Source organism: Phyllopteryx taeniolatus, chromosome 15 (genome assembly GCF_024500385.1).
Source record: "Phyllopteryx taeniolatus isolate TA_2022b chromosome 15, UOR_Ptae_1.2, whole genome shotgun sequence".
NCBI lineage: Eukaryota > Metazoa > Chordata > Actinopteri > Syngnathiformes > Syngnathidae > Phyllopteryx > Phyllopteryx taeniolatus.
This window is the reverse complement of record NC_084516.1, coordinates 14,646,983-14,935,011: the sequence shown is the minus strand read 5'-3', so window position 1 is coordinate 14,935,011 and position 288,029 is coordinate 14,646,983. Positions and strand designations below refer to the sequence as shown.

Genomic DNA, 288,029 nt, shown 5'->3' with positions numbered 1-288,029 from the left:
ACACAAGAGTGCATCGGAACTCCATACAATACTCGCGTCTGCCTAACAAACCCCAGTGCAACAAGTGGAGGCGATTGCTGCTGCTATAGAAAATATTAGTTTTGTTAACTCCGCCCCTATCGACAAAAGGATTTCCGACAGAAGAAGTTTGATTTTTGTTTACATTTTTTGTGTTTTCATTTGTGATACATTTTATACAGTACTACTGTCATTGTCATGTGTATACAAATGGTCAAGAAATAAGAGGTAGTTTTCCATTCAATAGTTTTGTTCACCGTTAACTAATAAGTTAATATTATTCAGTACACTTCAAAATGCTGTTTTTGCTTGACAGGCAAAAAAAAACAAAAAAAAAAGACCTTTTGTGAGAGAATTCTTTTTTGTGCACAAAATACATACCGAAAATGCACCAATCCGTGGCCCAAAGACCGAAGCATGGACCATATACATATTGCAAATTTCCCCAATGTGGGATACGTACATAAATACATACAGTACATACATACATACATGCGTTTGAGAGTTTTAAGTGTCTTTTTCTTTGTATGGCAAGGCTTCCGTCTTGCCACCCGACCCAGTAGCCCACACATATGAAGAGGACAAGGAACTTGTTGTCACATTGTTGTCAAATCGTTGCATCTCCTTCAACGTTGCTGTTTGCCTGTTGGCAGTTTTCCTTTGATTTTTATTATTTTCCCTCCTAACGTATAGTAGAGTATGTTGACTCAATTTATGAAATCCAATGAATAGTTTTAATTAACCAAATGAAAGTTTGTTAAACAAATTGACAAGAAAATATCAATTTTAACAAACGTGTGTGTTTTTCCTGGTAAACTTGACACATTTTGGATATGTGGAGAAATACTAATTATGAGTTAGTGGGGTCTGGCAACTGTATGAATGGAAATGTTAACTGAAAATAGAAGCGCAATGTTTTGTAATGGCGCTCGTACAGACATGTTACACCTTGTGCGCTATGTTGTTTTGGCGTGTTGGATTGGACTCATGCACTCAAGCGTGAGACAAGTGGCCACTTACAACAGCATGATGTATTTTTACACTGTGTTGTTGCACAGCCTGCCGTCTGCCCTCGCACCCAGGCTCGAGGGGCCTACGGGCGGGGGGTTCGGGCCAGTGATGCTGAACGTCCAACGTGTTCGTCACTCCCGTGTTTTGTTGTTATGACGCTCCGTGGGAGAGTCAGCAGAATGGAATATGAAAGTACAGTCATTTTTATTATTAATTTTCAAAGTCTTGATATTATAAGAATAGAGGAACAAATTTTAAGACAAAAAAATGATAATTTTCTGAGAACATAGTTGTAAACATATGAAAAGAGGAATAGTAACCCAAACTCATATTAAGAGAATACATTTATAATTTGAGAAAAAAAGGATACGTTTTTTTAGGACAAAAATATAAATTTGTTCTTTTTATTTAGACATTCAGTCACAAAAATCATAATAAGAGAACAAATGAGTAATTTTAGTAAAAAAAAAAATCACGAGAATAAATGAGTAATTTTAAAGTTGAACCAAACTCACAGTCGTGCATTGTTTCTAAATACATTAAATATTTTTGAAGTGCTGACAACGTGCAAAGACTGAGAACAATTTAGTAAAGATTTTTTAGCTATATTTTGAGATCTAGCTTAAAATTCTTTATCCTCATCAGTTGACTGTTTTTTTTTTTTTTTGACGGAGCTATAAACTAACTGTGGTGTGATATCACAGGGCTGGGGTCTATACTTTCTAGCATGAGGCCCTCGCCCATTATTTAAACACCAAGCACCCTTAGTCCATGCAGTGGCCATTTGGTGGAATTATTTAACCTGAACCCATTACTAGCAGCATAACGTGCAATAGGCCTTCAAACTATGCCCACAACTAAAAATAACACATCTTCCATGAAGCGTAATGTGTTTTGTGTTATTCTGGTTACAGTGTCTCTGCCGTCTAGCCCCACACGCAATATGTCGCGAGGCAGCGACAAACCGGACGGGTTCCGCCGCCCTGTGGCCCCTTACGAGCCCGATAGAGACGCCAAAATAGCATTATGGCCGTCAGCCTCACAGTTGCCGGCTGCACGTCGCGGGGCGAGGTGGAGGAGGGAAAAAAAAAAAAATCATCCATGTGTACCGGTGCGCGTCATGCTGTGTGGCCATCAGTGGTCCACGATTCAGCGTTGCTGTTATAAGAAATAAGTCATAATAGTCTGAGAAAAAAGTAATTATATCACAAGAACAAAATCATAATCCATCCATCCATCCATTTTCTGAGCCGCTTCTCCTCACTAGGGTCGCGGGCGTGCTGGAGCCTATCCCAGCTGTCATCGGGCAGGAGGCGGGGTACACCCTGAACTGGTTGCCAGCCAATCGCAGGGCACATACAAGCAAACAACCATTCGCACTCACAGTCACACCTACGGGCAATTTAGAGTCTTCAATTAATGCATGTTTTTGGGATGTGGGAGGAAACCGGAGTGCCCGGAGAAAACCCACGCAGGCACGGGGAGAACATGCAAACTCCACACAGGCGGGGACAGGGATTGAACCCGGGTCCTCAGAACTGTGAGGCTGACGCTCTAACCAGTCGGCCACCGTGCCGCACAAAATCATAATGTTACAAGAAAAATATTGTCAGATTATGATAATAAAGAAAAAAAAAACATATCATGAGATAAAGTCATGATAAGAGTGGTAATGTTAAATTATTTTAAAAAACATTTTAAAAGTCGAAAACTTCATGTTATGAGAATTGTGTCATAAAGTAATGGGGGAAAACCTGAATTATCAAAAGAAGAAAGTCAAGATATTCTGAGATTATATTGCAGGACCAAAACCATAATTTTACAAGAAAAAAAGTATTATATTATGACTATTAGGTCATAATCTTGATGACAAAAAAACAAAACCATAATTTATGAGATAAGGCCGTAATGTAATCATTTAATTTGAGTAAAATTAGGCTGGTATTTTTACAACAAACCACACATAATTTAATAACGTAATAAAGTTGTCCTATTATGAAAATAAAAAGTCATAGTAATGCAAAAGAAAACACTCATAGAAAAAAAATCCTACTATGAAAAAAGTCATAAGCGAGAACAAAGATGTAAATCATAATATGTACAAAAAAAAGTTGGTAATGTTACCAGGTAAATCCTAAGGTAATCTATTAATTATAGTTGAATAATTTTTAATGACAAAAAGTCTTACTACTAACATTCTGCAACATTCTGAGAAACAAAGCCATTATTTTTACAACAAAAATGTAATTTCCGAGAATAAATTTCTAATCTTACAGTAAAATTCTCTTGAATATCATCAAGACGAGTGGACACCTTTTACCTACCAGCGGCCATTTCGGTTTTTATTATGAAAACATGAATTCATACTTTTCATCACAGTTACCTGTAGTTCTTTTCTGGAACATATTGTGGATCAGCTCAAATGCCCACGATCCATTGCTTTGCCTTCCCTGAATCAGAATCACTTAATGAATCAATGAATCAGAGCGAAGGGTTTGACCAAAATGTGAAAGAAAGAGAACCATGTTTGGTGGTGAGGAACTGCCATGAGTTAAAATAGGACTTAAGTAAGCAATGAGAGAGGATGTCATGTGCCACTTGTGACTCACTGTTATGGAAGATGCAGCGAACACATCACAGAGGCCATTATGCCAAACGGGATTACAGCAGTGAATCCCATAAACGTCACTATCATGTTAACTAAAAGGACACAGACTACAGCCAAGGTCCAGCTATTCTAAACTATCTGATTCCAAAATGCGGACGTGTGGGCATGACACCACTCCTGCTGCTGTTGGTGGCGATGCACCAAACTGAGCAGACTGAATTGACAGTGGACCCCCCCCCCCCCCCCCCCACTGTATCCCGGCTCGCACCCCAGCTACAGTAATTCATGGATTTTTTTAAGCAATTGTTTCGTATGGGTTTTTACAGTATGCAGGCAAGTCCGTCAGGTGGAGGTGCAGTGTGGATGGTTGGGGGAGCGATTTTTCTTTTTTCTTTGAGGGGGTTAAATCTTTTATCTTTGAGAAAAAGTACAGTATTTAGAATTTGAAAATAGAGTCATAGATTTTAAAATATGTAGTGTTAAGTCATAATATTGTAAGAAAAAGTCATTATTCATCAGAAATTATTATATACTACAGTACTGCATGAGAAATATATGAGAACAAGTTTTTGACTTACAACAAAATTGTAATATTTCAGACAAAAGATGTGATTTTAAGAAGTCGTACTAAAAGCCATCATGCGTTAAGAATAAAATCGTAATTCCATAATCTCCTAATTTTATGAGATAAAACTATGGCATTGTAGTTCTTTTTAAAAAATGTTTTGTGAGAATAAAATTATCATGTTTTGGGTGGAAAATGGTGGACGACTGCTTAGCACATTTGCCTCTCAGTTCTGAGAACTGGGGTTCAAATCCAGTTTGCCTGTGTGGAGTTTGCATGTTCTCCCCGTGCCTGCGTGGGTTTTCTCCGGTTTCCTCCCACATTCCAAAAACTTGCATGATAGGTTAATTGAAGACTCTAAATTGCCCGTAGGCATGAATGTGAGTCCCAAAGGTTGTTTGTTTTTATGTGCCCTGCGATTGGCTGGCGACCAGTTCAAGTTATACCCGGACTCTTGCCCAAAGATAGCTGGTATAGGCTCCAGCATGCCCGCGACCCTTGTGAGGATAAGCGGCACAGAAAATGGATGGATGGAGCGATGGGTGGGAAATCTTTACATAAATAAGGTCCCAAGTTTATGAGGTAAAAGTCGTCATATCACGAGAATGAAGTAATATTTCGTATGGAAGAAAGTCAATATTCAACAAATTTTATGAGAATAAAGTAATAATATTCTGAGAAAAAGGTCATCATGAGAAAAAAGGGTTAATTTTTACTACCAAAATACATAAATTTGCGAGAATTACGTCGTAATATTCAGAGAAAAAAGGCATATTACAAAAATAAAATTGTAATTTCATAATCTCTTAATTTTATGAGATAAAACCCAAACACGTGGGATTAAAACAAAATAAAAGCATAATGTTATAGGGGACATACAAGAATACATAATGTGATAATGCCCCAATGCAAGCAGAGTGTAACAACTGAATGAATGTGTGTAGTAACAATGAATTGAATATTTTTGCGTAATCCTGGTAACAAACCAACCAAAACAACCTTGCACAAAAAAAAAAAAAAAAAAAAAAAAGTGGCTTGTTTATTGGTGGAATGACAGAAATGTTTAAAGCTTACGACACAAAATAACAAGATTGGTAGTTGATTGATGGCTTTAATCATTGTTGAGGTGGGTCGTCTTTACGGTTCCATTTGAGGAGGACGTAGGGCTTCTCGACCAGAACTGTTAAGACCACGCTCGTCCCAAGTGTGAGCACCAGGTGTCCCAGGAACAGGTACATCTAAAGAAGACCAACAACATCCAGACATACAGTACACTGCAACCGTTCAAGTCACTAATACAGCAGACGGTACAAAGTAGCACAGAGCTCACAAAGTTGATGTCCGTGTAGTGGATGGGTGTCTCTTGTAGTCCGGTGTAGACCAGGATGTAGACAGGATGGATCAAGTAGCAGGCGAAACTGATTCTGGCCAGTGGGACCCACAGAGAGAATGACAAGAGGCTATTGATAAAGCCTGCAGAAGGAGAGAAATGTTGATAAAGCAGGCTCGTGGGATATAATGACCATCCATTCTACGTACATTATGTCACTCATTATTGTTTTCCAAGGTAACTGATGTATAACTGGTAACATTAATAGAAACTAAACTTATTAAAGGTACATATCTTTGTTGGTAACACTCAATTAATAATCTATTCTATTGTAGCCCTAAAGTTCAATTGTTTATTTTTCAATACAATTATTGTTTTTTTTGTATTTTCTTTTGTTGTTTTTTCTCCAGTGTGTGTAATCTTTTGGAAGGGGGTCACGAGCCCCTTTTACAATGCACTCCTGGTTCAAGAGAATGACGTAACCATGACATGAGAAATAGGTTATACAATTCTGATTTTGAAAAAGGGAATAGGTTAGGTTGTAACTTTGTTAGAAAGAATATTAAAAGAATATTGCGCAGAAAAATCATCATACCACCAGACTCAATTCATAATTCGTAAAAAAAAAAACACTTTATGCAAACAAAGTGGCCTAATGACAAGAACAAAGTCATTATGTTTATGGCCCAAAAAATACATAATTCACAAGAAGGAAGTCATAATTGTTACGAAAAAGATGTACTTTCAAGCCATCATTTTATGGGAGGAAAAAGTCATCATATTATGACTTTCACAATGATATTAGTGGCCCCTTTCTAACTGCATTCATAGTTAGTACGAGATCTGAAGTCCTCATTTTACGAGAATAAGAAGTGGAAAAGTTGCAGGTGGAAATACCCAGAAAGTCATCATGTGACATCTTAATTTTACGAGAACAAATTCGTAATTTTTCACAAGAAAAACTAACAAAACATTGTAATGTTATGGGGGAAAATCTTAATTTTCCATTGTAATTTTATGATTACAATGGAAAATCATTGCAAAAATAATGCCACAATTTTAAGGACAAAAAAGAAGTGGTCTACAAGAACAAAGTCATCATATTACAAAAATGAAGTTGTAATGTTTACTGTTTTTGTATTATTTAATATTTTTAAAAAACCAACGCCAGAATAGTCATTATAACGTCATTATATATGACAAGAATACAGTAGCCTGTCATAATTTTACAAGAAAAAACTAGCGCAATGACTTTTCACACTGCATTCTCAGTAGATTGGCACTTCAGAAGCATAAGAGCAGAGCCGCGATTTATCCTACTGACCCTTTCAGACACAACTGGCTGAAGCGGGACAATGCCAGGTCCGAAGTGCATGTTGATGCAACCGTTGCGGCTTGCGTCATTATGATAATTTTAGCAAACCGATTCAAGCATCTGCTCGTCTTGTACCTCCGTAGCCCTCCTCGCAGGCCAGGATGATCCAGGTGATGGCCAGACCCCAGATCGGTCTGTGCAGTCCCTGGTAGAGAGCATGCGGCAGGGAAGGGTGCGCAGGGATCCCCCGCAGGGCGTAGGCCAATCCTATCAACGCCGCCAAGACTGACAGACAACACAACCAACCAAGCACCGCCTGCCACTGGAGCAGCAACACAACACAAGCATGTGAGTGCGATGGCAGAGACGGTAGATTTGGCATTTAATAGTGCAGGAGACGATTTCAACCTTATGCTTTAAGAGTTGGCCTTTTTTAGTCGACAGGTATATTCCGGTTAAGATTCCTATTAAAAACGGTCCATATCTGGTGTGGGGCTTCACATAATAATACAGGACATAGTTCTCTGATGTCCTAGAACATAGATAAATGACGACAGTTAATACAGTTTATTCATAGGTAAAACATTGCAAGCAACGTTACGAGAATAATGTTGCAATATTACGAAAAAAAGAAATTCATAGATTAAAGTAGTCATTTGAGCGGGTAAATGTCAGCGTGTCTATTGTAGTAATTTTTATCAAATATATACTTTTTTTTAATCTATATATTATTATATTCTTGAAAGTCATAATTCTAAAGAATTAGAACTTCAATCTCACAGAGCAGCATGGTGACTGTCTGGTTAGCACGTCTGTCTCACAGTTCTGAGGACCCGGGTTCAAATCCGGGCTCGCCTGTGTGGAGTTTGCATGTTCTCCATGTGTCTGTGTGGGTTTTCGCCGGGTACTCCGGTTTCCAACCACATCCCAAAAGCATGCATGGTATGTTCATTGAAGACTTTAAATTGCCCGTAGGGGTAAATGTGCGCGCGAATGGTTGTTTACATGTGCCCTGCATTTGGCTGGCGACCAGTTCAGGGTTGTACCCCGCCTCTCGCCTGGAGTTAGCTGGGATAGGCTCCAGCATGCATGTGACCCTAGTGAGGAGAAGCGGCTCCGAAAATGGATGGATGGATGGATATTAAACATTTAATCTAAAAAAAGCAATGTTATTCTCAAAGAATACAAATTTTAAAAATCCAAGATTTCTTCCTAATATTACAACTTTATTCAGCCTTAAATTATATCTTTGTTCTTGTAATATTACAAAATTATTCTTGAAAAATGCGGACTTCATTCTCGGAAAATGACAACTTAATTGTCTGAAAATTCTGAATGTACATTTGTAATTTTACGATTAATTTCTCTCCCAATTATCCTTTTTTTCTTATCAATGCGGCTCCAATACTTCTTTGTAAAACCTGGTTGAGTTGAGTTGAGTTGAGAGCTGAATTTCATCAGAAGCTAAACCTGTATCACTTTCATGTGTTTGCCTCGAAAAGCATCAGAACCGGATTATGGTCACGCGGTCTTACAGCGTAGATGGCTGGAAGACGGGCAGCTGCATGAGTCCCGTGACTAAAGAACCAGCCAACGTAGTCATCAACAGGAGGCCTCCTGCCATGGCTGCAAAGACACCTCTATTCCTGGCGGAGGACGCAGTAGATAAGCTGAGTGCCGTTTTGATCTTTGAATTATGCATTAAATAGTTTGGACATACAATCTGTAGAAATAGACCAGTAGGGGAGTGGTGGCATAACACTGGAAGTCCAAAGAGAGGTACCACGTCCAGGGAACACACTGCAGAGAGGTTGGGTTCCTATGAACAACTATTTCAAGATAAAAATGAGAATCTTTAGGAGCTACTGGTTGACCTTACTATCTCATGGACAGGGAGGAGATTGCTAATCAATAACAAGTTCCCCCACCAGTACGTTTTGCAATCCATCAAGTTGTCTATGAATGGAAACCAGTAAGGACCCCAGTGGACCAGAGAGATAAGGCCAACGGTGAGACACATTACAAAGATATGCAGCGGCTGGATCCTGTCTCGGAAAAACGGAAAAAGACAGTTCACGTGTTGCGTTTCAATGATGACTTTCGATCACAGCACCAAGAGATAACCTTTTGAACCTCCTGAAGAGGTAGGCTACCACCAGACCAGGACTCAGCTTGTCTTCAGCACTTTGGATGGAGCCCAGTAGAGACCTGGCGCTAAGTAGACCCCTGAAAGACAAAAAATGCTCAAGGATTCGAAACAATATTTTTCTTCAGTCTTTTTGTTTTTATGTTGTTTGTGTTGCATTCAAGGCTCCTGGGATGTCGGGAATATCTCGCTCAGATCTTTGCAAAGTGACAACCAACCAACGCAAGATTTCTGAATCTCCGTTTTCCTAGTCTGAGGTCACAATTTCCGACTTCTCAGTTTTCTGGAATGCAGCTGTAGTCTCACCCCAGCAGTAGGAAGGTATCTACAGCCAGAAAAACAGGCCCACTGAGAGAAAACACATAAAGAGGGCTTCTTTCTACTGTTTTCTTCCAGTCTTTGTAGTTATCTGCGAATGATATTATCATTTAAACGACCCAATTGAGAATGAACCTACAAGTCTCGTAAGGCAAGGTTTAGCTCATTTGTACCCAGGTTATTTATCACAGGGAATTGTGCAGAATGTCCGCACATGATCCATAACAGGCTGAGGATGCGGATGCCATTCAAGGAGCAGTAGCCGTCTTCGGGGAAACCTGAGGAGGTGCTGAAGATACCCCGGCTCGTCATCTGAAGGGAGAAGGCCTGGAGGCACTGGTATACGCAGCTTTTGGGAAAACACGAAGATCCATGCCTGCTGCTGTCTGTGGGAGACATGACCCAATGAGGCAACAGAATATGTGCATTATACAGTGCACTATAAAAAAATCTTAGGCAACCAGCTTTCATTCATTATCCTCCGCTCAGCAGCAGTATGAGCAGGGAGGCTCCCTCCCCACTTCTGTCCACCTACACCAGCTCCACAAGGAGGACAGCAGGGCATTCCAGATCTCGTCCCTCCAGCATGTCCTAGCTCTGTCCTGAGAGCTCCTCCCGGCTGTACATGCCCAAAAAAACGTCTGCATGGAGACAACTGAGGTTGATACCCAATCAACGTCAACTAAATCAGCCATCTTAATGCGATGATGGGTTTTGAGTGATCTGAGGAAAAAGTGTATGTTTTGTGGGGCTATGTGCCCCTGCGAGTTTTTTCCAAGGCAAATTCATCCTAGACCAAGAGTGAGACAGAAGACTCCTATGAAGTCAAACCAACTACAGTAGGGAGTCGAATTTCATGCAGCGTGCATGGTCTAAGGAAGAACCTATTCAATTTTCTGTTCACAAAACGAGGTATTTCTAGACTAGCTTTGAGACATAGCACTTCCAGCGTGTCTTAGATGTGCCCTAAGGTCTCCTCCCATTTATACGTGCCCAAACCAACTCAACTCTGCATATCACCACCTTAATGTGGTGGAGTGGTTTGAATGCTCCTCAAAGCTATATTGTCCAGGGCTATATGCCCCTGCCAGGGTTTCCCGAGGTAAATTAGTCATGGATTGTTAGGATTGGCCCTTTTACAGGGCAAATTCCTCCTGGGTTCCTTCAGTGTGACAGCTGGGAAATGAATCCAGGAGTCTTCAAGGACAGTCCACAATTGAATACGAACAGTGGCCATGCCAGCGCTGGGAGAATGTGGACCACACACATGCAGAATCCAGGGCATTCTCTCTTTTCTCATGTCTTTCCCTTCCTTCTATAGTATTTTTCCTCCACCCCGAATGTTGATGAGAAGTAGTCAGAACTGGCTTAGACATTGCAAATCATAGCAAAATGCTATGTGTGTATGGAGATGAAAAGAACAGGCTGTAAGATTTTGATTTGTCCTTGGGAGGAGACAGTATTCCAGATATGAGTGTACTGTCCTCTCTCAAGTGGAAAATATTCCATCCTAACAGGACCAAGAGTGATTCAGAAAACTCCTGAGGACAAACCAACTAGGGAACCCTATCTCCGCCAGAATGCAGTCTAAGGAGGAACCCATTCAAGTTTTTATTTGGACGGCGAGATGCTTCCAGGCCACCTTTGAGACATAGTCCTTCCAGTGTGTCCTAGATCTGACTAAAGGTCTCCTTGTGTTTCTAAATGGCTAGAATACCTCACCAGGGAGCCACTGATATAGATGCTCCATCTGTGAATTACCAGTTTAATTCAGTGGAGAGGTTAAACTGATCCTAGGAACTATTTTGTGATGGGCTATATGCCCCCGCTCGGGTCTCCCAGGGCAAAATTGTCCAAGACAAATAGTGATTCGGAAGAATATGAAGGCAACCAAACTTGGGTATCATACCTTGACAGGGCAGGGGACACGGGTCCAGACCCGTTCCCTCTGGGGGGCAAATGTGGGCTGGCCACTGGACAAGGGTGGGAGTCTTGGCCTTTGGTTGCCAAATTTGGTTCTTGGAACAGGAGTCATTTTGGCATAATAAGAATAAAACCATTAAGCCGTATCACAAGATTTAAAAAAATAAAATAAAAAAGCATCGTAGAGTGGTCATGTATGCAGAGATCTCGTTTCATGTGTGTCCCACGTCTGAGACGCACAAAAACGAGGAGGGACACATAAAACATGGTCAATCTGCATCCATTGACGCTCAGACGCACATCATTGCTTACGTACGTACGTTTGTGTGTGTGTGTGTTTTGCTGAAGTGCTTTTCATATCATTATCACATAACACTCACGACGCAGCGAGCCGCTGGCGAAACGGCTTTGGATCCGTAGAGTCACAAAACTGGGACACTTTAGGGAAAGTTAACTCTTCATTACGTTTGCTAGCCTGGGCGCTAACTAGCTAGCGAGCGAAGGAGCTAAACAGCTCACTCTGGCTTGGTCGATTGTGGCGACATTGTTTAAAAAAGGTCACTAAACGGTGGACCGCAGTTCGCGTCCAGACCCAGAAACAGTCCCATATGGACCCACACGATAGCCAAAAAAGAAGTTTAGTAAAAGACAAAGAAATATCAGAAAATGACAGATGAAGCAAGAGAACATTTGGAACAAACCGTGCTTAAATGGAATGATCCGTGTCATTCTTGTTTGTACTTATCAGTGGGAAGTTCCCATTGGGAGCACTTATTAAAAGTGATATATGTGAAATGCCATTATGAATCAAAACAAAGGTTTTGAACAAACATAACCTCTAAAACGGTTCAGTTGTTAAGATTTGTTAAATTGAAATAAATATGTTTGACTTCGTTGTTGTGTCAAAATACCAAACAAAAAAGAGGCGATTCAAACTTTTTTTCTTAAGTTTTTCTTGTTTCTTAAGTTAAGTTCTCTTTTTATTTACTCGTTTTTATTGTGAAACGCAGCCCTACTTTTATTTAGTAAATGAGAGAGCATTGCACATCACGCTGCTCATCATCATAGCTTTTAGTGGTAGTTGTTCAACTAGTAGTAGCGCAACTACTTGTAACGCTGCTACTGCCCAGCTTTGCTTTCTAGTCATAACCAAATGCTGGCTCTAGCCTTTTGGCCAGTACAGTACTTTGTACTTACTATTTGCCTCTGTTGTACTACCACTCACTTCGCCGCCCATAGAACCATTGGTCTTCAGGGTGCCGTACTGGTTGAGGCCAGTGCTTAAACAGACGGCCTCTGTAGTTGGCATCACCGCTCGGTTCCGTTGCCACGTGACTATAGCCAACAACAGTGTGGCCGCAAGGGGAATCGCCAGCATTGTGCAAACTACCAACCTGCAATAAAAAAGAGGCTCAGTGAAGCTGAAAGGTTACATTCAATATATGATAAAGTCCTCTTACAGGCATGCGACATCTGATGCATCAGGGGCAATGCTGTTAGACAAGCAGTGAGTCATAAACATCTCCTGAGTGGACTCATTGACCAGAATAGAAGGTAATTGCTGTATGAGGGATCTGTGCCCCATCTTAAATGTATCTGTTAAGCGAGAATAAATGGATTATTATTATTATTATGTATATAGTTCACCATCGCTTTAAATAAACTGACCGTACAGCACCAACGTTTGCACCTCCTCTTCATCGCAAGAGTCTGGGACACAGATACCCACAAAATACTGGATGGTTCCCTGTAAATAAAAAAAATACATTAATTCATTAAAAAAAAAAAATCTTTCAATCAAGGTGGTATTTGATTCACTGTAGTTTGCATCATTTGTCCTCACCTGCTTGAGAAACACTTGGCAGTACTGTCCAGAGAAGGAAGGATTATGGGCAGAGCGACACTGCTGCAGCTGGCCAGGCTGGTTTGCATTACCTCCTTCAACATTGCTACCCTGTTTCCCAAAAGCATCATACACTGAAAAAAAAACAAAAAACAACAACAACAAAAAACACATCATTACAGTTTACATTTGAAACCGATTTAGTTCAACTTAGTCTGGGAGGGAGTGCCGTTCACCTCCTTACTATCCCATTAGAAACTGTGTGGTTGCCCTCTGTTGGCCCCTAGAGTAACTGTGCAACACATGAGTGGCTTAACTTTCTGACCCGTAAATTGACATTAATATCAATCTTAAAATGTTTTTTCCACAGCCACACTTATTTTTTACTATAGTAATATACATCTGTAACGTGCTCGTTACTTACCTTAATTTCAAATAAATACGTTTGTTTTATTCAAAATAGTATATTCCAATAAATATTGAAATAATTAAATACCAAAAGAATTCAATAATTCATGGCACATTTATTTATTTATGTATTTATTTCTATATTTATCTTTGGCACTCTTGGTCTTCCATACTACATAGCTCCCTTTTGATGGGTTGTGGCCAAAAATCGTAAAAGTAAAATCAGAATCAGAATCATCTTTATTTGCCAAGTATGTCCAAAAAACACACAAGGTATTTGTCTCCGGTAATTGGAGCCGCTCAAATGCTGTGGTCTTCAATCAAGACCACATTTTCATGTACACGTCAATGACAGCACGTCTATATTTGAGGTATATAATACCTTTTTTCTTATTTTTTTCTCCCGTATGGGGAGAAAAAAAAAACAACAAAAAAAAAAAAAACACTGCAAGTGTAATGAAAAAAGAAATACACCACTTACTGCGAACAGCGTATTCCTTGGGCTTGTCCTGTCTTATTTCCCATAAGAAAGTATTGGTATCCATCGCACATTTTTGGGATACGGGCAAGTTGGGCAACGACTGTGTTGTCTTCAGGAGTGCCCTTGAAGTTAAACCTGCTAAAAGAAACAAACTCACCCAACCAAGGGCCATTATAGAAGTGCCTACATCTTTTTACAGTAGCGGATATTTAAAGTGGGGGGGTTGAAGAACTACCTTGGCAACTGTGACTCAATCACACCTGCTTTTCCACATCAGGTGTGCAAAGGATTCGATTACACAGGATGTGAACAAAAAAGATCTAGCGTGTCGCTACATCATTGCGGGATCAACACGATTAGCGCCTTTGCTTCACAAAAGATGACTCTTGCTCAAGGTGATTAATTTCCTAAACATTACCGTTCTGTCATAATAGGCCTGCCACTGATTTATTTTTAATTAGTAATGTTTTCCTGTCGGTAGACCTTTACAGGCTTAGGAACCATATTTGGTAACTCAGACTTAAGTCAATATGGATGCCACATGCCTCACATAATGGTAGTAGAAAAGGGATCTCTCAGCAATGTAAGTACAGGGGGCAGTTGGTTTGCGACCGTCTCGACATTGGACGATTCGTGGTTATGACGCGAGCGCCATATATTGTGTAAATATTTGTTTGAACTCATGATGTCTGCATCATAAATAGGAATTGCACACAGTGAACTAATTCAGTAAAAATACGTCGTCACATGACAATTGACCAGTCACAATAGTAAAGGTAATTGTTCCCTTTTTTGGGTTATTGTTTGCAAATATTTTCTTTAGTTGTGATTTTTCTACTGTGTTAGCGTGAGTCACATATATCCTAAGTGATATCAGAGACGATAGCGAATGTGTCGCGTACATACTCAGGTTACGTTGATGTCGTACAAAGGTAATTTGGCTGTGGTATAGTGGAAATGAGAACGAAAATGTATATATTGATATTCTTTTGAAATTTTCAGTTTAAAATAAAGTTCTAAGTAAAAAACTAGTCATGTCAAAAGAATTTATTTAAAACAAATTAAATTTGAATTATTGTTATTATATAGTAATATTAATAAATAGGAAAGTTACGTAATATTTGGAAATACTGTATTAACAAAAATAAAAAAAGTTATTGAAGAAAAAAAGTATTTCAACCTTTTGCAATAAAAGGGTTAATAATATTTACAAATTAGTACAGTTCAGCCTTGACCACTAGAGGGAGAGCTTGTTCTAAAAACCTTCACGGTCGAGTTTTTTTTTTTTTGCGTTTTCAGTTTTCAAAATTCAAATAAATAAATTCTACCGTCATGCTAGAAGTTGACGATGTCATCCCTTGCCTTGCTTTCACTTTTTTATTGACATAAACATCAATGTTATACGCAAGGATCCAAATTTCTAATAAAATAAAAATCAGCAGCAACAGTAGCAGCAACAGACAACATTCTAATAAACAATTCACAGACTGCTTCTCACATGCAGTTTTACAGCGAGAGACGAATGTCTTATGGCCAAAAAGTAGCTTCCCTTCTGCCCTACAGCTTATCGATATGTGTGCCCATTGCAAAGTCGGCAATTCAAAGCATCCTGGAAAGTTTATGTTTAGCTTTGTTTTTCAATGTAACAGCCACATTTACATTCTTCGAAGTACCAATGAACAAGAATAACTTTGACTGAAAAGCTAAGTCCACTCATACACAGGTATTTAAAAAAAAAAAAAAAAAAAAAAAGTTAGATTTTCCACACAAAGGCTGTTTGCTGTCGTCACAGGATGTGTTCTCGTATCAAATAAATATTAGTAAAAGTAAGACGGTAGCACAAAATTGTGGCATTGTTTAATGGGGACCAGCCAACAAAAAGTGAAAAACGGAATTCTCCTGAAACACGTCAGTGGATGAAAGACCAAAAGGTGTAGAAAATGTCAGATTTTAAAAATACCTGTGTTCACGTGGAGAATCTCACAATGACAGAACACTACAGCCATACATTATGTAGCTCTACACAACAGTGGAAACCATTTCAAATAAAATGCTCTTCTATAAAAAAAATCAATTCAAGTCTTTAAAAACGTGGTACAAAAACTACTTTTGTTCAATTAAAAACAAAGTGACTCATATACTGTATCTTACATGTGCTGTGTGAACAGTACATAGAATATATGTATATTGCAGTATTTTGTAGGACCATGTAAGTTGATTGTGACAACTACAGTACATAAGATGAAACGTTTTTACTACAGTGGAATCGTTTTATTTCTCTGCCGAACTGAGTCTTTTGGCCTTGATGAACGCCATGCCGTGCGTCCTCATGTGAGTGTTCAGGTTCCCCTCCGTCTCAAACAGCTTCCCACACACTTTGCATTTGGTGTTTGGCGTCCCGTCATCATTGTCCGCCATAACGTCCGCTTGGTTCTCCCGTTGGCTCTCGTCGTCATCCTTACCCCTGAATCGGTTGAGACCTTGCACCTTCAGCCGATGCACGATGAAGAGGTGTCGGGCCTTGGAGCGGGGCGAAGTGTAGCACAGGCCGCACTCCTGGCACTGGTAGGACGAGCCGTCCGACTTGTGCTGGGGGATGTGCTTGTGGAAGGCGGCGACGTCCTCGGTGGTGAAGCCGCAGACGGCGCACCGGTGAACTTTGGGAATGTTCACCTTGAGCCTCTTCAAGGGCTGCAAGTCCAAATTCCTGAGGTTTAACCCTGGAGACCCCTCATCTTCTTTGTTCTTCCTCTTGGGACTGACAGTCTGTGAAGGACATTAGAAAGGTATCTTAGGCGTCAGTACAAACGTGTAGTACAAATAAACTTTTATTTCCGTACCAATTTCTTATCTGACAAATCATCCCTGGTATCAGAGGTTGCAGTCTTCTCCTCTGAGCCGCCATGCATCAACTGAATGTGCTGATCCAGCAGCACTCTCTTTGTGAACGGCTGACTGAGAGCCGGGCAGTGCCTGTTAAAGTGCAATAAATACACAATGACACCCCCCCCCCCTGTTTACTTTTTGTCTACTAGAGAATCCCATTTTGGTCTTACTACAACTGAACTTGTCAAATCTCTCTCGCTTCACTCTGTTATTTATGAAGTAGTACCTTGACTTACGAGACCACAAGTTTTTTTTTCGAGCAAGAGTTGTAAAGACGCGTTGACTAGTCGACTTTACTTCTCCGCTATGATGTCTAATAGCGTAATGTCGACTAGTCGCCAATCACGTTTTTGACTTGAGGAGGAGGCTGAGCAGAGCCGCTTGCGGCAACAGCTGGGCTGCTTTTATTTTGAAGGCCTGACTTTACCAGCTACTGGATGTTTACATCAGAGGCCTTGTGTTGCCAAACGGACTGGGTGGGGCCGTTGCTGTCCACGGTCATGAACGGAAGCTTGCATTGTGGAATTTGCCTTGCCCTCTATTTGAACCCCTTGATACACAATATGACTCACTCTATCAAAGCGGAATTGGAGTGCGGATTTTGTACACCGCGCCTAATGAACTCTGTGATTATTTGCAAAAGCTGGAAATTCCCGCCATGCATAACCTGCTGCGTTGGTGATCCGGAACAGGGACAGGTTTCACCGTTCGGCCAAGTGGTGCAAACGTTATCTGGCTGTTCACGTGGCAACCACTCCGTTATTGAACAGGATAAACAGTCAAACACTAAATTACTAATATTAATAATATTAATAACTTTACAAATCATTTTGAGTATATGATAGCTTGTACTCACGGGCAGGTGTGGACTTTGCGCACTACCTTATGTTTGAGGCGATTGTGTCGACAAAGACTGTGGGTAGAACTGAAGGACTTGTCGCACTGTCGGCATGGGTGCTTCTTCAGTATCTAATGGGAGATTGGAAGAGTGTGAGTTTAGCACACATTATCCTTTACCGTCTTACCCAACTTAAAATGCCCGATGTTTCCGGAATGGTTTCAGACATTTACCTTGCCATGTTCCCGTTTCACGTGTGCCACAAACACCTCCCTTGAAGTGATGACGGTGTTGCATTCTCCACAAGTATACCCTGAACCATTAGGATCCTTAAGCTCCTCTGAACTGCTTTTGCTGAGGTTTTTGGGCGATGAAGGTGCAGCCTTATTTCCGCCCTTGTTCTGTCCATTGGCCATTACTCCATCTTTGTTGTTGTTACTGGGGCCATTGTTGGTGCTGTTTGAATTTGTAGGCTTGGTGCTGAGAGGGAGGTTGAGCCCCAAGTTTGGTGGACCATCAATGGTTTTCAAAGTTCCATGGATGGCCTGGCAAATTGGAATTTCTTGAATTGAACTGAGGTGTGATTAATTTATCTAATAGATTTGTGTATAAAATATTTACAGTAGGTCATACCTTTGTGTGGTCCAGCATGAGCTGTTTCTGTGCATAGTGCATGGAGCAGTCAGGGCATTTGAAGACAGGAACTTTGTGATTGACAACATGCTGGTCAAAGTGTGAGTAGAGCAGAGACTGCAGGGTGAATACAGTATCACACATGGAACACTTGTATATAAGCCTGTCGAATAGAAGAAATACATTGTCCTTAACAAAAATAAATGACATTGTTCATTGAATTTTTCAAATCCAGTGTTCCCCCCATTCAGCTGTTCATGGATTATTTTTAATTTTGGTTTCTTTTTTTTTTTTCTTTTTTTTTTATTGTTTTGGGAATCAATCCCCCAAAAATGTATTGACGGTGTATCCCTGCTTATTCAAGATTCTGGGGGGGTTAAAAAAATAAATGAATCAATGCAGTTATAATGGGCGTCAATTATCAGCAGATTTTCTCTATTAACGTTCTATTAACGTTCCTTATCCCGCGTCAATAGTGGGGGTCCACTGTACAGGATTTGATAATTCCACTCAATTCGTTATACCTGCTAATGAGGAGCTTTTTAAGTCAGTGGTTTCCATATGGAACAAAAACAACCAAGTTAATCTACCATGTCTAAAACCCACAAAGCCTTCAAATGGTGAAGCAGAAAGGACAATTTGCTGAGAATCGGTTGAGGATATCAAGTTGCAGTGGCCGTGGCCAATTCCTCAAAGCTAAATTACATGGCACTGTTGATATTTGACATTTTCTCTCTGTGTCGATTTCATTGCAGTAGAACACTTTGCGGATAATGTTCAACGGTTTTGACCTATGCGGCCTTTATCTGGACTCACTTGGGCTCGCCTGCTTTCAGTCCAGGATGTTGTGTGTACGCATGCGAGTGTGTTGCGGGCGCAGACTTGAAGGCCATGGGACAAAGCGGACATTTATAGAAGATCTCACAGTGTGTAGTCTGGATGTGCGACTTCAGAGTTGCGACATCAGCGAAGATCACACTACAGTGGATGCAGCTAATGGGTGGTGACAGGACAGAGAATAAAAAAAATTATGAGTTAGTGAAAATCAGACTTGCACTGCATTTTTCCAGGTCAGCATTGCAAATGAGAATTTTTTCTCAATTACCTTACCTGGATAAAATAAGGTGTAATACTGTAACTAACTAACTAACTAACTAAAGGAATAACTACACTATAAGAACGCTTGAGTTTGCTTCCATTTTTCATGAGCTGAATTCAAAGATTGAACAGTTTTCTATGTACACAAAAACTCTTTCTCTCAAATATTGTTCAGAAATGTGTCTAAATCTGTGTTAGTGAGCACTTCTCTATAATAATTCATCCACCTCACAGATGCGGTGGCACATCAAGATGCTAGTCACCTTAGACTGCCCACTCTAAAATGTCCACCAGAGCTGTTGCCCGTGAAATGAATGCTCATTTCTCTACCGGAAGCAGTCTGCGAAGGTGTTTCAGAAAATTGGGTAGTGCATCCAGCCAGCCTCACAAACGCAGACCACGTATAGTCACAACAGCCCAGTCCGCATCCTGCATCTTCACCTCCAAGATCGTTTGAGACTTGCTACACCGACAGCTGCTACAACACTGTCAGAGATCATTTCAATGAGACTGCACGTTATAGTGGCCTGGAAGTCATGCTGTCTAATTTGCATTTTGCCGGCCCAATCCCCACATGCTCCCGGATCTCGTCCAATCTCGGGTTGGTCCTGGTTAGTACTTGGATGGGAGACCGCTTAGGAATACCATGTGCTGCGTTTGGGCAGTAGGCCAATCACCTACTCCCTTCAAAAACTACAGATTACAGAAACCGTAATTGCGGTCTAATGTACCTCATGGCATTGAGAGTTCTAACTAACTAATTTGCATTTTGATATTCTACGCCTGTAGGCTTGGGCATCGTTTGAATTTGAGCGACTCCGGTCCTGATTCCAATTCTTTTAGGAGGCTGGGTCCAAAATGTTTGCATGGTTTAAATAAGGAGTGTACAAATTATGAACATCTATTTTCTTAGCAGCCCGCAGCATAGACCAAAATGAACATTTGACTCAGGGTTCTTGATAACCTGTGAGCACGAGTAAAAGGCAATGTGTGTGGAACTAACCCACTTGACTGAATACTAATTTCTTAACGTTTCAGCTAAAAGTTAAATAAAGCATTATTAAAAAATTGATTTGTGATTCGGCAGCACGGTGGGCGACTGGTTAGAGCGCCTCACGGTTCTGAGGACCGGGGTTCAATCCCCGGCCCCGCCTGTGTGGAGTTTGCATGTTCTCCCCGTGCCTGCGTGGGTTTTCTCCGGGCACTCCGGTTTCCTCCCACATCCCAAAAACATGCATGCTAGGTTAATTGACAACTCTAAATTGCCCGTAGGTGTGAACGTGAGTGTGACTGGTTGTTTGTTTGTATGTACCCTGCGATTGGCTGGCAACCAGTTCAAGGTGTACCCCGCCTCCTGCCCGATGATAGCTGGGATAGGCTCCAGCACGCCCGCGACCCTACTGAGGAGAAGCGGCTCAGAAAATGGATGGATGGATATTTGTGATTCTTTTATCACGTCAAATGGTTTATATGTGTAAGTTTTAACTTGACTTCCTGTTTTAAGCTTGAAGCCTTTTATTTTGAAGGGTACACACCAGTACGCAGCATTTTGGCACAAAAGGTAACCTCACACGACACCGTTGAAAACGAAAATAAAATGAGACAGCATAAAAAAGAGTAATGAATGGAACCCAATGCTCTGTAAAACGTTGATTCGTTTCCTTGCCCACCGATGAGGCGCAAGGTTAGTGTTTGTGATACTGTGAGACAATGTTCATGGGAATTTTATCCCAATTCATTGTGATGTAAAGTTGCTAGTTTGACCTTTGGCGAAGTTTTAGTTCAGTTAGTTAGTTAATTTGTTAAGTTTGAGTTAAGCTTGTAATGTAATTGTTTCTACTTTCTTTGTCATGTGGTAAAATGGTTTATATTTTATTTGTGTCTGTCATCGGCTCTCATGTTGGTTGGAAGACTAAAATAAACGCTAAAAACCATCAGTGCAAGAGTGCAACCCACCATTTGACTTGTTAGCTGCCTCAATGTCGGCGTAGACGTATTTTATTGTTTCACACTCACCCAATTGAATTCACTTCAGTTCCACGCGGTGTAGGCTTCGGCTCAGAACGGAAGGGAGCACGTCAGACTTCTACACATCGTGAAAGCCTCCTTTCCACAATATAATCTTATTCCAAGTGTTGCACTGAGGCGACTGGTCGTTTATTTTAACTAAGTTAAGAAACACATTTGTTTGCCGCCGCCATTGGGCACAAGCACGTCTTCGTGCACGTTCTTCTTCATTGGTTTTCGTCACTTTCTTCTTGAGGGTCGGTGAACAGTAGACATAGAAACTGGGAACCGAAATATTTAAATTTGAACGAGTCCTGGAGAACCGGAATGTTAGTTTTGGTTGCAATCAGTTATCGATTCTCGATGCCCAACCCTGTACACCTGTGAGATTGAGGCATTATCGCAGCAAAGTAGAAATGCTAACACAGATTTAGACTGATTTGTGAGCAATATTTGATCAAACTGGCCTTTTGTGGGCAGCAAAAGTCTTAGTTCATCTCGTGAAAATCGGAGCAAAAACAAAAGTAGTGTATTTATAATTTTGTTCAGCATAAACAAGACTTGAGTTGTGTTGGAAAATAACTGGTCTACCACAATGAGACTTGAAATGAATGAATATCAATTCAAGAGACTGACCGGTAGCCGACTCTGCGGGTGTAGTGCAGGCAGTTCTTGGTGACGTGGGACTGGAATTGGACAGAACGACAGCTCGTGCCACATTCAGGGCAAACGTATGGCGACTTGTGCTGGTGGATTCGTTGATGGGATAGCAAACTGCAGTGGTTTGGGAGGAGCATTTGGCACACGGTGCAAGTTTTCTGATAGAACACAGAAGGTAAGATAGAGAAGATGGATATTGCAGTGTTGCCTAAATAGTTTCCCTGCTTATGATATTAAGTTTACAGTGAACCCCTGCTAGTAATAGCGGTTATTCGTTCGCACCACTGCAATAGTGTCGATTTTTTTAAGCGTTAGTTTTCAAGTCCAAATTTAGAGTCACTCGCCTTCAGTGTAGTACCACGTTGTGTCACAACATGCAGAGCAGCAATGAGGTCTGCTGGAAGACATGCAGTATTATAAACAGCAAGAAAAGATGCAGAAAAGGTCCTCAAAGTAGTCGTTGTTCCACAGAGCACAGAGAATATAAGCCGGTGAGTTTTGTTGTATGCTCTTCTGTGTTGCTATTCTGGTCTGTGCTAAAGTCGCATTTTTTTTTTTCAAGTTTATAATTGCCATAACATTTATGCTAATTTCTGTTAGCCCGTTTCTGGCGTTTTGCATTTTACGTTGGCATTAAGCTGATAGACCTTTGTTAAAAGAGATTATATGGTTTGGTTGAACATTTTTGTGTTTAATTGTCCTTTGTTTAGTATGCCAGTTTTACAACAACCTTCAACTGGGAGTGAGAAAAAACAGCTGGAAGCAAGCACTCTTTGCCTCTTATTTGGAGGACTGTGTGAGCAAGAGTCTTCTTTTCGCTTCCTCATAGTGATGTTATATGATAGTCTCCCATTTCTTGACTGCAAGAGAGTGAGAACAGGCACTAAGGAATATTTAAAAAACATTTTTTTTATATGTTTAAGCATGTTTTAATACATTTAAATGTGTTTGAAAGTGTGTGGGAGTCATCAAACTACAGCATATTAAAAATGTTTTTATATGGTCACTCTATAGTGCAGATTTGAACATATCCCCGTGATAAATGGGGGCTCACTGTATGTCATCATGTGCCATACCTGCCCACTGGTCTCCAGGACCTGTTGATAATGTGTTGCTAGCGAGCTGTCGTCTTGGAATGTTTCATGACATTCCCAACACTTCAGACTGTGCCTGCAGAGCTTTGATGCATCATCCTCGAAGGGCATGGCTGCCTCAGGAGCAGCACTGCTTGGATCTGAAATCATTCCACTTTGTGACCCACGACTTGAAACTTTTCCTGTGGTTTGAACGGGTAAAGCCTGTGCATCAGAGGTGGAGGAGATGCTGTCTGTGGGCGATGTCATTATCATCTGGTCTGCAGGGATGGGTTTTAAGATTAGGTGTGAGCACTGCATGACAAAGCCTTTGTCCTTGTGGCCCCTAGCATGAGACAGCAGACTGCATTTGTTGTAAAAGATGAGACTTTTTGAACAGTGGTTGCAGGTAACCTCAATCCGCACACTGCGGCGTTCATAGTGTTGGGTCAGGCTCTTTTCGAGAGCAAAGGAATCTCCGCACTCCAGGCACTTGTAGCCACGAGAGGGAAGAGAAATACAGGCTGAGCTTGGCGGAGTGAGGTTTGGGACGTATACAGGAATGGGATTCATGCTACTCAAGACTTTATTAAAAGCATCAACTACAGAGCTTTGAGAGCTGCTGAAGACTTGAACCCTGGAGAGTTTCTTCGAAGACTGGCCTTTGAGAAGTGCTTGTTGTTTAAGTCGTTGGGATTCCTGTTGCTGGGATTGCTTGGAGGACGAAATTGCTTTTTGGAAATCGCTGACAGTAGAGGACGCATTTTTAGAGAGAAGATTAAGATTACTAAAATGGACTGCCTTTGGTACAAGTTTGGCATTAGCCAGACTGGAAGCAGGGACCATGACAGTCTGTCGTTGCATGGCGTTTGCCGCTTTAAGGATGGCACTGCTGGCACTTTGTACCGAGGCAGCTGGAATGACAGTTGCTTTAACTGTGGTGTTATTAGACAGCTTCAGGTTAATGACTTGGGAACCGGCTGTCTTGACAGCTGAGACTGGCAGGAAAGCTGTTGCTACTGGTTTAATGGTCATCTGCTTAGTTATTTCAATTGATGGCCCTCCGCGGGTTGCGACAACCGTTGTTGGCAAAGAGGACATTGTGGGAGATGAAAAAAATGCACCGCTGGTGGCCTTGACTGTTAGGCCATTACCAAAATGGTCTTCTTTATTCACTCTGTCAAGATCCAATTCTGGGACGACTCGAGTGATTGTACGCTTGACCTGTCCAGAAGAGGTCTTGATTGTTTTTATCCTGACTTTTGGAATGACCGGTGGGGTGTCCGTGCTGCTACTCTCACTATTGACACTAGAGGGACTATCCGGTGGCCCTAATAGCAGGCGCTTTGCCAACTCCAATGCCGATTCCTGCTCATGTTTCTTCCCCGGATCTCTGGAATTTTTATTGTCTTGGTTTGAGTCCATCTGTGTAGTAGGAGAATCTAAAATATAGCCTGTAGGGCTTTCTTTTTTAGCGCTAAGAGCGGCAATGGCTGCTATACAAGAAGAAAGTTTTGCACAGGTCTTTGACTGGACTTGGGATCTTTGCTCATTATTCTCCTCGCTATGTGTAAAGGGAAAAGTTTCCTTGGGTTCCTCTTGAAACAAACTGGTTTGAGGGGTGTTATTGAACATGGAAACTTCCAGAGTGATATTTTGATTGTTATTCTGATCTGATTTTAAGTCCTTTGCTTTGGACTTAGAGACCTTCTCCACGGATGCAGGATATTGAGAAGGCTCTTTCTCTTTCTTGGTGATGGACTTGAGAAGTGAATGTCCACTCCTTTTCCTAGTTGGATTACCTACTTCAGTCTTGTCCTCCTCAAACTCCTCCGCGCTGGAGATGGGACTGAACTGATGGCAGGTTGACGACTGCTTACATACTGCTTCTCCATCCGCCTTGGACGGATTCCATTCATTTTTGGTGTAATGAACCCCCGTTGGCATGGAAGTCAAGAAGCCATTTTGAAGTTTATTGCCTATTCTTATAGAATTAGGTTGGGAGTGGAACTGCAAATCCTTTTCTAGCAGGGTTCCAACATGTGGACCTGTATCCACATTTCTAATATTCTTGACGATGACACTTACACCAACATCTTCAGTGATTGTTGACCCACACTTTGCTTGCTTGACTTTGTCTTCATGGTCATCTTGCTGGCCAGATTCAATTGCAGCTTTAGGATCCACCATGTCGGGGATGTCAAACGCCGCAAGGAGGTCGTCAAAGTCTGGTGTCTTCATATCTCCCATGTTCCTTTCCCTACTCTAATTAGGATCTCACCTGTAAGTGGCAGAAAATAATATATTCATTGGATTCAATTGACTGATCACATGGCGCTAAAAGAGATAATTGTAATCACACAAAATGTTGTGTTTGATGGTAATTGATTTTCTTGGTTGAACAAGATGAATTCCAATGTTTATTAACCATGGACTAGATTTCACAATTTGATTCGAATAGACATTTCCTCACAAAAACCGCGACGACTAACAAAGTGGTTCTTTTCACACAATCTTGAAATGATTTTCAAGGTCATTATGATTGCATAATCACTAATAACACCAGGGAAACACATCCTGTACTATGTGGTGAGGATATGTGACATTTTCATGGCATTCAATGCAGATGCTCAGGAGATTAGCTGCATTGCTACAATTACAAATAAAGTATCAAGCCTACTGCATTTGATCCATAATATCGCGTGTCTACAAATGTCATGCGATTTTTCTTTTTATCTGAATTTTTGTTCTTATTTTTTATATTAGAAAGTTGTCAAATTCATAACTTATTTTTGGGGAGTGATGCTACCTAAAATGCTCACAGAACTGAAAACAGAACTGATGGTAGGCATGTCTGTGTCCTGGCTCTTTGTTCAATATGTCTAAAACAACAATAATGAATAATGAAAGAAGTATTGCTTTTCTTCTTAATTCGTCTTCAGTAAGTCTCCCTCTAAACGTACGTCATCTTTACTGTCGTCATCAAAGGGTTTATTTTACAGAGGTTATCTTATTTTTTTTCTTTTTTTAAATATTATTTTCCAGAATGTAAAATTGTTACTTAAAACATTGGGGGAAAGTGTTTCTAAATAATAAAAAAAAAAAAACATTTTCCCAGCGTCCACAGACGGATTTTGTTTCACCTTTGAAGTTCCTCTGTAGATGCTTCTAATTGGACAGTGATAAAACATATTCCGCTCATGCGTGTGCATTTCAAGATCCAATTTTCTCTACCTTACATTTTTCATAGTGGATGTACTACAGTGAAATATGTACTGCACTATGTAGGTATCATGCTTGTTGGGGACGAAAGGCATAGAAAGGTGTGAGGCTAGACTGGTTCCATCGACACCACTTCTGCTCGTGCCGCCATATGCCTGGCAACCACAATTTGCATACGCGGATGTATTTAGTCTCAGTTTCATTAAGAAGCCTTTCTCAATCCAGATGAGGGGGAGATTTCAGTGATGGCAGAGAGTGGGTGGAGAAAAAAAGGTCTGATGAGCAATGAAAGGAGGTGAAAATGGCTGCTGCGACAGCAGAGCGAGAGCGAGAGCGAGAGCGAGGGAGGCCTAGTGGGAGCAGCAAGCCAGAGCCGTCTGATGCTGAAAATGAATGTTAAATACACACAAATATGGCAAATTATCAACACAGGATACCTCTTTCTGACTCATGCGTCGCTGCCAACTCACATTCACACACTGCAAGATCACCACATGTCAGAAAAATGAAGATTAGTCATAGAAACATGCAAGAAAATCAGCCACTCCTCACCCTCTCTCCTCGTCTCGTCCCTCTGCAGCCACTAGCCAAACCTTCCTCCTTTCCTTTTTTCCCCATCCTGCAATAAACATTCACTGCACTAGTGCTAACTCTAAAAAAGCCATGTACCCCACCCTGACTGGAGCAACAACAGCAAAACAAATCCTGCCTCTTCGCAAAAGGCCCAGAAGTCAGGGTCAGGTTACATCCAGGGTTGCGCTAAGTGCTGGTGGTCCTGGGAAGGATCCTCTTTTCTTTTGTCATTCTCTGAAGCACTGGCAGCACACAGACATACAAACAAGACACATAGATCATGCCCTATGTGTTTTTCTTTGCTGCAGATTCACAGACTTCCAGGCAGCCAGCCACCCCCCCAACCCCCCACCCCCCGCCCTCACCCCTGCCCAAATCTCCCTGCTCCTTTTTCTGTGAGTCTTTGCCGCATAGCAAACCGCCGCAGGGTCGACCCTTTTTTCCGTGGTAGCCGGCGGCCGAGATGCGAGCGGACGCCATTGGATTGGCGTAGTATACTGCCTATATCTCTCAGAGGAGCACAGAGACAGCATTGTTCCTGTCAGCGCCCCGTCTGCCTCAAACTGGTTTCAGCTAGTTCTGCTCGCCTCGACATAAAGCCCGGCTTTGCAGTGCGGCCTTAGGAGCACACAGGAGACAGGATGCTCTACTCCCAGGACAGCCTTCACCATTTTTACTTGTGTCATATGGAAAATGAAGCTCAGATGGATGCTGACAGGATCAGACACCTTTACTGATAGCAAAGCAAATACGCAGTAGTATTTAGATGGCAATAACGGTGAAGGAAATTACAATCATTTGCTTCTGTGAGATTGAGGATATTGAGGAAGTGAAGATAATGGGCGATGATTGCTGGTCTGGATATTGGACTAATGACAGCGGAAAGAAGACGCAATGGTTCAATCAACTTACTTGCCCTCATGCTATACCTCCACAATGTTTGTCCTCTGAACACCAAGTACTGATCCTTTACTTTCATTCAAATTTCCTAAACTAACTACTGTCAATCTCCAAGAAATAGTAGCAGAGTCAAACACTGGGTACCCATGCACCTGTAGGTTTTCTAAACTGTCTGTCCCCAGGAAACAGTGGCATGGGTAAACACTGGATGTCCACGCACCTACGTGTCCCTTCCAAAGTTTTCTTGAACTTTAAACATCTCCGAGAAAGGCTAACATGGGCAAATACTGGATATCAATGCACCTACCTCGCCTGGATTGTTACCAAACATATGCCATCCCCCACCACATGCCCACACGGATACATGCGTCCACGCAAACATGCACATGCAAATATATAACTAAATATTGCATACCCAGTCAGCTCTTCCCCCCACACTTGACAGATGATGTCTTCCTGTCGAGGCCTCAGCACCTGCCTTACAGTCTTACCCCAGCCATTCCAGCCTCCATCTTCTTCCTCCTGCCCCTCCCCCTCTTCCCACTCCGCTTCACTGATTCACTCCCAGTCCGGGCCTCCTTTCCGCCTTTGGCCGCTGCCGCCACCTTCACGGACATTCATGAGGGGAAGGAGAGAAGGGGGGACGGGGGCGTTCAGCAGCCGAATCAGGCCTTTTGTCTCTGTCGCTGGAGGGGGTGGTGGTGGTGGTGGTGGTGGTGAAGGGACACTACAATCTGGCTCTGGAGCAGCAGCTGGTGCAGAGGAAGAAGAGAGAGAGAGGGAGGCAGATGGAGGTGGGAGAGACAGAGTGGAAGAAATAATCGGGGAACATCTAATAAGGGTGTCAATATGAGCTCCGTTTTCATGTAATAGACCTTTAGCATTTCATTGCATGCTATTATAACGTGAGGCTTGTGCATGTGGAAACTATATATGAGGTAGGATTAAGTAAGGTCAATAGTACTTCATTAGTCCTGGTGCAGTATATACAAAAAAGACGAGGTCTTTGATGAAGTCTACTGCCGGAAGGGATTGCCATGAATTCAGTGTTCAAGGAAAAAAAAGCATCACTCGGTTGTGATTTTCAGATTCATGTCCAAATTTGGAAGCATGGAGAAACGGGAAGCGAATGATAAACGATGAGGATGCTAACCGACCTGGCTGTCCCTCATTGGGCCTTCCTTAGCAGTCCTCGACACACCTGGCAACCGTGCACACCTTCCGGCCTTTGTGTGAACGGGGCCATAAATGGATTCATTCGCCAGGCGACACAAATCGACTATACGCTATTAACAAGGCAGGCATGATGTGTTTTGAAAGGCCCAAAGTGGTGCTTCCTGCCACTCGACGGTGTGACACATTCTGTGCAGGAGGAGCGAGCACTGTGAGCTTCCCCTCCCCCACTGACACAGTCATATGATGTCATTCTTGCCTCGATGCCAGTAGGTAGGAAAAACGAGGCGCTAGCATCCTATCCTTGTATGAATTAATTGAGCGTTTTACGCTCTAGTCCGCAACACGATGAACACCCTCTGATGCCCTCCTGACATTCATCTTTTTGTCTCACACGGTATATGCCTACATTTGCATCAAGGCTTTCGTTCATCTCATACAGTATAAGACCTTTATTTTCGCCTAGTTTTTCTTTCACCTGGCACAGCATGAGCCTACATTTCCATAGTTTTCCGTTGTCTTGCATGGTAGCCCATTTCGTCGCTATGTCTTATACACTGTAGTATACAATAGTGGACCCCTGCATATTCACTGTTTGGAGTTGTTATTTGACCTGACCCCCCGTTTATTCGATTTTTTATTAGATTTTTATTTTCCGATTTTCTTTTTTCCCTTCATGCCAATTATACTGAGCGTCGATTCTTTGTGGATTTTAGTGATTCACGTTCGGGCCCGGTCCCTATTCCCCACGATTAGAGGGGGTCCACTGTAAGACTATTTTTGCTCCTTGTTTGCCTCTTGTCATATAAGGTATAGGCCTACAGTATATTTCCACATCGCCCTCATTTGCCTTGTATAGTATGAGCCATATTCTCCCATGCATATAAGAGAGAAAAGGCGCAGGGTGGCACGCTTTTCTGGCTGCGCACCTTCTCCCATTGATGCACCTTCCTGGTAGATACGCGCTCTGGGTAACCCTGAAATGTGCGCACTCCCTCTACAGTCAAGCAGTTTTCCTCTTATGCGCTTCAGAGGCTGTTATGGAGTAAGTCAAGCGCCTGGAGAAGGTCAAATATTATGTTGCAGTTGGATGCAATTACACCACATGTACTAATAATATTGTAAAAGAGACTTCCAGAAAGCTATCAAATGAAAATATAGTGTGACTGTCACAGTCTTTTTTTTTCCTTTTTATTTTCTTTCTTGGCAGTTGGGTTAGCTGGTGTGTTTTGGTCTCACTGTGCAGCAGGGAAGAGGCAGGCACCAGAGGTGATCCCGCAGGCAGGAGGAAATGGCGTCCGCCCAAACATCGCTGCTAGGCCGGCCAGCAGGGGCCCCTCTGATGCCCAGGCATGAGTGCCAATCAGTTAGAACACATTTTTTTTAAATTAGTCATCAAGTTTTATACAGAAAAGCAGGTGTATCTGTGGCGGCACAGTGAACGACTTGTTAGCATGTCCGTTTCACAGTTCTGAGGTCTTGGGCTCATATCTGGACTCCGGCCTTCCTGTGTGGACTTTGCATGTTCTCGCGTGCCTGTGTGGATTTCTCCGGGTATTCCGTTTTCCTCCCTAATTCCAAAAACATGCACAGTAGGTTAATTGAAAAATCGAAATTGTGTCTACATGTGCTTAGGATTGGCCTCGTGCTCCAAGTCAGCAGGGATAGGCTCCACATAGCGTGTGATGTTGCTCTCTTCTCTTATTGGTCTCAAGAATGTAAACAGGAAATATGTTTTCTGTACATACGAGCAAGTGACAAGCAAATGATACAGCACTTGGTGAAAAACTGGCATTTGTTGATTCCTGATTTCAAAACGGCACATTAGTGTTTGGGAGATTATTGAATTTCACTGAACTGGTTCAAAAAAAGAAAAAAATGTATTCACTACAAACAGGGCTTGACATGAACACTCGCCAAGCTGCCAAATGTGGGGGAATTTCAGCAGTGGCGAGTAGTTCCCACTAGTCACTGTGGCAGGTTGCATTTAGATTGTGAAAAATTCATGTCGTCATGTCAGGTCCCCTCCTCTCCCCCATTTTCTCCGTTGATGAATGTATTTCAATTGGGAACAGGTTCAATCAAGAACTCACCACCATCTCCGTTGAAGAAATGTATTTCGGTTACATACGGTACAATATATGATTGTGGCTGGTTAAAATGCTGAGTGGCTGGTAACTCTGGGAAACGAGTAGCCACAGTGGCTGTTGACCAAGAAAATTAATGTCAAGCCCCAACTACAAATGATCTCTGTTCATCTATGCCAGCGACGTAGAGGGACAGCCAGACAATTAAATGCTAGATGGCAGAAGATACAATTAACCTATCAGAATCAGAATCATCTTTATTTGCCAAGTATGTCCAAAAACACACAAGGAATTTGTCTCCAGTATTTGGAGCCGCTCTAGTACGACAACAGATCAGTCAATTGGCAGACAAGACTTTTGAGACGTAAAGACATTGCGAAAAAAAGATGCAAGTCCTCTCGCACTTAGAGCAGTTTGAATGACTAATGTAACAATAGTCTGGTGCAATGACCATTGTGCGAAGGGCGCCTAGAATTCAAGGAGTGTATGCAGTTTAAAGTGACTAGTAGCACAATAATCTGGGACAATGTTGATTGTGCAAATGTTGCAGATCAACAACAGATATCCAAATAATGCAGCGTGGCGAGACTACTGCAGTGAGTGCACGAGTAATTTGTAATTGGCATGAACTTGAAGGTCTCAACGGTTGACACAAGGCAGCTGGACAGCGTGAGGGGCAGCTGTGGCGAAGGATGCCTTCTGAAGTCCACGATCATCTCTACAGTCTTGAGCGTGTTCAGCTCCAGGTTGTGTCGGCCGCACCACAGCTCCAGCCGCTCCGCTTCCTGTCGCTATGCAGACTCGTCACCGTCCTTGATGAGGCCGATGACAGTGGTGTCATCTGCAAACTACAGGAGTTTGACAGCCGGGTGCGTTGTGGTGCAGTCGTTCGTGTAGAGAGAGAAGAGCAGCGGAGAGAGGACACAACCTTGGGGTGCCCCAGTGCTGATGCTGCGTGTGGATGAGGTGGTCTCCCCCAGCCTCACCTGCTGTGTCCTGCCTGTCAGAAAAGCTGTAAATCCACTGGCAGATGGCAAGCGAGACGCTGAGTTGGAGAAGCTTGGCGGAAAGGCCATACATAGAACACAATAAATAGCTTTGTCTTCATCGGAAACATCTGAGTACAGTAAGGAGATTTGAGAGTAAATTGAGAGGAAATCATTATGATTACTGTTACAGTATATATTACAAGTACAGCGAACCCCAGCATAGTCACGGCTCGGCATTCAGGAATTCACATATTCGCTGATCCTCCTATCCTCCATTATTCGTGAAGATCTCGTCTCTTTGCTAAAGCATTTAAAGCACATGTATCAAACTGGTGGCCCGGGGGCCAGATCTGGCCCACCACATCATTTTATGTGGCCCGCGAAGGCAAATCAAAATCGCTAATTGTGTTCTGGTGTAATACCCTTGAGATATTCGCAAGCATTTTTTTTTTTTACCAATCCCCCTTTGAAAAGAAATGTAATCGTTGAAATTTTTTTTTTTTTTATTGGCTTCTGATTTCAAAACTGGTTATTCATCAATGTCTTGTGTACTGTAATTACAGTATATGAGGTACTCTTTCATTTATATGAGTCCACAGTCGTAGCGGCCCTCCGAGGGAAGTCATAACTGCGATGTGGCCCGTGACAAAAATGAGTTTGACACCCTTAATTTAAAGCATTATATGCCATCTGGTGGAATCTTGGTGTTGTTGTTGGATTTAATAAATTAAAAATAATTCCGACGGCCTGTTTTGTTGCTGTTCCTTGAATACACCATCAAAAGTGAAAGTATGTTTCTACTTCTCCCCTGACGCAGCGACTAATTGACAGTGTAGTCAACTTTGCCGTTCCAATTTGCCTGTATTCTCTAACCTTTATTATTGTATATAAGTGCCAAAAGGTGAGTTTAATTCCTTAAAAGGTTTGGGTAAAATGCTAGTGGCACATATTTGTGATGTCACGTCATAATGTGCTAGTGTGTTATTCAGGCTACTATGTTAGATAATCCTTTTGATGAGCCTCATGTGAAGGTTTTCGTCACGATACAATTGTATCAATTTTGACTGGACCCAGAAGCAGGCGGAGGCTGAAAAACTTGGTGGAGAATGGTTTATTGAGATTGGCTTTGCAGTTGGACCTCTGAGGCGTAATGGCGGACTGTCAAGACAGGGAACGTGCGGGAGGCGGTGGCGTGAGCAGGTGGAAGGGCTTGACGGCGTGGTTGGAGAGATCAGCAAGGCGGGGAGCACCTAAGGAGCACTGACGACGAGGAAGAACATGGAGGTCAGAACAATTGCGAGGAATGGCGTAGTTTACGTGCGAGTAGAGAGCCGGTGTATCACGGGTGAACGTTAATACTCTGGCAGCGGAGTCCTGGATCTGGCAGGCTTAATTGCAGACAATGATGAAGGCTGATTGACAACAGGTGCGCGGCTGAGGTGGTGCTGATTACTGGGCGAGAGGGGCGCAAAGCTCCAACAAAGGAACTGCCGGGCACAGCAATTAATTAACAATTAATCGAGAAATAATCAATTATCAAATAATCAACAACTATTTTGACAATCGATTAATTGTTTAAAGCCATTGTGTAACTTCATTGTTTAACAAATCTGCTTATTTTAGCCTCACAACAGTAAATAATCTCTGATTTTTGTGGTTCTTCATGAAATTATGTTTGTTTATCCATCCATCCGTTTTCAACAGCGCTTATCCCGATTAGGGTCACGGTGCGCTGGAGCCTGTCCCAGCTGACTTCTGGCGAAAGGTGGCCTACACCCTGAACTGGTTGCCAGTCAGTCGCAGGGCACATATAGACACGGACAACCATTCGCGCTGTGTTTGTTTATGTTTAATCAAAAGAAAACATTTGCAATCATCTGATTTTACTTTGGAAAACAAGCAACATTTTCCCCCATTTTCTGACATGTTACGGACCAAACCAGTAACTGAATCATAATCAATTTATGGAAAAAAAAAATACCATGTTAAATCTATGACAATATTTATCATTATTTGCAGGTGTAGTGTGGAAAAACCTGTAACTGATGTAGTTGAACCTCAAAAGTGTATATCAAACTAGTAGCCCTTCGCATGAATCAATGCCCAGGAAGTAGCTCGGCTCAGTTTCAAAAAGGTTGGTGAGTACGTCACTCCCTCGCGTGCGATATTGCTTCATGGTTGTTAATTTTGGTTTTGTTTAATCATGACACGATACCAAATAAACAATAATAATTGTTTTATAAACAGCAATTGGAAAACACTGTAATACTTCAATGCAAAATAAGTTGTATCCGATTATTGGATGCAATAATCGATAGAATAATCGATTCTAAAAATAGTCAATAGCGACAGCCCGACTTGAATAATGTAATTACTGAATACACAGCAGCTACTTTTGGCTGCAGCAGTCAAAAAAGGGGAACTACGGGTGTCCTTATTTCTTGTTAGTGCTTTATGTGAATGTCCATGTACGTAAGTGGGCATTCAGGTGCGCGCGTTTCATGTTCCTTTATTATTTTGATTGTGGGCTTGTTATTTTTCTCCCTTTTTTAACATTTTAATTTGTGCATAAAAGTACAATACAACTGGTGTTAGATCTTCTTCATTTCAAGTTATTTGCTGCCATCTTGTGGCATTTATACGTAATTACCCCCGTTAATCGCGGATTTACCGTATATAGGGGTTTGAGTTACCTTTTTTTTGGGGTGGTGTGGTGTTCGATTTTTTAGAATTCAACAATCCAACATTGCACAACACACCTGTAAATAGCAGAGATCACTTAAAAAGCACAACTCAAGCACAATATCCATGAAATATACTGTATACCTATGGTAAGTGTTATTGCAAAACACAGTGTGCGTGTATATAAATCTGGAAACGTATGTTTTTTTTTTGATGAAAGCTCACGTGCATTTTTCATCGGCTGTTACAACAGTGACACAGCGACGCCGTTCATTCATATTTTGAATTGCAGCACACTGGTTGACAGTTCGGCCGCATTGCTGTGTGTGCGAAAACACCCTTAAACAGTCAAAGTGAAGGCTTTTATTTTAGTTCCCTTTGCGTCCCTTTGCGTCTTACACAGTGCAGGCCAAGTGACGTGCAAAAAAAAGATGCCATAGGGGGCGGGGGTGCTGAAATTCGGGTCAGTAGGTTTGGATGCCTACCCAAACCCCTTTGAATGCCCCCTCCCCCCAAGGTGGATGCACAGGGCCACCTCCCTTTGCACGCCACTGTTTGGGACTGCATTTCATCGCCACCTACTGTTAAATTAGGTGTAGCATTACTTTTACAGGGTATTTTCAACCTCTGTGCACCAGAATTACGGGAGGAAATCAATCAGAATCAACTGTATTATTTGATCATGATGTTTTAAAGATGTAGCGCTAAGTTACAGTGGCTATTAAAAGTGTACAATAAAAGTACACACCCCTCTTCGAATGCCAGGGTTTCATGATATTAAAAGATAATGAAGAAATTTCATATTTTCTCTACTTGCTGAAGACTGTCGTCACTGTGTTCTGTGGAAAATGGAATGCCTTGGAAATTCTTTTGTACCCTTCTCCTGATTAAATAGCTTTGAACAACGAGATCCCTGCAGACCATGGCTTGTGCTGTAAGATGTGATCCTAAAAAACCTAAAAAGGCCTACTAGAACACCTGAACTTTATTTGGGGTTAATGACGCACTTTAAATGGTGGCAGGCGTGTGCTGAGTCCCATTTTATCGTTAGTTTGAATGTGATTGCTTACGCCTGAACACAGCCCCATCCCCAGTTATAAGAGGGTGTGCACACTTGCGCAACCACGTTATCTCAGTTATTAATTTTTACTTCCCCTTTCTAAAATATGACTTTTTGTTTTTATTAAGTTGTACAGGAATGGTGGGCAAAGTTTTGAAATGATTTATCCTGGTCTCTTTTTACAAATCAGAAATACCTTGCATTTGAAGAGGGGTGTGTAGACTTTTAATACCCACTGTATTTCAGTGGTCTCGAAGAGATCAGTCGGCTACGACTAAGAGGATGAATAATTAAAAGCATCTTAGGGTTCTGGTCCTGGAGGCAACCAAGAGTTCCATGAACCTTTGTTTATTTGTTCTTTTCTTGGACAAAATGGCAAGATTTTCCAGTAGAAACACAATTAATTAGTAAAAGTGCCAAGTGATTTGTCATCTTCTCATCTAAAAAAAAAAAAAAAAAGCAAAACAAAAATCTCCCACTGAACTCCATCTGCTTCAGGAGGGGCATCCCACTTCCGTCCTTCCTGTCCAAGGCATCAGGAAAGTCAACAGCTGCCGCTTCTGCCGCGGACGGCGGTGGAGATTTTTCCACTGGTCACGCTGATTAACCGCCTGGGTCACAATGGCAACGGGCCCAGATCTCGGACCGTTGCTGAACATGGACAGAAGAGTGGGAGTTTTGTGGCTGGCTTTGATCATTCTGATTCCTCACTGCTGTCACAGTCCCGCAGCACCTCTTGGGAATATGTATCCGTCCGGTCGGCACTGGGCAGTCGGTAAGAGAAACATCCATTTTTCACTGTTAATGTAATTAACTTGAGAATGATCATAGAAAGCAGAGTGATATACTGTACAGTAATGTCCATCGTGCATCAGTGAAGGATTCAGTTCAATCTTGGGCACCTTGTAAGAATCTCAAATAGTTACAGGTGCGAAATGACGTATGCGCTTTAGTTGGAGAAATGAAGTGTATTATGTCAAAAGAAGATGACCACCAGCATATAGAGGAGACGAGACCACAATAAAATCAAAATAAAAGTAATGGATGAGAAAAGAAATTCATCGGATATCAAAAAAGCAGTGAATAAGAAGAGCATTCAAATGACAAAACTTGAGAATGAGAAGATCATACAATCAAATGAAAAAGAATATAAAAGAAAGAAGTAAATCAGAAAAGAATATAATAACAAAAAAGTAGCACAGGCACGTAATTATCAAGCGTTGATTTAATTACAGCCTTCAACCGGACTGACAGTTAAGACTGCACCTAACGATTTCAGGACATTTGATGGGAAAGAAAGGAGATGAAAGGCAGCCAGTATCTTGTGGAGGAAGACCCGGAGACCCCTTTGTGGACGCTCTGATCCGATATGAGCGCCAAAAGCTGATCACTCAATCAGCCATCAGAAAATGGTCAGCCTTTTACAATTCCAAAAGCGCTGATGACAGTGATATGTTCGGAACGGGACAGCATGGATACAACGGGTTTTCTCCATTGCATGACCTTGTCGATGGCAGTCCTGCATCTTCTGGCCGTAGAAGTGCGTGAGGGAGGACTCCACCTGAATTCTCAAGTATTCAAATACCATGAAACTAGTAGAACTATGTAGACAGTCGTGATAAACCGTTCTGGCAGTGACTCAAATGTTTCTCTTTCCCTGCTTTCATGTTACTTTTGATAAATATCTGCTTTTTCCTCACATGCAAATGTGACACCTTTCTGTACGTTGTGTGAAAGGGCGATTAGTGGGAATCATAATCGGGGATCCATTTTAATCACTTTCTTCCATGTTATGTAGTACCGTACTGAACACAGAATATCGTTCACTCATGTAGGGTAATTTGATGTGTTCTTCTTGCAGCAGGGGGCGCTCAAACACCCTTTTTAAAAAGTTTGATTGACGCATCCAGAGAGGATTGCGTGATGCTGAGAATCAAGCACTTTTCTTTAACTGTTGCGCTATTTATTGTCACAGTAGAGCTAAATGAACGAACCAAAGTCATCAAATTTGAAATGTCAATCAAAGCTGAGCAATATTCTCTTTTTTTGATGGCAGAATTTTCTCCCAGCTCTTCAAGTGGATCTCATTAGAGTGCGGGCTACCTAATATTGTGGTCCATGACATGACGCAAAGTAAAGGTGATTGATTACACAGTCAATGATTATTTTTTTTTTTCTCAACAGGGGGGGGGGTTATATAATCACCTTTTTAAGAGCATCCAGGTTAAGGTTACAACAATAGTGAATAGAATAGGAAAGCAAGTTAGCATGAGCGAGGGAACGTTGAAGAAAAACATACAGAATTACTCTCGCTCTCTTTCTCTCGGCGTGTATAAAACAGTAGGATACACATTGACAGAGAGAGTTTTGGTCCCTCTGGATTTACAGACAATGGCGAGTGCTAATTGCAACAAGTTGGTTGCACACGTCTTCCCTCTTAATACCAAAATGAAAAGTTTCCTCTTGTGTCCTCATCCCTCATTTGTTTCACGGCTGATTGGTGTACAAAGGGGCAACAAGCCACTTTCACCCCTGCGATTATGCCTCTAATCTCGCCGGCCAATGGGATAACGTTTAGCGGAGTTAATGAGGAGGAAACAAATGGTTCTCTGAGGGGCCCGGGAGGAAGTCAGCCAGGTTAAACTGCTTCACGTGTAAGAAAGACCCCTCAGTGTTTATTTTATGTTTTAATGGAAAATGCATTCATGAACATTGCGAGGAGAAAATGTTGACAAAGTTAACAAAAAGAAACAAAATGTTTTCGCAGGTCATCAAGTAAAAAAAAAATAAAAAAATCACCTGAAATCTTCAACCTTTTTTATTCCTCAAATTGTTGTTTGTTTTCATTATCATATTACGCAAGCTCCAGGGGGGCATTCCGCTAATTTACATGTAAATACACAGGCTACTCAGTTTACGACAGTACCAACACACATTCGTTTCCAGGTTACGAATGCAATGAACTTCCCAAAAGTCAGTTATTTCTATTTAGTTTCGGATACAGTATTATTCGGACACACATAAGGCCATCAGCATTTGACAGCATAGGCTTTGCAGTTTTTTTGTATCCTTCACTTGCCCGTGGTTCGCCAATTGACGTTGGAGCAGCGATGCAGTTTTGCCACCTGGCGAGAGGTTTTCTGTACGTGAAAGCAGTTCAGCGCTTTAAAAATGTAGTACAATTCATTGCTATCCATGGCAAATTCCTAGAAACAAGATATCTGTTCTTGACAAGCCACACAGCGGAAAACAAAAAAAAAACACTGAACTCTTAGAGCAGGCATTCGCGCAAAGCCAGGGAAGGTTTATCTGAAGGGCTGCACTGGAACTCCGCACCGACAAAAGCTGGATTCAGCGGATGCTTGGCAAAATGTAAAGCTTCACTCATACTGAAATCTTCCGCTAGAAGCCTTTGGTATGCTTATGAAAACCGCTCAACCTAGGCTGTCAAATGCGGATGGCCTCACGTCTATCTGAATGATACCTGAAATGAAAATGCAAAAACATAGGAACGGTACTCTGTCGTGAACAAAGAACCCCTTGTATGGTGGATTCTCTTTTAAGTCTTCAATCTTTGTGAAAAATATCTCAGACAATATATTGAGTTTGAGCTCATTACGTAGCTCATGAAACCTCGCTTTGTGTGGGTGTTTGTCTTTTGTTTCTTTTCTCTTGTTCACTACGGGGCAGCCTCAACGGGGCCTGCTAAGAGAAGAAGATTCAAAGAGAACAATATACGTTATGAAGTGACATTCCAAGTAGTAAGACTCCGATGTCACCATAAATCTTGTCACTTGTAGTCAAAGTTAAGGTCAAACGTTTTATTGCTTTTGACGTTTCACAGAGGTTCACTTCTGACGGCGGAACAACACATGTAGAGAGATATTACAGGCATATATTTGGACTCTGCGAAGAATTATTAATATTACTGCAGCTTCACTCAGGAGCTGAGACGTCACCATGTATATCCGTATGTTTATATTTTACTGCCTCCAGGTGGCCAAAGTGCACACACCAGAAGGAGTGGCATAATGTCCACTGAATTGAAGCAAAAAATGGGACAGTTTATGTCATTTCTGTGCATTTCTGTGCAAAAAAAACAATATTGTACAGTCCTATTTATCATATTGGAAAACACAATGCAAACTTTTTTTTTTTTTTTGAGCGGCTGGAACAGATTCATCGCAAATACCATTTATTTCAATTGGGAAATATCATTTGAGTGTTTTGAGTCACGAGCGTGGTCATCGAACAAATTCAACTCGTATCTCGAGGCCCCACTATATTTCCTATGGGAGAAATTGTTTCAGAATCCAAACAAATCAAACGTTTACCAGCATCCTGGAATGGATTATTTTCAACCTTGCGGTTCCTCAATATACGCCAGTACGGTATTCTACAACTCAATTGTTGTTTTGCTTTTACATATCAAGTTTATTGTCTTGAAACTATTCACATCAGACAGATTTTGACGTCCAGAAACATCAGAAAGGGATTTTCATGTAGAAGTGTGAAATAAATAGCTAATCCATGTTGCAACAGGTAAGAATGAGACTGAATGAAACGTTTTTCACAGTTTGTGTCAGTCAGAGTGTTGCCATAGCAACATCGGCCTGCCAATCCCATCGGTTTTCCCGCAGACTCAGGAGCCATATCCGTCACCACGTCTTGCCAATAGACTGAATGTGTTCTTTGGCCTTCATCCTCAATGAGGCGATGCTGCTGTTCCTCGGATCTGACGAGCACTGGTAGGCCGACAGCGGCGGGGGGCACATGGAGCCCATCCGGGTCAGGTGGGTGGTGTGCCCCAGGGCGGGGGCGTTGAGGAAGGAGGGCTGCACGGATGGGGGAGGCGAGACAGCGTAGGCGCTACCGCCGCCGCCCATGAAGCCCGGGAGCGACTGCAGGGTGGCGGAGGCCCCGATGGGGGAGGCCAACCAGGGGTCCAGCTGCAGGCCCGAGCCCAGGGAGCCCAGGGAGCCCGAGCCGGGGGGGCGGCCGAAGGAGAGCAAGGAGGAGGCGGCGGCGGTCTCCTGGAGCTTGACGGAGTTCACTTCCAGCTTCTCCTGGCGACGCCACTTGGCCCTGCGGTTTTGGAACCACACCTGCGAGCAGCCACAAGGAGTTCATCGCTTTTTTATTTCTCCTCTGGAAGGTAAGACCTGCCAAAACATTAGGTACACCTCCACACTCTATTGCAGGGGTGACAAACTCATTTTTGTTGCGGGTCACATTCTAGTTATTGTTACCCTCCGAAGGCCGGTATGAAAGCGTAGCCTCATCATATATTCATATACAAACGGACTGTTTTTTCAATCTGAAGCCAAGGAAAGTCGTTTGCGCAATAGTTTTTGTTTTTCCCCAAAAAGGTTGTTTGTAATATCTGCTTGCAACATCTCAACATTATTAAAAGTGAAGACATTTGGCAGTTTTGGTACAGATTTGAGCAAGTGACATGAAGTAAAGTTGACTTCAGTAGGCCGCATAAAAAGATGTGGTTTGCCGGATATGGCGCCGAGGCCTTCCATAGGACAACTTGTGATATAATGAGATGTTTCAAAGATCCCAATCCTTAGTTTTCTCGATGGACGTTTGTTATTTTGCTTGTGCTTTGCAGTGGTAGAACTTCACAGCATCATACTGAGAGCTGCTTCCAATATTTTACCTTGACATAAATGAGGCAACAATATCAGAGGCAAAAACAACTAAGACTTTTTAAAACATTAGCAAATAAGGCTAGCAAAATATTTGAAAAATAGAGGAGCACAGTAACATTTTAAACGAATTCCTCACTGACAGCGGTGCCAATCAAATCTGAACATATTACCTTAATAATTACATTTGAAAAATATAGTTTATTTTACATTGTGTACAGTTTTATAAACCAGCATTAAATGATACAACTGGTCTTCTATTTTCCCATGCAGTGGTGACAAACGTTTGTAATGATTTTAACTTTACTTTAGAATGATTTTTTTTTAATGCATGTGTACCACATAGAAATAACAGTTCAAAAAATTTAATAAAACATTTTTTTAAACACTTTTTTGTTACTTTAGAATGATTTTTAGTCTTCATATTATACGGGGAACACATTTTTCTTCGAGTGAACATGAAAACACATCAATGAATTAGAAATGATGGCGCGCCTAAATCATTTCAACATTTCATTTTGGGACTTTAAAACCATATAGGTGCCGCGTTGATGAAAACTAATACTAATGATGAGAAATAAATACAAGAAAATCCAGATTTTCCTTCCGTACCTGTACTCGGACCTCTGGCAGGTTGACTTTGAGGGCCAGCTCCTCTCGGCTGTACACGTCCGGGTAGTGAGACTTCTCGAAGGCTCTCTCCAGTTCGTGCAGCTGGAAGGTGGTGAACGTGGTGCGGTTGCGGCGGTGCTTCTTCTTCGGGTTCTCGTCGTCCGACAGCTTGCAGACCTCCCGTTCCGGCGAGTCGGCACACGGCGGCGCGTCGCCGCCATCAACACCAGCGCACGCGCACGCACCGCTGCGACAGCACGCGCCTGCGCAAAAAAAACAAACCAAAACAATTAGGATTGATTATTATCCTGCTCAGATTTATTTTTAAATAGTTTACTAGGGATGTCTAATGAAATACATCAAACAAAACAAAACATTACACACTTTAAAATAGAATAAAACAGAAATAGCGAAAATAAAAGGAAACAAACACAATTTAACTGAAACAAATTCGACTAAATTGTATGAACTCAGTTAAAAATAATAGTAATACATTTAAATAAAATGAAATTACTTGTATTAAAATAAAGCAAAATTAAATACAAAATAAGTAAAACGAATGAAACAAAAGGTAACTAAAATACACCATGAAGTGAATTAAACTAAAACGAAACTAATTGCATTTAAATAAAACAAATTAAATGTACATGAAAAAAACGTAATGTAGTGTAAGTAAATTAAATACATTAATATTAAATAACAAAAATAAAACAAGATATTCTTTGTGAAATTAAATAGAACGCATTTTAAAAAAACAAAGAAGACAACTTGAATGAAATAACAAAGAAAATTGTAATAAAAATGGAAAATAAAAAAGAAAAAGGTAATAAAATGAAATGTATTTAAATAAAACAAAACTGCGTTTGAATAGTAAAGTGAAACAGTATTTAAGAAAACACAAGAAAACTAACCTGCATTCAATTAAAAAACGAAATAAAATAAAACAAAAACAAGTAACGTAAAGTGAAAAAAAAAGGAATCAGCAACAAAATAAAAGATCATTTTAACCAAATGAAATGAAATCCAACCAACCGTCCAAACTGTCTGCGAAGTGACTTTTCTGGCCGGCTTCCGCGGAGTTCTTGCCCCCAACTTTGTCTGCGAGGCTGCAGGCGGCCGACTTATGGAACAAGAGGTCCTCCTTGAAGCCCAGGATGGCCTCGATGCTGTGCACCCTGGCCGGGTTGCCCGGGTGGTGAAGCAGGGTGCGCGCGGAGGGTGACTGCAGACGCTCGTCCATCATCATCATGGTCATCATCCTCTTCCTCCTCTGGGAAGGCGGTCCAATCAGCCACATGGGTCGGGTAGGACTAACAAATATGTGCTTCTTGTTGCGTGGAGGGTCCTCAGTTTTTAAACTAACGCCCCCCCCCCCCCCCCCAACTCCTCACCCCACCTGCTCTCTTGTTATGACGTCACAGAAGGGGGGGACGTCCCGGATTTGAGTAACCGGCGCCTGCATGTGTAAAACCTACTTACATCAATCTTAAAACCATCTTTCCACTCCTCCAGATGTCATGTTCATGCCGGTCTGAGAGGAGGGGAGTGGGAGAAAAAAAAAGAAAGAAGAAAGATTAGGTTTGCAGATTAAGGTACAACAAAATCATAATTACAAGATTTTATTTTTATTTATTTTTTTGCCAGGATTGCCAGCTTAATATTTAATCAAAAATATTCAAATATTGATGCCAAACGGAACGGAGGTCTCATTAGTTGGACTGATGCGATTGGTGTTCATAGCACTAAAAGCGTGAGTGGGCCAACATCTCCCCCATTTCAGTCCTCAATGTATGAAAAAATATGAAGTAGCACATTTGATTATTTGTGCGTTGATTTTTACCACAAAAGTGGTGATACCGCTCGCTGAAAACCGAGCAGACAGGAAGCTTGGCCTTTTTCCAACCATTTTGGGCATTTCCAAGGGTCCGTCAAAGTCGAACATTTCCCAGGGATTTTGTTCAATTGCCATCAAGTTGGCGCCACGTCTACAGTATACTTACTCCCTTGTAGTCACACTTTGCCATTCGTTAATTTTACATTTTAGGGGAACCTATCCGTTATTAGCCGAAAAACTCACCTGTTCTCTTTTTTGGTGCTCTATCTTCTGATAATACCTTAGTGCCGAGGAACAGTTGATGTGAGTTCAGGAGCTTCATTGAGAGCAGGGCTCACCAACAGGGCCACCGATGACCACACGGGTAGCCCGTAGGCCTGTTCTGACAATAGCTCGCCAGTGACGGGACATTGTGATTTCCTAGGGACGTTGCAGAGGTTATCATTTGAAAATCTAAATACTTGCAGAGAAGTAAAGTGTTGCATATCAATATGTGTCCGTCGCCTATCCTGATAAATTACTGTTGATAATTATTATGTGACGTCATTAACATGCTAAGTGTCGTCATTAGTTAATAATAACATATAGTGTAAGTAAAGAAAAGCTGAGCAAATTTGTTATTTCAGAAGTCTGTGTCAAACTGGTAGCCCTTTGCATTCATCAGAACCCGAGAAGTAGCTCTCCGCTTCAAAAATGTGGGTGATGCCTAATTTAGACAAAAGTAGTCCTTTGCGCCATCTTGTGGCATCTATAGGCAATTACTGTACAATGTAATCCTTTTTTATGGGGTGCGTCAAGTACACGGGGGATCTTCACGATTTGCGGTATGACTCGATCCCTTCTCCAGCGAACATCAATATTGTAATACTCCAAAGCATTTGGAGTTAGCGTCATTGCGTGCGGGCGGAGCATGGCTGCAAAGTTACATGTCTCGCCATAAAATACGGAACAACACAGGGAGGCTGCCAGTTTGGTTTGGAATGGCCATTTGAGGCCCGCCGCGCACCGAGCGACGCATGCTGAACTGGCAAATTGCGAATAAATGACGACATGCGAGTCAAACCCGCAGACCAGGCGGGCGATTGACCCTCACTCACGTTCTAACTCACAGCAGCAGAAAAAGTGGGACTCCCGTTGTATCGGGAAACAACATTTTGAGAAAACTTGAGCAGATCATGATCAAACGTTTTGTGTGCGATGAAGTTCACGCCATGGATTCGTAGACGCCCCACGGAAACGTCTGACTCCAATAACGCCGCTCCCGACGCTCCGATTTGTTTGAAACTTCTACCAACTTGTGCACCTCCATGTTGTCGCCGCTCATAGCTTTCCTTTCTATGCACAATTGCAAGGCGGGCTTCGGGCCGTCCGTCTCTGGCCAGTGAGCCGCATGTCCATAAATACTAATTAATAATAATAATTCCATTTTCCCCACTCTGATCCATGAAACAAGCCTACATATTTGAAGTGCGGGGTGGGCCCCAACGGGAACCGCACAATCAAGACAATTGTCAGCGATAACCACTTAGGAGCAAACAAAGATTGACAGCAGTGTGGTAATCCCGCTTAAAGGGGGATTACATGATGTTGCTCAAAAGAGTTAAAACCCCCTAAAAGTATTTAGCTTTTGCTAATTGCACAAGGCGACCTCACCCTTTGTCGGCCCGCGAGAGGAGGAGGGGGAAAGAGATGCTAATTAACGCCACTGAGTCAATGCACAACTTCCTTGTTAGTGCTTTTATTTATTTAGCGATTGTTGTTTTGTACGCTAACCAGCATTTGGAGAGAGACTAGAGTAGAAATGGAAAAAAAATAAAAATATGGAAATATATGAAAATATAGCTTTCCGCTCCTCTGGGAGGACTTCCTTCAAGCTTTTAGAGGTGACCTGTGGGAATGTTTGACCTTTTTGTGAGGAAACCGATGTCGGAGTTCATCCCAAGTGTGCTTCCACACCAAAGTCACCCAAGCATGTTATTTCCGACTTTCAGACTGTCTTTCGTGCTTTATTCACAGGAAGACAAAAAAGAGCCTCACCCAAACTGCACCCACAAAGTTGGAGCTACTAAATTGTCTAAGATTCTAGACTCTAATCCAAGCCCTAATTATTCAATGGATTGATTCATTGATTGATGTTATTGTTATTTCTGAGTGTTGTTTGTTCATGAGTGCGTAATTAGACACGTTGGTCTTTAACTGCCTTTGAAAACACCCAATGACACTTTACAAACAAAGGCTTCAAAATTAAAATATCATGCATCCCTCCATCCATTTTCTGTACCGCTTATCGTCACGCGGGTCGCGGGCGTGCTGGAGCGTATCTCAGCTACCTTCGGGTGAGAGGCGGGGTCCACCCTGAACTGGTCGCCAGCCAATCGCAGGCCACATAGAAACAAACAACCATTCACACCTTTGGGCAATTTAGAGTCTTCAGTCAAGCTACCATGCATGTTTTTGGGATGTGGGAGGAAAGCGGAATACCTGGAGAAAAACGCAAGGAGAACGTGCAAACTCCAAACAGGCGAGGCCGGGATTTGAACCCCGGTCCTCAGAACTGTGAGGCAGATGTGCTAACCAGCCGCCTTAAACTATCAAGTAACAGAAAATAATCCCCAAAATTGAATTGTAAAATTGGATGGAAATCTAGACTTGGATATGATTATCTTGACTGATACAATAGATTTTTGATTTGATTTGATTTGTTTAGGTTTACTCTTTATTATATATATTCATGTTATTGTACATTTATATTTTATTATCATTATTTATTATATTATTCATCATATACTTGTTTTTTGAACCATATAACCCATGATACATGATTATTTAGTTTATTATTATTTGAAATACTTTGGTCAGCTCTTTTAGCTCCATGAAATTAAAATTGTATCAAAATATTAATAAAACATACTGTTGTGCAGTTATACATCACTGCAATCACTAATCATAAGCATATTGTTAAACAGAATATCAATCAAAACTGAGCATAATTTCCTATGAAGGATGAATTTTTGAATACCCACAATCCAAAATACTAACTTACTTGGAGGCACGTCCATAATAATAATAATAATAATAATAATAATAATAATAATAATAATACAGGACCAAAAAAATTGTCAAAAATTGAAATATAAAATGAGATAGAAATCAATACTGTACTTGGATCTCAATTGGGAGGGTATCTTCATAACATAGACATTTATTGATTTTGGAGCAATCCTGCCTTATATTGTGTCCAGTGAATCTTTGTGTGTTTATCCCACGATTGACCAGTTCATAATCTCTTATGTGGAGAGATTTGAGGAGTCACAGGTCACAAGTTCAGCAAAAATAATAACACTCACAGATAGATAAATGGACGGGCGGAGTGGGAGGGGCCCGGCCGACAAGCGAGGCCCCGGGTGATCCTATTAGACGTTAATCTTCAGACTGCAAAGCCACAGCCGCTCAAACCTGGGCTGCTGTGAAACTCTTAACCATTGACCATGTAACCCCCTCATGTCCCATCCCCCACCCCCTCCCATCACAACTAACCCCTAATCATCCCCTCATTGACAAGTGTTTGGATAATGCCCAATTAAATTAAAACCTTAACTCCACCAGGTATTAATCGCACTTATTTTGATCATGCTCAGTGGCTGTGCAGGGCCATCTCTTGAATGTATTTCAAAATCCAATTAAGGATTTGAAATGTGATCACATCGTGTTTAATCCAAACATACACAATCATAGGATAGTTACAGCTAGCCTTAATTGACTTATGCAAATAGCACGATACAGCGATGAAGAGATAATCGATATATTCTATTGGGGAAAAATATCCACAATACAGCACGGTACTTACTAGCTAGTATTTATTAATAACAAGTAATAATCAACTCTTTTCTTCATCAAATAAGAATAATAGATAATAGCTGGTGACGGTGTATCAGTACTGTACCTTGAGAAATGTATTGGAATATTTATTGATATAAAGTAATGGTCTGCTGTTTTCCTAATGGTGTTGTGACCTTTTGCGACTGCAAAAGAGGAACGCTCAATAATAATTGATTTTGCCTTATCAATACTGAACCTTGAGAAATAAAGATACGATATCGTACAATTTGCCTTATCAATGCTGAAGCCTGAGAGATAAAGATACAAAATAGTAGAATATTTATGAATACTAAGTAACAGTCATTAGTTAATTGTGTTGTGACGCTTTGCTCTTTGTCAAAGGAAATAACAGCAAAATAGAAATCATAGATAATATCTGATGTTAGTGTATCATTTCTTTACCTTGAGAGCTGGGGCATCGAACAGGGGCTAAAAACGTGACACTGGCAAGGGGTACTGACCACTTGGGGTGGCCCCGGATTTCCGACACAGGGCCAACCCTCCGCCAAATTTCAATAATCTGGTGCTTGAGAGTCACAAGAACGACACATTGCAATCAGTGATGCCGGTAACGCTCCAAAATTCCACCATTTTGAGTAAGGAGCAATGTTGTTCTTGTTTACGTTTAGGTACTTAATGTACTTTGTCGTCATGTCAAGTCTGCACTAAGTTACTGATTTAATGTGGCTTCAACTACACACATATTTCAGTTGCTGGTTCATATTGATGACATCATTCTGTAACTTGTGTGGCGTACATTGCCAAGTAATGGGTACAGTTAAGCTAATGCTTTTTTTGCACTGTGGATAAGTGATGTGCCTGCCACTTGGTAGCTGCTGAAAGTAACTCAAAAGTTACTTTTTTCTAACGTAGTTACTTTTGAAATCAAGTAATCAGTAAAGTAACTGAGTTACTTTTTCAAGGTAACTGCGGCAACACTGTTCGCAATATTTTGCAAAACAAAGTAATAGTTAGCTCTTAACAGTGTAGTGAATCTGCACTCAGTCAGAAGAAATAACAGCAACATTAGAATATTAGATCATATCTAACATTGGCATATTGATACTGTACTCTTCCTAGTTTCTTAATGATATTGTTAGACTTTGCTCGTTGCAAAATAGGACTTATAGATCATATCTGACGTTGATATATCAAAATTGTGCCTTGGGGATGAAATATTTATTCATCTAAAATAAGGTAATGATCAGCTTTTCAACTTTGTTAAAATAGGAATGATTGATTTTATTTATTTAATGTTGATGTATACTATGTAATACTATACTTCGAGAGATAAATAATCTAAATCAGAATCAGGACCCTGTTTATTTGTATCATAAGTATGTCAAAAACACAAAAGGAATTTGTCCCCGGTAGTTGGAGCCTCTCCAGTACGACAATGGACAGCCATTTTGACACAAAATACTTTTCAGACATAAAAACATAAATTCACACTACGGAGAGTCACTTCGCCTCTAGCAATTTAATGGCAAGAGAGAAGAAGCTGTTGGAATGTCTACTGGTTTTAGTTTGCATTGTTCGATAGTGCCTACCTGAGGGAAGCAGCTGGAAGAGGTGGTGACCAGGATGCGGAGGGTCCAAGAGGATTTTGCATGCTCCTGTCTTAGCTCTGGCGGCGTGCAAGTCCTCAAGGGTGTACCCACCCTTGAAGACTTGGGGGTACCGACGATTTTTCCGGCAGTCCCGATTGTCTGTTGCAGTCGGAGTTTGTCCTTTTTTTTGTGGCAGCACCAAACCAGACTGTGATGGATGAAGACGGGACTGATTCGATGACTGCTGTGTAGAACTGCTTCAACAACTCCTGTGGCAGGCCGTGCTTCCTCAGAAGCCGCAGGAAGTACACATCCTCTGCTGGGCCTTTTTGAGGATGGAGTTGGTTTTGGTCTCCCACGTCAGGTCCTGATGGACTGTAATAACAAGATGGTACTTCACACAGTTCCAGATCTTCAATTGAAGATCTGTGTGAAGACTGGAGCGAGCTGGTCCGCACACAGTTTGAGGCAAGATGGGGAGACAAGGTCTGGCCCGCCGCTTTGTCGGTCTTTTGTAGATTGTTAGTTTTGTTTTGTTTGTTTGTCTTACATCCTGTTCATGAATGGTCAACTCATAAGTCAGAGGTGCGATGGTGGTCGGTGGTGCGACTGGGTGGGTGCGTGGTGTGAAAAGTGTCCTTTTCAAATCTGCAGTAGAAGGTGTTCATGTCGTCAGCTCGTCCTTTATTGTTATCCGCTTGGGGTGGTGGTCGCTTGTAGTGGCTTTGCGCTTTTAATTTAACAGACTATATTCTGTTATTTATTAAAACAAAGCAACGGTGGGTTGTGACTCTTTGCAAAATAGGAACTATAAACAATATCTGAGGTTGGTGTATCTATACTCTACCTTGGAAAATCAAGATACAATACAGTATATCGTCATTATTCTTAATACAAAATAACAGCTGACTCCTTTCTCATTGATGTTGTGTCTCTTCGCTATTTGTTAATAGAAATAACAAAATAGAAACAATAGGTAATTATGTATCAGCACTGTACTGTGAGGAATAAAGATATGATTTATCACTATATTGATTATATTGATTATGCAATGTTTATGCAGTCACCACATTTCTCTTTGTCAATAGAAATAAGAGCAAAACAGGAATAATTAAGCATCCAGCATTCACAAAAATACTGTATGATACACATCTTTATTTGACCCACACGTTCTTATACACATTTATTGAAATCACATTGGGCTGTAGATATTATGATATATATATATATATATATATATATATATATATATACTGTATCTACAGTATATATATTGTTACGATCATGTTTGGTTGTTAAACATGAACGTGACAATATATATATATATATATATATATATATATATATATATATATATATATATATATATATATATATATATATATATATATTTATCTTAATGTGAGAACATTATAACAAGCGCCTGATTTGCGTTGATAACAGATAGAACTGGTCTCAATTAACTCAAACACCAGATACAAAAAAACAACAACAACAACAAAAAAATAACTAACTTAACCATTAAAGCGAAAGGGAAACCAAAACACTCTCTTTAAACATACTTGGCTGTAAAAAATATTTTTAGGAGACTATGATGGTCTCGCTTGTTACAGCAAACAGAAATAAAGTTTTGAAGCAACCATAAGAAGGGTATTTACGTGGGGGGGATTTATGATTTTCTGCCCCCAAAAGGTCTTTATGGGAAGTCAGGGCACCTGGGGTGAATAGATAATCATCTAATTTTAAGTTTTAGTGTCTGTATCATATATTATTTTGTATATTTTATTTTTGAGTGGGTAGATTAAAGACTTTTGGTGTTGCTGCAGTTAATAAACAGACATTGAATCCGGCTGCGATCGTGAACAAGATTTTTTTTTTTCAAAAATTTCATTTTGGTAAATTAGGGAACCTAATCAATATTATTTTCATGAAATTGTTATTGTCTAAATTTTATAACATTTTGTACATCTTTTGAGTGGGTGGAATATTATTATTATTTTTTTAAAATGTGTTTTTGCAACGATTAATCAAACAGGAAAGGTGGCTGTGGTCATGTTCAAATTTAAGATTTTTTAAAACAGGCTATCTTTTTTAAAAAGATAGCTGTAGATTCGAGCATGTGGCATGAATGAATTTAATTACATTTTCACATTTTATTGTTTACATTTTATTTAGATTGTTTTATTTTGTATCTTTTTTGAGAGGGTGGATTGAGGATTTTTTTGTGCATTGCTACAATCAGGAATGCTGGCTGTAATCATGTTAAAAGTCAACAAGAAATGTCTTGTTTTAATTACAGTGCAAAAGTCTTTGGGCCACCACTATCTTTGTTGTTCTATCAATATTCTCAAAAAAGACATATTTTTTTTGTCACAGCGTGAATAAACCGTAAATAGTCGGACAGATAGTTAGGGGAATTAAGATAAGAACACACACATATTTTTCACAAAATTTACATTACAGTTTAGTGAAGATCTGTATAAAGGTGCGGATACAGGAAGTTATTTTCGATGACTGAATCATAATGGCCACGCCCATCTGTTCGAGAACCAGGAAGTCACCCACCAACGAACAAATGGGAAAACAAAAATGTTCTTGTTGCTGGCGGTAGTCTGCGGGCTACCTAACGATTTGTTGGTGATGATAGTGTTGCTAAAACAACAAATCTAATGGTGGATTTTCTTCTTGTTCCTTGACATTTCCTCACATGACGACGCACTTCTCCTCGGCTTTGGTCTTGAGCTCAGTGACGGTGGCCGACGCCTTCTCCTTCAACTGGTCCATGTCCATGTTCTGCAAGTTCTGAATCTGGCCCATGAGGGAGTCCTTGCCCTCCTCTTCGGTGGCGTCCTCGTCCACCATCTTGAGCAGGTCCTCGGGCACGTCCACGTCGTCGCCGGCCATCTCGATCATGTTCTCGTCCTGCTCGCTCTGCATGAAACAACAACAACAAAAACACTCAAACTGGAGTTTGTAGACAAATAGTTTCCATTACCTCCACCAAGGAAGCTGTTTTCGCTGACATTTCTCAGGTAGTTAGCTAGCTTGCATGATTATGGAAAATGATGCTAAACTGTTTTCAGACATTTTCACGATTTTCTTCGCTAATAATGCGTGTGTTCTGATGATAGAAGTGTTTGGTCTTGGCAGAGGTAAGGTCAAGTGCCCAGTTTCGTTTTCTTTGTTTTTTTTGTAAATATTTTTAACGTAATTGCAATGACACGACAATAGTGAATAGCCAAGTCTTTTTTACCGTGGTGGCTAATATTGTCATTTTTTTTTAATTCAAAGTTTAGGCCCATTTTATTGAACATTGTGGATGTGGGGTGAACCTAAAAAATAGGCAAACATATTTGTTTTCACTTTTGTTAACGCTGCAATATTTCCAATAATTTCCTCAGTAATAATAAATCTTTTTTCAATCAAAATTCAGGCATATGCAGATGGCTATGAGGCTATACCATCCGAAAAATTGGTCAACCTTGGCAAAGATTGCCATTCCAGTTACCAACGGCAAGGAGGCTAACAGGGGTTTTTTTTTGTTTTGCTATTTGTTCGTAGGATTACGTAAAACGTGTTCCATCAATTTTCTAGAAACTTGGTGAATTTTGGTCCAGATAAAAAAAAAAAAGGCATACGTTCCGATTTGTTTTTCATTTATGTTAACAGTGCACACTTTGTGATAATTTGATCAGTAATAAATATCTCCATGCCAGCATTAAGGCATTAATAAAAGGTGGGTATCTATGAGGCTATTCCATCCCAAGATTGGTCAACAGAGGAAGAGCTCGACACTCTACTGGTTGGCAGTCCAGGTACCTTTGCCGAAAAGTTTTTTTTTCAATTTTCACGAAACTTGGTTGAATTTTGGCACTTATCCCAAAAAGTCATAAACAGTATTTTATTTTATTTTTTTCCCACATTTAACACTATAACATTCCCGATTTCAGTCAATAGTAAATGAATCCTAACAACAAACAACACGTTCGCAGGTGGTGGCAATAGGAAGGTGTAGAATCTGGTGCTGATCCGAGGATTAGGATTGTTTGGCTTTGGCAGAGGTCTCTGCTGGTTTGCTGACGTTTCATCAGAAGGGTCACCTCATTCATATAAAAGAGTGTGAGAGGCTCAGTTTGTTGGTACTCTTACTTATTGAAAATCATACCCATGAGAATGGTAAACAACTTTTTCCCGGATTAACATGCTGTTTTCCCACAAATGACTGAAACACTGTAAAGTGAGGCTGCGGCTTGAATGTAAGATTAGATAGGCTGTAAACAAGCGGATGAATCTTTCTTTATCCATGTTATTACTATTATGAATCCATTAGTGTGTGAAAAGCAGGTACGACGCAAGGAGAAAACATTTTTTTTAAGACAATCTATTTTACAAAACAAAAACAAAAAAACAGTAAATTTGAAGATCTACGATTTCTTAAATAGACCTTTGATATGATTGCCTGTGACAATGTAAACATTTTTCTTGATATTTAAAAAGAAAACTTAGCCATATCAAGTTATTAAAAGTGAAGACAATTTTATAATTTTGTTATTTTAGCAAGAAACATGAGGTCGACGCACAAGATTTGTTGTTGTGGGCCACATAAAATGCTACGGCGGGCCGGATCTGGCCTCCGGGGCCTTAAGTTTGACACTTGTGCGCTACACTATAGACACTAAAACATATTGACAGTTTTATTTAACAAAAAATGATCCAAAATATATACAAGTCCGTATAATAAAACACAGAAATAAATCAATGATATTCAAAATAATAATGTGAATATAACCAATCAATTATTGGACATGTTTGACGTACAGTTCAGAGAATAGCGTACTGTCAATTATAACAGTATTGCAACTAAAATCATGAGACCTGATGATATGATTGGATGCCATGAAATTCCAAATTCGGTCACTTTATTTTGTAAAAGTACTTTTTGGGGATGGCATTTACAACGTGGAAGAACATCCTGGATTTCAAAGTAAAAGCTCTCATTTGGTTTAGGTGATCTATTTTTGACAATCATGCCTGCATGGACGGGGTCATGTGATTTTAACGTCCAATCATGGGGATTATCCGCGGCCCGCTGTCTAAAGATAACGTCCACGGAATCGCACGAGATGCTAATGCCATATGAGGGACGACAACTTCCTGTTTCCATGCCGCTATTCAGTGAAAGTATTTACCACTTCAACTAACCCGTCACCCTTGCTTTCAAGAAAGAATCCATTGTATGCTTTTACTTTTGTCACGATGCTCCAAATCCATTTCACGTTAAAAAAAAACACGTTGGCCTTTGTTATTGCACGTACAATGTAAACATCATTAGCGTGAAATAATTAGATTTATACATACATGTGCTTTAAAAGGCCACAGAGCAGCCATTGTTTTTTTTTTTTCCATCACACAACAGCAGACAAGGTCATGAGCATGCATTAAAATCACACTTTTTAAATAGGGTTTCCCTTTTGTCGTTAACGGTTCATTAGGAGCCACATAGAAATAATGAACGACGTACCTTTTGTGCTCTATCCATGCCTACTAAATGTTCGTTAATAGTCCTTTTTTTTTTCTGTGTATGGGAGATACCAAGTAGAAGAAGTCCGATCACGCGGACAGACGCAATAGCAAGTGATCCCGGGATCTCTGCTCACTGGATTTTTGGCTTCCACAAAGGGTCACATGGGTCAATACCTTCAGGCCTATAATCTGCTGACACGCTTTGCACCTCCTCCAAGCTAACTGGTGCTCCTACCTGTCCATATATTCTTTTTAGAGATAGAATAGTAGGAGCACCTAATGACGGAAGAATGTATCAGATATTAATGCTCAGTGATGATGGTCACTGTTAGCTAGATTTTAAAAGAACAGTAATAAATACAGTCTATGTATGAATATGTAATATTATAGTGGCATGAGGGGTTATACTACGCAAACAAATTGCAAAAAAAAAAAAACAGGTAAAGCAACATTTTATTTAGCTTGTAAAGACAATAATATTATTCCTTCATGTTTTGAATACAACCCACACCCAAATTTGGAGACACCTGTCAGATTATTTTTTTTTTTAATTACTAGTCGATATGATCGATTGCAACATAACTCAATGTATTTGCATTTTTTTTGTAAACACCACTGCTCAAATGCAATGTTTTGTGTCGTATGGAAAAATTAGATCAAGATAAATCATTTCAAAACGTTTTCTACCATTAATGTGACCTATAACCTGTACAACTCAATTGAAAAAAAAAAAAAATCTTTTCGAGAGGGCAAGTAAAAACAAAATGTGTGCACACCCCCTTATACAGTAACTGGGGATGGGGTTGGGTGCAGAATTAACCAATCACATTCAAACTTAATGTTAAATGAGAGTCAGCAAACGCCTGCCAGGCTGCCACCATTTGAAGTGCGTACTTCTGATTGAGCCCGAATAAATAACTATATCAGTTGCTTTATTTTATTAACTGAAAAATAAACATTTTCTTCTTCATAATTTGAAAAAAAATAATTTGGAGATACATGTTTTTTTCAATTGCTTGTTAAAATGATAGTGACATATTTCTAAATGGGTATTTGTGTGACATGCTTTTTACTTTTAAGGTTAGTTACGATATTCACGAAAACATAACATAGTTTTTGCCAAAAATGTACAAAACAACAATAAAGTTAAAAAAAAAGTCTAACATTTGTGATAACAAATTATTTTAAAAATAGATATACAATAAATAAAAACTATTAATAAATAATAATTCAAATGTGGCCTTTTAATTATTAGTCCACATTTCCTGGGGGTGGTAATTGAGACACTGAAGTGCCTCATGGATTTCAAAATAAATGTGCACTTGATGAATTCCATCTTTATTTCCACCTTTGCGCAATTGAAATTTTTATATAAAATGCTCGCATCCATGACTGTTCTTCTAGTACAGTTACGGCTTGAATGTGCCTACCTTAGGCAGCCTGTACTTTTCCCTGAGGCACACCCTCAGCGTTGCCCTCTCTGCCTTCTTGTGCAAGAAATCTGCATCTCTCTCCATCCTGAAACACATTCATACATTAAAAATAAGTTATTACACTATTTGCTTAATTCGCCGATGTGCAATGAAAAGCATTTTGACTTTATTTTTGACTAAAAAAAATAAAATAATCACATGCCTGTAACTCCAAATTATTGTTCGCTTTATATTTAGCTCTAAAAAAATTAAAAATATATTTTTTTAAAAAAGCCCCAGAATGAACTTTGTATTTCGAGTATGAAGAAAAACTTAGATTATCCATTAAACAAGGTAAAAAAAAAAATGATACAAATTATTGCTGTCCAGTGAAAAACATTAAAATTCAACATTACAAACCCCAATTCCAATGGAGTTGGGACATTGTGTACAACATAAATAAAAACAGAATGCAATGATATACAAATTATTTTCAACCTATAGACAACTGAATACTCTACAAAGATACTTGATGCTAAAACTGATGAACGTTATTGTTTTCTTTGTCTCATTTTGAATTGAATGCACATTCCGAAAAAAGCTGAGACAAGGGCAACAAAAGACGGAGAAAGTTGAGGAGTGCGCAAAAAACCTGTTTGGTCAATGAACAACTGCGTGAGCAAATAGTCCAGCAGATTAAAAAAATTGTTTCTCAACGTACAATTACAATGGTTTCAGGGATTTCATCATCTACGCCCCATAATATAATTAAAATAAGAGGAGAAGAAAATCTGGAGAAATATCTATCTATATTCATCGTTATATCTACAAATGCAAGTTAAAACTCTACCGTGCAAAGCGAAAGCCATATATCGCCAATACCCAGAACTGCTGCCATTTTTTTCACGGACTGAGCTCATCTGACATGGACGGATGCAAAGTGGAAAAGTGCGCTGTGTGGTCTGACGAGTCCACATTTCATATTGTTTTGAGAAATCATGGATGTCGTGTCCACCTGGCCAAAGAGGAAAAGCTCCATCCGGATTGTTGTAGGCTCAAAGTTCAAAAGCCAGCATCTGTGATGGCATTGGAGTGTGTTTGTGCCCATGGCACAAATATCAGAACGCGCCCGTGGTTAAAAAGGAAAGGTGATGTAAACATCACCCTGTCCCATCTTTTTGGGAACATGGTGCAGACATCAAATTCAAAATGATTGAATATTTGTAACCTATATGAACCTCTCACGCCGACCCTCACTGGGGCTGAAGATTTTTCAAAAATGTCTGTGCAGCACCGCCGAGACAATTTGACCAAATGTACGCTTCTGTAAAATGTAGTGAGTTTTTCTGAAAAACACAATTATACAATTATACAATGATCAATTAAATGATCACGTGTGTGATAGTTCATGAATGGGCTGGTAAAAATGCTCTTGTGGGCAGTATATGACCCACGGGGTTGTAGGTTGCCCACCCCGCTAGAAAAGTGAACGTGCTTGTCCCAGGTTTGACTTTGCAAAGTTTCTTTGAGGTGAGTACTTTTCCCTCAGCCAATTAAAGATTGGGATTATCAGACCAGACTGGGAGGAGCACAGTAAAAATCAACACAAAACACAGCCTTCTTTTTAAGCAGGTTTGGTGTGTTCTTGAAACCTTGGATAGTGTTTAAGCGTCTGAAGAACTGTTATAAAAATTCCCCAAAAATATGTTACCCACATATTTGATGACATGATAATAATAATAATAATAATAATAAAATAAAATAAAAAAACAGTTTCATAGTGGCTTTTTATTTTTTCATAAATCTAGGCTCTCAGAGGACTTCATACAAACTGAAATGGGGAAAAGATGCTTTGATTTTTCAACATGAAAACTAAAAAAAAAAAAAAGCACATTTTCCATTAACAAGGGAGGCCGATAAATCTGGTTATGTAATTCGGGTTGACGAGATTTGCCTCATGCTCTGAAATACCACCCCCCTCACCCGCGTCCTCACCAACACATCCAAAAAATTGTTTTTTAAAAATACTCATTATTACAAAGATTTGATATTTTTGTCAATGATATGCTTGTAAACAAAGGTTTCTTCTATAAGACAATTCTCTCTTCAAATATGTGCTCCAAACCTAATTTTACACACGCTAACTGATAATGTTGTGATTGCTTACTAAAATCTTTTTTTAGGATCTTAACATGAAATGTCATCCAGAATTTCTTTAAAAAAAAAATCCTAATTAAATGCCAGATGAAGGCAGATTATTGATTCTAGTGAACACAACATGAAGCCTGGACAACATACATATATATTCACCATACATAGTCCATATATTCTCATACTTCCTAAAATACTGTAATTTCTCAGTGAAAACGTGTTAGAGTCTTTTTTCATTTTGACACGATTTTTTTGGGAATGTTTAACAAAAATATCTCATGAAATGCCAGGTTAAAGCAAATTATTAATCTGCGTACAACACTAATACAATGTAGCCTGGACATTGTTCAAATCAAATATTCATTTTTACATAAACTAATTGACACGCACGAGCATCACTTGAATCCATTTTGTGATTGTGTACTGAAATCATTTTGAGTATCATAACAGAAAGAAAAAAAAAAATCCAAATACAATTTTAGATTAAGGCAGATTATTGATCAACTAATACACAAGATGTAGCCTGGACAAGGTTATTATTATCGTCCTTTATAAAATACTCTATTTATATAGGTGCAATTTTTTCTTATGCAAAGGCAAAACTGAATGATTTCTTCCAATGAACGTGAGTTTGTGCCATACAAGCGGTCTTTTCAAGGTCACTCCGCGCTAATCCAAAATGGAGGCCTTCACTTACTTCTCCTCCACCAACTGTTTCTGGTACTCCTCGTACTCCTCGCGCGTCATGCCCGCCGCCTTGGCCGGGTCCGAGGGGGTGGCCTCCTCCTCCTTGTCTCCTCCGCCGCCCAGGCCCATTCCCGAAAGCGGATTCCCGATCATGCTCTTGATTAAGAAAGCCATGGTGACTTTTTGGATGTTTTTTGGGGCGGACGAGGAACGAGGCAAATGGGTCGGGTTGGTTTCTCCGCTCCGGTTCCCTTAGCTCCCGAGCTAACCTGCTGCTTGTCTATGTGGCCAAGGGAGTACTGATGACAAGCAACAAACACACACAATTTCACACACACACACACACACAAGGTTGTGTGCTTCGGCCATAATCTGGATTAAATCCTCCCCGGCTCCGCTATGCTAAGAGACAGATGGCCTGTTTCCTATCTATTTTTAAATCAAGCAGGCCTTCCAGAACTCTTGCATGTTTTTTTAATTGATTTGTGCACCGAAAAGCATGTTTTCAAAACAAAACCCGAGATGGAACCCGAGACGGTCGCTTAATTGTATTAGCGGAGTACGTGCGGTGAGAGAAGCGGGATTACAGGTCGTGTTTATCCCCGCTTTAACCTTCCTCCGTGTCGCGCTATTGTTTGAGGGAGAGAGGATGAGTGACGGTTGAGAGAGAGAAGGACGGCAGGGAGGGAGGGCGATTCCGTTGGAACATGCTCCTCCATCATCATGACACCTATGAGCCACTGACAACCAGAGTGGGCTAACTCCATTTTTCTCAGGTTTAAATTCTTTGCAGAAATGAAGAGAAAAGGCCTATTTTTAAGATGAATTCTGGTGTAAATCAAGGTTTAGTCCCAATTTTGATATATAAGGGGCAGTGCACCCAATTTGTTTATTTTTTTTTTTTTTTTAGCTTGAGTCCTATTGCAGCTGCATTTTAGCATAGTTGAATGTTATTTACCATCTTCTGTGAAATATTCATAGATTTGACGGATGGTTGCATTTATACCACTATTGCATTAAACATTTAGTGGCAGCCATACACTTCAAATCACTCTCCTGTAAGATGCCAAAAAATGGAGTTAGCTCACTCTAGCTCCCAGTGGCCCAGATATGGCTAGGGTTTTAGGTATTGGGTTAATACGAGTGATGTCTTGAGATTGGGTGAAAAAGATTCTTTTGATTCATTTTCCGGCATTTTAAATGTCACAAAGTGACAAAGGAATTCAAAGGTACAAAAATCTTACACAATGGAAAATGTCGTAATTTTGCCTCAACTCTGTTGGCCCGTTTGCGCCACGCTTTTTAAGAACATGGAGACACCACACCGACCGGCCACCCTCGGCGCAAGCTAGAAGACACTGCAAGGCTCGAATTAAGTGGTCTCGCATCGCAGTTTGCGTGTTAAAATTCACATTTTGTGCCTCAAAAAACATTAAAAAGCAAAACTGCGAATCACAGTTTTACCGCGGATTAGATTGTCGCGGAGACGTAAACATGCAGGAGCGTATGTGACGCAACGCGCTTACGTCGCTGATGCTTGGGAAGTGAAATGCAGAAGTGAAGTTATTCGGTTAAAGGAGCGGGAACCCAGCGGGCAAACTGCGACGCCGAATTGAGAAGAGGAATAAAAAAGAGAAAATATTGAAAGTGTGGGAGCATTTCATAGTGAAATAAACGTCACAAATAAATGCTCTTCTATTAGATGGCAGGAACTACACACAGTAGTTAATGTCTCCACTTTTTGTGACATTTTTGTTTGTTGGTGCACCGTGAGATTTTTCAAATACAAAATATGTTCCATCAAGGTTGGAAATCGCTGCTCTAGTCAGGTCATGTATTCTAATCAGTCAGGTCAAACCAACATTACAACATGAGAGAAGTAATGGGTGCTAATTTACTGTAATTAAATTACTTCACACACACCGAAACCTTTGAGCATGATTCGACAGAACGCCGGCCTGTTTACGTACAACAGTTAGTGGTAGCACTAGCTTGCTAGGCTACATTATGTTTTGTTGCCTACTTGCGAGCTGTATCGTATTAAAACTACATGAACATACCTCACGCAATCGTTGAATCACCGGTGACCACAAACACACGTGTTTACCCATTTTGTTCTTATAATACACACGACGCGATCGATTGTTGTTGTCGTGGCAACGCGTGTATCCGGTCGTGTTTGAGTTAACAAGATAAAGCCCAGTGATCGTAAAAAACGGGATGCGGTGGTATCGGAATACAAGATTTGATTGCAGTAGTCTGACATAGTGCAATCGTGAAAGACCAAATTTGTCTTGTAGTCTGATCCACGCATTACGTGCCGTCTGTCCCACACCGCCGACATATGTTTTTTCCTAAATAACTTAATTGGCGGTCAGATATTTACAGTCCTATGTCAAAAGACACGAGACAAGGCTAAAAATAAACTAGCTTTTGGATTCAAAATATACCGACGCAGCGTAAATGTCTTTTGCGGAGGCGATCAATATCGGCGAATTATGACATTAAAGCCTATCAGCATAAAATGCTAATTATCGGCCGATACCGATCAGATCGGTGTAAAGTCTAATCTTTACCAAATGCCGTCATTCCATCAGTGGCTATTCGGCACAATTGCCAGTTCGTTATAACTTTGCCCATTACTACAGCATGTATTTAGCCATCAAGCTATGCCTACAACCCCCCAAAAAATGCATCTTCCCTAAAGTGTTATGTGTTATTTGGGCTACAGTGTGTCTATTGTATGGAGCCATGTACGCGTGGCACATGGAGCGAGCGATGGAGAATTGGACGGCCCAACCGCCGGTACATGAGCCCGATACCGGGGGGGGGGGGGGGGGGCGGGCGGGCCGTCCAATTTGCCACATACGTTTCTGTAAACAAGGAGTTTTTGGAAATATACCTCAGTAGAGAGTGTCAGATTCCACCAAGTTTCCAGCTTTATTCATACAAAATTGCACATTTAAAAAAAAAAAAGGACAGGTTTGTTGTCAGCAAAGTGCCCGGAAACCAGTAAGGCAGAGTTTTTCCTTTTTCCTTTTTTAAACAAAAATTCAAAAAGATGTGATTTGACAAAAATACTGCCAGGATTAAGTTTTGCGTGTCACATGTTGCAAACAGCACCAAATTAAGACTCTGGAAGCAATTCATTAAAACTAAATTCTTCCACATAAATCATATTTTCCTTCCAGATACAATAACTTAGAAAATTTGAGGAGGTGGGGGGAAAAAAAAAAAACAAAAAAAAAAACAAAAAAAAAAATCACCCAAAATAAACATTCCCTCATTTACAAACTCATTTGGATTCAAATGTTTTTTTGGCATCAAAAAAACTTCTTGGCTGCTGCTTCCTGTTGGCTTCTGCAATAGAGAAAAATGACATATTAGTGCAGGAGTGTCAAACTCATTTTTGTCACAGGCCACATTATAGTTATGGTTTCCCTCAGAGGGCCAGCCTGTTATGACTGTGAAACCATAAAATTGTTGAATCGCCTCAACATATAACATACACTGTACACTACAAATGGATGGATAACTAGTTTTGAAATCAGAAGTGAAGGATAATAGTTTGTTCAAGCATTGTTCAAGCTACTGTTAAAATGGTTTTGTAACAAGAAATGCTTCAAATATAGCCATGCAATTATTTATTACATATGACAATTTGAAATTTTAGTACAGATTTTAGCAAGAAATATGAAAGTTGGCACACATGATTTGCTTTCACGGGCCACATAAAATGATGTGGTGGGCCGGATCTTGAGGCATTAAGGGCTCATTTAATTTCAATTATTAAAATAAATAAAAACATAAACTTACTTGTACATGATGTAACACAAGAACAGAACTGACTGGACCACGATGAATATGACAAAATGGACAGTGGACAAGCACGAGGGCATGGGTGGAACTTCGGGGCACTTTTGGACCTTCTCACCAGGGTTCTGCAGTGAGTCCACATATTAGTATGCAGGAAAAAAAATAACGCTCTGATGCTAAAGTTAATTCAGTGTTCTGACCTGAGCGCCACGCTGTACCAGGTGCTCCAAGTCGCGTCTGACTGAATGCAGGTGCTCCTTGATGTCGTTGAAATGCTGAACGCTCTCATACGTGGCCACACCGCCGCCCTGCTGATGATGCTGCTGCTGCTGGGACGCGCCTATCTGCTTCAGAGATTCGTAAAAGGCGTTCCTGCAGAGATAAAGAATGTCGTTGGGGGGGGGTGGGGGACCACACAATTGAGATAGATTTTTCGGCTAGTTAAAATGTCAAGTTAAAATATAAAGACAGTAAAGTTACCATGTTTTGAGACTTAAGTCGGAAATTCAGAGAAAAGTAATAATGAAAGAAAAAGCCGTAATGCTACAAGACTAGCCATATTCTTTTGACAAAAAAGAAGCAATTTACAAGAAAACTCAAATATAAACGGCAATATATTTTGATAGAGGAATTCATAGAAACGGTTCACGTGGAGATCAAAAGCCGTATAAAAATTGACCAATACAAATTTAACCAAAATCGAACCAAAATATTCAGATTTTCATGTTGGCAAACATGACGTACCATACGGTGGGTATCGTCCCCCTTTTTTTTTTTTTTTTTTTTAAAACAGTGATACAAATTGTTTCCCGTCTAATCTTTTAATCTCTATTCACCAGAGGATCTGTATAGCCAAAGTTTGAAAAGCAGAAAATTACCATCTGATAAAACAGGTCATGATTGCCAAATTAATCCCTTATAAAAACATGTTCCGACATCAGATTACAAGGGCTGAAAGGGTACTACTACTACTACTAGCCGTGATGCTAGCAGACAGAATTAGCACGCTCGAACAATAATGTCAGCACATTTGTTCATGTGTATTACAAGAAAAAAAGATGTAATCCCACCCAAAAAAAAAAGTTATGGTACCAGAAATTTTTTTTGCCGGCACAAGTGGTTATGCTACCTGAAAAAAATGCAATGTTATGACAAAAACATGCATTGCTACGAGGAAAAAAAAGTTGCAATAATAATGTAGGGGTTTCCCCCCCCCCAATGCCGTAATAGTATGAGAAAAATGGCCAACATTACAGTAATAATGCTGTAACATTTTTTTTATTACAAAAAGGTGGAACGCTCCAAAAATAAGACTGTAATATTACAAGAAAAGTCACAATGCTACCAGAAAGATTTTGGAATACTGCAAGAAAAATGTAAAGTCGTAATGACATGAAAACAAAGTAGTTACGAGAATAAAGTATGGTGGACCCCAGCATTTTGGAACCTATCCTCTATTTGTGAAAAAAATAGCTTATTATTTGCATGTTTTTCTGTCACGTGGCAAAAGTGTCTTTTATTGAGACATCGGAAAGTTACTGTCGGCCCTAATCATGCCAAAAAAAAAAACTAACTAGTTGTCCGTTCAACCAAACTTCTGCGGCGGAAGGCTGTTGTGTGTGTATGTGGCACAAATCGCTCATCAAATGACAAATTTAACAATAGCTGCGTTAGATTTGTGATGTGCAGTCAATGGGAGAGGATATGTATACTGCACATAACGAAACCCATGCCTGCTTCGGCTCGCCAAACGACGACTAAACAGGGCATCAAAACCGCTGGAATCCGTTCCAACAGCTCTGCGGAGCATTGCTAGACCTACCATTTAGACGAACGTATTGTAGTATTTGTCTGGCACTGTCTGCCCAAACGTCGATCTTTCAGCTCACTTATAACTTGAGAAAACACCGTGCAGTAAATTGCAGATGTTTTTTTTGTAGTTTTGAGTGTGCATACACACACACACACACACTCACAGCGACGTCAGAATTTCCACATTCACATTTTATTTTGTAATTTTTATTTTGAATTGATGTTCATACTGTGGTGAAAAAAAAAGTTACTATTTACTCAGTACTTGAGTAATCATTTCACTTGTACTTTTTACTCAAGTAATTCTTTTTACTTTTACTTGAGTCACATTATTGTCAAGTAACAGAACTCTTACTTGAGGATAATGTTTGGCTACTCTACCCACCTCTGGAGCGGACATCCTCTATTGTTACGCTTATGTTTAAGCAACATTTTTGCTCATCAGATCAGTGTCGTATTTGTTACACTGGTCTTTTGTATTTTGCCGTTGAGGTGCTGCGGGTCGTGGCCCTGCTTGCGGTCCCAGCGGAACCGCGAAGCACACGTTAACATCGGAAACGAGTTGACCCGCTAGTACATCTTGTATTAATTAATTAGGAAATGCGGCTACAATTATGTAAGCAGTTTACGGATGTTAATGTTAAATGTATTAAGCGACGGAGCGATGTTAAGGATTATGTCAACACAGAATGATCTAACATCAAATTCAGAAATGGCCAATAAAAGCAGAAATAATATTGTACTTAATATTTTCCTGGCAGATGCATTTGGGTTTAACCTTTGACGTTGGTAATAGTGAATAGTGAAATATGAAGTGAAACAGACAATGATTTTAGTCAATTGTTTTCCAGAATGGGAGTGCTTAAAGAGGAGGACACTATTCATGTGGCACAGCTTGAAGCAGGCATCAAGTGCAGGTGGGCCTGGCTCAAGTTGGAAGCCAAAACAAAAAAAAGCAAAGAAATTCAACAAATTTAATTTTAATCCTAAATTTGTACATCAACATGTACTTGAGCAGTGTAAATAAATGTTTTTCTGCTTGAAGAAAATGTGTTTATTTTGGCTTATTGTACTCTTCAGAGTCTTCCAGATTGCTTAATTTATGTTAAAATAAATAAGAAATTCTCTGCGGGGGGCTTCCCCCAGACTCCCCCATCCAAAATGCTGTTTTTTTGGTCACCTTTTTCATGCCTTTGGTGTTTGCATGTCTGGTCATACTACAAAGACATCCTGATGCAATGAGAATTGGTAACAAGACAAGAAAAAGTCGGAGTCTTAATGTTACAAGAAAAAAAAGGAGTTAATATTAAAGCTGTAATATGACAAAAATGCTGAAGTTTCAAGAACGATGTAATATTACGAGAAAAAGACGACTAAAGTCATAATTGTTTTTTTCATGAAAAAGTCATAATTTTACAAAGATACAATCCAAGACTATTCTCGTAACAATGACTTTTTTTCTGTAATATTTGGGCAGTCTCCTTGATACCTTTTGAAAAATTGCCATAAATTATAAAATAACCCAAAAAGATATTTTGCCCATTTCTTTTTTATTCACACACACACACACACACACATGAATATAATGTAAAAATGTAATTCATCATAAAATATTGTATTTCATATTGTTTCAAGTACTTCAATAATAATTAAAAAAAAGGGTTTAATCCCATGTTTTCATTGGGTCACCTTGTTCATACAATAGGTCAGAAGAAAATTACATTTCTTCCAGTTGAATAGAGGCAGGCAGTAAGCAGTAACTCTCTCTTATCATCTTAAAACACGTCTAAGACGATTAGGATGGAGGAGGGGAAAAAAAAAAAAGACAGATGAAAAGAAGTCCAGCAGAGCGTCATTTGTAGTACAGACCGTGTTGCGGCCATGTATGACAGATGTATTTAAAGTCGCCTAATCTGATATGCGGCTAAGACGTGGCCTTTTCTATGCGAATCAACAAAATCTAATTTGTTTTCATAAATAATAAAGAAAATCTCCCTTGAGAAAGTGAGTGTTGAATAATAAAGCCGGCGTCTAATCTTCATCTTGTGACCCCATAAACCACTCTGGACTGGCCTTTTGCTGCCGTCAATCAAATGATCAGCAAGACACCTCCTACCTGAGAGTTGTGGGTCAACGTTATTCATTCATTCATTCATTCATTCATCTTCCGTTCCGCTTCTCCTCACTAGGGTCGCGGGCGTGCTGGAGCCTATCCCAGCTATCTTCGGGCGAGAGGCGTGGTACAACGTTATAATAATAATAATTATTATTATTATTATAATAAAGAAAAATCATGTATACATGGGATTTAGGCCACACAGACAGCTTGCTTTTATGATGCATGGTACAGATTAATGTTACATAAAGTGAAATCTTTAATATCATTCTGATTAATTCGTCATGCAGATGGCACGCTCAAATTAAGACACAATCAAACGGTGACGGCCACAAAAGGAGACATTATTTAATCATCAAAACAGCACGCCCCACAAAGGAGTATTAGGGCCACGCTCAAAAGGAAAGAAATGCTCACATCATTAGAAAGGAAGTGACAAAGGTCGTAACGTTACGAGAATAAAGCTGTTAACATTGCAAGAAAAAAAGGGGTGTCAATTAATTGTGATTTTATGAGAAAAAGATTGTTGTGGTAGGAGACAAAAAGCCTGAATAGTACTAGAATTTGTTTTATTATTTATTTCCAAGAACAAGCGTGTCATGTTATGAGAAAAAGTTGATGAAATGATACAAAAAAGTAATATTGGCTCAAGTAAAAAAAGTTGCAATGTTGTGAAAATAAAGGTGTATATCTTTATCGAATAACATCAGAAAATGAGAAAAAAGACAAAGATCATGTTACAAGAATAGTTCTTTCTTGAAAGAAATGCGACAGTCCTATTACGACTTTTTTTCTCATAATATTACGACTTTGTTCTCATAGCCTTTTGACCTATTTTTTGGTTATAACAATATAACGAAAAGTCGTAATGCTATGAGAATAAAGTAATTATACTTCCAGAAAAAAATGTGAGTTATGAAAATAAAATGACAATGTTATGAGAAAAAAGTGATGTTACGAGAATAAAGATGAACTACTAGGCTATAATTTTACAGGGGGGGTGGGGGGGGGGGGGAAGTAATCATACCAGAATTAAGTACTATTTTTGGAGAAGAGGATTGCACACACGTAGAAGCTGCTGTCGGCCACAGCTCTCACCGCAGACACTCACACGCAGACTCGCCGACGTCACATGCCACCCCACCAGGCCCCGCCTCTTAAACGCACATGTACAAAGCTACTACAAAACGTATAGTAATTTGTATACACAGGGATCTCGTCTGATGTGCATCCCGCGTCTGAGACGCACAAAACTTAGCAGGGATGCATAAAGTACGATCAATCAGCGTCTTCGGACGCATGGCTTATACGGTGTACAAGGATGGCATAATAAAAAGCTGACTTTTGTTGTGTTACCGTCTCAGACGCTAAAGATATTTCTTTATAATATATACATTTTATTCTTGTAATTGTATAACTCAATTTCCATATCTGAATATTTCTTTTTAGCGTAGCTCTAATACTCCTCTGTGGGGGCAAAGCACAGACAATATTTCATGATCTATTATTTTGAATTTTCTTTATTTTACGTAATTTAAAACACATATTTTATTAGGTATTCAATTTAGGTACAGAAATTAAACAGCCATCAGGATTTTAATTCTGTAATGTAGTACATTGTTTTATATATATATTTCAAATCTTCAAATCAGGCAGGCTCTCACTCAAACGCGAGGAAATCACATTTTTTTGGTGTTGTTTTTTTTTCTAGTATAAGACCCTTTAAGTTTAAGAAGATTATGAGTGGGTAGGTATTAGTGTGCGTATCATGCCTTGTATATGCACCTTTAAAAACAGACTTACTTTCTCATGTATGTCATATAAGCATTTTCATGGGATTACCAGGCCAGGCAGTCAGGCAGGCAGACACCTGAGATGTGCGCAGCCTGAGATTAAATATGATTTGGGGGGTTTAACTGCCAGGATTTTCACTTTGTTTTGTTTTTCAGTGGATGTTCAAAAACAAAACAGACTCACCTAAACTCGTTGAGGTTCCTAAGCAGATCTTGTTGGGAGGATACGATAGTGCCCAGCTGTTGGTTCGCCACGTCCAGCTAGGGAAAAAAAAACCGAAAAAAAAACAACAGCATGGTAGGAGGGGCTACCATTGGCTACCAAAATAAGAGTCTACGGACAACTTTGTCTCGATTTGTTTTAAAAATGTGATTTGAGCGTAAACAACTGGCCAGCAAGGCAGGCCTAGAAGAAGGATAAAATGGCAACACGACACCAAAAATCTAATATCTTGTATGCAACGTCGCAGGAAAAGTAATAATTTTACGATTATGACTTAATTGTAATGTTAGAGAAAAAGTTGTATTTTCTAAAATGTAATATGTGGTAGTGTTAAAAGAAAAAGTAATTTTACTAAAATGAAGTTGTCATTTTCTACGTTATGAGAAGAAAGTTGTCATGTGACAAGAGTATGCTGATAAAAAAGTTAAGTTAGAAGAAAAAAGTGTTGATTTTACTAGAATTAAGTTGAAAAGTTACAAAACTAGTCATATATTACAAAAAAAAAAAAAAAAAAAGCTGTGAAGTGACGAGAAAAGTCCTCAATTTACAAAATGAAAGTTGCTATTGTTCGTGTGGCTTTCGGCTTGTCCCGACAGCGATAGGATAAAAATAAACGTGCAATTTGACTAGAAAAACGATAACCTTACAAAAATGTTGTAATGTCACTAAAATTACGTCCTGATTTGACAAGAAAAATTTGTAAGACAATTAAAAGTTGTCATTTTAGGAGAAAAAAATGGTAAACTTACAAAAAAAACATTAAAATTAAGATGTAATTTCAAGAGAAAAGGATGTAAAGAAAAAGTAATAAACAAGATGAAAGTTGTAATACTGGTTGTAATTTCACGTGAAAAAGTTTGGACTATTGTAATTGACAAGTTATGAGAATATATTTGTAATGTGAAGAGAATTAAGTCATGATATCATGACAAAAATGTTTTTAAGTTACGAGAAAAATTTCTAAAGCAATGGGAAAAAGTCACAATTTTACAAGATGAAAGTTGAACTATTACAAAAATAAAGTTGACAAATTTTACAGGAAACATTTTTATCCTCGTAATCATTAAGTTATGAGAACATAGTAGTCATGTGACAAGACTAAAGTAATCAAATTACGAGAAAAAAGGTATAAGTTGACAAATTAGTCACATTTTACAAGAATAATGTAATATTACAAGATAGTCACGAGAACATAGTTGTAATGTGATGAGAATAACGACAAAAAATGTACAATTTTACAAGGAGACGAAACATTTCAAGTGGGAAAAAAAATTGGAATGCTGCAGTACAAGTCATAACATTACATGTGATTTTCCAATTTTAGTTTTTCATATTGGAACCTACCTGCCCCGAGCCAATATTGGATCCCCTCTTGGAGATCTCATCAGTGACGATGGTCACATAGCGGCGCTGTTCGTCCAGAATCATGGCCAGCTGCCGGTTGAGCTGCTTGATCTCCAGGTGGATGCGGTTCTGACCCTCGAACACCTGACGGATCTCTCGATCGTTCACACTCTCGTACAACTCGTCAACTGCGGAGAAACAAATTCAAACAGCGTAGAAATAATAAGTTAGCTCATTTGTCATCATAAAAAAAAAAAATAATTAATACCATATATGTCAAAATGTTAAAAAAAAATAAAGTTGTAAATTTGACAAGAGACATTTTTTAATCAATATACCAGAATTAAAAAAATATATTATCTAACTAAAATAATGCCCAACATACAGGAACGAAGGCATAATGTTATGAGAATTAAATAATGAGATTTAGTCATTAAAGTCAATAATTGTACAAGAAAAAAAGTTACAAGAACAAGATAGTAATGTTACAAAAATAAAGTTAGCATTTTACAGGGAAAACAGATTGTAAAAAGAATATTTTCAATTTTATGAGAAAATAAATGGAATACATATACATAATAAAATATAGTACAATATTTTTTCCGTAATATCTTTAGTGTTGTAAGAAGTCTGTTAGAAGAATAGTGGGAAATTTACAAGGCAGTTATGAAACAAGAATTAAGTCAAATTATAATGAGAAAATCTTTTACGAGATAACATGGTTGGAATGTGAGAAGAATAAGATCATAATATTACAAGAAAAATGTTGTAACGTGACGCGAAATTAGCTGCAGTATTACAAGAAAAATGTTTTATCTTAAGTGTTGTAATGTTACAAGAATAGTCGTAAAGTCTGAATTTTACAAGACAAAATCCTCATAATACTAATTGAATTAATGACTATGAGAATTGAGTCAAATTGAGAGAATTATTTCTCTCAATTATTTCAGAATAGTTCTGAGTATGTAATTGTAAAAAAGTCATAATTACAAAATATTGCGATGTTAGCAGAAATGACATAGTATTATGAGAATAAGTAGTAATATTAAGAGAGAATGTCCCAACACCTATCGTGTGGTAATATTACAAGAACAGTTGGAATTTTACAAGTCCTAATCATATGACGATGAAGTCACATGATTAAGAGAAAATAGTTTACAAGAATATATTTGTAATTTTATGTAGAACTTCACAACCGCAACACTAACTTGGCTCTCCTTGGACGTCAGGGTGCTCTTTCTGGAACTCCTCTTTCTTTTTGTCAAGCTCTTGCTGGAAGTTGTGAAATTCCTCCTGGTACTTGTCCTTGTCTTCTTCAGGAATCTCTGCCTCAGGTTGGGGCTTCAAGAGGGCCACCGCAGACAAAAAAAAAGAAAAAAAGAAAAAGAAAAGCTTGAGTGAATTCAAAAGAAGCTTGGACTGATTCGTTCACACGCAAGCAGTGGGGTTTGGAAAAGGAGTTCTAGTAAATGGAACTCACCGGCGTGTGGCCCGGTTCCGTGAGTTGGAATAACAAGAAGGATAAGACATCATGGTCATCTGGGAGGACAACGCATAGAATAGGTAACATTAAGCAAAGCAAAGCACATTCATTTATATAGCGCATTTCATACACACGGCAACTCATTAAAACTGATTCAAAACATTTAAAGCAAAGAGAAAAATAAAAATACAATTCAAACAGTGTTTTTTTTCACCTGGACTTACAAATATTCACACTGACGTCACTTCTGTTGGCAACAAATTCCATTTGTGTGCAGTATAACATGTAAATGCTGCTTCACCATGTTTGCTTTGGACTCTGTACTCCACTATTTGACCCGAGTCTGTAGAATGGAGTAATATGTTCTGACCTCTTTGTTCTGGTCAGAACCGGAGCTGCAGCATTCCGAATGAGCTGCAGCTGTTTAGTGCTCTTTTGGGGGAGTGCAGAGTCCAGATCTACTTGAGATAAAAGCATGGAGGTGCTTCTCCTGGTCTGCTTGACACATGCAAGCCTTCACTCTGGATATGTTCTTCAGCTGGTAGAAGGCAGTTTTAGTAACTGAGTTGATATGACTGTTGAAAGTCAGGTCGAAATCTATCAGTACACCAAGGTTTCGGACTTGGTCTTTGGTTTTTAAAGAGAGTGACTCCAGGTATTTCCTAACAGCAATCCTCTTTTCTTTATTGCCAAAAACAGTTATGTCCGTTTTGTTGTGGCTTAATTGAAGAAACCTTTGGCTCATCCAGTTATTTATCTGTTTTAGACAATGACACGACACCTCAATTAGACTGTAGTCATTTGGAGACATTGCTAGATATAACTGTGTGTCATCTGTATAGCTATGAACGATGAAATTCAAGTTCTAAAGAGTTTGACCCAAGTGTAGCAGATACAGGCTGAACAGGAGGGGTCGAAGAACTGGCCCTTGAGGGACCCCATAGGTCATTGCCATTTGATGAGATAGATCACTATCAATGGTTACAAAATAACTCCTTTCCTCCGTGTAGGACATGGACCATTTAAGGACTGTTGATTAAATTGATTAAAAATAACTTTCTCAACAATCTTAGCTATGAAAGGGAGATTTGAGGGGACTACAGCTTGCTAACATGGAAGCGCCCAGCATTCTATTTTTTTTATTTTTTTTAGAAGAGGTTTAATGGCAGGTCCTTCAAGAGCGTTAGGAAACTCGCCTGACTGATGAGCAATTGATTATTTGCTGCAAATCAGCTAGCACAGACTTTGCAATAGGCGGCACGGTGAACGACTGGTTAGAGCGTATGCCTCACAGTTCTGAGGACCGGGGTTCAATTCCCGACCCCGCCTGTGTGGAGTTTGCATGTTCTCCCCGTGCCTGCGTGGGTGTTCTCCGGGCACTCCGGTTTCCTCCCACATCCCAAAAACATGCATGGTAGGTTAACTGACATCTCTAAATTGCCCGTAGGTGTGAATGTGAGTGTGAATGTTTTTTTGTTTGTATGTGCCCTGCGATTGGCTGGCAACCGGTTCAGGGTGTACCTCGTCTCCTGCCCGATGATAGCTGGGATACGCTCCAGCACTCCCGCGACCCTTGTGAGGATAAGTGGCTCAGAAAATGGACGGATGGACTTCGCAATAGTTTTGAAAAAGTCAGATGGTATTGAGTCAACACAGCTCATTGATAGTTTCAGCAGCTGAACAGCAGTTTTTTGGTCAACTATCAAATTCTGACAGTGTAATAGACTTTTTCCTGGGTGGTTTCAGATGTAGCATCATTTCATCATTTTGCCGATTTGTGCTGATATTTAACCTGATGGATTGTATTTGTCTCACTAAAATAAGAAAATTAATTGCATTTATCTACTATTAGGAGTTCTGGAGCTATCTGATTCGGGGCGCTTGTGAGTTTGTCAACCACATATCTACAACACATCTAGTAGATGTAAATACCATGAAATAAAAGATGGAATGAACTTTTGATCTTAAACCCAAATATCTTCAGTGTACAACAAAAACAAAAGAATTCACCTTGCCCTTCCAATACTTTTGGAGGGGACTGTATTTGTCTGATATTTACATTTGTTTGATGATCTTAAACATTAAATTGGGGAAACTATGCCAAAATATAAGAATTTGAGAATGAGGCCAATACTTATATTGCTCCCTGTGTGGCTTCCGTTGCAGGGCTCTCATCTGCAGAACATTTGACACCAATTCCCACAAATTAGAAATTAAATGAGAACTGATAGTTACGTAGGTAGATGTCAGTCCTTCTTTTTGCCGACTTAAACGATTCTGAAACGGCTGTCTTAACTCTGTGTACAGCTTCGGGACGGCGACCTCTGTTTTTGTGTTGGTATTGTGGTTCGAATGTCTTTTGTCCATTTCCTATCTTCCGTAATTACAGTGGAATCTGAATTGTCCCCAAACGTCAGATTAAAAAGAATTAAGTCGTTCACGCTGCTGCTAATTGCTTTACTCGCCATTGTTGTTGTTGTTTGGTCGAGTGCAGCTTCGAAAAGTTATCGGTTCATGTTGATGGCATCATTCTGTAACGTCTGTGGCGTACATTACTGGGTAATGTGTACGGTTAAGCTAAAGTGTTTTTTTGTACTGTGAATAAGTGATATTCCTGCCACTTGGCAACTGCTGAAAGTAACGAAAATGTTACTTTTTTTTCTAACTTAGTTACTTTTTAAATCAAGTAATAAGTAACTAAGTTACTTTTTCAAGGTAACTGTGGCAACAGTGATCGCAACACATTGATGAATTTATATTTTTACCCACCCCTATTTGAAAGCATAACTCTGGTTTACAAGCCTAATTGGAAACCCTGTTTTTCACCGCAGAAAAATACCTGCTAATCCGCCAGTCGCAGCCGAGACGCCAAAGAAGCCCTCGGCGGGAATGATCATGTTGTCCACTTTCGTGCAGAATTCAAAGTCATCTTTGTCGGGAGTGAAACCGTTGTTGATCATCACCTGGCAAGCACCACAGGATTAGCGTTACAGCCGACATCGACAAAAGAAGTGGGCCAAACATTTCCAAAAAAACAAGTGTCGTGTCACATACCGTTAGTGTCTTTTTGTAATACGTCACTTTGGCCCTGACGGGATACGGTTTGTTACGGAAGTCCCGCAAACATGTGCCCAAGGCTTGTGTGCTGCCGTCACTGCCAACACAATTTACTGCGTCACTACTGTGATCTCCACTGCCATGGGAATCAGTAATGGGTATTATAGCGCTACGTTGACAGCAATAACATCATGACACTGTGAACCCCTCCCTGTTGAGTAAAGAATGAAACCCGCTTTACCCATATTGTCTAATTGAATCCAGTAAATAACAAGGAATTAAATAATTAGTTTCCATGAGTTTGAAATGATCCAAAGTGGCCAAGATAGAGCCAAAGGTTTCAATGTAAAAAGTGTTATATTTAAAGAGCTGAAGCTGGAAATTACAAACTATGACAAAAATCCCCACCTTTGGGAAGTTTCATTCAGGGCCTCCTGTCACTATAACTGTGATAACAACACAATATATTGCCACAATGTTTTTGTCTGTACATACTCCAGTTGTCGGACGTGACCCTGTGTTGATTGAATACTGTCCATGAAAAAAATCCATGAGTCTCAGCTCGCGTAAACAGTGCCGATTCTAAGACAAACTGCGACAGCAGCAGGCAGGAAAAAAGTGATTTCAAGCTTTCACTGGCCCATGGGAGATTAGGGAAAGATAGGGGATTATTTACTTTCAAGCAAATATAATCATATTTCCTAATCTTCTTTTAAGTTGCTCAAATGTGAGGTGGCGGCAGTGACGTCGGCGCAAAGGAAGTGTTTACTTACTATTTGTGGTTATAAACAAGTTTGCCATTGTTTCCCACGACGATGATAACTGGGTTATTTTTCTGGAGGGGACATAAAACATGTTAATCTTGGACAAATACATGCACAAACCTCATACCTAAGCATGATCAAGCATAACCTGCTGATCTATTTGTCATGATGACAAGCAAACAATGTTAAATAATTAGCTTCTTTGGGTAAATCATAAGAAAATAGCAATAGGAACACTGCAAAATGATCTGTATAAACAAGGGAGTTATCAACATTGTTAATTCCTGTTAAGGTTACGATGTGTGGTCAGCAGTCGACAATTTAACTATGGGAGCTACATCAAAAAAACAAACAAATTGTCTCTCTTGCAATTCCGCTCATTTGCTTCTCCTAGTCTTAGCCACAGCATGCTAACATTCAGAATTCGAGGGAGGAATGTTTACTTTATCCTTCATTTAACAACTTTTAAGATACTTATGCAAACTGAATCTGCTGACTTGACACCGACCTTTCCGTCGTTGTCGAAGGAGTCGAAGAAAATCCCGACTCCGTTCCACTTGTCGGAGGCGCCGTACACAGGTCCCTGGCGACCTTGATCAGAGGTGAACCAGATGGCCTGTCGGTACAACATAAGAGTTTGTTTCAGTGCTTGTCTATTTAAAAAATAAAAATAAAAAAAGCAACAGTCATGTTTTGGTGATTGTAGCACAAAACTAAAAAGAAAGAAATAAGTGACAATGGCAGGCCCAGACCTTGAGTCCCCATTTTGCCTCAAAGTCTGCGCAGACCAGCTTGCTCCGGTCTTCACAGTGATCTTGAATAGAACAATGCAAACTAGAACTAGCAGACATTCCAACAGCTTCCTCACTCTTGCCATTAACTTGGTGTTTAATGTGAGTATGAATGATTGTTTGTTTATATGTGTCCTGCTATTGGCTGGCGATCAGTTCAGGGTGTACCCCGCCTCTCGCCCCCAGTTAGCTGGGATAGGCTCCAGCACACCCGCGACGCTTGTAAGGATAAACGGTGTAGAAAATGGATGGATTCGTCAGGTCAAATGCCTTTTGTGGCATCAGGTATTATAATGAACAAGAAATTGTAGAGATATATATCGATTTTTATGTTTGTATATATCAAACATATACTGACTGTTAAAATGGGCTAATTCCATTATTACATCATTTTTCAAGTTTATCATAATGTTTTGAATTAATAAAAAATATAAAAGTGTTTGAAGTTGTTTTGTCAGTTTTCATTCCACTGTATTTACGGATGCTTAGATTTTTGCCGCGGTATCGTTCCAGTACTGGTATTGAGGTACTTCATTCAGGTATAGTATCAAAGTCCGAATTTTGTTACCGTGACACCACTATTCAGAGAACATATACAACATATTGTTGCCTTAAAAGTTTTAAGGGGTTTAGTTCCCCTGTGTTCCCACTTTTGTTAGATGGCCTTGGTTTGGTTGGACATTTGGGTGTTTGTTTTATGTCATATTTACCGTAAACTTCAACTGGAAGTGAGAAATGAACAAATGGAAGCAAGCAAGCTTTGCCTATTATTTGTAAAACTGTACGAGCGAAAGTCTTCTTTTTGTTTCCTCAAAGTATATGATAGTTCTTTCTTGGCAGCGAGCGAGCAAGAACAGGCGATAAAGAACACTTTCAAATGTGTGTTTTAATAAGTTTAAATGTGTTTAAAGCGTGAAACTATTCAAAAAAGTGTTTATATTTTCATATTTATTTGTATTATATATTTGATGCCAGTAAAACTCATTAAGCATGAAATTTAGATATTGGACAGCGACATTGTCGATACCTATTGTTGGTATATGTCAACGGTAACAATGGAATTATTTACAATACTTTTTGGGGGGGGGAAATTATGTCAGGAATTTCTAAACACCCCTTCCAACAGAGACCCGGCACACAAAACTGATGAGTCAGCATAAAAGCTCTACCATAAATAGTCAACTATTGTAGGTACACATGCTATACTTGTTGCTGGCGGTCAACGACTGAGGAAAGACGATGGATTCTCACACAACCTGTAAGGCAACCAGTGAAAAGGAAGCTGATGCCTTTGGGCTATTTAAACTCACCACACCTGCGTTTGGTTTACTTGTGCTGCTTCTTATGTCACTGTGGCGTGCCGCCGGCTAAACACTGTTCCACCTTCCTCGACATCGTCATAGGAAGGAGAGACTTATTGTTCTTTTTAATTGTAGGTAAATCTGTACCTTTATGATTACACACAGTCATTTCTGGAATCAGCCAGGGTGCAGGGTGGTGGCTAATACAGACTCATCTGTGTTGGTATACGACAGGACCTTAAACTGCAGGCCTTTTCTACCCGTTTAGAATGATCGTGGTCATTTTTATGCTTTTTATTCCCTTCTTTTACTGCACTGATTTTTTTAAACTAACATCGGTTTTGTCATTAGTATAAAATATCCATTTATCAAAAGTGTCCACAATAGGGCCAAAAGGTACAATTTGATGTAAATAGTTAACGCTACAGTATATTATTGATAAATTTAAAGAGCTGAAATTTTCTTACCAAGCCGTCCGCTCCCATTCGGCCTCTTCCCGACACCCGAAACGTCACCTCGGCCTCCCAGTGTTCAAAGGACACCTTGTTTTTGGACCACACGGACCCACGCTGACTCTTGAGGGATGGCGCGATTCGTACCTGGTCCGCACTGGGGATGGCATCTAGCATGAAGATGAGAGAAAAGCCTTAGAGCACCTGATACCTTTCCATGAGGTTTCTCATATTTTTTGTCATAAAAGTACTGCAGAGCTTACATCATTCTGATTATCACAAGTAAACACAAAGAGGCTTGATTCACTAAGATCCAAAAAAGCAGGCACTAAATTGTATGTTCGCTTTAACAGATGACGCGCGCTGTTGGTAGGTGTGTTGCATGTGCTCTACTAAGCTACTAAGATAGCACGCGCTGTTGGCAACAGGTGTTAGAAGGGCTGCAAAACTAACCATGGGATATGAGAATCAAGAGTTAATTGAGAAAATCTTTCAGGTAAACAACATAAGCACAACATTGTCTTTACCTCCTTTCGTAAGTGAGGTCAAGTATACATAGAGCTTCAGACATGCTTAATCTAACTTTGTCACTGTCCCGGCTATATGGACGGGTGTTGTCCAGAGTTTGCGTCCGTTTGGCTTTTGTTTGTTTTTTTTACCGATCAAGCCGATCAGATTGGTGTAAAGTCTAGTATACACATAACCCTAACACTTTTTTTTTTATCTGCTACAGATCCCGAACAAAGCATTCATCAGTTTTGGTTGTCATGTGTGTGATGTGCTCTGATAATATCAACACACATCACTACACACACACACAAAGATTCTACTCAGCTGTCGATCTCAAAGTCTCGCGTGGTCACACGTGAGCTCACAAAACCGAAGAAGAAACACTTCCGGATAAGCGCTGATGTTTCCCGAGTGTTCCCCTAAGTTTGCCGAGAGCCTTGTAAAATGGCAATGTTCTCAAAAAACGACTTGTTTTCTACAAAAAACAACATTTGGTAAGACATTTTTCTCAGTCTTTCGTGCTTCTTGATTTGCTACATTCTGTTTCACGTCACCATTCTCAGCGTCATGACTCGGGAAAAGTAGGCGTTCCCCACACACATGAAGAGTTTTGGTCGTAAATATTGAACACGTTCACTATTTAAGATTGTTGGCCCGACCTGTTTCGGACCCTAAAATCAGGACGAAACCACTCTTAACACACATCAGACCTAAAGACAATCTTTTAAGACTTAAGATTGTCTGGCGTTTAGAGAAAGCACAGCAGCTTTAAGCATTGATTAAGGTTTCTCATGATAATTCTCATGTCATGTCACACAACTACTTAAGAGCTTATGCATCACGACACTGTTATTATCACATGTAGACACAAAATATGACAGCTTTAATGTAAGGGTTAAATGAGGTGTCTTACTACGTTTCCCATGCCATGTTATTTTATGCGAATGTTCGAAGAAAAAGACATGTTTTTTGGTATTCCTGCTTTTACCTCTTCGCCCCACCTGTACTGTCAACCTTGCGACAATACCGTGAGCTTTCCCATTATACCGCAATAACTATCGTACTGTGAGACTAATACCGTGATAAAACCGAACCCTGAGATAGCAAACATTTGAGTGCACTTGACCAAACAGGGCAAGCTCAGGTTTGCCACAGGCAAGCAAAATTTTTAGGGCAAAAGCAAAGATTTTAGGGCACTTGCCGAGCCCTCCGTTTATTCTGTAGAAGTCTTTCAGCTCCTCAACAGTGGTGTATAAACTGGACGTGTACCATCTGGCTCGTAAATGTAAATCTTTGAGATTGATTAAGTGGAAGACTGATTTGTGACACGCCAATGATGTGACGTAAACTTTGATGTCTCCGTTAAATTCTGACATCAGGGGGCGAACGTCTCAGTTACAGCTATCAAATATTGTTCCCATATATTATTCAAGTAATCATATAAAAAAATATTTGATATTATTATTATTACACAAAAATACCAATACAAAATATGCTTGTAAGGTGCTGGTATTATTTTTATCCACTTGGGGTCACCATCCTCACGTTCTACACTGTAGCATCCATGACTTTGAATGTGTGTGGCTTTAGAAAGCGGCGCTTGGCCTGGTGCGTGATGTGAGAGTCAGTGAATGAGAGTGTAAAGTTGACTTTTGTTAGCTCAGGTTAGCAGCTGGCTGTTAACTTGCTAACCATTAGCCAGTCTGAGTGTTGTGTCCCTGGGAGGCAGTTGTGGCCAAGCAGATAGTGTATGAATTATTGATTGTTCAAGAAAGTGATTAAAAGTGCACCTACTGTTGTGTCTATTCTTGACCACCTGTGGGTATATTCATGATAACAAGCTGTGGTAGGCTCTATTAAATTAGCTAACGACGTTTACGTTAACTTGTGTAGCCAACTGTACGACGTGCTGCTGTGTAAGCCAGTTCTGCTTTGCTTGAAACACTTCAGTGTCAACATCATTTCTAAGTGTGAAATGATACCAAACTTGGACATTGTTTTTTTACACACTCTCTCCTCCTGGCTTGGCACCATCACGCCACCTTATTTCTACGCGAGTAAGCGGTAACACTAGTCTGTATGAAAACATTATCGATGCGAAGCTTCGAGGCACAGGGTTTGCTTCGACGTTTTTTTAAATGGTATCTGAATTATTTGAATAATTGTTGCAGCCCTAGTTAGTGTCATTTCTCCAAATATTTGCCACTCCTCCCTCCTTTGGATCGATGAGGTTACCAATAAAGAAATGAGACCCACCCAGTAACAACATAGCTTAGTCTTTAGTCCACTAGCTTAATGCTAATGCTACCACATATTGGAAAACACCATATATAAAACACAAAAGGTACTGCAACACACGTTGACAGACGATTATAACAGTACTCAGTGAAACAGGTGCGGCAAAAAAAAAAAAAAAGAATATTGTAGGAGAGTTCATTGTATTTCAGCATTGCAATTTCAAGTGAAAATCAAATATACAGATTCATCAAACAAGAAAATAATTTTCAGAAGGCCAATTCCAAACTCATTTCCATATTAAAATCATTTTGTCTGCTTCCTATGTAACATTCTAATGTGTTAGAAATGTTAAAATGTGGCTGTAAGTAAAATCATAAACATTTGTAGTCGTGCAGATATACAAACAGTTTTTGAATTGAAGTACAGAAATACATTAACTCTTATAAATCTATACAACGATACTGCTGTATTCTTTATCCTCTGCCAAGAGCTGAGAAAAGCTGAGCGAAACCAAGTCTTCATGAACAGTCTGTTGTACTGCCCCCAGGTGGCCAAGGTGGGCACACCAGAAGGAGCAGCAAAATGTCCATCCAATTGATGCGAAGTGTGACAAAAAGTGTTTAATTCTATTTAAATATGTCATTATTGTATTCTTATTTTTTCTATAAAGTACAATATTATAGTGTTCATGTTTCTCATAAAAAAAATTACAAAAATTCTGGGGTTGTTTTTGGTGGAAGGCTGGAACTGATTAATGATATTTCCATTCATTATAATGGAGGGAAAAAAAGATTTGAAAATTTTAGTGATTGGCGTAACGAGCGTGGTCATGGAACTCGAATCTCAAACGGCACTGTATAAAAACAAAATATGGTGCCTGTATTTCATATTGGATAAAATGCAACACCTTAAAAGGTTGAATGAGTTTTCTCATGACTTCTCCTATGTCATGTCATGCACTCTACATCACAACATATCAATTTCCAAATGTAAACAACACCATTGTGGCTGTATGCTGTACCTTCTCAGTGCTTGATGAATGGGCGCAGAAAGGTACAGTAGAGTCTACTATCATCGGTGTGACGCAACAAGCCAAAGGTTCATTGTAAGCTTGTGGCGTGTCTAACTTTAGGTTGACATGCATTTGAAAGAGGTTTGCTGGTCTGAGGCGTCAATGTTGAGGTTAGCGCCGCTAGCCGTTATCGGCCACTGTGTGTGCTGCATGCCGGGAAAGACGTTGACATCTGGACTTACTGCCGCTGTGTATCCAGAAGGGGATAGTGCCGTCCGCCTGGACCAGATGTGGCCCCTTAAAACTGTACTTGTACTCGAAGCGGCGGTGGGGAGCCGCGTCCGCCGTGTCCGCCGCGTCCGGCGTCTTCGCGACGGCGTCCGCCACGTCGTCGTCGGCGGTCACTTGAACGACGCCGCTGTGGCACAGCAGCCCCGCGACAAGAGCGACGAACAACCTCCCCGCCGCCGAGGTCGAAGCCCGCCGCTGCCGCCGCCGTTTTGCTCCTCCGGGCACCGCCATGTTTCCGTGTCAGTGCTGACGTAGCGCTCAGTGCGGAAGCACACGAGCATGACGGGAGGCCTGGAGGCCAACAGGGCGGCTTCTCATTGGTCCACGGATCTCGCTCTCACACACACATGCTGCAGGCCACCGGAGATGTGACACGACACACGTTGATTTGAATGAAGCCAACACAGCGGGTTTACAGCTGCACGACTGTGGCCGCGTCATTACATTCTGAGTCAGAATGGGACAGCATGTCCACAGCCTTCCACCGACCTAAAAAAAACAACAACAACTAACAGTAGAGCCTCAGCTAAACGGCAAATTATATTTAGTTTCCACACGTGGTGCATGGTATTCACATCGCCATCAATCGTGCACAGCAGTGGTTCTCCAACTTTTTTTCACCAAGTACAACCTCTAAAAAATACCACCGTCATTTAAATACAGTTACGGAATAGGCCTAAACTTGCTCATCAAAAATTAGGCAGAGGACCTAAGTACCTGTATTTGTTATTGTAAGCCACTACAACATGATGCAGTTTGAATATTAACACTTCACTTCAACATTGAAATAGAGAAAAACTTAAAATAGTCCATCCATCTTCTTTACCACTTATCCTGACGAGAGTAACAGCCACAGGTGACCTGGAGCCATCCCAGCTGACTTTGGGAGAGATCTGGCAATAGTAGAGTCAAATAAAACTTTTATGACACCTTTCCTTAACCTTTGTTGGAATACGTCATCAGGTCAACGAGAGACGAAAACGTGCTTCCTTTTCAGTGAGGGTTCTGAGGGTGGCTTGGGGGTTCAGTGCCACCCTAACACTGTGCTTGGGTTAGCCCAAGTTAGTTTTTGGCCAAGAGATAAGGCGACACGAGGCAAAGACGGATTCATCAGCGTCATTCAAACAATCGGAGGAGAGAATGACAAATGAGATGAGCCAGCAGGTTGAATCTCCCTGCCCCATTGGAGCAAAGCCCAACACAAAACTCACTCTTTATTAGCCTAAATTCTCTGCTAGGTGTTACGGACAGGATGAAGGCTATTGTCAATATTGGAATCCAACGCACACCACGACAAGATTTGCCTCCCATCCCCCCTCGCCTGAAACCACCATGCACTGAAATGCGAAGGGCCCCTCCTCCACCCATGAAGAACCTTATCTGCAAATCTGACTGATATCTGCGGGGTCTTTTCCAGAATAAGCCAGACCCCTATGGAGATCAGGCATTTTGGATCCCTGTAATTACAAGGGACACAAAGTTGGTCAAAGAAATATGGCACAAAAAAAGTAGAACTACAAACTTAGTGAGGATAATATGTGAATCTATCGAACCATTGTCTCCAGTTATCTCTGCGAGGTCACTGGGTAATAAATCAGTTGAATAATGATATCATTACAACCTATGATCTGGACTTTTTATTACTAAATAAAACGTGGTTAACAGAAAGTAGCTGCAATACCCTTTTAAATGAGGCAAAAACAGCAAATTTTTATTTTATGAACAAGTGTCGAATAAGGGAAAAAAGGCGCTGGTATTGATTGCTGTTATTTTTAAGTCATTATTTCAGTGTAAAGAAATTATACTGGGTGATTTTATCTCTTTTGAAGATCTCTGTTTTTTAGTTAAAGGTGACCCAAAGGATATTGTTTTAATAATTTATAGGCCTCCAAGATAAAATAGAAAATGTATGGATGACTTTACAGAACTGCTGTCAGTTATTTGTACTGACTACAACTATTTTGTCATAACGGGAGACTTTAACTTTCCGGTTGACAATAACATGGGAAAATAAAATCGAAGAACTCTCTGCTATACTAGACACATTTGACCAAGGTCACATCTTAGACCTGGTCATTTGTTGTGTGGCTGTCGGTTGTTCCTCTAATGCCGGACAAGGCGTGCGGATGCATCGTTTTCCGAAAAAACCAAGAAAGACGGCAGCTGAGGAGGTAAACCCTTTATTAATCATATATTAATTCTACATTTTGCATCGTTAGTCCAAACACATGACTAATGAATTTATTTTGTGTCAAAAATGATATATTTTTAAAAGTGGGTGCGATTGCCAACGAACCCGCCACCCGCTTCTGGTAGCCTTGGTAAAAAAAAAAAAAAAAAAAAAAACATATTTTGTCTTAATAATGATAACCTATTTCTTTTATAGTTGGCCATGTGCAGATGGAAAATTGACCCGAAACATTCTGCGAAAGCAAAACAAAACAAGAAAAAGGCACACAACACCAATACATGTAATGATCTCTGATGAGTACAATGTATTTTATTTAAATGTTGTTTTTTTAAAATATAATGTCACTAAAAAATATTGATTCCGAATGACTACAGATGATGCACGTGAATTATATGACTGAAAATTATTTTTTTTAAACAGTATAGTATCACTTCTTACATGCTTTCCAGCACGGCATAAAGAATTGGAATTTTGTTAATAATGATGATGTGTCAATCAAAAGCACTCTTATTATCTTTGAAAGCAAGCAGCGTCCCAGTTCAACCGATGGGCTGTGTCGTACGTTTGGGGTCAGCAGTGGGTTGTGAAAGCATCAGCGGGAGACACGAGGTGACACAATTGAAGCGCCACTCACTTTCTGTAGACTTTCACTGGTTCCCCCCCACCCACCTCCACAAGCTCCCTTTCTCTCGGCGTGGGCCTGCTCTTGTTGTCCCCCGCAACAAAACAGGACTATTGTGGTGACACTAATCTAGGGATTTTGACTCGTCTCTGGCATGATCAGCAAATGGCAGGAAGTGATCTGTGAGGCTCTACACTGATAAGGTTTCATGTGCTCTGCTTGTGTCATTTCACGCTATAAACGCCGAAATTTCTTTTATCCACAAATTCTATTAACTTGCATAACAGATGTGATATTTTTTTTTTTAAATGCTAAAACAAAAGTTCAGGGTGTACCCCGCCTTCTGCCCGATGATAGCTGGGATAGGCTCCAGCGCGCTCGCAACCCTAGTGAGGAGAACCGGCTCAGAAAATGGATGGATGGATGGGTAAAAAACACAACTTTTGGAGACAATATTTTATTCATGTATTTTCTAGTTTTAGAAAAGTAATTTTTTTAAATGAATACGTTTTTGAATAAAAAACTAAAATAGTGTATATTGTATCAGTTTTATAATAATATGTATTATTTGTGCATATTATATGTACATTTATGTGTATTTATTATATAGAATTTTTTTAAATACACTTTTTAGATTGATTTAAAAATAAAAAATATATTGCAAGATAATATTGTATGATAAATCTATTCCGTATATTTTTTTCAATCAAAAATTTTAAAAAAACACATTTTTATTGTTATTTATACCCTATTTAATTACACCCTAAGCATGTTTGCATTTCAATTTTTACAAACACATTTAAACACATAATATATTGAGAGAGTGCAAGAGAGATAGTGCAAGAGAAATGGATAACACAAAAAATATTGTACACAGTATAAAAAAATAGAGTAACAACTGTAATAATAAAAAAAAAAAAAGCGGAAAAATAGCGGGACTGCAAAGCGTGAACCGCGCTACAGCGAGGGATTACTGTGGAATTAATTTTCTACCCTCTTAGATAGCACATAAAATTCACATTATTTTTTATGATATATTATTTGGAAAGTCATTTTTGGTTCAAAATAATAGAATAGGAACATGATTTTACTGTATTTTGATCCCCCTCAAGAAGCTTAAAAAGGCGTTGTACGCCACTGCAAACTAGAAACACAACAGACTTGGTAGAGGCAAAATGTTTTTTACAGTATTGGATATCATAAATTATTTGTCACCTCTTGGAGCACAGTTTAAAAACCTCAGTGGATTTAGAGAATAAAATAAATAAGAGCTCTGTGCCTTTGTGGCATCAAGTTCTCATTAGGGAGTTAAACCCGCACTCCTTTGTGGGCCAACGTGGGATTTTCAATCACAAAAGCCATGCTAATGAATTGATTTAGTTGTGCACAATGACAACCCGTGGGACGTTAATGGGTCAGCGGTGCCAGTGAAAAGCTCATCCCCGTAGCCAGTACAAATATTTGGCCAGCCAATTATGCACTGTTGTTGGAACATGACATGTGTGAACCAAAATCAATTAAAATAAAATAAAGAAAAAAGCGGCAATAAATTACACCAGTCGGTTTGTTCAAAGAAGTAGGAGTAAAAAACTTACCTAGTCCTAACCCTGAGTCTCAAAGTAGTTTGCAGTTCTAACATCATATTAATAGAATAATAGGTTATTCATGCACAAAATGCTGCATTCTGTTGTATAAATGTATCCAAATAATGGATCCAATATATACATGTGTAAAATCAATCGATTATAAAGACCAAAATCAAAACCTTATATACTGTGTACGCCAACATGTGAAATACACATACACAAACACACAGACACTGCACGGTATGCATGTGCTCACAAATGGTTAACATCTCTTCGGCCATGGCTCCTGCACTACCCTCTCTGATTGGTTATTCTTGTCCCACCATGCCCAGTTGTACAATAATAATAAAAAATTAATGAGAGGCATTCGATTGGGCTAGAGACGGGTGATTTTTCAAAAGATCATTTTAATAATATCCTACTGTCAATTCATACAGACATATGACAAAATGTTGTTTTTTGTTTTGTTGAGAACTGCAAAATTTCCGTTTAATTATGAGTGAACGCATCAACAGAACCCTTGGATGTTTCCGGAAAAAAAGTGGATTGAAACCATAGCTTTGGTCTTTACACAAATAACAAACTGTTAGCAAAACATTATGAAATGCAAATATATAATAACAAATTTGCTCGTTGCATTATGTGTGTACAGCATGTTGACCTAAAGATACAAATCTGCACAATGTGGAAAATATCGCTTGATACGACAAACCAGATAAGTGAATGTTCCATAAAAGTCCAAATTTATGAAGATGAAACTGTTGAAAAAGCCAATGGTCCTTTATGTGTTTATTTGGAAAAATATGTCCCGTTTGAGATTACAGCAGAGTGGCACATGACCAGAACGAACCAATCACAAGCCTTGGTTTTCGAAGGAGGACGGCATATGAAGAAAAATCCAAGCTTTTGCAGCTACTTTTCAAATTGCAATCATGAACATTTCCAAAAGCAACTGTAATTTTAAGCACACCTTTTCTTCCAGTAAAGTAATAGATTTACAATTCCAAAAGTTTTGTCATTAATTTATGTAATCTCGTTACATGTAATTAGTTACTCCTCAACACTGTTCGTTAGTCCATCTATGGCGTTGTGTGCAAGTGTTACGCTAGCGGACCTTCCTAAGGCAAAGTTACGTGGTTGATCTAAATACTGTCCACGATGTGTGTAGTCGTCTTTGTTTCCTGTGTATTTTGACAGTGCACTTCGACGGGGAGTGGCAATAAACAGCTCGAAGCCCCTTTTTGAAGAATTCCTCACTGTCTGCCAAACTGCTGCTTGTTGTGACGTGAGTTCAATTGAGTTTGCTGCCGTCACCTTGGGCTCATAATTCAAAACAGAACGACGGCTCCCATAGGGGGAAAAAAAACTTGTAGTTGGGGTCACTGGTGAGTTGAGGTACCACCGTGTATCGGTTGTGTCGTAATACTATCGGCTTATCGTATTGTTGGGTTACTCTGCGATTCCCACTGCAATTGCCTTCACACACCTTTGTGTGTATGGGAATGTGCGGCGAATTACACTACATTGCGGCTGTCTACGATCACCAAATTCAGTTTTATTTCAGTGCTTCCACAGAGGAAAATACACAAATTAATGATTAGCCCTGATGAGAGTTGCAGTGAGTGTTGCACATGCTCCATCCTCACAATGCCCAAGGGTCCTACCTTTGAGGGGGCTTCGCTTCAACGCGGTCCAGTGTGGTACTGGAGTGGGTTAGACCACTCGTCGGACTTTGGCACATTCATTTGAGGAGCGATCTTCTCTCTCATTATTTAAGCGACAGTGACAATAGCGCACGGTTCCCCCCTTTTTTTGCGCACAAGTGTGGTGGGGGACCGACCCCCCGCTCCCACTTTGAATGTGCCCTGCTGGTCTTTTCAAAAGAGATACCCTCAACTTTCCCTTTCTTCCATTCGCTGAAACAGATTTCTTTTTTACTCTGCAGGCCTCTCATTAACTCCGCTCATGCTTGCCATGGCTTGAAGTGGGCGGGCCTTGTGAAAAAGCGACCAATTAGGGGCCTCATCAGCTCCAATTAGACGAGACAAAGCCCGAGTAAAGATAACTCAATGAGTGTGTGTGTGTGTGTGTCGGTTCAGTGTTGGCCATTCACAACACGAGGTCATGGTGGTGGTGTGTGTGTGTGTGTGTGTGTGGGGGGGGGGGGGGTCTTCTCTCCAGGGCCAAGTGTTGTTGTGCTGGCAAAGCCCGGGGCCCCCCAGGAGTCCCAGAAAGAGAGCCATTCAATCCTCTTTTACCTGTTTGCAATCTCTTATTATTGTCTGCCTCCACTCTCTCAATACTTCCTTCAACAAGGGTAGGGGGATGGATGGATGTTAAAGGGTGCCTTTCACCTCATTAGAAGTGCATTAGCACTGTCTTCTAGCCGCAACAATGTATTTTTCTTTTTTCTTTTTCTTTTACGTCATAATCTTCCCCGAATGGAGGATTTTTGGGGCGCTTAATTCGCCGCCCACACTAAACGCATTCATTAATGAATTGGGTAGCACTAATTTTCTCCCATTCAGGGGGTGCATCTTTTTTAGGGGGGGGGGGGGGTAAATAATGAGGGGAGGTGGTGGGGGGGAGATATAATTAGGATACAAGGGTCCACTTCAGTAAATATTTGGAATCTTTTTAGGCTTACCCTCGATTAATTACTTCCACAAGAGATTTTCGCAGGGGTAAATGAAGTGCCAACTTTCCTCTAACAAGATAAGCTTGTTAGGAAGTAGTTCTTCATTTCGTGGGGGCCGACATTTTAATCAAACGCATGCTCAGAAAATGGGCTCATTATGGACACAAAGGCACAACGCGCAATGATGTCATGATTTTGTCGCTTGTTTACACAAATAAAGACGAATTTGGAAAAGGCGGATAGTGTTGATCATTATGCTGACGACATTGTCGGGTTAATGGCAGGCGACGACCGAGAGTGGGTTGCCAAGTTGAATAACCACATTAAAAAAATTAAAAAAAATAAATATATATATATATATATATATATTCAAACCTATAGTAAAACAACTTAAAAATACTTTAAAAAATGTAATTTTACAAGATCACTTGTATCATATTGAGAAAAACTCTTGGAAGAATAAAGTCATAATTTTAGAACAACAAGATGCATTTTTACAAGAAAAGGTTTGGTAGGTTAAGAAGAAAGTCATAATATATTATGACAATAAAGTGGTATTTTAATTTTAAAGCCATAATGTTATGAGATTAGTCATAATATTGCAAGAAAAGGTCTTCATTGTTGTAAGCTTACAGGAAAATTTCAAAAACTTTTTTTTTTTTTTTTTTTAAACAAAAAAAGATGTTGAGAAAATTGATGATGTTGAGAAAATCGCAATTTTTCGTCAAGTCAAAGACAAGGCCTGAATCGTAAAATGTTACAAGAATAAAGTTGGATTTTTTTTTTGGAGAAACACATGTTGTACTGTCACAAAATTTGTTGTACTTTTGTCCAAAATATATATATATGTGAGAAAATGTCACATTCCTTTAATCATATGCCTTTTGTTTAAAAAAACAACCAGCAACTGAGATTTATGTGATCACAATCATATTAGTGTTTCTCAAACCTTTTATCAAGGTTTTATCCACCTAAAAAAAATGTCTCTGTCTGAATACCACCATCTTGACCAACAATAAAATAAAGTAACATGGTCGGCCTCAGTGTTAAAAAAAAGGCATTTTTTTCCCCTAAAATGATATTTAATATTGCTGTAAGACACTGTAACATTAGCACTGTGCTTAAATGTTAGAAAAAATACTTAAATAATGATTCAATTAAAATGTACTGCACGAGTTGAATAAAAAATGCACCCAAATGTTTGAAAACAAACAGTTCTAAAAGATTTAATGCAACTACGTTGGACTCAAAAAGGAAATAAAAGTGAACTGTACCTAAAAAATATAGTGTAGTGAAAAAAAAAAAGACGCTTATACCACTAACATTATGCACAGTTTGAATATTGAATTCAGTGATTCTTCGCATACCACTAGAGGGCGCTCACAAGCACACTTTGAGAGTCACTGTGATCGAACTTTTAATTGGCCCCAAACTAAGTTAGAGAAGAGTAATTGGTTTATTATCTGTATTACATTTTTTTTTTTCATCCCCAGTCTTAGATATACACTTTCTAAAAATGTTACGACATAATAATTGACTGCAAATTAGTTTGTGGACACCCAATTGACACCTCGCTGAACCCTGTGGATCCGAGCACCTTAATGCTTGAAATTGCCTTGCGTGTGGAATGTCAGCATCTGGTTTGTAGTGAGCGAGGACTGCTATCTAGTGGTTTCAGATGGGACTGTGGCGCTCCATGCGTTTGGTGGCATCTGGGCTGCACTATGATGACATCATGGCACAACCCTAAAGTATACATGGTGCGTTCAGTTGCCAAAGCAGCAGTAAATTCAAATACATTGAATAGGTTTGAAAGCAAGTGCTGAAAATGTCGACAAACTGAGCACAATTTAGTGCCGAATTGTTGAGCTATAGCATTCAACTCTTTTTCACCATCTCACTTGTCCAGATTTTTTTCGGCGGGGCTATTGTGTGGGCGCGCCGACGCAACCAGGTACAGCATGAGTCGCCCCTCCCGCACTATATAATTACCAAGCGCACTTATTCCATTCCATGCAGTGTGCCATTCAGCGTAATTGCCACTTCCTTATTCATAATAACTTGGCCCAGTTACATCTAAATGTATACATATTCCGTAATGTTATGAGAAATGAGTTCCGATAAATCATATCAATACAAAAAAAAAACATATCATATTGGGATTCAGTAATAAAGTTGCAATTGTAATTCATGTTGAAAAAAAGGCAGAATTATGTGAAAATAAAGTTCCAATCTTGCAAGATTTATTCCCTCAAAATTGCACCCTTATTATTTAAAAAAAATAAAAAGTCATATTTTACAATAACACTTTTTCAAGATGTTTTATTTTATGAGAATAAAATTGTAAATTTAAGGGCACAATTGTATTTTTATGATTCAAACCTATTGTAGAAATTTGAAAACTAATTCTGGAAGGCAATGAGGACAAAGGTTAAAGTATTACAAGAAAAAAAATCTTAATCTTATGTGAATAAAGTTGTAATTTAGAATGCAATGTATAATGTAGAAATCTAAATTTATGAGATGAAATTGGATTATTTGTCTAATATTAAAAGAATAATGTTATTATTTCATGAAAAAAAATCTTAATTTCCCAAGACTAAAGTTGTATTTTCAAAATTAAAATGTAATGCATCATCATTTTATGGGGTAATAAATTGTCAAATTACAAGCATAAAGTTGTATTTCAAAAAAGTCCATTTTGTGATTACAATGTAACATCGAATTAGAAATACAACTATTCTGTAATTTTATGAGAAAAGTTCTAATGTTATGAGAATCGAGTCGTATTTTTATCAGAAATGTTATAATCGTATGAGAATAGTCATTGTATTACAGTAAAAAAAAAAAAAAATCTGAATTGTGTTAAAAATTGTGAAACTAATTGGAAAACTGCACTTATACAATAATAAGTAGAAAAAGGTTGGAGGTTCCTCAGCATTTGATGGCATGATTAACTTATTTAAGACAGTTAAGAATACAAAAATGTTACTAAAAATCACGCTGTAGTTAATGCACATTTTATAATGGCGACAGTTTGACCCAGGCACAGATTATTTCCATAATTTTCTGAAGTCTCTATTTGGAAAGCCCCAGAAGCACAAGTGATGAACGACACCAACGGGGCACTTAACAGCGTTCTTACCACGCCTGTGGCTGTGGTTGTTATTCAAGAAAACAACAATGACATTTCGCCCCTAAGATTAGAACTACATTTTTTCTTCTTCCAAATGTGAGCGAGGTCAGCAACAACAAAAAAAGGTCAAACAACAACAAACTTTTATGACTTAAGAAAGGAAAAACTCACAACGCAGCTGGGAGCCCAAAAGAGGCCGATCACAGCCTTGTGAACTTGGGGCACAGTAAATATAATAAAGTAGATGTGATCCTATTTTAATGGAAAATAATCCAAATTAAATGGTGATACCACAAGTGCCCCAGTTTACAAGTATTTCGAGCTGTCTCTTGGTATTTTATTTATTTGTTTGCTTTGTGGTGTAAGATGGCATCCCCAGCGTAAAGTAATGACACTTTATAAAACCACTTGATTTCTTTCCTTTTTTTTTTTTTTAAATATTTTTTTAAAAAATACAATACAGTGCTATTTTTCGTTATTGCCAATAAAGGAATGCCTCCAGGTGTGAATGTGAGTGCGAATGGTTGTTTGTTTCTATGTGCCCTGCGATTGGCTGGCATCCAGTTCAGGGTGTAACCCGCCTCCTGCCCGATGATAGCTGAGATAGGCTCCAGCACTCCCGCGACCCTTGTGAGGATAAGCGGCTCAGAAAATGGATGGATGGATGGATTGCGGTTAGTAAATACCTGGAGTCACTCTCTTTAAAAACCGAAGACCAAGTCTGAAACCTTGGTGATAGATTGGTGATAGATTCCGACCTGGCTTTCAACAGTCATATCAAATCAATTACTAAAACTGCCTTCTCCCATCTGAAGAACATATCCAGAGTGAAGGCTCGCATGTGTCAAGCAGACCAGAAGAAGCTCATCCATGCTTTTATCTCAAGTAGACTTGACTATTGTAATGGTCTTCTGACTGGACTCCCCAAAAAGAGCATTAAAAAGCTGCAGCTCATTCAGAATGCCGCAGCTCGGGTTCTGACCAGAACAAAGAGGTCAGAGCATATAACTCCAATTCTCAAGTCTTTACACTGGCTTCCAGTCAGCTTTGGAATAGATTTTAAAGTTCTGCTACTGGTCTATAAATAACGAAATGGTTTAGGTCCTGAATACATGAAAGAAATGCTAATGGGATCTAAACCCAGTAGGGCTCTGAGATCGACAGACTCAGGTCAAATAGTGGAGCACAGAGTCCAAAGCAAACATGGTGAAGCAGCATTTAGCTATTATGCTGCACACAAATGGAATAAGTTGCCGACAGAAGTGACGTCTGCCCCGAGTGTGCATGTTTTTAAGTCCGGGTTAAAAACTCTTCTATTTTCCCATGCTTTTTAGAGAATTTCCACTTTTAAATGATATTTCTTGCACTCTAAGCTGTTTTAATTGTACTTTTATTATTTGTTATCTGTTTTAAATGTTTATAAGCTGTTTATTCTTTGTTTCTTTGTAACGCACACGCGCTATATCAATAAATTTGCTTTGCTTTATTAAAAACATTTAAAACTGGTGTTTTGGGGTGTTGCTGGAATGGAATAACGGCAATCGAATTCGTTTGACAGGATTTCAATGGGGGAGCGACAATCTTTGTCGCAGAACAAATTAAAATCCATTAAGTCAAGGTACAACTGTATTTATCTGGAGTTATTATTATTTTTGTTTGTGTTTGCTACTGATGGAACAAGTCGGATTCAAAACTTTAGCTGTTTAAAGTCTCCCTCTAGTGAAAAAACATCAAACAACAGGAGTATATTACACAAATACAGGGCATGTCAGTATAGGGCGAGGGTTAGACATGGGAAAATATCTCATTGTCACGTGAAGAAAGTTGGATTTCTACAAGAAAAAAGTTGTAATCTAGTCAAGGTTATTTATAATGAGAAATGTATTAATTTGACAAACAAGTTGCCATTTTTAACTGATTAAAAAGCCAAATTTACTATAAATGCGTACTAAATGTTACGAGAATTGTCAGTCAGTCATCGTTTTGCAAGAACAAAGTGGGGATTTCTATGAAACCTTTAATCAAAGTGTGACTTTTGTGTGACACACAAAAACATGAAAAATGTTACGAAAACTAGATAAGTCTTAAATAAGTCTTAACATTATGAAAATAAAAGTAAATATATACAGTATATAAGCAAAACATACAAGCAAAAGTCATAGTTATGAGAATAGTAATACATAATAATTTTAAGAATGGTTTTATTTTGTAAAATGAAAAATAAATATTGCCAGGGGAGTAAATAATGTGAGATTTTTAATCACATGACATCAAGTGTTTTAGGGTCGCTCGGATTCGGGTGATGCCCTGAGCCTACTTCCCCCCTCTTCTCTGCGGTCTGCTGACCGGTCGGGCCGGGCCCGACCCGCAGGAGTCTAATGTCTTACTTAACACACTCTTTTTTTTGTAATACTCACACTGTACATATTTTGCACATTGGGTATATTCATATCTCATTCAGGGTTCCCTGGGCGACTGGCACCAGGTATGGTGGGGTGCTGACACATTTGTGCTGGTTCTGCACTGGGGGAGGGGCAGCCATGCTTCTCTCCTGCAGATTTTTAAAGCACTACATACATTGGCATATGCTTTGGGGAGCCGGTCGGCCTGGGTGGGGGTGACGGTGGCAGGTCATTATTGCCCTGTGACCGTCTCCCCTCACCCTCAACAGTTTCTCCAATTTGAATGCACGACACACCACCAAGGCAGCACGGTGGACGACTGGTTACAGCATCTGCCTCACAGTTCTGAGGACCGGGGTTCAATCCCCAGCCCCGCCTGTGTGGAGTTTGCATGTTCTCCCCGTGCCTGCGTGGGTTTTCTCCGGGCACTACGCTTTCCTCCCACATCCCAAAAACATGCATGGTAGGTTAATTGAGGACTCTAAATTGCCCGTAGGTGTGAATGTGAGCGCGGATGGTTGTTTGTTTGTATGTGCCCTGCGATTGGCTGGCAACCAGTTCAGGGTGTACCCCGCCTCCTGCCCGATGATAGCTGGGCTAGGGTCCAGCACGCCCGCGACCCTAGTGAGGAGAAGCGGCTCAGAAAATGGATGGATGGATGGACACTCCACCACACACAGTCACGGTACAGGGATAACGGTTGCCAGTTCGGGGACCTGGTAACCATAGTAAAAGGGTGGGTGGTGGGTTTTCACATCCAGGCGGTTCTTGGTTCCGGTTCTTTTGGGGAGCTGGGTCGGGGAAGTTTGCGTGGTTTGGATGGGCGGTGTGCGGCTTGTGGGCCTCCATTTTCTTGGCGGTGTGTGGGGGTGGCCCGGTTGACTTGGTATTCATTGATTAGTGTTTTGGCTGGGCGTCTGATGTAGCGTTGTTGAGGTGGTTCTTTGGGACTGTTTCATCGCGTCGGGTGGTTTGTGTGTGCGGGTTTTGGCTTGGCTCCCTGTTTAGAGCTTGTGGCCTTTTGTTTTGGGGGGTGCGTGCCGGGGCTCGGCATTTTGGCGCGGGGGTGGGGCTTCGCAGGGCGCTGGTGATTTTTTTTTTTTTTTTTTTGGGATGGATGTGGCCGGGTGCTGTGGAGCGCTGGTTCCTTCCACGACTGTCACCAGTGGGGTGCTCACCCTTCCTCAATGTGCCGGCTCAGCAACTCCGTACGCAAGTCGACTAACATGCATGTGATATGGTGTTCATTCACTAATAGGTTCGATGGAAACACTATAGACTTTCATGACTTGTGCTGGAATCACTAATAACATCACAGGTTATACTAACATATCAACTCACAGGTTCTTCAGACACTAAAAAAAGAATCGTACCGCACCACTCGAGAGTAGCACTGCCTTGCTCATTTTCCCACATCCTGTCCTGCCCTTGTCTGTCCTCTCTTATCTGCTTCTCTTGGTTAGTTATTGCATGTCCTAGTCCCCATGTTCTAGTCCTAGTAAAATTAAAAAATAAGCAGAGGGAGTATTTCAAATTCCCCTGTTGCACAGCAAACTGTTCCAGCACAAAGGCATACAGCGCCACCATTCTGCAAGGTCATGCAGCGGAACAAGACAGGTTTAAATAAATAAATAAATAATTATCATAAAGATTTAAGTTTCAAAGAGTAAAGTTGCACATTTACAAGAAAAAAATAGGTGTAAAGCACATGAAGGAAACAAAAGTAAGGACAGTAACAACACTTCTATTGCTACGTGTCACACTGTCAGCCTGGAGAGTGTGTGTGTGTGTGTGTGTGTGTGTCTGCGTGTATATGATATTTGTCATGTTGTTATCATTTACACAATGAACGTCCAAAGTGTGTGAACGATTCACACGGGTGATATTACGTCAGCAGACTTAAGTGAAGATTTACTCGAGTGCTGTGAAATATGTCAACAAGCCTTAAAAAAAAATTATATTTACTTTATCATCCACCAGTTGTTATGTTGTTACCACGGCAACAAAGCTTCACAGTGGACTCATCTTACATGTGGAATCAATCTATAAGATTAATATCTTGAGTTCATTTAGCAAAATTGTTTGACCTCTTTCACCAGACGTTCAAAATAAAGTACAAGTAATAAAATAAAGAGCTGTTCCATGGGAATGTTTTTTTAGAGCTAAAAATTTAGTTTTGTTAAAGAATAACATTATCTTTTTGAGAAAAGAATTGCCATTTTATCATGAAAAAGATGTAGTCTTACAAGAACAGTGGGATGATGAGAACATTCGTAACGTCGTATGAAAAAAGGCGAATTTATGAGAGACAAATTTTCATTTTAGCAGAAAATGCCACCCGTTATGAAACGTATTTCTATTCGAAAAAAGTTATAATTGTTCATTTAGGGAGGAAAAAAACCCAACATTTTTTTACAATAAAATCAGAATTTTACCAAAGTTGCTTTTTTATGGGGAAAAAAGTTGTAATGTGAAGAGAATAATGTTGTATTTCTTCGCAAAAAAAGTTGTATAATAACATAACCAGAATACTGTAGTAAAGTTACATCAATTACATTATAGTTTCATGAGGGAAAAAATATGCGAGAGTTGTAAGTTTACAAGAATTAGGTCATAGTTTTGTGAGAAAAATTCGCAACATGAGATTGGCGTAGCATGAACAAAAAAACAAAAAAAACTTTACCAAAATACTGTATACTATATTATATAGTTAGTTAGTTAGTTAGTTACTATAATACTATACTAATACTATAGTTCTGTTAGTTTTATGACCAAAAAAACAAACAAACAATTTTTTTTTTATGGGAAAACATTTGAAAGTTACAAGAAGAAAGAAAACTTGCCGATTTCCTGTTTTTGCGCTCAGGCCGAAGCACTCTCTCGTGGAAAAGCGGGAATGATGATTTTATGATTATTATAGTTTTTTTCACAAGACTAAAGATGTTAATTTATGAAAATAAATAAATAAATTTAAGAGCCCAAACATTTGACATCCATTTTTAGTGACTTTTACAAATAATACTATGATATAATAATAATAATCATCATCATCATCATCATAATCATAATGAGAAAGTGAAGATTTATGGTAAGTTTTTCCTTTTAATGTGCTGAGAAGAATGTTCAAATGTTAAAAAATAATCATCATCTTGCATATATCGTAGAAAAATAAACATCTGCGATCCAAAAGGCATATGATACATTCTGTTAATAAAAATAGTTAAATAATAATAAGATATTTACACCTCACATTGACTATTTAGAATCCACTGCGGTCGGTTCTGCTTCGCTTCCTCTTGCGGGTCCTCTGGGAGTGCGGCGGCGGCGGCGGCGGCGGCGGCGGCGTCCCTCGGTCGTCCTCGCCGGAGCCGACGTCCTGGCCGTCTCGCCAGCCGCCGTGCGTCGCGGAGAGCTCCTCCCCCGGGAAGAGGGGCGCTCGGCCGTACATTTTGGTCTGGAGGTCGGCGATGTCGTTGCGGATGTCGGCCATGAGCAGCAGCAGGAAGTCGAAGGAGCCTGGCGGGCCCTTGAAGTCGACAATAACAACGGATTAACTAACACTAATATGATTGATTTGTAATCCTTTTGATTTTACTGCTCCTTTTATGACTGCCACTTGTGTCTTTAATTTGATATATTTACCCGTCTTTGTGTTTTATGTGACCCTCTCTGTGGTTGTTGTTTTGTACAGCACTTTGGTCCTGCACTGCACCTGCTTTTAAAGTGCTTAACGAGAGGCGGGCTTGCACCCTGCTTTGCCCTGGATTGGTCGCCAGTCAATTGTGGCTGATTAAAATAGGATATGTTAAAAAAAGACTTTTTACAAATAATACTTAATAGAATCGCAATTTTATGAGATAGTGTCTTGGTTATGAGTAAATTTGGAATTTTCTGAGAATGGAATTGTCATTTTCCCGAGAGTAAAATTGGAATTTTTCCTTAATAAAATGAAATTTTACATGAATAATAGAGTAATTGTATTAGAATAAAACTGTAACTTTATGAGAATTAATTGTAATTTTATGTGAATACAATTTTCACACTTTCATTTTATGGGAAGACAATGTTATTTTGTTTTAGGTCATTTTTATGACAATGAAATATTCATTGTACAGGAATAGAATTTTAACTTTATGAGTTTTTATTATTATTACAAGGACAGGGTTGGAATCTCACAAGAATAAAATGGTCATTTGTAAAGGAATAAAGTTATCATTTTGTACGTGAATACAAATGTCATTTTACATGAACAAAATTGCAACTTTATGAGAATAAAATTGCCATTTTATGAGAATACATTATAATTCCATGGGAATAATTTTTTGGGGGAGAGTAAAATTGTCACTTTACCATTTTAATTATCATTTGTATGGGAATAAAATTTGCCTTTTTTACGAACATTTCTTTACGAAAACACTATTTTTACAAAAATATATTATAAAATAAAAACACAAATACAATTATTCTTTGAGGAAAATTTATTAATTAATTAATTCTATATGATTACAAACTTAACTTCACGAGACAGTATTTTAGATTTTTACGAAAACAACACTGCAATTTTTAAGAAAGCTAAATTTAAATTGTACGAGAAAAACATTTTCATTTTTTACATGAATAAAATACAAGAACAATTTTCATTTTATGTTTATAAAGTAAAGTAAATAAAGTAATTATTTTTTCTACATGCGTTCTACTGTTTCTGCTCTGCAATAATGCTGTTTATTTTTGGGTCTGTCTGCTAGCTGCCCTGAAATAACATCGCTTGGTTTTAGCGACAGACTTCATAAGCGTTTGACGTTGATGTAGGTGGCGATTGTCTTACTGGAGGTCCGACAGGCCCGGGTGCTCCTCGCTCCCCCTGGAGGGTGAAGAAACAAATATTTAGTTTAAATGAATTTGAGTAAAGGAGAGCACGAGAGGAATTCATAATATTCTATTCTTTTTTTTTTTTCTTTAACGAGTGTAAGCACAACTGTGAGGAATTACTGTTGATCTACGGTAGCGCTCGTTCGGCCGACCGCTGAGGTGGTTTGGCGGGCTCGCAGCGGGGGGGGGGGGGGGGGGGTGGGTCACGCTGGGGCTGTGAGTGTTTTGGCAGATGGTTTGGATTTGTTACTCGGAGAGACAGATTAGCATCACCCTCCGATCTATCCACACAAACATCCCCGTTGCGGGAAAATTGAAGGATTCTGTGTATAGCTTAGGCACCTGAATTGGACCACACTAGCAAGCCGCTAAGCCGAGCAAATCGGTATTAAACAGGCACACTTCCAAAAGATTGCACAACTTTATCAAAACTCAATGAAGAGACTCCATTTTTGGCACATGTTGTGATCTCAAGTGCTGTTACAAACCTGCCAAATTTGAACATGAAACAATCAAAAATTGGGACCTATAGTCTGAGCACAAAAAGTATCGCAATCGGACGATTAAGACTAAAAAGATACAGTTTTTGTCCCATGTTAAGAGGACTGTCACCGTATGGTTACAAACATACTAAATTTGAATGCGATCCCAATAAAACTGTGACGCTTTTCCACTCGCAAAATCGTACATCCCGATGACTGCAAATCCAACTTCAATTAATTCAGTGATGCTTCTGTGATGTCATTGTCGAAGACACCTGGTCTGGCAAATTCGAAGTCCCCCAAAAAATTGTTCAACGCGCAAAAAAAAAAATAAAAAAAAAAATATCCGAAAGTGACGATTATGAAAAAAAATAAAATACATTTTGGGCCCATTTGAGGTCTAAAGTAATTTCCGATGAGAGTATTCATATTCTTTTGTTAATATGCATTTTTTATGCATTACATTTTAATTATTGTTAGTCATACTGCGTATTTATGAGAATAAACTCTTAATTATAAGTTTCATGTAAGCGTAATATGTGTAATGGCATTAGAACTGTCATAGTATCACGAGGAAAAAATGCAGAATGTTCTGAAAATAAGGTTTTCTTTTTTCATGGGAAAAAAGTCGTAAATAGAGAATGATGAAAATGTTGAAATTTGACAAGAATATCATCGTAAATTTGAGTAAAAAATTGCTGTTAGTCTTTTCACACAAAACAACTCTAATGTTCCAATAATAGCACTTTATAGTATTCCGAGAAAAAAAGACAGTAGAGTAAAAATTGCAGTGTCATGAGACTAGCTCTACTAGTTCAATTCTGACTTAAATTAACAAATAAAATGCAATCTGAAAATGGTATGATTGTCCTAATGCAACGTTACGGGAATACATTTGAACAATTACGAGGACAAGATGGGAATTTTATGGGACAAAGTTGTCTTTTTAAAGGGAAAAGGATGTCACGTTACAAGAACAGTCATAGTATTAGGAGACAATTGCATTTGAATAGATTCTATTTTTGGAAAATTGTAGTTTTATGATGATTGCTTTAAAGTATTACAACTCCAATATGCACAAGGGCAGTGGAAAGTGAAAAGAGAAATGTATGATCATTTTACGACAATTGTTTTAATACTACGGGAGAGAAAAAGTCATAATGTAACGAGAAAACATTTGTACATTACGAGAATAAAATGGTAATTTTACACGTCGTGTTACAAGAATAATCACGATATTATGAAAAAAAAGACATTTTATATGTCTAAAGTCATATTTTCACGAGAATAAAAAACCTAGTGTTACAAGAATAGTTAATGTACAATTCTAATGCATGAAATAATGTTAATTTTTACGAGACTAGTCTTAGTACTACGAGAAAAAACGTTTTAATGTTATGGGAATATTGTACATTTGTACATTTATGAGAATGGTAATTTTACAGGACAAAGTTGTCTTTTTGTAGGTAAAAAGGTGTCGAGAAAAAAGACTAATTGCTACTAATTAAAAAATGTAAATCCAGCCTTTATTTTGTGTCTGAGAAAAATCAGAAACGAGACAGAAAACAGAAAACGCAAACAGACATTTTGATCTGCCGTTTGGAACATCCTGAAGCCTCTTTTGGCTTCCTGTTGAGGCGAAAAGAAGCAAACTATTCCAGTTCCCTGACTAACCCTTTCTGAGAAGAGAGAGAAAAAAAAACAACAAAAAACTGACATATTCCAGACGTCTGCCAAGTGGTCCGCACGGTTTTCTTAAGACCGATGGGGAAAAAAGCTAGTGGTCGCTTGAACCCTCAAAACTGTTAACCCCCTAAGGACTCACTTTTGATTTTCATGGGGCAGGAAACGTGTTTGCACTTGAGAGGACTGCAGACATCATGAACAATCAGTCAAACGTCTAAAATCCCATTTAGCAACTTGGACTGTGAACAATCATCGCCGTGTTGCCGACGCTGGACCTCTGCTACGTTAACTGCACTTGAACTCTCGTTTCCAAAAGTAATCTCACCTTGTGTCCATCTTTTCCCGGTGCTCCCGGAGGGCCCTGTTGAATAAAGTCAACAGCTCATATTTGTTCAAGCACGTGGGTTTGAATTGTGTTTATCAAAGATGATACGCTAGGTTAATAATGGCTGTCGGTGTTTCCATCCGAACGGAACTTCAGAAAGTCTCCAATTCAAGTCGCAATCATCCATAGATTTCTGATCCTTAATATTGTCCACGTTGTGGAATTTGCTCAAGCTTATTTCAGGTCATCTAAAATTAAACTAACAAATGTAAATCACTTTGAATTTATAGGTCAAAAAATGTCATAAATTCATCAAAGTTGAATAAAGACATATTGACATCTTAAGTAGGGTTACATACACACACACCAAATTTGAACATAATCCAAGTAAAACTGACTTGTATTCTGTGAACAAAAATATCAAATATATTATCACCTTTAAATAAAATAATGTTGAAATCTCAAGTACAGATAAACACAAACATTTCGTCATGATCCAAATCAAACTGAGAGCCATGGTCTGCACCAAAAAAGGTGCAATAATAACCGTTGCATTACGAGGACAAAGTCACAACATTACAATAATTCTCATACATTTAGGACGAAAAGTCAGAATGTTACAAGACTCATCGTTGCTTTACAAGAAAATTTTATCGAGGGTAAAGTTGTAAAGAAAAGTGCAATTTGTAATGACAATCAAGTTTTCATGTGGAAAAAGTAACATCAATTTCAGATTATTGCCAAAAAAACTGTTGCAATTTTATGAGGATACAAATCATATTTTTATTAAATAGAGTATTTAAGTTTTTCTATACTACTGTTTTGGGCATCTAAAGTTAATTTTAAAAAAGTAATTTGTTCAACAATCCTGTTTTTGACAAGCTGATTTGACTGACAGAATTTTAACTGTTTCTTTTCTTTGAAAACCCATCGCTAACTCATCTTTGCAGAAAAGCAAATGCAGTTTAAATCCTGTACAGTACAAAAATAGAAGTCTTGATAAGTAGCATTAATAAGTGTTAATTTTATAAGCCAAAGCTCCCTTTCATGGGGAAAAAGCTTTTGTTAAAACAAAACAAAAAAAAAAGCCATGGTATTGCAATGGATAAGTTGGGATATTACTACTAAGTCGTACGTTTACAAGAAATCAGCATTTTAAAAGAAACTGTACATTTTTAAGAAAGCTCTTGCAATGTTAGTAGAATTGTTGTTGTATTACAAGAAAAAAAGTGTCACTTTTACGAGAATGAAAACGCCCATTTTCCACGAAAAACTGTCTTTTAGAGAAGAATAAAAAGGACAATTTTACAATTGATTGTTAGGAAAATATTCAATGAAGTCATTTTTACGATGCAAAAGGTCAGAATTTTTAGAGTTGCCGTTGCATGGAAAAAAGGAAATTAGCCCTGTGGGAAGTTGTTGTTAAATCGCGGTATTGAAAAAAAAAAAGGCTTAATGAAATGAGAATAAAGTCTCCGAGCCTTCTTAACATAGACAACATTGTTAGCTAACCGTCATAAGTGCGCATGAACTAGCATCAGTGTTGCAACCCACATCATCGACACACCTCTAATGAAGATGACGAAGTTTTAGAAGACAGACGTTAAGTAATTGAAAAGCCCCAAATGCTCACTCGAGGGCTTTGTGAGCTTTTGGCCCAGTTGACGCCGCTAGCTCGTCTGATTGCAGGTGTCGATAGAGTCATTCATCAAGACGGTAATGCACGACCGCATCCTGCACATTCTTGGTCCACGTCCCGGTCCCACTAATCAACATGAAAGGACGACGCTGGGGGGCAGACAACGGGACCGAGCCAAAGAAAACCGTTTGTCAATGGATTAACCTTTTATTGTTCTTGCCTCATAAGGGGGAACATTTCGACATTTCAGGCTTATTTTAAATGTATCGGACCTTGATGATTCTATTAATAATCATAAATCAACTTCAGGTTTTTGCATGTGATCTCATACTGAACTGCGTTACGCAAAGTTGCACTGGAGGGACCATCTGTTAAGTGTGAAATGAAGTTGTGGTATTTGGAGAAAGAAGTCAGAATGTGAAATCATTCGATGAAAAAAGTTGTCTATTTAAAAATAAAACGTAATATTACTAGTGCATGTTAAAAGACGTGATGTTACGAGAATCAGGTTGCACTGTTACAGGTAAATGTTTCATTTGAAGGCTCATTTTTATTAGGAGAAACATTACATTGGACAAGAATTAGAACATAACTTTATGAGCTAAAGTTGAATTTTTAGGAGATAAACAGCTAAAACGTAGTAATATGAAGTATAGTGTTTCAACGCATATTTGCTGATATTTTTTTTTCTTTTTTTGCATTTGTCTCTGAAACCTCACCTATTGGCTGTTTTTGTGATCAGGCCAAATGCCCAGTCTGATTGGTTTGGCGCCATTTTTGGGCATCTTGATGTCAAGATCTACAGTGGATATTAAAAAAAAATCTACACACCCCTGTTCTGACGCTGTGGAAGATCTCTGAGGAACAGGGCTTGTGCTACAAGATGTGACTACAAAAATGTCAGGAAAAGCCTACTCGAACAGATAAACTTTATTTGGGGTTATCAGAGTTTAACGGTGGCAGGTGCGTGCTGAATCCTATTTATGAATGGGATTGGTTAATTCTGAACACAGCCACATCCCCAGCTTTTAAGCACACTTGTGCAACCACATTATCTTATTTATTTTTATTACCCCTCTCAAATGTTTTTTCCCCCCCCCCCCCCAATTGAGTTGTACAGGTTAAAGGTCACACTACTGGCGTAAAAGGTTTCGACATAATTTATCTTGGTGTCATTTACTTATATCACAGAAACCCGGCATTTGAACAGGGGTGTTTAGACTTTTTATGTCAACTGTATGTTGACATACAGTGCGGGGAGGGGCTTTGTTTAGTCAGGCCATAGCCCTGTACATACATAGAAAAATATGTAATTTTCAAGAAAAGTAATCATTTTGAAAGAATGAAATCAGAATTGTATTTATTTTGTTTATCATATAATTTAAAGAAAAAGCAGTGTATTTACAACTAAAATGTGATTAGTCTGAGTAAAAAAGTTAGTTACAAGAACCAAGTCGTATAGAAAAAGTCAGAATGTCTTGAGAATTTTGAAGTATGAGAAATTTCAAAACATTTCATGAAAACGTTTTTATAATTACAATTAAAATAAAACGTTAACAGAATAGTCAAGTATTATGAGTTAAAAGGCGAAAGGAGAATCCAGTCATATTTTCATGAGGAAACTCATGTTCTGAGAGTTTGGTATATTTACGGGAGTAGTTTTCAGAAAATTAAATGACTGGAATTTAAAAAAAAAAAAAAATATGTCTACGAGAATAGTGTGAGAAGTAAAAGGTCATAATGTTTGTTTGCATTTTATGATGAATTTTATATTCAAGATTAAAAATTATGTTACGAGGGTAGCAGTATTTCTAGTGAAAACTTGCAATGTTATGAGAATTAAGTTGTAGTTTTCCAAAGTCCAAATGTCATGAGAATATCATGGAATTATTACATAATTCTTTGAATAACATGATATATATTTTTTTATTGCAGTGTTATGAGAACAGTCAGTATTATGTGTAAAGTTGTAACGTTACGGCAATTGAGAAAAAAAAAGTTCACCGGACTATTGTCATAATTTTACAAGAATAAAGTGCTGACACTATCAACTGACCACAGGTCCGCGAGGGCCTCGTTTGATGTGGGTCAAGTCTGGCGTGGGCCCCATGGGACCCATCAGACCCCTTGGTCCAGGACGGCCCGGGGGCCCCGACTGTCCTACAAGACCCGGCTGTCCTTCTGGTCCAGATTCGCCTAAAAAACAAAAAAAATAAAACAAAATAGACGTGTAAATGAAAGTTGATTTGAATTCCTGTTTCCTCACTTTAGCTGCATAGAAGTTGAAGACTTATTTGGAGGGACTGTGGAACAAGTTGTTTCCCGCAGAGGATGAAATTACAATCCACAATATGACAATATGCAATAGTCACGCTATTCATTACGTCTCCTTCACATGGAAAAGCTTTTTTTTTTTTTTTTTTTTTAAACAAATCAAAAACATTTCTAAGGAAATGTTGTGCAACAACATTAGGGGCATCTGCACAATGTTTGTTTCTTTGTTTTTTTTTAACATCTGGATAATCAAATGAGATCCAATACAAGAGCTTTATCAAACACACTGCCAAACCTACCTAATTTATCAATATATATTTATCAATACATCTGTTTAGCGAGACACAAAAAAGGGAAAAATAAAATAAAGTTAAAATTCAATATTGTATTATTGTGACTTTTATTTTTATAGTTTCTTTAAAAAAAAACACGAAATATTTTATTTTACAAATTTGCATTTTTTATCAATTCATAATGCTATTTAGAATAAATAATTTTAAAAAGGAATATTTTGGTTCTCCTATTTAGCAACATAAAAGCTACAATCAAGTTAATGAAATAAAATGTATCCTGGCAAAGTGCTAAACACTTGTTTATTTGTAGAAATCTTATTTGGAAAAAAAAAAGGCATTGCAATTTAATTGCTTATTATTTAAAATGTATGGGAAATGTATTCTTTATCAATAATTAGGGTCATTTGAAATGAATGACACTGAAAAAAAAATCCTAAATGTATACTTTGGTTGTCCTATTTAGCGACATAAAGTTAATAAAATAGCTTTTTAAACCACATATTTATTTAGATACAGTGTTGTTAAACACAAAAAACATGGCATTATGAATTTAAAACATTTATTATATACTAATAAAACATAATTTTATATATAAATTATGAAAAATGCAATGTTTATGCTTTAATTATGTTTTAATTTTCAATGAATTATTTATTTAAAATTCATAATAAATATGCCCATTTAGTTATTTTCATTTTTGGCTATTCTTTCATATCAGTAAAAAAATAAAATAAAGGTAATGTTTTTCATTGGACAGTGATTATTTTTTAGTCAAGTAATTTTTTTTATATCAGTAAAAATTGTACTTGTGCGTGTAAACCATGATCTTAATATTTCATTATGCCCCGTTATCGTTTGGGCTGTGTGAATCGATCTCTGTTTAAAGTATATTGCGTACCGGTTTCTAGGAATCCAATAACTGAGACTCAAGTCCAATACGCTGTGTGGTTACCTGGTGGGCCAGGCAGGCCCGGGGGTCCTGTTAAAAAGGCAGCTGAGATTTTGTCGTTGGTCCTCTGCTCTGGAACGTCAGCACTGCTTGACAGCAACTTGAAAGAAGAAAAAAATAACTCCAAATGATTTCATATTTAGACATTTTGCAGTAAAATGATCAGGTTTTTACAACAACAAAAAATTGTGAGAACATTTTCAAAACCTTTGTGGAAAGGTGTGAATTTTCAATACAGTAGCACAAAATATTTGTGAACAAATCCCAAAAGCAAAAAAATGATCCATGCTGAAATATTTTTTCCCTTACTTTTTTCTCTTTTTTCTTTAGTTTTATTTATTTTGATGCTGCACATCACCTATAGTTTTCTGGCAACCCCCAAATAATGTTATATTTAATTTTGTTTTTAAAGAAATCAGAACCAAGAGGTAAGAAACCTGCCCTCACTTTTTTTTATTTTTTTTAAATCGACAACCATCAGATAATATGTTAAATCAATACCTCTCAGACAAAGTCAATCATAGCTTAGCATTATTGTTTTGAGTATTAAGTACACCATTAATATTATGTCCAGTATGCATCGAGCCGTTGGACCACATGACTGGAAGCAATTAATCATGTGACCCAGAGTGCCTGCAGTGGCAGATGGAATACTGGAGGGAAATGCGAGCCCGCCGTTTTCCCGTGTTAATTTGCTGCCCAATTCACACTTGGAACAAGACATCAAGTAAAGTGAAATGTGTCAAGGCATTTCTCTTTTTGTTTTTTTTAATAAAGGAGGAAATAAAGTAGTGCAATGCGCCCACAGGGGGCTGTTAACGTGTGACTCCTGCTGTCGGGTATGACTGTGTGGAAAAATGAAGGTTTCAGCAGATTTCCACAGTGAAGAGGTACAGTAAATGTAAGCTTGTGGGCGTACAATACAGTGAATCCCCTTTTATCGTGTGCTTGCTTCAGGTTGTTTATTTCTCACTCCCAGTGAAAATTTACTGTAAAACTGACAACAAAAGAGAATTACAAATGGCATACTTAAACTCCACTAAAGTATTCAATCAAACCATATAATAACTAAAGTCCGCTAGCTTAATTCTGAACATAGAACGTGAAACGCCATAAATGGACCTGGACGATCTGTTGCTTGTGAAGATGCAAACTCACATTCCTCAAATGTGGCCACTTGTTTTTGCATCAAAATCGATTTAAAACGTACTTTGCTACCTCAAAATGACATTTCCTTCACAAATTGTTGCTTTGTCTGGCAATACTTTTTCACATGTAAAGGACTAAACTCTAAGCATGTGCAGGGTGAATTTAATGTAACTTGTTCCCGATTGGAGCCATTTCAAGTGTTACAAGTGTCCCTGGTCTCCTGAAGAAAAAAAAAAAAAAAAAAAAAAAACGCACAGAAAATAGCTTAAATGCTTAAAAACATAGCAGGGGACGCGGACGATGAATCGCGATAACGGGGGTTCACTGTATAACATTTAGTATAAGATTTGGATGTCTTTCTAAATTGTTGTACTTTGAGGTGCTCACCTTCTGTTTGAGCTGCAGCACAGTGGTCTTGATCTGCTGGAAGTCATCGCACGTGGCCGAGCAGGTCCCCGTGTTCATCACGTTGTCAGATTTCTCCAAGACATTGTGCAGCGCTGTTAAAGGCAACATTTGAATTTGTATTTATTTGTAAAGAATCATAAGATGACAAGAATATTTGTCAATAAGAGGGAGCAAACCGGACGCAATCTTCAAATTTGTTATGCTAATAGCACTTAAATGCAACTGAAATGTATTAAGAAATGTACTGTACAAGATGTTAAAAAAAAATGAAGCTACTGTAACATTATGCAAAGTTTACAGATTGAATTCAGTAATTCTTCACATTTAACTAAAGGGAACTTTCGTAACAGTTTGAGAATCACTGACCAAGAGTGAGCACACTGTAAAATCAAAACAAATTGAAACGCACACCTCAGCATTGGTGACGCACATTCAGAATGCAATGAGTACGATTAGCATTTAATTGACAAGTATGGAAGCAGACAGTCGCAGAGCGCCATGTTGCCGACATGTTTGGACACGTGACATCACACCTCCCGAGCCAGCCACCATTCATGCGTCGCTCCTTTGAGCGTTTACTTTTTTACATTACATTTTACATTTACCATTTACTCCTGTGGTTGGATAATCAGAGTAACAATCGTGAAAAAGGTGAGCGTACAGAGGTTGCTTTTGTTTCCCCACGCACATATTAAATGGCAGATTGACAGTGTCGGGACCACGCTGCTTTTGCTAAACCGAGGAGACACACTTGGGAGGAAGGACCACCTCATTGGCGACAGAACGGGTGTGAACGTCTTTATTATTATTATTTTTTAATCTTCCGGGTCCTTTGTGATGTTTTCCTCAAGAGCATCAAGGCAAACCAGAGAATGACCCAGAAGTAGAAGGGTTCAAAGTTCACGCTTGGGAGGAAAAACTGTTCTGACATGCCATATGTAATGACTCCCAGGTGGACACACACAAACACACACACGCGCGCACACACATACAAATATATGCAGAGTCGCAAAGTCTGCATTAGGGGCAGGGCAGTGCCCTGCCAGATCCCACAGAGCTTGCTGCTGTTTTTCTTTCTTTCCTAAATGTAGTTTATATTTAATACAGAGCGGCAGTTAACATAACACGATTCTTATACCACCTCATAGTGTGTATAGTACAGCCTAGTGGACATGGCAGGAATTTGTTTTCCTTGGCCTGCGAGGCAGTTATGATTGAGCCCTACGAACTCTGCCTAGCAACAAATATGTGAGGCAAGCCATGTAAAAGAAAAACAATTGAACATTTTTTTTTAAATTAACAACATTTAATATTAATTTCTAATATGAATGAAAGCCTGTTTTTTTTTTTTTGTTTTGTTTAATCCATTAACACACACAGAGCAAATTATTTTCTTTCTGTCTCATATCTTTTACATTTAATAGAGTGTAGTGACAACATTCTCATAAAAAGTCTAAAACTCCTCTCATCAGTCCCTAGTTTGCTATTCAAACAGTCGAGTGGTCATAGCTGCCATATGACAACTTCTTAGTAGGCCTATAGGGCAGTTACCATTCAGGCCCACACTGCCCAGCAACACATTTTGCTTGTCTTGTTTTTATAAGATAAAATATTAAAGCCAATAATTCAGTACGTCCGAACATTAACCTAAACTGCATACCATCACTAATACAGGGCCCATAGTCATTCAAACAGCCTAGTGGATGTGGCTCAAATATGAGCGTTTTATCTTGGGCTTACAGGGGCAGTTGTGATTGAGCCCCGTGATCAGTTGGCAAGCATTTTAATTGTATTCGAAGAAAGTTTGTTTCTCAACGCTGAAATTCACGTTGCATTAACACACGCAGCAAATGAAACGGTTTTTCGTCCTTTTCAATTTCAATTGATTCAGAGACAAAACAACTTGATCCTTATTTTAGCCCCTAGATAGCAATGCATACAGCCTCATGGGTGCGGCTTGCATACGCCAATGACTTAATTGGCCTGTGGGGCACTTACAAATTGAGCCCCTGAACTATGCCTTGCAACAAAAGAAGACACTAAAAAAAGAGAGAACTTGAATTTAAAAAAACAATGTTCTAATGAGATTTTGAGCATTTTATATGGCTTGCGATGTCAGCTACTTTTAAACACTGCAAACACAGAAAATAGTTTGCGCCCCACAAACTCTGCCTAGCAACAAGCCACTGACCTCTCTCTTCTTTAGTGCACGTTCGCCCGTCTTCCTCCAGGAAGTAGCCCGGATCGCATTCGCAGCGGAAGCTCCCCACCGTGTTGACGCAGAGTTGGGAGCACGCCGTCACGTTCGTGTCGCGACACTCGTCGATGTCTGGACAAAACACACTAAATTAAACTGTACAATCATATGTGGTATGGCTTATATTCTTACGACCCTGTGATGGACGCACAGGACTATAACACTGAAAACCAACAGGAGGAATTAAACTAAAGAGAAATTCCTGCCGTGTATAGCAAAAAAAAAAAACAAAACACAATATAGCATGATTTCATAATTTTTAATGTCAAACAAACTTGTATCAAACATTTTTCATTAAGGTTCGTGTGAACATTTCAAGCATAATAAAAGCAGACATGAAAAATAATGAAATACAGCAGTCGCTTAAGACTATACATACAATCTTCCCGTCCTGTCATGTGATTGGCCGACGATAACATCCTACGCTAGCTAATTGGAAAGACTCACCCAGGCAGTAGGGCTTTTCGCGGTTCCTGTGGCGCTCGCGGTGGTAGCGGTAGCCGGAGTAACAGGTGCACACCACGCGGCCAAAGTGATCGCTGCACTGTTGCTCGCAGGGGGCACCGGCGCACACATCGTAGTCTTTAGAACAAAAGGATACAAAAAAGACAAGTTAGGGATGTGAATTTGGAAGTCACTCCATTTGTCATCGAGCGTACATTGCAAGCCACAGGCAACAAACTCGTCGGGCCAAAAAGGAATTGCGCCTAATGCTGATTGCTGCAATATAGTGTCATTTATGCAATTTACTAAACAAAATCGTTACAAAGATTAAATATAAATTAGATAATTTATATCAAATGTATATAAAAATGTAAATATAAAATGTATACAGTATAGGCAAGTCCAAATTTAGAGTCGCTCGCCGTCAGTGTCGTACCACGTTGTGCCGGGCAGCACTGAGGTCAACTGGAAGAGTTGCAGAATGGATTTAAGAGTGAGAAGACGAAGCAGAGAAGCCTTTTTTTCCAAGCCCTGCCACCAATAGTGAAAATCCGCAAGTAATGGATGAATTCTAATTTTCCCTATTTATGCCACAAGATGCCAGGAAAAACATTACTTTTTTTTTCTAAAGGAAACTCCTCAACTTCAACGTAGTTCCATGGCACCAAGATGCAACAAGATGGCAGCAAAGCAATACTTTTATTGCTTTTGCCCAATAACAGCAAATAAAATCTGCGAAAATGTGAATTTGCTACTGCCAAACCACAAATGTGCAGGTTTTCACTGTATTGCAATTACAAACTTTCAAAACACAAACCTTTGCTTACTCAATTTAGTAGTCTTTATTTTTTAGCTAGCTACTTTAAGCAGTTGCTCTCGTGTTTCTTACAGTTAGTTTTAGTTCTTTCAGTAGTTTAAAATGTTCTTTGATGGTTAACATACATTCAAAAGTATTTTCATTGCTATCTCTTGTTTTTAGCATATTTTCGTTTGTATAAACGTAAAAATCATAAATGAAAAGTATTTTTTAAAAAACAATACTTTGGGGCAAAATGAATTGTGTCCGCAGACCTAGAAAAGAGGTTAACTTCTCCATCTTGGGGAACCCCACTCAATTGATGGATGCAGTGTGATGTTGCAGTATGCCGTATTACAATAATTATTCATTTCTTCACAATTCGGTTTAACATTTCTAACAACATTTTTTTATTGTTTAGCTTGTTTCAGTGCTTTGAGATTTGTACAAGAATCAACATTGCACTACAAATAAATGGCGCAAAGTTAATTGTGTCCAAGCTGGTTATAAAATCTGTCTGCAATGCTTTAATGTCTTACTGCCAACTACTGCACGTGAGCTTTTTGATATGACTGTAAGCATATTTGACAATATTCGTAATAACTGATGAACTGATTAACCATGCCAAAACTATTCGGTAAGACTTGCCTACCTTCAGGAATGCACTGGCCCAGCACGAACTTGAAGCCCCGGCAGCACTGCTTTCTGAAAAATACCAAACGGAAGCAAGTCAATTTGGGTATAACATGTCTATTGAAACCGCATTATGCCTGACATGTCGTATTAATAAAACACAAACGCGCGTGGCTGTCCCTAGGTCAGACACACGAGTTTCCCGCTGACTTGGCCTCATTCTCACACAGCCCTTCGTTCTGATCCAAAGAATTGTGATTATTATTCGTCGCCTGCTCACGCTCGCCAAAAAGTGCTTCCAGGTGTTGCGTTCAAACAGGAAATGATACACACCAAAAAAATTGAATTACCCAATGAAGTCAGAACAGTAATACAACACACTCACTCAGAGAAGATGACCCTGTAATTCTTGCAGCTTTTGTTCAGCTATCGGGGGTACTGCCTTTCTTTTGGGCTTGGCAGCGCTCAAATAAGATTGATGTCATTCATTTATTCACTTAGTGAGCTATTCGTGATATCAGGTAAAACAAACAAAATTGCAGCACATACTGAGCGACCCTCACGGCCCAATTTGATGAAAATATAAACGCAAAATGGTACACAGTCGTACTAAATAAAAGTATTCAAATGTATCAATAAGGATTGTACTTTAAGAGTTTAACTGGTGGGACTCATTTGTTTGCTACTTTGTGTCGGGCCAACTTGGATGTGATGTCACGCCATAAAAAAAGGAAAAAACACTTCAGAAATTCTTATCTTTTGTTACAAATCAAAAGAAAACCCCACCTGAAAGATTTTATTTTTATGAATAAAAAAAAAGTATAAATCCTGTTTCATAAACAAAACAAATACACATGTATAAATACAAAATCCTACCTGTAATAAATAAAATGTAATAAAATATAGATCCAAACTTAATATACAAAACGATCAATCCAAAATAAAATTACACAAAATATTTTATGAATAAAACTAACTTTCATTGTCTTTGATTAAAATGTAAAAATATAAATCATATAGTGTATAAATAAAACATACAGAAATATAAATCCTATATTGTAACTCAAAATATTTTAAAACTAAAATTCCTATATTTTTTTTTACATAAAACAAAAACCCTATATTCAATAAATACAAATTTTAAATTTATAAATGTTAAGTATAACAAATCCCCATCAAATCAACAACCTATATCCAGTATGCATATTTCATTGAAAATCACCACTTTTTATCAATAAAACACAAAAAAACCTACAAAAATGTAACCTTTTTTTAATTAAGAAAATCTTTTGAATCACATGCAATATTGCAACGTCAATGAAAAGTTGTCATCTTATTTACTTTATGTGCCGCATGTCTCTCAAAGAAATGATCTAAAGTTTTATTAAAGGGAATACTTTTTTAGTAAAAATTTAGAAGGTTAATAATAACAATTAGTTATTAATGGTAGTTGTACACTCATTGATTTTGCAGATGACAAATGTTTCGGAATTACTGGTGGTTATCCTTAAAAAAAAAAGTTTTCTTTTCAGGAAAGAGATGATGAAAAACTGTAAATCATCCACATGAGGGTAAACCACAATGTTGGCTTGAAGACATTATTTTTGCTCGATTATATACTTTTAATGTATGTTTTCTTAAAATCTGCGTCGTGAGACATTCTCACTGGAACAGAATGCAAATAATACTCGCTCACTCATATGGAATATTCGCCAGACACCGTGACGACTTCTCTCAGCACACTGGGGTCGCATGAACGCTAAAGCGTGACCATCGCATTTGATTATGTTTGTCCTGACCTTCGCTGCAGACGAGTGATACACCACATAGGGGTGCTCAAGAGGCAAATGGAAAATCCGACCAACGCGGTGCCAGTAACAGTTGACAACCCATCTTCACATGCTCATGGATGGTTTCCCAATCTAGCCTTGTCTAGACTAGAATATTCTGGAATGGAACGGCAGACAGTAGACTACTAGACTACACTAGACTCGACTAGACTATACGACACAAGAACAGAAAATACTACACTTCACTACCCTAGACTAAATTAGACTCTACTACACTTGACTTACATTAGACTGGACTAGACTAGACCACAATTGACTTGTCTAGACTACACGAGAATGGACTATGCTAGACTAGGGCAGACTGTATTAGCAGACTGTATTACACTAGACGAGACTGCAATAGATCGACTAGTAGACCACACTAGACTGGATTACATTAGATTGTTGTACTAGACTATGCTACACTAGACTACATTAGACTAGGGTACACAAGACTACATTCATCTAGACCACATTATGGATTAGACTATGCTATAATATTCTCGATCGGCCCAGACTACATTCTATTAGACTAGACTACACGAGACGGGACTAGACTATAATATTTAGGAGAAGATAAAACTAGACTACACTAGACTTGTACTTGGACTAGGCTACACTATATAAGAGAAGATGAGACTGCAATAGAATAAACTAAACTCGACTGGACTAGACTGCACTAGGCTCGACTAGGCTAGACTTGACTAAACTGAACAAGGCTACACTACCCTAGACTATATTAGAGTAAATTAGACTCTACTGGATTACAGATTATTAAACTACATTAGACTGTACTGGACAAAACTAAAATACACAAATTTAGACAAGGCTACACGACACTTGACTAGACTACGCTAGTCTAAAATAGACTATTTTACAATAGACTACATTAGACTAGGCTTCCTTAGACTAAAATACATAGCCTACTAAACTACGCTAGACTCCAGTACACTTTTTTACACTAGACTAGAGACTAGAATCCACTAGACTTGACTATGATTGACTACAATAGACCATATTAGACTAGACTCCATCAAACTAAGAGACAATGCTAGTTTACACTACACTACATTAGACTTTAATACACTACACTAGACTGGATTGGGCGGCACGGTGGACGACTGGTTAGAGCGTCAGCCTCATAGTTCTGAGGACCCGGGTTCAATCCCCGGCCCCGCCTGTGTGAAGTTTGCATGTTCTCCCCGTGCCTGCGTGGGTTTTCTCCGGGCACTCCGGTTTCCTCCCACATCCCAAAAACATGCATTAATTGGAGACTCTAAATTGCCCGTAGGTGTGACTTTGAGAGAGAATGGTTGTTTGTTTGTATGTGCCCTGCGATTGGGTGGAAACCAGTTCAGGGTGTACCCCGCCTCCTTCCCGATGTCAGCTGGGATAGGCTCCAGCACGCCCGCGGCCCTAGTGAGGAAAAGCGGCTCAGAAAATGGATGGATGGTTGGATATACTGGATTGGGGCGGCACAGTGGGTGACTGGTTAGAGCGTCGGCCTCACAGTTCTGAGGACCCGGGTTCAATCCCCAAACTAGACTACACTATTTTAGAATAGAATAGAGTGCACTAGAATGGACTAGATTACCCTAGACTGAAGTGGTCGAGACTACACTAGATCATTTAGAATATACTAGACTAGACTACCATACACTGAAGACGACTAGACTACCCTGCAGTAGATTAGTTAGACTACACTATACTACGCTAGATTAGGCTAAATCGAATATTTGTAAAAGGTACGGTAATTCAAATATTACATTAAAATAAAATACCAAATACAATTAAATGAAATAAGATTTAACAATCTAACCTAATAATCAGATTCAAAAATAAAACTAACACATACGAGTCAATATAAAATAAAAAAGTAAATGACAATGAACCCCCGTATATCGTGGGGGATATGTTTCAGACCCAACCATGATAGGTGAAGAGCTGCAATATAGACCATAGAAACAAACATTTTTAATAATGGCTTTACTCCTTCCACACACTTTAAGCACACTTAAGCTTTTTAAAATACACTTTATAAAGTATTACTTGGTGCCTGTTCTCACTCGCTCGTTGTCAATAAATGGGAGACTATTATATAACCTCGCTTTGAGGAAACAAAAACGAAAAAAAATTTCTTGCTGGCACAGTTCTCCAAATAAGGCGCAAAGTGTGCTTGCTTCGAGCTGTTAATTTGTCACTCTGAACTGACGTTTACTTTAACACTGACACATAAAACAAAAGCAAATTAAAATTGTATATTTTAACACCAAAATGTTCAACCAGACCATATAATTTTGTGTAGTTTAAGTCTGATAGCTTAATGCTAACATATAATGTGAAATGCCATAGATGGGCTAATGAAAATAAGGATAGATGTCATGCAATTCCAGTATAAACCCTGAAACAGATGTTTTCCGTTAATGTTAATTAAATAGTGACGTAATGTATACTGCACGGTGAACACTGTATTCACTTCAAGTACAAATGACCATGGAAATATCATGTAAATATGTGCAATTCAAGCCTCTGGCATTTGTATTTTCACTGCATCCATATCCTTGCTGCATTTGCACCTCTGCAAACATTCAAAACTGCAAAAAAGTATTTTGATCTTTTATACCTTGTCTTATTTTATTTTATTTCTTATTCTATTTATACTCCACAAATCTTGAGATTTATTGGGCTAATCTGGGACGTTGGGTATCAAATGTTCCATATCACATGTAAATGTACATATTGGTATGACAATTAAAGTCTTTGAGCGAAGAGATCATTTTAATGTGAATAATTCTATATTTTTGAAAGTTTTATTTTATATTTCCTAATTATAACACCATATACCATGACTACGCAAGTAGCAGTTTGTTAAAATGTTTAAATGTATTATTTATAAAAAGACAATAAATTCATGTTCAGTTGAGGTTAGCGTGTTGGTGTGGCCCTTGACAACCGTTTCAGTTTCTCATATGACCCCTTAGAAAAATTCATTGCCAACGCCGGGTTTTGTAGATACGAGGATTCCACCCGACACCAGCGATATGTTATATATAGAGAGAGTAGTCTGGGAAGGGGGGCCACCACAAGTGGACACCCTGAGAGAGTTGACGTGAGGACGGCTTCCCGTGTGACCCGAAGGAAAATAAGCAATCAGTCGGTGCGACGACGGCGGTAAAAACAAACATCCCCCGCCATCACGAGAGAAACTAGATCCATATGCATGTTCATTTTCCCTCAACTGTGCATCTTTTATTGAATTAGCATTGAGGGGAAATGCTCACACATTGCAACATTATACCTTGTTGCCCCTTATGGAAAATCCAAATGGGATTATGAAACATCCAAAACAGTTTTACAAGATTATCTTTTACTCCTACATGAATTATTCTGTTTGAAATTATTTCTTGTGGACTTGTGTTGAAACATGCTGACATAACTTTAGTCAGATGTGGGAGAGGTAGACTTTAGAAAGGGGGAGGGGCTAAAAACTCCACCTGTGTGAAGGTTAAAACAGCAAAAGTATCAGATGGAGAAACAGGTCAGCGGCCTATAAAAATTACGAAAACTAAAACCAACCAGGCTTTATCTGACTTGAAGAGACTAGACTTGACATGACTAAACCAGACTAGACAAGAATTGATTGGACTAAACTTCATTGGCTCTGATTACACTACACTAAATGACACTACACTGGATTGGACTAGATGACACTAGAATTTACTAGACTACACTACACCCGGCCGGCTACACTAAAATAGACTACAGTAGGCTACACTAGAGCATATTACATTTAAATACTCTCAAAGACACCAGATTAGACAAAACTATACAAGACTAGGCTAGACGGGACTAGACTCCACTCGATTACAGTACCCTAAAACAGACTGGAGTATTCTAGACTATACTAGATTAGAGTACACGAGACTGGAATAGACTACACTGGATTATTAGACGTCACTAAACTACAGGGTATATTAAAATAGATGAGACTTCAATAGATTAGACTAGACTATATTGCAACAGATGGCACTTGACTACACCAGTTTAGACAAGAAAAGACTGCACTAGTCTCGACAAGGCTACACTTTCCTGGATTAGACCACACAAAACTGGGCTACAAGAGACTATATTAGGCTATACACTACATTACACTAGACTAAAATACACTGGAATAGCTGCACTTCACCAAAATGTTTGTTTGAGGTTAAATAGTGAATCTTGATTTTGGCTGCACACGCTACTTGTGACGAATAATTGCATGCTTGGCGATTCAACATCATCCGTCGAGTGTACACTGATGGAATATGGAACGAATCCACTGATTTCGAGGGCAAGGTACAACAATGTTGGTAAAGATCAGAGTTTGTGGCGACAGGATTAAAAATCCCAAGTTTTGCATAGTCCATCGAGTAGTTTACATAGTTGACATTTGGTGGCCATCTGGGGTATTTCCTTGGTGGAATTAGCTCGGATATGACCCCTGGAAATGACCCAAATCCTAAGAAAATGACACTTTAAAACAAAATGGCAGATACATCACGGATTTTGTGGATGCCAATATTTTCTCTCTTCCTCTGTCTTAATAAAACAACACACCAAATCTCATATTTGCAGATTATTTGTTTTAAAAATCTACTGGCGACATACAATAACATTAACAAGACCCCACCTGCTCACTAGGAGTGGTTTATACTGTATGTGATATAAAATATACAACCAATCAATCCATAATTGAATCATTTTCACAAATATGGTGGCTGCCATTTTCTTCTCAAACATCTCTATGTTTGTTATTCTGGAAATTAGATCCCATATCATGGGGGGGGGGGGACAAAAAAAAAAAAAAAGCCTTTCAAAATACAATAAGACTCACATTTGACTGACCATAAGAAAGTTATCTTAAAAACAAGATCCATGTCCATTCCTCACTTTCTACACTTTGGCCAAGCTGTGTTTTCTTATGTTCACTCCTCTTTTATACAAGTCCATATTTATGCCAAAACCTATAGGATGGAATTCATCCAACTCATCCTTTTTTATGTATTCTGCAGGTATTCCAACTATTAAAACCTCTCTGGTACTGTATGCACTCTATCCGCACTCCCTTTTTCATGTGCATTGTAAAACATTCAGTTGCTACGAATGAATCTTTTTAATACCCTACGTAGAAAAATGGCAATGATGAAGTAATACGAGTGACGGCGTGTTGAAGGTTTATCTTTGAGGGGAACGTAGACGAAAGAATGATGAGCTAATGTGTTCACATAAAAAAACAAAACGTGGTTATTTAGTCACGTAACGTGTCGACGCAATGACACAAAAAGTGCAAGAATAAATTCCAGGAGCGCGGAACAGTGGAACGTTTTTTATTTTCAAAAATAGTTATCCAGTACATTTTATTTTGAATGCATTTACATGACTTACATTAAAATTCAATTCCATGTTTGTGAAACCAAGATTTCAGCATAAATTCTCTTATGAGACTTGAGTAAAAATGTAAACAAATGAACTTCTGTCGTGGTTCAGTTTGCACTAGAGGATGTTCATATCATGTCACTTACATACAGTATAACCCTCCTACGTGACTGGTAAAGAAGATGGTGCTTGGCAATACTAAATCAAGATTTCACCATAAACTGTCTGGGAAGTCCTCGGCGCACTCAAGTAAAAATGTAAACACGTGATATAAAGTACAGCTCGCTCAGTTCTTTTTGCATAGGAGGGGGTTTGCACCATCCCACTTACATATAAACCTCCCACTTCTACTTCCTCCTCCTTGACTAGTAAAAATTATGCTAAGGGATATTAAATCAAGGTAGTCACCATAAACTGTCTTGGTAGTTCTAGGTGCGCTCGAAAATTAACTAGGGCGTGGCTTGCTCCTTTCAGTTTTCACTCAAGTAGGTTCTCATCATGTCACTTACATATAGCTGTAAACTTAACTCAACTGTATCTGACTGGTTACGAAGATGAAATGAATTTGTCAACATAAAGTGTCTCGGTACTGTAGATCTTGGCATACTCGAGTAAAAATGTAAACACATGAACTGAAGTACACTTTGCTCGGTTCAGATTGCGCTGGAGGGGGTTTGCGTCACTTACAAATGAACCGCCTACGTGACTGGTAAAGAAGATGATATTATGGGATATTAAATCAAGACTGTCACCATAAAGTGTCCCGGTAGTTTTAGCCACACTCTAGTCAAAACACGTGAAATCAGGTCCTCTTACCTGAACAGTAAAGATGAGCTCAAATTCAGCAAGTTTAAACCTGCTACACAAAGCACACGTGACGACAAAGGGTTTAAAGTAACATATAAAAAATACAAAGTAATCGTAAGAATGTCTAGTGAACCACCAGAATGAAAAAAGACACTCTGAGAGGTCACTCACTGGTTCATCTAAAAATACCACAGGAGTGATTTTCTGTTCTTATTCTAAAATTCCTCTGATGTGTTGACGTTCCCTCAGCCGTGTCCTCATTATTCCCGGGAATTATTAGATTGCAGGCTAACTTTGCCAAAACAAAAGGTAAAAAAATGCTGAAGAATTGTGTTTTTCCACTAGATGATATCTTTATGCTAAAAGGGAGGCAGCTGGAGCACTTTAGATGACTAAAGTCGTATTTCGCAAACTGGACGACTCCAAAAAAACAACTCAAGTTTTGCAACCAGCAGGACTCTCTGCAACCTAACCGACCTTTGATCACAGCTATAAGTCAAAACCACAAGTGCTCCTTGCTTTGTCTTGGCGAAATAAGGCCTGACAGTGTGAAGAGCTGTCGAAACGCTGCTTCCGGTAGACTTTTTACACCCAAAAAGTTGACCTTTGACTTTAACTACTGTGACTGTCTGGTGTCCTAAATCATCCAAGTTCACTTGGGTTCCTACGTTTGTCTAGAGCTGTGTTTCCCAATCTTTATTGCGCCAAGGTGCATATTTTATAGGAGGAAAAAAATCTCACAGTACCCCACCAAACAAAAACGCCACTGCCCTGCGTCAGAATCATTCCAAAAGAAATAGCCTTTTTGCTTAGATCCAGTGAAAAAAAAATCATTGAATCCCTGTGGGCGACTGATGTACCCCGCCGTCTGACTCGACTACCTGGTGTTGGTTATCCTCCAAAATCATTAGGGTTCCTGCTTTTGCAGAGAGATCGAGGAGTAAATAATTCCTGAAACTTGAAATTTGTATCCAACAGAACATGCTGGTCTGATCTGGCGACCAAGCTACAGTGCAGTCCACCTTTTGTCCTAAATCAGCTGGCAATTGAATAAAACAAATAACGCATGCTCTGGAGGGCCGTTTTGGAGCGAAATACAGGAATGAAAAGTGGAAGCCTAACTGAGCCTTTATCAAGATAAATCTCCTTCAGGGGGTAGTGTAGCTATCATAGCGTTGGATTCACAATCACCCTGCAATTGACTGCCGACCGAGCCAGGGAGTAATCTGCCGTTTGTCTTAAGTCAACTGGGATCCCCTCCAGACCGTATCGCGAACCTTGATGAACCCTTTGCCTTTGCCAAGGAAATGTTAGCAGCAATTTAACTTGAAAAAAAGGAAAATAAAATTGGAACCTGACCAAAGATTTGCTGTGGTTCCCAACCTGAGTTTGGGAAACACCAGTCTAGGAAATCAAAGGACCAAACCAGAAGTCAAAATTAACCTTTGACGAGACAAGCTTCCAGAGGACCACTGATAGTATAGTGATTCACATGGCAGACTTGTACTCATGCAGCTGGCATTTGATCGATTCCTATTCAATGCACTCTTCATCGCGACCACATCGTGAATGACTGGCGACCAATCTGGGGTGTATTGGGCCTTTGGTCTCATGTTAGTTGGCAACCAAATAAAGTGGGATCTGTCTTGTTTCCCATCCCAAGTTTGGGAAATACAAGTCCAGAGGATTTCCACGGACAAAACCTCATCTCTTGAGCCTATAACAAGACAGATACCTTCAAAGGCCATTGGTAGTGTTGTTATTCACATAGCTGACATGCTGTTGAAAATGAGCATGTATGAACAAAAACCTCAAAATGGAAGTCGAAGCGAGCCTTTAACAAAACAAATGAGCAGAGGGACATTGACAGAAAAATAGTTCACAAGGCATACAATCAACGCTTGGGAAAGACCAGTCTTGGGGAACTCCAGGGATCAAAGCTTCGGAAGTAAAAGTAAGCCTTTAATGAAACAAACGTCTTCTTGAGGATGCTGTGAATATGTCTCTTGAGGACTATTGGTAGTGTATTCGAGCACATAGCTGTCATGGCATGGGATCAATTCTCACTCAATCCATTCACAAATCACCTCGCGACTGACTGGAGACCAGCGTGTACTTGGCATTTCGGCTTAAACGAAACTAATGCCCCCGAAGGGTTGTTTTAGTCAGGTGGCGACCCAATATAAACTGATGCTGGGTCTGTCAGTTTGGGAATAGGCTGATTTAGAGGAGCTTCATAGGCCAAACCTCAAAAGAGAAGTCATGCAGCTGGTGTTAGATGGATTCATATTCAATGGCGCATTCATTGGCCACCAATCCAGAGTGTAGTCTGCTTTTTGTCTTATGTCAGCTGACATCAGAATAAAAACTCAGCCAGAATCTGTTTTGGTTCCCAAACTAAGTTTGAGAAAGACAAGTCCAGAGGAACCCCAGGGACAAAACCTCAAACTAAAAGTCAAAGTAAGCCTTTAATGAGCCAAACTTCCTCTTGAGAGCCCTTGGTATAGTCATTTACATAGCTGTCAAGGATTTGGATTTATTCAGGCTCAACAGTCCACTCCCAGTCACTCTGCAAATGGTGACCAATCCAGGGTGTAGTATTCATTTTGCCCTAAATAAGACAAATGCCGCCAATGTCAGACTTCCGCCATGGGATCAATGCTCGCTTCATGCGATTTTTGCAATCACTCTGTGAGTTACTGGCAACCAATCCAGGGTGGAGTCCAAACAAGTCAGCCGGCAAACAAATACAAACTGACCAAGGATTTGTTTTGGTTCCCAATCTATGTTTGGGAAAGACAATTGTCAAGTAACTCCAGGGACCAAAACCTCAAACTGGACGTAAAAAGTGAACCTTTAAAAAAACAGATTAACTGATGAAGTGCTCTCTGCTGAGCGATCAAGATGAATGAATAGTCATTCATGTGTGCCCGGGGCCTCATTTAATAACCAGTATGATACATCAACGTAAGTTATGCGTGAGTCGGGGTTCTTGGTCCAAGGACGAGTCACACCGGTCTTCATTTTAAAACGAACATTTGTTTATTGGTCAACTTAATGTCATTCAAAGTGCACCTTTAGATTTAAACCCTTAATTAATTTCTCTCCTGTGATGAGTCAGCGGCAAGTTCTGCAAAAAACAACAAAAGCGCTCAGAATACGCCAACGGAGAGAATTGGAATAACACAACTGGGTAACTGTGATTCGCTTGCAGTCGTCCGCAGCCATGTGGAAACATGCAGAATACTGTTAAGTGTTCTGGATAACAGCTGGATGCCAAAACACCTCCAGTCCTTTAAAGCAGCTGCAGCTGCAGTGTTCCGTGCTAACAGCGTGCGAGAAGAAGTTAAGTAATCTGCAATGATACCTGTCAATTTAAGAACAGGAAAAAAAGAAAAAAAAAAAAAGAATATTTAGTTACAAGCATTCCAAGTTATGAGTCTGTGTGACGTCTCTTGTGGTGACATACCAGGAAGTCACTCAGAGCACGTTTGTCTATGTAATCAAACATTGAAAACGGCTAAAACAGACGCTTACTTGTGGTTGCAATTCAAAAGAGAAGTATCACAGTTTTCCAGAAGCAGAATCCTTTGCCTTAGATCAGGAGTGACTTCACCTAATTTGACTACTGGGAAAAAATGATGTAAAAGAGGAGTTGTTCTCTGGTAACAACCTTTGGGTGGCTAACTTCACCATGTTAAAGTCATAATGTTACAGGAATAGTTTAGTAAGATTAAGGTAGGTTAGTGTACGCGCTGCAACTGGTCGCTGGTTCTTATCCCCGCCTGAGCACATGTTGTCGTTGTGTCCCTGGGAAAGCTACTTAACCCACATTGGCTATGAATGAATATGGTTGAATGTGTGCAATTGTAACGTGTCTTTGAGTGCCTTGAAAGGGCACTCCATATGTATAATGCATTATTATTATGATTATTATACAAACTGACAATGTTCGAATAGTGTTAGGAGTACAAACATATATTTTTACAAGAATAAATACACTGTTGGCTACATGTTTTTGAGAGTAAAGTCAGATTTTTACAAGAAAAAGTCCCAATGTTACAACGTTATCACGTTACAGGGAAACGGAATGTGAGAACAGTATTCGTATTATAAGAAGTAAAAAAAAATCTTATTTTTACCAGAATAAAGCTACATATTTATAAGAACAGTCAATTTTTTTACGAGGAAAATGTCATAATTTTACATGACTAAAGCCATATTATTATGAGATCAAGTCCTAATTTCACAAGAGCAGAGTTAGGAGAAAAGTATTTATTTATTTTTACAAGAGTAAAGATACATGTCGTTGCTAATGAAGTCATTTTACAGAAAATTTTTATGACAAAAGGCTTAATTTTATGAGAATAGTGTTATAAGAAGTCTTTTCTCAGGAATAAAAATGAAAATAGTAATTTTTACGAGGAAAAGTCAAAATTTCAGAAGAATAAAGTCGCACTGTTACAAGAAAAAGTTCTCAACAAGTTGCAACAATAGTTGTGAAGTACAGTAGTTCTAATAGGACAAAAAAAGTTGTAAGGTAACAAGAATAAAAAGTCCTAATGTTACAAGACTAGTACAAAGAGAATAGGTTGTTATTTTTGCTAGAATTATTTTGTGTTTTGAAGAGAAGGAGTCGCAATTCCACAAGAATAAAGTTTCACTTCATAAAAAAAAACTAAGTTGTTAGGGATAATGTTATGCCAATAGTTTCGGAGTACTTGTAGTGGTAAAAAAAAAAAAAAAAAAAAAAGCTATGATGTGACGACATCAATAGCATTTATACAATATTTATTTCTCTGAGGATAAAGCTATGTATAGACAGCATGGTGGTTATTGGTTACCACGTTTGCCTCACAGTGGAGAGGTTCTGAGTTGGAATCTCAGCTCTGGCCTTCTTCCTGTGTTGAGTTTGCATGTTCTTCCCATGCTTGCGTGGGTTTACTCTGGGTACTCCGGCTTCCTTGCCACATTCCAAAAACAGGCACGTTAACTTCATTGACGACTCCGAATTGGCCATTGGTGTGACTGTGAATGGTTGCTTGTCCATAGGTGCCCTGTGATTGGCTGGCAACCAGTCGTTGTGACCCTGCCTCTCGCCCAAAGTCAGCTAGGATAGGTTCCAGCCCACCCATGACCTGAATGAGGACAAGTGCTCAAAAAAAAAAAAACGGATTGATGTTATGTCTCAAATGACAATCACAGAGTCTGTGTGGGCAACAGACTATGGAGTTTTTTATTGTGAATATTAACAATTTACATTGAAATATGTCATTTTTTTGTGCAGATCAAGGAGGGTAAATCCACAAAATTGACAAGATTATCTTTATGTGTGCCTAAGGAAAACCCAGTTAGGAATGTTGCATGGTGGTCACGTGTGTTCAAGCAGTGCAATGAAGCAACAAACAGCATGTTTGCCGTTGCATGATGTCCACATCTGTCACTAAGGAATGCTCTTTAACACTAACATGTCCTCCCTTGTTCTGTTGTGATGCTTTGCACTCCTGCTGCATCTTCTTCACTTTAGGAACTACACGTCAGGGTTTAGTTCTCACCCACCGCCAGTAGGAGCAGCAATAAATTAAAATCAAGCAGCCCTTCATCCCCCACTCACAGCTAATCAATCCGAACTTGGTTTTAAATCACAAGATTATTCAAGATATGTGATAATACAAATACAAATGCCTGGTCATAGATTACAATACTTAATTTTATAACCCCAAATTGGACATTTACAAGAAAATGTTTTGACAAGACTAAGTCGGTAATTTTTTGAGAATTTTAAAACTTTTGATTTTATTTTTGTAACTTTTTTTCATAATACAAGTCGCAATATTACAAAAACAGTAGTATTATAAAGAAGAAAAGTAAATGTTCTGAGAATAGTCATGGTACTGCGAGAACAAGTCTCAATTAAATGAAAATATGTTTCACTTTTATGAGAATAATCGTTGTATTATGATTTTTTTTTTACTGTAAAGTCATGAGAATGGTTCTGTAATAGTAGTAAAAAAAAGATTATTTTGAAGAATTGAGTCTGAGTTGTACAAGGAAAAGTCATAATGGGAAAGTCATTTGGAGAATAGTTGCATTACGAGAAAAAGTCCTAACGATGTTTACTTTAATGCAGACGTGCGGTTGTGTAAACCAGTTCTGTGTAAGCCAGTACCACGTATCTTCATTTTTGAGGTGTGAAAGGACCCCAAATTTGCGGATTCTGTGCCGCACTCATTCTGCCTGGCTCGCGCTTATTGCTATGTAAGTCGACAGTAATGTTAGTCTGTGTGCAAAAATGATCAACCCAAAATCCTGCAATGTAGAGAAAAATCTATGCTCCAAAATTAGATGGTGAGTGAAGACTGTTTAGAGTTGCGCTTTAAAAAGAATAAAGAGAAAATAGTCACGAATGAATGTTACGAGACTAGTCAATGACATTAGATTTCTACGTGAAAAAGTCATTAAAAAGTGGAAATAGTTTAAGTCATAATGTTACAAAGATAGTTGTGGACTGTAACATACAATGCAAAAACTGCGAATGACAATTTACAGTTTTTATTCCTGATTAATTGTGGTGATTTCAATTAATCATTACACGTGTACACATGTTTGAAGGGGAGCAGGGATCGTTAGCTAGCCTGACTTCTTTTCTTTTTCTTCTTCTTGGTCTGCCATTCAGATCGTTTCAGCTTTCAACTCAGCAGGAGCCGTCATTTTCCCGACACTGTGTACATCCACTTGACAGGCTTTCCAGGCGCTTGCCAGGATGGAAAACACATGTTTACGTCCTTGCTTTTGACATGTACGGTATCTCAGTGCAGACACATTTTAGTGTTTAATACAGATCGTAAGGATTTATCGCATTTCAACTGTGGTACAGACTTGTTCCACTCACTCCGTTTTCATTAATCATAGTAGTCGAAAGAAAAAGTTTACGAGATTGAAGTATCATTTTTACGAAAGTAAAGATGTTACGTTTACGAAAAAACAATGTGCAATACTTGTAATAAAAAATAAAAAAACTGTAATGCCATCCATCCATTTTCCGAACCGCTTATCCTCACTAGGGTCGCGGGCGTGCTGGCGCCTATCCCGGCTGTTTTTGGGCGAGAGGTGGGGTACACCCTGAACTGGTCGCCAGCCAATCGCAGGGCACATATAAACAAACAACCATTCGCTCTCACATTCACACCTACGGGCAATTTAGAGTCTTCAGTTAACCTACCGTGCATGTTTTCGGGATGTGGGAGGCGGGCGTGCTAACCAGTCGTCGCCGTGTCACTGTTTTACGAGGACTGTAGTGTAATAGTTGTGAACTAGATGCAATATTATGCCAAAAAAAAGTCTGAATGTTTGTCACATTTTTACATAGTTGTACCGGTGACGCGAACAATCGCAGTGTTAAAGAGAAAATATTTCCTTTTTGTTGTTTTGTGCTGGTGGGCGACTGATTAGCACATCTGCCTCATAATTCTGAGGACCGGGGTTCAAATCCCGGAGTTTGCATGTTCTCCCCTTGCCTGGGTGGGTTTTCTCTGGGCACTCCGGTTTCCTCCCACATCCCAAAAACATGCGTGGAAGGTCGATTGAAGATGCTAAATTGCCCGTCGATGTGAATGTGTGTGCGAATGGTTGTTTGTTTGAACAGAAGTTGTACTTTCAGTTGTAATGCTCTGAGGGGGAAAAAAGTCATATTTTTATCTGAAAAACTCAGAATGTTTTGAGAATAAAGTCACATTTATATAATAACCACATTACTGACGGGAAAAGTAAACTGTATTCTGGGAATATAGTTGCACTTTTAGGATAATAAAGTCCTAATATGCTTTGACACAATGTAGGCACGTTAGTTTCACAACATTTGTTTGTAATATATTGTAGAGATTTATTGTATCTGAATTGTCATATGGGCTTGTTTGATTTTTTCCTCTGCAGGCTACGTTTCAATGTTACGATGGCGAGGAAGGCTGCCAGCCGGTGTAAATACTTTTCAGGCCTCTTAGATTGGCATGATTGCTGTGTCTACATCTGTTCAAAGAGATGTTGGGAAACTATCTGGACTCCCGCCATCATCGTTTCCTTAGCTACATTAGTAGCAAAAAAACCCCAAAAAGAAACATTTTAATAATTTATTATGCTGTGTTTAAAAATATTTGAGTAATATTTCCAGATGGGTTTTTTTGTCAATTTAATCCACCATCTGTTTCTTTTCCCATGAAACTGCAAAAGCAAGTTGATTGTAAATTTCTGCTGCAGCCAACTACAGTCGATTACTGATGTGTAATGCAGAAAATTAGCTAATCTAAGCAGTTAATTAAAATCTTAACCGTCACATAAGGTTCAAAATTCACATGAATTTACGAATGTTGTCATTTATTTGAAAGAGTCTAAAGCCGGCCACACACTGAGCAACTGGACGGAAAAGGACAATCGCGAACAAATTACAGTCGGCGACTTACCTTAGCACATCTACCAACTCGCTGCAACAAAAAAATTAAACCTCTGGCTTGCTTATGGGAAACAATGTCTTTAAGCACCACCGATATTATTTTACTGAACCACAAACAATATGGCGCGATTGTCAAGGAAAAAGAAGATTGCCCTTGCTTGGCCAGTGGCCAGCGTAGCTAGATCGCCCTGTTGGCGGGGATTGCAAAGCTAGTGAACAAAGAGAGGAGAGACTGTGTATAATGCACATGTCATGGAAACAATGAGTTCCAGCCCATGAACAATGAGTCCCTGCAATTTATCATCATGGAATACAGATAAAGTAATCCTCCGAGACGTCACGGTTCTTGCTTCGCAGTCCCGCTATGTTGCACATTTTTATCACATTTGTTCATCTATCTTTTCTACTGTTTGCTCAATATTTTTCTTATCCATTATTCTTGGTCTCTTTTTTTAGAACGATATATTTTCCCCCAAACTTTCACGATAAACGATACTATTGTTGAAGGTTTTTTTTTAATGCCACTGACACAATGATATTAGAGCATAATCATAAAGAATTGTACACATCTTACATTCTACCCCGGTAATCAAACATATGAGCACGACTGTGTAATGTTCTCTCATTTGCTAGATAAAAGTAGGGCTGCGCAATAAGAGCAAGTAAATAAAAAGAGAAAGCTATAAGTGTTCAAATAAATTGCTGAACCTAAGAAAAATGAAGTTTGAGTTTCCCCTTTTCTGTTTGGCATCTTGACACAATAGTGAAGCCTCAAACAATTTTACACATTTTAATTTAACAAATCTTAACAACTGAACCGTTTTAGAGGTTATGCTTGTTCAAAACCTTTGTTTTGTTTTATAATAGCGTTTCACGTATATCGCACTACTCGTCACTTTAAACTGCATACACTCCTTGAAGTCTCGGCGCCCTTTGCACAATGGTCATTGCACCGGACTATTGCGAGATTAGTCATTCAAACTGGTCTAAGTGCTGGAGGACTCTGCATCTTTTTGCACAATTGTAAAAAAAAAAAAAAAATAAAATTAAAAAATTAAAATTAAAATTGTACTGGCATTACCAGATAACTAGCAACCCTTTATTGCTCAGTAACTGTTTTTTTCAATGTCTTTATGTCTCAAAAGTGTTCTCTGTCAATTGACTGTCTGTTATCCTACTAGAGCGGCTCCAACTACTGGAGACAAATTCCTTGTGTGTTTTTTGGACATACTTGGCAAATAAAGATGATTCTGATTCTGATTCTGATTCTGATATGCACTTTTAATAAGTGCACCCAGTGAGAACTTCCCACTGAGAAGTTTAAACAAAAATGACACTGAGCGTTCCATTTAAAGCTCCAGTTTGTTCCAAATGTTTACTTCCTTTTCTTTTACTTAAATTCCACGCTGCGTTTCTTTCTCTCTCCCCTGTTTCTCCTTGTCTTTGTCTGGGCTGCGCGCAATCAGTGATTACGACATGAGATGCAAATTTTGATTGGCTGAAGGGGGTGGCTGAACTCGCATATGATTGGTCGGTACAGTTCAACATTACTATAATGTCTGTAATCTGTTGTGGCGTCCCGTATGTCTTGAATCATAATCATCATAATCAATTATTTAAACAAATGTGTCATTAAACGTTTAACTTTTAAATTTTATGGCATACAGGCATATTGCAACGGCAAAGTAGATAGACGACGCGGGCTATTTGTGGCTGCATCGAGAGGGAAGCAGACGCATACTTTCAGTTTCGCTTTTGACTGTAACAAGGTGGATTCAAAAACCGCCCAAAAAACACGACATTTTAAATTCCGATGAAACGATCAAGGAATTTAACCTAACAACAACACTAACAAACTTATACTTTTACTGCTTCGGTCTGTACAAAAAAAGGAGTAGGCCTATAGGAGATTTTCAGTGAATAACAGAGGAAAGGTTCCCCAAAAGAATCTGCTAATAGGCAATTTAGCAAATGCCAAATTTGCGGATGTTCACGGTCTTACATTTTATTTATCTCTTAGACAAAATTTTCATAGCTTAATCCAAATTAGAAAGAGATTCCATTTTTGGTTCATGTTGAGATCTGAAGTACTGTTACGTACGCACAAATTTGAATGTAAAAAAAAAATAGAACTCTGACCTGTGTTCTGCCTAAAAAAACAGAACAGACCAACAAATCTAAATCCACGGGATGCAATTATTTCCTACAGTTGGTTGAAACAATATTAGACTTGAATTAGAGGTTTGCAATCAATGCAATGAGAGTGAGTGGACTTCTGATGAAGATACCAGCTAGCATACACTAACTACAGCTGGAGAGGAGGGGGGTGCGCACACGAAAAGAAACAAAAAAGTTCCGTAACAGCAGAATTATTTTAAAAAACAACACTGCAACCACTGCACATGCCGCACATTAATTATGTTGCAGCTGTACAGTGGAAAGACTCTTTTATGGGGAAGTCTTTTTACAGGGTGGGCTAAGCCAACACTGCACACGCAATAAATCAGCACAATCATCCTTTTCGCGCGCCCCTACTGAAGAGGAGTTATAAAGAAAGATTAGAAATGTGTCCTTTTTGTTTTCCCGCCATTGTAGCTTAGCACGGGGGGGGGGGGGGGGGGGAGATCTGGCCTTCATCTTGGCACGGCTGACGCGGCGACGCTGAAACGGTTTCAACAATGCAAGCGTGGCTGATGAAATTCGGAGATTCTCTGCGAGTACGTGGCCCTTTGCATTGCTATGCTAACCGGAGGCTTGACCTTTACAATTGAAAATGTCACTGTGCTAGCATGTTCATCGGTCAGCAACATTTGATGTAATATTGAATCATGTTTCATGGTATAGAAAATTATGGAAATACAAATGAATGCTTTTCACTGTGGCCATCATGCGACCTTTATTAACTTTACAGGTCATTTTAAAGTTAACATTTTACCCACAACTTTAACCTTCTATCTTTCGAATAGATCATGTTCAGCAGGTTGTATCATTTTGGTTAGCCGTTAGCATCCGTCGCTAACGCGGCAGTGAGTTTACAGTCCAATACTCTAGATGGACCCCACAATGTTTACTCAAGACATTATGTAATAATGTAGACATGTTTTGTACTTGTAAAGTAGATTGTGAGGAATTTGAAGTGTAGGGGGAGCTTGGGAGCAAAAAATATAGAGAAATGCAAGCCATAGACAACCACAATGCATTCGACCAGGCAGTTTTTTTTTTTTTTTTCCAAACACACCATATAAAGCGTAATGTTATAGGAATAGTCCCATATTATGAGATTATCTTTTTTTTCCCCCAGAGAATAAATCTTCACTTTTACTAGAATAAAGTCGAATTTTACAAGGATAAAAGTGTAGTTTTTTTTAATATATAAATCTAGTTTCGAGAAAAAGTCATTCTATCATTATAAGCTCACTTGCAGTGTTACGAGACAAATTCTGAATCTTTACAAGCACAAAGTTGTAATGACAAAAAATAGACAGTGCTAATCTTTACGAGAATAAAGTTGCACTTTTCTAATAATAAAGTAATAGTTTTTTTGTTCACTGCAAAATACAATCTATTCGATTCCAAACAATTTTCCCGAATAACTATAATGGAATTTCTGTTCCAGGGTCAAAGTATGGCAATCCTGATCACTTTACTGGCAATTTTTAAGTAACATGTTAATATTCTTAAGCATTTGCTTTGCAATGCTCTATCATCAGGCTCCAAAGTGCACTAAAATAGTTCCAGAAAGACAAGAAATTGGCTTTCGGCAATCTGTATTATGGGTTACAGGTTTTCATCAGATAAAACTGTAGTTTGAAATCCGAAAAGTGTGTACGCTAGTAATATTAAACCTTTTATAACCACCATGAAAAGCACTAAATAAACAATTTTAAAAACTAATCACAAGCAGAAAGTGAAGCCAAAACCTAATTTTCTCGATGTGTGGCCAAGCAACAGCACGTAGCGCCCTCGTTGTTGCCAAACTGGAACGCAAGGCTCACACCATTTGATCTAGTAAAGCGTTTATATCACAATTAGAAGCGTTTGTGGAGTAAAAGCCTCGCCCGGCCCTTCACAGCCTCTTTCTTGAGCCAAATATTCAACCCGAGAGCCAGAGAAAATCCCAACACAGTAACAACACTCAGCTCTGTCACAATAGAACGAAAACGCTAACATGATGGGAGGTCGGCCGTGGCCCGTTGATGAACGATGTACTGTTCCATTGCTGAAACTCAGCGGGCGAGACGACTTGTTATGAAAAACCTGACATGAAGTCATAGGCTCACTCCCATTTGGATTTCAGCGACTTTGGAAAACGTAGGGAAATATTCACTGATTGTTACGTAAAAGAACAGCTAGTGGTGTTCTTAATCACTGTCAGATATTTGCTGTTTGCGTAAGACAGACAGACGCAAATGAAGATGAAAATGGAGACTTTCCAAAATGAAGACTTTCGGGTAAAAGGTGAAATGTCTGACCAGTCCACTCCATTTTCTTTCTTTCTTTTTTTGCGGTACTTGCAGGATTACGCATGAAATTGTGTTTGTCAGAGTTTACGTTGGCAAATGTCGTTGTTAACTTTGCATGAACAACGCAAACAAACCGTGTATCCATGGCAACCACAATGTTTCTCAAACCACGTCTGGAAGCATTTTTTGTGTGAAATTAAATCTGAACCAATCAAAAATGTTTACATTTCGGTGTTGTCAATGACAGCTATGAAACAAACTTTTTCATGACTGCAGGATTACATAAAAATAACTGACCGTTTTGCTGGAATTTTTGCCATTTACGGGTCAAAGGTGAAAATGTCTGACTTCTATCACAAAAAGTCCAATTTGGTTGTTTGTTGAACTATTTGAAATCAGAATCCGCCAGCATTTGCACCCTCTCGCAGAGGTGCTGTCTACAAAAATGGAGCCCAGAATCTGCACAAAACTCAAATGCTGAAATTTCCTCTTCATCATCATAAATTACTCTTGCTATTAGATTTCATAATGTGCGCAAACAAATATTTTATGTAGATTTATGTTTTTAATGCTATTTTTTTTTAATGAAATTTTGACATGCAAAAAAAGGAAAGGTAAAAGGTGAAATGTCTATTTTGATCACAAAAAACTCAGTCCAGTAGTTTTCTTATTTGCGCTACCATTGGAATTACGCACAAGGTTATGTTTATTTCTCAGACTTACAACTTAGCTTCCAATGCAAAGTAACCACGTAAAAAGACGAAACTTTGTGTGTTACCACCATGTTTGTTTTGGTTTGTGGAACGAATGAAGACATGACGTTTTGTGCTGTTTGCTTACACCCCACATCATATACTCCACAATGTCCACTTTTAAAAAAGTAAATACAGGAGACCCTTGCTCTCCTCCAGTGTTGTCGGAATTTTACTAGCATGTCTTGCTTCAACTGATGCATTCAGTGTGGCATGGTTTCCGTAGTTTATGCAAAACCGATGGTGTAAAATAGACTAAATGCGACACTGACAAGGAAAGAGGAGGTCAGAAGATGCAGTTTGAGATTCTGCCGCACATTTACAATAATATTATCACTGAATCATTATCCATCGATCTATGTCAGTGATTTCCAACCTTTATGGAGCCAAGGCACATATTTTACAATTGAAAAATCTCACGGCACACCAGCAAACACAAATGTCACAAAAAGTGGATACATTAATTACTGTATGTACTTCCTGCCATCTAATAGAAGAGCATTTATTTGTTCTGTCTATCACGGTGCCTCACTGGCATAAATAGAGGAACAAAGATACATTATTTCTTGTAAATAAATATTCTTTTTTAGCAATTATGCGAAATTTGATCATTTCCCACGGCACACCTGAAGAGCGCTCATGGCACATTAATGTCCCCGGCACACTTATCACCTATAGGGTGAAATGGACTTTGGGCAAGAGGCGGGTCCACCCTGGACTGGTCATCAGCCAATTAGGGCACACAGACAACCGTTGACACTCACATCGACACAATTTGCACAATTTAGAATCTTCACTGAACCTCACACGCATAGTTTTGTGATGTGGGAGGAAGCGGGAGTACCCAGAGAAAACCCACGCAAGCAACGGAAATTCAAACCTCTAAATTGCGACGCGGCCGTGCTCACCACTAGGTCGTCCTGCTACCTAAATAACTATGGTTTGTTCATTCTCTCATGGAATGCTGAATTCTCAATCGCAGCATCCAATCAGATTCTCTGACTGTATGATTTGCTGTTCAACCCAGTTGCTTCATTTTAAAAACATATGTACTGTAACACATGTATGGTGAGTGTATATAATATTAATAATGATATCCAAAAAGGGGTAAATGAATGGAAAGTTAATGTAAATAGTAAAGTCATAGTAATGGACTGACTTACCTGTAGCACGTTGCAACGTCCCCACTGGCTTTGAGGCAGGAGTACTTGGTGGTGGAGATGTTGCTATCGGAGCACTCCTCACTGTCACTGTCAAAATAGAATACAATCATACAAATGCGATCAAAAGCCATTGAAACAAACAAACAAACAGAGTGTCACGGTACTGAAGTGGAACGTTACCCGAAGCTGACATGCTCCTGACGGTGTGACCGCGGCGAGGCTCCGGAGAGGAGCAGCACCCAGGTCACGGCCGCGAGCAGGTTGCGAGCGTGTCCGGGGATCATGTCGCTCCGTCGGCGCTCCTGTCACCGAGCCCCCCGCTCGTGGAATAAGCGCGGCGGTAATGGTGCGGGGGCCACGCGTGGACAAAACCTGTCACGCAGCCAGCCAGGGACCCTCCCACTCGCCATTCACACGTTGTGGTCAAGCGAGGGGCTCTACCGAGGCGATTTATGGGGATTACTTTTCACGATTTGACTTTCATACCGGTCGTTTCTTTGCCTTCTCGTGGAAGTGGCGCGGACTTCAAGACTTTATCTCTGCTGCCACCACGCGGCTATCGATGGAAACTCAACAGTGAAACACCACCACCGCCCACTTCATTAGGTACACCAGAGCCAATACAAAAAATAGCTGTGTTAAAATGTGTGCCCTGACAAATATGTTAATAACTGTTGCTAATTGGTAACCCAGCCTTGGTGGAAAAAAAAGAAAAAAATATTGGGAGTTTTACTTGCCATGACAACTGTTTTAATAGCAACGAGACAAGATTTCCCCCAAATGGCAGTCTGTCTTTTTGGAACGGTACAACGAAGAAAGAATTTAGAAAATCAGATAATGGGTTATGAAGAAATTGAGTTGTTTGTGTGAGAAAAAAAAAGCCTTATTGGGAAACTTTTGTGTGATATCGCCTATAGAAAATTGGGTCCAAAAACGCCTTCAAATTACAGTAAAACAGGAATAAAATACTCAAATGATTTTGAAAATGATAGTGTTACCATTTCCAGTGGTCTGTAAAAGCTGAAGACTAAACAACAACAACAACAACATTCTGTGAGATGTATGTAAGCCAATAAGCACACTCTGATTTTACTCAAAATTTGCCACGGAACATTTTCAGTTGTCTTTGCAGACTCGTTTCAACAACATTTCAGATCTTACTAAAAATTGAACTAAAACAATAATGAAATAAATAATACAAAATGTGATTTTGATTCTCTTCGATTCTACTGACACAACTTTTGCTAGGCAGAATTTGTGGACTAGAAAATGAAGAAGGATTTTCTGCAATTTGTGCAGACTAATTTTGACAACGTTGTTGTTTGTATGTGAAGCATGGTTGTACCAGGTTGTGTGAACATACCCGAGGAGGAAATCCTGACGGTATGCATTGTGGTCATCTACCACCACATATGAGTTTCCAGCGAATTTCTCATGGTTATTATCATGTGAAATGACTCAAAAGGCCTGGCGTGGCTGTTTGGCCCTGTGACCACGTGAGCAATTGGACGCAAAGCCTTGTCCTGTAGGCGACCTTAGCACGGTTTCCAGCGCGAGAGCTGGCACTGTCCAGGCTGACCCACGTGTGGCGTCACACGCTGGCCCGTAAGGATATCGGCGTGAAACCGGGGTTGCGCGGTGTCGCTTTACAGATGCCACCATCTATCCTCTTTATGTCAATTCTATGTAGGGTCTAAAAGATATCATTCAAACTTGTACGTTATGTTGATGGCTTGAAACAGCAAAAGCTATTTGAACATTTATTCGACATCCTTGATAAGGTCCATGGACAAGTACGCTCTTTGTCCTCACTAATAAGACAATTCTGCGCACTAGTAGAACAACTAAAGCACACTAGTAGAATGACGGTGTCTCAGTAGTAATGTATTTTCCACTATTATAAGACATTTCTGCACACTCGTAGGACAATTTTGGCATACTAGTAGGCCAACTACATGTTATAGTGAAGCAAAACTGTGCACTAGTTGACATATGCATGCTACTAGTACTATTAGTAAAGGGCTAGATGTTAGCTAGCAGAATTTCATCACGTCACTAGTAGTAGTAGTAGCACACAGTTGTCGTGTAGTGCATAATTTTGCCTCACTAGTAACGCGGTTACTATTATGCCAAAGTTGTCAAATAAATGCATTTGTTAGATATCCTTGATGGACAGCTTAAGACTGATGTACTAATATGCTCTTTTCCCTCACTAGTAAGACAATGCTATGCACTAGTAGAACAACTGGGACACACTATTTGAACAACTGTTGTTTCTTCCACTACCGTGTGACATTTCTGCACACGAGTAGGCCAATTTTCACAATACTTGTATGACACCTACATGTTACCAGTGAGGCAAAACTATCAGTGGGTCGTTTTGGTACTACTCAGTGGAAGTTGCCCCAAGATGGCGTCCCCGGGCCCCTAGATGGTGCAATGGGGGATCGGGGAGGGAGGACGTGTTGTGTTAGTAGTGCAGCACAGTAGCTTAAATGGAAACTAGTTGGGCAAAAGTGGCAATAGTAGTGGAATCATTCTATTAGTGCCTTGAAGAGCGTACTAGTATGTGGAGCATCAGCTGGACATCAAGGATATCGAATAAACGTCAGCGGAAATAAGCTTTTTTTTGAGTACGAAGCTGTAGTTCTGCTCCCCTCCACTGGATGGCTCTTTCAGCCAAGAGATCAGCATCCCCTCTCCCTCCCTCCGTCATCCCTCCTCTTGTTTCAGCCCCCACAAAATGGATGACAGTTTTTTTTTTTGGAGCGCAAGCAGGGTGCGTCACGACCACGATGACGGCGGCGAGGCTGTGGCATTTACCTGCCACCTGTTTCCACGCCTCAGCAACCCGAGCTGCCGAATGATGAGGGACGCTGCAAGGCCTCCCAGGCTCCTGCATTGGGGAATAATGGACCAGGATTGTTCGCCATGGCCTTATTTAGCCCCCCCCCACCCCGGAGAATAACAGAGCAAGCATTTGCGCTCTTTGATTTACGTCATTACTGCTCCAGCATATCAGAATCAGAATCATCTTTATTTGCCAAGTATGTCCAAAAAAACACACAAGGAATTTGTCTCCGGCAGTTGGAGCCGCTCTAGTACGACAACAGACAGTCAATTGACAGAGAACACTTTGGAGACACAAAGACATTGACAAAAATATGTAATGCGATATACGTTGTTCATTTATATCATCTGCAGGGATTCATTTACAGCTCACTCTATTCGAGAGCCCATCCAAATGGCGACTTTAGTTTAAGGGGCAGCACGATGCAGTGCCCCACCAGATTCAACAGATGGCGCTGTTTGTCTTTCTTTTTTCAGTATGTAGGCGATATTTAATGTGGTGAAATTGGATGATTTCCCGTGGCACCTTTGATGATCTCTCTTGGCACACTTGGGTGCCACGGACGGAACCCTGGTTGAGAATCACTCATGGTTGATTAAACTGTAACTACCCAGAGAATTCTGTCAAGCAACATGTGTCAAATCTGAGAAAAAAAAACCCCACATTTTCATATTTGAAAATATTTTTTAAATAGTGATAATTCTGCACATATGCAGGACGTCTGTACAGTTGGAAGCCAAAGTTGAAGGGGGGAAAAGCCACACTTTAAAAATAAAACGTAAAAAAAAAAAAAAAAAATCACAAGCTGCGAGCAAATCTTCATCAGACGTGTTTTGGTGCACCCCACAAATTTTGAATATTTCTACGACAAGCAATGCATTGTCCATCCATCCCTTGTTGTTTAAACTAACTTTCCTGTGCTAAATTAACAAATATATAAAAGAAAAAAAAATCAATGGCTTTACAGTATTCTTGCCCAATGTTTTTAATGATCTTTTTTGTAATATTGCAACTCTTTTTGTAACAGTATGACTTTATTTATAAAAAACAAAATTTCATGTAAAATACATGAGTCTAATATTACAACTACAGTATTTTTTGCAATACAAATGTTGTGCAATTTTTTTCTCATAACAGTATACCTTTATTCTGATAATATTCCAGGTTTATTCTTGTAATAGAACAACTTTTTTCTTGGGAGGGTGAGGGGGAGATACACATTCTTGTGATATTTGTGACTTTTTCTCCTAACATTACGACATTCTTATTACGTTACGACTTTAATTTCACAGTAGTACCTTGACTTATGAGTTTAATCATTTTCGAGAAAAGGCTCGTCATTAAATTTACTCATAAACGTATCAAATCAATGTTCCCCATTATAAATGGACTTGGACTCGACTTCCACCAAGTTATTGTCTACTACAAAAACATCTGTTGCCTTTCAACCTCTAGCGTCTGCGCCCTGATCCTTGCATGTGTTTTCATTTTGTATTTATTTGTGTGTTTGACTATTTGTCCTGTTCGTTAACCAGTTAAAGGGATGCATCAGGGACATGTGGCTCATGTCTTACAACATTTTGACTTTATTCACGTCATTTTACCAATTTCGCGAAAAAACTTTTATCTTGTCAATCTGACAATGCTTAATTCACACAAATTATAAAGATTACAATAATAATAATACAAAAATGTAAAATAAAAAAAACAAAAAATATTGTCTCATTTTGTAAATACTGTAGCTTGAGAATATTTAGCAACATTCAATTGCAACTCTAAATTTTCTGTGTTAATGACAGGAGTGGATGTTGAGTCTTGAGACTTGGCGGGCTTTGTGTGGTTTGTTGTGTGCGTGCTGGTCTGCAGCACTGCAGCAGCGCTGGTCTGCACATGCCCAGACAAGAGCGGTCTGGCTCTTAGTCGGCTAACTGACGCTAACAGCCTGCGTCACCTTGCCGCACTCATCTAACTTGTCTTGGTGTCACACGCACACACCGAAGCGTCGAGAGACTCCCGATCAAGCCGAGAGGACGTGAAAAGTGTGGGACACTCTGTATTATTTATTTATTTTGATATCATTATGGTCTCAAGGTCACTGAGGCTTTTTTTAAAATTTTTTTTATTTTATTTTTTTATTTAATGCAAGCTGCTCAGTGCAGAAAGAACACAGCCGGGAGTGCTTGAACTCATGTTCGTGCCTCTCTCTTTTTTTTTTTTTTTTTTTTTTTTTGCTCAAATAAAGCCACTAATTCCTTTTTCATTACCCTTGACTAACTTTGCACACGTCAGTCCTCGCTCGTTGTTCATGATCCTCTTACTGCAGTTTAAATCACAGCGTGCTATGCTACCTCTGTCTTTCTATCTCTATGGATTTATTAGATTATAACCACTAGCGGCGTTAAAGCAAGCACATGCATATATTTAATTACAACCCCAATTCCAATGAAGTTGGGACATTGTGTTAAACATAAATCAAAACAGAATACAATGATTTGCAAATCATGTTCAACCTATATTTAATTGAATAAACTGATAAACTTGATTGTTTTTAGCAAATAATCATTAACTTAGAATTTTATGGCTGCAGCATGTTCCGAAAATAGCTGGGACAGGTGGCAAAAAAGACTGAGAAAGTTGAGGAATGCTCATCAAACACGTGTTTGGAACATCCCACAGGTGCACAGGCTAATTGGGAACAGGTGGGTGCCGTGATTGGGTATAAAAGGAGCTTCCCTGAATTGCGCAGTCATTCAGAAGAAAAGATGGGGCGAGGGTCACCTCTTTGCGAACAAGTGCGTGCGTGAGAAATTAGTCGAAGAGTTTAAGGACAATGTTCCTCAACGTACAATTGCAAGGAATTTAGGGATTTCATCATCTACGGTCCATGATATCATCAAAAGGTTCAGAGAATCTGGACAAATCACTGCATGTAAGCGGCAAGGTCAAAAACCAACATTCAATGCCCGTGACCTTTGATCCATCAGGCGGCACTGCATCAAAAACCGACATCAATGTGTAAAGGATATCACCACGTGGGCTCACGCGTTATAAGATCACAAGGAAAAAAATCATGGCATCATATGAATAAACTGTATATTCGGAGACAGCGGAAATGCTGGCGGATTCCGATTTTTGTGCAAGCGCAAGGCCATGCGTGTTTGCCAATTTGGCAGACGGGTCTGCGGTCCAGGCGTTCAGGCACAGCGAGGGTGCGTCCTTGGAGATGCGCCTGGCAGAGTGACAATTTGGTAGCAGACAGTCGGTCTAAATCTCAGCGCAGGCTTGAACGCTGGTCGAATGCAGTTTTGGTGAATTTGATTGGGGCTCCATTAAGTCTCCAGCGGCTGTCACCCGCTCATTCTGTATACCCGTTCACATTGTCTGTTGCCACACCGGCCAAGAGCAGTAACAATGCTCCTCCCACGCACCGATCTTCTGCGATTCCGCATCGTGCTCTTCCGCACACAGACGTCTCCGTCGAGATTGTCATTGCGCCGCATTTAAAGGGAATGAGAGGAGCCGCGAATGAAGTCGGCTGTACACGCACCCACACTCTCGGATCCGCCGGGCTGTGCTAATCTGCAAAATTATCAACGGCAGTCTAAACCACCCTGAGGGCCAGTTTCGCGCCCGTCACGCTGAATTTACACCGGTCACGAAAACAGATTTTATTGTGTTACCACGCATACTTGCCATTTGCTACTTACGAAAGAAAAAGTCATAATGTTCGCGAGTAGATTAACCTGTCCAATCAAATTGCTGCAACGTCTTCCCTCATACTGCGCCATCCACTTGGACGACACACAATTTCGGACTTTCTTGGAACAAAGTGAAGCCGTAGCTCGCTCACTGGCTTCTTCTTCTTCGTTGGTGTGACAGCAGGTTAATAAGCAATTTCCTTCCGTCGTCATTTCAACGCTTCAGTGGTTTCTGTCTCTCTTTTCACTGGCATCAGCTGCGCAACCGGTGACTCATCTCCTGCCCTAAGACTTATGACTTTGTCCTTGTAATATTGCGATTTCATTTAGCAATATAGTGTCTTTTTCTTTTTTTTAGCCAACATAGCTTATTTTACAATTTTTTTCATTTTTTATTATTTTTCTCTATCAATAGAAATATTGATACCTGGCGGCACGGTAGTCGACCGGTTAGCACATCTGCCTCACAGTTCTGAGTTCAAATCCGGCCCCGCCCGTGTGGAGTTTGCATGTTCTCCCCCGCGCCTGCGTGGGTTTTCTCCCGGCACTCCGGTTTCCTCCCACATCCCAAAAACATGCATGCTAGGTTGATTGAAAACTCTAAATTGCCCATTGGTGTGAATGTGTGCGCAGATGGTTGTTTGTTTATATGTGCCCTGCAATTGGCTGGCGACCAGTTCAGCTCCAGCACGCCTGCGACCCTTGTGAGGATAAAGCGCTACAGAAAATGGATCGACAAATAATGTCTTTATCCTCAGATTACAACTTTGTTATATAGTGTTCCACCACTATTGCTGAATTCACTTACAGTATTAAAAAAAAATGTTTTCAACCTTTCCTCTGTTATTAGCAGAACACCTGACCCATTTACTTTTTTTGTGCTCAGGCCAAAGTCCTGTCTCATATAAAAGTATTGCTTTGGCATCTTGGTGCCCAGAAACTATTTTGAAGTGAGTGGAGGAACTTCATTTAGTTAGGCCATAACCCTGTCTAATAGAAATATAGTGCTTTGGTGCTATCTTGTTGCATCTATAGGCAATTATAACCCTTTTTTGGCAGGGGTGGGGGGGCAATTACTCTTTTCCCTCTTCGCGTCAGGGCTTGGCTCCTTTCCCACGTGAATAGCGAATGTATTACACATTTATTCTTGCAACATTGCAACTTTTTTCTCATATGAGTAAAACTATTCTTATAGTAATACCACTTTATTCTCATAAAATAAAAAAATGTTTCCCTCGTAAACCACAATTTTGTCCTAGTAATTCTCGTTGCATTGGAACATGAGAATACAATTGTAATAAATATAAGGAAAAAAGAAATAATATTATGTGAATAACATCGTAATATCGAATTGTTGGATATCATTTTAATGTTACGAGGGAAATAATCCTAATATATCGAGAATAAAGTCGTATTGTTGCTGGAATACGATAATAATAATATTTCAGGGAAAAAAATGTCGTAATAGTTTTAGAATAACATCGCAATGTCTCAAGAATACATTTTTTTTTTTTTTTTTTTTTTTAACAATAAATAAAAAAAGTCATAGTATTAGGAGGTTTGTAAGGTTACGCCAGACACATTCTAAAATATATTTTTTTTACTTCAGAATTGTTTTTAAATCTCCAACAAGTTGTATTATTGTCATATGTTCAAAAAAAAAAAAGAACCCAAATTTGCATGCTGAACTCATATTGTTACCGGAATAAACTGAAACGCTACGATTATCTTTTTAATATTACGAGCAAAGTCGTAATAGTTTCAGTTTCTCCCCAGCCCAACCCAAAAAAATGATTTGTTTACAGTCACAATAATGTAAAAATGAAGTTGTACTGTCAAAACAAACAAATTACAAAATCTTTTTTAAAATTTGAGAAGAAATTACTAATATCACGACCACAAATGTGGCACGCTGCCATATGCTAAGGAAGTGTCAATTTCTTGATGTATTTTATATGATTTTTTTTAATTATAATGATTTATTATCGATGTATGAATATTTGACTGGATAACATCTGCTTATACTTGTATAAAAATTACAAAAACATTCAAACCTTATTTCAAAAAAATAGCCCGTCTAGTTAATAAAGCCTTTATGATGTACTGACATTGTATTTTGGATTGTCATTAAAGTTGAACATGGAAGCGCAGTTGTAGGGACAACAAGAAAAAAAGAAAATCCTTAAGCCGATTGAACTGTATATCAACAGCCACAGATTGGAAACTAACTTCACGTAACCGCACGCGTTCCCATCAAGAGGAATAACCTCCCCGCGTCCTTGAGCTCACCTGTCTCACCCCTCCTTTTGTCGCTGTGTATATATATATATATATATATATATATATATTTTTTTTTTATTGCCGCACACTTGTACCAACGCAAGCTTTGAAATCATCCTTCCGCCCCAGCGTCATATCAGATGCTGGTAAAAGGAAAGAATTCCCAGAGGCCTCTTTGTGACCACATAGAGTAAAGCGAGCATTGTGCCGTGAACAATCGGAAAAGAGGAAATGGAAAGATGAAGCTGGCTTCAAGATTAGGAGTCGGGTTCAGGACGTTTTTAGCCCCGCTTCCGTGGCGAGCAGATGGCGGCGGCTACATGGCAAGCCCAGATTTGCTTGGGAATGTTACAAGAATGATTAATTGATGAAAAAAGCTGTACTATTGCATGAATGAAGTCTTAATATTATAAGAATGTTGCAGTGTTATAATTGTAGTTAAACATATTCACTGTTAATCTATTTCTTTTTGAAAACTCAAAATGTAAAAATAAAGCTGGAATATTACATGAATAAAGTTGTAATCCCCCCCCACCCCCCAAAAGAGTCATCATATTATAAGAATTACGTTGCAGTGTTATAACTACCAAAAAATGTAAGATCATGAGAATAAAGTCGTAATATTCTGAGAACCAAGTGTATGTTTTCTCCCAAGAAAGAAGTTGTAACATTGCAAAACTAAAGCCCTAATATTAAACTGATAAACTTGTAAAATTACAAGAAAAAAATTGTAATATTGCAGGAATCAAGTCCTCTTATTATGAAAATAAGACTTACTTGATTCTTGTTATTTGAAGACTTTTCCCCATAACATTGCATCTTTATTCTCTTAATGACTTTATTCATGTAATATGATTTTGTGCAGTGGCGTAACAAGAATGGGAAAAAGGAAGCGCAGAGATGGAAGCGAGTTTGCTGCTTTAATTCCTTCGGACGGGCAGAATGTGGTCGCGGCTCGCGATGCCGGCGAGCAGATGGCGGCAACGAGGCAATCCATGCAGGGAAAATGTGAATTAGGAGAATTTTTCCTGCAGGCCTGTTTGCACTAATGTGACATTTCACAGATCCTAAACAACGAAACCAAAAAAACCCAACCCAAAAACCATCGCTGTTATGTAAGAGGATTTTCCGCCAAAGTTTTTCTTTAGTTTTTTTTTTGTGGTTCCCTTTTCCCATGCGATTAACGTCTTCTTACGCTCTTCCGTGACTCGCGCCCAGCCTGCCGTATCGCCCGAGGGCAGCTCCTGGACCGGAGTGACCTGGATGGAGAGAGAGCTGATTAAAAAAAGGGCTCAGGTAGCCATTGGTAGCATAGTGGTTCACATAGCGGATTGTCTTGCAGCTGGTGTGTCATTAGGGTTACACAAGCCCAGGAAAAGGCAAAATAAATCGCAATCACAAGGACGATAATACAGTATCGTGTGGACAGTGGATTAAAAATGTCTTTTTTTTCCCCAAGATGAAAACAAATGAAACATTTGGGCAAGAAAATTGTATGCAGAATTATTGTTATTAATTATTAACCATACTAAACACAGTATTAACCTGATTTTTGAAACAATATAACATATATATATATATATATATATATATGTATAAATACAATATTATATGTATATATAATTATGACATTAATACATATATTTATTAATATTAATATGACTATTATATATATATATATATATATATATATATATATATATTATCGATATTGATACTTATTAATACAAAATTAATCGATAAACAGTATTAAAATTTTTTTTTTTTGCCAATTTTGAGTTCATTATTAACTCCAGTTTTAAATGTATTTAAAAATAATTGTTAATTAATGTATATCCACGTAAAAACTTGTCCAATAATGATTTTATTTATGATTATGTTTGTGTGTGTATTTCAAAATTCTCGGTAATTCCCATTATTTGACATCAATTCCCATGTGTCCAACTAAATATTTGCAAAAAAGGGCACAATCAGGAAAAGTAGTGTCACTTTCAACACAATGAACAATCCAGATCGCCGGTGCCGTCGCCGGTCGGGCCGAGGTGTCAATCGTCGGTCACACCTCCCTGAAGTCTTTGCATTTTTCTGCTTGTGATTGATTTAGCCTTCACACCTGTCACTCCAAGTTTTGAAATGTCAGAAGGAGGGAGAGGGCGAGACAATATTTTGGGGGAGAAAGTCAAACAAGGACGACGGCTGCAACTCATCGCATGGGAATTTTCAAGCGCTTTCCTGCAGCATGAGTCATTGCCCGCCATGAATTCAGATCAAATTCGGATGACAAATTAAAGTATTGTATCAGTTTATTCAATAAATCAGCGGAATAATGGATTCTAAAAAATATTCGATATTGACAGCCCTAAATACAACCAAAGTGGAAGTACTCACCTGAGAGGTGACCCTGTTTCTACGTCACAATCAGTTCCAGCCATCCATTTTCTCTTCCGCTTGTCCTCGCGAGGGTCGTGGGTGTGCTGGAGCTTATCCCAGTTGATTTCTTGCGAGAGGCGGGATACCAGCCAATCGCAGGGCACATACATGACAAACAACCGGTCACACTCACATTCACACCTAAGGACAATTTCGAGCCTTCAATCAACCCAGCATGCATGATTTTGCAAGCACGGGGAAGAACATGCTAACTGCTAAAGCTCAGGTCATCCCAGGAGACTGCACACATGCATCAGAGCTTCTTAAGACAAATGATGATGCCATTAGTTCATAAAAAAAAAAAAAGAAAAGAAAGAAGGAACGAAAGAAATCTTGGCTAGTGTGACCTTAATGCCTCAGATTATATCTGGATTGAAAGATGAAGACCATCTGTCATGCAAGCATCTGAGTCAAGAACACAATATGACTTGGGAGTTGATTAAAATAAAAATAAATACAGTCTGCTGAGACATCAAGTTGGAGAGGACTTGCTTCAAATGTTACACATATTACCTAGCTTCTCGTTTGATTTATTTATTAGGGCGAAAGGCATTTGCTTTTCACATTTTTTCACAACTAAATCATGACAAGAACTTAAAATGTCTATATATTTTGGAATAATAAAGAGGATTCTTTGAGGGTAAGGTGTTTATTATGGGGAGGCCATTTTGAATACCTGTTTCAGTTACCCAACAGGGTTAGTCGCCAAATAAAAAATAAAATGTGTCATTATGTCACTGGTTGGAAAATGACAATGGTCAGTCACATCCGCTGCAGTGTTTACGGTACAAGTTGGGGCAGATGATAAACTGCCCCACACATCGACGAATGGACAGGGGGAGTCAACAGTAAAACGGTATTAAAATTACCTCAAATCTAGCAATTTTCTCAGAGAATGACAGCGAATAAAAATATCAATGATTATATTGGGGATAAATCCATGTATTACAGCACAGGTGTCAAACACAAGGCCCCTGGGCCAGATCTGGCACGTCACATCATTTTATGTGGTCTGCGAAAGAAAATCATTGCTAAAACACCAAAATTGCAACTTGTCTTTACATTTAATAACACTGAGCTATTGAAAGCATTGTTTTTGTGACCAACCACCCTTTCAAAATAAACAGAATAATAGTTGAACAAACAACTTTTTACTGGCTTCTGATTTCAAAACAAGTTAACCATCAATTTCTTGTGTATATGTAATATTATGTAATATTATCATACATTTACAAGTACATTACAGTGTATAGGTTCTCAGTCATAACGGAAACCAGAACTAAGATGTGGCCCGTAACAAAAAGTTTGCCTCCCCTGTAATCCAGGGAGACAATTTTGAACACCTACTTCAGTTACCAAATAGGCTTCCTTCCCTGATAAATGGTTCAAAAAGTGTCACTTGTTGCTCAGCAGACTTCATAGACCACAATCATTTCTGGCACATGGGCCAATAAAAAAAAAAAAAGGCATGTTATGAATAAGCACATGAAGCGTGTATTGTAGGAAGCTGGTAGCAGGATAATGGAATTACAGCAGATCCCTTTCAGATTGTATTTATTTTAGGGATGAATAATAATCATCATAAAAAAAAAGAAATGGAAGCTTATGGGGTGGAACAGAAGGTTTGGGATTGCAGAGTTTAGACAGAGGTCACTCTCGATTCACAACGGCAGGCAGCTTTGTGCAAACGTCTCAGCGACATCAATGTGGGCGCGTGGCGCGCAGACGCGACACGTGGGCATACTCGTCCGCCCCTCCGCTCATCATGATATGATGATGAGATGGTTAATAAAGTTAGGGATAGCACAACAAAAAGTGGAATTGACGGGAAGGGGATTTGCTTTAATCCGGTAGGAGGTTTAGCTGCGGCGGGATTATTTACTGTTACGCAGGAGGCTTTAGGTGTCACATGGCTGCGGAGTCTGGCATGGGTGAGGGTGGGGCCGCTGGTAGTGGTGGCATCCATTCACCCTCCAGATGAGCACATGGTACTTTTTAACATCAGTGATGACGAAGCGATGAGCGTTAAAGTGCAAATATACAACTGATAATAATAATAATAATAATAAACAAACCTCAGCGCTTTAAAAATATCAATAATATTCTGTTTATATCGAATTCTACCTGTTTGGCCCTATCGTGGCCATTTTTGGCCAATTCAAAACCATGAAAACTCCATTTTTAATTCTTCTTTTTTTTTTTTACATACAATTTGGGTAAAACGGGCTCCGTTCAGACTCAACACTTGAAAAAGTTGTTATCCACTATGTTTTCTACCAGATGGATTCATTCATCATTTATCACTTTTTGGACAGGGAAGCAATTTCATATCATATTCACCTTTCGACACTTCCATTGTCATAGCAGCAGCGCAACATCATATCATGCGGTGTTTTGAGTAAAGAAACAACGTCAAAGCATGACAATCCCAAAGTGTGGCGTCAAGCCAACTGTTACGTAGTCGTTTACAGTTTGATCATGTGACTTCATCATTGTAAGCAGCATAACTTGTGCTGTCTTGACTAAAGAAATGAAAGCGAAGCGGGACTACCACAACATGCGGACCAACATAAAGATGACTTTTTCATACTCCTTTTCATTTTTGAATCAAGTAAGCAACATATCATGCACTGTCAACATCGAACAACTTGGAGCAGGAATGACAAGGTCGTCTCCACATGATCTTATAAATTGATCAGGGACAACAACATGCGAGACCCCCTCCTTCCCTCGCTCTAGCGCTAATCTGTTCCACCACAACAAAATGAAAGCTTTCCCGGGAGTGCGAGGCCACAATATGAACAAGCAAAGGGGTCAAAAGGAAATTGGACCACTGATCCTCCTCAGGGCTCATCAGGGTTCGACTAAACCTCAAAAAAACAATACTTCCACTTATGAAAATATTGATATTTTGTGGTTAATGTACGATATGGAGGCATCGTGAGAGATTCCCGCAGCATTTAGCAGTAAAAACAGCAGGGACGACCATCGGCGCAGAAAATGGATGGAAAGTTGCGTTGCATGAAGGAGACGATGAGGAACTAACTGGGTTTGCTGACAGTGCATCAATAGACGCAGAAGCGGTAGCGGCGGCGGCGGCGGCGGCATGGAGGCCGAGGAAGCAGGAAACGATCGGAGATTAAACAGTCAAGGTGGTGAATGTGATCGATTTCCCATTAAGATTTCTTCTGTAGCGATGGGACAGTTTGGTGGATGTGAACGGATGACCCTCGTTGGTTGAAGGTGTAGTTAGTTTGGTAATTCGGGCGACAGGTGTGTCTCACGACATGGTTTAGGTACGACTTTAAAAGCTGCCAAAAAGTGGTACATCTCACCACTTATGCAACCCATTACACCAGGGCTCACCAGTGGCGCCGAACAGGGGGGAAACATGGGGCCCTGAATATTTGAGGGGGCCCCTGGGTGTCTGGCAGGGCCAAACCACCCCCCCCCAAAAAAAAAAAAAAAAACGGGAAGAAAAATATGAGCTGAATTCTCACAAGATCGACAAAGCTTTTGTCTTTCTTCTGGGCTGCCACAATGATGAGGCTTGTATCTATGATTCCATTCACACGAGGAGAAAATATGATGTGCGCGTGTTGCATTCGAGGGTCACGAGATAACAAGACGGCCGCAACCTCCGCGCGGAGGTCAGCGGAGATGTCGGGCCTTGACGCGTGAGGTTAAACGCGACGTGTAGGAGAGATGCCGAGGGGAAAGGTCAACGTGGCTCGCAGCGCATCTGGGTACCGCTCGGCAACCACAAAACCAACGAAGAAGAAAGATAAAAGAAGGAAGCTTCACTCAACAGGAAGTTAAGATAAAACAAATCATCTCATTATAATCACAACTGATTTATATCGATACATGCTAATCGCTAATAAATATTAGTTTGTGTTCAATAGTATGTATTTAGTCCTCTAAGTAGGACTCTTGTGCTGCCAAAGTTGGTGAATCAGTAAGATGTGAATTCTAATAACTCAAAAACTACAAAAAAAACCCTACACTTTTTAATGTCATCACCTACAGTCCCCTCCAAAAGTATTGGAACGGCAAGGTCAATTCCTTTGTTTTTGTTGTACAGTATATATATATATATATATATAGTGATGACTATACTGTATATATAAATTTACATTAACATGCCAAAAGCAACATCAAATAATAATGTGCCCAAACGGTCACCCTGTGGAACGCCACTATCGGCACCTCCTGGTGAGCGTTACCTTTGTGGGACCACTGAGGAAGGTCGATCTGGTTCGGCAATGTCTTAAGGAGAACTTCCACTGACGTGTTTGATTGCGCTGATGAAATTGGATCCAAAATGTCTCCTTGATAAGAGGGCACGCCGTCATCCGGTTGCGCACAGTTGCAAACTAACAGGTGTCCTTGCTGCCAAATCAATGAAACGCATCACGGCAAGGACACGCAACACACGTGGTGGCCGACATCCGCACGGTCGGAGCGATAACGAGCGCTCGCAGGTAATTGAATCTATGGAATAGTATCACAGTGGAGGAAAATTTAGTGGTTCTCCCAAGGTCGGACAAGGTAAGGACAACAATAACACGGACTCATCAGGACCTGATGAGTGAGGACTTCCAGCTCTCATCGAATCAATTAAGACCTCGAGAATGTCAAAAATATGACTTCATAAATCAATTCGATGAAGGAGTATTAAGGTCACACTGAAATGAAAAAAATAGGTACAATTACGAGAAGGAGAATGAAAGTTTGTCATAATATTAGTATCAATAAGTCATAATATTTGGAGAAGAAAAGTGAATTACATTTTCAGCATAAAAAATAAATCCTAATCTTCGTAGATAGTAGCAAATCTTCCAAGAATTAAGTCATGATAGTACGTGAAAAAAAGTCAAAACATTTGAAGAAGAGAACATTTTTAATCTTTCAAGAATAAGAAAAATGTGGGGAAAAAAGTCAGTCAGAGTTGTAACTTTTGGAGAACTGAAAAAACAATCTTACAAGAATATAGTCATATTTTTCACGTGAGAAAAAAAAAACTCATAACCTTATCAGAAAAAAAGTCTTGCTTCCCAAGAATTGAGTCATGGTATTAACAGAAAAAAATGTCAAAAGATTTGGAGAAAAAAGTCATAACATTTGGAGATTTTTTTTTGTATGTTATAGCAATAAAGTCATATGTTTTTCCTGTGAGAAAAAAGTAAGAATATTTGGAAAACAAAGAGGCAATTTTCCAAGAATGAAGGCGTAATATTACGGGAAAAAACTCACATTTGGAGAAAACAGTTGTGACTTTTTGGAGAAAAGAACCACATAATCTTACAAGAACAAAATCATACTTTTTCTCATTTTCTCAACATTTCTAAAAATAGTATAATTCTATGTTATTAAAGTAGGACTTTTTACAATTAAGATTCCAAATATTTTCTTTTAAGAATGATGATTTTTCTTTCTAATAACCAACAACTAAATCTTAAAAAAATATAACAAAAGATGAACGCTTTTTCCTCAAAATATAACTTTCTCCACCTGAAAAATAGGTTTCTATTCTCATAAAATTATGACTTTTCTTTTAACTTCACACAACTTAATCTATATACAATTACGACTTTAAAAAAAAATGTTTTATTAAAAAAACATTTTTGAAGCGAATATAATAAACATATGGTTTCCATCATGTTCTTATGCTGGGAGGAATGTCTGCCAAAAATCTTACCTCAGTGCTTTCCCATGCAGATGGAGAAGCAACAGAGCGCCGGCACCATGTGGTTATCCCGCGGGACCCCCGGCCCTCACAGACCTTCGCTCATCTTTTTCGGTCTGGAACTTGCAGCTTGTTAGCGGCCATTCTGGAGGGAATGATAGTGGAGTTGGCCTGTCGGTTTGCGGACCCGAAAAGGGCAAACGGAGAATTCCTTAGCCATATGGTCTCTGGATAACCACAAAGAAAGCTGTGTCACTTTTTGTCAGGATATCAAACCAGGGGGAGTTTCGTCATGCTTCTGTTTGGGATAGTCGCAGGCAGGATCCCAAAGTACGAACCAGATTTGTAATGAGGTCCAAGACTCTTATCCTTTACTAAGACTTAATGCAGTGGATCAATGCAGCATCAGTATCAAGGTCTAAGTCAGATGCGTTCAAACTCCGGTCCAAGGGCTATTCGCTGGCTGCTCTCCATTTTTCAGCGGCCCTTAGCATAAACTTAGTAACTTTGGATATAGCCAGCAATGCTGACAAAAAGTCTGGGTGTTAAAAAGTGGGAAGTTGCGAGATCAACAAACCTAATGGGTGCAACACCCCTGACAACTTCCATGACTACTACTACTTATACTCATAAATTGGTTTATATAGAGCTTTTGTATTATATATATATATATATATATATATATATGTATATGTATATTTCAGTGGAATATTGGCCCCATAGGCCACCCCAAAATTTTTATTGCCTTAAGCCAAAGAGTAAATGACTATAATAGCTAAATAATACATAATTTCTTGATGAATTGGTTTTAGCATGTTCAATAAGCTGAAGTTGAAGTTACAGCCTTACATTTTTTTTTTTATATGCGGCTCTTGGGGGTAAACGTTTGGACACCCGGGGTTTAAGTGCGGCCGCATTTCAAACATACGTAGATCCGTGGAACAAGTGGCCATTAATGCCTACGATTCCACTGCCATCCAAGCCCATGAGAACATTGTGGAAATCAATCCAATTACTGCCCAAAAGCCAAATGAAACTCATGTGATTTATTCCAAGCTCTCCTAACCTTGTGGATGACTTGGCATACCAACAACAGAGCCTGTCGAGCTGTTTCTCTTGTTCAAAGTCACAGGGAGGCGGAACCTATCCCAGATGATTTGGGGGTGAAAGGGAGATGTCGCTCTGGATTGGTCGCCAGATACACAACCATTCACACTCACACCATCCCTGTATACCATCAGTGCCGCGGCATGGAAAAGCATTGAATCCCCGTAAAAACGTAAGTGAAATCTCCGAACCATTACAAAGAATAACCTTCCCAATTCAGGGACTTTTGGGTGGTTAAGTAATGTTTTCCATTATAAATTAAATATTGCTTATCTAGATTATTATTATTATTATTATTATTATACAGTGGTTCCCAGGTTTATCTTCTTCGAAGTTCCTCTGGTCAAAATCCACTTCAAAAGGTAAAGACGCTTGCCCAATCTTGCTATTGTGTCTTGGCCTTTATTGGCCTGGTGTCATCTGAAAACAAATAATTCAACACATTTGTGTCTGTCCGTTTGTCATAGCCTTTCTCAGTACGACGTCATTCCTGAACCTTTCCGAAGCGCAAGCTCCCAGTTCGAGGGCAATTTTGTAGATTAAGATCACGGCTCCCAAAGTTTCTAGATCCTCTGGTCGAAATGCGACAAAGGTAAAGAATATGGACAAAGGCTTCGGTCTAAGATTGGTAGGAGATGATGCAAACTGAGGCCGTTCTACACTTCAGAGTTGATGATAAAAAGTTAGAGAATCCGCAGAAGAATTATAGTACTGGTGCTTTGGTTCAAGAGAAAAGGCTGGATCTGGTTTCAGGCATCCGGTTGATAAGAGTCAAATGGACGGCATTTACGTCTGACTTCTAGGAAGTTCTGCGTCATGTAGTCTTCGGACCTGAGGATAGGCCATTACCTACTTTCAAGACTACAGTGTACTTTACCTCAATATTTGATTTGGACGGAGGCAGCACAGTGGGGAACTGGTTAACACATCTGCCTTACAGTTCTGAGGACCGGGGTTCAAGGTGGCAGATTTTCTGTTGGTTTTATAGTATGATTTAATGATACTTTTTTTGGGAGTCTACTTGCGATGCCAAGCAAAATTCTAAGTGAAACTGGCTTCTGGGGGACAATATAAATTTTCGTCGGTACGAACTCGGAAAGTCTTTCACACTTGTAATGATGCTCTAGAGTCAAGTCTTTCATTGAGTGCCCAATTTAGGAATGAATGGTTACCACTCTTTTGTGAGCTTTGCCTCTTTCATTTGGCTCCATTAGCCATGTTTAGTCATGCTAATAAGGTCGCTTAGCATGATTAAATGGAGTTTTTGGAGGCTAAGAATGATATGAATTGTTAACCCAAAAAAAAGTCAGCTAATAACCAGGTGATTATAATGTATTTCTTTGCTGGTCTTGAGTTCCAACAAGCCCAAAAGACACTGATGTATTGTTTTAATAAAAAAAAGCTCCTTGGATGTAATTACTAAGCTCATCATTGGGAAGGGAATGATCCCTCTCTGACAAAGACAAAATGGAAAAGTCAAAGCGATGCCCGCTTTAAGAATTCATTTTCCGTGTTTCATTAAGGCTGAATGTTGCTGCGATAACATGGCGGTCGCAAAGCAACACCACCACTCCAACGTGAACCTCGGGAGATTTATTCAAGACAAGTTTGCGTCGAAAGCCGTCGATGCTCAGAACAAAGAAAGCAATCCTTTGAGCTGCAAGGGAGGGAATTGATCTTTTGGGACAGGCAGCTTTCCGACTTTGGTCCTGTCACTTGAAAGGTAATGAATGGAAATCCTCTCCCGAACGTATTTTCAATATTTCACCCGGGCCTGGAAGTGCTGACTCTCCCAGAACCTTCTCCCAACCATCTACAGATTCTACGGCGACTCGCCTGCATCCAAAAGACGATGACACACACACACACTTGCTTTTAAATGACAATATGTCGTTTATTTTCTATATCTTAAAGGTTTATTATTTACAAATAAAGTAAAACAAAAACAAAATACAAATAAAAAGGAATTTTTTGACAAACACTGTTTGTCTGCATATTGTTGTAAGAAAGGTTACATTAATCTTTCTTGTCCTCCGCGAAAAAACTCAAAACCGAAATGTGGCTCTCGTCTTCTACGAAAATTCTTTTTGCATCTCTATTTTTCTTCCCCGTACACCAAACAAACCGACGAACAATGACTAAAAAAAGAAAGAACAAAATCCAAAATATACATACAAACATACAGTATGTGCTGGTTTGTTGAGGGTTCTCTACGCTGCTAAAGTGTAAGCTTGTTACGTCGCCATTAATGCCCGTCTGGGAACTGTGATCTAAAGAGTGAGGAAAGAAAAGATAAAAACAAAAGCACATAGTTGGGAAGCACTCCCTCCGAAGGCAAGTATAAAATAAGATTCAAAAAAACGAAAAGCAACAGTCCTGCGATGCGTCGTCACTCGTTCCTATGCAACTATGGCAGATTCACAATTAAGCGCTCATTGCTGGAAACCCGCCACCCAAAAATATGTTCAGTGTTCTACTTGAAAAGTGCAATTCGCAACAAAAAGACAATTACTTTTTTCTCGCTTTGGCCAGTTTCCTTGCACAAACGTCAGTGCCTAAGCTATGAAAAAGAAAAGGTAAGAAAGGTGCTTAACGTTTGTATGTTTTGTCGTGCGTGATATTATTGTGTTAAGATTGCACTATTCGCCCCCCCTAAAAAAAAAAAAATCCACTTTACAGTGTGAATGTGAGAGAGAAAATAAACAAGCTGCTTGAAAAAGTTGGATGCCGTGAGACATTTGGCCGTCGCCCCAACACCTTTCCTGTCTAAAGAAAACAACAACACAAACCCAGAGACATAAAACATGTAGAAGAGGAACGTCGGGAATGAACCGAAGATGAGCGGAACATTGCTCTAGTTTAGGCACAAATACGTAAGAATGTCCATGTGAAAGGTTGATGCTCGCACAGACAACAGCGAGGCGGACGGACAATTAACGTCATCGAACATCAACATTTAACGTCAACATTTGTTTTTGTTTTTTTTGTCGTGACAGTGCATGCTTTCATTGACGGCGGTGGCAGGATCGTATCGGTCCACCATCGACACAAACTTGTAGCCAAAAGCTCATTCCCCAAAGGGCTCGGATACGCGTGACCATCTCACTGCATTTACGGTATGTGCTAAGCAACCCTGGAGGCCATAATGACGGCCTCTCCGATCCATCAGATGCGAACTGGAAAGAGTCGAGGTCTTTGCCTGGAAAGTTCTGCGACCGTTTTCGGGTTGGTTTAGTGTGTCCGAGCCCACGAGGAAGGATTCACATGAGACGTAGAACCTTAATGCAAACAGGTGCGCTTTGCAGCCTTTCATTGGCCCATTTTTCGCCAAAGCTTAAAGTCCTTAATGATTCCTGGGGACTATCTCATAATGCAACAAACTCTCAAGCTACCTCCATTGACTCGCTTTTAAATCATCTTTTTTGTTTGTCGAGTCCATTTCTGAAACAAAAGCTACCATTTTGACAGTTGTTAATACTAATGGGGTCCTTGGTAATATGAAGTTTGGAGTTTATGAACGGCGCGCAATAAACTAGCTAGGTGTAAAAATATTTCATATTAAAATGACGGTACTCTTTTTTATTTGATTGTTTTATATTTAGGGCCTAGAAGTATTTTTGATACAAATATTGTTATTTTGTCTTTAGTGCTACATTACATAGGTTACTGATAGACTACTACGGCACGATCCACCAAATTTGGGTTAAACAGAGTTTCACCTGCCGGTAACTAACAATTGTCAAATCCTAACAGTAGAACCTACTAAGTTAAACATTCATGAAGTTTCCAATTCAGAATTGATCCCAAAAATGGTAAGCTAAAAATATGCCTCTAAATTTGTAAAAAGGTTTGGAGATTGAATCTACAAAGTCAAACGTTCCGGTGGTTGTACAGTTAATAATTGAAACCAAATCTTTGGAAAATAGGCAATGTGTGAGTGACAAATCACAAGACCTCAATCCAGCGAGAGCCAAAGGATTGATGCGACACGTTTTTTTCTTTGGCTTTTAATCCAAGAGAAGTAGCAGCCTCAACAACCGGTGTTAAGAGGAGAGGAAAACATGAGAATTCAAGAATATATATCAAAGGCTGTGAATTTAGGAAGCTCCAACGCCACCAAACAAGAGTGCATATTTTTCATTTTTATTTGGGGGGGGGGGGGGGAACCAAACTCAACCAAACATTGTCTACAAAAACAATTCATGTAGTAAAACTGGATTCTTACATTGCTGCCGTTGAGACTCTTGCTAAAGCCAACTGGTGAGGCAAATGGCCACCACCATGGGATTTGTAGTTTTTTTGCAGTTCATTCATGTTGAGCATGGCCCTTACTTAATCCGTTCTGTATGAAGATAGCATTTGCCACGATTAGTGTTACATAACTAAAATTGAACAGAAACTGGAAAAACAAAAGAAAATATCACCAAAAATTAGGCAATGCAACATCTAAAGTTGAAATAAATCTACTGGTTTCTTACATTACCACTACGGAGCCTCGCTCTGAAACTATTTTACTGTTTTTTTTTTTAACCTTTTACTGTTCAGAGTGGTTTTTCAGTGGTCTTAAGTTGAACGGAAGCTTAAAAATCATTCAAAAAAATATTATAAATTTGCCAGAAAAAAAAGAAATAATCAACAACACTGGATTCTTCCAGGCGGCACGGTGGACAACCGGTTAGAGCGTCAGCCTCACAGTTCTGAGGATCCAGGTTCAATCCCTGGCCCCGCCTGTGTGGAGTTTGCATGTTCTCCCCGTGCCGGCACTCCGGTTTCCTCCCACATCCCAAAAACATGCATGAATTGGAGACTCTAAATTGCCCCTAGGTGTGAATGTGAGTGCGGATGGTTGTTTGTTTGTATGTGCCCTGCGATCGGCTGGCAACCAGTGCAGGGTGTACCCCGCCTCCTGCCCGATGACAGCTGGGATAGGCTCCAGCACGCCCGCGCGGCTCAGAAAATGGATGGATGGATTCTTCCAATGCCACAGCTGAGCTTCTCTCGAAACCCAACCTGCCTCAATTGGAGTCTTGGGTCTGTTCAAGTATTTCATAGTGCGGTAAATCGAAATGACTTTTAAAAGTGCATCAAGGTAGATGAAACTAGCTGAAATCGGAAACATTTTAAAGACAATGTATATACTGTAACAATAAATTCAAATGGTACTCTCGTCGAGCCTGTTCATCAGTATGCTGTATTTTTGCATTAAGGTTCATTTGTCAGTTTTATCGTTTGCGGGTGGGTTAGTTGGGTTTCCCGACAGAAGTAAGACATTTGTTTATGATAGAGAGAATGCACCACACAGTATCTGTAAATACTAGCTCCACAAAAACTATTTACAGCACACGTATAGGTAATCTTTATGTCACAGTCTATTGCATAATGGTGATAATTCTTTAGTTTATAAATATTATAAATATACACAGTTTCATTTCTTTCTGTCTCGTCGTTACGTCACATTTCAACCATCCCAAATGAGGAATAGAAAACAAACGCATCCATCCGTCCTTTCGTCCATCCGTCACGCTCGTCTTAAAGCAGCATTTTCTCTTATTCATTCCCTTAACACTGTCGAGGTTGCAAACACTTTCCGTACGCTTTTGTTTTCTGAAAGTCCAGAAAAATTCCTCCGTGTGAGCGTGTGCTTTTTTTGTTGTTGTTGTTGTTTGTTCTTCTTCTTTTTGTTTTGTTTTTTTTTAAAGATGATTTGCAAGTGTTTACTTTGCACGTATGATTCCACAGTGACGCTAAAAGCTGCTTCTTCCTCATTGGTGGAAAAGGAAGTCACAATCCGTAATGCATTCCAGATAAAAAACAAACCCCCCAAAAAATCATAAATATATAAATAAAAAAAGTCATACATTGTATATAATTCATTATATTTCTCAGAAAGGAAGACGTGTTTTTTTTTTATACTACAGCTTTTTTTCAATTGCCATTGCGAAATATATTATAGTTGGATTTCAACACGCAGTCACATGCACTCGCGCAATCTCTCCCATTCGTACCATATATACACACACACACACACACACACACACACACAGGCCATATACCAGATACTGTATGTGTATATATTCCTAGATATGGCATAAAAGAAAAAGAGATTATCTGTATAATATACATTCTTAAGTAGGGAGACAATGTGTCTAAAATATAATCCAAGGGTGTCGTATGTACACGATTTCAATGAGGTTATCTGAGAAGAGAAAACAATGCTGAAGTAGTTTGGAGCTCCTTCATGGTTAACAAAAAGAAGAAGAATCAAAAAGAAAAAAATGGGATCATAAATTTGATGCAAAGCGCATTTTGTCTTGGTCAGTCTCCGTACTGCTCAGGACAGAATCTCTCCGTGAGCCAGGGGATTCCCTGTGCTGACCTGATGACGACGAGGCTGCCGTCGCCGCCGATGCGGAGCGGACGGGCGGCAGGGCCCCCGACGACATCTGCCGGAACAAATTTACCCGCTGGGGCACTGTGGTGCGGATGCCGCTCTGGAGACTCATCCCCTGGATGGCCGCCGCAGCCGCTGTGACCGCAAGCGGCGTGATGGAGGCCAGCGAGTCGCCCGAGGCCTGATGCGCCCGCAGCCCAAGCGACGTGTCGTGCGGCAGGGATGGCTGCGAGGCCGACAAGTGTCGCACGTCTCGACTCAAGCTGCCGGACTGCAGAGCCTGCGTGCTCTTGTGGACGTCGCCTCGCTGGGGCGAAGGGACCTGTTGTTGCTGCTGCTGCTGCTGCGGAGACTGCTGCTGCGTCGCGGCACCGCCCGCAGCTGACACAGGTGTCTGCTGGCTAAGTTGCGACTGCTGGCCGGTGAGAGACGCCTGGCCGACAGGCTGCTGGATGAGCGACAGCTGGGACGCCGTGGGAGAGCCGTATTGGAAGCTCCGGCTGGCCAGTGGCGTCTGTACCGGTGGACTGCACATGGCGGCCGTGAAGGAGCACGGCGACATGATGGCTCCCTGGAGCGGTGTCTGAGGGTTGGCGGAGGAGGAACCGAGATGGGAAACGCTGGTGGTGGGGTAGAGGGCCGCTGCGGCGGCAGCCGGCAGCATTCGGGCAGCGGAGGCGTTGGCGATAGCTGAAGCACTGTAGGTCAAAGGGACCGACGACTGCTGGAACTGACTCATCCCAAAGGCGGCGGAGAAGGGCGGCTGCGCTGGCGAGTTAATGATGGAGTTGCCGGACATTGGCGTCGAGTTCATCCCGCTGACCGACTGCTTGCGTTCCACCATCATCACCATCTCCCGGTCCTGGCGAATGATCTGTTTCAAGATCTCGTTCTCCTGCGTGTTGAAAACGCCGGCGTTCAGGTCCTTCTGGAACTTCTGCAGCAGCAACGAGTTCTTCTTCCCTGTTGAGGAGCAGTCGAGAGAGGTGAGCCGGCCTGGCTAAGAGCAAATCAGATCAAGATGCAGCTTGAAGACTTAACCAGCGGTGGGAAGTAACCAACTACTAATTCTTCTCTGTCATTCTGAACTAGATGATTCAGCTACGTGTACTTAAATTGGGTATTTATTTTCTTTCATAAAATGCGAGCAGCGAGTGAGCTTGATGAATGATGGTCGAATGGGGTGAACCCATCAAACTTTCACCTCAGTCGAAAAAATATGAAGTCGGCTGTCCTGATATCCTACTCGCACAACCCATCACTATTAATATGATGCAGTGTTGAAATTGTTTGCAACTATGAGAGTTAGCGTGTCTAGAATTGGGGAAAGAAATATTATAGACATGCTCCAATCTCGCTATTTAGCCAAATATTTCAAAATGCTACATTTTAGAGCTTTCATGGCAATACCGTGATACCAAGAACCCGCAATATTTCTGCTCACAATCTGATAGTGGCCCATGCCTAGTCAGTTCACAACCTCAGCAAAACGATGCGAACACGCTGTTTCGATAGCATAAAAGTCAAGCCAACGCTAGTTACCTGTTGGCTGCAGAAAACAGTAACTGACGTGACAAGCAAAATGTTTTGTTCTTCTCAGTACGAGAAAGAATCAGGTCTTTTCTCATTGTGCTAAGGCTATCAAAACGCTTATTTTATATAATTGACAGTAAATATGACTTTGTCCTCAAGGACATTTCAGAGTAAGTGTACTCAAGTACAGTGTGTGAGTACTTTTACCACCTCTGGACTTGACCAATGATGCTCACGGTCATTTCTAATGTCTTCAGGCTGCACCTTAACACATCCACTATGAGCTCGGTCGTATGGAAAGTGAGGTGTGAGGTACACTGAATGGTGATGGTGGCGATGGTGACTAAAGGTATCCGAGAGGAGGGGGTGAAGGACACATAAGAAGACAAAAGATTACGTGTGGCGTCGACTGGCGGAAAAGTGCTGACAAAACACGGAATACTGATGAGTCGCAGCCACGCGTCGCCACGCTGGACATTTTCCCTCCTAAAGATGTCTAATTCGCAGTCTATTCATACCACAAGGACTGGCACACATCACACAAGGACATCTAGAATATCCACTTCTCAAGATGAAGTAAAAGAAAACAAAAAGGTCTATTTTACCACTGTTACCACAGAGTGCTTTTGAGGTGTCCTTCATATACATTTATGAACCAATTACGCATGGCAAGAGTTGTGCTTCCAACTGGACCGCGCAATTAAAGTAGAACATTGCATCATCCCTCCCTTACTGTATTTACAATGACTTTGCCACAGTGGCTACGCATAGATAGGCCTTAGAAATACAATTGATTCATATTGAAAACGGACTAATTACTCATCATAAAGGGCATGTTGCGAATTTTTTTTTTTTTACGCACGGTTTGGATATGCATCATGGCAGCTCGCGTTGATGAGGTATATTCTATCTGTTTGGACGAGGCCTGATTCTGATCTAAGGATGTACGATTTTGTGCTGTTTTTTTTTTGTGTTCTCTTCACGGTGTTGTTATTGTGACTTTCGGGGTCGGACAGCGAGTCACTCGCATGATCTGTTTAGCACAGTTGCTATGCAACCTAGCCATTTTTTGTGGGCTCGGGACCAGGACGGACTGGGAATCACATTTACCACTACACAATCAGTGCTTTTTTTCCTCTCTTGACGCTGCAATGATGTAAGACATGACAATACAACTTTATGCTCATAAAAAAATATTTCTGCAAAAATAATGCTACAACTATTACTATGGCTTTTTTTTTTTTTTTTATCCTTTTAAAAAACAACTTTGGCTTTTAAACGTATGACTTTATTCTCGTAAAATGAGAAAACATTCTCGCTAATAGAACATTTGTTTACACTTGTCATGGTTTGTCTTTTTCTCATAATACCACAGGGGGTCGGTCCTCAGTTTATGACAGTCACAACAAGAGTTTTCCATGTTACCAATGATGTGCAATGAACTACATGGTGCTACGGTGTAAGAATACGTGAAGGCACGCGCAGTTACTGCCGTACATTCTGTTTTTCATTTGATTGTTTTAAATGTATGGCTTTGAGGTGTTTTTCTTATATTATACGCAATATTTACTGTATTTATGACTTTACTGCTGTATTAGCGATAGTAAGTTGTCATACTACAGCACCTTACGGGTCTTTCAAACTTGGGTTATGTCGCCGCCATAGACTGAAAGGAATTCCGCCGTACTACTACAATTCTTTTCTAGTAATGCTAAAGCAATTTTCGGAACATTATAGCTTTTTTTGTATAAATAGGCAACTTGGTCTCAAAAATTCTCACTATGTTCTCTAGAATGTATTACTTTAATATTCTTGTAAAATGAACATGTGTGAAGTACCCCCCCCCCCCCCCCCCCCCCCCCGAAATCGCCCCTGGTAAAAACTACCGGTTTCTCTTAATAAAATACTACGATTCTCGTATATTTATTGATTATTCCCCCCCGCCCCTTAAAGTGACATTATTTTATAACATTCTACTTGAAGTTTCTTTTCTGAATGGAAAAACAAAACCAAAAACGATGAGTTGTGATTTTGTTTTGGAGGGACTGCCGCAGCTTTGGAAAACCCCAAAATTGCTAAACCATCGGAAACTTTCACTATCACAGAGTTTACGCTGCCATGGCACAAATCGGAATTGTGTCAGTCCAGCCTAACCACCAACCAAGCGTTTTTGTGGCTTCTTTGGAGCTTCCAAGGCAAACTGTGGTAACAGACCGGTACGGTCATTTCAAACCTTGTCATGATGATGCAGCGACTGAGGCCGTCCACGCCAAAGGATTTATTTCTAGCGATCACTGCGGGCTTTGCGTATCGACAGCCCGTGACATAACGTTGCCGGCTAAAGAAGACGGAGTGGACGACAAGAGCGCTCAAGGCTTCAGCCTCGCTCACTTCACTTCTACGCTTGGACGGCGTTTTTCCGCTCAAGGCCGCCGGTAAGTTAACAAACTCACGTCCGCTTTTCGGAGGATTGATGTGGTTTCTCACTACAGGCTACAGCTAGCGCCACACACTACCAGTTGACTTACAATGATGTTTGTATGGCATTTTTAAAGGTGACAGGGTTTAGCTCTGTGGATTGGAAGAACAGTAAACAAGTCATAACACTCACATGGCTGTTTTTGACAACAGAAAATACAGGCTCCAAAGGAGATAATCGGAATAGAGTGCACAGCAATTTTTGGTCTGCTTCACTTGCTGAATCTTTGGCGCTAAAAAGCCTGCAAAATGTCTACTATAGCACGTGGGCTCCCTATAGTACATGGAAAATAATCACTGCCTATATAAGTACAGTTTTGTTGTACTTAACATTTAAGTTCAATACATTTGCCTGCAATCTTTAAAAAATTGTTTTTAAACATTTATTTCAGAACGATTTCTTTTTTTTAAACTGCTGGTGGGAACTGGAGCGGCAAGTACTTGACGAAGGAGCAATCAAATCACCATTTTCTCAAATATTTGAAGGAAACGTTCTGAACTCCTGGTTCCATACAAGGGTCGTTCGTTTTGGCGAGGTCTGCGTGAGTGTCTTCCCTAACATTTCTTTTCTCCTTTTTTAACCAGCAAAATAGTTTGGACTGAATCAAGTAGTGCACTCCGAGACACCGACTAATTGACAATCTCCCCGCATATGAAATCAATTATTAACCATAAATTTGGGAGATATTCGTTGTTGTTTTTTTTAAATAAGAAAAATCGTGTAATGTTACAACTTTGTTTTAGTCCTTTTTTAGGTTTGTAATGTTAAAACTATTTCTCTGTATCCCAAAAACGACTAATTTGAAATATGAATATATAAGTAACTACGTCTTAGCAAACCAAATGAAATAGGCTTCATGTTGAAAAACAAAAGATGTATTCCGTGTAGTCCGCCAACATATTCAACGTAACATTTTCATCCCATTTTTTGGAACCGATTTTCACAAAGCTTGACAAATTCAAAATGGGCCTCGTTTGTGAACAATTATTACGAAACCAAGAAACCCTTTCAAATTGTGGGGGGGGGGGGGAAAGCAGAATGTTTCCTTTAAGAGTAAAACATTTGTTAACATTAGAGATCATTTGAGTGGGAATCTTATTCGATTCCAAAATGATGTCCGTCTTTTTGCGACACTCTGTATTGACTACTTTTTTCGGAACCATTTCAGACATAATTCGTTACTATTCCGATTGATCATCGCAACCTCCAAGGTAGCTAGTTTCATAGCGGTTAAAATAAAGTTTTGCTGTTGAGAAAATACCATTTGTAAGACAAATACCTTAACATGAGCAAGTTGCAAAAGATTCAGCAGCAGACTGAATTTAGCATTTTCCACATCTCGTTATCATCAAAATAATTATGTTTTCCAAGTATTATTTACTCTTTAAAAATGTACTTAATATTTTAATGTAAACCAATCTACCCAATCATATTTTGGTAGTTAAACACTACAAGCTGAAGCTGAAATTCTTAATATTGTTAGGTATTGTATATACTTGAAAAAAAAACAATTCTTTTAAACTGAACTCTAGAAAAATGAGGAAAAAAAGACATTTAAACATCACTTAATTAACTACATAATGACAAAAGATTATGATGGAAAAAAAAAAACTATTTTTTGTTTTGGGTTATTAGTCCCACCTACACAGATACCCCCCAAAACACAACACAAAATACATAAATCAAAATAAATAAAAAAAATATCCATAAAAACATAAATATGAATACACATATGAATTAAGAAGAAAACTGGCGAAAATGTGCTAAACAAACAAATATTAACATTAGCATGAAAACAAACATGATTGAAATCTTCAGTGATGTGCCTAATTAAAACAAAACAAAAAATGAAAAAAATTACAAAAAATATATACAGTCAATTTCATTTATAAGAATTCCTTTAAGGCAGGGGTGGGAAAGCATTTTCCGAACCGGGGCTATTTTTAATGTTTTTAATCAAGTCCTCTGAGCGGCATATTATTCACATAAAAAAATAAGATGGAACAAATGTTTATGATATTATATTATGAGCATTTGTAGGCAAAATGGGCTTTTTAGAATTTTATGGCAAGGCTGAATCAAATACCCTCACGGGCCGCGGATGGCCCACGGGCCGGACGTTCCCCACCCCTGTTTTTAAGGAGAAGCACGGCCCTTATTCATACCACAGTGTGATAAAACGCTCAATAATGGTCATAATCTTTGTGTCTAGAAGAAAATCAGCACCTTGTTCTTTTTTTGTCCAACAAAATGTGTGATAGGTGATTCTTTTATGGTACTCAAGTTGGAATGTATGGTTTAAACAAAGAAGTTGTATTTTAGTTACCCAATCAAAAGTGACAAAATGAAAATAAGTAATGTAATGTGACAAAATCTAGAGGGTGGGTGGTTGCATGAGCAAAGTTTTGCAGATTTGAGCCCTTTGAACAAAATATTCCAAATCAAAAGGTGAGCAATAGTCCAGGTGGTTATTCTATAGAAGCAAAACAAATGTAAGAAAATGGCATGTGAATGAGGTATCTGTGTTTCCTGCATTGTCTCCCATTGGTTATGTGTCCATCCGGTGCCCAGTGCGGATGGTTGGAGATACTGTATGTGTATGCATCCTAGTGCAGAGGAGGGATGAGGGTGGGGGACAAGAAGCTTTCGGAGGATAAATTTAGGCGCGGGTCCAACTGAGCCGGCCTCGACAGGCACACTTTTTTTTTTAAATATTTGTTTTTTTTCTTAAGTCGCTGTTCGAATGTTGCAACTGGAATGAAGTGTTTACCTGGTGCCTACTCGTCGGCCAGGACACTCTTGAAAACGAGATGAGCTCGTCTCAAGACGGACTCCTGGTCAGGTGATTTTTAGATAGATAAAAGATCACGTCAAATGTGCAACACGTTACTTTTTTCTTTGCTTTTTTTTTTTTTTTCTCAAATAAGAGCAAGACAAGCACGTTACCAAATGCAGTCCATATATAAATATATATATATATATAGAGAGAGAGAGAGAGAAAGAGAGAGAAACGATACAGTCATGACAACGCACGAGTCTTCCCTTGTATGAGACAAACTCCCCTGTTTGGTGGTGGTGGTGGTGGTGGTGGGCGGGACAGGAAGTGACGCCACTCTGAGATGTCACTCAGAGTGGGCGGTTTTCGCTCCTTTTTGAAATACAACAGGAAAAAGGGCAAATGCAGATTTGCACTCAGCTTAAAGGGCATCATGTTGTGAAAGGCCACACGGAGACACATTTTAGACGCCTTTCTCCAAACCGAAGAATGCAACCCCGTCTCCTTGGACTTTGGTGAAACTAAGATGCAAATTCATAGTATGACTTTGCCATACTCTGTTTCATCAACATTTTTGAAATGAGGCTGAATTTGAACCACTTAGCGCTACTTACTGTATGCGGAAATGTCAATATACACTACTCTGCACTACAACCTTTCCATGTGAATTGAATTTGACCTTCTCTAAACCTTTGAACACACGTCCAACTGTTCAGTGTTTCAGTACGTTTTGCACAACTTGCTGTTTCCTAACAAGGAGCTGAATGGCATAAATGACAACAAGTTTTCGACCCCTGAATCCACCAATGCGTTTTCTAAGGACTTCTACAGTATGCCTTTCTGTGACTCTTCCAGTCTCTCTTCATGTCTGTTGTTGTCCTCGTAGCATTCAGCGAAGTGGCCATATCCTGTTTGAAGCCTTGCAATTGCAAGGTACTGTTGGGCAATTGTTAGGGTCAACTTGGACTCACGATTTCAAAAAGTGAACAGCATGAAGAAGAAGAATACCAAATCTAATTGAGCCAGGCCATTAATAGGCCATTCATGGAAAACGCCTGTTGCGAGTTTAGTCCTTTAGCTACTTGTTCAAGAACAGCAAGTTGTACAAAACGTACTGAAACATTGAACAGTTGTTTATAAAAAAAAAACAATACTAGGTGGTATAATTACCTATTTGTATGACTGAAATCGCTGTGTGGCTATTGACATCTTTACCACGACACTGCTGCCTCGCAAATGGCACCAGTAAAGGTGACCTTTACGCCGGAGTTGTAGAAGAAAGTGCTAATCTTCAGTACAGTATACCTCGTCACCGTTTCCTCTTGAAATGAATGGCCGAGGACATAATACAACAAACAATAAATATATTTATTAGTCTACATATTGGATTTTATATTTTTTGATTGGATAATTGCTGTCTAATTAATATATATATATATATTTATACTGTATGTTTATGTTTTAGATCAAATCTATCAACATTTGGAGATACATACTTTTTATGGAATTATTTCTTTTTGACAAAACAAACCAAAATACTCTTTGCTCCGTTGTTACAAAGGTCTCCCCTGTAATAAAGACCTTACCCATGCCAGAAGCCTGGTACTCTCAGCTGTCAAGCACATAACGACCACTAGATGAGGAAATATGGTGATTTTAGAGAATTGTTTTAATGGGTAAACACCCACTGTCCATAAGTATTTAAAATTTGAAATGCCTTTATACACAAATTTGAATACATAAATGTAAAATGTGATACAAAATGCAGCAAATGAGATTCTTGCCAAGTTGTACTTCAGGCAGACAAAACGTGCATAATGTTTGTTGTACAGGGATGTCAGTCCGAGGAGAAAAGGTTGCCTTCATTACACGAAACACGCGTGTCGTCTGGGATGAGTGGCGCTAATCAATGTGTTGTGTTGCACTGGAGCAGAGTGTCCTGACACGGTTACACTAACTCGATGTAATAAGACCACAATCGGGCGTATCGACGCGCCTAAAGGACGCACAAACATGGACATGACAGTGAAAAGCAACTGGAACAGGTAGATACACACTACAGGTCCACCACCATAATAGGCACCAGAAAACAAAACAAAAACATAGCGCATTGAAAAGGCAGTTTACCACCAATGGATGTTGTTAAGACTTTCATCGCGGTGTGCTATTTTTGGGACGCTGCATATGACAATACACGGATACAGAGTGTGCTTTAGTTGCTCGTGTGAGCGTGTAATTAGTCGAAAAACAACGCTGAGACGAGCGTATGGTCGGAGGAAGACGCTGGGCTCGGCTCCAGCTGCCCAGCTGAGTGAGCAGCACCATGGAAAAGTGGAGCCGCCGAGCCTGCGCGCCCTTTCGTGTGTTGGGGGTGATCAGTGGAAGCCCAACAACAAAATGTGTTATGTTCTCTTTCTGTGTCGTCACAATAATAATGTTAGCATCTCAAGAAGAAGGTATTGTTGAAAATTTGTATTATTATTATTATTATTATATATTTTTTTTTAAATAATACAGTGGAACCTCTTAAGTCGGAAGAGAACAGCGAATACTGCTTATCGATTTATGACCTATATGACATATTTCAATTTTTTCAAGGCCTGGATTTTTAAATGTTTTATTAGGCCCATTTGGTATTTCAACAAGAGGTCATAAAATACGGAAATTTGATTTCTTCCATGTGCACAATGATTGTTTAATGATGGCTATTCAGCATTTTAGCCTTTAATCTTTGATAGTTTTATTGATTCATTGATTGGGATATTGTAAATGATTAACTTTTTAACATAAGTGGTACTCTCTATGATCCCTGGTTAAAAGTAATACAATCCAGATTTGATCACGTTCATGTTTTATGATGGCCATTAATCTTTTTAACAACAGGAGGTTGTAAAATCCAGATGTGCATTTAATTGCTTTCTTATAGTTTTTAGTTGATGTTTTATTTACCTTGATCTATTTTATTGCTGCATTGGGTGTTGTGTCATAAATGACTCAATAAATGACTTTTTGATCTAAGGTGTATTCTTTCTGGGATTTTATACCGGCTCAATGACTAAATGTAATAAAATCCAGACATTATTTCTTCCAAGTGTGACAGTAGTTTATTGTCATCCATCCATCCATCCATCCATTTTCCAAGCCGCTTCTCCTCACAAGGGTCGCGGGAGTGCTGGAGCCTATCCCAGCTGTCAACGGCCAGGAGGCGGGGTACACCCTGAACTGGTTGCCAGCCAATCGCGGGGCACATACAAACAAACAACCATTCGCACTCACATTCACACCTATGGGCAATTTAGAGTCTTCAATTGGCCAACCGTGCATGTTTTGGGGATGTGGGAGGAAACCGGAGTGCCCGGAGAAAACCCACGCAGGCACGGGGAGAACATGCAAACTCCACATAGGCGGGGCCGGGGATTGAACCCCGGTCCGCAGAACTGTGAGGCAGACCATGCTGCCTAGTTTATTGTCTTTATTTGGGCGGGGCGCCATAAATCAATCATAGGTGGTATTCTCCATTGGCTTTGATACCGGATCGATGACTAAAGGTAAAAAAAAGAAAAAAGAAAAAAAGAATGTTTTTATTGCTTCTAGGTGTTGTTTCATTGTTTTATTGGGGCCATTAATGATACCGTTTTTGAATTTTCACTCAAGGTGTATAAAATCCAGTTTTATTGTAGTTTTGTAAAGGTTATTACTCATTCTACCCTTGGATCTTTGACAATTGTATTTCTTCGTGGGGTGGAGTGTCATAAAATCACCTTTTGACATAAGCAGTATTTGTTCTCTCTGATTAAAACGTCAGATTTAATTTTTTATCTAGGTGTGCTTTCATGTGGTATTATTGGGACCCTTAATTATTCTACTGTTTGGAAATTTAACAACCGGAGGTCAAAAATCCAGTTGTATGTTTTCTTTCAGGTCTACGTCATTATTATTATTCATTCTACCACTTGATCTTTGACAGTTGTATTTCTTCTTTGGGGTGGGCTGTCAAATCAATCAAATAAATCATAATATCTATTCACTTTTTTTATTGGGCCATTCATCATTCTACCATTTGATCATTTAAAAAGAGTTTGTGAAGGCCAGATGTACATTGTACTTATTTTGGATGTACATTTGTTGTAGTTTTAGGACTTTTCCAATATTTCCTTTGGTAAAATTTGTTTTCTGCTCAACCTTTAGACGTTCCACTGTATAATGGCCAATATTCAATTGGTGGCCAATTAAAAATTATGGTAAACACAACAAACAAATTAGCGTCCCTGCTGGAAATGATTGCCCAGTTTGTTTCATACATGTGCCCCTTTTAAATTTGTACCTTGTTTACTATTTCATGGCAAAGTTCTGTTGATTGATATTTTAAAATAAGGAATCACCATTGTGGCGGAGTTTATAACCGGATTATTCTAGAGATGGAAGTGGGGACGTTCCAGCCGGAAGCAACTTCCTGTTTCGTCTCGTTGGCTTTGATTTTCAGTGTTTGATTGATTTCTAGCAGGGGTGGGGAACCTTTTTCCCATTAGGGGCCCAAAAGTCCTCCCAGGGCCATAGTGATTTGATAAAAAAATATGATGCAACGATAAACAACATTTTTATTATGTATTATGAGGATTTTTTTTAGTTTGGATGTGTGTGGGCCTTTTTGAGAATTGCATTCAAATGCTCTCGCCGTATTTTAGGTTCCCCACCCCCGATTTGGAGCCCTCTTATTCGGGGGTGGGGTGCTGCTCATACCCAGGAGTGCAGATGAGTGGGAAGAGGGCCACACAACACATGCATGTGAGGTTAGCTTCCATCGACTCGCTGGCGTCCAGTGAGGGTGGGCGGGGTCAACGCCTCCCCCGACCCCCAGGACGGCGGCATGCGCATCCTCCCCAGTTAATCCAACCATAAAGATTGGTTCTTTACAAGGATTAATGCTGGTTCCAACACGTGTGTTAATTCATCAGGACAAATGACAGCATACCAAGGCCATGCGGCACAAGATGGCGGACACGATGCTTTCATGGAGGGAAGACGGCAAACGTGTGACCAGAGATGACACAAATGCATGATGACAGGCAAAAAAATAACAAGAAAAAAAACAGTCAGGAGAGAGGAGGACGTCATCGTCGCGAGGACCCTTACCGATACGATCCAAGCGGTCGATGGCGACCGTCTCAAAGGCCCGTCGCATCATAGGGTACTCCTCCAGAACCTCGTTGAAGTGGTCCACGGACAGCGAGAAGAGGCGGCAGTAGGTGTCGGCCCTCACGCTGGCTGTCCTTCTGCCCTTGGTGAGAAGGCAGATCTCTGCAGGGTGACAGGAAACAAACACAACACAAAAGGTTACTGATTGATGACTAATATACAATTTTTTTTGCCTCCGGGCAATGGCGGTCTGTCAGGGCAAAAAAGGCCTTCTCTGCTCACCTAATAGCAGAAGCACTCACCTATCTGCATCCAAATTCTAATATTCGTTCCATGAAATTGAATTCATTCTCTTCATTTTGGAATGTTTCTCTTAGCTGCAATACAACTTGTTTTTTTGTCCAATCAGATTTCAGCTTTTACGGGCTCTATTTTTGTAGACGGCGCATCTGCGGCGGGGCACAAAAGCTGGCGTATCCTGATTTTCCATTTTTTTTCCCCATCCTCTAATTGTTTGGTAATAGCAAAACTTGCTACAGCCAAGTTCGACTTGCAAAACCTCGCCTCATATTAGTAGCATAACGGTACCATTTTGGTAACGGAGCTAACAAGAGCATCGCATTATTTTTACAGTCCATTGCAAGTCACTGATGGTGTAGTGGTACACTCGCCTGACTTTGGCGCAGGCAGCGTGGGTTCAGTTCCCACTCAGTGACGGTGTGAATGTGAGTGCGAATGGTCGTCCGTGTCTATATGTGCCCTGCGACTGACTGGCGACCAGTTCAGGGTGTAGTCCGCCTTTCGCCCGAAGTCAGCTGGGATAGGCTCCAGCGTCCCGCGACCCTAACCAGGATAAGCGGTGTTGAAAATGGATGGATGGACAGTCCATTGCTAACCTCGAGCAGACTATGGTGTGCCTGTTGAATTTTGAGGGATTCAACTATAACTATGCGGATGATTGCCTGGTTTAGTCTGGGTTATTTTGGGGGCTCTGAAAATGAAAAAACATTTAACAGCCTTATGGCACATTTAGCAAGGAGGCCTTAAACACAGTGAAAATTAATGAATGAATTACATAATATACTGCAATAACTGTTCCGCAGTTTTTAAAAATGAGGAAATTCAGAAAGATTGTTCTGGAAGTGAATTTCTGTAGGTTGGCAGCTTTGCAGTCATAGCCATAAATGTAATTGTACTTTTTGGTTTTTGGCCTTGGGTATCTCATTTTCATTTTTTTGTTTTGTTTTGTTTCGGTCAAGAATTTTCATTTCCGTGCATCACTAATTTTGAGCTCATATTTTGAAATACCTGCAGGGAAAGGTAATTTATTTCATTGTGATGTTTATAATGTTAAATAAACCTTCTGCTTTACAATGTAAATCAATTTGGTGTGGTCCAGGTCCAGTCTTATATATTTATAAACTTTAATACAATAAATATCGAGTCATATGGAATTTTGACATTAGGGGGTGGATCGTGATATCAAATTTAGGCCCTATCGCCAAACACTAATTGCAGGCTGCATCCATCCATCCATCCATTTTCTGAGCCGCTTATCCTCACAAGGATCGCGGTAGTGCTGGAGCTGGAGCCAATCCCAGCTATCATCGGGCAGGAGGCGGGGTACACCCTGAACTGGTTGCCAGCCAATCGCAGGGCACATACAAACAAACAACCATTCGCATTCACATTCACACCTACGGGCAATTTAGAGTCTTCAATTAACCTACCATGCATGTTTTTTGGGGGATGTTGGAGGAAACCGGAGTGCCCGGAGAAAACCCACGCAGGCACGGGGAGAACATGCAAAGTCCACACAGGCGGGGCCGGGGATTGAACCCCGGTCCTCAGATCTGTGAGGCAGACGCTCTAACCAGTCGTCCACTGTGCCGCCTTGCAGGCTGCAGCTTAACTAAATGTCCGTGACACATTAGCATGCAGATGAACCTTCAACATGAAGGTACAAAAGGAGAGCCTTACGTCGAGTGTAACTAAACTCTGCCACTTGAGCAACGCTAAGACCATTTATCATCCGCTGCACAGGTAATGGCATCTTAATGCAATGCAGTCTAGTCGTGTCAAGCATCACACCGCAACGCTGCATTGCACCAACCGCGCTGCCTGCTTCTCAGTCTTTAGGCATGCCTCTGCGATATGAAGGGAATGAACCACTTTGCATTAGCGTATCTACTGACTCAGTACCACGTGTCATCACGTCCCATTTGTCACAGTATTCAACACTCAAATTGTAAATGACTATTGATCCAAGTGTCAATCATGTTTTACTTTGTCCAAGAGTGACAAAAACCACATGGCTAAGCTATGTACATTTATTTTAATGAACTTTATCTACACATTTATGAAAAAAAAATGGTTTTATTCTTGCTCTAGCTTACATCAGTGCATTCCTAGTCATAATATGTCATATACATACAGTACGTCATTCATTCTAAAACACAGTGTACAGAAAAATATATAGAAACGTACCCATGATAATTAGACTTTTACACCGATCTGATCGGCCTGATCGCTATCGGACGATATTTAGCATTTTATGCTGATTGCCTGATCGGCTTAATGTCATAATTCGCCGATCCGATCAATGACGGTACTTTTAATCAATTGATCGGCTCCACAAAAGACATTTACTCCGCATCGCCATTGTGTGCAGTATATTTGAATCCAAAAGCTAGTTTATTTTTAGCCTTGTCGCGTGTCTTTTGGCATAGTACTGTAAATATCTGTCCACCAATAAAGTTTTTTTTTTTAAAAAAACATGTCGGCGGTGTGGGACAGATAACACGTCTGAGACAGACAACATGTAATGCGTGGCTCAGACTACAAGACAAATTTGCTCTTTCACGATTGCACTATGTCAGACAACTGCAATAAAATCTTGTATTCCGATACCGCCGCATCCTGCTTTTTATGATCATTGGGCTTTATCTTGTCAACTCAAATGCGACCAGATACACTTGTTATCATGGCGAGGACAAGAAGAGTGGATCGCGCCAACTGTATTATAAGAACAAAACAGGGGAAAATGTTATTGGTGGTCACCGGTGCTCTGGAGAGGACCCTCTTCTAAGGCTTGCTTGAGGTATGTTCACGTACTTTTAATACAATACGGCTCGCAAGCAGGCAATACAACGTCATGTAGCCTAGCAAGCTACTGCTAGCACTAATTATATTTAATTTTTTTGAGCAATCAAGTAAACAAGTATATACAGTAAATAGACACATTGCTCCATCTTGTGTTCGGATCGGTGATCGGTTATCGTTTTTTTAAATTCACTGATCGGTGAGCGGCCCCAAAAATCATGACCGTGTAAAGCCTAATGATAATTGTACATTAAATTAGCCCTCAGAGAAGGGAAAGGAAATGCCATATATGGTTCTAGTCCAATGAAAAGAATATATGGACATATAGTGTTTGTTTTTGTATATTTTTGTACTGTGTGCATCTTGGTGAAATAAGTTTTTTAGGGGGTCCTAAACACCACGCCGAAATTGCTCAGTAGCTTCATGGATAGATGGGAAAAAAATAGCCATCACCACCAATTTCACCAATCGACAGGAAACTTGGTGGACACGTCTGTCATGATAAGACAGACAAAAAAAGTCCGAAGGACCCATGCCCAAAATTGACCAGGAAGAAGGCCATTTTGGTTTGAATTTTGGCATTTTGGGGCGAATTCCATGGCTTGCACTAGGGCTGTACGATATGGGCCAAAATGTTTCATTTTCATTTATTGTGCAGACCTCAAATTAAAATTTTGAATTCTATGGAATAAAAACACAAGTAACATTTATGATATTATAAATTTTTAATATACTTTAAATGAATATACTTTGGACCTTATAGGCTCCTCCTCGTGGCTGTCGTATGCGGTAACGTTCCAATTCGTTTAGTTTTTGGACCTGTTCTGTGTGCTTACTGTGTAGCTGTTGTATTAGTATTTTATTTATTATTATTATTATTATTATCCATCCATCCATCCATCCATCCATTTTGTGTACTGCTTATCCTCACTAGCGGGCGTGCTGGAGCCTATCCCAGCTATCTTCGGGCAGGAGGAGGGGTACACCCTAAACTGGTCGCCAGCCAATCACAGGGTACATATAAACAAACAACCATTCGCACTCACATTCACAACTACGGGCAATTTAGAGTCGTCAATCAACCTACCATGCATGTTTTTTTTGGGAAGTGGGAAGAAACCTGAGTGCCCGGGAAAAAACCCACCCAGGCACGGGGAGAACATCCAAACTCCACACAGGCGGGGCTGGGATTTGAACCCCGATTCTCAGAACTGTGAAGCAGATGTGCTAACCAGTCGCCCATCGTGCCGCAATATTATTATTATTATTATTATTATTATTATTTTACCTGCTAACTGGTTGGTTATTCTCCGCTGTAACGCGGTTCCAGCCAGACATCTGTTAAAAGTATACTGTGCCACCGAAGCACTTATTCTGGTGTTTTGTTACCACATTTCATGATAGCTCAGCGGTTAGCATGGCTTCTTCATCTTCTCCTCTATAATTACTCCCCATCCTGGTTTATTGTTAACAAGACGTGTCAGAAGTGAAAAAACTAATTTAAAAAAAAACAAAAAAAAAACTAACTAACTTCCACCAAGCTCATTCATTTGTACATCAAGCATGTAAAACAATTCCTGGGATTTAAAGTTCAATTTGTTTCTGTTTAATACTGCAGTCAACCCCTTCCGACAGGCTTTACCTCCATTTTGTTCTTGCGCCTGACAGAAAGCAGCCCTTCTTCTTTTGGCTCGATTTAATCTTTATTACCAGTTGTGCTGTGATCTTTGGCAGGAGCGTGTCGTGAAACAGAGCGCGGAGTGTGTGCGCCATGTTGGAGCAAGACCCTTACGCTGGTGTGTGAATGCAGTGCGAAGGCTGTATTGAAACGGTGAGGCCGGATTTAACACATACCCTTTTCAAACACGCGAATGCCATTATTTCTAAGCTGTGAACATTGACCAGTAAGGCAGTTACATTCATGGTGTCATTTATTTAAAAATACAAAAAATTGTTGTAAGAAAAACAGAGCCTGTGCCCCATTGTAAAGAATATCCTCTGATATTTAAATCCAATTTTTTTGTCATATTGGAGGGCAGTTAGAAAGGGAAGTTACTGTCTCAAATTACATAGATAAAAATGATTCAGGGAGGATTTATTACAAATAATTAATGAAATGTATTTAAAGCATTTGAAATTATTATTCTAAAACATGAATTTGGTTTATTAATTTTCATCTTAAATATTTAGAGGAAATAAACTATGGCAGAAATTAACAATAAGGTAACAGATTAAATTTATTTTTACAATATTATTTGTTTTACTTAAAATATTTTAAAATTATTTGTTTATTAAGGTAAATACTTGTAAACTTTTTAAAAAATAACTTTTTAAATGTATTTACTGCATAAACTGTGACTGAAAGAGAGAGTCTTTGCAGGTGCCTGTGCAGGTTGAATTATAATAATAATATTTTATATACGACTACTACTACTATTACTACTAATAATAATACAGTCGTCGCTCGTTATACTGCAGTTCACTTTTTACGATTCCAGTGCATTGCGCATCATTTTTTACCGGACCTATATCGCAGATTATTCGCTGTATCGCAGGATTTTGTGTGCATTTTCCACATGGACTGTTACTGCAGACTCATGTAGCAATACGTGTGAGCCAGGAGGAAAGTGTGCATAAACGACAGAGAATGTCCAAAGTTTGTGATCATTTCACATTTAATAAGGGAAGCGAAAGTGAAATGTTACTCCTCCAAAGCACAACTGGCTTAAGTTACACAACTGCAGGTCTATTGTAAAGTAAACATGGGTCTCTAATTTAATACTGACCACGGGTAGTTAGAGCCAATTGTAATCCATAACAGTTGGTTAGGATAGAGGGAGGATGGACGCTGCTGTTGGTGCTCATTCAAGCACTTTATTGAACAAACGAAAACAAAATACAGCAAACACAAGCACATTCTTAGCCCACCTGCTGATTGGCTTAACTGACACTGTCACTCTACACACACAGTAACTAACGCCTTAGCCAGTTAACAGCTGGCCAACTGTACATTCTCATTCACTCACTTTCACGTCACTTAGCAAGCCAGATCGAAGGTCACGGGCAGTCAATGTTGGTTTTCGGCCTTGCCGCTTACATGCAGTGATTTCTCCAGATTCTCTGAACCTTTTGATGATATTATGGACCGTAGATGATGAAATCCCTTAATTCCTTGCAATTGTACGTTGAGGAACATTGTACTTAAACTGTTCGAGTATTTTCTCACAGACTTGTTCACAAAGAGGTGAACCTCGCCCCATCTTTGCTTGTGAATGACTGAGCACCCACCGCTTCCCAATTAGCCTGTTCACCTGTGGGATGTTCCAAACAGGTATTTGATGAGCATTCCTCAACTTTCTCAGTCTTTTTTGCCACCTGTCCCAGCTTTTTTTTGGAACACGTTGCAGCCATAAAATTCCAAGTTCATGATTATTTGCTAAAATCAATAAGGTTTATCAGTATGAACATTAAATATCTTGTCTTTGTAGTGGATTCAATTAAATATAGCTTGAACATGATTTGCAAATCATTGTATTCTGTTTTTATTTGTGTTTAACACAACGTCCCAACTTCATTGGGATTGGGGTTGTAGTAATCAATGCATTATATTTGTGTAATGTATATTTTTTCATAAATTTGTATTTATATATTATTGCTATTTGTTTGAATGATTTAGGGAAAAATCATAATGGGGGACATTACCAGTCAATAGTTTACTTCATTTTATGTATCAGTTCTCATTCCAGTAGGCTCAGGAGTGCTTTCGCTCTCGACCATGATGCGTCTGTGCTCGGCCCATGCGTCACTGGCCATGATCGCTTTGTGACCTACTGTCCTCCTCCATGTCCATCTTATTAGCATGCTAATGGTGTCCTGTGGCTGCTTTTAGTTCCTCACTCGCCCTCCTCGCTCAGCTTTGCGCTGGGAGTACTACTTCTCGCCCTCGCTTCAGCGGCAGCGAATGATCAGCTGAAGAAGAAAAAGAGAAAATGAGGAAGGTGCCTCGCTTCGTTCGGCCAGCTGTTCCCGACCGACAGACCGACTCGGGGATCGCTCATCCACACACACGCGGGTGGCGTTACCAGCTGGGCAGCAGGGCAACAGCAGGTGGCTAGCTACAGGCACAACACGGCAAAAACCAGCATTGCGGTCTTGTTGTTTTTGATAAACGCATATGCATTAGTATATGTAATATAATACTGTACGTTCAGTTTTTACAATAGACAACATTTCTAGAGGAATCTTTAGCACAATAAGCTTGTCTGTTCCGTGGCACACTAGTGGCAAGGCACCCTTTACGATATTAAGAGTGGATAACGTTAAAAGGAGCTATATTATGGATAATTTACTTTTTAATGGCTTAATAATAAATACGTAGCTGGGTCTCTGGAGTGCCTGCCCATCCATCAAGTGTCAAATTAAACAACGAAGGAAATCTTTCGTTAGCCTCCTTCTTCCGAAAATGTGTCCGTCTGATTTGGAGTTTTTTTTTTCCACTGTGACTTCACAGTTTGGCGAAGATCCGACACTTTCAAGCAACTACATCAAAGCACAGGAAAGACCCCTGAAACGAACCAGCAAGAATTGACATCGCCCCCCTAAATGAGTTAGAATTGCTTTTATAGCAGTTTCATTCATTCTGTGACCACACTTGTAACTCTAATCGCTCCTATCTCAAATCAACTTTCCCCAATTCAATTAATGGCAATGCCTTTAATCCGTTCTAGCCCAGCAAAAAAAAAAAAAAAACCCATAAACTGGTTGCATTTTTTAAAAATAAAATAGCATTCTATAGCATTGAGCTGTATAAATCATACAGTAATAAATTAAATATAATGTAAAGAATTAAACAGCTTTTGCATCATGAGTTAATGATTGAATTCAATTGGTATTGTAAAGTGTTCTATAATGCATGATCCTTGGGGTATTTTGTCAAAAGCATGTCACAACATGTTATTAAGATAATAAGATAATTATTTGTGTGGGGAGAAAATGCATAAAATGTCCCTTTTAAGAGTGGGCTGAAGAGAACTGATGCCATCCTGTGCAACAAAGCCTGATTTAGGCCTGAAATGTGGCACCTTACCACTGCTATTATTGCTAATTCCATACGTCAAGTTCAGATTACCTTAGCGCTCCACACTCACACTTATTTCAACCCTTCACTACATACAAGCTGCATATCCGGAGTATGATCGCTGGTGTCATATCCGGAGGATGATTCGTCTGAATGAGCTGTTCTGCCTTACATGTCTGTTCCACGCAGAACCACAATGAAAAGCCCCACAGCTCGACACACTGACACATGAACAGACATTTTATGACAGCAACCCCCTTAGTTTTGAACATGCGGTGGCAAACCAAAAAAGACAACCAAATTTCGCCCTTTGATTCTCGCCTGCGAGACATGAACGGCGCCAAAGTGGAAGTATTCTTAGAATCCTCCGCCTGCCTCTATAGTGCCTGTCGAATTCAGCATAAAATATGCAGACACGTCTTAAAATAGGAAACTTTGCCGTCACACTGAGACGACACAGATTTTGTCAGAGTAAACAAGAAGCGGCGGGGTTGCAGCTGACATTTAAAACATTGATGATATCCATACTGAGATGTGGAGAGAGCCAAATGAACAGCATAGAAGAGGTTTCTGATTATCCACAGAATGAAACTCCAATCGGCTTTCGTCAGTGCCAAGAGTGTACGGCAGGAACATATAGAGTGGGGGAGGTGGAGAGGCTAGAGTTTATGCAATGTGTATCAGTGTGCGAGGGTAGGGGCGGACGGTAGGGGCGGGGGTGGGCAACATCTGTGTCCTCAGGGATGCCTGATCCACGCCTTGGCCTCCTCCAGCGACCAGATGAGCGCTTACATAACGGCAGAGGGGCTGACGAGCGGCCAACGCTGCCGAATGAGAATCTGCATTCATTTGACTGCAAGAGGCATACAACGCACAGCCCTGGGCGCAACTCGGCGCGCCTCAGTATGTACACTAACTCGTATAATGCCTGACCGCGAGTGTGCTGAGCAAGGCAGCGCAGAGAGTTAATGTAGAGATGATGTATGTCTGACTTCAAGTGCTTGCTTTTAAAAAGCTAGAGTAATTGTTGAAATCTTTGACCAGTATTAAAAAAGCATGAAGTGTAACGGAAAGAAAAGATTTACTTGTTGGTAGCTTTGTGTGGCTGTCAAATGTAAAAAGAAGAGTATTATTTGAAGGTGTTAGTAATGACTGACATTTAGACTGGCCAAAGACTGTATGAAGAGCAACTTGCGCTTCCCAACGACTAGGGATGGCCCAATCCAACTTTTTCACTTTCTGATGCCGATATTGCAGCCTTGAGTTTTGGCCGATACCGATATCGTTCTGATCCGATACCAGCAATGATCAATAATAACCACTGCTTAACTTAAATAAAAAGCATACTCTACAGTTGAATAATTAATTTATGCGTTTACAAAATACAAAATCAATTAGAAAACCATGAACAACCTAAATAAATAAATACAATTTATAATTTTAAAGAGCAAAATTCCCGGCACGGTGGGTGACTGGTCTGCCTCACAGTTCTGAGGACCGGGGTTCCATCCCCGGCCCCGCCTGTGTGGAGTTTGCATGTTCTCCCCGTGCCTGTGTGGGTTTTCTCCGGGCACTCCGGTTTCCTCCAACATCCCCCAAAAAAAACATGCATGCTAGGTTAATTGAAGTCTCTAAATTGCCCCTAGGTGTGAATGTGAGTGTGAATGGTTGTTTGCTTATGTGTGCCCTGCGATTGGCTGGCAACCAGTTCAGGGTGCACCCCGCCTCCTGCCCGATGATAGCTGGGATAGGCTCCAGCACTTCCGCGACCCTTGTGAGGAGAAGAGACTCAGAAAATGGATGGATGGAAGTGCAAAATAACAATTCAACTTCAATTCAGTTATTTTTTACTGTCAGTATGTGCTGGGAACAGCATTTGCTTTCTCCACATGTGCGGCAATACACTTTTGAACTTCTTGATGCGACTGGGGTTTAGTTTTATTGACAACGTCGTAGCGGATAGGAATCATGTAGCGAGGCTTGGGGTGCTTAGCTGTCTGTGTGTGCCTTGTTGGATCGCTGATCCTACTGTGCACGTCTTGACCTCTGAGGGGTAGTGGTGCACACAATGAGATACACACTTGCAGTAACAAAGAAAGTAGAAGACGTCACGATTGGATATTGTTATTGTAAGTCGTTTTTCAGAGTTTGAAGAATATATGCCAGAGAGTATTGTTATATTGACTGTCTATGTTTATAAAGTGTTTGTGTACCAATGTTCATTATTTGGAGAGCTGTAAGTGCCGGGAGATCAATACTAATTTTGTTAGCTCGTCAATTGTGTTTTTTATTGAACAAAAACGCAGAAAGAAACAGTCTGTTGTGTATTTAAACGTTCAATAGATGTAATTCTTTTGTCACGTGTCTTTACTTCTACAGTGAACTTCAACTGGAGTGTCGATAAACGACTTTAAGAAAGCAACCTTCGTTTTTACTCCTTGTTACTCTATTAGCACCTTAGCAACCAGTTGTGGTGATCATGTGGGCTCTGCATGCCACCCGGGCGCTGCTGGATAAAAGCGCGTGGAATGGACTGCTTGTATAAGAGTGGTAAAATCTGAGATTTTAGATCCGGTCCGATCAGATACTTTTCGTTTTTTGCTGACAATCACAAAAAGAAGTATATCTTCCAAAAGAAGCCTTGTTGCCAAATAATCTTACCTTTGAGCCATTAAAAAGCCACAGCCGCTGACCAGTGATGTACTGTATATAATGATTGGCAGGTAGACCCGCCAATGACTTATGGATTAACAGTAAGTGAATCTTGCATGTTCAACATTCACCATGACCTAGAATAATTGACATGTAGACTGGCGAATGACTACAAGGACGGCATGAATGAGTCTCCAGTAGGCCAATGCAGGAATGTGAACTATAACAATGACCTCCAATCGAGGAGCTGCCTCAAATAACAGACATAAAATGGTCATTGACCGCATCGACGGTGATTGAAAGCCAACCAAAGACGGTAAAGATCAGAAGAAGTCTTTTTGCCAAATAATCTCAAATTGGAGCCCTGAAGTAATATAGTCCTCATTTCATGGGTGTTTTTTTATTTTTATAATGAAGCAAGATACATTTGAAATGATATTTAAGTGATTTAAGATAATAGTTTCTGGTATATTTATGTATGAAATTGTTAATATAGGCAATTGTGAAGATTTTTAGGGGGGCTGTCTATTATTATTTGTAGGTTTCCGCTACTCGTGGCAGGGCTCGGTTTCCTGTAAATTTAAAATCCCTTCAGGATCGTGTAACCAGCTAGGATGATAGAAAGCCCAAAGACTTGATCTTACCTCCGAAGTAGGACCCATCCGTCAGCTTCATCTCCTTGTTGAACTTGGTGATGACGCTGGCAACCCCGTGCTGGATGAAGTACATCTTCTTGCCGACGGTGCCCTCACGGATGATGTAGTCGTTGGGCTGGAAGACCTCAAACTTCAGCTTGCTCAGCATCCCCGTCACAAAGTTGGGGTCAGCATTGGCAAATAGTGGCATGGTAGCCACCAGCTTGCGGCAGTTGAAGTTGACAATTTCCTGGCGGGCAAGGGAAAAACAGGGACATGTGACAAATGGGATCCCGAGAGAGATTGTGGCAGGGAAAGAAAACTTGGAAAAGCACTTGCCACTCCAGCTGCACAAAATGAATTGGACGCATATTGCTGCTTTATCCCTAAAACCTTTTAAGTACTGCTGAGGAGACAATTTTTGGCACTGCTGTCAGATCCTGATGAGTTTTGCCCCATCATCTTGGACCCTCTGGGCCAGCTGGAGATTAGGTGTTTGTTTTCCTTTTCCCTCCAACAGGGCACAGACTGAAAGTTGGTTAGCACGTGCCGTGGGGTTCACTCCCTCACCTCCCTTTTGCCACCCTTGCGGCATAATGGGATATTAACAGAGAGCTAAGTAACCTGCGGGGGTGACTCGACAAGGGCTAGCCAGATGCTGGGGGCGATGACCTCAATCACGGAGTAGAACGAACGAATCGGATAGCCAACTGTTTTCATGCTTCAAGGAGGCCTTTTGGCACAATCTTTGCTTATACAATATTTACCTATTTAAAGATTTGTCACATGGCAAGGGAATTGAACAGTGACCATATTAGGTTACATAATGCGCTTCAACACATTAGTCAAAGATGAGTATGTCACCCAGCTGACGATATGGCTGGCGAAGCTGCTGCGTCGGTTTGTGCTTCCTACCCTATCAATGGAATGTTTTCAGGACCGTTAGCAGCTAGCTTTTGTTCAGAAAGTCATAATAGTAAGAGAAACGCTCCATGAAATTGTAGGTTTATTTCATGTTGTTACTTGAAGAAAGTCGCATATCAAAAAACAATGTTGAAAGTAGTGCTATTACAATAAAGTAGTTAAAAGAACAAAGCTTCCTTTTAAATAAAGTTATTCTGTAAAATAATGAATAAAGTCAGATTTTACAGTCGAAAAAAAAAATCCATTTTATCATCATTAAATGATCGTTAAGAATTCTCTGAAATGTGTGGAATTGATTGTTGATTACTTGCAATTAAGGCAGCAGCTCCACTCTTGATTGACTCCCGATTAGTTTTGTTGTCAGAAGAAGACAAAATAGTGAAATAATGAAAGAAAGCTGTAATGTTAATAGAATAAAGTCTGATTTTAGAAAATTACAGACGATTAAATACTCCTTAAGAATTCTGTCAATTGTGTGAAATTGAGGGTTGATTAATCGTCTCTTGAAGCAATTGAGGCAAAATGGAGTGAACTGCTGAACAAGAAACACCAGCGTTTGCTAGCTTAAGAAAAATATGACATTTGTTTTAGTACAAATAAATAAATAAATAAAGACTAATTTTGAGAGAAAAGTTGTAGAGTTACAAAAATTCCTATTTTTGGTTTAAAAAAAATCACATCAAAAGGGAAAAATGTGACAAGAACCTTATACCTATAACCTTATCATGTCTTTTTTTCCCTCAAGAATAATTCACTGATCAAGAAAGTCAAATGTCCATCCCTATTGCATACCATGCAAAATCATGTGTACCATCGGAAATACACCGACGATTTACCGCAATGACAGCTAACGTACTTCTCTTACTCCAGTTACTATGTTATGTTATTACATTACTATGTTACGTTATGTTACTTTGTTACATTGCGACTCCGTCTTCTTTGTTGGGTAAAAAAAATTGCGCTAGCTTGCCTAATAACACAATGTTACGCTAAAGTTTTGGACAATTTTGCACGGAATTGAATTCCACCCATTTCCCAATTTTTACTATTTGCATCATCATCATCATCCGAAGAAATCTTCCCAACAATCAAGTTCCGGTTGTCTTCTATTTTCAAACGACCATGCACACAGTCGCCATATGCTGGACTTGGACTTGATTACTGAATGTGAACAGTTGAATTTACCAGATTCAAAAAAGATTTGTGACTCGGGAAAGAGGAAATGCAAAATACATATAATATAAATGAATGTATTATTACATTAACACTGTATTTTCTTACACTTATTCATAATATTGGCATCTTTGCGGTTTTGATGCTTCCCAGGTGGTCACACTTGCTGGAGCCAGCAGTGTCGTCGGCGGCGCCCACTATGACCTCCCCACGCTTCCTTCCAAATTTGGCTGGGAAGGCGAAGCACCAACAACAGGCAGGTGGCCGTCAGCCAACGATCCGAGACAGCCCTTGGAACGTTACTACGGAAAGTCTGGATTAGATGCATTGCACCGGGCAAGAGAATCCTCACCGCTAAAATTCCCTGCCAAGGATGTTCAAACTGGGTATGTCCATAAAATCGAGTGTGAAATGATGATGTAAGTGTGTTTTTGTATGACTCAGTTTGTCTTTATTCGCCAGTCCCAGGGGGCAGATTTTATTTTGTGACGCTGTCACCAGGCAGATTTTGCTTACTTTGCATAGTGGACAAAAAGCCTGTAAGGATTTTCCGCATTGTAGGTAATAACCATAAATCCCCTGTGTGTCTTTCCTCTGCCGTGAGAGTCTGGGATCTGCAGAGTTCGCCCCTTCCAAGCAAGCAAGCGCGCTTAATGGGTGTGCATGGGAGACAGTCACGAATGCCACGCTTGCATGGGTTTTATGATACTTCTCGCCCATATCTGCAGAGTGTAATTACTCATGTAATTCTGGGGATGTGAGGAGTTGCAAAGTAGAAAAGTGATCAATGGCTTCAGCATCAATTTCAATATGGCTGATGCGTACAGGTATCTGATTATTATTGATCTTTGTCAGTATTAAACTGAGAGGAGAGCACCGTTGTTAATGTCAAACTTGTAAATATTGAACACACATTTTCAGTTCCTGTGTGTTCATGCTCACCCTGGATTAAGAAAACAATGGAGAACCAATTCCACAATGATTTTTTTGGATGGAAGACGTTTGGCAAAATGCTAAAGAAAACACAATTTTCCACCAGAAATATATAAACCTGGGCAAACTTCGCCGGCACGCAATAGCAAAAACTGAAATGGTTAGCAATTTTCCATTGAGTATCTGTCTGGTGTATGTGGGTCTGATTTAGTAGGAATCAGACAAACTCTCAAGGACAGATCCATCATTAAAGGACCCATGGAAATGACAAAAACGACCCGAAAAGGGCCGACTTCCTGTGTCTTTTCACTTTTTAGGTATGGGTTCTTGGGACTTTTTTTTGTGGGTTCACACATTATAGACAAGCCTATCAAATTTCATCTTCCTGAATAAAACCGGTTTTGAGTACTGAATGCTCAAAATATTACACTAAAGGTGATATCCAGACCATTTTTGGGGCTCAAGGCTGAAACCGCCACTTATTCTCATCTTATCCTGAACTAATTGCTGGAAAATTCCTCTATTAACTGTCTTTGTGCTTTCTGTAATGCCACAAGATAGAACCAAAGCCCTGGATAATAGGAAAGTCGTAAATATGTCAAGGAAGTATGTAGTTGTGATATATTTCAACTGAGAGATTATTGTATGTTGGGGAGGAGTTAAACTTAGCCTGGGTTGTTAGCAGAAGTTAGGGAGAGTCTTCACCACATGTGTACGCGTTTACTCTGCTGAGTGGCTATTTACAAAAGTGGTCAAATGGTCAGTAAGCCATCTATTTTAAGGGTAATCGTGTAAGATAAGTTTGAAATGGTAGTAACGTATCTCGGCATCATAGTTTGTGGTATATTTATGGTTGAAACTATGGTTAATATAGGCAATGAAAAAAAAAAATATATATATTTAGGGCGGAGCCTCAATTCTACTCATATTTTCCTTATTCGTGACAGAGCTTGATCCCTATCGCCCATGAATAGCGGGAGTTTATTATATGGGAAATCCCTCAAAAGGGCGATTTATTTGGCCTGAGAATAATCATGATGAAGAAATAAAGGTATTTTCAAGACGGCATTCACATCACGAGCTCAGGCTCGCGCACCCCACACCTATCGGGGGCAAGTCAAAAGTTGGGAAGTGTGCGTAACGTGGCTCAAACTTGGTCGCAATTGGACAAAATCTCGATGATTAGTCTGTATTTGAAGGAACTTTGGAAATGATACCTTAAAATGGCAGCTTCAAAGCAAGACGGAAGACTTATTGTGTCTTTTGGGACGTGGATTATTTTTTTGCAGGTCTACTTATGATAGATATGCGTCTCAAATTCTTAATCAGTAACTTTTTTTTCTCACCTCTTTGAGTGGATCATTGAGTTCGCTAAGAATGTTGTCCTCGTCGAAGATCTTGCCCTGGTAGCGGTGTTCATAGTAGTCGTGGATCTTTTGCCGCATGTCCGCCGGAAGCTTGTGGAAGGACATGTATTGCTCCACTTGCTTGTACTGTGAGAGGCAAAGACAGAGAGACGGACAGAAAACAGACACGTATGAGTTTCAGTTGATGCATTCTTTCTTCCATGGGAACATTTCCCAATGAGAGAGCTGATGACTGAATGAAAAAGGTCTGTGTTGATTTTACTGCAAAAAGCCATGTAATCTTAGAGCGTTTTGAGGGCTTAGTCCTGTATGTGTGGGAGGGAGAGGTCGTAAGAGGGGAAGTCAGGTGGTGGTGTGGGGGAGTAGAAACGAGTTGCCCTCCGGGGCTCCGTCAACCCAAGGTTGCATTTGCCATTATTTCAAGCAAGCGTCAAGCTCAATACTGATGCGCAGTCAAGCCATGATCTAAATGTGAAGTAGTGAGCTACATGCGACATATTCAGGTTACATTGCCTAGTGTTCAAAATCGTGAATTTGAAAAGATTTTGTAAGTCAAAGGCCATTGTTATCTTTGCTCATGTGAACTCTCTTTTAATTCCTACCTCGTCTATTCGAAGTGCACTGGTTGACATAACTGACTTTCAATTCAGGCCACTGGTAGTGTATGTAGTGAGTCACATAGGTGATTTTCAATTCTGGTGGTGAAGTGAATGTACTTTCAGTTCACACCAAAGGTCATTGACAGTGAAGTGAGTCACACAACTGATGTTCAATTTTCACCAAAGACCGTTGGTCATGTAGAGGTTCATGAAAACAACTAATTTCCCACCAATTGTCATTGGGACCATAGCGGGACAAACAACTAGCTTTCAAATTCCACTGAAGGCCATTGAGAGTGTAGTGGTTCACATTAGTGACTTTCAATTCAGGCCATTTGTAGTGTAGAGGTTCACATAATTGTCTTTGAATTTTGGTAGTGTTGTGGGCCTCATAAATGGCTTTCAGTTCCGGCCAAAGGCCATAGGTAGTGCAGTGGCTTACAAAACAGACTTTCAATTCAGGCCATTGTTTAAGTATAATTGTCTTTGAATTAAGGTCATTGGTAAGATAGTGGTTAAAATAGGTGATGAAACACCTAAAAGGTATGAGCAAATGTGACACAAGCCTGGCCCGTTACATGAAACTGGTGCGAGATAGAGAGACTCACGAGCCGTCCCTCAATGATTCCTCGCTCCCGGCTGCAGACATTTGATAAGAGCTCGGTACATTGTTTATCGGAGGGGAAGGGGTGAATTTATTTAGCGCGTGTGGCACAGGTTGGAATGCGGCTCAGGATGTCCATCTGAACTCGAATGGCCAAGGTGGGGCACACAATCATGCGAGAGGAGATATCCTCCATAACAAATACATTCATGCAAAAACAATTGATTTCTAAAGATAATACGTATTCTCCTGCTTTTGGAGCAAGAGATGCCGTTTGAAACGTCACGGTCATTTTGACGGATATAAGGGATAAGAAACCCTTGGAATTTTAGCCCATGCAAGGTTATTGGTGGATATGTTTAACTGAAACTTGTCAGTCATACACGCTGCTATGTTAACAATGTAAAGCGAGGTCTTCACGGCCCCTCTAAAACTGTCAGTTCAAAGTCCAGAAAGAGACATGAGGAGGATAAAATTGGGAAGTGGAAAAAGCAGATTTGCTGTAGAGCAGATGTACATCCACGCTCAGCAAAAGGCATGTCACTAATTCAGTGACTTTCAATGTTTGCTGATGTGTCAACCAATGAGCAATTTATTCTATGGGAGTACAGCGAAAAAAATAAAGCCGTTTTCTATTTCCATACTGATAACTTGGCCATTATGGTCAGATTTGTTTAATATATGATACACAAATTTTCATGTAAACAACCTTCAACAGTGTGTCATATACTGTAACTAAAGCTGACCAAATTAATGGTCAATTTGGGCGATACTGTATTGTTGCGATAATTATTGTTAAACATTGTTTTTCATATCCATCCACTTTCCTTACTGCTTATCCTCACTAGGGGCGTGGGTGTGCTGGAGCCTTTCCCAGCTGATTCTTGGCGAGAGGCGGGGTACACCGTGAACTGGTTGCCAGCCAATTGCAGGGCACATACTGTATAAACAAACAACCATTCGCACTCAGATTCATACCTACAGGCAGTTTTTGGGGGGAATGTGGGAGGAGACCAGAGTACCCGGAGAAAATCCACAGAGACACGGGGAGAACATGCGAACTCACATTATCTGACTGTTGCGTCAGAGCACAAAGCACATTCGGAACATCCACGTGTTCCGGGAATTGCCAGATTTGTTGCCTGACTGGAACGCAAGATAATAACCATACATACATACATACATACATGATGAGTAGAAAAATACATAGATGCTAAGTAACAATGAGTGAAGTGGAAGAAAAGAATAACGTTTGTGTACCGGCACCTTTCCCTTTCCCTTGTGGATGAATAAAAGGTCTACATTATCTATCTATTGATCAACAAGAGTGACCCAAAATGATACTACAGCTGATAAAATTGTTATTAATAACACAATTTATTTCTAATAGGTTTTTTTTTTCCTTCTGAAAATGCCTTGGACAACTTTTTGCCTGGAGACCTATTTTCAGACCAGGTCATTTAAATCTGTGCAGCCATAATCAGTAGGAGATTTGACCCAGAGTGGGCCCTAGATTCGCCTAACCTCAACCCCCCAGATTTCTTACCTGTGGGGCTTTTTAAAAGATCATGTCATCATCCTACGAGAACAAGCCCCAGACAATCAGAGACTTGAAGGCAGAAATTACAGCCAAGATACGGGCTATTCCAAGGGAGGAGTGTGTCGGGGTTATTGGCCATTTCGCGAGCCACATCCAGGAGTGTCTCAGGTGCCAAGGTGGACATTTGGAGTACATTTTGGAAGGTGATAACATCTAGACCACATGGACCAAAGAGCTCAAATGTTCAGGACTGAATTGTTATCAAATCAAATTAATTTGTGTAACAAATAAAGCAATTCCTTCGTTACTTGTAGAAATGGTAGGGTCAGCCTGTCTGTCATTGAGAAGACCTCATTTATAACGAAGTCTTACGCAAATGAGCGGGATTTTCATGGGGCAAAACTCCTTTCAACGCTGCCTTTCTGTGCAACTGGGACATTTTATTACAGCACACTGTGACGATTGGTGCTGGCCTCTCCCATAGCAATGTTTTTTTGGGTGTGGTGTTCCAAGTTTTGATTGCAAAGTTACACAAGGATGGGCATATACCTGTACATTTAATCGCCACCCACTCAGGGTGAGTGAAATCAAACAAATATGGCTTTTATGTGCTTGATGGCTTTCCCAAAATGATGGTAGCAATCGATTTCCTTTCTGTGACTCAGTAAAATGTTTGCTATCCTCTTCCATTAACGCTTCCAATTCCATCACTTTAAACTTCACTTTGCAGCGTAAAGTATAAAAACCTCTTTTAAATCCGGCGGTCTCCATCACTTTTAGAGTCATTGACCACAGTGCACGCTATCTGTTAGAATGAGTGAACATGCGATTTTGAGTCTGCTATTTGGGATCTTAGCAAATCAGGCCCTTTATCTAAAAGGAAGACATCTAAAAGACTTCTAGACACCTTTGCGAGAACTCAGTTCAACAAAGCATTTGACTTTTTTCTTTGGCTTTTTTTTTGCAGTACTTATTAGCGTGCTGTACGGACCGCATTTCAAGGTATCCCATGAGCTAATTTCAGCAAGCACTGATGTAGTTTTTTGGGTAGGGTTAGGGTTTTTTCCAATTTTCAAATAAATGCACCGCCTTTATGCATGATGTCATACAAGTTTTGCTTTTTCTTTGACTTTTAAATAAGCCCTTATTCAAAAAAGCCCTTATTCATTGTTGACCTTGAGTAAGCTCAAAATATTAATTTATGGTAGAGGCAGTTTTTTTTCATGCAAAGCCAAACATCGTATTTGCAAAACCACAAATGTGAAAAGGAAGGTGACATTTGGACACAGGCGGACAGGTCGGCTTTGTGGCGGTGCGGTGACCGACTGGTTGGAACATCCTTCTCACAGTTCAGTGGTCCTGCGTTCAAATCCGGGCTCCGACCTTCCTGTGGGGGGTTTGCATGTTCCCCCTGTGCCTGTGTGGGTTTTCTCCAGGTACATGAATGGTGCGCTAGGTATATTGAAAACACAACATTTTCCCAAGGTGTGGATGTGAATGCTCGTTTGTTTATACAGTATGTGCCCTGTGATTGGATCAGCTGGGATAGGCTCCAGCAGACTCACGGCCCTAGTGAGAATAAGCAGTACAGAAAATGGCCGGATGGATGCATGGGTTGGCAACGCAAATCGAAACTTTGCGGCCCGGAGAAATCCTTTGCAACCGGACCCTTCCGAATTTGGATGAAAGATCCCTGCTTATAAGGGATGATTTCCCGCTTACCTTCTCTTGGTACTGCCGACGTGACGAGTCCAGCGACTGGATGAGCGCGGTGGCGTGTCCCACGAACATGGCGTAGCACGTGGCGCCCACGATCATGCTCAGCATCGTGATCCACAGGTCCGACATGCTCACCGGCGCCCGGGCGCCGTAGCCGATGCACAGCATGTGGCTCATGGCTTTGAAGAGGGCGTATGAGTACTGCTTGCCCCAGGACACATTCTGCCAAGATGGAGAGAGACAGAGAGAGAGAGAGAGAGAGAGATGGAGGGGAAGTTACTGCGAGGCTGGGCTTCCCTTTGATGGATCACTGAACTTCCACGCATAAACCATACTCGCCATACACCTCACAGCCTCACCATGCCCTTTACTACTGCTTCTTCTCCTGTTTCTTTCTACCTGCTCTCATTCTTTCCCCATTTGCCAAGGGGTGAAAAACAGTTCATGTCGGAAGTACTAAAAAAGAACAACTTGCATTATTCACACATTTGGGGCATCTTATTTTTCCTGAGAGAAACAGCAGAGAGCCTTCTCTTGCTTTTTTTTTTTTTTTTGCACAGGCATTCCAAAAATGGACGGCGGACTTAAAAGGGACATATTTTGCCAAGCCAACTTTTTCTGGCATTTGGGATGTAATATTGTCTCTATGGTAGCTCAGTAAACATGTGAAATATGAATTAAACATGTCCACAAATTCCTGAGTTCCAGTTGTTTTTCTGCCAGGAGGCCTGAAATCAGGTCATTCGAATTTCTGGAGTTTATCTACATCACTAGCGAAGAGCTCAGCCTTCCCTTTCCGCTCCCGAACCAATGCTGTCAACATAACAAAAGAGTGTGCTCTCACAAGTGGGTCTTCTGCACGGAGGCAACCAATCAGAGGAAAGGGGGCGATCTTAGTCAAATATGGACAAAGCGATACAAAACGGGGTCAAACAGAAGTAGCTGTCAGAGGGGCCTTTTCTGGAAACTAGTATGACAAAACCAAGGTATTTTTTTTAAATTAAACTGTGACCCTTTTATACTAAGTCCATGTTAGAGAGTCACTCTGTGGAGGTCTAAATAGCCAAAATACGGGGCCTTTAAAAACATATTTGCGCGAGCTCAGTTCAGCAAGCATCACAATGTTACCATTGCATATTTTGCTTTTTCTTCGGGCCCCCTTGCTCCTTAACACTTAATAAAAACATTGGACCGCTATGTCACATGACACCACTCATGGCCGACTTCTACGTTACCGCAAGAGAGCTCATTTAAGCGAGCATGAAAGTGCTAACTTAATTTTGTAAATTTTGCTTCATCTTTGGTTTGTGACAATTATAAATAATTGATCACTGCCATGTATGACGCCACTCATGATTGACTTCTATGTTACCTCCAGAAAGCTCCGTTCAGCCAATATTATTTTGTGCGTTGATGTAAACTGTATGCCAACCAGTCTGGCTCACTTCTGTTCCATTTGTACTTAACGATTACATTTTCATACAAAAGACGAGGAAAGTTCAATTTGAACTCCACAGCTATTCAAAATGCCAGCACGTTTTACTATACAGTATTAACAATGGTTGGCTTAGTTTTACACTTGTAAGACATTTAAAAAATACAACTACATTCTCATTAAATTCCTAATTAGTGTAATATCCATCAATCCGTCCCTTCATTCTCGGTACCACTCCTCCCAGGACAGAAGAAACTATTGGCCGACAGGGGGAGGGGGGACACATTTTCCCCACGGGAAATATAGAAATATGAAAAAAATACAAATAGGTCATATTATGACTTTTTATTTTAAAAAAATATGACTTTATTCTTGTAACATTCCAACTTTTTACCTACAATAATTAGGAATTTACTATAGTTTAGCAATATTACAAGTTAAAAAAAATGATTTAACAAAACAACTTTTTATCCAAAAACTAAAACTTTATTTTTGTAAGATTATTAATGTTTGTCTAAAAAATACTACGGTTTCTAAAAAAAATATGAATTTATTTTCATAAGCTTAAGATTTATTACCCCCAAAATATTACTTAATTCTCATATTTAAAAAAAAAAAAAGACTTTAATTAAATTTGTCTCTTGATGGTTAATCAAGGTGGCAGTTTAACCCTGGACGCGACTTTAAATAGGTTAACTGTTTTGTTATGTATTACGATTTACTATTAACCGTGAGCTTCGCTTAGCTCACGCGAGCTCAGTTCAGTAAGCGCCAAAGGATGAACTAAATTGGATAACTAACTTGGATAGAAGTGGCCATAAAAAGCTCTTGAAAAGACTTTTATTTGGTTTCCTTAAACCTAGATATGCGCTGGATGGTGATATTGCAGTCCCTGGACGCATCAACCTACTGCTCAGACTGTCATGTATCATATCAGCTCAAATGAGTATGCACTTCCACGTTGAGGATTTGGTCACGGGACACCTCCTTCTTACCAATGACCGCAGAGCGTTTTAACAGGATGACAGTCATTTCTCTCCAGTGCCATAAATAGCATGATTATAGTCACCCGTCCGGTGTGTTTTTTTCGCAGTGGTCCGTCTCATTTTTTATGGCCTTGTTGACTTGTCATTAATCAGACGAAAGCTGAGCAAACACAGTGCACGACTAGACGCACCACGCGGCCCACCTGGAGAGATAACAGGCCAAATAATGGGGGATGGCAGTGGTGGCAATAAGGGGTGTAGATGATCGTTGAGCTACCTTACATAGTTATGGTGTGGACCCTTGACATACTGAATTTGAGGCCGAACCCCAATTATCGTCCCCAAATATGAATGCATCCTTCAAATTTTGAAAAAAGGGTAGTAAGTGTAATCACTCGAGTTCTGATTTAGCTATTGTTCACACGGACATTAAAGCGCTAATCGCTGAGCGCAGTTGAGCGATTGTTGCTAACCAAAACGGCAGTGCCTAAACAGTCTATCTATTCAGCTTACATTGTTTAATATTTTTCTACAACAATACATGGTATTCTTCCAATATACCTACAGTATTATCACACAATCACTGTAGGATGATAGTATCAGGAACATTGGAAAAATTCTGTCGCAACAATTGTTTCCAGAAGTTCAGGTCACACAGATGTAGTAAAAAATTATACATGGGTTTCTTCCAATATATCGTGCAATCACAATCACTGTTCATACTAATGTACAACGTTTTTCTTCAGTCACTTCCATAGATATCCACTTATGCGGAATATAACATGGCCAAACCTAGAAAACAGGTTAGCAGATTTCCTGTATGTGCAGCGATAACTATGATAACTATAATAAGTACGGGCAGATGACATGGAAATATTGTTTTCTTTAACACTGGCGTATTTGCACATAAGTTAAATACATATATCATTTATTTGTACATACAGTATATGATATGATACGGTACATGTAAACACAAATGAAGCCTAAAACCTTGGATATGGTCATCTTTGGTTGCTCTTGAAGACATTTGACTTGCGTAAAACAAAAGAGATTTTAGACGTTTAAAATTCCTACAGGTACTTTGTTCCTTTCTCTTGGCTCCGCTGGTTACCTGAACCGGATGGAAGTGCTTCGTCCTGTCTTGCCGAATACGGAAGTTGGTTACGCATAACCCCCGACTGTGAGTATCATACATGATGTACCTCCCATATACCGATTATCGTGCAACCACTGTATTGGGAGATAATCTGTATCGTTGGAAAAGTATTGGAACAAAAGTTTTCCTAAATTTTCCCTTCTTTGGTTACATAGATATTGTTATGTATAGTACTGTACATGATTTCCTTCCAATATATTGATTATCAGTGTATTATGATACTGTCTGTATCGAAAATATCTACGTGTGTTGGAAAATATCAGAAGAATATGGTGTCACATTTTACTCTGTGATTCCCACCCCTTGCTACTATCGCCAAACTAGAATTGTTAATATTCATGTTATTATTGTATTGGACGCTGTTCAATCTAACTCGGAATTTTGCAAGTGACAAAATTCAGCAGCTAATCATCATGATTCATCACTTTTCATTGACATGCTCATTAGTTGCTTCGAATGGAGACAGATTAGAACATGGTTCTCATTACATTTGCCACCCTGGTTTCTTTGCTCCCAATTATTTATTTAAAAAAAAAAAATATATATATATATATATATATATATATATATTATTATTATTTTTTTTGCTGTTGTTGCTGTCCAAAGTCACTCTGATAATATTTTCCCCTCTATGTCATAAAGCAAAAACACTGAATATTACATTTGGCACACAGGCGTGAACACAAAAGGCAGCCAACCATGACGCCGGAACAAATGGCAATTGCTTGGTCGTGAGGTCTCCTTCGCACAATGTTTGTGTCCACAAAATTCGCATTCGGGGAAGTAGGGGAAGATAAAACACTCTTTTTTTGTTGTGCCACTGTGAGCTGACTCACTGCACCTTTTCGCCTCCTCATGCGGATGGAGAAGAGCTGCGTCGGCACCATGTTGTGCAACGTGATCGCTTTGTCATGCATTTGTGTTGTTTGCACTGCGGGTCACATATGCGCGCCTGGGAATTGCACTGTGTTGAATTGTTGTCATCTGTTTTAATGTTCATATATAAAGGTTACGATTTTGGCGTAGATTTTCATATAAGATTCAAAGACAAGACAGTGCAAATGATACTAATAACTAGAGAAAATAACAGCGATATAAGTCAAACAAAACAAAGCAATCACTGCTGAATTCACCAACTTTTTGCATACAAAGGACTTTAGTTGGATCTTGTGTGACTGGCGCATTTGACGTCATCTTTTTATGCCGTTTGAAGATGTAGACAACTATGTTAGCCTAGAGATGCAATTTTAGCTTCACAGCCTGTCGAAAATAACAATAAAATAATATACACCTAAATATAATAACAAATTGTAAAAAAAAATAAATAAGAAGAAGTCTGCGATTGGCTGGCAACCAGTTCAGGGCGTACCCCGCCTCCAGCGCACAGTTAGCTGGGATAGGTTCCAGCATACCCGCGACCCTCGTGAGGATAAGCGGCTCAGAAAATGGATGGATAACAAGAAGTTGCACTGAGTGAAGAGAAAGGAAGAAGGGTCCAGCAATGGAAGGTTAGTGCATTTTCGCAAAATGTGAAAATGACTTATTATTATTTGTAATGTCCCAAATGTGAACCTCATACTGTTTTCATGTTGAAATGCTGACTTTCAAAGGCTTCAATACTGCTGCACACACTGGGTATTATCTGGCAGTGTTGCCGCCTTACACGGGCCAGAAAAACAAATTCAGTTATTATTTTTCCTACCAGTGCTCCTAACTAACCTGATTTGTATTCCTTTTTTCCTCCTCTCGTAGTGACTCACTGCGAGACCTGCTTGATGACGAGGCCAATCATACACTTTTGTAACTATTGATTTTGTTTCACCAGTCAAACGGCATGATATTTTCCATCTGTGAAGAATTTCAGAGATTGAAAGAATCTGTCGTCACGTAACGCTTGGTCATCTGGAGGGGGCGGCGGCGTGACTCACTGGTGTATGAACACGTCTTCTCCGCAGGAAAAAAAAAATAATGCATCTGCTGCTATAAGTGGGGCTCCTAACAAATGAGGTGAACGCAGCAATTATTCAAGCGTCTTGTAATTAAACACCACATGCATGCTGCCAAATAAGCAACGTGGTTGAATATTCATCCGGCGGCTCGGCCTTTGTTCAAAATAAGTGGAACGCTGACTTCATTAGCACACCAAAATCTCATCCCCAATCACTGTCAAAAGTGTTGCAATCGTCCGTATGAACCATCGTAGAGTTAAACACACGTCTTCCATTCAAAACTTATCATTGGAATCAACTATATTTAGGGAAAAAAAAATGGTTTTAAAGGGCAATTAGCATTTCAGTAGATTCTGACGTGGTCTCTGCACAATGTGTGCATCCATGTTCACGTTCGCTAGGCGACTCAGCCTTGGTTCTTGACGTTTCTCCATAATAGCACTTTTAATTTTGTTTCAAACTTCACTTTACCTTCACAAAAGTGCCTCTGGCTGCAAAATGTGCTCAATTAATATTGAACTGGACCAACTTTACCTGTACACGAATTCCGCTTTTTTTAATGTTGCATTTTATTAAAATACGATCTACACACAATGCCTCTAATGACTTTCTCATATAACTCTCTAAAATCCAACAAGCTGTCGCATGTGTGACTAAAACAGAAAAGCGATGCACAATATTCATTTGTCCAATTACATAATCAAATGGAAAAAAACCAAGCTGTTCTTACCGAGAGTACGCAGAAGGCAGCACGGACTTTGAACCCGTGAGGGAGGAAGTGAACGGCTCTGTGCTACCAGACGCTGATGTTAACTGTCTTTTGGGATGTTTCGTGAGTCTCTGCCAACGTCTCAATTTCGGACATTATCTGGACTAGGATTGTCCGCGATGAGCATGACCTTCTGCCGACTGAGGTTTGCTTTTCGCTCATGGCGCCGCGACATTCTCTGATTAGCACAAAAGGTTACTTGAACCGCAAAAGAGAAATAAGAATCGTTCCACCGTCAACTCCGAACGCAGATATTGAGACGATAGAAAGGCGTGTCCTCTAAAGACGCTCGCTCCTTATCCAGCACACGTTTGACATCTTTACAACCCTGGTGGAAATAACCCCCTTTCTCAAACGCACTTGGGCATCTTTATGAGGCCAGGTGAATAAAACACCCCAACCAAACAAACCCCAAAAGGTGTTTGGAACCGGATAACCACAGCTCGTGGTCAATTATTTATCCGCATCAATTATTTCTTTTGCCAATGAAAACCAAAATCCGGGGCCTGACAGTTCTCAATGGAAAGTGCACCGATTTACGGTAATGATCCGCAAACTTCCAAAACAGCTAATGAATTGAATTTCTGCCCCCACGTTTTTAGGGTTGAGCTTTTCCAATGGTATTCCCTGCTGCTTAAAAAATTGGGATGTTTCCGAGATGGGATTTTCTATGTTTCAGCACTTTGTCACTCAACTTGGCAATCATTTCTGAATGGAAAATCCTACAGGGAAGAATTTCAATTCTGCCCCCACATTTTGAGGATTGAGCTCCTTCTACGGATGTTGGGAAGTGTCCAAGATTCGGTCTGTTTTGCCAGCCTTAAAAACAGTCTAGTTCAATATGGATTGGTACACCCAGATGAAGGTCGTGTTATTTCCAACAATAATGAACACCCACGTTGTTAGGGTTCAGCTCCTTCTCTGATGTCGGGGAGGGTCCGAGACAGGGTTTTGGCTCTTCCAGTTGTTTTAAAAGCAGTCCAATTCAGTTCGGATTGCCACATGCCGATCAAGCTTATGCTACTTTCGATAATGATTTGTGGACAAGCGAGACAGTTAATTAATGAAACTTCTACCCTCACATTTCTAGGGTTGAGTTTTCCACCAGTACCACTTGCACCATTCAACAACGCGGGGAAGCGTTTGCGCCGCGATTTTGGCTTGTTTGATTGTTTCTGTGGTGAGCGAAAGTGGTTATTGTTGGAACTAACTTTTAATTGGAAAGTCATACAGGACTTCTACCACCCAATTTTTAGGATTCCTCCTTCTCCGATGTTGGGAAGTGTCCGAGACACGATTTTGTCTGGTTTAAAAAAACAACAACAACGGTCTCCCCGTGTTTTGATCGTGTTTAACATAATGCCATTGAAGGGGCTTACAAAGTTTGGGAAAAGGAGAACACAAGCGTCCTTAACTGTAAACAGTCATGGCAACAGGCCCCATCTCACTCTCACCTGACAGCAGTATTATCTTGTCTGCTGATTAAGTCAATGTGGCCGCTTGGGAGTAAGAAGCTACACTAAGGCCATTAGTCAAGCTGATACCACCCCTAAAGGCCCACTTACCACTATCGCCAGTCCTTGCTGACCAGGACTCTCCTTAGTCCCGGACACCAGGCAACAAATCAAGGTGCGTAGACACTCCAATAAGTAACGGCTAAGCGGAGTGCCTATGTATAGCCGACCCAAAACTAAAGTTAAAGAACAATGGCTCCCTGTATATTATACCGAGACAACACCACGATGATATCGTGACATCGTAAATATTCTGACATCCTACCCCTGATCTAGTCCCTGCAGTTTATATAATTGTGCTTACGGCCGGACAGATGCACAAACAAGCCCAGGCGAATATTAAATATAGGTTTATCATATAAGCATCACATTCTCACTCCGTGTGGGGTTCTATATATAGGTGTGCTATCACTGCTGTCTGACCATGTCAAAAGATTGTTTTCGTTTCTTTTCTGTCAGACATCTTTTAAATCAGGGGACCTGTAATGTTCCTAGAACAATGGGGGAAAAACCCATCATCATATGAGAACAAAGTCATAATGTTACAAGAAAAAAATACATAATTTCACGAGAAGAACTCGTAATGCTACAGGGGGAAAGTAATCATATTACGAGAACAGTAACAAGGAACTATACAAGAAAAAAGAATGTTTTTTATTTTGAACAAAAAAAATTTTATATCTCAAGAAAACCATAATCACATTAGAAGAAGTTCTAACTTTTACGACAAGAAGATTTTATAATAAACCTGACATTTTACGAGAAGAAAGTAGTAATACTACCAGGGAAAATTTGAATTTTACATGGAAAAAAACCCACATTTGATTAGAAGAAAGAATATGGTTGTAAAGCTCCGGGAGAACATTTTTTTTGTTTTAGGAGGATAAAAAAAGTAATCATCTAAAGAAAATGATGTCACAATTTTTACTACAAAAATGTGAAATATTACAAGAAAAAAAGTTGTCACATTACAAGAACAAAGTTGCCATTTTCTTAGAAAAATCTAGTTGGGATTTGTAATGTTACAGAACATTTTATGATAAGTTGTAAACTATGGGGGGAAGCTTGTAATTTATCGAGAATTAAAATTGTAATTGTACAAGGAAAAAAAGGTCAGTAGATTATGAGAAGTAGTCATATGAAGACAATAAAATCCAGATTTTGGGAAAACACATTTGAAATTTTACCCCCCAAAAAGTTGTCATATCATGAGAATAAAATCTTAATTTTATAAAAAAACTATTGATCATAATAGAATGAGCAATATTTTTTTTTATACCAAAAGTCACAATATTACAGGGGGAAAAAACTAATTTTACAACAAGAAAGTTGTACATTCAAGAGAATAGTTGGAATTTTCCCAAAAATTGATCAGTCTTAATATTTACAACAACAACAAAAATAATTAGTATTTAAAAAAGTGTAATTTCATGAAAGATAAGTTGTCATATTGCGAGGATAAATTCACAATTTTACAGGGGAAAAAATAATTTTCCAAGAATATAGTTGTCACTACTAAAATGAAGAACCAAAGAAAATTAAGGAAATCCTCTTTGATTACAGAGGAGGACATGGGTGGGGAACCTTTTTCCTATTGGGGCCAAGTTACTATAATGAAAACATATGATTTGCATGATAAAAAAAACAACATTATTACATATTATGAGCATAAAATGTTTAAATGTTTTTCCTCTGGTTTTTAATAGTTTTAAAAATGGCACTGGGGGTTGGTTCAAATGCTCTCCTGCCCACACCTGATTGAAAGGAGTGTAAGAGCCATTTTAACTTCCGACATCAGCTCTTCTTGGGAAACCTCCCGTCGTGGCGAAAGCGCTTGATGCAAACGAAGCCTCGCGGGGTGCAGCTAATTAACTCTTTTCCATGATTCCATATTGATCTGCAGCGGGGTAATAAGTGAGATTTATTCAGCGCGAGAGGTGCAGTGCAAATTTAGGCTGTTCATTAGGCCTTTTGGATGACTTTGTCATAGTTTAATAATGTGTGGCGAAAGGAATGACGACGTTTGCACAGTTTAGAGTACATAATCAGGATGACCCGTGGCAGTCGTTGGAGAAAACGATTCTCGTGTTTGTTTTTGAATGAATCATGCGCGGTAGGCTTTGGCTGACGTGAAAAGTAAAGAGATGTGGGGAGGAAGAAGCTAGATGAGGAGGCAGGGCACGGCCCGAGGCGAAAAAAATATATCATCCATGCGGACCGGTGCATCATGCTGCTGTGGCCGCCCATGTTACGCTCTGAGGCGGCCACAGCAGCGCGCCAAATTTCAACAGATGCAAAAGAGGGGAAAATTGCCCCGGCGCATTATTACCCCAGGGCTCCGAGGCTGCCTGGCCACCACAGAGTGCCTCTCTGCGGCCCGTGAAAGTGTGTAAATCACTCGGAGGGAGCCGTGAGAGAAGGCACGTATTTTTTGACAGCTGAAAGTTTGGGTGGGCGGCGTTTTCACAACATGTAGCGACAAGCCCACAGTGTCTGAAAGCTGAAAAGAACATCTCAATTCTTCACCATTTTGAGGCCCGATTTTATACGGCGCGAAAATAAAGTCAACATATTACGATAGAAAAGTCTGAATTCTACAACTCATCATACTAGATGAATAAAGTTGTAATTTTGACATCACACAGTCGTATTTATATGATAGGACTACGGATATTTTTTTTTCACAAAAATGAAGTTCGAATTTTACGAGGAAAAGCTTACAATTTTACCATTTAAAAAAAGTTGTCACATTATGAGAATAAAGTAAACATTTTCACAGAAAAACAAAAAAACTTGTAATGTTGCAAGAACTATGTCATTTTACAAGAATGAAGTTGTAATCCTATTGGGGGTGATGCAAATAAAGTTGCCATATTACGATAGTAAAGTCAAACACGGGTAAATAATGGAGAATAAAGTTGTCATTTTTAACAACACAAGGTCTTCATATTAGGAGACGGAAACCACGAAAAGCATGCATATGGAGTTGAACACTGACATTTCTATTAAAATAAGATCCCAAAAGTCTGAAAGTCAATCGCACACAAAACAGACACACAGCATCCAAAACAAGAAGAAAGAAAAAAAAAAAAAAAAAAAGATACTTACAACCATACCGTTCAGCGACACCCAGCAGTCAGGGGGGAAGTCTTGGAGCAGAGGCACCAGGTACTGGAGGCAGCCGTCCCAGTGACACAGCAGCAGCATCATGCCTATCAAGTTAAATATTCTTACCACAGCGCTAGCCAGATCATAGGTCATATGGAAGATCTGCAGACAGACAGAGACAAAGCAGAAACGTCGGTTAGGCTGCTTCAGTGCCACGGATGATGCAAATCCAAAAAGGGGGGGGGGGGCGGGAACAACAATCTCACTTGAGGATTTGGTCGCCGCCAGTTGAGTTTTTGTTGCTGCGCTCGCACGTCGAGCTGCGCATAATTTGACATGGCCGCACTCCAGAACAAACAGGCTCCAAAAAACATCGACGACTAATTCATTTTTTCATAATTTTCCCAATGAATCCGTCAAGAAAATCAAGTGGCACTATCATTGGTAGTCCATTCCTATGTTTGAAAAGTAGCACCTTTTTATCTCTTTCTGACCGTATGATGCATTCCACAAAGGTTAATGAAAGGTGGTGTAAAGGTTAAAAAACTGTTGATGGTTAGAAGATATGACTTTCCGGAGAGTCCCTATGTCACGTGATCAAAAAACGAAGGCGCCGATTGGCCGAGGACGAGAGCTGTGTATCGCCGACTGATTGATATTCCCTACAGCTCCCGGATGTGTGTCACAGCTAGTTTAAAATGGACTTTGTCGAACTGAATCTGAAATGATCAAACTGAATGTAAAAATATATAATTTGAATTTTCATTAAAAAAAAATCAAAAATGTAAAATATGTAATAAATAAAAATCTAATAAATGAATAAATAAATTCTTTCAATCACTTTCAAGTTTATTGGACTTCAGTTTCAAACTAATAAATTCAATTTCAAATTGTACTATTCAGATTCAGTTTTTAAATGCAATGGATGTTTCAAATGAAACAATACAAATTCAAATTCAGTTTTTGAATGCAATTATTCAAGTGTAGAAATTCAAATTCGAATATAAACGATTCAAATTGAGTTCAACCCATATTGCCCTCTTTAGAGAAAATCGAAGTAGTGACTGTATTTCCAGTTTAAGTATGCCAATCCCTCGTCACCGTCCATTGTGTTTGGGTACACGTGAGTTGACTTCTTCTTCTTCTCCTTCTTTTCCTTTGGGCTTGTCCCTTTAGGGGTCGCCACAGCGCGTCATCCTTTTCCCTGTAAGCCTATCCCCTGCATCCTCCTCTCGAACACTAACTCCATCAACCTTCTCTTTGGTCTTCCTCTAGCTCTCTTGCCTGGCAGCTCCATCCTCATCATCCTTCTACCAATATACTGACTCTCTCTCCCCTCTGGACGTGTCCAAACCATCGAAGTCTCCTCTCGCTAACTTTGTCTCCGAAACATCGAACCTTGGCTGTCCCTCTGATGAGCTCATTTCTAATTATATCCAACCGAGAGCAAACCTCAACATCTTCATTTCGGCCACCTCCAGCTCTGCTCCCTGTTGTCTCTTCAGTGCCACTGTCTCTAATCCGTACATCATGGCTGGCCTCACCACTGCTTTATAAACTTTGACCTTCATCTCTTCTGTCACATAACACACCTGACACCTTCCTCCACCCGTTCCAACCTGATTGGACCCGTTTCTTCACTTCCTGACCACACTCACCATTGCTCTGGACGGTTGACCCCAAGTATTTAAAGTCCTCCACCCTCTCTCTTCTCCCTGTCGTCTCACTCTTCCCCCAGCACCCCTCGCATTCATGCACATATATTCAGTGTCCCACTTCTTCTTAGCTAACCGTTTTCCTTGTATGATTTCCTGTACTGTGAGGTTCTACCACCAAGTCTCTTTCTCTCCTTTCCTGCCAGAAGATACACCAAGTACTGTCCTGCCTGTCTCTCTGATCACCTTGGCTGTATTGGTTCAATTCTTCTGGAAGCTCCTCCCGTCCACCGAGAGCCTGTCTCACCTCTTCCCGAAAAGCCGCACAACGCTAAGGTTTCAATCTGAGGGGCGTCATCTTGCCTGATGGGCACTGTAGCAGTGCCCATCAGGCAAGATGCTTATGATAAAAAAGTAATTTGGTGGTGTAAAATCGAAATGAGAAGCCGTTTCATTTATGTATTTTATCTATTTGGGTGAAAAGGACTGACTTAAACCCTGGCACCATTACCCAGTATCTAATAATAAGGTGCCATTTTTTTTTTTTTTTTATCCTAGGTTAGTTATTCCATAATTCCTCTAATCGTGATCGTTAAATATGGACATTGATGATTGGTGCACTTGGGTAATAAACCCGTCAAATTCCAGGATCTGCCTAGTGAAATATTTGGTCTAATTGGGATCTATTTTTAAAAGCGATGGTTTTCCATTTCCCCTCAAAGCCCCCTTTTTAATTAATCACGGCTGAAATGACGCTTAATTGGGCCTATTTCGTCTGTTAAATGGTAGGATTTCACGTTCACCTCCAAAACGGTGCGAAAATATTCATTCACATCGAGTGAAAGATTAAGACCCTACACGTGAAATTACAAAAGCTACAGGGGTTGTTCAACTAAATTCGCTTCAATATTGATAACATCTGCCCTAATTTAGAATGTTTATTTGATCAAATAATAACTAAAGAGAATATATAACAACAAAATAAACCAAATCAGTGTATGGTGGGTTTCTGGTTTGAAAATATATTAAACCTTAATGTACTGAAGCTGGCAAAGACAAATTACCAGCCGCAGCCAATCATGATCACGAATAGGAAGTTAATAGTGCTCGGCCTGTGAAAGAAAGACATTCTAGAACCAGTGATTCTCAACTGGTGGGTCGGGACCCAAAAGTGGGTGGAGGACTGCTTTTGGGTGGGTTGCAGACAGATAGTGAAAAGATTATAGTATTCCTATTCTGATTTTTCCAGTACAGTAGAAATGCGTACTAAGTTCTCACACGGAACATAGTAGGAAAGTGACAAGAAAAGTTACTTCCTTGTTCTCTCGCTACTAGTTTACTCTCTAAACAAAGGCAGTGCAGCTCAACCTTTGGCTGGTGGCCGTCATGGCAAGGAATATGCCTTTGGTGGCATATTTAAAAATATAATATACCATACATATGTTTTCAGAGGCTATTTTTAAACAAACAGACAATCTTTTTTGTTCTTAATTTCTATCAAAGACGTCGAGACTTTGCAACAACAGGAAAATGCAGGTGCCAGTGAGACAACAGCTGAGAACCACTGTTCTAGAACACATTTGGACAAGCTCTAACCTTGAGGGGCTGAATTATAACAGTTTCACATTTTGCTGCGACTCATCAAACTTTGCTGCCATACTCTGCCGTCATGCAATGATGGAAATTTTAAATGTTCTCATTTTATCGCCACCCGTCTGTCTAGTATACGTGGTTAAAATTAGGTAGAGATGATACAAAATCTCTAAGGTTGTCTTTGAAGGACTACCGAAGATAGCCGAAAATTACAGTTAAATGGCCGCATCAAACCCAAGTGGTTTATTTACAATATCTTTTTGTACTATGTAGCTTCCGGTTTTGCTGTGAGTCATCAAACTTTGCTGTCAATGCCATACTCCTCCCATGCACGATGATGAGAACTCGGAATTTAGCATCGCCTCTCTGTTTAGTATACATGATGAAGGAGACTTGGATATGGCCGAAATGACTCGAAAATGATCACTTCCAACTATTCTAACTTTTTTTCTGTTTTATGTTGAGTTATCAAAATTTGCTGCCATGCTCCTCCCACGCACAATGACCAAAACTCAAAGTCGTTGCATTTCAGCGTTGCCCATCTGTATAGTATACGTTGTTTAAATTCAGTAGCAAACAATTCCATCTTTGAAAGACACCTGCAAATAGCCGAAATGACCCTAAAATCGTCAACTCCAACTGAAGTTGTTGATTTCCTATATCTTTTCATGTTTTATGGTGTGTCTTCAAACTCTTCTGCTACAAAAGGTAAGATGTTTTGCAATTTAGCGTCGTCCATCCCTCTAATATCTATGGTTAAAATTTCGTAGCAATTGGACAAATTTGTTCTCGAAGGACACCTGGAAATGGCCAAAACAACCCAAAAGCGCTTGATTCAAAGCAAAAACAGCTGACCTCCTGTTTCTTTTCCAACATGTTTTCTTAAGAATTTGTTGTGGGTCTAATTAAAATAGACATGAATACTAAATGCTATGTTGTAAAACTAGCTTCAGGGGCTTGAGGGGTTGCTACCAAGTAAATTTTGTGGGGCTTCAAACTAAAATGGCAGGCTTCTTATGTCCTTTTGGGTTCATAAAAGGTTCATAAGACCTTTTGTGGGTCTACTCATAATCAAAATAAATACATACTGTCATATACTCCTCTGTAGTTCCATTATTGGAGCCGGGAGGGCGCTTTGTGTCCTCTCTCTCCCCCCCCCCCCCCCCTCTCTGTTTTCAGCACCTGTGTTCGATCAGCCTCATCACCACCCGGTGTATATAAGCCTGCCTGTTCCTGGAAATGCTCGCCTAAGTATTTCAGCCTCTCCTTGCGGTACCACGGCCCACCTTATGTCAAGTAAGCTATACTGTTCCTTAGTTCCCTTGTTAACTCTTGTGTCTCCTCGTTCCCAGTGCTCCCCTGTGTTCCTGACCCACGTCATTCCTGCCACCAAGCCAGCCGGCTGTTCTGTCCACTGCCTGCCACCTGTCAACTCCGCCGCCTGCCAACACATCCAGGACCACCTCCATAACCTTTCCTCAATAAACTGTTCATCATTTTACATCTGCCTCCGCCTGCTCTTGGGTCCAGCTACTCCCCACACGTGACACATACGGGTGAACTGTCTGGAAAACAGTCTGTTAGCAAACAAATTTTCAGCACTCACACCCCCAAATAAAATCGTATACAAGCTGAACACCCTGTAAAAGTTGGTATTTTATCAGTGGAAAAGCCCTCTAAACACTGATTTGGCTGGACAATAATCAATCAGTGGTGCTGCTATAGTGACTGACATGTACAACCGTCCAATGATTGCACTTACAACATAGCATTACTTTGTATTCAAAATCTGGGATACAAACGCAACCAAGGCAGGTGGTTTAAAGCCTCTTTCAATGGCCATCCCCTCCACTGTGGTCTATTGAAACTGTACTGTAACATTTCTGCAACAAAAGGACAGCGACCAGACACAAAGAGACAGAGAGAGAGAGAGAGAGAGAGAGAGAGAGAGAGGGAGGGAGGGGGAGAGCAAGAGAGAGAGAGACAGAGAGAGTGACAGAGACACAGAGAGAGAGAACAAGAGGGCTGGGCTGATGCTCAGATCCCTCCATGGTTCAACTCCTCTGCTGGGACAAACAGTGCGCCAAAATTAGCCACTAGCATATGCCAGAGGAGAGCGCTCGTCTCAAACGCACCCTGAATCTCTTCGGCTGTCTTTTATTTTTAATTTAGCAAATCTCTCTCTCTCGCTCTCTCTCTTTCTCTCTCTCTCTCTCTCTCTCTCTCTCTCACTGGATGATGACTTCATGAGACGGAACAACGGACATAGAGATCGTATGAAAACAAAAACAAAGAGGGAACAGTTAGGGAATCAAGGTAGATATTCTTGTCGGTTTCTAACTGGACTGGGAAAGGAGCAGAGGCTCTTTGTGATTCATATGGATAGGCAGAAATAGAGGTACTGAACCCAAAACTAAATTAAATTAATCCATCCATTTTACTCTTAGCTGGCTAACTTTGGGTCTCTTTTCCTGACAAAAATTGCAGTTTGTGCAGAGGGAAAAGTGTTTCTAAGCTTTGAATAACAAACATTAAAAAACAGTTGACAAAGTGTACCTTTTGTAAAAATGTCTAAACACTCAAAATGATCCTGATTATACATGGCTAATTAATCAAGCAATTGCTCGATGGTATGGAATTGATTGTTTGTCAATGTCTTCTTAAACCTATGGAGTCAAAATTGAGAGCACTACTTGAGAAAACCAGCACAGGCGTTGTTGAGTCTCTCTCAAATAGTTTGCTATCGAAAGAAGGCACCATAACGTCAGCTGTAGGGAAGTTGGTCGACTGTACATCCTACAGAGACGGCCGCTACAGCAAAACAACACTGACGTGGACACAGAAGCTCAGAACATGTCGGCCCAAATGAATCACTGGGTGCGTGATCAAGACAAATAAATGCCTCCTTCAAATAGGTGCCTCACTTTTCTCAAGTATGGCCCGGGCCCCTCTGGGTGGATGGCTGCACATCTACGTTTATCCTTTCTTTGTAAATATGTTCAAAAAAACTTTGAAAAAAAATCATTGATGAAAAGACATTCCCCATAAAGATGTATTTGGTGGAGACCAGAGTTCACGTGTGGGAGGGAAACTGATACCGAGAGTAAGCTTCTCTTCCAGGGAGGTTTTTCACAAACTTCCTACGGATTGCTTTGCTGGGAAGCTGCCACAGCCTCCGGGTCTTCCCTCCCCGCGGACATCAAGGAAAGATGGAGACACTCATTAGCACCGTATGGAATTTGTTTAGCTCGCAATTTTGTGGGATCTACTAATAAAGAGCGCTCTTCCTAACAAAGAGTTTTGCTCAGTGGTCTGGGTCAGGCAAGCTTTGTTATAATGAAGGTGTCCATTTAGGGAGCTTCACTTAGGAAACTGGGATGCACTGATTTGTAGAGAAATGCTGACTTACTACTCGGTTTTTTTCCTGAGGGGCAAATGGGAGCTATTTATTTGTCTTAAATGGATTACCCACCCCGCGACTAACTGCAGCAAAATGTCTATTACGGGGGACAGACATGCTGAACTCCTGTATCCGTGCTAGAGCTCTATAGGCTGTAGCTCAACTTCCTATAAAATGTACTCCTTCTTTAGATAGCATACTAGTTGCAAGTGACTCAATCAACAGCGCCTCTGCTGGTTGTAGCCAAGTAATGCACTCCATTTCGCCTCCACTGCTTCAAGGCGCACTTAATTAATCAACAATCAATTCCACACAAGCAACACAATTCTTAATGATCAATGAATCTAGTTATTCATTAAGATATGTTTATTAAAATGTATTATTCAGATTTTTTTTTGAAGACAGCACGGTGGAAGACTGGTTAGCACATCTGCCTTAAAGTCCCGAGGTCCCGGGTTCTCCCCATGCCTGCATGGGTTTTCTCGAGTTACTCCGGTTTCCCCCCGCATCCCCAAAACATGCATAGTAAGTTAATTGAAGACTCTAAATTGCCCATAGGTTTGAATGTGGTTGCGAATGGTTGCTTGTTTATATGTGGCCTGCGATAGGCTGGCGACCAGTTTAGGGTGTACCACGCCTCTTGCCCAAAATCAGTTGAGATAGGCGCCAGCACACCAGCGACCCTAGTGAGGATAAACGGTACGGAAAATGGATGGCTGGGTTTTTTTGTAACATGATATTCTTTCTACGATTTTTTTTTGTAACTTTAGTCATAATTGTGTATATGTATGAGTGTTCCTGGGGATGAGGAAAAAAAAAATCAGCGGGTAATTGGTTATGATTGCGTATAGATAGCACAAGACGGTGGCAGAGCACTTATATGGAGCTCCTCAACTCACTTCAACATAGTTCTTTGGCACAGAGATGCCACAAGACGGCACCACAGCAGTGCTCTCATATTAGATAGATATATTAGATTTTGGCTTGGGTACAAAAACATCGTTTTCAGCGACTAATGGAGGATGTTTTTTTTGAAGACCAAAATCTAATTCAGAATGAATCAACAACAAATGTGCTGGTTGCAGCCAAGTAATGCACTCCATTTTGTTTCAGTTGATTGCTTGCAAGACACGATTAATTAACAATCAATGTCACATAATTGAAAGGATTCTATACAATCCTCTAGTTTTTAGTCAATCATTATGATAATAATAATCATCCCGATGCTGTCGGCATTACAAGGGCACAGGAGAAGATGGCATTTGATCAAAAGCTGTGTGTCAACAGCACTAACTTAATTTGTTTAAATTGGATTTCATGGCCGCTATAAGCAATCTATGCTTTGCGCGAGTACAGTTCCTAGGTGGCACTGACAGGGAGCCAAAAGTAGGGGGCTTGCATCAACAAACTATAGGCTTACAGTGCACCCAGCTCCAGTTTGACCAGGGGCAAGGGCATAGGTCAGTATAATCTTCTAATACAGCAGAGACAAAGAGCCAAGATGTGATGTGATAGTACCACAGGGTCACACAAAAAAACTATTTTCCCTGAAGTGTAAAAAGTGTTTGCCCTCCGATGTGGGACTTTAAAGCCTTTGTATGGAAAACATAATTACTTACATTGACACAGTCCAATGAAAAAATGTTTAAAAAGAAAATAACAAATATTAGTTTTTTTCTTGCTAAAAAGAAGCTAAATGGGTTTACATGCTTTTTCTTTTCTTTTTTTCTTTTACAGTGACAATATCTAATTGAAAGCATTAGACTTGACACCGATCTGATCGGGCTGATCGGTATGGGCCGATATTTAGCATTTTATGCTGATCGGCTTTAATGTCATAATTCGCCAATCCAATCAATGGCGTCATTGATCGGCTGCGTAAAAGACATTTACTCCTCGTCGCCATCATCCACAGTGTATTTTAATCCAAAAGCTAGTTTATTTTTAGCCTTGTCGTGTGTCTGACGGCCAATAAACTTATTAAAAAAAAAAAAAACATCTTGGCGGTGTGGGACAGACAACACGTCTGAGACAGACAACACGTAATGCCCGGTCAGACTACAAGACAATTTGCTCTTTCACGATTGCACTATGTCAGACTACTGCAATAAAATCTTGTATTCCGATACCACTGCATCCCGTTTTTTTCCGATCATTGGGCTTTATCTTATCAACTCAAATGTGACCGGATACACTCGTTACCGTGGTGACAACAACAAGAGTGGATCGCGCCGACTGTATTATAAGAATAAAATGGGGGAAAACGTGTGTTGGTGCTCAGGACAGGAGAGGACGTTCGTTTAAGGCTTGCTTGATGTGTGTTCACGTACATTTAATACGATACGGCTCGCAAGCAGGCAACAAAACGTTATGTAGCCTAGCAAGCTAGTGCTAGCACTAACGGTTGTGCGTAAACATGCTGCCGTTCTGTCGAATCATGCTCTAAAGTTTCGGTGTGGGTGAAGTCCTTTAATTACAGCAAGTCAGCACCCATTATTTCTGTCATGTTGTAATGTTGGTTTGACCTGACTGATTAGAATACATGACCTGACTAGAGCAGTGATTTCCAACCTTTATGGAGCCAAGGAACATATTTTACAATTGAAAAATCTCACGGCACACCATCAAACAAAAATGTCACAAAAAGTGGATACATTAATTACTGAATGTACTTCCTGCCATCTAATAGAAGACCATTCATTTGTTCTGTCTGTCACTATGCCTCACTGGCATAACTAGATGAACAAAGATACATTATTGATTGTAAATATATTTTTTTGTGCAATTAAGTACACAAGTATATAGAGTAAATGAACATGTCATTTAAATAGACACATTGCTCCATCTTGTGATCGGTTATCACTTTTTTTAAACTTGCTGATCGTCCCCAAAAATCCTGATTGTGTAAAGCCTAGAAAACATGATATGATATATCAATAGAGTCCAACTAAAAACATCCACCGTCACCTTTTGTGAGTTTTTGTAAAAGAACAACAAAAAGGTTTTTGTGTTTTAAAAAAGAATCCGATAGCTTTTTATGGTGCAATGAATACATTATCAAATTATCTTTGTCCAATGAAAAATATGCAACTCCACATTTTCGGAGTGTATTTTTTAATCACAAACATTTTTTCATGTTAAAAAGAAGGAAAAAAATTAACTAAAACGAAAACATCATCATATCATTGCTGTCGAATTAAAAAAGATGTATTATTTTTAATCAGGAAATAAAAAAAATGTTCATGTTAAAATGAAAACAAAATGGCTATACAGTATGAGCTTTTTTCATTGGACCTTAAACACAATTAGCTGAGCATTCGTTTATGCATCTTCATTTGGATGTGAGTGACCTCTGCTTGAGGTTAGTAGGGATTAGCGAGGGACTAATTTAAAGGGATTAAATCCACCAATGGCTATTACGTTGAAGGATGACAAAAAAGGCAAAGTATTTGGTGCATTTTGTGCCCTTGTTTCTTGTTCATGGACAAAGAGTTGCAAGATAGAATCGGCTTCATGAAGGCTAACAAAAATAATTTGCCAAGCATTTTGCATATATTTCCAATGCACAGAAGAACATTAACAATGAATAGGCCTCAAGAGTTCAAAGCAACTTCCCGTTTGCTAAGGAACCCTCTTACCATGCAAATGTATCTAGAATAGAATGAAGAAGACAGGACAAAGAGTTCAAACTGCTTCTTGGGCTACATTTTTGAGGTAATGAAGCCCTGCGGCAAAAGTGGGGGGAAAGAGACTTCATTATAAGGCAGATGGGTGATGGATGAAATCATTGCACGGGTGGAAAACAAAGGACCATCTAACCACTTAAGAAAAAGTGTGTCATCTCATCTTCCAACTCTTGAAAACATTTATTATTATGTATTTGTGGGTGAAATGTTGTTCAACGTAATCCAACAAGAATAAAGTCATAGGGCTCTTCTTTCAGTAGACTGCGAAACGTGTGTCGCAGCACAAATGGTGCTGTATTTTGATTTTCATGCCAGCGCAAGGCTTGCTGGAGTGTTTTCGAATTTGGCAGACCGGTTTGCGCCTAGATGGGCATACCGATGCAACAAGGTTGTGTCCTTTCTCATCCGCCTGGCATGAGACAATTTGGTGACCGAAAGTCGGTCTAAACTTACCCCTGCTCAGACCACGTCTAACTTTTGGCACAAGGTAGACAGCTGGTCTAACGCAATTTGCAGGCAGACAAATAGGCGAGTGCCGCGGAAACATGTGTAGTGGATCAGACAAATATGGCTTTTGCTAACTGTTAGTTAAAAACGTTGTTGGAGACTCATGATTGTCGATGGATGTGTGCGTATGTTGATAATTGTACTCAGGCCAACATATAGTATAAAAGTTATGCTTTTCCAGCATATTGTGGCATCGTGCAAGGAACAGTGGGCAGCCGTGGCCCCATGGTTAAGATCATCGCCTGCCACCGTGGGGGACCTAGATTCAAGACCCTGACTGGACCGTCCGCCAACATCCCCCGCACTCACGGCTGTGGTGTCTTTGAGCAAGACACTGATAATCCGAAATGCTCCCCGGGTGCTTCAGCTTCCCCCTGCTCCAGTGTGTTCCACTAACATGTGTATGTGTTCACTGTGATGAGTAAAATGCAGAGAACAAATTTCGTGTGCATGATGCATGTTCATGACAATAAAGGTGATTCTTCTTCTAAAAACAATGTAGACGTGAGTTAAGGAGTTTCACTTAGACATAGGTTGTCCTTTGCCGCCGCAAGCAATCAATTACTCATCGATTTTTGCTATAAGGGTTTATTTTCCCCTTTAACATACAACAATAAATGCGCGATCAATACATGGTCATCCTTAAGTAATGAAAAGTGAAAATGAAGTGTGAGCAGCTGTGTTCAGTGGGAACAAGTGCTCTGCGTTCCATCCTTTTCTGTGGCGGTCAGCAGAATTGTTCTTGTCCCCGCACTAAGCACATCATCGCAGTCCGTCTATTTTGGTCGTGTGAGCGTGATAACCTCAACACTTGTGTTCTGCCTTCATAACATGCTGCAAGTTCGCATTCATATGATTTTCCTGTAGTTTGGAGCTATTGCATTGGTAATAAACGCAAGGCTGGAACATTAGCGTGCTGTGTAAAGAGAAGATTAGGGACGCTGATGGGCGGCCTCCACATGCAAGGAAAACCCAATGTGGAGGCAGCTAATGTACGTATGCACTGAAGGGGCTACCAATCTATTGAATGACGCCTTTAACTCAGGGGTGGACAACCTTTGGCCTGTTGTCCATATATGGTCTGAGAGCATTTGATGCGGGATACCATGCAATTCCAAAAACAAACCACCACACCTACCCTGCGCTTTACAGCTTCTGGCCACACCGTGAGTTTTTCTCCCTTTGCACACATGGCATTAAATGTCATGTCAGAAGCTCCACAGGTTCTCCATATGGTTGAGGTCAGGTGATGATGGCGAAGTCACCATGAGTTTTCCTCCCCTTAGACTCATTGCAGTGAAAAGCTTCAGTGGTATCTTTTGCAGCGCTGTCTTACAGTACATTTGAATTATTTTACTGCGGAAAGGCCAGAGGTCTTTTTCAAATGATAAGATACTTCACATAGTTTGCAGAAGTGGTTTTGAAGATTTCAGGCTCACTAAAGGGGCGTACCATCTTGCTCCCCATTATTCCAGCCCAAAACATCAACTTAATTCTCATCACATCATTTTTCTTGGAAAATTATCACTTTTCTCTGGTACAAACTACATACATACATTTTATACTCGGAAAACAATTACTTTTTTTCTCTAAATATTAAAAAAGTTATCCCCCAGTACATTATGACTTTATTAGTTTCAAATTCCATCTTTAAAAAAGAAAAAAGTTGAAACTTTATTGTCATCCAAAAAAAAAGGAATCTGCGAAGGTTGAATCAAGGCAACTGGACTGTTTTGTTTGTTGGTGACATTTCACTTTTAATCCAAAAGTCTTCTTCAATTTGAAATTTTCGGTGTGGGGTGCCTCTATTTCTGCCTCGGTGGGTGTGCTCCCTGGGAGAGGTCAACAATAGGGTGTTTTCGTTGTTGTCCAGTGTGGTTAGTGAAACGATCGTCTTGCTTACCAATGAGGCAAAACAGCTTGTTAGGGCCACTCTTCCCACTGAATGAGGCAATCCTAGGGGAGAGAGATGTCAGGACATTGTTATAGGCAGACGGTAGTTGATGCCTCAAACTTCCTCCTCTGTTTCGAGACGGCTTTTTGACTTTAAAATAGAGGGCTTTTTATGCACCTCTTTCAAAATAGCGGTCCTCCGTATCCAGACTTTGGACCTTGTTGTCCTCAAAGGAATGTCCCTTCTTCTTGAGATGCAAATAAACTGCTGATTCTGTATCCGAAGAAGCCTCCTGTCGATGCTGCGCCATGCGCCATGCGCCTGTGCAGCAGCTGCTTAGTCTATCCAATGTGGAGGACATTTCACTCCTCACTGCACTGCGTAAACAACATTGCTGAGTTTGATTCTCTGGATTTTGTCCTTGGGGTGAACGAGCGTTTGTCTGAGGGTGTTAAGTGGTTTTAAAATGCATTGGGATGTTAAGTTTGAAGAAGATCCTTCTGCCTCCTGTTTCTGCCTTCAGGCTCGGGTGTAGTGGCGCTTCTTCTCCTGGCAGATTTGACAGAGGCCCACTTTGATATACCCCCAGTTAGTAAAAGCCAAACCCATGGAACGCACCCACCAAGGCATAAATAGAGTGACTCCATACCGAAATTTTAGAATTGAAGAAGCCTTTTGGATTAAAGGTGAAATGTCTTCAACAAGCGGCACGGTGGACGACTGGTTAGAGTGTCTGCCTCGCAGTTCTGAGGACCTGGGTTCAGTCCCCGGCCCCGCCTGTGTTGAGTTTGCATGTTCTCCCCGTGCCTGCGTGGGTCTTTCTCCGGGCACTCCGGTTTCCTCCCACATCCCAAAAACATGCATGCTAGGTTAATTGACAACTCTAAATTGCCCGTAGGTGTGAATGTGCGTGCGAATGGTTGTTTGTTTGTATGTGCCCTGCGATTGGCTGGCAACCAGTGCAGGGTGTACCCCGATAGTTCTCCCAGCACGCCCGCGACCCTAGTGAGGAGAAGCGGCTCGGAAAATGGATGGATGGATGGATGTCTTCAACAAACAAGAACAGTCCAGTCGCCTTGATTCTGATCCCTTTTCAGATGACCATAACCTGTATGACTGAGAATCTTCACAGACATCTAGCTATTTCATAAAAGTAGAACTTTTTTCTAATGAGAACAGGTTACAATGTTATTCGCGTACAATTACAACTTTATTCTCATTGATTTATATTTGTTCCCCCAAAATATTAAATACTTTTTGTCACAGCTATTCCAATCGCATTGAGTTTTTCTTGTAAACTGTTCTTTATTCTTGTAATATGACGACTTTTTTTTCTTGGAATCTACAGTAATTACTTGTTTCAGTTTCATCCTGTAATATCATGACTTTTTATTCTTTTTAAAATACGTACAGTTCTTCATACTATTAAGAAGAAGCAAACATCTATTAAAATAGCTTTATTCTTAGATTGGATGGATTTTTTTTCTTAGACTTTTAGGACTTTATTCGGTAAAATTACTTATTTCCTTGCTTACTACAATGTCTCTATTCTTGTTACATTGTGTTTAACAACATTTAACCCATGTATGTAGATAATATACGGTATACATTTGTTTGATATGTTATCATAAACCTAGCATGTCCCTCTCCACACGGGCACCTGACAACCTTTCGGCATAGCGGGAAGAAAAGCTGAGAGGCGACAGATGAAGAGAGATTTGAGTGGACATATTGTCTCAAAAGCTGCCAGCGGGTCCAAGAACAACTGTTTTCCCAAATGACTCATCTTCTCTCTCGCAATTGTTACGCAAGTTGGTTTTGGCATGACAGTTTGACAACATCATCATTCCAGGAAGTCAATTCGCATCCTCCGTGCATCATGCAATACATGAGGCGATATTGGGGAAAACAGTCTAGGCACTCAAGGTTTTAGTATGTTTCTGGTTCTTCCTTGGTCCATTTGCAGTCCTTCCACAATGTCAGTATTAAATATCAAAGCCCGAATAAAAGTAATTTTGAGAGCTTTCCCACACTCAGAAGCTCATTACATTTTGAATGTGTGCTCGTCCTTTGTAAAATGTAAGTTTGGTCGCCAGCGTGACTACCAAATATTTGTTGATAGCGCTCTCAGGAATTCTTTGAAAATTTAGCCCTTAAAGCCAGCTTTATTTAGCAACATGGAATTTGGTAGGCATGTCTAGCATGAATAGACCCACAAAAAAGGCTCAAGAAGATAGAAAATCATCAAAACTCAATGTAATATTGTGCTTATCAGAACCATTTACTCTTAAATTCTTACTACTAACCGGTGACCCAAAAATGTCGCAACAAACAAAAATTGGGAAAAGAAATGTAGAAAGAGGGAAACAGAAGTGCTGCTTTTGCAAATATGTCTGTCACTGAGGCAGGAGAAGAAGGGAATTGCTTGAGCCTGAGTTGTGTTTGTGCTAAGAAGGCAGTCGGGGTGGATTAGTGCCCATGTGAGAGCAGGAGGGATTTGACTGGATTGCACAGGATGACCCGCTGTGCTAATGTTAACATCAGGAAGATGAACCTTTCTCGCCACTGTTAACAGAGGAAAAGATGCATCCTCTAGGGGAGTGCCTGGGTATGATTCCAATCTTACATAGTAAAAGTGCAGTTCAACCACTCCCTGCCCACAGGGGCTCAAATTGAATTTGGACTGTCTCTAGCAGACGTAGGCTAGCACCATTAGCCCCTTTTCACTAGCGATGCACGGATACCAATTCCATTATTGGTATCGGTGCTAATATTATACATCTGTACTCGAACTTGTAACAATTCTTTGATACTACGACACCGATACCACTTCACCAGCCTGACATTCACTTTCCGGATAGAAGCCATGTCATCATGTTGAGATACTTAAAGGTAAAGGTAAACACGGACGACAACACTTTTAGCCAACTGCAAATTATGCTCTGCAAAATGGAGGACGAACTCAAGACTTGGGCCGTGATGGAGGCCTCCGGCTGTGAGTTGCGGACCGTCTGCGAGCACTAACTTGAGCTCCGTCGCCCAGTTCGCTCTGCGCTGCTCGGCTCCGGCTGAGCCAATAGCGATCCTGTCACGGATATATACATATATATATATAAACTTCTCCATACACAACATGGTTTCCCTCTTTCATATTAATGTAGGCTTTTATGCAATCAAAATAATGTTCCCTTAGCTTTGCTATTGTTGTGAACTGACTCACAAAAGATGCCAAATTAGCTCATGATAACTGAAATAAAATACACCTTACCCGTAAGTGTCTTTTCAGATTAGAGCACCGGAAGCTTGCACAAGACACAACGCATCCATAAATCACTTGGAGTCGACAACACCACAAAAAGTCTCTTAAATAAGGCCATTGAGGGAAATATCTTGCTCCTCTGAATTTCTATTTCCTGTCTTTTTTATGTCATGTCGTCAACTGTGAAGGTGGAAAAAAGTAATCGGTCTATTTTTTCAAAGGAGTGGAAAATATAGATATCACTTTTCCAATGTAGGGTGAGTGAAAGTAAAAAGTTGTCCTAAAAATAAATAGTCAAGTAAAGTACAACTATCTGAAAAATCTACTTAAGTACAGTAACAAAGTATTTGCACATTCTTACTTCGCACCACCACAGACCATTTTTAGTACCTACCAAGTTGAGGGTGATGTAAACTACTGCTGGCTGCTCAGTGGTTGAGCAGGCTTGGCACCACCGCGACATTTTCATGGCAAGAAATGACACAAATAAACACACATGCTAATGTAATCTTAACCTGTTTATACTCCACAAACAAACTGTGCTGTAGCTGCCCTCAGTCTTCTCAGGGATGAAACACTTACCGAGAAGTAAACACAGGAGAACCTTGTTTGTTTGTTTGTTAGCGTGTCTCGATCCAACTGATGCCTTCAATACTGTGTGGTTTTTGCAGTTTCCCTGGTACTGACCAAGGCAAGTAAAGCCCAGGAGAGCTGTGTCGGTACTTTGAAACCCTGATCTTGTTCCATCATTTCTATAATAGGACCGTTTCTATAGTACAGTATAGTAGTTTATCTAAGGGCAACTTAATAGTGTTTTGATTGGTGTAAAGAGCTAACAAGAATGAATAAATGATGATGATCACAGGGGCAATCTTAGCAGATAGATGGAAGCTGCTTGAGCACATCAAGTGCTACATTAACTCTTAGGAAGTGAAAACGCTAATAGCTAATAGGTGTCATTAGGAGACGAGCGTTACTCGTCTTAATCTGATAATAAAAGAACTAAAGGCCTGTGTGGAGGATCTGTTTACAGTGCAAAGATCAGGAGGAAGGCACCCAACCCCACTAACCCTAGCCGCATAGCCCCCTCCGCCGTCGAACAAAAATAAACCCGATTAGCCTAATCGCCACACTTATCACTTTAGCCCGCCCTCCCAAGACCATAGCTGTCATCCGTCTGCTTACTGTTGCGTGTTCACTATGTGGCAGAAAAGGTGGGGGTGAGTGGGGATATCCCACAGTCACGTTATAAAAAAAAACAAACAAAAAAAAAAACAACACAGTCTTGACACGAGTGTATAGAGTTCGAAATACCACTTGAAACTAAAATGTCAGACTTTGTGTTTTTTCTGCCATGCTTTACCCACAATGAAGAAAACACCTTTGGAGGACACCTGGAAAAAGCGAAAATGACCCTAAAATGGACGCGTTTAACAAAACTCTCAACCCAGTGAGAAGAATTTTAATTCTTCACAATTGTGTCATCTAGCTGTTTACAATACGTGGTTCAAATTTGGTAGCACTCTGACAAAATCTCAAACGCAAGTTCATCTTTGAATGACCCCTGGAAATGGGCCAAATGACCCTAAAATGGTTTCTTTAAAACACATGGCAGTCTTCCTTTGTACTTTTGTATTCTGTGGCGAGTCATCAAAGTTTGCCACCATGTGCCGCACACATGCAAAGAAAAAAACTCTGGTGGCAAAGAAAAAACTGGTAGCAATCAGACAAAATCTTTATGGCAAGTGCATTTTTGAAGGACAACTGGAACATTTGAAAATAACCCTAAAATTGCCAAACTTTCAAGGCAGACTTCTTGTGTCGTTTTGTGTCTATGGCAAGTCATGAAACTTTTTTGCCATGCTCCACCAGTACGCAATAATGACAATTTTAATTCTACGCAATTTAGCTTTGTCCAGTCTTTTACACATGTTTCAAATTTGGTAGCAACTAGACAAAAATCTCAAGCACAAGTTCATCTTTCAAGGACCCGTGGAATGGACAAAGAGGTTTGCTTCAAATCAAAATGGCAGACATCAACATCTAGCCATCAAACTTTGCTGTCATTTTCTTCCCACACGCAATGACAAAAACTCACAATTATGGCAATTAAGAGTAGATTTTCTGTCTAGTATACGTGGTTCAAATTTCGTGGCAATCTGGAAAAAAATCTGCAAAACGAAGTGAAGCTCTGTTCGTAAATTACCGGTAACCTGAAAAGCTGCTTCAAAGCAAAACACCAGCTTTCCTGTATCATTTCGAGCATGGCTTCTTGAGACTTTGTGGGGCTACTCAATATATGCCGTCCAAATGTCTTGTTTCTAAGTGAAACAGGCTCGGGGGGTGTAATAAAACTAAACAAAAAGTGAGTTATTGCACCTGTGAGTGCTACCAAGCATTTTCACATGCCTGCAAAATTTGGTCGGCTTTGACTGTGGGGAAAGTCCTCAAAATGGAGATGTATTTGGACTAAGAATAACGAAGAAATGCGAATGGCGGCTTTAGAAGGGACTCGGGAGGGGTGGATACCAAATTACAAATACATATACGGTTGGTACGGATGCTAAAAATAAAGCAGCAGCTGCTGAACGACGGCGCAGATGTTGATTGAGGGTGACTACTGAGGAGCTGCCGAAACACTTACTCACCCCCAGGCCAGATAGCAGAGGAGTGCACCCTCAAACAAACAACAACCGATCCATGATTACTTTGTTCTTCCAGAAAAGGTTTATCATTACATTTCTAAATGTATTTCTTGTTTTTTTTCCATTCATTGCATAAGACTTTTCCTTCCTCTCACCGTTTCTATCGCTCGCGGTCTCCTGACTCTCCACACTTATCTGCTACTCTCTGATGTTAAATAACAGGAAACAGGAGACAAGCACGGCAGAGGAATAACCTGACGGGAACACTATGGAGGGTCATCATAATCCATTGGATTGTTAAGAATTCTGCACTGAATAGATAGTTCATTAATCACACCTTGATGAAATTGCTTTTGAATAACATCTGTTTGACAAAAAGGAGCACCGAGCAAAGACATACAGTAGACTGCTGCGTTAGCTTCTCACACTGGTCGCCCAATGGTTAGCTGCCATATGCTTGTCACTTGTGATCAAAAGGTGTATTTTAGTTTTCTTGTTTTTAAATAATTCCCATTGCATTACTGATTTGATACTTGTGTGACAGACACAATGTTTATTACCAAGAGGCGTTATTAGTTTCATGGCGAGTTTCCTGCCATGGTCGGCCCACGTGCAGTTTTTAAACTCAAGAATTTGGCAATGTAACACCGGCCATCTGTCTACTACATGTGGTTCAAATTTAATGGCAATCTGATCAAATCTGGAGGACAAGTTCATTTTTGAAGGACCTCTAAAAATGGCTTAAATGTCCGACTAGACCTGTGTTTTATGGCAAGTCATCAAACCTTGCTGCCATGCGTCACCCACACAGAATGAAAAAAAGTCCAGATTTTTGCCAATTTACACATTGCCTATCCATCTAGCATACGTGGTTAAAATTGAATACCAATCAAATAAAATCTCTACGACAAGTTGGACTTTGAAGGACACCACAAAACCAGAAAACTGTTTCAAACCAACACGGTACACTTCCTTTGTTCCAAGTTAGTGTCGCCCTTTTGTCTAGTATGCTTGTTTCAAGTTTGGTAGCAATCAGACAACATTTCTAGAACGTTTCGAATCTTTTCAAACCAAAATGGTAGACTTCCTATGTCTTTTCAAGATTTATGCCTCGTCATTAACTTTCTTATGCTTCGCCAACATGCAATGCGGAAATCTCAAGACTCCATCTGTATGTATGCAAAGTTCAAATTTGGTAGCAATCACACAAAATCTCTAGGATGATTTTGTCTTAAAAGAACACTTTGTAACTCATCATAAATGGCCATTTCAAACCAAAACGGTGGACTTCCTGGGTATTTTAATGTTTTATGGCAAGTCATCAAACTTCTCTGCCATGCTTCGCCAACATGCAATGCCAAAAACTAAAAACTTTGGCAATTTAATGTCATCCATAAGGTTAGGCCACTTCAAAGCAACCAAAATGGAAACATTGAAATGGGTCTTATTTTGTTTTATGATGAGTTATCAAACTTTATTGACATGCTTCACCTAGACCCAAAAACCAAAACGTGGTTTTGGTAATTTAGTGTCGCACCTCTGTTTAGTACACGTGCATCAAATTTGGTAGCACTCGGATAAAATCTCTAAGACAGGTCAGTCTATGGAGAACACCTAGAAAGGATCCTAATTTGTCATTAACATTAAGAGTGTTTATTTTCTTAAAGGCCATAATATTAGCTTATACATTCCCTGTACAATTAATAACAGTTTTATGCACCACACAGCAACCAAAGAAGAACTGGTACACATAGCAAAAGGTTGCAAATCTACATGGTTTCAAAAAAGAAAGGGGAAAAAAAACAGACTCTCAGGCTGCAAGCGTCTGGTATTTTCCACCCATCGGGGCCTAAGAAGAGCGAGCTGCCCCCGTCAGCGAGGCAAGTGAGAGGGCCACTGGAGGCGTGTTTTGCTCATCGTCAGACAGGAGTGCACTAAAATTCAGACGACAATGACACAGGGGAAGTCAAAAAAAAATAAAAAAATAAAATAAAATAAAAAATAAAAAAATGGACAGGAGGAGTCCATTATAAAACAGTGTTAAACAGTACATGCGCCAGAAAGTGCATTCGACTGTTTTCTACTTGGTGACAGTGTCTCTTAATGCGTTAAAGAGTAAACAGCAGGCGGGGAAAAGATGGATTATAATGCACCTCACACTAGAGACAAAAAAAAAAAAGCGAGGCAAATGTTAATATTTCTATTAAAATAATTGGCGTAATAAGAAGATTACGCCATGACTAGCGGCTCAGTTCTAGAACTAACTTGCACCACCGCCAAAAACAAGATGCAAATGACAAAATCATGTGCTGAATACATACATTGTCCTTCCCTTACACAAATTCAATGATGTGCGGTATATTATATCTTTTGTATGAATGAGCAGCCTCATATCCAAGTTATGATGCTGTTGTTAACAGTATTACTACTTGCAAATTTGCATTTTTATTAACAATGCCGATCACAAATATAACACAATAAACACGTCATGAACTGCCCTGCAGTACTCTTGTTGAAGCCTGGGTGGCACTTTGCGGCCTCTCGCCCTCATTCTCCCCTCCCCTCTCTTTTTCCAGCACCTTCCTCAAGCCACGCACCTGCCACCAATCAGCCCTCGTCACCACCTGCATATAAGCCTGCCTGATCCCAGAAATCCTCACCAAAGTATTGCAGCTTTTCCAAGCGGTACCGCGGCTCAGCCGCCTCACATAAACCACATTATTCTTCGTCCCCTTTTATGACTCCTATGTCTCTCCTCATTCTCAGTGTTTCCCCTGTGTTCCTGAGCTACGTCATTTCTGCCACCTGTCCTCGCCACTGGCTGCCAACGCACCTAGGACTACCTCCATTACCTTCCCTAATAAACTGTTCATCATAACCTATCTGCCTCCGCCTGCTCTTGGATCCACCTCCTCTCAATTTGTGACAGAATACTTTGGCCATCATGGACCCACCAACCGGAGGCACTTAAGAACGCTCTCACCCGCCAAGGCGCCCATATAGGACCTCAGGACAAGACGTTGCAAGAAATCACCGAAACTCTACACTCCCTATCACAACAGGTCTCCCTCCTTTCTCAAAAGAAACAATCCTTTCAACCCCCATTAAGTACCCTTACTGAGTCCGCAGCCTCCGAGCCACCCCGCTTCCCTTATAAAGAACCTCACGTACCTCCACCTGAACCTTACTCCGGAGACTTAGGCACTTGTAGCCAATTTCTTCTCAACTGCACCCTAGTTTTCAACCTTCAATCTTACAGTTATCCCACCGAACAATCCAAGGTAGCATATGTCACTAACCTCCTCCGCGGCAAAGCAGCTAAATGGTCCACTTCCTTATGGCACAACTCCTCCCCGGTACTCCATTCATTGGATTCCAAATCCCTGTCAACCACTTCCGTCCCCCAAAAAAAAGTCACAGCCCTGGATGGCTGTTTCATTTCCCCAGTCACCCACCAAATTGTGCCTATCATGCTACTCATTTCCGGTAATCACAGCGAGCACATTTCACTTTTCATCATTCCTTCCCCTGAGACCCCCTTATTTCTTGGAATTCCCTGGCTCAAACATCACAACCCCGCCATAGACTGGACACATTTATCTATCACTGGGTGGAGTCCTCATTGCCATTCACACTGTCTGCTCTCCGCTATGCCATCCTCATAAGACCCACCACCCTCTCTCACCGCAGTGGACCTCTCACGGCTTGCCGAAGAGTATCACAACCTCTCCCCAGTATTTAGCAAGGACTTGGCATTCTCTATATACCCCCCACACCACCACCACCACCCACAGCCCGTACAATTGTGCCATTGACCTCTTGCCGGGAGCTCAGTGGAGGCACTGGCTGGAGGGGGCTGAACTGCCATTCATAATTTGGACTGACCTCAAGAACCTCGCTTACCTCCATTCCGCTAAATGTCTCAACCACCGACAAGCTAGCTGGGCAATATTCTTGAGCAGGGCCAACTTAAGTCCTTCTGTCCCAGTTCCCGTAACACCAAGCCAACAACACATTCGCCCGCCCAGCCTCATCAAAGGCACCCGAGAAATCGTCCAAGGCTGCTCCGTCTGCACCTGAGGGAAGTCGTCGCACCTGCCCCCAGCTGGTCTGCTGCGCCCCTTGCCGATTCCAAGCCGCCCTTGGTCTCACATCGCCGTGGACTTCATTACCGGCCTACACCCTTCAGAAGGTAACTCAGTCATTCTCACGATCATCGATCGCTTTTTTCTAAATGTGTCCATTATGTGCCCCTACCCAAACTTCCGTCTGCCCTGGAAACTGCTAACATCCTCCTTTTGCATGTCTTTAAACTCCATGGTATCCCCATCGATATTGTCTCCGACCGAGGTCCTCAGTTTTCATTACAAGTCTGGAAGAAATTCTGCAAGGCAGTGGGCACAGCAACCAGCTTCACCCTCAAACTAACGGCCAGACATAGCGGGCTAACCAGTCCCTGGAATCGGCTCTCCGCTTTGTTGCCGCACACAACCCCTCCTCATGGAGTTCATTCCTCCCGTGGATCGAGTACGCTCACAATTCCCTCATCAGGTCCACTACCGGTATCTCCCCGTTCATGGCTTGCTACCGTTACCAACCCCCATTATTCAAGCAACAGGAGCAGGCAGTAGCAGTTCCTAGCGTTAAACATCACCTCCAGAGAGTCCAGGTGTTGTGGAAGGCCATCCGGGCGGCGTTGACCCGGACCGCTGCACACAACAAACAGCTCGTGGACAGTCATCGCTGCCCGACGCCCGTATACAATGTCGGTCAGTCAGTCTGGCTTTCTTCCCACGACCTCCCACTTCAAACTGAGTCCCGTAAGCTCACTCAGCGCTTCATTGGTCCTTTTCCCTTTACCAAAATTATCAATCCTACTTCCGTCCAATTGAAACTTCGGCAGTCCTTGCAAATTCACCCCACATTCCACGTCTCATTGCTTAAGCCTGTCTCCACCTGCGCCCTTCCCTAATAAACATAATAACCTATCTGCCTCCACCTGCTCTTGGGTCCAGCTCCTTTCCATTCCATTCCAAAACAAAACATTTAAAAATATAAAAATGAGCAGGACTGAAGACTCTGATCCAATCTCTTTTGCTAACAACATCATTCCTCATGGTCAATATTCAAAACAGCATGACAGATGGCACGAGTATTTGCTGCTTTGCTTGCACCCAGTGGCCGAACTGCTAACGGTATGTAGTAGCACGTACATAACAACTTACATAATTATATTCATTATATTATAAATAAAAATGAACGGAAACTCCAACCATTCACCATTAAGATGAAAAGATGCAAACAAGGTTTGCCGTTTTGTGTAAAAAGCAAATGCCTGCCCTCACTGTTGTCATTGTGTAAGGAAGAAGATGCCCGTGGAGCTTCTCAATGCTGATGAAAAATGCACGAGTGCAGAATGAAAAGGGTCGAGTGGTGAAGTCAATGTTGCGTAGAAGAGTGCTCTGTACCTTCGGACAACACATTTGCTCCCATCCATGTGGCAGTGCTCTATGAAATAGTATCCTTTCTGCACTTGAAGCAAGCTATACAGTGTGTATCAAAGTGTAGCCTTTCAAGACCAAAGGGAATAGCTCACGAGGTAAGTTTAGCTACTCACGAACAGTGACCGAAACATTTTTCGAGGACTCTTGTGTTGCAAATAAAAAAGAAAGCTCTGAACTGCATTGATTTCTGCAACAAATGTATCATATATCGATCAAATCATTAGAGTCAGGGTTATGCCATATTGTTTTCGTAATAGTGATGTAGATTAGTAGTAGTAAGTATTAGCAGGTTACACCGATAATTGGGCAGAATTTCCTTATTTCACCCTCCCTCCCTACCTTTACCTGATTTAGCAAATGCAGAAGTAGTTTGTTAGTACAAAACAAACATCAGTCAATCTTGTACAAAAAATGTGAAAAATTGTTGTTCCAGGATTTCTTTTGGATTAGAAGAAAAACTAAAAAATTTTGAAATTTTATCCATCCATCCATCCATTTTCTGAGCCGCTTCTCCTCACTAGGGTCGCGTGCTGGAGCCTATCCCAGCTACCATCGGGCAGAAGGCGGGGTACACCCTGAACTGGTTGCCAGCCAATCGCAAGGCACATAGAAACAAACGACCAATCACACTCACAGTCATGCCTACGGGCAATTTAGAGTGTTCAATTAATGCATGTTTTTGGGATGTGGGAGGAAACCGGAGTGCCCAGAGAAAACCCACGCAGGCACACCAGTCGACCACCGTGCCGCCAATTTAAATTTTACATTTTAAATCGTTTTAATTATTAAGGTTGTGGTAAATAATGTGCCCTTTGTCTAGCCCAGTGATTACCAGCCACTACGCCACGAGAGGTCATCGGGTGTTATTATTTCCTTAGTGCAAATAATGTATCTTTGTTCACGAGCTACTATATCTATACCAGCGACATAAAGTGACAGGGAGGTACAATTACATTCTGTGTCCACCTATTGCCATTCATACAGTATAACAGAATAATAGCTTTGTGTGCAACCGAACAAGCCCAGACAGACTAAGTAAATTATTGAGTAAATTGAGATGAGATCATCATTACTTTAGTGTATATTCTTCTTGTGACATTTTTTGGGGAATTTGTAATGCCAAAATATGTGCCTTGGACCAATGAATGTTGGTAAACACTACTCCTCAACACTTTGGTAATAAAGACATTGTGAAAAGAATTTTGTTGATTTTTATACCAAACATTATGTTATGCAATTACAGTGAACACGAAAATAATTGACATCCTCCCTAAAAAGGTTCAAAATTACCTATTGATACCAAAATGGCATCTAAGCACTACTTTTATTTAAAAGCAGCTCCACAAATAACTTTGATATTAGATCTTTGGCACCGGATTCCACAAGATAGCCTGAGCCCCAAAACAGTGAATAGGTGAGTTTTTCAGCAACTGACGTAGGATAGGTTCTAATTTTTTTTTTTACTGCGAATGCTGAACCACGACTGTGCGGTGGTTCGCTGTAGTAGAAAACCAACTTCTCTCTTTTTTTACAAAAAAAAAGTGTTTTGAACAACAGTTTTGGAGGATTTCATCCCTAATAATCAGTAGGGCTGCAACTAACAATTATTTTAATATTGATTATTCTGTCGATTATTTTTTTTCGATGAATGAGATTAAGATTTTTTTTCCCCCATTTTTCCTTTTAATCCCAAAAATGGGATATTATTTCAAATTGTCACCTATAATGATTATGATTCAGTTACTGGTTTGATCTGAAACAAGTCAGAAAATCGGCAAAATGTTGATCATTCTTTTCCAAACTAAAAGCAGATGTTTGCAAATGTCTTATTTTGATTAAACACAGAGTCTGCTTTCATGGAATACTACAGAAATCTGAGAATCTTTATTTACTTTTGAGAGGCAGAAATTCCAAAGATTTGGACAATTTTAAGTTAAATGTCTCTAAATGATGAATCAATTATCAAAAACAATTGTTGAATAGATGTTGAATTGTTTGTTGTTTAATATACTAATTGTTGCTTCTGTAATATTTAGCATTGCATTTTTTCAGAAAATGGACATATTTCTCAGTTGTTTTTTTTTTAGAATGATTTTTCACCAACACCTTCACAAACTTCTTTTTGATGAAACCTTAAACACGAGAAACTGCAGTATAGCCTCCACTGTTTTGCTCAGCATCCACACAAAAGCTGAGCTAACACTTCAGAGATTCTATTAATATCTCAGGATTCGGCCAATTGTGTGGAACTCACATTTAATTAATTATGTTTGGACACAACTAAGGCAAAATGGAGTGCACTACTTGTCTGAAACCAGCAGTGTTATTGAGTTAGGCTTGTTGTTAATGTTGATTCATATTGAGCTTAAGTCTACTTTGTCTAATGTACCGCCTTGGTCTTGACGTAGCGTACGTGCTGCTGATTGCACAAACGACTACTTGACGCAGTGTGGTCCCTCAAGAGAACTCAAATGCTGTTCATATTGAACTATGTTGCCTTTCAATTGACTTAATCTATTCTCCTGCCTTGTTGTCGGATTCCACGCTGCTGTTGCAGAAAAGGCTACTCGAGGCAATGTAGGTGGGCAAAAACATACAGTAAATACGAGAACCAACTATGGTACATCTTATCGCCTATTCCCCTCCCACCTATTGCCTCATTGTTGTCGAATTACACGCTGTTGACTGCAGAAACAGCTATTAGCGATGTAGTTGCGCAAACAGGCACAAATGAGAGGCGCAAACCTCAACCTCTGTCTTGCTAAAGTTGATTTATATGGCTTTTAACTCTACTTAGTCTAATCTACACCCTACTGCTTTCAGGACAATGCAAATGTTTGTATTGCTTTATGTTGCCTACCTCGTTGTTGGCTAATCAAGGCCAATCAACACAAATCTGAGGATTAAATATCGTCATCTTACCTCACCCTCCATTTTGTTGATGTTGATTTATGTTACCTTTTATTCTACTATAATTATTTGACTACCATCTACTGCCTCGTTGTTGTCGGTTTGCACACTGTCAATTGCAGAAACTGCTGCCTGCGATGTCAGCCAAACAAACAAACAAACACAGAGCAAATATGATACATTTTGTCGTCTTACTTTAAAAATTCATGTTGTTTATGTTACGTTTCAATCTACTAAATCCATTCGATTGTAATCTACTGCCTTGCTGCCGGATTTCATGCAGCTAATTGCAGAAACATCTGACAACGTCTATTCGACACAATGTAGTAGATTAAGTACACGTTTTAAAGCTACGGAAACAGCTACGCCACAAACAAATCTTGATGAAGAGTATCAGCGTGTCATTTTGTGTGCTAACAAAATAAAAGTTGTGCGTTTCATAAAAGGGGAAGAAAGATCAGTTGTGCGACCGAGCTGGTGTGTGCCACTTTTAGGCAACGCGGTTTGATAGATCCACACGCTAACATGACACATCACAGACTCACACGCACACACACGGACACACGCGCACACACAAAGACGTCACGTCCAATCACGTCGCACCACAGGAAACGCACACTGTGTGTCCTGCCACTAAATGGCATTTGAGCGGACATGCTAATGACTCCGGGCTGCTTCTTGTAAATGTCACAGGCTGGCATGTGTGATCTATGTATTATGTACTCTTGCACAAATTCGGCGCATCTGTAGAATTAATTGCATGTAGCCAGTTCTTTAAATAGAGCACGGATTGACTACATGGACTCCAAAATGCTTAATTTGGCATTGTTTTACAAGCTGTAATTCCAGATAGCAACTGCAGGAGCAAATCAATCAAAGTAACAAACACCCACTTCCTTTTCATGACTCAGTATTCTGCATCTGCAACTTCGTTCGGACTCGATGGGTCGACGGCATCGAGCGACTCCGATGGCGCTCATTAAGACCTCCGCCAAAGTTTAACAATCCCAGTTTATGTATTACTCGCTGAGAATAGATTTAAAAAGTGCAATGTATCGTTTTGATGTAGCATTGTCGAATTTGTATTACTGAGTGTGGTTTTTGTTTCGTTTTGAATTTACGTAGAATTTTACCTGGTCTAATCTACTGCCTCATTCTTGTGCAAAAGTGATTGCAAAAGTGACACAATAAGGGCGGGCTAAATAACTCCATGGTTATTTAAAGCCTTCTCAATATAATGTAGAAAAGAAACAAATATGAATAGCAAATATGGTACGTCTGGTCGGCTTATGTTCACCACCGTGTTGTACATGTTTCTTGTCAATCTACTTAACCAATTCTGAGGCCATATACTGCCTCGTTCTGATTGGAGCACACTCTGTTGACTGTAGAAATAGCTATCCGGAAACTAGTCGGTAAACAAACAAAAATGCAAGGTCATACGTTATCCTTTGTGTTGTTTATGTCACCTTTCAATATACTCTATCTATTCTACTTCCATTTTATGCCCCGTTGTTGTCAGATCGCACACGGTAAATTGCAGAAATGGCTATTTATTGAGTCGGGAAAAAACTTTTTGTAATGCAACCTCCCATGGTTTTATCTCAATCTTTGTCTTCAATAGATCTATTTCACTGCCGTCTGCTGCCTCGTTCTTATTGGAACACTGCTGATTGCAGAAATAGCTACTCAAGGCAAGGTACTTGGGCAAGCAAACTAAAATGAATAGCAAATAAACTCTGTGTTATGTTGACTTTCAAGCTATTTCATCGATTCTACTACCAATTTATTGTACATTCTTATCATATCGCACACTTCTGATTGCGGAAATGGCTACTCAACACAGCATGGTCGAGTAAACAAGCTCAAATTTCTGGTGGTTTTTGCATAATCCTGTTGCGGAACTCCAAACTATGACTGCTGTGTACTCTCACAACTTAACCAGGGAACTTTTTCTTTTTGTTTGTTGTGCACCAACAACACGCTGAGTCATGCTAAGACAGACGATCGACACCTTCAGCAGTGTGTTTACATAAGCATACGCGTGTGTGTGTGTGTGTGTGTGTGTGTGAGAGAGAGAGAGAAGACAGTCAGACAATACTTCAGTGGAGGGCAAATGCAGTCTCTGTAATGCAGTTAGGAGTCATTTAGATACTTGGCTCAGCTGGCTCACATTTTGCCTTCATGCGGATCAATTGACAGAGGAGCAGTAAATCTCTTAAATAACAGCCAAAGATCTGCATCGCCTTCATTCAACACAGACAATCAAACCATGCTGATTCGACGCTATTTCAATCACTATCTGTAAATCAGTCGTCAGATTGACAACGATAAATAAGGCACCTCTATCAGAAAACGCGTGGTAACATGATGCCGCTATGCTACGCTTGCTGTGTTTACAGTGACAACTGGTGGGTGGGAATCATTACAAAGTAAAGGAGGGGAAAAACACGTGTCAAGTATCAAGGGCATGAACTATGGGCAAGTAATTACATAATTGTGAGGGATTACAGTAATGACAAAGGGGGTCAGAAGTGAGAGAATGTCAAAGCGAAAAGGGAGTAAATAACAGAAATAAACTTGTACAAAAGGAAAAATGCACTTTGACATTCTAATTGGTCAGTGATATCCCACACTCTTAAGATTTAGCGTTGAAATGTGCTCTGGATGAAGCTATGCGGTCATCCGCATATCGCTAGCATCAGGTGGAAACTTTGCATTTCTAAAACTACCACTTTTGAGGAAACCCCCCAAAAAAATGGCATGTTTGTTGAGCCATTAACATTGAATCGTCAAACAGAGCAAGCCATTTTCAACACTTTATATTGGTCAAAAATTTGTAAAAATTCCATACCCATGTGGGGATTGACCAATAGTACCGAATAATGAAAAAATAGTCAAGTTACCAAATTTGCACATAGGAGGTTTTGGCCTGATATCAGCGATTGTAAAGTGCTGCCAGGCCCACTGGGAGCAATTTAGGATTTAGTGTCTTGCCCAAACACACTTTGACAGCGGACAGTGGGGGCCTGGAATCGAAGGGCCGACCCTACAGTCACTGGATGACCAGCTTTACCAACTGAGCCACAGCAGCCCTATAGTCATAGTCAGTATAGCATAGTCAGTAAAGCTAGCCAAATGCTATTTTATGGCTGAAACACAAAAGACTGCAATAAAAATAAAGCGTATATTTTAGCAGTCTAATGATTAGATTGCGAGGATCAAAACTGAACGATTAGACTCTAATCGACTCTAAGCAACTGATTTACAGATAGCTGGGCCTGGGGTGTAAGACTTTACAGACACTAGCAATGGATAAAGGTCATCAGCAGTCATCAGTCATCAGCATGGTCACTAAAGCTCCCTAAATGCCAATTTATTGTCATTTACCATGCAAAAGGATGACAAGGCTGTTCCCTTGTGATTCAAAATGCTAAACGTTTTGCTACTACTGTCCGTGACTAAGCTAACAATGCTAGGAGGGTAAAGCATGTCCCATAGGATATGCATGTACTATGGCTGAGTAATTACAGCATTGTGATCGATTAGTTGTAGTAATTACATGAATGAGTCAAGGGTATGTCAAATGTGAGAAAATAATATAATAAAGGTTGCAAAATGCTATTTAAATTGCCACTTGAAATGAAACTAATTGCGTCAAATTTGGGGTCCCATACACCCCCAAAACCCACTCAGTACCGCCCCCTAAAAAAATTGGGAAAAAATGGCCCCAGACACCTGTTTTACCGATTGTCACGAAAAGTGGTGGACGTGTCGATCATAACAGGACCTACCGAAAGGTCTCAAGCACCCATGAAATAAATTGAACAGGAATTTGGTCTACTTGGTGTGAACCAGTCTTTTTGGGCGAATCCGAATGGCTAGCACTTTGACAAACTCCTACTAGGAAATTTGCCCAATCGAACCCAAATCGGAAGGAGGTATCAAAGACAGATTGGTGACACTAAAGTGCCTAGCTTTTTTTTGCCTGCCCCATCTGATTTGGGTGGAGCATGGCATCAAATTTTGACAATCGTTTTGAGAATTGGCCATTAAAAAAAGGGGTGAGGTTTGTGGAAAAATCAGCCCCGAAACCAGTTTCACTTAGAAGCATGAAATTGGGTGTAGGTCTATCATAACAGGACACATGAAAACGTCTCAAGGACCCATACCTGAAATTGAATAGGAAGTCATCTAGTTTGGCTTTGAAGCAGACATTTTGGGTGAATTCCATGGCTAGTACTTTGATGAACTCCTACAAGAAATTTTGCCCAAATGAGCCCGATCAGAAGCAGGTATCCTATACAGGCTGTTTTTTCTATGCTATCTAATGTGGGCACATCACGGCGTCAAAGTTTGTTGATCATTTCAAGGATTTGCCATGAATTACTGCTGGTGCACCTTATATTTTTTTGTTTTAATATTAACAGAGATGAATTTTTACACTACGAGTTTGGCTAACATTCTGGAATAGATTATGTTTGACCTTCAACGTTAGCATAAAACAGCAATTACGTATACATATTGGAGCACATTAGAAGCAGACAGATTGAGCCTGGAGCTCCAGAAAAAGTAAAGCTTCTCCCTAGGGGGCCACTTTGCTGCCACCAGCCCAACCTGAGCCCATGCGGCTGAGCCGGGATATGGCAGCAGGCCTGATGCTGATGCTGCTGGTGGTGGTGGTTATGGGCCAGATGTGGCACTGGTAGCCCTCGCTACACTGCAGTTACATTTACTCTATATTCATTCCTCACCAATACAAAAACACACACACACACACACACAGAGGGCAGTCATGTTTGCTAACACACGTTATTGTGATGTGATTGAGGTAAGGTCGTTTAGATCAGTAGCGATCCTATTAAGGAAGCCATGGACTTTGAAATAAAAAGCAGCAAGAGGGCAAGAACGTCCTTGAAAGATCAGAAACTGTTGCATGGTATGCATTGTTTGTTGCTAAAAATGACAATGTAGATGACCTTTTGCCAAGTAACACCATCAAAAGAGATGGTATAACACATAAGCACAGAAAAGCAGTACAACACTTTCCTGCCAGCATTTTATCTATATATTTTTAACTTACAGTATTTTTAGTATTTTAAAATGTGAATGTGGTTAAACGATACACGCAAAACACAAATTCTACTGCTCTTGAATTTGCTAGTGTCGGGGGTGGATTTTGTTCTGTTAAAAGTCACATCGCCAACAACTGGCCTGGCACGACTACATCGTTTTTTTGTTTGACGGTCTAGATTAGAGCTATGTGGATGGTTGACCAACAACCATGTTTTAGAACGCTTTGAGTCGATAAATGTCAAAATATCTCTTTGTCGAGATTTTTTTATTTTTCAGACCGAGCTAAATGCAGGTTATGGATAAAGCTGCCTGCATTGTCAGTTGAATCAGTCAAAAATCACCAGGTGCAGCTCAAGCTGCTCCAGTGGTTCTTGTATTAGCCATGAAATATCACTATGCTGTTGTTTGGTCGATAACCAAATAACCAACTGGTTATGGCTGTATTAACAAGACTAGCTCGTCTAAATGTAATAGTCAATTGGGAGCTAACCGGCAATCCACAATCATGGAATCCATGGCTCAGGCGAACTCAGTGTTGATCTCACACATAAGGAATTGCAAACGTAAATACTGAACAGGTTTAATAATTACGACTGTCAGCCATGACTGATTTCAAAGTTTGAGGAAAAATCAATCTTAACACACCCCACACCACAGGATAATCAATAAAGACATCCAACAATCGGGCTTGATTTTGATTGGAAGGGGGGCAATGCTAAGATTCAGCCCGTTTAGCTCTGTGTGTACCCCGATGAATAGAGCACGTTGTTGTTTTTTTATATTTTAAAAACATGCTGGTTTCAAAATAAGAACCAGAGGAAGCAAATATGGAGTTGAAGGCAAGCGCAGAGTGTTGATGATCTAAGGTTTTATCGCTATGAGCAGAGCGTGACTCATCTGAGGTGTTCCGTTACGAAACACTGTTTAAATTTGTTCTCTGAAGGCCACCATAATCGCATTTGAAGTCCAGCTGAAATAAACAAAATCATCACAGTTTCCAACTTATTTTCTTTTCTCTCTCTCGCTCTCATTTTTTAATCCTTGTTTGTTTTGCTCGGCGTGCCGAATGAGCAGTCAACCGCTCGGCACGACCTTCTCTGCGTAAGCTGCAATTTCCCTGAGCACTGCACATCGCCATAATTACATGCAAGCAAACAAACGAATGAATGATTGCGCACACGCATGTGTGTGCATGGCGGTGTTCCGCTCGCCGACACCAGCCCACAGGCTCCACTCTGCCTGGAAACTGCAAGCATGAACGACCATTATTCTGGGAGGCGTTGACAGAGAATTCCTGAATAATGAAGCTCATCATTTGTTTTGGCCCTAACCTAATGGGAATCATCAGTCCAAAGGAGGGACAGACATATTAAATCAATTAACGATTAGTTTGTTGTTGATTAACCACATCTTGATGAGTCCGAATGAAGCGCACCAACTAGCTTGCTTTCTAAAGAAGGCCAAGGTGACATCAAGTCTGGGATGTTGAGGAACACCCAGGTAGAGAAACGGGAAAGGTCTACATGAAGCTGGATTCGACAACTAATTCTCTCTAACAGACATGATAAATGAAAGAAATAAAGAACTCTGCTGATCGTGTGTAATTGATTTTTGACTAATCAGATCTTAATGAGTCAAATTGGAGTGCACCACTTGGCTGCAACCAACAAGAGATGCTGTTGGTTCCACTCGTTTGCTGTCTAAAGAAGGGCAGTGTGACTAAGAGAAGCTGAGGTGTCAACTAATTGATCATTATTTGCTTGTAGGAAATCTGTCTCAATGATTCGAAGGGCCCGTTTATATGAGGCTATTTTTAGTCATTTCGGTGAGGCCATACATGCCAACAAAGTCTTTGGAACCTACAATGCCTACAATACACAAAACAAATGGGTACAAGTGTGGAGGTTTTTAAAAACACTACCCTGAAGCTAAAAGCGGAAAATTGAATGCTAAAAAGATTCATCTCTGTGTGTGTGTACATATTGTATGCATTTATAATGGCCGTCAATCATTCGCGGATTTTCACTATTCGCAGTTGGGCTCGATCCCTAACCCCCGCAAATAGCGGATATCCACTTCAATGACTTTACTATCACGTTAGCAAAGATAAGTGATCGACTATGGCGCATTCCGACTTACATACAAACTCTGGTTCCGAACTCGGTAATACTGGCCCTGTATTTACTTGGTATCTGGCTGATACCCAATCTAGCAGTATTTCAGGCTACGTGTACATGATACATTACTGTGCGCTTTTTCCAAGGTTAATGTCATGTAAATGTAGCATAAGTGAGCGGGTTTCAGCCCAGTTCTGACTGAGTAAGACTCTTGATGAGGCAGATGGAGCAAAGAGTTGGTGACAAAATGAGGAGGGGGTTAGCAGTGAAGGACAGTGACGTTCATGCCGGATGACGACTTATCGTCCACTTCAGAGTGGCAGACTGACTAACCGAATGTAATTGACGACGGTTCACTGTCACAGAATACATTTGTTCTCCCCTTTTAAAGCACAAATCCTTCATATGACACCTAACCCCATATGACAGCTCGGAGTTTTTCCACTCGCCGCGCTCACAGCAGCTCCTGCGGATGTGTTGAATCTGTTGTTGTGTTGGCGTAGAGGGTGTGCGAGGGTGTGTGTGTGTGTTTGGGGGTCTACGACACCTAATTGCCTCCATTTTATTTCAAGCTGTAGTCTTCATTACTGACTGTAGAAAAACACTTGTGGAAAAAAAATTCATTCATTCCTTCGTTCAATAAACATGCTATTTGTTTGTGGTTGGCCTGTACCACCTCGCCATCCACCCACAGGCTCCTAGTGGCTCATCTGGAATGCTAATCAGCTTCCCACATAGCCTGCATGCCCAGCACATGGAAACAACACATTTGGAGGCAGAAAGAAAACACCAAAACGATCAGTTGTTTACAATGTAGTATATATGTATAATGTCTGTCCGATGAACATCCTGTTTCACCCCTAGACCTTTTAACATAATGTTTTTTTTTTGCTTGTACAGTTAAACGTAAGTAGCTGAACAACCAAACTTATACTTTGAAGATGATATGAAAAATGTGGCCGGTGTTCTGAGCACATACAAACGACTACTATAATTCATTCTATGATATTATACTACCCAGCTACGCAGCTATGATATCTCCTCAAACATAGGTAGCTAAGGTAAATCCGAAAAGACACATGGTACTGTATCTGGCGTGACATGCAGCTACGTTATATCCAGCACGATAAGCAAGGATTTTTCTAGTGTGACTGATGGCTATGGTAGATCCAGCATGATACGTAGCTATGGTATATTCTGTACGATACATGGCTAGGGCATATTTGGCACTATACACTGCTTTAGTATATCTGAAATAATACACGGCTACTGTATAAACGGCCTGATACGTGACTACCGCATGGCCATATTGTAACAGTATCACTCTTTAGTGGTGGACTAATAAAATAGGTCCACTCCATATCACTGCAAAAATAAATCATCTTACATACTTCCCTCTCTTCAAATGTAATGTCTACATTTCAAATAAAGACATATCACAGAGGCTGCTCAGAAAAATAAATCATTTCACATTATCACAAAGCAGACGGTAAGAAACTATGTAGGAGTCCCATGATTATTTTATTTTTTGTTATTTGGCTGTTTCTAAACCTGCATTGCCTTGAAACGTGTTCCTGCCTTTCTGACTTGACTTGAATTTTTGGACTCAAGCAAATAACTCACTCACTGTTAGTAGGCAGTATCTTTTTTTAAATTTTTTTTATGTTAGTTAGATTAGCATAAATTTCTAATGTTATGACCAGCAAATTATGACAATAAATTCTGTTCAATTAGTGAACAGACAATTTCTCAATTGACAGTTTTGTTATTGTGAGCATAGAATGATTATTGCTGCAGCAATAATAGCGTTTTGGAGGTACTGTAAAACATTGGATGGACGGGGATAGAAGTTCATGGTAATACTGTATATGATGTGAAGATGTCTTTTCACAAAACCTGTGAGCAAGCATACAGAAACTATTAAAGCCTTGACAATGACTTGGTAAGAAAGAAAAAGAGCCCTGGTGATGATTCCAGTCTTCCAGAGGTTTTTCCCTACCTAAGATGGTGACCAATAAATTGTTCAAATGGGCTGCCTTCCTGGTTTTGGAGTACTTTCTACTTCATTGGTTAGCGTCAAAGGAGCTTGAAATTGAACTCGCAGCCCAGTACTTTCATCTACGCAGACTCATTTAAGGTTGATGTTTCGCTTAGAAAAAGGCTACAGACTTTACACTGCAGCCGTTTGGACCATAGGGTCAGTGTTCGGCCATGCGCAACATGCACACCAAAAAGATTTTAACACGGTGTGATCTGCATGATGACAACAACAGTAACAAACAAGGCACACTGTCGGACAAGGACACTGTCGATGAGGTGGGAATTAAAAATACAGTAGTAGGTATGTTAAACAGCAGTGGCAGTCCCCTCCAAGTGGTCCACATAAAGAGATAAATGTCTCCTTTTTCCCCATCAGGAAAAGTATGCCTAATTATTTTACAACCCCAATTCCAATGAAGTTGAGATGTTGTGTTAAACATAAATAAAAACAGAATACAATGATTTGCAAATCATGGTCAACCTATATTTAATTGAACACCCTACAAAGACAATATATTTAATGTTCAAACTGATAAACTTTATTGTTTTTAGCAAATAATCAGTAACTTAGAATTTTATGGCTGCAACATGTTCCAAAAAAAAAGCTGGGACAGGTGGCAAAGAAGACTGAGAAAGTTGAGGAATGCTCATCAAACACCTGTTTGGAACATCCCACAGGTGAACAGGCTAATTTGGAAGAGTTGGGTGCCATGATTGGGTATAAAAGGAGCTTCCCTGAATTGCTCAGTCATTTACAGGCAAAGATGGGGCGAGGTTCAACTCTTTGTGAACAAGTGCGTGAGAAAATAGTCAAACAGTTTAAGGACAATGTTCCTCAACGTACAATTGCAAGGAATTTAGGGATTTCATCATCTACGGTCCATAATATCATCAAAAGGTTCCGAGAATCTGGAGAAATCACTGCATGTAAGCGGCAAGGCCGAAAACCAATGCCCGTGACCTTCGATCCCTTCGGTACCCGCACTCTTTAACTTCGTAGTTAAGAGTGCGGATACTAGACTGGCCTGCCTGCAGTCCAGACCTGTCTCTCATTGAAAATGTGTGGCGCATTATCCATCCATCCATCTATTTTCTGAGCCGCTTCTCCTCACTAGGGTCGCGTGCGTGCTGGAGCCTATTCCAGCTAACATCGGGCAGGAGGCAGGGTACACCCTGAACCGGTTGCCAGCCAATCGCAGGGCACATACAAACCATTCACACTCACATTCACACCTACAGGCAATTTAGAGTCGTCAATTAACCTAGCATGCATGTTTTTGGGATGTGGGAGGAAAGCGTAGTGCCCGGAGAAAACCCACGCAGGCACAGGGAGAACATGCAAACTCCACACAGGCGGGGCCGGGGATTGAACCCCGGTCCTCAGAACTGTGAGGCAGACGCTCTAACCAGTCGTCCACCATGTCGCATTATGAAGCGTAAAATACGACAACGGAGACCCCGGACTGTTGAACAGCTGAAGCTGTACATCAAGCAAGAATGGGAAAGAATTCCACCTACAAAGCTTCAACAATTAAGTGTCCTCAGTTCCCAAACGTTTATTGAATGTTGTTAAAAGAAAAAGTGACGTAACACAGTGGTAAACATGACCCTGTCCCAGATTTTTTTGGAACTTGTTGCAGCCATAAAATTCTAAGTTAATGATTATTTGCTAAAAGCAATAAAGTTTATCAGTTTGAACATTAAATATCTTGTCTTTGTAGTGTATCGAATTAAATATAGGTCGAATATGATTTGCAAATCATTGTGTTATGTTTTTATTTATGTTTAACACAACGTCCCAACTTCATTGGAATTGGGGTTGTAGATGAGCGATGTTCACACACTGACATCTAAAAATGTGTTTGTATGTATAAAGGACCCCCCCCCCCCCACCCCCAGTTGTGTAAATAAACATTATTAATAAAAAAAAAAACAGGTACAAAAAAATAATAACTGTGCAACATTGTTTAGTATTATTCCAAAATAAATCTCCCGAAACAGAAGCTACCCAATAATAGACCCCCCCCTGCCGTTGAGGAAACAAATGCCCCTGGCTATTTGCACAAATCCAGTACGGCACAATACGCCTGGGTATATCCAGGACAATATGTGGCTTCAGTTTATCTACCATGAGCGCTACAGTATATTCAGCACCATATGCGGCCAGTGGTATATCCGAACCACGCACAATATGTTACAATATATCCCATAGAGTATACCGATATGGTATATCCATCAATATATGCTACAGTATATCCAGCACAATACATGGCTTATGGAATAACCAGAATGATACGCGGCTACGCTATGTCCTGCACAATACGCAAATGTATTATGCAGTCTGTCTGACACAATAAGCTAGGGTATAGGCCTATCACAATGTGCAAAAATGATATCCCGGCACAATACGCAGCGACTGTATATTGGACGTGACATATATATATATACAGTATGGCAGGAAATCTGGCATTATATCTGCCATAACACACAACTGCGTTACAGATGGCATAATTTGAGACTGCGGTATAACCAGCATGGTATGCTACGGTACATCTGGCATGATACACACCTACATTCTATCATGATACTCGGCTACAGTGTATCCAACACAATCGAGGCCTACAGTATATCATGATATTGTCTGTGGTATAAAAAGTAGTTAAGGTGCATTCAAAATGATTCACAATTATCCACCATGATGTACCCAGCACGATTACAAGCCTACAGTATGGTATATCAGGCACAATATGCTACAGAATATCTAGCACCATACACGACTTTGGTATATCAGCACAATATACTTTTGTATATCCGACATCATACATGACTACGGTATAGCCATCAAGATATGCTACAGTATATCTGAACGATCCGTATAACCCACACAATATGCAGTTACGTTTACCAGCACAATAATGTATGAGTATATCTGTCATGATAGACGGATAAAGCATATCCAGGGACATAATCCACCACCAAGCCCTCCAACCATATATCGGTTTTACAGGGAACTCCGTATTGCCCCCCCCCCCCCGAAGGTTGGTACACTACCCACCTCCTCCCACTGATGTATGTATCGGATGAGTCGAGACAGTCTCAACAGGCGCAACAGGCTGAGGATCTTGGTAAAGCGGACGATGCGTAGGGCGCGCGCCGTCTTGTACACTTCAGAGTCGAAGCCTTTCTCCACGATCAAAAAGATATAATCCACTGGTATGGATGACAGGAAGTCCACCACGAACCAGCTCTTCAGGTAGTTCATCTTGATGACCTTGGGGTCTAGAATGATCTCGGAGCTCTCCTCGTTGACGATGCCCGTCCTGAAGTTCATGACCAGATCCACCAGGAAGATGGTGTCCGAGGCCACGTTGAACACCAACCAGGTGGTGGTGGTCTGCTCTGAGAAGAAGGTTATTCCCACAGGAATGATGATTAGATTCCCCATCATCATGATGAGCATTATCAAGTCCCAGTAGAACCTGCAGAGACAAGCACATGGCACATACGTTAGCATTTAAAGTCCGGTACAAAAATGAACAAAACACTGCATTTTGGAAAAAAGGCTCAAATCCATCATCCATCAATATTGTTAAATAATGCCCTTCCCCTAAACAGAAGCCACACCATAGCACATGCTTCGACCCATCTGCAGTTAAGATAAATAAATGCTGCCGAAACTAATTGCATACTAATTGAATACAGTACAGCATGGCACAATGCGCATACTGTACAGAAAAAGCCATTCAGACTCACATTCAAACCTAGTGAAAATTTGGAGTCTTCAATGAACTTAACGTACAGAATTTTGGGGGAATGTGGGCGGACGCACACTCCACACAGGAAAGACAGAATTTCCATCTCTATGTACACATTAAAGCAAAAAAATGTCAACATTCAGATTTCAATGCACATATGCCAATAGTCCCGATGTGAGCTTAGCATACTATAACGATAACTATTGTATCGTTTGGACATAAAACAACCTTTCCCCAATAAAAGTACGAATGGCAGCGTATTTTGAACTATTTCTTACAGGCAAACAATAATCCTGCCCTGCAGTAAGAGAGCCAGACATTGGTCCAGGCTGTGTTAACGGCCCCGCAAGCCATTCACCAGCCCCTCTGAGTGTCCCCGGACTGCCGATAGCGTCTGAAAATAGATGCTTTCAGGCATTCTATCTAGCGGCGACTAAAAACTCCCCTCTGACGCAATCCTCCGAGGGTGAAAATCGACTGGATGGCTGGCTAGCTGGCAGGCCACCTGCGCTTGTGCTGGCAGTCAGGATCAGCAGTAATAGATCTGTTTGAATTAATTAAGCCGCGGCCTCGGCTTCATAAATACCTGCAGATCTCGTGTCCGATAATTGTCTTCGCTTAAAGCTAAACAGCGGCCCTCCAGGCGCTGCGGAATATAGCGCCGCGGTTATTTTTACATGGGTGGTCATTGACGTGAAGCCTCTTCGTATGCAAGGCCTTGACTAGCCGGAGAACCTTGAGCGGGCCGACCAGGCCATTATTCTTGCGACGAACTACAGCCAAACGGGCCTTGAGCTTGACAACTGTGTTATTCTTCTTTTACATGAACGTGCCAGGTGAGAGGTCACTTTAAAAAAAGAAACATGACTCCAATAGGTTAAAGTTCAGGATCCAGTTAAAATAATGACTGGATCTCTATAGGAGCCTTTTTCCATGCTGTCGTGGTAGAGATGCATGCTTCCACCATCCTCGAATTGTTTATGCAACTGAACACGTGCATCTCAAAAAATTTGAACATGGTAGAAAAGTGAATTTATTTCATTAATTCAACAGTTTCCAGGCCAATTTCTATATCAAACATATTCATATCGTTCTACATTCAAATTAATTTGATTGTTGCTTTTGTAATAGGCGCCACAGTGGACGACTGGTTAGAGCGTCTGCCTCACAGTTCTGAGGACCGGGGTTCAATCCTCGGCCCCGCCTGTGTGGAGTTTGCATGTTCTCCCCGTGCCTGCGTGGGTTTTCTCCGGGCACTCCGGTTTCCTCCCACATCCCAAAAACTTGCATGGTTGGTTAATTGAAGACTCTAAATTGCCCATAGGTGTGACTGTGAGTGCGAATGGTTGTTTGTTTATGTGTGCCCTGCGATTGGCTGGCAACCAGTTCAGGGTGTACCCCGCCTCCTGCCCGAAGACAGCTGGGATAGGCTCCAGCACTCCCGTGACCCTTGTGAGGATGAGTGGCTCAGAAAATGGACGGATGGATGTTTTGTAATATTGTCATTTCTTGAGATAATGATTTTGGGGGTTTGTTAGCTCTAAACTATAATGTCAAAATTATCAAAAATAAAATGAAATGTTTTACTGTGTTTAGTGAATCTGTATTGTACGAGTTTCACTTAAATTAAAATTTAAGTAGTGAAATGAATTCGGTATTTTAAATAAACAACAAACAAACTATGCAAAATTTGGCTTACCTATTGAGACAAAAAAATTGCCCAAAATGTTCCCATGTTGGATTATCACACAGCCGTTTGGGTTTTCAAGAGATGGTGACCAAGCGTGACAAAGCAGTCAGCCACACTTAACACCACGTGCAGCTCTCCCTACATCATTGAATTAAGCGCTTGCTTTAACACTTCAGCCACGATGCACGCAGACCACCTCGCACAGACCAGCGTGCAGTGTTCCCAGTTAGGACAGCAGCGACGCATTCAGATCCCACTTAAACATCTAGTCCACTTTGTAGTATGACAATCAAGCGCTATACAGAAGCACCGTGACCTCCGACTGCATTGTTCTACTCTACTGTTGGGAACACACCGGAGAAACTTTAGTAGGGATCAGCGACACCATCACTTGGAAAACGTTCTGGAAAAAACAGAGATGACTCTGCAGATCTCTTCCAACTGTCTGCATTGCGGGCCGACTGACTAAATAAGCAGATTTTTTTCCCACCTTTTTTTTTCTGGGTCCCTGTTCTGTATAAAAAGAAGACGAAGTCGACCTGCAAATTTATGTTATGCGCCTTGTATAAAGCTTGTAAAAGCCAGCATTTTCCTGCCTTTTTTCAGTCACAGTTTTGTATAAACAGCACAGAGGTGACCGAAGTCGACCCAGCAATATTCTGCCGTCAGAGGTAGTATCCGAGCTGCTGGAATGGGGTGCCACCTGGGTAAAGTCCAGTTTTAGTGTTGCTCTTCTGTATAAATTGCAACAATGGAATGGGAGGACAATGTCGACCTGGCAATATTCCGCCTTCAGAGGTAGCATCACAGCCAGGATGCTCCCTGAGTGTTAAACATTTTTTTTTACCATGCTTGCAAAAGACGATTTGTTTCCGGGGTTGCTCTTCCGAATGAACGGCACTGACACAGAACGGGGCGATGAGGTCGACACGGCAGTTTTTCACTCCAGAGGTGGGATGATTGACAGCTATAAAAGCCTGTAAAGCCAAAATTGTCCATCTGTTTTCTGGTCCCTGTTCTGTGTAAAATGGTGAGGATGAAGTTGATCTGGCAGTTTTCCACCTTCAAAGGTAGCGTCAGAGCATTAACTGAGGCAGGACGCCTGTAAAAGCCAGCATTTATCTGCCTTTTTGGGGGGTATAAAAGAGATTGTGGCAATGCAGGGACAGCAGTGTGAAGTTTGACATCCATTCTCCGCCCTGTCAGAAAAGTGTTTTATCACACCAGATGTTGACTTCATCTAAATACAGTTTCTGGTTGTAGAGTGCCATTTTACTGGGTGAAATCTCACACAGTCTTGGCCATATCTTGCCTTTGCAGGGTTCTGTATGGAAGGCACAGGAGGCTTATTTAACAGGATCTCTGTCTGAAAAAGCCATTAACTGGGCCAATATGCTCCCATGAAAGTTCAAATAAGAAGATTACCACCACTGCTTTTGACGTCTGCATTGATCTCAGCTGATAAGCCATCATATTTGTATGGATAAATGCCAATGCATCATTATAGCCCTCTTACGCACGAGGATCAATACTGTGCTATTTATAGAACCACTAGCTGGAAAGCTTAGCTTGAGGAACAAATGCAGATGTGTTTGATAATGGCACAGATATACCCGCTCCGCCAAGGGGAAGGAGAGGTAGCTTAGCCGTGAATAGTAATACTATACATTTGAGAAACCATACAAATAAGGGTGGGTTGGCCTTGGAGGACGTCTACATTCTGGAATATTCTGCCTAAAAACAGACCTATGATGCACTCAGAAGACTTTCAAGGATGACAAAGGCCTCTCTTTATACTATGACCAAAAGGTAAACGAGGCCCTTGCATGTGGGACCTCTCCAAAAACGTATGAATAATGTATACTACTAACCTGTCATTAATCTTTAAGCAGCCACGCTGTACAAAGAATATGCTGGGTGTTACGTTTCAAGTGAAGGGACATACTGTAAGTCTTTATGGATGTTGTGCTTTTTTGTTTTCAGAGGTCGGCATGCAGGAGGACACTGAATGTGAATTGAGACAAGCAAAAGAAATCCACACTTGAACTTTTAGGCCAAGACACAGCAGCTAGCTAGCCGAGGAAGGCAATTTCCCAGGCGACTTCCCCCTTGAAAAGTGCCCTTTGGAAAATGTCAGGGCAACGGTACGGAAATAGGAGGATGAAACAAAATGCCCAACCTGCTTCCCTGATTTTGGGACGTCCATTTTGTGGTGTTGTTTGCCAGATTTTCCAGCTTTGAGAAAAACAATACACTTACAATACAAAAAACATTGGCCAGTTTTTACCTGTGACCATCTTTAAGTGGTTGCTAGTCGCTAGTGGTTCAGTTTACGCCGCAGGCGTGTCAAATTCATTTTTGTCGCGGGCCCCACTGTAGTTATGGTTTCCCTTAAAAAGCTGTTATGACTGTGAAACCATATAAATTATAGTACCATTATATAATTGCCTCATCATATTTTTACATACAGTATACACAAAAAAATGATGGATAAGTTTTGAAATACAAAGACAAGGAAAAGTTGTTCAACTATTGTTCAATTTATTTCAAAAAGTGGTTTGGGAACAAATTTTTGGGGGAATTTCTCTGTTATTATTAGTGAAGACAATTTGCAATTTTGGAATAGATTTTAGCAAAAAAAAAACAAAAAAAAACGAAGTAGACATTATTTGCTTTAGCGGGCCACATAAAATGATGTGAAGGGCAACATCTGGTCCCCCGGGCCTTCAGTTTGACATCAGTGGTTTACTGTATGTAACTGGTCGCACACCACATGGTCAACTGCAATCTCGCACAGTAGAATCTGAGCTACATCTAGACGTTCCCAATTTGAAGACTTTTTGCGTCACTGCATCTAGGAAAAGTGGATGTACAGCCAAATAAACGGGTTTTGTCAGTCAAACAATTTACAGTACGTGAGTGGCCGTATAACGATTGAATGAATTTCCGTTATGCTTTAAAACACAAAGAAAATTAGCCAAGTTGCACGATTTGACCATCTTCTAGAGGCATGGCTCAATCTCCTTACATAATGGCTTGTAGAGACCAGTAAGCTCACTGACTGCTAATCCTTGACCACCACCATTGCTGTGCACACACCGCACGTACATCTCAGCTTGTCTTGATCTTTCGACATCTATTGTAAACTGGCTCACGTCATAGTCAGCGTTAACTCAAAACACAAATTACAGCCACAACAAGAATGACAGACCTCCACTGAGGTTGACCCTTTTAAAAAAGGAATTTGTGTGTTTTCCCACAGGAAGTTAACAGATGTGGCCTGTTGTTAAAAAAGGACAGTGGGGTTGTACAATTTCTGATGTTTGGACAGACAGGTGGTACTTACAGTTGAAATACTAAACATCTTTGCTCAGATCCTTTAACAAGGCTTCCTTCTTGGTATTATCGCAATTTGTCAATAAACGTTTTTCTGGAAATCGGTTGTCTTGTTTTGGATGAACTAAACTTGCGTTGTTAGTCACACAGTTAGCTGCATACGACAAAAATCCAAAATCTGTAATTTGGTCACTATGAGAGTTATGACTACATTTGCCAAACTTTACACTTTCCCGTCACTGTGCCTGGACAACGTATCCATTCATCCATTTTCTACAGCGCTTGTCCTAATTAGGGTCATGGAGGAGCTGCAGCCTGTCCCAGCTGCCTTTGGTCTAGCAGCAGGTTGTATACCATGGACTGGGTGCCAGCCAATCACAGGGCACATATTCAGTACAATTAATATGCATCTTTTTGCTATGTGGGAGGACCCAGTACTTAGAGAAAACCCACGCAAAGCATGAGAAAATATGCAAACTCCACACAAGAAGGCCAGAGTCGAGATCAAACCCATAACCTCAGAACTGTGAGGTAGACGTGCTAACCACTGCCCACTTGCAAAAAGTACATTAAGTGAAAAGAAAATTGGCAATCATCTAGACATAAATATGCAGTTCAAATAAAGCATGTTGCTAGCGGTGCTTTCAGTATTTTCAGTGAACAACATTTTGAAACGCACACTAAAAACACCTACGGCAACAGCAATGGCCCGAACATACTGTGTGAGCACTTCAGTCTTTAGCTTGAAGCTTTTTTTGTACAAAACAACACAAAGGATTGCACAGTGTATGGTCAACTGCAGGTTGAACCACTACTGCAGGCTCGCTCACTCAGACTTCAGGACCTCGGACAGTTCCCTGAGCCAGAAGCAGGCTCCGTAGCATAGCAGAGTATAACAGTAGCTTGGGGGATGATGGCAACCACTGAGCTAAGCGAAGCGGGCGATGTCATACATGATGAGTGAGACGCGTTAATTGGTGAAGTGGACCGTAAGCCGGCCGCCAACCTGCACCTGATTTTGCTGGTGGAATTAGATGAGGCAGTCGGAGCACCGGGGCTTCATTCATCTCACCACGACACTGTTTTCCATCACATTACAGCAGGGGGCGAGAGCAGTTTTCCTTTTTGTGAGGCCATTTTAGTTTTTATACAATCAAAAAATATTACTATACTGTATATTATAATGAAATCTCATTGTGCTAAAAGAAAATGAAGTTGTAATTTTTGTGATAAAAAGGTGTCACAATGAGGGAAAAAGTCTGAATTTTATGAGAAAAAGTCAGCTTAATAAAAGAATGAAGTGATCATTTTGTGAAAAAAAAGACTTCATATGACAAGGAAAAAGCCTAAAAGAAAAACAGTTGCAGTTTTTTTTAAATAACATTACGAAAAAAGTAATCCTATTAACAATGAAGTTGGAATATTTGTGCGAAAAAGTCTCAATATTCCAGGAGAAATTGTGTAATTTTACAAATGCCATCTGACTTTGGGAAAAGGGTGGGGTACACCCTGGACTGGTCGCCAGCCAATCGCACAGCACACAAAACAACCGTTCCCACCTATTGACAATTTAGAGTCAATGAACACGCAGGTTTTTCGAATGTGGGTGGAAGGCCAAAGTATGCAAGGTCCAGACTACAAGAACCTTCCTCGACTATGCGGCAGATGTGGCAACCACTTCTCCACCGCGCTGCCTTCCCAAAAACTATCCGACCATCCTTTTTCTACAGTGCTTGTCCTCATTAGGTGAACTGGAACCTATCCCACCTGACTCGGGCAAGAGGCGAGCTACCCCCTAGTCTGGTCACGAGTCTGTCACAGAACACATACAGACAAACAACCGTTCACACTCACATTCGGTCGTCAGTAACATGCGTGTTTATGGAATGTGGGAGGAAGTGGTATTACTCTGAGGAAAACCCACGCAAGCGTGGGGAGAACATGCAAAATCTGAGATTCAACCCCTGAACCTCAGAACTGTGAGGCAGAAGTGGCGACCACACATTGTGCTGAGCATGTATGTGCGTTATTATTTTTGCTCCTTTGAGTGCCATACTCCGGTCCGCGCCCCGTCGGTTTCCTACCCTTAAAATCACACATGTGCAGATGAATGCTAAAACTAAAAGAGACCCCCCACCACACACACACACAGACACACACACACACAATCTCCTTGGTCGGTCGTCTGCCTTGCAGCACTGCTTCCAATTCATGATGATGGTGATGGTGCATTGGCAGGTAGAGTCGCGCCTGCACGAGCTGCAATATGTCGCAACAGAAGCACGACAAACACACCCGCGCGCGCGCGCCCAAAGAGAGAGATGGTACGTGCTCGTATTGCGTTCAAGGACGCCTGTGCGATGCAGCAAAATGCCGCAATGAAACGAGCGCTTGAGTGCAAGGTGTGCGTGAATGCTGGTAGACCCTGCACGGGTTACCGGAGCGGGGAGGAGGGAGGAGGGAGGAGGGAGGAGTGGGTGCGTTCAGGTGCTTTACCTAAAATCGCTATACGGGTGAATGATCCAGTAGCCGGCCGTCTGCACCCGCTCCTGCTCCTTCTCCACCGCTTTCTGGCTGCCGAACATCCGCAGGGAGAACTTATTGACTCCGGGCTGCATCATGGCCCCGAATTGCCTCTGCATGAACCCGTGTTGCCTGGATGCCGCCTCCAGGTCGTCGAAGCCCACCATGGCCTCGTCGCGCTCTCCCTTGAAGCCCACCGAGTTGCCGTGCTCCTTCGGGTTCTGGCCGCCCGTGCTGTTGTTCTTCTGGATGGAGTCCTGCCGCTGGAAGGCGTTATTCCCGTCCGCTTTCTCCTCCTTGGCACCGGAGAACGAGTTGGGTTTGTCCTCCATGGCTGCGTGCTCTAAGAGGGGGGGCCGGGGAGGTGGAGGGGGGGCTGAAGCCGGAGAGGTGCGCTACTCTCTCCTGGTGTCCTTCACGGTGTGCTTCGGCGCTGCTGCTGCTGCTGCTGCTGCCTGCCTGCCGCAAACACCGGAGCCCGAGTGGCCGAGAGCCCTCCCCTGCTCGGTGGATCAGCTTTCTTGGGTTACCGCCATCTACCGACGGGCCCCGGCCCCGAACGGGCAACGCGCACACGCACACGCACACACACGCACATACACGCTCGTCTCACTGCGGTTTCAACCTGCACTCACTCTTGCAGCTTATTTACATAATCATGATGGACAAAAGCCACCACCGCCACCCCCCCTCTCCTCGCCCGGCCTCCAATTAACACATGACGCGTTCAATGAAATTCGCCATCTCTTTATATATGTTTAGACATAACACGACCAGGTATATTGTGCACAATATGTAGTTTGCACTGGTGTACACGTGTACTGCATCATACTGATAAATGCTAATATTATATTACAAATATTCTAAAACAAAAACAACAGAAAATGTTTTATTTCATGAATACAATCGTACTAAAATATTTTGAAAATATGAGAAAGCATTTCAAAATTTTTATTTTAGAAATATTGAAAATCTGCTATTTTCAAACATGTTATTTCAAATATATTTTAATTATACTATTTTAAAAAGATTCCAAAATATTATGTATTCATTAAAAATGGCTGGCTGTATTGATGTGACTATATCATAGTTTATAATAGTTTATGAAGAAAATTTTATTGTATGATAATCCTAAAATATTTTTAATTTCTAATGTTATTCTATTTTTAATATTCCCACATTATTTATATTACATTATTATATTTTTAAATTCTTTATTTATTTTTATTCTCACACTATGTTATTACAAAATATTATTGTTTAAATATATTTGTACTTACTGTATATAGTGCCATGAAAAAGTGTTTGTCCCCATATAAAGTATTTTTTCGAAGCTTAAAAGCACCACTTTAATGTTTAAGATCATCAAAAAATATATCAATATCAGACACAGCTAACCCAAGCAAACATAAAATGAAGTTTTTGAATGCTAAAATAAAATAATAATGTATTTCATTGATGATGCTACGTGAGGTAAAGTGGAAATATTTTGGCAGACCGAACTCAAGTTAGACCTCAACATGTTAATTAAAAAAATAGATGTGGTGGAAACTCAGATATGTTCACTTAAAATGATTATTGGGTAGATAGCATTAAATGAAATGTTTTAACCTTGGTCATGATAGATTTCGCCAAAAGCTAGCATACTACCATAATTTGTAAATTAGCTTATCCTACAATTGGGTGGTTCTTTTGGTCACTGATGCTGTTTGACATACAATTTATTATGCCAAGCTATATGGTCCAGTTCCCTAGAAGGCTATGCTCGATTGATCTTGAGTTTTATGTTGCTTGGATTAATGGATTAAAGGTTCCTGTTTGACGGTGAAATGGATAGTGCGCTTTAACCCAACCAAACATTGTATGCATACTTGGGAGAACGTGTCTTCCACAAACCTGATAATAGAGGTTTGGTTCCCAGTCTGTCCCTCAAGAAGAGGCTTTTACGTCACAACATCCATAAACAGAGATGACTGGGATGTATAATTTTAGTCAGTTATTTAGGATGTCAACTTGCTTTATCCTCCTCACCCAAACCCAAAATCTTTGTCATCGTTTCAGTTCAGGTCAGCGGTAGTCACTTGAGTTTTGCCACCTCCAAATACAATACTGTTGTTTACAAAAGTTCTGAAGTGGTCTGCAGTAGACCAAATATTTCCTGTAATGTACTGTATGCGTTTAAAATAAACTTGATTCAGATGGGGAAAAAGTTGTCACAGTAGAAGATTAAAGAATACATTTTTATGACAAAATGGTTTAAAATTACATAGAAAAAAAACTTTTTCAAGACAAATTCCTCGTGTGTCTTGTAACATACTTGGCCAATAAAGCTGACTCTGATTTTGAGAGAAAAGTCAGATTATTATTTTTTTGTTTTTACTAAAAAATGTCTTAATATTAGAAAAGTGAGTCAATTTTACGAGACTACAAGACAGGTTTTTGGAAGAATAAAGATTTAATTTCATGAGAAAAAAAGTTGCCATATCACAGAATAAAGTCTTTTTTTTTTAAACAACAAAATGCATTACTATTATGAGAGGGGGGAAAAGAACATTCTACAAGATTTAAGTCATACATTTTGGATTAAAAACTAGTAAGAAATAGAAAATTTAATTTGTATTTTTTTCATATTACACGAATAAAGTACATTTTTGAAAACAATGTCTTAATATTACTAGAAAAAACAGCATTTTATGTGAATAAAGTCTTAAAGTTACAGGGGGAAAATATTTTATTTTTTAACTAGGAATTCAATTTTAACAGTCAGAGGAAAAAAATTGGCATATTGAGGGATTAAAGTCAGAATATTTGAAAAAAAAAAAAAAAAAAGAGATTATGAGAATGGTCATAAAATTACGAGGGAAAGTGGCAACTATATGAAAATCAAACAAAGATGCAGGTGAATATTCTCATTCATTCAAGTCATTTCATTCTCAGGGCATTTAATTGGGTGCAACTGGACTACTCTGGTTGTTTTAGAAGATGTTTCTCGTCCAAACAGTCTTCGCAAGGCTAGTTAGGACAGCACTAGCCTGACAAATGATCTTCCAAGTTTTAATTTGTATAATAATAATAATAATAATAATAATAATAATCAACATCTCATTCAGTGCAGCTTGCTGTCTAGATGAACAGACAGGATATTAGCTTTGATGTTTCGCATGCTTGCTGTTGGATTATTATGTAACGATCCAAATGTTACCCTAATTGAAACAGACATCTCTTCATTTATTTCCTCCTGTTTTTTTCTCTCTTTGCATTTCCATTGGGTTGGATTAGTTTGCATGCCAACTGTTCAACCCCTTCTTGTGTAACTTCACTGCCACAGTTCATGGTGCCAGGGAAGTGGAAGAGTGAGTGGGAGGGGGTTACTAAAAGAGAAAGATTGCGTAAGATTTATGGCTTAAAGTAATACTGATATTGAGCAAAGTGCAACTCCCTGAAGTATGGAGTCAGAGGACAACAAAAATATATTCACACAGTCAAAGAGTCACATTGATTCATGGAGTGTCAACCTGCATTTGTATCTGGGAGAAAACCGCAGGCATAAGAATCACAGGTGATTTGTGTGCAATCGATTATTGATTAATCGTACCTTGAAGCAATGGTGGTAAACTAGAGTTCACTACTTGGCAGTGATCAGCAGAGGTGTTGATTCACTCTCAACTAGTTCACTGTTCAACAAAGTTATGTGGCGGTCCCTGACACAGCTTGTTTGTCAGAGAAACTCAAAGGATTTTCTCCTAAAATAACATACTGATGCATTTCAAACAGCCTCATACAAAAGCTGGTTCATCCCAAGGACAAAATCCAGAGAAGCTAACTAAGCAATGTTGTTTATGTAGTGCAGTGTAGTGAGAAGTGCAATGACCTCTACACTGGAGAGACCAAGTAACCTTTACATAAACACATGGCACAACATCGCAGAGTAGCTTCTTCGGGTCCAAAATCAGCAGTTCATTTGCATCAACAAATGAAAGGACATTCCTTTAAGGACAATGTCCAAATTCTATATAGTAAGGACAACTGGTTTGAAAGAGGTGTGAAAGAAGCCATCTGCGTGTGCCAAACTAGAAAGGCTCTCCCTAAACAGAGGAGGTTTGCGTTGTCACCTATTGTCTGCTTATGATGTCCTGATATCTTTCCCCCCAAAGATCGCCTCATACCACAGGAAGAGTGGCGACTTATCGAGCTGCTTTGCCGCTTGGCAGATGAGAAACTGGTTGGTTTACAGGACGATCATTCACCAGCCCCGCTGGGCAACAACAACTTCAACTCTATTGTAACCACCCCCAGAGCACACAGCCACCAGAGACCTAATATTGAGAGAATCCACACTTAAAAAAACGAACCCTTTTTTTTTTTTTAAAGGTGAAAAGTCCTCAGCAAAACAAGTAGAGTCAAGTTGCCACGATTCAACCTTTGCGAATTACCATGATCTTGATGACTAAGAATCTACACAGAAGTATACAAAAAAATCTTAAAATTACCCCCAAGAAAGTCGAGAAGTTACAAAAATAAAGATGCTGTTCTACAGGGAATTTATGGGGGAGTCATATTTGCAGGAAAAAGTAATAATGTTGTGAGGATAAAGTCGTATTTTAAAAGACAACAATTCTGTCAACTGAGCGGAATTGATTGTTCATTAATCATGTCATAAATAAACTGAGGCAAAATGGAGAGTACCACTTGGCTGCAATCAGCAGAGGTGCTGTTCATTCACTCGCTTCTAGTTTGCAGTTTAAAGAAGAATACAAAATAGTAACATTAAAAAAAATAAAAAATAAAAAAGGTCATGAAGTCAAATGAACGTAGTCATAGTTGAGTCTTGAAGCAGCTGTGGCAAGATGATGTCGTTTGAGGACAACCACTTAGTGCACATTGTGTTGAATTTAAGTTCGTCCCATACTTTTGATTAGAAATAACCACCAAATTATTGATATTCCATAGCTGATTTTCCAATTGTCAAACAAGGAAATGTAGACAAATGTGCATTGTTACTTCTAATGCAAATATTTGATTGTTGAAAATTAAGGAAAACAAACAGTGAAGAACCGAAGTGAAAATTCAAATTGAGAATTTGAAAACGCTGCCTCCCACAGAGCACATTGTTCTATCTGCCTCCATCTGATTGGCCGGGCTAAAATTGCATTGTGTCTCTAAGATTACATCCCCGTCATCTCTGTTTACGCTCAATAGCTCATTTTGACATGAACCATTTCATAGGCCTGCACTAGCAGCTATTACTTAGGCCACAAATAGCATCGGCCGCCAACAGAATAGCAGCATTGCGTTACAGCCCCCCAGCCCCTCCCACTTCCCTTTTTTTTTTTTTTTTTTTTGCAAGTCATTGCATGTAAAGGCGGTTTAGAGAGTGAGCTATTGTTTAAACTATTTTTAGTCGCATACTGTGACCTCACCGGAACATCAGTACAAAATTACAAATATTTTTACTTTGCGGTGCCGCACATGACAACTCATTCTCTCGTCGTCTTTGGCCTCCTGCCCATGCTGGACTGAGTATTTTAATTAAAGTGTGATCGGGGTTGGAGGAGAGTAGCATTCTAATAGGATTGCGGGTTTGGTCCGTGTCCAGGCCAAGGCCATCAAGCTATCACGGAGCGCAGGGGATGAGGACGGACAGCAAACAGTCCAGACAAAAGGTTGGCTTCATCAAGGAAAAAACAAAAACAAAAAATCACCTGGGTGTAAACAAATCGGAGCGTCAAGGATGTGAGGGTCATAAATATCGTAAATGGAAAATATCAGGCTTTAACAAGGCTGATTGATATTATGCACAGGAACAGTCACTTGCAAACTCAACCCTAAAAACTGCACTGCCTAACTAATTGCATTTGCTTGATTAATCAATTAATTGATTAATCCATCCATCCATTTTCTTCACCGCTTATTCTTACTACGGTCACAGGCGTGCTGGAGCCTATCCCAACTATCTTCGGGCGGGAGGCGGGGTACACCCTGAACTGGTCGCCAGCCAATCGCAGGGGACATAGAAACAAACAACCATTCCCACTCACATTCACACCTACGGCTAATTTAGAGTCCTCAATCAAGCTACCAGGCATGTTTTGGGATGTGGGAGGAAACCGGAGTACCGGAGAAAACCCACGCAGGCACGGGGAGAACATGCATACATTTTTGCTATGTGTCTACCCTGCTTTAGACAGGAAACTTGTTGAAACAACATCATCTCTGCTAGTCACAGACAAGTAATTCACTCCATTTTGCTTCAAGAAGCGATTAATCGACAATCATTCCACAAAATTCTTGGCAATCAATAAATGCTCAGTCGTGACAAGTAACCAGCTTCCCTTTTATAATGTAAATATGGTGTGAGGGTAATGATGCGAGACGAAACCCATCCATCACATCCATTGGTGTTACACGTCAGTCGGATTCATGCAACAGCTGCCACACTTCCACATCGTTATTGGAATCAATGCAGTTGAGCACGGATTCCGCGCTCGCAGATTATAAACGCTACAGATATCACGGGTGGATTGTGACTAATATACGTGTGTCAGCAAGGTTCCAGGACTGGTGTCTCAAAATAAATATTTCAAACCCAAATTATAAAATTACAAGTTTCCCCATTCAGTGTGGGCCAGATGAACAACCAGCACCTGGACTAAGAATGCCTGCGGCGTTTGCTTCGTTTAGTGTGCAAGAAGAGGCGAGAGTTGTGGGAGGACAACTCATACGAGCTGCTTTACCATGACAATGTGCCTGCTCACAACGTCCTGAGCATCTGACAGTCCCTGGCGAAGAAGGACATCACTGTGCTGGACCAACCACCCAACTCACCCGACCTGGCTGTTTGTGATTTCTTCTCAAGGAGGTCATCAAGGGATGACATCAGTATCGCCAAAAGGATTGAGAATAATTCCAGGAGCACATGAAGGTCTGGTACAGAAGGCTGGGAAAGTGCGTTAGACTACAGGGGGATTAAATCAAAGGGAAAAATATGCAGTTTGAGGTTTATTTGTGTGGATCAGGACTGGTTATGGTACTAAGGGATTGCAGGATGGCAGATACTGAATAGCCGATCGCTGAGTCGGGTTGGAGCCTGAACTCAGAAAGTAGGCCTGTGCATGACTCCAATTACGATCGCAAACTACCTTCCGAAAAACTACATTTCTAAAATCCAGCCATCTATCCCTTTATTAGACCATTTGTGTGGATGAGCTGGAGCCCGTCCCAGCTGATTTTGGCCAATAGGCGGGGTATACCTTGGACTGGTCACTAGCCAATTCCAAACAAGCATTCAAACTCACACCTACTGTAAAATAAACAAAACATACAAGTACGGGGAGAACAATCAAACTCCACACAAACTCAACCGTGAGGTCACTGGGTCACTGTGCTGCCCATTTGTCAAATAGTTTGGTTAAAATCTTCACATCTTTGCCTGGTTTTCAGAAATTCCTGTTTGGATATTACTTTACTGACTTGTATCATTTCGAGCTTCACCCAACTTTAGAGAACGTGCAGACAAAAGTGTTCACTTTTATTTAAGAATTTTAAATATAATTTAAAATGTATGGCCTGTGACGGCTCAATTTCGAAGTTCTCTCTTTTAACGCCATTGGAGTCGATTAGGTTGGCGGGATTTAACCTAACTATTATTGCACATCCACCTCGGATTATATGCTTGAGGGTGGGGGTCTTTTAGCATTCCAGACAAACGTTTAGGCCACCATATGGCCCAGGTCAACTGAATTGACTTGTTTGAGTGCGCCTTTGCCCTGGGAACATTAATGCCTAGACAGTGGCTCAGGTGTTGATGCAGCACAGTTGAGTCTTTCGCTGCCTAATTCCAGATTTGTGGCCTTCACAGTGTCCACTTGCTAAGCATAGTAATCCAAAAGGATTGGCAAGTATTTTTAGTAATGGATTTACTGACTGTCTGTTGATCCCTTGATGGGTAGTAGCATCGCAGGAGTACCGTATTTTCACAACCATAAGGCGCACTTAAAAGTCTTACATTTTCTCCAAAATGGACGGGGCGCCTTATAATGCGGTGCGCCTTATGTGTGCACCAAGTTCCAAAATCTGTAAATGTAGTTGTGTGACTTTGATGAGCGCTCCGCTTGACTGACTGGGAGCATTTCCTGCCGACACGTTGCTTATACAGAGGAAAGGCGGACGTGACTGAGTACAGCCTGCAGACGTAACGAGGGAAGGGTGCGCGTGACAGAGGACGCTAAAGCCACGCCCCCAGTAGGTATATAGCGACTGTATGCGCATTGTGCAAAACAACATCGGTTTGGTTAAGGACCCCCGAAAATGGCACCTACGAAGAGACACGCTTACGAAGCACAGTTTAAACTGCAAGCTGTCAGTTACGCAGAGGAACATGGGAATCGAGCGGCCGCGAGAGAATTCAAGATCAACGAATCCATGGTTCGCAAGTGGAGGAAGCAGGAAAACGAGCTTCGCCAAGTCAAGAAGACGAAGCTGAGTTTCCGCGGAAACAAGGCGAGGTGGCCCGAATTGGAAGACCAACGCGAGCGATGGATTAATGAGCAAAGAACAGCCGGGAGAAGCGTCTCTACAGTCACCATTCGACTGAGTGCAATAACTCGGAGCTTGCCATCATTCCGGGAGGCTTGACGAACCGCTGGACATCCGTGTAAACAGGGCGTTCAAAGTGAAGTGAGTGGCGTGGGAGCCATGGATGACACATGGCGAACACAGCTTTACTAAGACTAGGAGGCTGCGCTGGGCGAGTTATGCCACAATTTGTGAATGGATTGTGGCTGCTTGGGCTAACGTGTCTGCTTGGAAGCAGGAAAACGAGCTTCGCCAAGTCAAGAAGATAAAGCTGAGTTTCCGCGGAAACAAGGCGAGGTGGCCCGAGTTTTGGAAGACCAACTCGAGCAATTGATTAATGAGCAAAGAACAGCCGGGAGAAGTGTCTCTAGAGTCACCATTCGACTGAGGGCAATAACGCTTGCAGAAGAAATGAAAATCGAACATTTTCAAGGAGGTCCGTCTTGGTGCTTTCGTTTTATGAAACGGTGCCATTTATTCATCCGGGCAAGCACTACCGTGACGCAGCAACTTCAGGCGGATTACAAGGAAAAGCTGGCCATCTTCCGCTCCTACTGCAGTAAAAATATTGCCGACAAACACATCCAGCCCAACCACATCACCAACATGGATGAGGTGCAGCTCACTTTCGACATCCACACTGTAACCACACTGTAGAGAAGAAGGGGACCACCAAAGTAGCGATACGCACAACGGGGCACGAGAAGTTGGCTTATACTGTTGTGCTTTGTTGCCATGGTAATGGACAGAAACTGCCACCTATGGTGATTTTTAAGAGGAAGACGCTGCCTAAAGAAAAGTTTCCAGCCGAAGTCATCGTTAAGGCCAATCAAAAGGGCTGGATGGACGAGGGAAAATGAGAGAGTGGCTGAGTGAGGTGTACGTCAAGAGACCGGATGTTTTTTCCACTCGTCACCGTCCCAATCTGTGACTCCATGCGCGCCCATCTCACAGCCGCTGTGAAAAACCAAGTTCAGCAAATGAACTCGGAGCTTGCCATCATTCCGGGATCCTTGACGAAGGAACTCCAACCGCTGAACATCGGTGTAAACAGGGTGTTCAAAGTGAAGTTGCGAGCGGCGTGGAAGCGATGGATGACAGATGGCGAACACAGCTTTACTAAGAGTGGGAGAACATGAGGACTTTGATGGATTTCTGGATAAGGATTGATCAAAAAATAACGTGAGTACATTATTAAATACTTCAATAAAGTACAACCAAACTCAATTTTGCTCCCACTGCCTTTTTAAAAACTTTGTTTTAGCGTGCATGCATGCTATCGTATGTTTTAAGCTAACGTATGTTTTACCATGCCTGCGCCCAATAATACGTTGCGCCTTATGTATGCGTTAAATACAGAAATAGACCGCGTAACTGAGACTGCGCCTTTTAATATGGTGCGCCCTATGGTCGTGAAAATACGGTATGTACCTCAGGTGACCCTGCAAATACAGCATGGGGTCTCGATGTTGGTGGTAGCAAACCTAAGAGGTTACTCAAAGAAAGAATAAGGTCGCAGCTTCTGATCATTATAACACTGGATGAAGGCTTCAGAATAGTCGTAGTTTTTCTGGAGTTTTCTCACCGATCATGAGCTACTACAACTACTGGAGAGTCTATGGCCGTGGGGTTTGGCCGAGGGCGAGGGAGTTGAGGAGGGGGTGGTCGGGGGTCGGTCACCCAAGGTGCAAGTTTTTTTTCGGAAGGGGAGCGCAACATTTTAAGTGAGGAAAAAAATAGTAGTTGTAGAGGTTGCAGAGATCGTAATTTATACACACGCACACAAATCTGCATTTCAGAATCTAAATGGATACCTTAAAAAGGTTCGAATTGGCGGTGAGCCAGGACGTCTCCAAAGTCTAAAAAAACAATTAGTCCGAAAACCTATGTTACATGCAGACTGATTTTTGGGAGCTCACTTTCACAGGATGCGTTCGGTAGCCCTAAAGCGACAAAATGAGTCATTAATAAAATACATGCGGTTCTGATTTCAAAATGACATGGTCAGTTGAGTTAAGTGGGGCACTCACCTAAAAAAATTATTTACCGTACATCTTAACAGAGCTTTAAAAAGTGAGCAACCCCAACCCATTCCTAATTGCTACAATTCTGTTTCACTCATCTTTGTCAACAGTGAGCCTGTGAAGCCCTTTGACATATTTGTGATTAAGGTCTATACAAATAAACTTGAACTGACATCACAAACACGGAGCCCCTGTGTCAGCCCAACTTGGCATTGACCACATTACAGTAATATGTGAGGATTTGCTATCGGGAATGTTGAACAGGTTTATCATTTATGATTGTCACCCTGACTGTTTTCCGCGTAGCTCGAGGAGCAATAATAACACACCCCACACCAAATGGTAATAATATTTTAGGGTCTTTTGAAAATCAAGCCTTTAATCATAAGAGAAGGAAAAATGCTCAAATTCGGCCTGATTGTCAGTATGCATGTACCCCGCAGTCATGAGTAACAAATGTGTAATGTCTCCTACTTTATGTAGAGAGCTAATCGTTGACTCATCCCGGACACTGGAAGACTACTTACTGGATTGAAATTTTCCCAGAACCCAAAACATTCGTTTCTCGCCCTTCTCCAGGTAAGTCATGTTCGGAATACTTCTTAGTGTACAGCATCAGCAGTACGGCAAGATTAAAACTTCTCTTTTTTTTTTTTTTTTTAAATAAATAAATAAATAGCAATCCCGTGCAGTCTCACCCATTACCACACAGAGCGTCCTCACCTTGGAAGAGCGCCTCTGTTCAAAGCTTGATTATATATTTAAGATAGAGAGAAAACTATGAAAATGATGGTGTCATCCATCTCATCTAGCGTCGGCAGTTGATGCAGCATCATCACAGGATGCTGCCAAAAATGCTCCGATACCAAGGAGCAGTGAAGTTGAAGGTGTCCCCTGAAAAAGCAGATCGAACTTGAAGGTCATCAGAAAGCCACTCTAATTGCCTCCTGGCTTTCAAAAAGACCCTCCGGCAGGGTTTAATCCCAAGCGGCTTCCCAGACAAGCTCAGCTAGTCCAGTGTGTGTGGTTTTGCTTGAAACGAGTCAGGATTTGTATGCAGGACACGTGTTACTGAATAAACTCCGGATGTGACGGGAATTTTGTTGCCGAATGTTTGAAAATGCAGGCCACATTCACTGCAAGTATACATTTTGTTAAGGGTATCTGCTGGTTTAAAGAAAAAAAGAAAAGAAGACCTATTTGGCCCATCTCTGCTGACTGCAGGCGAGAGGCGGGGTACACCCTGAACTGGTCGCCAGCCAATCGCAGGGCACATGCAAACAAACAACCAATCAAACTCACATTCACACCTACGGACAATTTAGAGCCTTCAATTAACTTACCATGCATGTTTTTGGAATGTGGGAGAAAACCGGAGTACCTAGAGGAAACCCAGGCAGGCACGGGGAGAACATGCAAACTCCATACAGGCAAGGCCAGATTTGAATCCGCAGCCTCAGAACTGAAGGGAAGATGTACTAACCAGTCGTGCCACCTCACCCTTTTTTTTTTTTTTTTTGAAACAAATTTTGCAACATTTTTGATGACTACCAAATGATTGTTGGTGGGTCCGCTCAATTGTCAAACACTTTATGAAGATTTACAAAGAAAATATAGCAAATATTGTTTTTTAGGGGGGAACTGTGCCATTTTTAAGATCCATAAACAGCAGATATTACGTGTAAGTTTAAAGGATAATTAAGGCATTCATTTGGGAAACACAATTGCAGAAGTTTTAAGGATTTGCGAACATCATGTTATCATGATGACATGTTAAAAGGTCAAATTTTGAATGCATCTTTGGACATCGACATAATTTTTCAGGCTAAACATGCCGCAGAATTAACACACAAGTTTAGAGCATGGGTCACCAACATGGTGGTACTGTAGCCCCAAAGGACCACATGACGGGCCTGTGGGCCTGTTCTAAAAGTAGCTCACCAGTGATGGGAGATTGTGATTTCCTATGAATGCTATCCAAGTTAGCATTTGAAAATGTAAATGGGAATACAGATTTGCATATTGCTCTTTGTCTGTTTTTCATTTAATTTTTTTTTAATAATTATGGCCAAGGAGTTGTTTTTTTCATGTAAATACTGTAACTGAATTAGGTTACAGAGTGTAGGTTTTTGTTGTTGTTGTTGTGGTTTTGTGTCCTGTTCGGCTGTTAGGTCAAGCAGAATGGAGGATCTGTATCCCTTTTATGCTGGAACAGGGTTAGTCACAGTGGAGCATTTAAGCTGCCGCTGCGGCGGAGTGTAGTTTAGTGCCTACGTATTTGAGGATACTGTACTCACAAATTTGGGTTACGTCGGCACAGTAGGAACAGCATCGTAAACTGTGGACCCCCTGTGATTAATTATACTTAGGTTAAAAATATCTTTTAATGGTTATTAATCGCATACGTTAGTTTGACAGCACTAATTCTAATAGTAAGTGAAAGCTACCATAACTGAAGGCTGGTAATGGCTTTTTGTTCTTTTTCGCATCTATAAAAAGCCTTCCCTTGATTCTGTTTTATAGTTGCAGTTACATTCAGTTATTCAGCCGTCCATCCATTTTCTGTAGCCCTTATCCTCATTAGGGTCACAGTTGAGCTGGAGCCTATTCCAGAGGACTTTGAGGAGAGGCGGGGTTCACCCTTAAGTGGTCGCCAGCCAATCACAGTGGTTGCAGTTATATCTAATCAGATTAATACTTTGTATTGTCACTCAATCATGGCAACTTTTGACAATTTTCGCAGATGTTGTAGGCCCTTTCACAGACCTCAAATAATAGAAAATGAAATTTGTCAAGGATCTTAGAATGGGCTCTTTATTAAAGTCATCTGTAACACACTTACTGTAGCTCTCAAGTGACTGTCTCGGATTGTAAGTGGGTAGGCTTTGTTATGCAAGTGATTGTTGCGCGCTTGGCTGAGTTAATTTTATGATTCCCATCATTGCTTTTCCAATAGAGTATCCCCCAAAGAGTCCACTGGAATCAGCAACTAGCGACAGAAAAACGGCAAACGAGTGCTCGCCGATAATTAGGTATTCTCCCTTAAAATGATGTGACAGCTCTCTGACAGGAAGTTATTGATCCAACCGTCACCACTGATTGGCTTCAGCTTAGAACACTTTATTGTGGGACGCCTTAGGCAAGTATTTATCTGTATTTTACACAGTCTTCTTCTTTTTTATTAGTCCCTCAGGATCATTTAGAAAGCGCCATTATCGGCAAGGTCATCAAGTAATGTTTACCTTTTGTACAATAGTAAATCTTCAACATCGATGAAACTGCCAATGTATATGCTTTTTTTATTTAAAGGGATGACCCTGTCAATCCTTTCAGATCATGGAATAGTATAAGTCTTTCCTGGGCAAACAACATATCGATTCATTTGATCATAGAAGAGCAAACAAGATGTTGACCTTGGCGTGCACCCTGCCTTGATGCTATATCAGTGCTGATTTTATTTGATTCCCATCCTTTAGTGTCACATGAGAATGCAGGATTTATAATCCTAGCATGCAAAAACACAAATGCTCCTTGTTGTTCACATACTTGCTAGCTCTCTAAATCACAGGATATGTTATTTAGGTATTCATTTGGATTCAAGTAAGCCTGATATTTTTTTAAACATGTCACAAAGATTTCTAATGTTGGATCGGTCTATGACGATGCCGTAGTTATAGTCATGTCCATTTAATGAGAAAGTGATAATGTTGGCCTTCAGTCTGCCTTTTAGATTCTCAGTGTTCAATCGACTGTAAGGTATCGAGTTAGTCTAACGCCATGCACCCCTTTTCAACCTGCAAACATGAAAAAATTATCAAAATAAGTGACGAAATTCACATGATAGAAATAGAAAAATTCCAGCATAAAACAAACTCGCCACACATAAAGCAGTGTTGATTGGATTGTGACTGATAGCAGCTGACGTGCATTTTTGATTTGTTTGTTCTTTTACTTCAAACTTTCATTTTACAGATAAAATTTTCATAATAAATATTTGATTTGTATATAAATGTGTAATTATTATAAAAGACCACCATTACACGTTTATTCTTGCGCACACCCTGGAGGATATTTTTGGAATCCCTGACACCTAGCAATTTTATTAACATTTCTATCATATAGGAGACAAAATATGAATATTGACATATTTTTTGTCATTATCTGCTGCAATCCAGTATTAATACAATTCCTCAATTATTTAGCTAGAAAAATATATGGTATTGTGCTGATACTGTACCTCTAATGTTGTGGTCAGTGGTTACTGTTGGTGGTTCAATACTCTAAATTAGCATAATCATTCCATGTAGGACCAAAAGAGGCACGGGACAAAGCTTTAAATCCAGGTCTAAGTCCTTTGAGCTCATCCTTATGAATAATACAGAACCTAACAATGGCAAGGTGCCCCAGTTCGATACTGAGCTAATGAATCGAGCTCTAATGACTCACTTAGCTCACCGATAAAAACAAACAAACATTACTCTGTTTGCTCAACTCGACAACCTGGCGTCAAATCCTTCTAATGTTTGGAGGTCGGCTAGTGTGTTGACTAAATCTATTTTAGTGCATCCTTGTTTTTGGAGGGCTCATTCATGCGATGCAGTATGTTTCAAATGATTAAAAAAGTCACCAAATTCTATCCTTCAATTTTGCCAGTTGTCACTGTCAATATTCAAGGTTACAAATGGCACGCAATGAACTGCTAGTGGTTGTCGTCTTTATACAAAACAACAACAACTACAACAACAATAGAGGGGGTCCTCGGTTTACGACGGTACCGATATAGTATAGGCAGTGTAGGGAAAGGTCATTTTCTACGCAAACTAGTTCAAAGTTTAGTTCACTATTCCAAAGATGAACTAGCTCAGTTCATTGTTCATAATAAAACATTTTTAATGAAATTTACTGGTCCAAAAATGAGCTCGTTCATATCCCCCCCCACCCCCACCACCCCTGCCATCCCCTCAAAATACTGGCATTTCATTTGCCCATTGTTGCCACCCATTCAGTCTTCATAGTAGCCAGATGCAGCCTTCACCCTACAAGCTCAAAAAAATGAGGAAAAATGTGTCGCTTTAATGGTCTTTTTTTCAAATGAGAAATTAAAACCAAAACAGGACTTTTGTCCTTAATGTGCAAACAAAAATACGTATTATGACTATGTCTGCATTAGTGTAGGTCTGTGATAGACTACGACACGTTCCGTCATGCATTCAAATTCTGGTTATGTCAGCGTCATGGGAAACGAACTCCGTCTTAAACTGTGGACACTCTGTACAGTTGAAAGTTGAAGCCAAATGATCAAAAGTTAAAAACACAAAGTGGTATTTGATCGGTGTAATGTTTCAGTTTTTATACAAATGTTTAACCCGATTTTACGTGGGGCAAATAAATCATAAAAATGTGTATGGATGTTTACATTTAAAACGTCAATGCGACTCATCTTTGCAGAATGCATGTGTCTTGTTAATAGTGGTGAGCTCGTCTGCATGATTGTTATAATGTTAGTTGTACACTAAAATGTGAATGGCAGTGACAGGACGCGCATTTGGAACTTGGGCCTTTAGTGGGGACTTACCCGACTTATGGTGCGATCATACAAACTGTAAGTACTATACAAATATATATACAAAAACGCAACTATGTCACATACATCATCTGGAGTAGTTCAAATCAATTTTATCTCACGACATGACAAAAACATCCATCCATCCATTTTCTACACCGCTTATCCTCACTAGGGTCGCAGGTATGGTGGAGCCCATCCCAGCTCACTGCAGGCAGGAGGCCGGTACACCCTGAAGTGGTTGCCAGGCAATCGTAGGGCACATGTAAATAAACAACCTTTCGCTCTCACATTCAAAACTACTGGCAATTTAGATTTTTTTTTCCCAACTTAACCTACCACGCATGTTTTTGGGATGTGGGTGGAAACTGGAGAACCCGGAGAAAACCCATGCAGGCATGGGGAGAACATGCAAACGCCACACTGGCGAGGCCGGATTCAAACCCGGGTCCTCAGAACTATGAGGCGGATGTGTTAACCAGTCGGTCACCGTGCCTCCATGACATACCATAAATAAATAAATGATATACATCATACTCACCAGAGATGCTGATTATTAAACATATTAATGTGTGCAGATTGCAGACATGTTTTTCTATGTGATTGGTGAAACAAATTATCCTGATGCTAATGTAGTTTCAGTTACATCAGCAAGCACTACAGATTGGGCAGATTAGATCGACATGGCAGCACATAGAGGTCATTATTTGATTGGACCAAAAATCTAATTTTCACATAATGCATTGCAGCCAAGAAAAACACTGTGAAATGAAGCAAGTAGACTGCTGGGAGTAAAGTAATACAATTTCATGGAACAGAATTTAGATTGTAACTGTAGGGTCAGTCCTTCTGATAGTAATAAGGCCAGCAGAATTGACCTTGCTGACCCTGACGGTTCACCACTAGTATCTCTATATAATAAAAGGTTTTACGGTTTTGTATTTTTTTTATTATTATTATTTTTTTTTCTAAATCCAAATTAATGGACTATGTACGTAGAACTTCTGTGTTTGGGGGTAAGATGGCATGTTAACTTCCGGTCGGCAGTTAAACGCATAATAACAACAATGACAGCGTCAAACTGGTCAAAATTCACTTGCCGTCTGCTGAAATTACTTAAAGTTGCCATGACTGACGTATTTGCTTTGAATTGCTACTGTTTTACAAATAATGGCGAAGCGATCAAAGGATTCATAACTGATTTTATGAGCCATTCACAGTTTCACTGCACAGGTCCATTTGTATTTAAACTTGCATGGGTAAATCTTTTGAGACACTGAACTTTCAACTCAACTGTATTTATGGAGCACTTTTAACCGCCGCCGACTCTTGTATGAGTGGTGAAATTATTTACTTTCCTCTATCTCCTTTGTAGTTCTGGGTCACAGGGAAACGTGATAAAACTCAAAGCCGAGTTGAATCTGGCGGCACACAGCATTGTTTGCCAGAGGTCCTATCTCTTCGTCTTTAAAAAGTAAAAAGCTTCGATGCCATTTCGACATCGAAAAGTATCATCAGCGAACTATTGAATACCTATTCCACAACTCCATGTTAGCACACATTTAATGAATGAGATTGTTTTTCTATCAGACGGCGTCCTCATCGTTTGAAACATATTGACATCAGAAACTGTTACACCACCTGACATCTCCACCGGAAATGCTTTATGTGTTGCCATGCATATGCTCCATTGAAGGTCCACAAGCAAATCCATGGTATACAGCATTAAATAAAGTCTGAAAATGATGTCTTCCTTCTTCGAGTATGGCGCTGTAATGAATGAAAGAAAAAAAATACTAGCAAGGCAAGAAAATGCTCTTGGTCCGTGTTACAACATCAGACAGGTAATGGGCGTTTTTCTCTAATTGTTTCAGCGGTGTAGAGCAATTTCCATTTTGATAATTAATCTGTCTGGCTTTAGCAGGCAAGCGAAGGCCCAAGCTCCCTGATCATAACCTTGTTGTGTGGAGGAGACCCACTTCTATCTCTACAGCAGGATGCTGCAGTGTGCTGGGTGGGGAATGATTCTCCGGACGCTTACGTCAGACGGTCACGTGCTCCACACGTGAAAAAGCTGCTAAGCTCTCGTGTCATTGATGCAAATCCATCAATGAATCCAGAGAAGTGTCTGATGGCATGCCGTCGCTAACTGATGTTCTGGCCGCTTTCAAGAAAATGAGGTCCTCGCAGCGAGGATCACTTGATGAACGACTTCAACTTTTCACCTTTAAGGAGATGAAGGAATGATACACGAGTGTTTTCACAGTGTCCCAGAGTTTCTTTGTCTTGTAAGGAGGCTGGATACTGGCACAAAGTCATGAAAAAGTAATGTTACGCGGAGCACAACAGCAGCATCTGTGCAGCACACGTGACTGTTTTCCCGTCACACTGGGAAAGAGCTAGATCATGATTGATGAGCCAAAACATTATTGGAATGAAGGACATCAGGACAGCCCAGCTTGGCTGAGTCTTGGTATGTTTTACGAGAGGAGGGTGGGAAGGGGGGTGGGGGTTCTCAGTCTGGTCTTGGAATCTATTGCATTTTTACTTGGTATTAATCTTGGTCTTCATTTGTCTAGTCTTGGACTGGACTCCTCAAAGTATTGGTCTTGACTTGGTATCAACCTCACAAAATATTGGACTGGATTTGGTCTCAACTCCAAACTCTTGGTCTTAACTTGGTCTCAACATCACAAAGTCTTGGAGCTCTGTTTTCGTGATGAGCGCAAATCCAGCGCTGCGCGTAGCATAACTCTGCGAGGGGGCGGGTTGTCATAATTTCGCAGACGCACGCAGCCGGCGTATTTAACAAAAGGGGCTGTCCGCACCGCTGGGCGTAAACACAGCGGACTTTATTTGCCGCCGATGAAAGCAGTATATTTCATTCATTCCTTTTAAGAGAGGCGCAATGACGGTCTCGCATGGAGAGAGCGATCCGTGTGTGACTGGAGCATTGTCACTTCGCTGGTGTGGCAAAAGACAATGTGTTTAAACACAGAATGAGCAGGAGATAACTGCGGGTGAAATATGTCCGCGGACCTCATGAATCCATCCCCACCCATTAAAGATCGTTCATGCATGTGCCTTAGTCTTGACTCGGCTTCACGTTGCTTATTCTTAACCTTGACCTGGGATATAGTCCTCAAAGTCTCAGGCTTGACTTTGGTTATAACTCCTCCAGGTCTTGGTCTGCACATGGTCTCAACTCCTCGAAGTTTTGGTTTGACTTAGTCTTGGCTGTTCAAAACATTGGTTTGAATCTTTCTCACATTGCCTCAGTCTTGATCTCAACTCTTTAAACTCTAGGTCTTGACTTTGAAGAGTTGATACCAAAGTCTTGGTCTTCCCTTTGAGGAATTGAGACCAAACTCTTGGTCTTAAATCCTCAGTCTTAGTCTCAATTTATTTTTAGTACCTAAATTTGTCACTCTTGACTTGGTCTCAACACCTCAAAGTCTTGACATGGTCACACCTCTGCAGAGTATTGGTCTTGAATTGGTCTCTTTATACGGGCTTGACAACAAGACTAGCTGAGACATAAAAAGGCTGTGGATACAAAACATCCCATCTGAAGCCCTTCTTTCTTTCCAGCTCATCATTTTGACACCTTAGTGGAGGACTCTACCCCCACCCTTACACAACAGGCCAAATAACACATCCTGTGATAGATTATCTAACGGCATCCTCCCTTGTAATCATAAAATAGCCAGAGTAACACGCAGCGAACAGCTGGCTGAGCAACTACTTTAAATTTAGCTACTTCCTCCCCTCCGTGTTCTGTTCCCTGTTTTAATCTTATTATGCAATTTTTGTTTTTGCAAATGTTTCCCCACAAATGCACTTTAAAGACAGCTGTGGTCTCACAAAGTCGACATTCACTAAAATTGGGATGTGTAGCTTGGTTTTTGCCAGTACAAAAGCAATTCAAAAGATGCCGCATGTGTCCACACGTGACACTGTGTTGGCTACGTGAACGTGACGATTGAGGATACATCAGTTGCCATTCTGATTATGAGAAGGGGAGGGAGGAGCACTCGAGTTTCCTGTCGTCACTCGGCCCCAGTCCGCAGCCGGCATGTGTTTACAAGCCGCGCCCGGCCCACCTGATACTTTGCATGTAATTCTAGATACCCCTCGCCATGACACAAGGCACTGCAGGTAAAGATTTAACCACAGACATGCAAAGATAGACATGTCCAGACCAACTTAACCTCCAAAAAGTCAAAGCATTCTATTTGAATGTGCTCCCCCATACCATCTGACTCCTGCACGCAACCTCCAAAAAGTCGAAACAAAGCTCACAGATGGCGCACCCTGTCTAGCCTGCACACAAACTAAAGGTGCAACCCATTCAACATCCTGAAAGGCACACCCCTCTCTCCCCTGCATATAACCTAAAAAAGTCAAAACAATGCCAATTTAAAGGTGCACACCCCCTCTCGTTCCTGCAAGCTAAAGACGGAAGCGTGTAGAGTTGTTTGTAGATTAAGGCATAGTTCACGGCGTGATTAATGCTGCCGTTAACCATGTTGCGGTAGATAAATCATGGCCCCCCTGCTTAAAATATAATCTTGGCAGTGTTGTCGTCAGCACGCAGCTGCATACAAGGACTTTTATCTAGGTCAGGTTAACAAATTATGCTTCTGTGACGTAGTTTTTAAGGTCATACGAGGACAAACGTACATTTTTTTTGTATGACCTTTACCACTATTTGCAAACATAACCCAATCTGCCCCAAAAAATATTGAAACGGATTGAAATACCGTACCAGGAAAATAGGTATTGAAATTTGACTAGGTAGAGTAAAACTACCCTTTACCACAGGTAAAACGTCCGTTAATGGACGCAAGTTGGTTAGAGAAACTTTTTTGGCTTTTTTGTTTTGTTTTGTTTTGTTCAACTTGGTCTTAACTCCTCAAAGTCTTGGTCCTGAGTTGGTCTCAGGTGTGGCAAAAGACAACGTAACTAAAAACGGTATGAGCTGGTGATAACCGTGGACATCTTAAATATGTCGTGGACCTCATGAATCTATCCCCACCCATGCACGTTCGTGCATGTGTACCCCCCACAGCTGTGTGCGTGCCAGTAGGGTGATTGAAAAAAATATTTTAAAAAGGCTAATAATGATGAAGCTGGGATAGGCTCCAGCACGCCCGCGACCCTTGTGAGGATAAAGCGGTACAGAAAATGGATGGCTTGATGGATAATAATGATGATAACAATAATGCATTTAATGACCTGCTTTCTACAATGATTCAGAGGGTTTAATGTCCGCTGTTCACATATTTATGAATGAAACACATCTGACCCACACCACATATCACAGAGCTTGTGTACAGTATCTGTCTGCCTGCCCCTCGATCAAATTCGCATTAGACTAGTGGTCAACCTCATGCACCAGACTTAGACGTGGTCCCACTCTTCAAGGAGGCCTGCTAGACTAGGTTTTGCTCATGGACCGGCGTAACCCCAATGCAATTAAAATGGGACGTCTCTGGTGGTCAGGGTCAGGTCACAGCCGACTTCGATCCTATTCAATCGAAGCGGGTTCTTTCATAACTTTTAAAAGCAGCACTCCTAGGCTTCTATGGAGTTGTCTTTATATCCGAAAGAGGACTCAGCAATCCGTGTGTGTGACTGGAACATTGAACGATAGCGGTATACACAGAATGCTCATAATATTAATCATGCGTTCAATTAATCGATTTTTACAATGTTTTAAAGGGTTGGATGCCTGCTGTGATCCACCACATATGTCCAAGGAACTCGTGTGTCTGTCTGCCTCTGCATGTGCCTCAATCAAATTCACCCAAATTGTGGTAAATCCCCTTCGCCAAAACTTAGAAATGGTCCCAGCAGGCATAAGTTTACACTGACTTTCTGAGACCAAAACCTCACGCTGCCAAGCGCATTCCTTCCGCTCCGCCGACACTGCCAAATTGGCAAACCCGCCAGCGAGCCTTGCGCTTGCACCAAAATCAAGATGCGCCACCATTTGCGCTCCGCCGCACATTGCACACTCTATGAAAATAAAGCACTTGGTCCTGACTCAACAAAGCCTTGTTCTTAATTTGGTCTAAACGGCACAAAATCTTGACCTCACACCGCTTCGGCCTTGACTTGGTCTGCAGACCGGGCTACGTGTCAGTCATAATATACTGCACCAGTTTGTACTTGGTTGTAGCGTCACTTCATATATTTGTGCAGGGTTGGTGGTTGTGGCTTAGGTTAAAGTCGTTAAAGTACACTTAAGCAACAGGATAAAGTGTGGTTGAAGTAGAGGTAAGCATCTGAGGAGAGTGCACGACATACACACATACAGTATAGTCTGTGGTTTTTGCATTAGTAGCACACACTCGAATGAATTTGTAGCCCATCTGGAGCCCACTTGTGCATCGTGCCCTTGTGGCTGATGTAATGCCGCTGCAGCCACTTTTGGATCACACAATGACTCACCGAGAAACCTGAGACGTTTTCAGTGTAGACTAGATGAGAGTTTCAATTGTTTGATGTAACTATTAACCTAATAGATTGGCACGACAACACACTTGGGCCAACACTCTTACTATTTTTTTGTTTGTTTCGACAGCATGTTTTGTTGTTTGTTGTTGTAGTGTTGACGTTTTAAACTGTTTTTCTCATAGGAAATAACCACATTTTGCTTGTATTAACTGCACAGACAATGTTTTCAGCAAGTGTAAAAATAACCAGTTACCACTGCTTTTCATAAAAACAATAACACACGTTTTAACTTTGGTAACAAGTGACGACACGAATGACAACACTAAAGCACTCTACTAACACTCATTGTTGAGGATAGTCCTTTTGGAATAAGTGTTGCAAAAAGCCAAGGAAATCAAATGCACATGTAATGTTAATCTTTTGATGCCCGCTGTACACCGACGTCTTGTCTCAGGCATGGCGTTGCTTGGAATTCTGAAGTTTTGTGTGAATTTTGAACGCATTTTCAAGAAATTTTGGAATATGTGAAAAACCAAAGCAGACAGGTTGCATTAATCTTTTGATGCTTTCTGTCCGCTGATGCATGGCATTTTTCTCTCTCCATCTTTTGGATTTTGTAGTAAAAGGCCAAAGAAAAAGGAAAAACACACAAGTAGCGTTGTTTTGATATTCACATATGTCAACTTCTTCTTCTTGACCATAGTTGTTAATTCCTAAGGTTTGTGCAAATTTATGAGCGTTTTTTTGGTCTTCTTTTGAAATAAGTTTCGTAAAAGGCCAAATAAAAAGTAAACACAGGTAGTTTTAATCTTCTGATACTCCTGTACATCTGGTCTCATTCATGACCTTGAATTTCAATTTTTTGTGCTAATTTCAAACCCTTTTTCTCTGACCTTTGGGAATTTTTCGTAAAAAGTCTGCAAAACAGTTAGCTTAGCTCTTTTCATGCTCGCTGGACACCGACCTCTTGCTCGTGCATTAAGTTGTATGGAATTCACACATTTTTGCAAATAATATCCTTTTTTTTGGGGGGGGGGGGGAAATCTTGGTAAAGTGGCATTAAAAAGCCCCCAAAAAAATGTAAACTAATAACCGTTTGCTTTCGCTCCCTGTATGCAGAAATCTTGCTCATCCATGACAGTTTGAAATTGAATAATTAGTAAAGTTTTTTTTCCAGAACTGTTGGAATAAGTGTCACTGACATTTCTTCATGTCTCTCTCTGGTCTCAGTTTCATTTTGTGATTTTGTCAGTATATGCCCATACCAACTTAACAATCAATCAGACACGTTACTTGTTTTGTGCTGCCTCTGAGGTCATTAACGTGACAAGGAATAACAAATGACCGTGTGAGAATATCAATTATCGCAGGAAGGTTGATGCACAGATTGTACCATTATCCTTCACACAAGGGTGGGCTTGTGGTTGCCTTTTATATGTACAGTACTGTCTAAAAGTTTCTTAGATTTGTTGTTTCAAAGATGTTATACTAACCATCAATACCTCGACGGACCATATTCTACAATACGGTACCCCAATTCCAATGAAGTTGGGATGTTGTGTTAAACATAAATAAAAACAGAATACAATGATTCGCAAATCATAGTCAACCTATATTTAATTGAACGCCCTACAAAGACAATATATTTAATGTTCAAACTTTATTGTTTTTAGCAAATAATCAGTAACTTAGAATTTTATGGCTGCAACATGTTCCAAAAAAAAGATGGGCGAGGTGGCAAAAAAGACTGAGAAAGTTGAGGAATGCTCATCAAACACCTGTTTGGAACATCCCACAGGTGAACAGGCTAATTGGGAACAGGTAGGTGCCATGATTGGGTATAAAAGGAGCTTCCCTGAATTGCTCAGTCATTCACAAGCAAAGATGGGGCGAGGTTCACCTCTTTGTGAACATGAGCGTGAGAAAATAGTCGAACAGTTTAAGGACAATGTTCCTCAATCTACAATTGCAAGGAATTTAGGGATTTCATCATCTACGGTCCATAATATCATCAAAAGGTTCAGAGAATCTGGAGAAATCATTGAATGTAAGCAGCATTGAAAACCAACATTGAATGCCCGTGACCTTCGATCCCTCAGGCGGCACTGCATCAAAAACCAACATCAATGTGTAAAGGATATCACCACATGGGCTCAGGAACACTTCAGAAAACCAATGTCAGTAAATACAGTTCAGCGCTACATCCGTAAGTGCAACTTGAAACTCTACTATGCAAAGCAAAAGCCATTTATCGACAACATCCAGAAACGCCGCCGGCTTCTCTGGGCCCGAGCTCATCTAAGGTGGACTTATGCAAAGTGGAAAAGTGTTCTGTGGTCCGACGAGTCCACATTTCAAGTTGTTTTTGGAAATTGTGGACGTCGTGTCCTCCGGGCCAAAGAGGAAAAGAACCATCCGGAATGTTATGGATGCAAAGTTCAAAAGCCAGGATCTGTGATGGTATGGGGCTGTGTTAGTTCCAATGGCATGGGTAACTTACACATTTGTGAAAGCACCATTATGCTGAAAGGTACATACAGGTTTTGGAGAAACATATGCTGCCATCCAAACAATGTCTTTTTCACGGACGCCCCTGCTTGTTTCAGCAAGACGATGCCAAACCACATTCTGCACGTGTTACAACAAAAAATAAATAAATAAACGCCCCAAATAAGATAAACATGCTTGTGGAGTTCATCTTTTAGATCGGGGATTCCAAACTGTGGTGTGCGTACCCTCTGTGATTCTGTGACATAGTTACTATGCTGTTCCATGTCGGAGCCAACAGATGGTAGTGTGAGCTAAATAATGCACTTCTGAATCACTAAGGTGATGAAAGGGAAAAAGATTGTTTGGATGAAGGATTGATTAAATGGAAGTGAACTGTAATCACAAATGTAAGCTCTCTAAAATTCCTTTGAGTCATTTTCACTCAAACAATGACCCAGTTGTATTTTATCCTTATTTGCACAGTAGCTAAAACACATTTTCAAAGCAAACTATACATGGTAAATATGGAAAATGCAGTGGGAGAAGAGCACTTTTTAAAGATTGAGAAGATAAATGTTGGCAAATGTAAGAAATGTGGTCTAAAAGATGATTTTTATGGTCTTCTTGACCACCTGATCATGTTCTCACCTGTTTCTCTTGCTTTTTCTTTTCTCGCTCTCTTTATCCTCAGCTCCCCCTCTTTGTGCTGTCAGCCAAAAAAATACAAATTAATACAAGATAACAACTGCACAACAAAGAAACAAAGACAAACAAATATTCACATAGGCCTAATAATCTATTGAATATTTTTGGGGAAGATGATTGGACAAGCTCTCACCTGCACCTGGCTGACTTATTTTTAAAAAAAGAACATATGTCCATTTATGGAAAAGCAGACATTTCCAAACTATGTTTCGGGTGTGTGTCCCAAAAAAAATGCCAGGCCGGAACACGCCATATCTTGGCATAAGATACTTCACGATAACTTTTCATATTGTAGCAACTAAAAGTGAAAAAACATTTTCGTAAATGAAATTAAATAAAAACGAGAATGTTTTAAAAAACCGTTAACTAACTAAAACAACATTTTACATTTGCAAATTAATTAAAAGTGTAATTATAGCAAAAATGTCCTTCATTTTCGTCTTTGTCGATTTAATTTCATACATGAGCTTTCGGCGTAATTTTAAAGGTATTTTTTCTTTCCAGATAAATACATAGATACAGAACGGATACGGAAGGAAGGTCAAACAGTCTTTTGAGAATTATTATTTCACTTACTATACGTCGCCTAGAAGTGATGTCATTGGGAAGCGCCGTCGTATTGACTGTTTGCCAAACCATAAGCGCAAGTTTTGGCGGGAAGCTAACTTTTACGTTCAAGCTGTTTTTGTTGCTACGTGTTGCTAACGGAAACGGCTACCGACTAGCTAGCGCCTGATGTTCGTATTTTGGGGCAAACTCGGAGAAACGCACAACTGCGGAGAGTCTCAAAATGCCGCTGTTTCCCACCACAAAAGCCAGATGTGAACGCAGACAAGGAGTTTGCCTCTGTGACAGAGCAGCTGATTGAAATACTGCAACAACAGGACATAGGCAACAGAAGGGAAACTTGAAAAGCGTTGTTACAATAATCATGGACTCAACAAGAAAACAAAATGGATGCACTTTTACTGGAAATACAGGAGGTAAAACCAAGCTTACTTTCTATCTATCTGTCTAACAGGCACAAATGTGAAAGTCCACTTGAGAAGTTTGCAATTTAGCAACAAGGGAAGGACAATATGCAAATAACTTTTCATTTTAATGTTAAACATAAACACATTTTTAAAAGGCCATACAACATGTGTCTCATGAATGGTTTTACTGTATGTTGTGATGCATCTGATCTAACCTTAGAAGCAGTATTATGCACTGCACTTGATGCACTTCAAATTTTGTGGACTGTTATACAGTACCTGTGTTGATTTGTGGATGGTTGTTCATCTGTTTAGTAAGTTAATACATTTTTATAAAATCCTAAAAGTGGCTGGGGAGAGGGAAGTCTGGGCATCCCTGCTAAAGCTACTGCCCCCGTGACCCGACCTCGGATAAGCGGTAGAAAATGGATGGATGGAATAAGGATGTTGATTATTGCACACACACAAAAAAAATAATCCAAATTGCATTGTGGGAATCACACGGCTTAACGTATGCTTGTTTTCGTTAGAATTCGCAGCTAGCTTTGTGAGCGATCACACAAATAGTTCCACGGCCTGGCTATGCACTGTGTCGGGTTCCTGTACATTACAGTCTGGTTTAATCAGTGTAGTGTTCTCAAGAATCGGTGTTGTACTGTAGTTCACTTTTTTTAATTCACTTTTTACCAATCGATCAGCACAAAGTTAGCATCTGTTCAACATGAAACTACATTCTTCTTCATGTCCTTTTTTTTTTTGCAAAAATGTTCATCAGCCCCCTAGTTTTCTTATAAAGGTTCAATGCAGTTGTTTATCAAATTTGTTTTGATAAATGAAGATGGATTTTAAAATATAGTAAATATTTAAAAGCAGTATATATTATATACATATTGAATATAAATATATATTAAAATATATGTTTTTATTTTGTTGGGAAAATGACTCGAAAGAGCTCGAAACTCAAAGTGTAGGACTTGCAACTTGACTCAGGACTTGCCTGCCTTGACTTGGGACTTGACTCTGGACTTGAGGGCAAAGACTTGAGACTTACTTGTGACTTGCAAAGCAATGACTTGGTCCAACCTCTGCTACACTGTCTCTGGGCCTTCTTTGCACAGCCTGTCTTATAAGCGCCTACTCGGTATGTCCAAGGGGGTGAGTGACTTGAAAGGTTTATGGACATATTACAAATTCTCACTGAGCTGATGTCTCACAAGATTTGTTTTAGTTTTTGAGGCACATTTTTAAATCGTACTACTTTTGGGGAGTTCCAATATCAAGACATTGTGCTGTATGCTGTGAAATAATGTTAGTTTGTTTCCCCTCGGCAGAATAAGATATGTCATTCATAAAAAAGCTTGCCCTCTGTCAAAGATGTGGCAAATCATTTAGCTTAAGGTGTGCAGCATTTTACATTGATAGGACTCTGACTCTCCCCCCACCCCCCACTTAATAACAGTGAAGCCCATTAAACAACAACATGGACAGATGGCACACACCAGATGTTTATGATTACCGGGAATGCAAAATGACGATTGCAACATCATTAGCAAATAGAAAATGTCAACGGAGGGGGAGAAATTCCTATTACTGGCTGCCAGTCAAAGTACATACGAATGCCCTTCATGTTGAGGGCGGGGGGCATTGATGTTGATGTAATCACAGCTGCTTAAAAAAAGGGTCTGGTCGGCCCAAGGTCCCTTGTCCAGATGTTGTTGTTGCATAAGAGCTCATTGAACCTGAAAGCTGCGTTGTTATACATTGGCTTCCAGGCCCAGCGGCTGGCCGCTGCCAGTCGAAGAAGGTAAATCCTCTGCCACCACTACCAATGAATCGTCCATCTGGAAGCCTAATAATGGACGTTTGCAAGCCTCAGACAAAGGCAACCCCCCCCCAGAGGATCTCCCACGACGCATCATAAATAAACTGCTGTTTTATAAGTACTATATTCACCGCCAAAACTGTCCTTCAAACACTGTGTGCCTGAAGACGAACGAAATCTCAAGACAAGAACCGATCATTGTTATTATTAATCTCTTTTACTCATTGAGATCCCACAAAATTGGTGCATCAGAGTCTGAACAGAAGACCCAGCGTTTTTCTCTACTTTTCATAGAGAACCCAACAACAACGCGCTATTGCCACAACTGTGTGTACCTTCCCGCTATCAGATCAATAGATTGCATCTGGTGTGACCGGTTTGCATAGAATACAGTGAAACCCCTGCTCAGTGCGAAAATCCACAAATCCACAAACAATTAATCCCCGTCCCCTGTCCTCACCCACCCACCGCATCTAGAAGAACACACTGGTTGACACGGGGCGAGTATGATTGGACCCAAATGCAGCACACCGGAATTGTCGCAAATGACTTTATCAACTCTCACAGGTCACTTCAAAGCTCGGATATAGAACAATTAACTTTCCAGTTGAGATGGTGAGACTTTGAAGAGTGGGAATTTGTCTTGGGGCCAGGTCATGCACTGTAATGCGCCATAATCCAAAGGAAGCAAAGCAGGCCAGGGATGCTCACACTTCATTGTTGTCTTAATCCATAATTCACAGAGAGCAGGACAGGGAAACTCACACTATGTTGTCTTTGTAGCAGAATCCCCAACAGCCGTGGGAACAGGCAAACATGATATGGCAGAACTCGTGGTCGGAAGTGGAAGGCGGGGTAGTGTCGTAGTGTCTTGCATGGATGAGTGTCGAACAATCTGAGAATGAGTACGTCATCAACAAACCCTTATGCATGTAGGTCGCTGTGGCTGACTGGCAGAGGTGAGCGTGGCAGACCGTGGATGATGGACTGTGACACTGCTATTCCGTTTGGAGTGAACTATTTGGTCTGTACAAACAAAAAGGCTTTACATGAGGCTCATCAATTGTATTTGCTAGCATACTAGCCTAAATAACAGACTTAACACAAACTGACGTGACATCACACAATGAAAACAAATGCACACTAGCACTTTACACAAATGGTATAAAGCATTAAAGTCATTTGATGCCACAGCATTATGGCAAAATACCAGCTCTGACAGGCTCTTGTTTTATTTAACCAAATGTTGACCACTATGGATTAGGTACGTAATGTTTGGAACGATCAGTTGCACTTGGCGATTAAAGGTCAAAATCAGGTGACTAAATGTGCCATTAAACTATAAATTATGCCAATTTTAATGTAAAATATCGTTCATGACATTATGAGTGCTCCACCAACATGTCGTTTTATTATGTTGCTACCCATCGTGACAAGCTGGGAGGAACATAAATTGCTTCTTAGTGACCGTTTGTCGTCATTACATTTGGATTCATGTCCTTCCTCAGGCGCAGCTATTTTGTTTTGAACATAAAACACAGCGATGCCTGCAGACCAAGCACTGTGAACTAGTGGATAGCACATCTGCCTCATAGTCTAAAGGTCCAGGGTTAGAACGTCTGGTTGGGCCTTTCTGTGTGGAGTTGAATGTTCTCCCTATGCTTACATGCATTCCAGTAACGTGCATGTTAGATTGATTGAAGAATCGAAATCATCCATAGGTTTGAAAGTGACTGTGAATGCTTGCAGCCAACCGCAGGGCACATTTAGACAAATGTGCCCTGCGATTGGCTGGTGTGCAGACCAGGGTGTTATAGCTGGTCAGAGTCAAAGTCAACAGGGAGAGGCCCAACGACCTTAATGAGAACAAGTGCTATAGAAAATGGATGGGTAATTTAATACACTCCTTTGGGAATGTTTGGATGTATCTGACGAAACCGAGATATCGGAACCCAAATGGCGTTTTTGTCCTCAGTTAGCTCTTGTATTTCAAGATAATGCTAATACATTGAAGTTAATTTCAAAACAATCATCTTCACAGAGCCAACATGATGGCGAGAACATAACTCTTCTCCGGTGATTATTTTGTCTGATGACACTCGCGGGAAATTAGCGTGCGGTAGCAATAATGCATTCCAGCTTATGAGAGAGAGAGAGAGAGAGAGAGAACGAATAAGTTTTCTTGTCAATAATCACCATCAGGGGTAATGTTTAGTTTTAGGACAACTTAGCGGCAGTAATTTGAGCTTGATGGATGAAAAGGCGAAGAAAACAATGGCAAGCGATCAATAGTGTTTTTCTTCTAGTGGTATTCTTTTTGTATGATCTAAAACCAATATACCGATAATGAGAGAGTCACGGATTGAACATTGATTCCATCATTTAAATGAGCGCACATGTTGCAGTAGCCAACTCCTCCCTGTCCACGCCCACATTTGAATATGCAAATCATATTTAAATGATCCCTGCACCTGAGATGCCGATCTCTGCATGATCAGAAAAAAAGGAAAATGAGCAAGGTATTGAAGAAAAATTATTTTTCCGAATGTGAAGTTGCTCAATGAAGTGGAGGCACACAAGAAAATCCTCTTTGGCACGCTGTCCTCCGGCGTCAACAACAATGAATGGGACAGCGCGTGTGCGGCTGTCAATGCTGTGGAGACAGAATAGCGCGCACACGCTGAACTAAAGAAAGAAGTGGTCAGACATTAAGGTGGATGTGAAGCGGAGGACAGCTGCCCACCGCCAAAGTGTGGCCAAAAAAAGGCGGAAGAACCGTGTGGTGAGAACATGCCAAGTCCACACAGGAACGCCAGAGAGAAAATTCAAACCCCGAACCTCAAAACTATGAGGCGGACATGCGAACCACAAAATGCACCGTGTTACCACCCTCCCTATTGAATTCAAAGCAATTCTCAAACAATTTCTGTTACAGCGCTGATCCCCTTCAGAGCTTTTTACAGGGTTGCTGGCCAGTTTGAATGGTACCAATATGGAATGGGATTGTTAAAGTTGACCAGCGGCATATTTGCTGGCTTCTGAGGTCGAACACCTGATCCATAATTCTCCAGTCTCTATTATGTTAAAAGCAAATGTCCCTGTGTGACTAATATTTTATACATCACACCAGACGCTGGTGTGACGTCATCTAATTATCTGATTGCGGGATTCTGTTTAAAAGACACAGGCAGCTTATTGCATGATCTCTGTGTGAAAAAGCCTTGAAAGTACTGTATCGAAAAGAGTGAAGTTTGTTGCTGGTTGACCATTTCCAGCTGGTAGTATCGCAGTACAATGTATAGCACAGAGTTCCAGGAAGTAATTGGCAGGCTAGAAAAGTTAACGGACCGTCACACGGATGATTTCTAAACAAGAATCGGTAAGCTTTTTTTTTTTTACTTTGCTTGATTGTAGTTCGAATGTACATTTGAGTGTGAAGATGTTTAACTGCGAGACCCTGTGTGTCATCTTAGCTCCATGTTTAACTGCTAAGAAACAGCTACCAAAAAAATAAGAGTAAATCAATAATTCATTGTTCATTTCCTTAGTTGGTGATTAGCGAAATGAACGATTAATTATTGAAGTCTTCGAAAGTGCAACATGGTAATAAAAAACGCAGGGGCTTCACACTGAACAAGTTAAACAAGTAAACCTGATATAAGTGCTCTATTGAATGCTTCCAGAAAGTTCCAGCGGTCGCTGGAGATTCTATTACCTTCAGACGCTGCTGCTGCTGCTGCATTATTTATCAGAGCCAGTCTCACCAGCTCCCCCCCACACTGGCTGAGCGCCTCTTAAATTCCGCTTAAATCCCAAGACTCACCGCGTCTCCCTCCAGGGGCCAATCCAGGGCCAACTCCCACTGGCAGCGTGTCCACGAAAGGTCACTCACTTGGAGGCGGTGGCCACAGGCGTCCATCAGGGGGGGGAGGGGGACAACTATCCCTGGGCGCTGAGCCCGAATAATATCTGGAATGGAAAACTCCATTAGCATCATCATCGTGATTTATGCGTCCCCTAACTTTTTCGACTTACGATCCATCGCTTAGTCGTTTTTTGTTTTTTGTTCTTACAAGTCCAAATGTTACTTAATAAAGAGCTTCAGATATGCCAACTAGCGAGTAAAGTAAAAAGGAAAAGTTTCAGCCTTTGGAGAACGGGACAAACAGTCAAACACACAAATACAAAATTAAAAAGATGGAGCCTGGAGCAGACACTAACACCCAACTGACTTCAGGCTCCTGACGAAAATGTATTTGATATGAGTAAATTGGCTTATGAGCTTGATAACAGAATGAATTAAACTTGTAAAGGCAGGAGCTGTACATACAATTGCCACTGACTTTGAAAACAGTGGCAAAGAAGTAGATTGTGCATTCATTTGGTGAAAATAAATACTTGTAAAATCAGTTAGTGTAATTTAAGTACTGATTTTCTGTCAAGATGAAAAGTCTAACTTAATTTTGCAAGGAACAGGAAGGAGACACACTTTATTTGCTTCAGTTGGCCACAAATTGATATGAACTTAATATATGTTAGTTTAACACATTTAATCATGTGCAAACGATGTTGTTAGTTTGAAGTAAATTCAGAGGACTTTTTTTTTTTTCAATGTAGTGGTACATGGAAGAATCACTGCCCAAGTACAGTTCAATTGTATGTCACTATTTAGTACAGTTTTCCTTTACTTAAGTGTTGCTGTTCAGACTGCATAATGTTACAGTGAATTAAAATAATGTTATTGTCATACTTTCATGCATAACACTTTGACCTACTGTGCTACTGTATTTTAATGTGTTTCATGATAGTGGTCAAAAGAGTTCTCAGTTTTTTGTTTAGTTTTTTTGGGTGTTACATGGTGGAAAAGCTTTGAGAATGACTGATCTGGATCAAGGCTCTACAGCAAGACTGTCAAACTCCTTTTCACTGTACTGTGTACTATTTTTGTGAACCCAGTTTACTCTTGCAGCAATTTTTTGCTTAAATTTACAATTGTTTTGTTCTTCTTTCGATAGCGCACAGGTCTCAAACTCAAGGCCTGGGGACCAGATCCGACCTGCCACATCATTTAATGTGGACCCGCGAAAGCGAATCATGTGCGTCAACTTCGTTTCTTCCAAAAATACCAAAATTGCACATTTTCTTTCCCTTTAATGAGGTTGAGAAAAAAAAAGACTTTTTTTGTTACCAGTCCCCCATTTAAAACACAAATGAATAACAGTTTTCATTCGGTTTTGATTTCAAAGTGTGTTGTGTATTTGTAATAATGAGGTGGTTATAAATTTACACGATATGGTTTCACGGTCATAACGGCCCTCTGAGGGAAACCATAATTATGATGTGGCCCATGGCAAAAATGAGTTTGACACCCCTGATTATAGCGAACTACTTAAGAGTGAATGAGCAGGATCTCTGCTGGTTACTGCCAAGTAGTGCACTTCATTTGCATCCTGAGAAATGTGTGTTAGCCAAAGTGTTGGAAGTTTTTTTACGTTGTATAATACTTTTAGGCTGACGTGATGTACTCTGATTTTGGAGGCTCAAAAAACAACAACATCATAAGGCCATCACTAAATACCCTCAAAGCCTTTCATCAAGTCCTGATCTCCTTTTCGCCAGCGTCAGAACATCAGTTGGCATTGGCAGCACATGACATCAGCGGCTGAAACCGTAGTCTGAGGTCTAAAGTGTCCGCGAGGTGTGATGGTCAACACGCCGCCTGTCCTGTAATCAGAGATGCGGCGGTGGCGGGCGCGGGGTTTGCGGGTAACGCGTCACATCGCCGCATTACTTCAGCGACGCGTTGACCCGGAAGCCCGTGTTGCCCTTGTTTCGACGAGTTCATCCAATCCCCGATCGGCTTTTTCTGATTTTGGCAGTGGGAGGAGATCAGGTGACCAGTCGCATTCAGATTGTGAGACGATGTAAGTCGCACCCTCCTTTGACTAATTACAAATTTAGGATGGAGAGAACTGCTTTGCTGTTTTAGAGGGATAAAAACAAAAACGAAGGCCGGCATACCTTAAATAAAAAACATCAAGTGTCAGATTTTATGGAACTTCGTTATAATGGTAGACCAAAATCCACGTTAATATGTAACTTGGTTTTAAGTTTACAGTTCAGTTTTTTTGTAAGTTTATTGAAGGAAGGATGAAAGGGCAAATGTACCAAAACATTCTTGACAAAAATCTGCTGCAATCTATGAGGATGATGAAAACGAAACAAGGGTGGACATTTTAGCAGGATAATGATCCAAAACATACTGCCAAGGAAACTCTCAATTGGTTTCAAAGAAAAACAATACAGCTGCTAGATTGGCCCAGCCAATCACCTGACTTGAATCCAATCGAAAATCTATGGGAAGAAACTCAAGGTCCATAAAAGAAGCTCACGGAGCCTTCAAGATTTGAAGACTGCTTTGTCGAGGAATGGGCCAAAATCACACCAGAGCAATGCATGCAACTAGTTTCTCCATACAGGAGACGTCTTGAACCGGTCATTGCAGACAAAGGCTTTCGTAAAAAGTATTAAATAAATACCAGTTGGCGTGTTCAATACTTTTTCCCTGCGTGATTTCAGATTATTACACACAACTTAATTTCTGATCTTATTTGTTCTACTTTGTTTGTATGTACTTGGGTTGTTCCCAACATCTGGTGACATTTTCATGTCAATAGCACCTTTGGAAATATATTTAATGAGAAAAATGCTGACTTGCTAAAAACTTATTTCAGCCGCTGTAAATGTATTCTATTTATTTTTTAATTTGATTTGATTTTATGATGTCTTATTCAAAAGCACTTTTATTTAACATAATTAAGGAATTCATTATTAGGGTTACAATCAACAAAAAATGTTGCTGTAATACCATAGAACTGATTGCTTGAACTTCTTAATTTGAACATGAGATCTATCAAAAATCTGAAAAGGAGTACGAAGAAGTTAACACTTTGAATGTTAATTTCTTTGCTTTTTCTTATTTATTGAACTTGACCAAACGTATACATTGAACTGAATTCACTAACTCCTCTGTTGTCTCACTGTTCTCACTGTGGTGCAACAGCAACAATGCCCCCTTGAGGAATTAGAGTACATAACATGTCTGGTATAAAATAAAAGAGGGGCGGGGGGGGGGGGAAATCCTATTGCAAATTTGAGGTAAATTCATTTCTGACTGAATATGGTTCAGGAGAATTCACATGTATACATTTTCATAACATAGATACAATAATGGGGCGGCACGGTGGACGACTGGTTAGAGCGTCAGCCTCACAGTTCTGAGGACCCGGGTTCAATCCCCGGCCCTGCCTGTGTGGAGTTTGCATGTTCTCCCCGTGCCTGCGTGGGTTTTCTCCGGGCACTCCGGTTTCCTCCCACATCCCAAAAACATGCATTCATTGGAGACTCTAAATTGCCCGTAGGCATGACTGTGAGTGCGAATGGTTGTTTGTTTCTATGTGCCCTGTGATTGGCTGGCAACCAGTTCAGGGTGTACCCCGCCTCCTGCCCGATGACAGCTGGGATAGGCTCCAGCACGCCCGCGACCCTAGTGAGGAGAAGCGGCTCAGAAAATGGATGGATGGAGATACAATAATGGCCAGGCTGTGTTCGCATTTCCCCACCAGTGGCCTTTACCTGAGATTAGTGTATCCTTGTTTAAGATGATATATGGACGTTATATTTAGCCCATCTTTCTCTCTCTCAGCCGCAAGATTGCTGACTGCAGGTTGAATTCTACTGTGCCTGTGTAGAAGCAGGTTGCATAATAATATTAATAGGTTCCGCTCAGCAGCATACATAGACTAATGGCAGCCAAGATACGAAAGCAAAAACCTTTCAAAGTGATGCATATAAACAGGTACTGTATGTACAGGGCGTCCTCAATTTTCTAGAGGCCAGGTAACCCAAATTTGTTCTGTAGTAGGAACGCACCATAGTTTATCACTAAGAACATAGAAGTCATCTTCTCTTTCCGAACCTTTCCGTATGCGTGGCCGTGGCCTTCTTTAAGGCTCATTCTCATAGAATTTGATAGACTTTTCCTTCTTGACTCAAAAATACCAATTGCAGCTATTAGCTATTTTACATTTGATAATATAATGCACAAAAATAACACATTTGTCTGAGTATAATCGCATCGATATTTCTTTTCAGATTTCCATGTACAGTATAAAGCCATAAGAATATATTGGGGGATAGTTTAGCATTGGCTAAAGTGATTACGGTTTACATTTTGACAAGTTGTGGAAAATAAGTAGTTGTCAATGAAATGTTGTGTAAAAAAAAAAAAAAAAGTGACGATTTATGTTTGTGCAATTTGTAGGTTGTCGCCTTATGAAGTCCAGTCCATTGACTTGCATTATTTTAGGGGGCCGACCTGCCACATTCAATATGGCGGACACCACGT

General features: G+C 40.2%; 7 protein-coding genes across 13 annotated transcripts; all 7 read right to left on the bottom strand.

The window, feature by feature from the left end:
* Positions 1-5,293: 5,293 nt before the first annotated feature.
* oacyl (O-acyltransferase like) lies at positions 5,294-14,146 on the bottom strand. Of its 2 annotated transcripts, XM_061747710.1 has the most exons (15): positions 13,967-14,146; positions 13,078-13,211; positions 12,903-12,981; positions 12,695-12,830; positions 12,432-12,628; positions 9,485-9,697; positions 9,300-9,402; positions 8,972-9,073; positions 8,727-8,892; positions 8,568-8,647; positions 8,383-8,493; positions 7,256-7,379; positions 6,983-7,169; positions 5,533-5,675; positions 5,294-5,440 (listed from the first exon to the last, which is right to left on the bottom strand). In XM_061747710.1, exons 1-15 carry the CDS (start codon positions 14,136-14,138, stop codon positions 5,318-5,320), a joined length of 2,070 nt encoding a protein of 689 aa, XP_061603694.1. In that variant the 5' UTR covers positions 14,139-14,146; the 3' UTR covers positions 5,294-5,317. The 2 variants fall into 2 exon arrangements, with proteins under 2 accessions (XP_061603694.1, XP_061603693.1); XM_061747709.1 differs by having other exon boundaries at positions 5,294-5,675.
* A 1,183-nt stretch (positions 14,147-15,329) lies between these two features.
* znf532 (zinc finger protein 532) lies at positions 15,330-28,562 on the bottom strand. 3 transcript variants are annotated; one of them, XM_061747368.1, is made up of 9 exons: positions 28,272-28,562; positions 23,165-25,442; positions 22,065-22,246; positions 19,140-19,316; positions 18,324-18,486; positions 17,924-18,235; positions 17,709-17,821; positions 16,807-16,939; positions 15,330-16,732 (listed from the first exon to the last, which is right to left on the bottom strand). In XM_061747368.1, exons 2-9 carry the CDS (start codon positions 25,409-25,411, stop codon positions 16,238-16,240), a joined length of 3,822 nt encoding a protein of 1,273 aa, XP_061603352.1. In that variant the 5' UTR covers positions 25,412-25,442; positions 28,272-28,562; the 3' UTR covers positions 15,330-16,237. The 3 variants fall into 3 exon arrangements, with proteins under 3 accessions (XP_061603352.1, XP_061603351.1, XP_061603353.1); XM_061747367.1 differs by lacking the exon at positions 28,272-28,562 and adding an exon at positions 26,936-27,284; XM_061747369.1 differs by lacking the exons at positions 16,807-16,939; positions 28,272-28,562 and adding an exon at positions 26,936-27,284 and having other exon boundaries at positions 16,547-16,732.
* Positions 28,563-38,825: 10,263 nt separating this feature from the next.
* rx3 (retinal homeobox gene 3) lies at positions 38,826-43,453 on the bottom strand. Its single transcript, XM_061747728.1, has 3 exons — positions 43,146-43,453; positions 42,114-42,376; positions 38,826-40,952 (listed from the first exon to the last, which is right to left on the bottom strand). The coding sequence occupies exons 1-3, from the start codon at positions 43,408-43,410 to the stop codon at positions 40,506-40,508; spliced, it is 975 nt and encodes a 324-aa protein (XP_061603712.1). The 5' UTR covers positions 43,411-43,453; the 3' UTR covers positions 38,826-40,505.
* Positions 43,454-50,753: 7,300 nt separating this feature from the next.
* On the bottom strand, positions 50,754-59,763 carry cplx4a (complexin 4a). Its single transcript, XM_061800009.1, has 3 exons — positions 59,160-59,763; positions 56,330-56,417; positions 50,754-52,307 (listed from the first exon to the last, which is right to left on the bottom strand). Exons 1-3 carry the CDS (start codon positions 59,321-59,323, stop codon positions 52,080-52,082), a joined length of 480 nt encoding a protein of 159 aa, XP_061655993.1. The 5' UTR covers positions 59,324-59,763; the 3' UTR covers positions 50,754-52,079.
* A 2,302-nt stretch (positions 59,764-62,065) lies between these two features.
* Positions 62,066-82,490, bottom strand: lman1 (lectin, mannose-binding, 1). The gene is made up of 13 exons (XM_061800008.1): positions 82,104-82,490; positions 78,117-78,271; positions 76,066-76,173; positions 75,567-75,628; positions 74,791-74,890; positions 74,576-74,699; positions 71,734-71,792; positions 71,462-71,594; positions 70,254-70,441; positions 68,871-68,947; positions 63,166-63,337; positions 62,966-63,090; positions 62,066-62,509 (listed from the first exon to the last, which is right to left on the bottom strand). The coding sequence occupies exons 1-13, from the start codon at positions 82,381-82,383 to the stop codon at positions 62,473-62,475; spliced, it is 1,620 nt and encodes a 539-aa protein (XP_061655992.1). The 5' UTR covers positions 82,384-82,490; the 3' UTR covers positions 62,066-62,472.
* Positions 82,491-94,322: 11,832 nt separating this feature from the next.
* Positions 94,323-136,323, bottom strand: ccbe1 (collagen and calcium binding EGF domains 1). 2 transcript variants are annotated; one of them, XM_061747400.1, is made up of 11 exons: positions 135,987-136,320; positions 135,807-135,893; positions 112,951-113,003; positions 111,506-111,640; positions 110,993-111,130; positions 108,781-108,893; positions 107,248-107,344; positions 105,785-105,924; positions 102,090-102,125; positions 99,553-99,588; positions 94,323-98,253 (listed from the first exon to the last, which is right to left on the bottom strand). In XM_061747400.1, the coding sequence occupies exons 1-11, from the start codon at positions 136,088-136,090 to the stop codon at positions 97,987-97,989; spliced, it is 1,206 nt and encodes a 401-aa protein (XP_061603384.1). In that variant the 5' UTR covers positions 136,091-136,320; the 3' UTR covers positions 94,323-97,986. The 2 variants fall into 2 exon arrangements, with proteins under 2 accessions (XP_061603384.1, XP_061603386.1); XM_061747402.1 differs by lacking the exon at positions 102,090-102,125 and having other exon boundaries at positions 135,987-136,323.
* Positions 136,324-155,730: 19,407 nt separating this feature from the next.
* On the bottom strand, positions 155,731-277,447 carry LOC133465064 (potassium/sodium hyperpolarization-activated cyclic nucleotide-gated channel 1). Of its 3 annotated transcripts, none has more exons than XM_061747471.1 (9): positions 277,403-277,447; positions 276,770-276,827; positions 242,760-243,183; positions 203,419-203,580; positions 192,505-192,723; positions 188,019-188,165; positions 183,652-183,892; positions 172,174-172,338; positions 155,731-161,215 (listed from the first exon to the last, which is right to left on the bottom strand). In XM_061747471.1, the coding sequence occupies exons 3-9, from the start codon at positions 243,162-243,164 to the stop codon at positions 160,143-160,145; spliced, it is 2,412 nt and encodes an 803-aa protein (XP_061603455.1). In that variant the 5' UTR covers positions 243,165-243,183; positions 276,770-276,827; positions 277,403-277,447; the 3' UTR covers positions 155,731-160,142. The 3 variants fall into 3 exon arrangements, with proteins under 3 accessions (XP_061603455.1, XP_061603454.1, XP_061603453.1); XM_061747470.1 differs by lacking the exon at positions 277,403-277,447 and adding an exon at positions 276,960-277,383; XM_061747469.1 differs by lacking the exons at positions 276,770-276,827; positions 277,403-277,447 and adding an exon at positions 250,982-251,673.
* Between the last annotated feature and the right edge of the window lie 10,582 nt (positions 277,448-288,029).

Coding starts and splice junctions, on each gene's coding strand:
- cplx4a (XM_061800009.1), bottom strand. CDS start 59,323: ATGGCTTTCTTAATCAAGAGCATGATCGGGAATCCGCTTTCGGGAATG. Junction 56,418..59,159: donor AAACAGTTGGTGGAGGAGAA/GTAAGTGAAGGC, acceptor AATGTGTTTCAG/GATGGAGAGAGATGCAGATT. Junction 52,308..56,329: donor AAAAGTACAGGCTGCCTAAG/GTAGGCACATTC, acceptor TGTTTCATGCAG/AGCGAGCAGGACGAGAACAT.
- lman1 (XM_061800008.1), bottom strand. CDS start 82,383: ATGGCGGTGCCCGGAGGAGCAAAACGGCGGCGGCAGCGGCGGGCTTCG. Junction 76,174..78,116: donor GAATGGGAGCGGACGGCTTG/GTAAGAAAATTT, acceptor TTGTACCGACAG/GCCATCTGGTTCACCTCTGA. Junction 71,793..74,575: donor TGCGACTGGCGGATTAGCAG/GTATTTTTCTGC, acceptor TTGTCCTCCCAG/ATGACCATGATGTCTTATCC.
- znf532 (XM_061747368.1), bottom strand. CDS start 25,411: ATGGGAGATATGAAGACACCAGACTTTGACGACCTCCTTGCGGCGTTT. Junction 19,317..22,064: donor ACCCGCAGAGTCGGCTACCG/GTCAGTCTCTTG, acceptor ACCACCCATTAG/CTGCATCCACTGTAGTGTGA. Junction 18,236..18,323: donor TCATGCTGGACCACACAAAG/GTATGACCTACT, acceptor CCAATTTGCCAG/GCCATCCATGGAACTTTGAA.
- LOC133465064 (XM_061747469.1), bottom strand. CDS start 251,340: ATGGAGGACAAACCCAACTCGTTCTCCGGTGCCAAGGAGGAGAAAGCG. Junction 192,724..203,418: donor TGTCGCTGAACGGTATGGTT/GTAAGTATCTTT, acceptor CCATCTTGGCAG/AATGTGTCCTGGGGCAAGCA. Junction 172,339..183,651: donor GGATGGGTCCTACTTCGGAG/GTAAGATCAAGT, acceptor GTCACCCTGCAG/AGATCTGCCTTCTCACCAAG.
- oacyl (XM_061747709.1), bottom strand. CDS start 14,138: ATGGCCCTTGGTTGGGTGAGTTTGTTTCTTTTAGCAGGTTTAACTTCA. Junction 9,403..9,484: donor CCCTGTGATAAATAACCTGG/GTACAAATGAGC, acceptor TATCATTCGCAG/ATAACTACAAAGACTGGAAG. Junction 8,893..8,971: donor CTCTTCAGGAGGTTCAAAAG/GTTATCTCTTGG, acceptor TTTCCGAGACAG/GATCCAGCCGCTGCATATCT.
- ccbe1 (XM_061747400.1), bottom strand. CDS start 136,090: ATGATCCCCGGACACGCTCGCAACCTGCTCGCGGCCGTGACCTGGGTG. Junction 102,126..105,784: donor GAGGCCCTCGCGGACCTGTG/GTCAGTTGATAG, acceptor TTTATTCAACAG/GGCCCTCCGGGAGCACCGGG. Junction 99,589..102,089: donor CGGGAAAAGATGGACACAAG/GTGAGATTACTT, acceptor TTCACCCTCCAG/GGGGAGCGAGGAGCACCCGG.
- rx3 (XM_061747728.1), bottom strand. CDS start 43,410: ATGTGGCTGATTGGACCGCCTTCCCAGAGGAGGAAGAGGATGATGACC. Junction 42,377..43,145: donor CTTCGCAGACAGTTTGGACG/GTTGGTTGGATT, acceptor TTTTTTGCGCAG/GCGCGTGCTGTCGCAGCGGT. Junction 40,953..42,113: donor TGCCAGAGGTCCGAGTACAG/GTACGGAAGGAA, acceptor GGCTGCTCGCAG/GTGTGGTTCCAAAACCGCAG.